This window comes from Medicago sativa, chromosome 4, assembly GCF_051527215.1.
Source record: "Medicago sativa cultivar Bolivia chromosome 4, Bolivia_mono, whole genome shotgun sequence".
NCBI classification, from domain to species: domain Eukaryota; kingdom Viridiplantae; phylum Streptophyta; class Magnoliopsida; order Fabales; family Fabaceae; genus Medicago; species Medicago sativa.
Window position 1 is genome coordinate 53,029,756 of NC_140752.1, and position 288,358 is coordinate 53,318,113.

Genomic DNA, 288,358 nt, shown 5'->3' on the forward strand with positions numbered 1-288,358 from the left:
AACATGGGATCTGCTTCTGGTCTTATATTTCCTTGGTCAATCTTGTTCTCCAATTTGTTGTACCAATGAGATGCTTATGATATCATTTTGAAGTCCTTCTAATCATTCTGAAGTCGTTCAAATAACTTTGTATTTTTAAGAATCATGTTTCTTTGGATATATGTGTTGGTGTAAGCCCTAGAGGCCAATAGTTTATGTTAAACTTATGTTATGTACCATGACTTTTATTATTAAATATATATGACACTCTTTATTATATTTGTTGTGATATGTTAATAAAGTCCCTAGAACAGATAGTTCGTGTAATGGTATATATTAAGTGTGACTTAATCATGAGATTACATTAACATAAAGAACGTTATTCTTAAATGTATCCGTAGTCAAGCTTTAATATGAATTGAGATAATAATAAAGCGTCGAAACTATTATGTATGTAGATTGATGACCACATCTCATGGGTTATAGATATGAGATATTAAGTTTATACATAGGTATAAATATTAGGAGTAATATTTATATTGGATTGACCCACCGTGAGAATACTACATAGTATGTTATGAAAATGTCATAAAATATTCTCATAGTGATAATAGTGTATATCACTCTTAGACCTGAAACCACTATGATCCCTAGATGTGGACTCAATGCTTTATTGTCATTCTAACGTTGTCTGTAAAAGGATAACCATAACGTTGGCTAATGGGTACTTGATGAATCATGTTGAGGGACATGAGTTTCCTAGATGGAATTTGTCCCTCCTCATAACATGAGATATATGTTTAGGCCTCTTGATGAAATATGACTATAAAGTTGCTTGGTCATGCCAAACTAAGTCAATATGAGATATTAGACTTATTCGTCATTCAGTATATTTCGGGATCAAAAAATATAAATATTGATCTATACAAGGGTGACAAAATCTATACCTTGTGGTCAATATAGATATTAGGACAAAGGAATAATTGTACACATGAACATTATCATGAAAAAGGTTTCGTCAGATCACTTGACACTCTTGTCACTTGGGTAGCAATGATGTGTTGCTAGACACCGCTCATTGTTTATAATATTAAATATTATTGTAAAATTAGGCATAATAATATCTCTATAAATAATAATATCATATAAATAAAACATCAATTAAATATTAAAGAGAATAAACAAGAGGGATAACAAGTAAACTTATCTTTCTTGAAATTGCGGTGATTTGAACTCGGTAACGGTGCCATGTATTAGAGATATATAGTTTAGTTACCACTACTATTAGTCCCATTAGTATATATAGGTGTAACCTCCCCATAAGTGGGATAACTTTTCATTCATTGTAACATTTTCATATTCATCAATACAAAGTTAGTTAAGCTTTTCTCTCCTTCATCAATGGATGCCATGTTTCATAACATGGTATCAGAGCAAATTTGGTATCCTCCTTGAAGGATTTTTCCGCTGCATTTTCTCGAGAAAATATAATTTTCTCACCTTCACTTTCTTTCTCGTTCCAATTCTTCTTTCTAATCTCACTTTCCTTCGTTTTTCCTTCCTTTCTTATTGTTTTTGATTCCTTTTTCACTGCTCCTTTTCTTCTCAATCGAATGATTTCATTTTCGATTGTTCTTGCTTTTTTCATCTTCGTTGTAACTGTTTTCCCCAATTTTCAGTTTCTTCTTCAACCGCGGTTTCGGTTTAACTTTCTGATTCAGTTTAATTCCTTTTCTGTTCCAATCAATTCTATTTTGAGATTTCTTTTAGATAACAGTTTGTTCTCGAATGTTCCTAATCCTAAATTCTTGGGTTTATGAGTTTGATTTCCATCACATTTGATTCAAGCATGCGATTCTGTTTGAAATTCTGAATTTGTTTTCTATTTCTTGATCAGAATCCATTTTATGATTCAATTTCACAGTTGATTCGAGTCTATTCACGTTTTCACCGTCAATTTTCTGTTTTCATCACATTTTTCTTCCCACCTTTCCCTACATCTAAGGTGTTTGTTGAAATGTTTCACTGAAAACATATTGATGATTGTGCTCAATTTGATAGTGTTGTTGGTAACAGTGCAACTTCAAGTGTTCTGGATTTCTGGTATAGCTTTTCCTACCTCTTCAATTGGTGTTTTTCTGCCAATGCTGCACAGATGTATATTGCAGTTCCTGTTCAGGTTCTCTAAGTGTTTCACTGTTAATTGGATTTGTGCATTTGGTTTAGTGGAAGTATTGCACATGCATATACAATACTCTGTTGCAATATACTGTTGTTGATTGGATTTGAGATTGCTAATGGAGCATTCCTTATAGCATGCTATTGAATGGAGCATTCTTATAGCAATTTGTCTCGAATAGCACTATTTTGAGAATTATTGGGGTCCTGTCTTTGCTGCAACATTGTTTTTTGGTTATTGATTGGTTAGATTGGCCAATTCACTATTTCTTGATGTCCATTCACAAAGCTTGTCAAATCCATGAGTGCGTTCTTGAGTTACATGTTCCTTGAGGTGCAGTTTGGATGGTGGCATGTGACAGATTTCTGTTAATAATTTTGAGGAACATTGGTCTTCACTTTGGGTGAAATATTTGAAGAGTTTGTGTGCTATTGCCATTGTCCTATTTTCCAAGAGTTTGGGGGTTTAGTTACCATATATGATCTTGATATATATGAGGTTCTATGCAAGGTTTAGTGGTACATCTCTTGTTTTTTTTTTGGCTATGCAGATTTATACCATCACTCTATAGCTATTTGTGGTTGCATATTCAGCAAGTTTGGACAATATTATATCTTGAGAATGAGTGAAGATTGCAAGCAGACTTGGCTCCTTTGTTGGCAGTTTGTATTACTTTGCCCCCTGTTTGTTTGTCCTGGATCGTTATAGATGTTTTGGTCTCTGTCCACTTATAGTTGCTTATGGTTTTGTTGTTGCTGCTTGAAGCATATGAGTTGCAGCCTTGCAGCAAGGTTATTTTTGTTGGAGGCACGATTATTGCGTTTTCTTGTCATGCTGTGACCTTTAGAGCATCTTCTTGGCTTAATTTTGATGTCTCTGGGCTGCATGTTTGGATTTATTTGGTGCACCATTACTGCTGCATTTTGTTTGATTTCTTGTTTTGGCTCTGTTGGTTCTTTCTTAAGCTTCAGTGTTTGAAGCATTGATTTGTTGTCTCGGCTCGGCTTCGAAGGGCATCACTTTTATCTTTGGAACCTTGGTCTTGTTGCTTCATGGTACCTTTGGTGTGAAGTTTGTTCAACATATGACCTCCTTCCATTGTAGACTATGACCCTTCCTTGCACTTCCTTTTTGGATATCATCATTGATTTTGGATATCCTTGTTCTTCTTGTCTTGTGCTTCTATCTTGAGTTCTTGAGAACTCTTGATGGTTAAGCGTTGTGCCTTAATTGGCTTTGTTGATATTGGCTTCTACCGGATGGTGGTTAAGCGTTGCTTGGATGCTTATTCCTTCAATTGGTTCAACCTTGAGTTGTGGTTGCTTCTTGTTGGATAAGCACTTGTTTGATGACTTTGTCTTTTTTTTAGCCGATGTATTCCCGGCATCTTTCCTTGTATTTTCTCATTTCAAGTTGGAAGTGTTTTGCACACCTTCCAACTTGAGGGGGACTATTAGAGATATATAGTTTAGTTACCACTACTATTAGTCCCATTAGTATATATAGGTGTAACCTCCCCATAAGTGGGATAACTTTTCATTCATTGTAACATTTTCATATTCATCAATACAAAGTTAGTTAAGCTTTTCTCTCCTTCATCAATGGATGCCATGTTTCATAACACCATGAACGGCGATGACGGTGATGAGCAGCAGGATAGTAAACCATTAAATAATCTGAGGCGTGATGAAGTCACTGTCCTTAAGGATTTATCCGCCTCATAAGCGAATATCCTCCTAGGATACAACAGGTTCTTCTCTGACATGAATCATGTCAGAGGTGACAGAACAGCTTGAATCTATCTTAAAGATAGCAGGAGATGTAACCCAAAATTGATTTGTGAGGGATGGAGATAATTGTTTTGTTTCAGTATTGATGAAATCAAATTAGAAAAGTACTACTATTTGCTTTTGTACGTGTAACATATATGCCAAAAACTTAGTTGTTGAGTCAAGTAAAAGAAGCCTTAATAATAGTCACATCAAGAGATATCAATTGAAAGGGAGTTACAAAATTTGGAGTTAATAATATGTTACAAGACCAAGTCAAACAATAATTAATAATAATATGATAATAATTTTCTATTAAAATATTTTTCTATATTTCTCAATTAAAAATATGGAACACAAAACATTTGAAACTTTTGAAATATACTCAATTTACAACAAACCCCCACATATTTCAAAAGTTGTAACAAAAAGGTTAAAAAGAGTTTTCTTGGGTAAACATCGTAGATGTAATGCATCGGAACGGTGTAGCAAGCTATGGAACCCGTCCTAGACTAATGAGACTTAACACATAGTGAATTGGTTTTGCAAGCTATGGAACCCAAGACACTTGTTGTATGCAAGAGGTCTCACAATAACATTACATCCCCGCAATTCTTACTGTTACGCGGTTGTGCGCGAATAGGCCGTGCACGTGCCTGGTATTCATGAGTGCTCTAGAGACCCGCAACGGTCTCATGCAAGCGGCCCCACTTGACACTCATATAGGTGATTCCATCTAGTGTATGCTACAACCAAACACCACCCATAAGGGCTTATGGTAATCATTAAAAGCTTTTAAAGCCTATCCATCAATTTTATATTATTTAGCACATCTCATCCATTATCATACACTATAGAAAAGAGACAATTTAATTTTAGTGCTAACAGAACTAACAAGTAACTTGTTTTTACCCATTGAACCTTCTTCATGGGATCTCCAATCACAAAGGTTGGGTTCCCATCACTTGTCGTTTTCAAGTGGCAAAGTCTCATTTTCCTAAATTTCTTCCCAAGGGGTTTTATATACGGATCCGCTAAATTCACAATTATTGACTAAGACGTCTCTAAGTCAATTAACCTCATATTTCATCAAGTTTATAAAAATAAACTCGGATTTACACAATAAATTAATACAAGTCGTTGTCTACTAAGCGGCAACATGTTCATCAATAAGATAAATCTAATTATAGATTTATTCTCATTGGTCTCATATTTATTTGACATCTTTGTATTATTTTAATACAAAGGTTTATCCACTTTATCAACCTACCTTCCATAGTATACTTCTTCAAGTCTACTTAGATGATACTAAGCGACAATATCTTCACAAAGGAAAAAAAATTAAATTCACGTGTGAATTTATCAAACATGTCTACTTGAACAATTTTCAAGTGACAACACCCCTACATTGCGTAAAATAGGTAGATTTCTATTCAGGTCTACTTGAATGATTTTCAAGTGACAACAATATCAAAATTAAAAAACTGCACAGAAAGGATCATATTTAGTATATATATACATTTTTTTTCACATCCATCTCAGGCAAGGATAATAAAATCAAGATAAATCAAGTTCATTGATTTCAGAAATTTCATAAAATTTACACGTACACATGTCATTGAGGTGGTATCAATATATATGAATATACATGTATAAAGTAAGTCATTATAACAACTTCATGAGAGGGAGTCAAATTTGGAAGCTCAAGAAAAATTAACATGGCATAAAATATGATCAAAAGAGCATCAAGCCAAGAGAAGATAGTTACAAACAAGTAATTTCAATCAATATGCACATAATCTCATATATCTTCTAGTCGTTATCAGCAATACATTTTCAATGTATAACAGGTTCTCATCTATCTACCATAATATGCATATTCAAAATATAATATTCTAATTATAAAATTTGGCACACCGCACATGATAATAGTTATAAATTAATAAAATCAAGGCAACACTCATTTTAAATACCAAACAGTACATAAATAAAATTCACATATGATAACATCTCATGGCCTTTTAAAACAAAACCGTCTCAAAATTTTATAATCTAACAAAACTGCATTTAAGCATATGTACACCGCTACTTCCAACACACGAGAAGATTAAGGTTAAACTCAAGTATCAACAAAGGAGTATTTCTATATAACACAATATAATTTCTCCTATTTAATAAAGAATTTCTAATCACTTATGTTAGATTAATACATACCAGATGCTCACTACCAAAAATACATACCAGATGCAGACACACTATACAAATATGATGATGATCTTAGTACTAATAGGCAACCGTAATAGTAATAGGTCCAATTAATCCAAAAATTTGAATGGTTGAGAAACATGTATATAATACAAATAATGTAAAACCTCAATTGTTATTTCACCGTAACCATTTAAAACAATAATTATGCAGATCATTCCAAACTATCAAAGTCAACTTTTCTCTTACCAATTCAAAATTGAATCTATGCATTATCACATTCATTTATCCAAATACTATAAGTTATAGAGAGAGGGGCACAGACAATTTGAAAAGTCACATATTCAAAGACATGCGTCCCAATGTTAGTAAACGTACCTTGCCATTGTCATCATCAATAGGTTGATCAAAAACCTCACCAATTTCACTAGGAAGCTTACCATCATCAAACTCAATGGAATACTTTCATTGATGAGGAAAATTTGCTAGCCATCAATCAAATTTTGCCTAGAATGGACCATGTCACTCCAAGAAATGACAGCTGCCACCAATCATTTCCCGAACACCATAATCAAATTTCACACCATTTAATTTTATGTGCTTTGATCGAAACCTATCGTGGTGTTGGATCTGAGAATTAGGGCACAAACAAATTTCAATAGAAAAGATAAATCCTTAAGATTGTTGTAAAATTAGGCATAATATTATCTCTATAAATAATAATATCATATAAATAAAACATCAATTAAATATTAAAGAGAATAAACAAGAGGGATAACAAGTAAACTTATCTTTCTTGAAATTGCGGTGATTTGACCTCGGTAACGGTGCCATGAACGGCGATGACGGCGATGAGCAGCAGGATAGTAAACCATTAAATAACCTGAGGCGTGATGAAGGCACTGTCCTTAAGGATTTATCCGCCTCATAAGCGAATATCCTCCCAGGATACAACAGGTTCTTCTCTGACATGAATCATGTCAGAGGTGACAGAACAGCTTGAATCTATCTCAAAGATAGCAGGAGATGTAACCCAAAATTGATTTGTGAGGGATGGAGATAATTGTTTTGTTTCAGTATTGATGAAATCAAATTAGAAAAGTACTACTATTTGCTTCTGTACGTGTAACATATATGCCAAAAACTTAGTTGTTGAGTCAAGTAAAAGAAGCCTTAATAATAGTCACATCAAGAGATATCAATTGAAAGGCAGTTACAAAATTTGGAGTTAATAATATGTTACAAGACCAAGTCAAACAATAATTAATAATAATATGAAATAATTTTCTATTAAAATATTTTTCTATATTTCTCAATTAAAAATATGGAACACAAAACATTTGAAACTTTTGAAATATACTCAATTTACAACAAATATTAGATTTAATATTATTGCAAATGTGACTAGAACCTATGGGGTCACACACAAAAGAAGGTCAAAAGAGAAATATAAATAAAACTTATATGATGGGTGCGTTTAGTAAATAACGCTAATTAGTTAGCAAAAGACTAAATCGTTATTGGGATTACGGAATCCTTTTAGTGAAATCTGACTTGCATAGCACACTTTGAGTTCTATAAATAGAACCCTTCTGCTGAAGTCGGAAGTTACACGTTTTGAGAAACCTTAATTCTCTAAAACTTCTGATCGCTGGGCTAGCACCTGGAATTGGAGGAGCATCGTTCGTGTGGACTAGTAGAGGCTCTGCTCCTTGCTTAGTTGTGATCGTGATTCACCTTTTGATGCACTTCGAGGTAACCTTCATTCACTAATTCATGTCAAATTCATGATGATCCAAGGAAAGAAAATCGAAAAAAAAATCCGCTGCTTATTCAGTAATTCGATTTTCCTTCAATATGTACATTTTTATAATTTTGTTCGAAAGAACACTCAAAAAAACTTGTAGAAAACAACACATATCATAATCAATCTGATAATTATGTTCAATATCAAGTTTGTTATCATTAAATCATCAACTTAAGAAGGATTTTGGATTTTCCTTCACAAGAATTGGGTAGCAGGTATGTTGAAATAAATTTGGAAAGAAAAAATGCATCCCAAGGTTAAGAATTTTATTTGAAGAGTAGGTCGCAACTGTCTTCCTACGCCCCATCAAATTTTGCATTATGTCTGCAGGATGAAGAAAAATTGTACATTTTTTTGTGTGCAGCAAGAGTGAGCAATGTTGGTAGTGTATTGGCTTATGGCATGTCATTATATCAATATTAATCTTACATCATAGTATCACACAAAATTTATTTGCAATTCTAAAGAATATTGATAGTCAACAACAACAGCAATTGTTGTTCAGTGTCATGTTAAGGAGTATTTGGAAGCATAGAAGTAATAAAATTTGGAATGATACTAGTGATTCAAGTCAAACATTATGTGAAAGAGCTTATTCCTTGTTGACAAGTTTGAAAAATGCTCAAGATGTGAGGTTTAATATTCAGGTGGAGCAAACTATGACAACTTTATCAACTTGGTTTAAATCATCTATATGAATATATAAGTGCAACATGAATGCTTATTTCTATAGTAATATACAAGTTCAACGCGGATGCTTATTTCTCTTATGCCCTCAATAAAGTCAGAATTGGTATTTATATTAGAGATTATTAAGGAAAGTGTGTTCTTGCTAAAACGGGGTGGATATCCTCCATTGTTGTGGTCCATAGGTGAGGCATTAGGACTCAAAAGGGAATGGAAGTGGGTGAGAGATCTTCAACTAGTTGATATGGATTTCGAGGTGGATTCAAAGACAGTGGTGAATGGTATTTATGGAAAGAAAAGAAGTGTCTTAGATTTTAGTGTCATCATCAATGAATGTAGATGCATATTAGTTACAAACCTTGTGAACTATCATGTTAAGTTTGTTAGGAGAAAAACCAATAAGGAGGCCAATAGTCATGCTAGGGTGGCTTCATCTTTAGTTAGCTTCCTTATTTTTATCAATACTCCAATATGTGTACAAACTATTATCATGAATGAAATGAATTAAGCCTATTTCCATAAAAAAAAAAATGAAGGGATGATTCAATCATATTACGAAGAAGATTGATGTGTAATGCGTAAACATGAAAATGTTTCAAACTTGCATTACTTTCAACTTGAGGTATTTATTAGGCAATTAATGGACAACTTCAAGAACTTATTAATATAGATGGATAAAGTTGAGTAATAAACTTCTGATTCATGTAGCAAGCTAAAATCTAATAGATTCACTTTTTTTGCATTTGACAAAGAGAAGTTGATTAATTTGGCCTGGTTTTATATGACATGACCATCAACTTCTAATTATATCATGGATGTAAAGGTCGACAAAATGAGAGAGAGAGAGAGAGAGAGAGAGAGAGAGAGAGAGAGAGAGAGAAAGAAAAAAAATTGTAAAGGTCGACAAAATGAGAGAAAGAGAGAGAGAGAGAGAGAGAGAGAGAGAGAGAGAGAGAGAGAGAGAGTAACAGTCCAATTTTCACTAATTTATTTATTTGTTATTTGATGTGTTTGATTTGGGATTAGTGGATTTGCAGGCAAGAGGTGTATTTTAATCATTTTAATGCTGAGAGTATTTTGATAATTTTAGAATGAAGGGTATTTTAATAACTTTGTGTGGAGAGTTATTTTAATAGAGTTAGTAGTAACTTTGGGAATTATTAAGATAGTGGTGTATGAGTGATTAGTGAGAGGTGTAGTGAAGTAATTGTGTAATGAGATGAGAAGTTACTAAGCCCATTAAGAATGAGGGAAATGTAACCCATTAGTGAGACTATATAAGGATAACTCTAGTGGTGGATTAGAGTTGTGCATTCATTTTACGAAACATGATTAATGTTCAAAACATGTCCTTAAAGCTTGTTATATGATTGGGTATGTTTGTATGTCGAAATCTATGCAAGTGAGTGTGTTAAAAGTGATTTTTGGATGAAATTGTGGGTTTTTGGAAAATTGGTGATGATTTCATGAACTTGAAGATTGAATCCGTGTGTTTGAAATGTTTTGAATGTTGTTTTAAACTATGCTAAAATTAGATGAAGTTTCTAAAATGATTTTAGGTCAAATGGGATCGAAAATGGAATTTTTGGGAAAATTTTGGGAGGGTTCCTAAGAGGGAATCCAAGATTTTGAGTTCCCAGGAACAGGGGGCATGCCTAGCGAGCAGTCTATGCGCCATGGCGAGCAAGTGCTTAATAACACTTGCTATTTTGCACTTTCTGACCTTTTGGGGTGTTTTCGGACATCCCTAAGTGTTCCTTTTGTGTTGTTTGATGTTGTTTTGATGAATTGAAGTTGTGTAATCATGTTTACTTAGGATTGCATGAATTATGTTGAATCGAGTCGAACTTTGACTAGAAATTGAATATGAACTTGGAATAGAATTAAAGTAAGTTTTTCTCAAATGAATTTATGTTGTTATGCTTGGTCTACTGTAATGATGAACATAGATGAAACATGTAGGATTGATAAAGAAGTATAAGAGCATGTAACTAGGTTTTTGGTGAAAAATGTGCAAATAGACGAACTTTGGAAAAAATAGACGAACTTTGATGAATTGTGATATGATAACCTGTAATGATTATATTGAAAGATAATTGACTTGGTGATTAATATGCATGAGATATGTTGATTTCCTATGTGAAAATGTCATAACTGCTAAATGATGAGATTTTGTGTGGTAAATGCTTGATGATGATTATGGTGTTCATGATGGGTGTATATATATGTATAATGGCGATGAAAGGTGTTAATGTCGAATATTGGTGATGAATATACATATATGCATAATTGTTGATGATTGTTGATGACTTGTGTCTTAGTGTATGAATATATGCGATAACGAGTCATATGTTCATGCATTCATGGTCAAGTCCTATTGGTGATGATGGATCAATCGGTAAAATAACTCCGACATCCAATTGGTACCACATGCATGTAGAGCCGTGTCTAGAGAGCATTGCATGCATATGAATTACGTGGAATGTCTCATACTCGATTATATGACTTTGGTGAATTTATGGATGTCATACCCCAATTTTTGACTTAAGATCCCATTTCATTTGTCTTTTGGCCCGAAGTATTTTTGCCTGTTAATGTACTCTCTTTAATGCTCAAGCTCTCATGAACATTGTGTTTATGCTCAAGCTCTCATGAACATTGTGTTTATGCTCCAGCTCTCATGAACATTGTGATCATGCTCAAGCTCTAAAGATGAATCTTGATGAGCAAGCAAGCAAAATATCTTAAAAAAAACAAGACTTGGTGACCAAGTATGCTAAAATAATTAAATAATGGTGTCTTAGTGGCTAAGAAATGCAAGGACATTAACAACAATGCATCTTGGAGAACAAGCATGAAACAGCTGTAAAAAGATAAGATATTTTTACTGTTCATGTACTTTTCACTGTTCACACACGCTCCTGGTCCAAGACAAGCTCAAGCTCTTAGTGTTAAATGCTGAGGTCGAGGCTGACAAGCTCAAGCTCAGTGTACAAAAGTATGAGACAATGGCAGTTTTGCAATTCCTATCAACAGCAAGGGTCTCTACACAAGGATGAACAGCTGCAGATGTTTAAGGATGAAGGTTGGCTATAAATAGAAGCTTTCTCTCAACAAAGAAAGAGGAAAAAAAAGAAGAGAATTGGAAGTACACTCTCAAGCATACAATCAAGCAATAAAATCATTCAAAAGAGCCAGAAGAATCAAACATCATAAAACCCAAATCTCAGACACCAAACCAGTCACAGAATACGGTACCAAAGCAACCAAAATCCATGACCCATCACACCCTAAACCAAACCGCATCACAACTCTATCCAAGTCCACCAAGCTGATTTGAAACCTACACAAAGCCAGTCACAGCAGAAGCCATTTTCAAGAAAAGGTAGTATTTCATTTCTTAGATCCAGGCTTAACTCTAACTTTTTCAAAAATCTTGAGGTTGTCTTGCTCGACCTCAGCTTTAATTTATAGAGGTTGAGCTTGTCTTGCTCAACCTCAGCTTTAATTTCTAGAGGTTGAGCTTGTCTTGCTCAACCTCAGATTTAATTTCTAGAGGTTGAGCTTGTCTTGCTCGACCTCAGCTTTAATTTCTACCTAGAACTACGTAGCTTTGATTTCTCCATAGCACCTGGAGATACGTAGGAGCAAGATGAAACTCTTGTCAAGCACAATAATAAAAAACCCTTTTTTGCATCAAAATCACAAAAATATTTTCATAGCAAACCTTGATTTTTCGATCAAGCGATCGTTCTTTTTTTTTTTTAGTCAAACATCAATCAATGTAATGCTACTTTGAGTGATCTTGCTTTCAATATTAAAAAAAAAAAAAACAAACAAATTCCAATTTGCCATTTGGCTTTTCATTTTAAAACCTTTTTCAAAATCCATTTAAAAAACACAAAACCAATCAAACGTCAATTTCTACCCCGAACTACGAGGTTTTGATCCCTCACGGGTACGTAGGCAAAGGACACGCGTCCTTCCAAATCAATAAAAATGTAGATAAATTAGGTCTCTCTTTTCTTTTATCATTTCAAATTCCATTTTTTTAAAGCAAGCAAGTTTATAGCACAAAAGTTAAATAAAATCAAGAGGTTCTCGTAGAATACTACGAATATTTAGGGTGCTTAACACCTTCCCTAAATATAACCAACCCCCGAACCCTTAATCCCTAAAAATGTGGTATTTGAACCTTTTTCCACTTTCTTTTGAAAAGAATTAAATGTTCAGTCGTGAAACCAAAAGCGGGTCGAACGCCAATAAAATGGCCTTTCGACCAGTCCGAAAAATGACGCGACAGAAATGGCGACTTCACTGGAGAAATTCTTGAGTAAGAGGGTTAAGCCTAACTTGCCATTATTTAAAATTTGTGCGATAAACTTGCTAAAATTTTTTTTTTTTTGGAATTTACGTGTGTATTTGTTCTCTTTTCTTCTTTATCATTTCTTAAACGTGAGTGGTGAGAAAGTAAGCCCTATACCCGAACTTGAGGGAAATATAAGATAAGATGGGGTAAAATCATAGTGACATACCAAGAGCATTCTTGGACCATGTTTACAAGTGATAACCCTACTCGGTGGAGGCCTCACGGAAGGTAGTAGTCTTGTTAACATGAGCATTCGTGTTGACGTTATTACTTTCAATGTGAGTGTCCGTCGAAGCCGTGGACCTTAGTAACCCTTAACCCATCTTTGCCTTTTTAGGACGTAGTGCGATGGCTGAACCAAGAGCATTCTTGACTTTAGTTGATACGCGATACTACACTCAAACTAGACTACTTTATGGATGTTATTGGACTAGGAGCATTCCTATACACCAATGTATTCATAAGGGTGGTTGTAATTTGGGAACTTGGTAGAACCCTTGTTACATGTGCAAATGAAAACCATAGTCCTTACCAAATGGCGTTGTTATCCTTGGCTCCAACATATGGACTTAAACCTCACCACATTTTCACTATTTGTGTAGCATAATCATGCATACATGCATACATGCATTACAAAACTTTTCTCATCAAAACATCGAATGATTTAGATAAATTTTTGTAAACATCAGAGATATTCCACCTTGTAAAGAGGAACACCAAGAAATACAAACTTTAAAATCTTAACTAAGCTTTTGGCTTTTGTTAAGAACTTCTTCCTTGGTTTCGTTCTTATCTTTTGAAAATAGAACCGATTGCAAATATCTTTACAAATTTTCAAATGAAATCATGTTCATCTGCGATGTTTACAATTCACCTTGACAAATCCTTTGATAACAAAAAAATTGTACATTTTTTGCATATGCATTTCATACATCATGTGCATTCATAGTTTCTAGTCCGTGTCTCATACTTTGTCTCTATCTACATACGGTCAATCCATCAGTAAAGTGGTCTGATGTCTTTATTCAAGTTCGGCTCGCATATGCAAACACTCATACAAACGCAAAAGATGGATCAGCTTGAGCAAAAGGTCCATGAGCTTCGGGTGGTACCTGGAATGTTTAACTGCAATTGGGTCTTTGCTGGTATTTATTTCTACTACTCATTTGTTCAAAATAATATGTTTGTTTGTTGCTTTGTGTTTTTCAAAAAAAAATCCTCTCGTCCCACCCAAAACGAAAGTGAACTTATTTAGGGCTTTTTGCTTTATGTATTTTCATCATTAATGAAAAGTCGCTTTGATCCCGACTTTGTTTTTATTTTTTGTGCTTTTTCTGGAAAAATGGTAATACAAAAAAACCAAAAAAAAAATCTTTTTCTTTAAATCGTTTCCACATATCTGCATAATCATAATGTTTATATCAATAATCAAATCATGCATTTTTAAACCCGTTGAACACTTAAACCATGCACTCTCTCTCGACTCTGAGTTCCTCATACCCAAGGCTAAAGAGGAGGATGATGAAGAAGTTCCCAATAAGATATACCGCCTACTGGGGCAGCTTGGCCATCGAAGCTACAAATATCAAGAAAGATTGTCCAGAAGAGGACTTTCATGTACAAAAACTGGCACGAGATGCTACAATTTGCCTTGCATGGGTATTGTACTTCAGTACACACTTCAACAGGGGCAATCCCCCTCCATCCCTCAGTATACAAAGGCAGTGCTTCTCATGGAAGTCAAATTCCCGACAACGGAAGTTCCAATGAAAAGATTTAAAAGTATTACCGCCGTATGTCTTGGACATTTATACCAAAAGGATAAAGCAAGTATGCGACAAAGAAAGTTTGTCCCCGCGAATGTCAAGAAAGTGGCTTGGTGCTAAAAAATATATTACCCGATTCCAGGGGCAAATGGATGCCAATTCACAATGAATGGTAGCAAACTTGCACGTCCTATGAATACCGATGCAGTCCAGAAATACTTTGTCAAAAAAAAAAAAGAAAAAAAATGAAAGCTCGATGAGTCGCAAACCTGAAAAGGCGACTTAGGCAAAAAAAAAAGAGCGTCTCGATGGACTGAAAACCTGAAAGGGCGGTCTATGCAAAAGTTAGAGACATGAACAAAAATGATCATCCTGATAGATTGAAAACCCGCAAGGGCGATCTATGCAAAAGTTAAGGATCATGACAAAGTAACTGCATTAGTCAGCACAATCCACTTGAGGCATTTCAACTGTCAAAAGGATCTCCCATATGAAGCATCTGCAAATCAATGACTCGGAACAGTGGAATTCAAAGTTTTCAGGGAGAATAGTGGTTATTGTGTTCAATGTACCTTTCCCTTTATAATTACCATTTTCCAAACTTTTTAAAATCCATGGAGTCACGCCTTTTGGCAGGCTACCATTCCATTACATCTAATTTGAGCTTGTGCCCATTTATTTGAAATTCTCATCCATTTTGTTTACAAAATTTTCTTCTATTTTTGATGATTATACTTAAAGCAAAAAAAAAAAATATTTTAAAAACTTTTTCATGTCTTTTAAAATGCATAAACATGTACATTTTCTTTGAACTTATGAGTAGGTGAAACATACATCAGCATCAGTCTCAAGGACAGTTAAACTCTACAAGGTAAGCATGACCAAAAGTTGTGAGATGACCTCTGTCAAAAAAAAAAATACAAAAAAAAAGAGCTCGCTAAGTCGAAAACCTGTAAAAGCGACTTAGGCAAAAATGAGCGTCCCGGTGGATCGAAAACCCGAAAGGGAGATCTAGGCAAAAATTAGGGATTTCGAGAAAAAAAATGAATGAAAAAAAAAACAAAGACAGGGGCATCACATCTCAGGTGGACCAAATGAAAGAATGCACTTTATGCTGGGTTGATTAATGGCAACTTCTGCCAGTGATTTGTTTGAAGGGCTTTACCCCAACGATGTATAATTCATCCCCAAGTGATGTTATTCCCCAATGAAGAGTGTGGGAAGCTTGTAACATGCTGTCGGGCCGCTTTCTTTGGACCTGCCCAATCTTGTCTCAACAGTCTTACCGTTATACTGTCATACGAGTCTCATACGCATACATTCATTCATGCATACATAGCACTCATATCATCCATACATAGTTGCATTATCTTCATGTTGTTTTACTCCAATGTATAAAAAAAAAAGGGTCATCCCCAAAGTGTCTAATTCATAAATGTCACCAATCAATTTGTATTCAAGTGGCAGGTCCCATCCCATCAAATAATCACTTTACCAAGCTTTATTTCCCGTATTCTCATCTTTACCACGGCAGTTGGTAATAGACAAGCTTTATTTCCCGTATTCTCATCTTTACCACGGCAGTTGGTAATAGACAAGCTTTATTTCCCGTATTCCCGTCTTTACCACGGCAGTTGGTAATAGACATGCTTTATCTCCTGTATTCCCGTCTTTTACCACTGCAGTTGGTAATTGACAAGCTTTATCTTCTGCGTTCCCGTCTTTTACCACGGCTGTTGGTAATTGACAAACTTTATCTTCTGCGTTTTCGTCTTTTACCACGACTGTTGGTAATTGGCAAGCATTTATTTCCGTATTTCCGTCTTTTTACCACGGGCTGTTGGTATTAGACTAGCATTTATTTCTGTATTTCCGTCTCTTTACCACGTGCTGTTGGTAATAGACAAGCATTTATTTCTGTATTTCTGTCTTTTTACCACGGGCTGTTGGTATTAGACAAGCATTTATTTATGTATTCTCGTCTTTTTACCACGGGCTGTTGGTAATAGACAAACATTTTTTTTCTGTATTTTCGTCTTTTTACCACGGGCTGTTGGTAATAGACAAGCATTTGTTTCTGTATTTCCGTCTTTTACCACGGCTGTTGGTAATCGACAAGCTCTATTCCTCCCCAGTGATAACTATCAATTTGTCTCTCAGTCAACATATGTTTGCCACTTGTTGCATTCGTAATGGCATTTGCACGCACTCATATCATTCATATAAGCATTGCATTCTCAGCATTTCAACTGGTCAAAATTGGTGTACTTAGTATTTAAGTCTCTTCGACCCGTTGATTTAAAAAAAAAAATTTTAAACCCCGTGACGAAGAAACTTAAATAGGGGCATCTGTCATACCCCAATTTTTGACTTAAGATCCCATTTCATTTGTCTTTTGGCCCGAAGTATTTTTGCCTGTTAATGTACTCTCTTTAATGCTCAAGCTCTCATGAACATTGTGTTTATGCTCAAGCTCTCATGAACATTGTGTTTATGCTCCAGCTCTCATGAGCATTGTGATCATGCTCAAGCTCTAAAGATGAATCTTGATGAGCAAGCAAGCAAAATATCTTAAAAAAAACAAGACTTGGTGACCAAGTATGCTAAAATAATTAAATAATGGTGTCTTAGTGGCTAAGAAATGCAAGGACATTAACAACAATGCATCTTGGAGAACAAGCATGAAACAGCTGTAAAAAGATAAGATATTTTTACTGTTCATGTACTTTTCACTGTTCACACACGCTCCTGGTCCAAGACAAGCTCAAGCTCTTAGTGTTAAATGCTGAGGTCGAGGCTGACAAGCTCAAGCTCAGTGTACAAAAGTATGAGACAATGGCAGTTTTGCAATTCCTATCAACAGCAAGGATCTCTACACAAGGATGAACAGCTGCAGATGTTTAAGGATGAAGGTTGGCTATAAATAGAAGCTTTCTCTCAACAAAGAAAGAGGAAAAAAAAAAGAGAATTGGAAGTACACTCTCAAGCATACAATCAAGCAATAAAATCATTCAAAAGAGCCAGAAGAATCAAACATCATAAAACCCAAATCTCAGACACCAAACCAGTCACAGAATACGGTACCAAAGCAACCAAAATCCATAACCCATCACACCCTAAACCAAACCGCATCACAACTCTATCCAAGTCCACCAAGCTGATTTGAAACCTACACAAAGCCAGTCACAGCAGAAGCCATTTTCAAGAAAAGGTAGTATTTCATTTCTTAGATCCAGGCTTAACTCTAACTTTTTCAAAAATCTTGAGGTTGTCTTGCTCGACCTCAGCTTTAATTTATAGAGATTGAGCTTGTCTTGCTCAACCTCAGCTTTAATTTCTAGAGGTTGAGCTTGTCTTGCTCAACCTCAGCTTTAATTTCTAGAGGTTGAGCTTGTCTTGCTCAACCTCAGTTTTAATTTCTAGAGGTTGAACTTGTCTTGCTCGACCTCAGCTTTAATTTCTACCTAGAACTACGTAGCTTTGATTTCTCCATAGCACCTGGAGATACGTAGGAGCAAGATGAAACTCTTGTCAAGCACAATAATAAAAAACCCTTTTTTGCATCAAAATCACAAAAATATTTTCATAGCAAACCTTGATTTTTCGATCAAGCGATCGTTCTTTTTTTTTATTAGTCAAACATCAATCAATGTAATGTTACTTTGAGTGATCTTGCTTTCAATATTAAAAAAAAAACACAAACAAATTCCAATTTGCCATTTGGCTTTTCATTTTAAAACCTTTTTCAAAATCCATTTAAAAAACACAAAACCAATCAAACGTCAATTTCTACCCCGAACTACGAGGTTTTGATCCCTCACGGGTACGTAGGCATAGGACACGCGTCCTTCCAAATCAATAAAAATGTAGATAAATTAGGTCTCTCTTTTCTTTTATCATTTCAAATTCCATTTTTTAAAGCAAGCAAGTTTATAGCACAAAAGTTAAATAAAATCAAGAGGTTCTCGTAGAATACTACGAATATTTAGGGTGCTTAACACCTTCCCTAAATATAACCAACCCCCGAACCCTTAATCCCTAAAAATGTGGTATTTGAACCTTTTTCCACTTTCTTTTGAAAAGAATTAAATGTTCAGTCGTGAAACCAAAAGTGGTATTTTCTTGGTGATTCTTGTACACTTGAGGTGATGTTGTTGAATTGTGAATGATGTGATGATTATGGTAATGTTTGTTTGACTTATGAGGTCGTATTATAACTTGAGGTGCTATAATTAAATTAAGATAACATGTGTATATTCTAGGAATGATGAATATGATGGATATGTATGTATATGCATGATACTTGAAATCCTAGAATGATATTTGTGCTTATATCTCTTTATGTGATTGTTATCTTACCCCCAATGGTTATTTGGTTAACCGCCTCACCATTGAAAAATGGTGTAGACGTGCAGGATCAGGACGCTTGAGATGGCGTGAGTACCTGAGGCTTAGCTTGTCACTTCCTCGTTTTCTTCTTGCTTTGAAGTCTAGTCTAGGCTATGATTAGGATGTGTAGGGAGATTTATTTTTATTTACTTTCGGATTATGTTGAGTACTTTGTTGTTGATGTATTTTTTTTTAAAATTGAGACATGTTGTTAGATTATGGATTATCCGAAATGTTTTGAGATATTGTTTCTATTCCGCTGCGAGATTTATGAAAACTGAATTCTGCATATTTTTGAGTTTTGATGACATGTCATCTTGAATCCTTTTGAAATAATTGTTTATTAGCATTAAATATTGCTTGTAGGGTTCGAGGGTGTTACAGAGAGAGCTAGAGAGAGAGAGAGAGAGAGAGAGAGAGAGAGAATGCCATAATATGTTTTATAATAGTTCACCATCTACATGATGACTAGTCCAATCCATCCTATCTAGAGTAACTTTTCCATATCCACAAAAGAGACTTCCTTCACTATAACCCATGATTGGTTTACTTAAAGTATCCACCAGGAGATTTCATGAAACATTAATGTTTTCTAAATCCATTACTCTCATCAATTACATGGTGAACCAACCATATTGCGTTACCTAACAATGACAACGACTTAGACTAGTCTACTCCGTCTTCTCACACCTATGAGATCCAAACAGTTTATAGTCTCTTCAGACTATCCCTGGGTGTATTTAGTCTCCATAATATTACAAAGGGTTGTCACTATTAGGCAGGATACATGAGTTTTGTTGAGTTTGTATATGTTTTATACAAATTTATTTTTAGGATTGTAACTCTCTAAAATAGGATAATATAATCGAAATCCTATATCATTTAATGTGTACTTTAGACTACTTATGATCTAGATTTCTCTCTTTTGAGAGGATTTTCATTAAGTTCCTAACTCATGATCCTAATTATGGTGTTGTGACAACTACACACTGATCTTACTTCTTCAAATTTCATGGAGGTTCTGCTAAAGGGAGATAATGGCTTTGATAGCTTAGAGCACTTTGACAATCTCAATGTCATGAATAGTTTATCTTTCATAATGAAGAGAGTATTATCGGTTGTAAAAGAGACGTTGGATAAAAAGATAAAATTGGTAACAAAAAGAGTCATTGGATGAGATGTACTACATTGTACTTTATGACTATTGTCTTCGTTTGTTTGATAGTGAACTCTTCACGATGAATGACGTTTTAGAGATTCACACCATTTTACTTTAGAAGATCTTCCAGATGATAAGCGTTACATCCTTGATCTTTAGTTCAATTAAGATGATAAATTGATTAGTGTTGCTACACATATGATTTCCTTTTGGTGAGGCCATATGATTGATGTTGGTGTTGTTGCGTTTAGGCAATCCAGAGGATCGTTTGATTTAGACAATTTTGTTGATTTCCTTTTGTGCTGATGAATATAGTTACACTCGGGCACCAATGATGTTTATAGCTTCTTGTTGACTTTGAGTTGACCGAGAGGATATGCTTGATCAACTTGTTTTGAGATTGAAAATCATTCACTTTGTGTTCATACTCTAACGAGTAATGTGCTTCTAATATCATGCACACTTGAACACACGTTAGTAGACAAATTGTTCCTTGGCAAATAGAACATGAAATAATGACGTTCAATTGCTTTGCTTGTTATGTTATCATCAAAATCTAAGGTGTCATATATTCAAACCAATTCGGTTCTCACAGCAGGCACGAATGTACATAGAGGAAATTGGGGGCAATTGCCCCCACTACTTTTTCTATATTATTTGTTAAATCTTTGATGTTTTAGCTATTGCCGCCTCTTGAAATAATAGATTGTCCCCAATAAATGAAAATTTATACTATAAAAAAAGTAATTTTTATGAATTTTATAAAATCAAATGTGAAAATGCATTTGAGATGAAATTTTAAATGATTTTTACCATACTTTTTAAATATAAAGACACGTAAATAACAATTTTAATTTGTAGATGCCAATGAGTCTTTAATTTGTCCAATATAAAACACTATAGTGTTTATAATGTCAAGTGTTTTGCTCAATGATAATAATGTTATTATTTTATCAATTTTCCATTGTTAAAAATTTTGTATTTATATTTATCATATAAAATCTTGCCCCGCAAGTAAAAATTTATGGATCCATCACTGTCTCACAGGATGTTCGTTCCAATTGAATAACTTTCTTATTTAGATGAGATAAGAGATCTTTCTAAAGTGTTGGTAGAAACAAAAAAACAAAAAACAAATTTTTTTGGTAGATAAAAAAACATATTACTTATTCAATAGTATACAATTACTTTTGAACTTAGCATTTCTTTTTCTATAGAAACTGCAACAGAGAAGTTGATCAATTTGGCTCCATTTTATCCATCACAATTTTCTTTTGTAGTGCTTATGAGATTTAACCATCAACTATAAAGTATGTCATGGATTTCCGTTCTAGTGAACAACTTTTTAATTAGATTGGATTAGTGATCTTTCATAAATGTTGATAAAAATTAGAAAACATATTGTTTATTCAATACTAATATATTTACTTGTGAAGTTAACGTTAGTTTTTCCTATGGCAACTAGGTCACGTGACCATCGACTTGAAGATGCTTCTTTTAGAGAACAATTTGCTAATTTAGACAAGGAATAGCGCTCTTTCAAAAAATGTTGGTGGAAAATAGAAAACATATAGCCTGTCCAGTTGAATATTTACGTGTGAATTTAAGCATAATATTTTTTTTTCCCCATAGCTCTTACAATAGAATAAAGGAGTTTTTGATATAGACAATGATGTATTTGATAATATTGTTGAAAATAAAAAAGTTATAGCCTATTCAAAATACGAAGAGACATAGAGAAAAATTATAATCTTCATATATTAAGGTGTCTTCTATTTCTTGATATGAAATCGATTTGGTTGGACTTAGGAAGATGATTTATTGGGTTGAGATCCGTTGTGTATAAGGATTTGAGTTTTTCGATGTGTATCTACACGTGCTCCAATGCCTAAGTCAGTAAGGGGTTCAAGAGAGAGTGCGACTAAAAATAGGGTAAGAAGTGTGTTACGTGAATGCTAAGCATGAGTATCTATAGTGGATAAGTAGGGTTTTGACTGTCAAGCCTTCAACAAGGGACATCTGTCACCTGGACAGGTGTGACCATATGGATGGTCTTCTGACATTGGATCCAAACTGGACGGTCAAAATTTGTTGGCCTAGACCATTATACATTGGATTTAGGGCATGTCCATCATATGATATAATCTTCTATTTGAATCTTGAATCATACATGAGTCTAACCAAAGTGAACCTCAACCCTGTTCAAATCAGAAATAGTATAATTTTTTTAAGCAAAAACAATATAGATTTTGTAATCTCTAAGCTATGTCTCAATGATAATTATATTACATTGCTTATGAATTTATATCTCTATAAATATTTATAATATTTTTCTTTTGCGTATACACGTAAAGAATAGTTACGTTTACGCACACAAAAAGAAGATATTTTTAGTAAAAATGAATTATTAATTTGAAGAGTGTAAAAAAAGACATAAGATGTTAAAGTACAAAATAATGTTTTGTGTAATTTATGGTCACATTCACAGTACAAACAAATACTACAAGAATCCAAAATCTTCATTAATCGTGATAAAAGTTTTACAAACTTTAAACTGATCAATCAAATAATATATGAAAGTAATCACGTAAAAGACTTGCTATTGCACATGAACAACTCATTTTGAGGTACGTACATTGAAAATTGTAAATATTTTGGGTAAAGTCACATAGCTTCGATCATGCATCAATGTTTAATGTTTAGCACCACCTCCTCCACCACTACCAGAACCAATGCCGGTACCAGATCCTTGGCCAGCTCCAGCTCCTACACCAACCCCAATTCCAATACCAATTCCTATGCCAATTCCTCCTCCACCTCCACGACCACCACCTATACCTGCTCCACTTCCACTTCCTACACCACCACCTGCACCAAAGCCTCCACCATGTCCTGAACCTCCGCCTGCTCCTCCACCACCTCCACCGCCACCGCCTCCACCACCTCCTCCACCGACACCTCCTGCACCTCCGCCAACACCAGCTCCAAACCCTCCCCCGTGCCCTGAGCCACCATTCGAGCCACCACCACCACCTCCTCCTCCACCGCCACCACCAGCAATGCCTCCTCCAGCTCCACCACCTACACCTCCACCAGCACCAAATCCTTCACCATGTCCTGAGCCACCGCCTACTCCACCTCCACCACCACTACCTCCTCCTCCACCACCACCAATGCCCCCTCCAGCTCCACCACCTACACCTCCACCAGCACCAAATCCTCCACCCTGTCCTGAGCCACCACCCACTCCACCTCCACCGCCACTACCGCCACCTCCACCACCACCAATGCCTCCTCCAGCTCCACCACCTACACCTCCTCCAGCACCAAATCCTCCACCGTGTCCTGAACCACCACCTACTCCACCTCCACCTCCACTACCTCCTCCACCACCACCACCTAAACCTCCACCACCACCAGCTCCACCTCCTACACCTCCACCAGCACCAAAACCTCCACCTTGTCCTGAGCCACCGCCTAATCCACCCCCACCGCCACTTCCTCCTCCACCACCACCACCAAGGCCTCCTCCAGCTCCACCACCTACACCTCCACCGGCACCAAATCCTCCACCTTGTCCTGAGCCACCACCCAATCCACCTCCACCACCACTACCTCCTCCTCCCCCGCCACCTAAACCTCCACCACCTCCTAAGCCACCACCACCCCCAAGACCTCCTCCAGAACCACCACCTCCTCCAAGTCCTCCACCACCACCAAAGCCTCCTCCTCTTCCACCTCCACCTCCAAAACCACCCCCACCACGGCGACCACCCCAACCTCTACAGCGAGGTCCACGTCTAAATCGGCAATCATCATCTCCAAACCTTTCTTGGTCAAGCTTGTGATCACCAAGAGTGAACATACTAAGATCAACAACAATGAAGAGAACAAGAACACTCAAAGAAAGCCATTTCCCGTGGAAACCAATAAATGCCATATAGAAATGAAACACTATGTGTACTTGTTTCTTCTTGCACTTTGCTGCTGTAGTGGATTGATCATTGTGCTTTTATAGGCTTCGTCCAATATCAGTGTATATTAAATACTGCGTGTTGTGAACCGTTGGGGGAGTAGCGGGAAGCATTAAACGAAAACTAGTGGAACAATAATGTAAGTCAAAGTCCAACGTGGACTTTGGTTGCATGTGGTATGCTTGTAGCATTACTCTTACTCATCATGTTTTCTTATTTTTTTGTTTCTTTTTCGTTCTGATAATGTTAAGATCATTCATATGTGATTTATGTGTAAGCAAATGTTGAATACTGGCAGAACCTAGACTAACATTAATGCCACCGCCTCTTTTTTTACATCTGTTGAAATATAACCAGCCTTTTTTTTTAGTCAAATGAAACATTGCATGTTGGGACTATAATAGTGAAAACATGCACATAGACAAAAGTCTGAAAAATGTGTTTACGGTGGTTTTGGTTTAGTTTTATGGGTGGTGTTTTTTTTCCCCTTTGTCCCTACCAATGTTAGTGCAGTGGAGTGTTGATTCGTGTACATGGTGCGCTTTGGGAGTTATTTTATTTTTATAAAAGTTTACGGCACCTTTTTATTTTTTTTAACAAAGTTTACAGTACTCTTCTAAATCTTAGCCTCTAGGGTTAAGTTTTTGCGTTCTTTCTTCCTTCCGATAATGATGGTAACGAAGTCCAGGCTGGCACATGATGACTCGGAAATAATTTGGTCAACTCTACCGACGAATCATTATCAACCAAACTACTTCTCTGCGTAGAATTAAATTCGATCTGCTACTTTGAACTACCAAAACAATGACTTAACAGTAATCCGAATAGCTGTTTCAAAAAAAAAAAGTAATCCAAATAACGAAAAAAAAAAAAACAATGACTTAACATATTCAAAAACTCTTTTTAAAATCAAAATAAAATATCCTCCACTTAAAATTTATACATATTATTTTATTTTTATATCTATTTTCATATTAAATCACCAACCTATGGCAACACTATCTCATATATTTCTCTTTTACATTCATACCAAATATTTTCCTAAATAGAAACTGTTGGAACAAAATGTGTTTAACAATGAACCTTAAAGAGTTTTGATGATAACAAGGTATTAAAAATTGTAAATTGGACTAGCTAATATTTGTTCAAGTGTACAGGACCATAATTATAAAGTTACATCATCATTGGTTCTGAATGAGCAAATAAAGAGCAAAAGAAAATGAAGCTTAGATGATTCTGAAGGCAAAGCGCTCCTGAAGTCAAGCTGCTCCTGAAGAAATAGCGCTCCTGAAGTAAAGCTGCTCCTGAAGAATAGTGCTTCTGAAGACAAGAGGTCCAGAAGCCACATCATCAGAAGCTGCGTCATCAGAAGCTGCAGAAGTCATATCATCAGAAGCTGCATCATCAGAAGCTGCCTCATCAGAAGATATTTCACCAGAAGCTGAATCTCAACTGGATTTACAAAAGATTCAAGAATTGAAGAATTATCAATGCAAAAGCTGTCTATTGGATTCGAAAACACAAACAAAGGATTAGTGGAATTTTGCAACGGTCATTTCAAAGGTGTTTGAAGGCTTGTGCTTGCAATTTGGACGAAAGCGTTGACATTGTACTTTGTACGAATTGTACAACCACGTTCTCCACTACTCTGTTTTGTGTCCACGCTACAAGACAAGAAAACAGCTCCAGAATACAGCTTCGCCTGCATAGATGTTCCTTTGGATAAGGAATGGATTTCAAATTGGTTCTTCGTAGGACAACAGCCAAATCAGGCAAAAGATCATTGGTGAAAGATCAAGCTTCAACAAACGACTCTTTGGTGTGCTGGCAATTTCACAACGTCTCTTTCACACCTCTATATAAAGGAGTGAAGACCTAGAGATTTGGTAATGCAAGAACGCTGAACGAAAGACTCACAAGATTTTCACAAGTACCAAACCTCTGCTGAAATTGTTCTGCATTCACTTAGAATTTCTGTGTCTCAAAGTCATATCTTAGAAATTCTTAAGTCCATTGAGTCTGTATCTGATTTGTATTGTGAGCACCTCTGATTGTATATCAAGTGTTCAACCTTAAACAATTTTCTGTGTAATTTTGTTTAGTTAGGAAGTCTCTTGCAGTTGTGCTTGAGCAGGAAGTCTCTTGATTGTGTTCTTGAGCAAAGGAAGTCTCTTGCTTGTGTGCTTGAGCATTGGAAGTCTCTTGCTTGTGTGCTTGAGCATTTGTAATCAGATATTACTCATAGTGAAATCTCCTTGGAAGTGCAAGGGGGACTGGACTACTTCCGGATTGTGGAAGGAACCAGTATAATTGCTTTGTGTCGTTCTTCTTCTCTCTCTCTGTTTTATTCCGCTGCATTTAGATTCTGATTATCACTTCAGAAGCTGTCTCACCTAGCTTCTGATCAGTGTGTTCAGTTTTTAGGAGAAATAAAGAATTTTTCAAAACACAATTCAACCCCCCTTCTTGTGTTTTTCTCACCTTCAATTGGTATCTAGAGCCTTGGTCTGTTGTGTAACACTTAACCGTGCAACAGTCAAAGATCTGAGAAAAACATGTCTACTCCTCCTCCTACTGGTCCTAGTGATACTAGCTATAAACATGTCTCACATGATTATAGTGATAGTAAGAAAACCAGTGTTGGAAAAGTTCCAAAGTTCAATGGAGATGCTGAAGAGTTCTCTTGGTGGAAGACCAACTTTTACAGTTACATCATGAGCCTGGATGAAGAATTATGGGATATTCTGGAAGATGGTGTTGGTGATTTAGTCCTTGATGAAGAAGGAGCTGCTGTGGATAGAAAGAAACATACTCCAGAACTGAGGAAACTTTACAAGAAGCATCATATTATCAGAGGAGCCCTTGTCACTGCCATACCCAAAGCAGAGTATATGAAGATGAGTGACAAATCCACTGTTAAAGCTATGTTTGCTTCTCTCTGTTCAAATTATGAAGGGAGCAAGAAGGTCAAAGAAGCAAAGGCTCTCCTGCTTGTACATCAGTATGAGTTATTCAAGATGAAGGATGATGAAACTATTGAGGAGATGTACTCAAGGTTTCAAACCTTAGTTTCTGGGCTACAGATTCTAAAGAAGAGCTATGTTGCTTCTGATCATGTAAGCAAGATACTCAGAAGCTTACCTGCCAGATGGAGACCAAAAGTGACTGCCATTGAGGAAGCTAAAGATTTAAACACTTTAAGTGTCGAAGATCTTGTTAGTTCTCTCAAAGTTCATGAGTTAAGTCTTAATGAACATGAGTCTACTAAGAAGAGTAAATCAATAGCTCTTCCATCCAAAGGCAAGTCATCAAAAGCTCTCAAAGTAGTTGAATCTGAAGAGGAAGAACAGTCAAGTTCAGATTCTGAACCAGATGCTGCTGAAATGGCCATGCTCTCAAACAGACTTCAATATCTGGCCAAGAAGAACAGAAAGTTTCTCGCCAAAAGGGGTAACTCCAGAAGCTCAAGGAAAGAAGATCAGAAGGGATGCTTCAACTGTAAGAAGCCAGGTCACTTCATTGCTGAATGCCCTGATCTTCAAAGAGAAAAGTCAAAGGACAAGTCAAAGAGGTCTACATTCAAACCAAGCAAACTCAAGAAGCAGATTAAGCAGAGTTTAATGGCAACCTGGGATGATTTGGGTAGTGAATCTGGATCTGATAAAGAGGAAGCTGATGAAGATGCAAAGGTAGCTGTTGGGTTGGTAGCAACAGCAACTTCAGAAGCTGGATCAGATTCAGACTCAGAAGATGAAAACGAGGTATATTCCAAAATTCCCAGAAATGAACTTGTTGAGTCACTTAAAGAACTTCTTACACATTTTGAAGTAAGAACCAATGAGTTGAAGGATTTAAAAGAAAAATATGCTGATTTGGTACAACAGCAAAAATCAACTCTATTGGATCTGAAAGCTTCTGAACAAGGACTTAGGGGCTTTGACTTCATGTGTAAAACATATGAAGATCAGCTCAGGTTCTTATGTCAGAAGCTACAAGAAAAGTGTAATGAAAAACCTTTAAGTAACCATGAAATTGCTCTTGAAGATTTTATTATATCTGGCATTGACAGAAGCAGAGTGGCTTCTATGATTTATAGCATTTACAAGAACAACGGCAGAGGAATTGGTTTTCCAGAAGTGAAACTTGAGAAAACCAATCTAAAATCTTGTTGTGAATGCATCAAGGAAGGTCTGAAAACATTTTTTGTACCAGAAGGGGCTGAGTTGGAAACTGTTGTTCAATCAGAACCTGAAGCTTCTAGTTCTAAGACTAAAATTACTTCAAAGCCAAATAACTCTAAGTCAAAGGCTATGATCAACTCTGATTCCAAGACTTCAAAGGTCAGGATCCTGAAAAGATCAGAACCTATTCCTCAGAGTCTGGTGAAACCAAAATCTGGGGTTCTGAAGTCTAAGTTTCAGAAGAAGACAGTTGCTGCTTCTGAAGTACCAAAACCTAAGGTGATGGTTAATCAGAAGCAACCCAACTCACAGCACAAGGTACAAGAAGTGAAGAGTAAAGCCTTAAGTACTAACCTTCCAGGACCCATAGAACAATGGGTACCTAAAACTAAAAATGTCAATGATGCAGGTATGTCTAAGAGCAGTGCCAAAGCAAAGATCATGGTACCTAGACAGCGGTTGCTCAAGACACATGACAGGAGACAAGTCCATGTTCCTCAGCCTAACAATGAAAGAGGGAGGAAATGTGAAATTTGGAGGCAACCAGTCAGGCAAGATCATAGGTACAGGAACTATTGGTAATTCCTCTACCTCAATTAATAATGTATGGTTGGTAGATGGTCTTGAACATAACCTTTTGAGCATTAGTCAATTTTGTGATAATGGTTATGATGTGCTTTTTGAAAAACCCAACTGTACAGTAATCAACAAAGAAGACAAATCCATTGTGTTCAAGGGAAAGAGAGTTGACAATGTCTATAAAATCAATTTTTCTGAACTGGCTGATCAGAAGGTGGTTTGCCTACTATCAGTGAATGATAAGAAATGGATGTGGCACAGAAGGTTGGGACATGCTAACTGGAGGTTAATCTCTAAGCTTAGTAAGTTACAACTTGTGAAAGGGCTACCAGACATTGACTATCATTCAGATGCACTCTGTGGTGCATGTCAGAGAGGGAAAATTGTGAAATCATCTTTTAAAACCAAAGACATTGTTTCAACCTCAAGACCTTTAGAATTACTCCATATTGATTTATTTGGACCAGTGAGTACTGCATCCCTATATGGAAGTAGATATGGATTAGTCATTGTTGATAATTACAGCAGATGGACTTGGGTGAAATTCATAAAGAGTAAAGATGTTGCGTGTGATGTATTCAGTAGCTTCTGCACTCAAATTCAATCTGAAAAAGAATCAAAAATTTTGAAAGTCAGAAGTGATCATGGTGGAGAATTTGAAAATGAGCCATTTGAAGCTTTTTGTGAAAAACATGGAATTTTCCATGAGTTCTCTTCTCCTAGAACACCACAACAAAATGGGGTTGTAGAGAGAAAGAATAGAACTTTACAAGAAATGGCCAGAACCATGATTCATGAAAACAATTTACCAAAACATTTTTGGGCAGAAGCAGTGAATACAGCATGCTATGTTCAAAACAGGATCTATATTAGACCTATTTTGGAGAAAACAGCATATGAACTCTTTAAAGGAAGAAAACCCAATATCTCTTACTTTCATCAATTTGGATGTACATGTTACATTCTGAACAACAAGCTCTACCTAAAGAAATTTGATGCCAAGGCCCAAAGAGGAATCTTTTTAGGTTACTCTGAAAGGTCAAAGGCATACAGAGTGTATAATTCAGAAACACTTTGTGTTGAAGAATCTATGCACGTTAAATTTGATGACAAGGAGCTTGAAGATAAAACTTCAAAGCAAGGTGAAAGTTCTGCAGAGATACAGGTTCCTGAAGCTACTCCAGAACCTGATCAGATAGCTGAATCTGAAGATAGTCCAGAAGCTGAACCCACATCAGAAGCACAAGATGAAGCTGCTTCTGATGAAGCACAAGATGGATCACATCAAGCAGATCCTCCCAGAAACACATTCAAACACAAGTCTTCACATCCTGAGGAGCTAATCATTGGAAACAAAGATAGTCCAAGAAGAACAAGATCACATTTCAGACAAGAGGAGTCAATGATTGGACTAATCTCAATGATTGAACCTACAACAGTTGATGAAGCACTTTCAGATGATGGATGGATCCTAGCTATGCAAGAAGAGTTGAATCAATTTCAAAGAAATGATGTGTGGGATCTGGTACCCAAACCTCAGCACAAGAACATTATTGGAACAAAATGGGTATTCAGAAACAAGCTGAATGAGCAAGGTGAAGTAACAAGAAACAAAGCCAGGCTTGTTGCACAAGGGTATAGTCAACAAGAAGGCATTGATTACTCTGAAACGTTTGCTCCAGTTGCAAGATTGGAAGCAATCAGGTTACTTCTTTCCTATGCAGTTAATCATGGCATAATATTATATCAAATGGATGTCAATAGTGCATTTCTAAATGGTGTCATAGAAGAAGAAGTGTATGTCAAGCAACCTCCTGGATTTGAGGATATTAAATATCCTGACCATGTTTTTAAACTGAAGAAATCACTATATGGCTTGAAACAAGCTCCCAGAGCTTGGTATGATAGACTAAGTAATTTCTTAATCAAAAATGATTTTAAAAGAGGACAGGTTGATACTACACTCTTCAGAAGGACCCTTGAGAAAGATATTCTTGTTGTGCAAATATATGTTGATGATATAATATTTGGTTCTACTAATGCATCTCTTTGCAAGGAATTTTCTGAGTTAATGCAGGATGAATTTGAAATGAGCATGATGGGAGAGCTGAAATTCTTCATGGGCATTCAAATCAATCAATGCAAAGATGGAGTTTATGTTCATCAATCAAAGTACACAAAGGAGCTTCTGAAGAAGTTCAAACTTGAAGATTGTAAGGTGATGAACACTCCAATGCACCCTACGTGCACCTTAAGCAAAGAAGATGAAGGAGCTAAAGTAGATCAGAAGCTGTATAGAGGTATGATTGGTTCTTTGTTATACCTCACTGCATCTAGGCCAGATATTTTATTCAGTGTATGCTTGTGTGCAAGATTCCAATCAGATCCTAGAGAATCTCATATGACTGCTGTCAAGAGAATCTTCAGGTATTTGAAAGGAACGACCAATCTTGGACTCCTTTATAGGAAATCCTTAGATTATAAGCTAATTGGATTCTGTGATGCTGATTATGCTGGTGATAGGATTGAAAGAAAGTCAACCAGTGGCAATTGTCAATTTCTGGGTGATAATCTTATATCCTGGGCTAGCAAAAGACAAACAACTATTGCTATGTCTACAGCAGAAGCAGAATACATTTCAGCTGCAAGTTGTTGTACACAACTACTTTGGATGAAACATCAGTTGGAAGATTATCAGATAACTGCTAACAGTATTCCCATTTATTGTGATAATACTGCTGCTATTTGTTTGTCTAAAAATCCAATTTTGCATTCAAGAGCTAAGCACATTGAAATCAAACACCATTTTATCAGAGATTATGTTCAAAAAGGAATTTTAGATATACAATTCATTGATACTGAAAATCAATGGGCTGATATATTTACTAAGCCTTTAACTGTTGAAAGATTTGATTTTATAAAGAAAAATTTGAACATGCACTTTGTATCTGATTAAATGCTTGCTCCTGAATAGGATTTTAGGTTCTGAAGTTAGTTCAGAAGCGGCAGTCCATCAGAAGCTCTTTATTGAGGTTCTGAGGAAAACTCGCTTCTGATGATGACGTCAGCATCTGAAGTCCAGAAGCTGGATGTGTTGCTTCTGAATAGTTGAATTAGTGGAAACGTTGGAAGTTACCTTTTAAAAAAGTAACTTCTGGCCCATTAACTTGGTAGTTACTCTGTGAACTTCTTACGTGGCCTGTATGTGTTGGTGTATAACTAAAAGGGCAATGATGATTTAATAGCTTTGAAAGTACTTTTCACGCGCCCCCAATTTTGTCATTAATGTTATGTTTGTTTGTCTCTTTTGAATTGCAATCGTTTTACTTTTAACACTTTGACAATTCACACACTACTCACTCACAACAAACACATTTGCTCTCAAACCTCTTGCGAAGTAAGCGCATTCTCTCAAACTTAGAACCCTAAAATCTTCATCTTCTTCAAATCTTCGTCAATCATCAAATGGCATCATCAAGCTCAAAAGTTTCAGAATCTACATCAAACAAGCAAAGCGTATCAGAATCTGGGTCCATCTACAAAGAGAAGACTATGGATATTCCATGGAAATCCTTAATCGTCCAAGTAGAATCACCAGTGGACTTCACTTCACTCAAGAAGTACGAAGTGGACATGGAAGGCTACGTAGAAACTCAGAAACTGTTTGGCTACTTCAACATGCTAAATGGGCCAACATATGTGAACTTGGTCAAAGATTTCTGGTTAAAGGCTGAAATTGTCAATAGAAAGCCTGTGAAGGCAGCAGATAAACCAGCTGGGTCGAAGAAAGGAAAGAAGGAGATTGAGTTGAATCCCACTTCCTTCAGTAGCCTTGAGATAAGGTCTGAAGTGATGGGTATTCCCGTAATCATCACAGAGGAGATAGTTGCTAAAGCTTGTAGAATGGATGCAGAAGGAAGGTTTCAAGAAATTGTTAAGAAGGATGATGTCCTGCTGCAAAACTACTACAACACTCTTCTGGGTGGTAACAAAGATGCTAAGCCTTCTGAAATGGAGATTCACAATAGAATGTTGGTGAAATTCAACAACGATTGCTTCTTTCAAAGAGCAGGTGGGTCTGATCAACCCAACAACCAACAGAAGCTAGCAATCTATTTCATGACCAATCTGGAAAAGATAAACTTTCCAAGATATGTATTGGATCATCTCTGCTGGGCTATTAATGAAAGCACAGTCAAAGGAAGGAAACAAGTGCCCTATGGAAGATTGCTCTCTGAGATCTTTTATCAAGGGAAAGTGCTGGATTTGTTGAGAAGAACAAGGGATGCTTCTGATAAATGCTTCGAAGTTTCTACTGCAGAGAAGACTATCAGTAGCAAGACTTTGCATTCAATGCACTTTTTCAAGACAGCTCCTAAAGATGAGAAATGGTTGGAGTTGACCACAGAAGAATCTGAGATTATCAGGGACTTTCCTTCCATAGTTAAGGAAAGTAATCCTGAACACTTAGCTAGATTAGTAGCTGAGTACGTCTTGGAGGAAGATGCGAGGTCTCAGGAGGAAGCTGCTCTTGCTAAAGGGAAAGGCAAGAAGGCCAAAGCAGTTGCTGTGTCAGAAGCTGCTGTTTCTGATGCACCTAAAGGGAAAAGGGCCAGAACTAGTTCAGAATCTGATGCTGCTCCTACTAAAGGAAAGAGGGCCAGAACTAGTACTGAGTCAGAAGCTGCTATAGCTAAACCTGTTTCTATCAAGGATAAAGGAAAGATGCAGAAGGTTGGTGCTGCCTCTATTCCTCAGAAAAGAAGAAAAGGTAAGGCAGATTTGGTAATCACCCAAGAGCAGCTGGAGGAAGCTCTTGAAGAAATGGAGAAAGAAGAGGCTGATCCCAAGCTGAAGAAGAAGAAGGCTCCCCTTCAACTTGTGTGTCCTATTGTTGAGATGACTCCAATAAGGAAAAGGATGGCAGATGAACGTGCTTCTGAACTTATTTCAGACAAAAAGGATCTAAAAGCACAATACACTCATCAAAGAGATGAAAAGCTCAAGGCCTTGGGTATGGAAGATTGTGATAGATACTTCAAAGAGAAATTGGCTGAAGTAATAGCCATTGCTGGTAAATCTACTGAAGACAATGAGGATGAAGAAATGATGATATTTATGGAGAATGCTCCAGAAGAGGGAACTTCAGAAGTAGTTCCTCAAGCTGCTAGTCCACAGAAGATCTCTTCTGAAGCTGGTCCTGTAGTTCAGGAAATCCAGATTCCAGTCACCTCTATCCCCATTTCACCTTCTTCACCATCAGTACCTGAACCAATAGAAGACACTTCTGTCTTAGACAATCTTGCTCTTCACTACTCAGGTGAGTTACCCATAGACAAATCTACTTCAGAAAAGGCCTCTGAAGCAACTCCAGAAGCAGCTGCTTCTGAAAATGTTGTTTCAGAAAACCCCCATCAACAAACACCTGAACCACATAAACCCACAACACCCCCACTATCACCAACAGCTACCATTGACCCCCAACTCAACACTCAAACATCAACTTCACCACAACAACCACCAACTGAAATTGAACACTCCCCAGAACCAACTCCCATGGATGTTGACTACTCTCTAGTCAATGTTCAAGCCTCAACCTCTACCACACACATTGCTTCTGACCAGCCTTCATCTTCAAACACACAAACACACTTTACCATTCCAGTTCCTAACCCTGTTCAAGATTTGGAAATCAGTGATTCTGATCTTGAAATCCTTGAACAACCACCCTCAAACATCCTGGAATCTGGATATATTAATTCTGAGCTTCTCACAATCCTGAGTCAGATGCATAATCTTGTGGATCAACGAAGGACAATTGATCTCACAAGTGCATATGAAGACTCCTGGGCATCTCTTCAGAACCGGGCAACTGAGCTAATTGAAAGCATAAGGGCTAAGTGCATCAGAAGCAAGGAAGCTTCTGTCAGGAAGTTAATGGAGCATCTGAATCAGAGTCTCAGAGTAAGAAGTTCTACACTGCTCCTGGAAAACCAGCCTTTCTTCTCAGAAACGGCCTACTTGACCAGAGAAGCAAGGTTGTGTAAGCTTCTGAAGAAACAGATGGCACAGCAGCAGCAAGAAGCTAGAGAAAGGGAACAGGCTCTTCTCCAGAGGCAACAACAGCTTGAAGAACTGTTGCAGAAGAAGATTGAAGAAATGGAGAAGATGAAGAAACAACAACAAACCAACCCTTAGTTGCACACATTTGTGTTATTTTTTTGTTGTTTGTTTTAAATTCTTAGTCCTTGTTTCTGAAACCATCTTGTTTTATTTCTCTATGCTTCTGAATGCTTACTGCTTCTGAATGCTTACTGCTTCTGATAATTGGATATTCATGCTCATATATTTTGATCTGATTTGTTTAATTAATTTCTTGTATACTCTCTTTTGTTTGAGCTTTTCTCAAATCTTTTTGTCTTTTATGCTTATTTGTTTATTTCATTTTTTTGATAATGACAAAAGGGGGAGTATATGTGACAAGTATTTAAAGGCTCTGAGCCCCATTAATGGCATTTGAAATTTTTGAAAAACTTCTATCATTTTTTTTACCTTATTGGTATAAGCTATGAACGAACGAAGAAGTATCAAAATTCAAGTAAAATTAATTGAACCATTCTTCTTATCTATAAGTTAATTCTTTCAATGATTCAATTTTTTTTAAAAGCTCTGATAATTTTATTGTGCGAAAAATGAATTTAATTAACCTGGATAGAACTTAGGGGGAGCTTACAAACCTCACCTTAAAGACTATCAGACTCAGGGGGAGTTTGAGCTTACAAACCTCAGACTCTGAGCTTACAAACCTCAGAACCCCAAAGTCAACTTGTTAATTAGATTAACAACAATTGATCAATTTTAAATACTTTTGTTTGTCATCATCAAAAAGGGGGAGATTGTTGGAACAAAATGTGTTTAACAATGAACCTTAAAGAGTTTTGATGATAACAAGGTATTAAAAATTGTAAATTGGACTAGCTAATATTTGTTCAAGTGTACAGGACCATAATTATAAAGTTACATCATCATTGGTTCTGAATGAGCAAATAAAGAGCAAAAGAAAATGAAGCTTAGATGATTCTGAAGGCAAAGCGCTCCTGAAGTCAAGCTGCTCCTGAAGAAATAGCGCTCCTGAAGTAAAGCTGCTCCTGAAGAATAGTGCTTCTGAAGACAAGAGGTCCAGAAGCCACATCATCAGAAGCTGCGTCATCAGAAGCTGCAGAAGTCATATCATCAGAAGCTGCATCATCAGAAGCTGCCTCATCAGAAGATATTTCACCAGAAGCTGAATCTCAACTGGATTTACAAAAGATTCAAGAATTGAAGAATTATCAATGCAAAAGTTGTCTATTGGATTCGAAAACACAAACAAAGGATTAGTGGAATTTTGCAACGGTCATTTCAAAGGTGTTTGAAGGCTTGTGCTTGCAATTTGGACGAAAGCGTTGACATTGTACTTTGTACGAATTGTACAACCACGTTCTCCACTACTCTGTTTTGTGTCCACGCTACAAGACAAGAAAACAGCTCCAGAATACAGCTTCGCCTGCATAGATGTTCCTTTGGATAAGGAATGGATTTCAAATTGGTTCTTCGTAGGACAACAGCCAAATCAGGCAAAAGATCATTGGTGAAAGATCAAGCTTCAACAAACGACTCTTTGGTGTGCTGGCAATTTCACAACGTCTCTTTCACACCTCTATATAAAGGAGTGAAGACCTAGAGATTTGGTAATGCAAGAACGCTGAACGAAAGACTCACAAGATTTTCACAAGTACCAAACCTCTGCTGAAATTGTTCTGCATTCACTTAGAATTTCTGTGTCTCAAAGTCATATCTTAGAAATTCTTAAGTCCATTGAGTCTGTATCTGATTTGTATTGTGAGCACCTCTGATTGTATATCAAGTGTTCAACCTTAAACAATTTTCTGTGTAATTTTGTTTAGTTAGGAAGTCTCTTGCAGTTGTGCTTGAGCAGGAAGTCTCTTGATTGTGTTCTTGAGCAAAGGAAGTCTCTTGCTTGTGTGCTTGAGCATTGGAAGTCTCTTGCTTGTGTGCTTGAGCATTTGTAATCAGATATTACTCATAGTGAAATCTCCTTGGAAGTGCAAGGGGGACTGGACTACTTCCGGATTGTGGAAGGAACCAGTATAATTGCTTTGTGTCGTTCTTCTTCTCTCTCTCTGTTTTATTCCGCTGCATTTAGATTCTGATTATCACTTCAGAAGCTGTCTCACCTAGCTTCTGATCAGTGTGTTCAGTTTTTAGGAGAAATAAAGAATTTTTCAAAACACAATTCAACCCCCCTTCTTGTGTTTTTCTCACCTTCAGAAACATGTAGAAGCTAGTAAATTTGATGTAAGACATAACAAGAAGCTAGTAAAGTTGATGTTAAAATTAGTATAAACACATTATAAATTACAAAATTTGTATCAATGATACCCATGCTGTAGATTATACGTAATTTTTCTTTATTTGTGTTTACTTGTCGACTAATATCGAAATACATCAAATAAAGAATCTCCATTAGCATATAAAATTTCAAGAGATGTTATCTTAATAATCAACGTTTAGTCTTGTCATCTCAACCGGAAGAAATTACCTCACAATGTAAAATGGTCATTAACCTCATTTCAAGAAGCTCTAAATAGCAGCTTCAAAATTTTACGTGTTTGCTGTCTTGGGACGTGATATTTCTGCCTGACGTAATTTCTAACTCCAAACAAGTTATTAGTTTGATTTGTTATAATTTAAAAGCAAAATGCATTTATATTTTTACTTTTAATCAAAATCAAAATTTCATAAAAAAAACACAGTTTATAAGTTTCAAACATTTCTTTCAAAAAAAAAAAAGTTTCAAACGTTAACGAAATAAAAAGAGCGGAAAGACGGGCATTAACACTTAAGCATGAAAAAGCCATTCCTTGCCGAGAGTTCTATTCCTTTTCCATGTCCAAATTATTTCTATTCATTTTCATTGTCTTTCTTTGATTGCCATTAGCGGTGGATTGTAGGATATAATGACAATCAATTATTTTTTACTCTTACAATTGTTTATCTTCTAAAAACTATAACCGATTAGATTAATTTCTCTGTTTAATTACCTTAATGTTAAAGAGAATGCGCATCGGTTAAGTAACCAAAACAAGTAACTTTTTTATAAAAAAAAAAAGTGATGTAATTATTACATTATCAAAAGTCAAAACTTATATTTCAAGGGTCTTGCTAACAAGTGCCCTAAGTGCATTGTTTAAGGAACCCATATAAAGAAATTATGTCTTGAAAATACAAGTCAAACACATGTTAAAGTCATAACCGTACAATTTCCAATGCAAAAGTTGCTACTTTTAGATGCTTAAACAATGCCCTTAGGGCACTTGTTAGCATTTTCCTATTTTCAATAGTTTCCTTAACCATTGTCATGAGGGCACTGGTTAGCAAGACCCTAATTTTAAAGGTATAAAACGTAATAATTTCCTTAGTTTTTATTGTCATTAATATGATAGGAAAATGCTACTTCTCAAGAAAAATAGCTTCAAGAATTTTTCAAGACACAGTTGGCAAATTTTAATTGGATGATTTATTTGTCCACTTCCTATTTTTCAGCCACACCTGCTTGAATTGTGGCAAATAGTGCATTGTGATTGGCTATTCTTTATTCTTGAAGAATTCTTGATGTTATTTTTCTAGAGATATAGCATTGCTCAATATGATAATAGATATATTTTATTGGTTGAGTTATTGGCTACAACGGTTAAAAAACCTAGTGAAAGAGCTTGCCTTGCCTATAGGTGACTTGTATATATACTAGTAGTGTCTTTATACAACTAGAGAAGGATATATACAAAGAGAAATATGTTGAGTGTGAAAAATAAAGTTGTCATAAAAATGGTTGTTCAAATATCAACTCTTAATATTTTTCTATCACATCACTTTCTCTTTTTGTTTCTCTCTCAAGGTGTAATAGATATTAAGCGTCCTTGAATTTTTATCAGGACCCTTGAGGGAAGTCATTTTATGAATGCATTATTTTTCAAATTTTAGTCTATTTACAATTTTTATATACTAATATAGTTTCAACATGTTATGTTTCATTTGATGCTAGTCTACGTACGGAAAATACTTGCGTACCATAGGAGATAGGTACCATTGTACCATTGGCAAATCAAATTTTGACACATATCAGAAATCTTTTAAAACCAGTTTTCATAAAAACCGGCTTTAAAAATCTAAAACAAAATAAAATAATTTGGATAATATCTAAAATTAAATAATTTATGGAAGGTCTTATAAACCCATTTGGGAAAGTAATACCCCAACCATTCATATTAGAACCCAATTATAATAATATAATTAGAATGAGAAACCAAATTAATTGGTTAAGAGAAACAGCATATTGGTTTCTAATATTTGAAGATAATTACTCTACATACTGGGAGTATGAAAATTTTGCAAATCTTTTAAGCCTTAAAATACAAAAGTTTATACATGGCTAATAAAGGTGTAAGTGAAAAAATGCAAGATATTTGTGAAAATCTAACAGCACTTCAGAAACAGTTGGATAAATTAGTAGAAGTTCTACTAGAAAACAAGTTTGAAGAAAAGCTTGAAGAAAAATTATCTGATCTAGAAGAAAACCAAAAATTATTAGATGAAAAAATTTGTCTAAAGATAGATGATCTAATTGATTTACTAAAACTTTTACCCATTAGAGACAAATGTTTAACCCTAGAAGAATTACAAACTTTTGTCAAAAAAGAGGGGGGAGACATGGTAGAAATTTCAGAAAAAATTGAAAAATCAGAGAAAGAAATTAACTTTTTCGCGCCATTACCTTAATATGGACGAAACAGAAGAAGAAATAGCAAACCAGCTAAATGAATTGCAAACATTAATGGCTTCTTTAGACATTAATAGAAAAAACCAAATGACCGAAGAATCTGATGACGGATACAAATTTGTCTACGACTTTGATTCAGATAGTTCTTTTAGTATGGAAGAAGAACCACAAGTAGGACTTGTGAAAACTAATGAACAACCAGAAACATCAGAACAAGGACGTAAGAGAGGACGTCAAGAGGGTAAAGAAGAATTTATCGACCAACAAATCATTCAAAATAAAATGGATGAAAGAAAATTCAAACAAATACCATCTAAATATATACCTACAATAAATCGTCACAAAGAAGATAATGTTTTAAACATTGATTGTAGTGAGGATACTAAAAAAGAACTAAGAAGTTGGTATCATGATCACATGGTAACAATCCAATTAGATCCTACATTAGGAAAACTAAGTTCAAAAAGTATTTTCAATTATTTAAAAACAAAAACCATAGGAAATGCTTGGAGCTTTATGTCTGAACAATCAGACTCAGAACTTCCATCAACAACCGAAGAAGTTATAAATCATGTCTATTCAATTCTGAAAAAAGAATTCGTAGGTTTTGATGCGCCAGAAGCAGAAGCAGACCTAATGAATACAAACATCCATAGAATCTTTAATCTAAGAATCTGTGATATGTGTTATGTTGAACCATTTATATGTGAGTTTAGCAAATATTATTATGCAATAAATCCCCAAAAAAGATTACAATACAATCTTTTAGGATTATTTTACAATAAACTTCCATCATCCGTAGGGACAATAATGGAAAAAGAAATCCAACAACACCTAGAAATATTTGTAGGTTTAGAAGATACACTAGGAACAAGAATAACTGCATTAAGAAAGTGGATATCCGAAAAATGCATGGAAAAAACTGCTAAAAGAGAAGCAAAAATAAATGTTTGCTGTGATAGAATTCAAAATAAAGTAGGAAACTACGGTTGTAGTAAACCTAGAAGGAAGAAAAAGAAAAAAGTTTTTAGGAAAATTAATCATTCCGAATATAAAAGAAAAAGGAAATTTCCTAAGAAATTTAATAAACAAAAATACTTTAGGAGGAATAAAAAATATCCTAAAAAGAATTCATGTCCTAAAGGAAAGAAAACATGCACATGTTGGTTGTGTAATGAAGAAGGACATTATGCAAATGAATGTCCTAAAAAGAAAGATTCTAAAAAAGAAACCTTGAAATTAATTTGGGAAGTAGGTTTTGAACCAATAGAATCAGATATAGATTCTGATGAAAGTAGTATTTTTGAATATACTATTGAAGAAGAAATTGAAGAATGAGTAGGAAAATTTTAAAAAATGGAAACCCTAATGCAACGTTTATTCAAATAACATTGAATAAAAAGAAAATTATGGGTTATATTGATACTGGAGCTACTTTATGTTTTGGTAGGAGATCCATAATAAAGGAAGGTTGGATTAGACTACAAAAACCAAAAGAAATTATCTTTGCTGATAAGAAAAAACACCAAATTTGGTTTGTTTTAAAACATGTTTTTATAAAAATTGAGCATAAATACTTCTACGTAAAATCAATTTATGAACATGACTCTGGAATAGATCTGATAATAGGAAATAACTTTTTAAAGTTATATAACCCTTTTATTCAAAAAACTGACACTATAACATTAAATTGGTTTGATGTCAATAATCCAAAAGAAAGTGAATTTGTTACAACAAACATTATAACAAAAAATGAAATTTTAAAGGCAATTTCAGAAAATCTTAACATACTTAGATGTATGTGGGATAAAAGAAAGTTTTACTTAACAACTGAACAAAATCTAGAACATCATCTAGATCAAGTTTGTTCTGAAAATCCATTGGATACTATAGTAAACAAAATACAAGATTTAATTGTTGTAAAACTTAAAGATCCTAAAAAGGAAGTCAAGGCCTTATACAAGATCCCTTACTCAGGAGAAGATAAGGAAGAATTTAAAAAAGAAATAGCAGAACTATTAGAAAAAGGATTAATAAGTCCTTCAATTAGTCCACATTCAGCGCCAGCTTTTTATGTCAGAAAACACAATGAAATAAAAAGAGGAAAAGATCGAATGGTGATCAATTATAAAAAACTTAATGAAGAAACTATAAGTGACTCATATAAGTTACCAAGAAAAGATTACATTTTTGAAAAAATAAGAGGATGTAATTGGTTTTCATCTTTAGATGCAAAATCTGGGTACTGGCAGTTAAGGTTATCAGAAGAAACTAAACCTTTAACAGCTTTCAGTTGTCCAGAAGGACATTTTGAATGGAATGTTTTACCATTTGGTTTAAAACAAGCACCATCAATATACCAAAGATTTATGGACAATACTCTTAAAGGTCTTGATCATATTTGCTTTGTATACATTGATGATATTCTTATTTTTACTAAAGGAGGTAAAGAACAACATATCAAAGATGTTACAACTGTTTTAAACAGAATAAAAGAAAGAGGTATTGTTTTATCCAGAAAAAAGTCAGTACTTTTGAAACAAGAAATCGAATTCCTTGGTCTTATCATAAGAGAAGGAGGAAGACTCGATCTATCACCACATGTTCAAGAAAAAATTTTACTTTTTCCTGATCAATTAGCAGATAGAAAACAAATCCAAAGATTTTTGGGATGTTTAAATTATGTTGCTAACGAAGGATTTCTCCAAGACTTAGCAAATGATAGAAAATTTTTACAGAAGAAGATATCTGAAAAAGTGTCATGGTCATGGACACAAAAAGATACTGAGGCTGTAAAATCTTTAAAAGAAAAATTAAAAATTTTACCACAACTATACAACCCAACAGAAAATGATTTTTTGGTTGTAAATGTTGATGCAAACCAGTTTACTTGGGCTGGAGTTATGAGAGCTCTACCTAATGGTAAACAAAAATTGGGATTAAATCTCAATGGATATGTTGAGGATGAAACCCCACAACAATCCTATACCATTGTGGGCGCAACCCCACAGTTAAAATCAGATATCCCTAACGGGCGATCAGATAAAACATCAGTTTCAACTGATTCAAAACTTGATTATTCAAGTAATAATATCCGAATTAAGGATAAAGATCTTGTTTTATGCAAGTATGTTTCAGGCTCTTTTAAAGATGCTGAAACAAGATATCATATCAATGAGAAAGAAACCCTTTCTTGTTTAAATGTTTTAGAAAAATGGAGAATGGATTTAATTCCATCAAGATTTTTACTAAGAACTGATTCAACTTATGCTAGCGGATTTTGGCGCTACAATTTAAAAGTTGATCATAAACAAGGAAGACTTGTTAGATGGCAAATGCGCATCCAACAATTCTATCCTTATATTCAACTAATAAAATCAGAAAACAATTGTTTTGCAGATACTTTGACAAGAGAATGGAGCAAGCTCTAAAAGTTCTCTACAATAGCTTGAAGCAAAAAGATGAACAGATTGAAATTCATAGCCAAAAGCTAAAACAACTCTCTTCAGAGAGGGGGGAGATGATTAAAATGATCGAAAGTCTAACCAAGATTATAAATGTTGAAGCAACAACAACAACAACAGAAGAATCAACAAAAAAGACTTTGAATGAACAACAAAGCTTTTCATCAACATCTTCAGCAGGTTCTATGCCAGAAGAAAATCCGAAAAAGTCATGGGCTGGCAAGATTGAACAAGAAGATGAAGAGTCAAAAAATGGTTTAGACCAACCAAGCGATGCTGTCGATCTACAACCAGAAAAGGATGTGTATGTCATTTTTGATGGTCCAATGAAAGGCATCTACAACAATTGGGCAATTGCAAGCCTCCACATTAATGGCAAAAATGTCAGACACAAAGCTTATCCAACAATGGAGAAAGCAAAAGAAGCCTACAAGGCCTCCTACAAGGAAATGGCCATAGCTAAGGATATTGGCCAACCATCAAAAATGGAATCTAAAAAGAAGGTTTCAGTAGGATCAATTATAAACCTCCAAAAAGAAAAAAACAAGATAAAGACCATTGATGATTTCATGGGAAAGTGGAGATGGCTAGCCAACTTCAAGGAAGAACTAGCAATTGAATGTTTTTATCCAGTTAATACCAAACATGGGGTAAAAGCTAATACAGTTCCAGGAATATCCAAGGAATTACTTAAAGAATTCTATGACTGTGGAATGCTCAAGACTGTATATCTTGAGGAAAAAGAAGGTTATAGATTTCAAGAACTTGCTGATCTTCCAAAAGAGATCGGTGATACAGCAAAAAGATTTAATGACTTCCTTGCCAAAGGAAGAGAAAATTTCTCCAATTCGAACAAACATATCCATGGTTCGAAGAAGAAAATAATCAGATGGCTGTAAGACCAAGAACAGCTATAAAGATAGGTATCTCAAACAAAACCTATCTAGAACCAAATGCAACAAGTGTTGGATGGACATTAATCTCATTTGTTCAACAAATGAAGCGTTTTTATGACTATCTAATCAAATATGGGTCATCCATTACCAATTATAAAGTCTTATATGTCTCAGATTATTGTTTCATGGTCTGCGACTCAAAGAAAAAGGTCTCTACAGAGCACCTCAAACAAACACTTCAATTCGAAGAATTATTCTCAGGATTCGAAAATGGTCTCCACTGAATTCCAGACGAAGTACAACAGGAATGTTGCCAATACTTCTCAACCTACAAAGGGCATATCTGTAAATGGTGTGCAAAAGACAAAGTGTCGGCAGAAGAAGACAAAATACCGACAACTTCAGCAACAAAAGATAAGGCTACAGAAAAAGCCTAGACACGCGTCATATAATTATCATGATGTAATAGTGAAACCTTATCATCTGAGTCAGATGGGGTCCACTTAGAGATAAGAATATTATCACTTTAGGTGATAATGCGTTTTCTTTTTCTTTGCGTGTTTCAATTGTTTTTCTTTTTTGCTGTCATGGATAAGGACAGGTGAACCACTTGTAAGTCCTTTCCTTCTATAAATAAGAGCCTCGATGCTCACTTGTAACTACGACTTAAATCAATGAAGTAAGTACCTTAGTTTATGAAAAACATTGTGGGAAAGGGCTTCGCAGGATTTGAGGTTGTCATAACCAAATCAAAAGATTTTAATTCTCAATATCAATAATCGAAAGATTATTTCAAATCCAAAGGATCGAAAGATCAGAATTATCAAAAAATCCAAGACAAAGTCAGGTATGATTTTAAATATTTTAAATACTTTATAATTTTTACATTTTATAATGGAATATAGTATGATAAAAGAAAATTCATCTGGTTTTATGGCAGATGTATTGATAGATCATATAGAAAAGGTAGATTTTACCTTAAAACCAGAAGAAAACTTTAAACAAAAAAGTATTTTTTCTTTAATAAAAGAAAAACTATCTAGAGAAAACATTTTAAAATATGGAATGATGATAGGAGAAGTTCCCATACCAATGGAATCAACAGATGGATCTGTTGTAATATCTATGATTGATGAAGAACAAATAAACGAAAGATTAAAACACTTATCGTTAGAAAAAAGACAGAAGATAGGATATATTCATATATCGACTATCCAAATAATCATAAAAAGTACTTTTATGAAAGGAATAAATTCAGAACTAGAACTTCTTATAGAAGATGCTAGGTTGAACAAAAAACATTCACTAATAACTAAAGGTGAAGGAAATCTAAAAGGTGGAAAAATAAAATTCGATATAAATTTACAAATAGGCTTAAGTCTAAATGATATAGATCTAAATAGATCTTTAGTAATCCATTACAAACTCAAAGATCAAAATCTTATGAGACCAGGAAACCATCCTTTTAGCATAAGTTATAAAATGAATTATGCACTAAGTAACTCTCATTATAGTGTAGAGTTTAGTGGAAGAGAAAAAATACAAATAGATGAACTATTTGCACCATTAGTAAAATTAGAATCGCCAATTCTAAAACCATTAAAAAGATCAAAGTCTATTATGACAATAGAACGAACACCTCTCTTAGAACAAGAGGAAAATACTAGTGAACCAAGGTTTCTACCACCAAGAACTTCACTAGACAGTATAAAATTTGATAAAAATTTATTAGAGATAAAAACTGAACTTTTAAAAATTAATAAAAAATTATAATGCCAGGAATAACAATAAAAAATGAACTAAAATTATTCAGAATAAAACTAGATATCCTAGTTAACAAAATAGAAGAAAATTTCTTTAAAATAGAAATGAAGAATGCAATTTGGGGAATTCATGATTTAATGATTCTACAAATTTCATATGTAGATGAAGTAATAAAAGAATTAGAAGAAACAGAAAATGTTTCTATTATACAAAAAGAAAGAGCCACAACTCTGTTATGGCCATCTCAAAAACTAGTTGAATTTGAACAATCTTTAGAAAAAGTTCTAGAAAGTTCAAATATATAATGCCTGGGTTAACAATTAAAACAGAATTAGAAATTTTAAAAGAGAGACTAAAAACCATAGTCAGTGATATTGAATGGTATTATGATTTAATAACATTCAAACAAATTGGTTATAAGGCCCAAATTATAACAAGGGTTCATATAGATTTAATTGAAGATCTATTAGAAGAAATTCAAAAAAATAATCTCACCGAGATCCAAAAAACAAGAGCAAAAATTCTTTTGGAACCTTTCCAAGTTCTAACACAAATCGAATCACTCTTAAAAGAGGCCAAAAATTTGGAAAACTCCACGACTAATCAATAATGCCCGGATTAGATCTTAAAACAGAAGTAGAACTCTTTAAAAAGAGATTAGAAAAAATAGTTTTTGATATAAACTTTTATAATGAAAGAATTGTATTAAAACAAATTCTTTTTTGTGCTCAAGACTTAATAAAATATCATATAGAATACATTGATGATTTTCTAAAAGAAACAGAAGATTTAGAAAATCTTACAATTATACAAAGAGAAAGAGCTAAAACGCTCTTAAAACCATTTCAAGGTTTATATAAAATCGAACAAATGATAAATCAAGTTCGAGGAAATTCCGCTGGTGATTCTGCCGCCAACCTGGTATCAGAGCCAGTAATACAATCCTAGAGGATAAAAATGAAACTAAAAATAAAAATAAAAATTTTATTTTTCCAGAAAAAACAAAAGTCTTTTAAAATCGCTTTTCTATTTAACCGATTTAAAAGGATAGGAGGACAAAATCCACGTGTCACACACCAATAGGGTAATGTTATATAACATAGATTTCACTATGTCACACAAGTGGAGTCCGTCTACGTACATGTTACATACGTATACAGTTACGCAGCTTATGAGCTTTATTTAATAGTAAATATAAATGTTATGGTATCGTTTTGTTATGTATCAAGGTCAATATGTAATGTTTGTTTATACCTTAAATTCACAAATGAATAATGATCTTAACATTCCTCTAAAAATAAATTGATCTTAACATTATCAGAAAAGAAAAAAGAATGGGTATATTGTATATATCAGCATACCACATGCAACCAGAGTCCGCGTAGGACTTTGACTTCGTTTATTTCTATTACAGCAGTAGTTCCATCCACTTGTATTCGTTTAATGCTTTCCCCTGCTTCCCCAACGGTTCACAACACGTAGTGTTTAATACACACTGATATTGGACAAAGTCTATAAAAGCATGTAGTGGTCAATCTACCACAGCAGCAAAGTGTAAAAGGAAACGAGTACACAAGTGTTTCATTTCTATTTGGCATTTATGGGTTTCCAAGGAAAATGGCTTTCTGTGACTGTTCTCGTTCTCTTCATTGTTCTTGATCTTAGTATGCTCACTCTTGGTGATCACAAGCTTGACCAAGAAAGGTATGGAGATGATTATTGCCGATATAGACGTGGACCTCGCTGTAGAGGTTGGGGTGGTCGTCGCGGTGGTGGTGGTTTTGGAGGTGGAGGTGGAAGAGGAGGAGGCTTAGGTGGTGGTGGAGGACTAGGAGGAGGTGGTGGTGGTCGAGGAGGCCTTGGGGGTGGTGGAGGAGGAGGTAGAGGCGGTGGAGGTGGATTGGGTGGTGGCTCAGGACAAGGTGGGGGATTCGGTGCGGGTGGAGGTGTAGGTGGTGGAGCTGGAGGGGGCCTTGGTGGTGGTGGCGGAGGAGGGAGTGGCAGTGGAGGTGGTTTGGGTGGTGGCTCTGGGCAAGGTGGAGGTTTTGGTGCTGGTGGAGGTGTAGGTGGTGGAGCTGGAGGAGGCCTTGGTGGTGGTGGAGGAGGAGGTAGTGGTGGTGGAGGTGGAGTGGGAGGTGGCTCAGGACATGGTGGAGGATTTGGTGCTGGTGGAGGTGTAGGCGGAGGAGCTGGAGGGGGCATTGGTGGTGGTGGTGGTGGAGGAGGAGGAGGAGGTGGTGGTGGTGGATCAAATGGTGGCTCAGGGCATGGTGGAGGGTTTGGAGCTGGTGTTGGTGGTGGTTCAGGAGGCGTAGGTGGTGGAGGTGGTGGAGGCGGTGGGGGAGGAGGAACAGGCGGAGGTTCGGGGCATGGTGGAGGCTTTGGTGCAGGTGGTGGTGTAGGAAGTGGAGCAGGTATAGGTGCTGGTGGAGGTCATGGTCATGGTGGTGGAGGAGGAATCGGTATAGGAATTGGTATTGGAATTGGGGTTGGTGTAGGATCTGGAGCTGGCCAAGGATCTGGTACCGGTACCGGTTCTGGTGGTGGAGGAGGTGGTGGTAAACATTAAACATATAGATGCATGAAGCTATTTATGTGACTTTAGCCAACTTATTTACAAATTTTCAATGTACCTCAAATGAGTTGTTCGAGTAAAATAAGTCTTGTGTGATTATTTTCATAAATCATTTCATTGAGCTTATAGTATGTAAAACTTGTACTGCAATTAATGAAATTTTGGACTCTTGCACTAATTGTTTGCATGGTGATTGAAAAAAATGTGAAAAAATACGCTTTACCTTACCTCAGTTAAGGATAATGTAAATGTAACACACATAACCTAAATCACTCGTTAAACTTTTTCGTTCTCTTTCTACGTAGGATTGCAATCACTCTCATCCTCTTGTTCTTTACATAGGGTATTTCTTTTGGTTCACTGCCCCTTACCATTTTATCCAAAGCTCAAGTTGATGCTTGAAGTCATGTACGTTCTTGGTTCCATTGTTGTGTTGTAATGTTTATGAGTGAAGGGGCAGGGACCACAAGTGGAGTTGACATTGTGCAGAACACAAGAAGGGGTTATAAGGTGTAATTGAATGATACTACCTACTGTGAATTAATTATAAGGTGTTCTCATGTAATAAGGTCTTGTCATAGTAATAAGGTGATGTTAGTGAGAGAAGAATGTATCTCCAGCTTCTTTTTTTTTTGTGTGTTTTATGAGAAAAAAAACAATGTTGAGAGAAAAGGGATGATTTTATCCATCAATAAAAATTTAAGGGAGATTAGTGTCAATTTTAAAATTAGATGGGGTGTTCGTGTCTTTGAGATCTTATAAAAGGTAAGGGTAATTTCCTCTAGAAAATATTGATGTCTTAATTCAACATAATAAATCAAAATGTTGACTTACAAAACCTGCAGGTGCGTGGTTTCAACTTCCGCTAATAGTATTAAAAACGTCTATGATAAATGATTTTTTTTTAAATAATCATAAATGATTATTGGTAAGTATGCTAACCAGTGCTCTCGGTCACTAGTTAAGCAATTAAAAAAAAGAGAATTTTAACATTGAAAAGAACACTTTTTCAAGTTTTAGAAAATAAACTACAAAATTTTTGAGGTAATATTTCCTTTTATCATTTCTTAACTAGTGCCCCCGTGAAGTTTCAACAAATAAACTAGGCAATTTTTGAGCTAATATTTCATTTTATAATTCCTTAATTAATGCGAAAGACATTGGTTAGCATTCTATTATTTTTATTAATGTTCACCGAGTCTTGAGACATATTCTAGTTCTGCTAGGTCTCCAACCCAACTCACCTAAACTATTTTTAATATATATAAAAAAACAAACAAGATTAATTTTTTTTGAAAGGATAAAAAAATTAAATGTTAAAATTAGTATAATCACAGTATTATAATGACAAAATTTGTATTAATGACACCTATCGCTTGGATTATATACGTAATTTTTCATTGTATTTAATTTGTATGTAGGTATTTCTTTCTTGAAAGAAAACATATGCACCAGCAATATTTGAAAGTGATAGAATTTAAGGCTCTGTTAGGGTTTCCCTAAAATGAAAGCCGATCCACAATTCTTATAGTCTCTTGTTGAGATTGTTGTGTTTGCATTCAACAATTGCGTTCAATTCAGATCCAACGTGAATAATAATTGGTCATTGGTCATTCTCAACACAACCAATTGGTGCACAACTACACTCAATTGGTTTTTGCACAAATCCATACGTTTGATGGAATTAATGGTGTGTTACGTGAATTAGTCATCACCAAATTGAGTTGCAATCATCAAATCAACTGATTCTCTTCACATTCCACACTTACGGTGCGGTGCGTAAGGTTTTTTTTTTACTGTTGAGCGAATAATATTTTTTGGGTAGAAATCAGTGAATAATAGTTGTGCACAATGGTTTGCCCTTGGCTCGTTCATGCACCACCTTCTTCAGTGGTACCGGGTGGACAAAAACCCAATCTTAGAAAATTTTGCATACGAATTGACAGAGTAAGTCTCCACCTTAATAACTATCTAATCGTAGACAGATCTTCTTTATAGGAATAACAACCTTGTAGCACGTATCGCACACATAAATCTAGGGGATCAAATCCCTTGAACTATCCGCTTAAATAGAGCATTTTTCTCGTAACCGCTGACAGTCGATGTTAATCCAACAAGTAAATAGAGGGGAATCGAAGAATTTTAATCACCGCTAAAATGCAATCAAAACCTTAATTAATTTTCTACGATCAACTCAATTGCTTCGCGCAATCAAATAAAATTTGTAAACTCCCCCGTTTTAGTTTCTTTTTATTTATGGTTTTAATAAGTTTAATTAGTTGTCTAGTTGAAACGACAATCCTATGAAAACGATTTTACTTACTACTTTATTAATTGAAAACGGTCTGATTTTTAGCCATAAAATATTTAACGTCATTGCCGGAGATTGTTGATATTTTCGATAAGACAATTCACTTTACTTATTTTAATTTTAGGGTAGACTTTATTTTTCCGTAATAATTCCCATTTTTTTGTTAACTTTGATTTGGTTACTTTCAATTTTCTAGGGATAGTTTTATCATTTTTAATTCGGTTGTTTTTATTTTACTTTTATTTAGGATATAGTATTTTTAGCTAGGTTATTTAATTTGTTATCTTAATTCACAAACAAAGATTTAGTTTTATTTTTTTTTTAGGCTTAAATGCAATTTTGATCCCTCGATTTTCAAAATTGTTAACTTTTGATACCCCATATTTCTAAAACCAGCATTTTGATCCCCTATTTTCAAACTCAACAAAAAGACTAATTTACCCTTACTCATCAAATGACTAAAATACCCCTGAGTCTAAAATAACTAAAATACCATTCTTAAGCTAAAATCCACTAATCCCGAATAAAATACACACAGAGACAATTAATCACATACAAGCACATGTAAATACACATAATAATTAATTAAAATAATTCTAGCGAAAATCGGGTTGTTACTGAATTTCTAGCGTACTTGTTTTAATATGTTATGTCAGATGTTTAAACATTTGCAATGTTCCTTTTAATGTTTCAACATCACGTGATAAACAGAAATAAAAACAAGAAAATAAAGGACAGAAAAGTAAAGAACACGATAAGTTTGTTCACCCAGTTCGGCACAACACACCTACATCTGGGGGCTACCAAGCCAGGAAGGAAATCCACTAGTGTAGTCCTTATTCAATAGCTCTCAGCAAACTCCTCGTTTACACTATATGACCTAGGACCTGCCCGTATAGACTTCAACCTAGGAACTCCTAGATCTGAGATCCCATCTCACTATCCTAATGGTCAGTCACTGCCCCAGTGACCTTTCAGACCTCAACCAAAACAAAAGTAGAAGTTACCTTCCAACACAAACAACTAGCACCTTGTTTCTCAACTTCGGTGTAGTGCACAAGAGTATCAAACTCACACACACACAGTCCTAAACAAGTATCACAGGCGATACAAGAAAGGCACACAGTAAGAGATTCTAAACTTGCATCACAAACGATACAAGAGCAGAATACATGAAGACTCAAACCCTAAAAATCTAACTTTTAGAATGACGGCTTGAATGAGCAATTAGGTCTTGAAGTCTTCCTTTTATACTGAAGCAGCTTGGGCTAAATAATTCATTGGGCTTCAGCACACTGCAGATCGGTTCAGCTAATCTGCAAAACAAGAATCAGAAGCAATTCTGGAAAGTCCTAAAATGTCGGAACATTTATAGGAGTGTTCCAAATAATAATAAATATTTCCTAAAATATAATATCTACTATAGAAATATTCCACAGCTGATTCTTAGATGATATGCGCGTTGCTTGATCAATAAGTTAAGAAAATATTGTTTCCTTAAACAATAAATGGCGCGCGTACATATAGGCATGAACCCAGGCACACTAAACCGTGCCAGGATGTTGGAACATTGTATCCAACATCTTACAGAGTTGTCTATCCACATGTTGGAACTTTGGTTCCAACTTACAGAACAAGTATATTTGTTTTAGCAATAATGCAGCCAACAGAAAAACCCAACAGTTACATTTATTACCTTGTTGTTATTGTCCAATAACAATCACCCCCAACAACATGTTACATAACTCATTGTATTCCTTGTAAGCCAATAATAACTTCTATCATCGTTGGAATTCTTCATGTTTCTCTAGGAACCTCGACATTAACTTCTCCTACAACCAAGCCACGTCTGCCAACATGAACACCACATCCTCCGTCAATTGCTTTATGTCGACCACGAGTATGGACCGAACCACGACCTCTTTGACTAGGGTCTTAAGGTTGGGCAGTAGACCTAAAACTAACTAATTTACTTTCTAGTGTTGTGTGGCATCCTCACCAAATGAAAGAAAATTGACCAAAAATAGGACGAGACGACCAACAAAGTGAGACAATTCGAAGACTAAAAGAAATCTTAAGATTGGACAACAAGTGACACTACCATAATAATTTTTTTCAAGTAAATGGTGTCGCAGTTCACGATTTACTAGCAAGAATCCATTTCCATTCTATGTCTGCAGCTATTAGGACCTACAACCAGGCTCTGATACCAACTTTGTCACGACCCAAAAACACTAATCGTGACCAGCACATGAACTAGAACATTCTAGCCCACAAGGCTATTGATCAAACTTGACAAACTATAATGAAAAAAATTCCAATTCGGATTTCACTTCAAAAAAATATTCAGTGAAATTTCGACAAAGTTTCCTTTGTATTTTCAACATTTCCAAGAACTTAATCTTGTTTATCAACCTGTATTCTCATCTAGTGTTTTCAAAATGACATATTTACATAATTGTACATCTCAATAAAACATTCCTAGACTCCAAACAACTGCGGATACTCTGACTCAACATATACATATACTAAAGAGACATCCATCAAAGAAGCCTACCAAAAAGAGTGACACGGTTGAACTTTGAGTCTACCAGCAGCTTTCTACTTAGCTGCTTGGGAATCTGCAAAAAAAAAATAGAAAATAAAAGAGTATGTCATAGGGACTTAGTGAGAGACAACAACCACCACTAACTAGAAGGGAAACATGGAAGGACGCGATTAATTACTTTTCTCAAATCAAAAGTTAATTTACAAAGCTAGTCACCGTATAAAAATATAATAATCTCACAATCAAGTGACCATGAAAATTCGAAAAACTTTGTAACTTTATCAAACCAAATAAGACTATATCAAAATTCCAATATCGTAAAGAGGTGAAACCAAATCTACAACTTTAAATAAAATATAGAAATCGAGTATAATGAAAAGGAATTGAAATAATCAAATCCAAATACAATATAAAACCGGATTTAATGAAATGGAATCAAAATAATCAACTTTAAAGAAAGTATAAAAATCCAATTTAGTGAAAATAACCAAAATTGGTGAATCGGGAACTAGCTCCATATCGTTGATAACTCGCTCTTTCCTACTCTGAGTGACCTTTTTCTTAGTGGTAGCTCCATCTAACGGATAGCTATTTTCTCTCGACTCAAAACAAAATGTAAAACATTTTCAATTAGGGAGTTTACATCTCATTGATAGTCCTCTCTGTAACACCTCGTTTTCCCAACATAAAAATTTCTTAAATAAAATCAGAGTTTAACATCTTTAACGGAATGTCACATTTCATAAAAATCTCAAACTGAATAAATAATAATTTATCCTTCAAAAATTCATTCAACATAAGTATTTCTAAACTTTGCAGCGGAATTAGTTCAACATCATAAAAATAGTCTTTGGCACGCAGGCCTCATCAGAAAATCTCATAAGTCTTAGTTCAATATTTATTCATAAAAGTTCATAAACAATACGTAAGGAATAGAAGTAAAGTCAAGTCCCATCCCGTTACGTATCAGAGCACCTAGACACACATGTGAGGAGTCCACTCACGACGCCTCTAATCTTGATTACCTGCAAGTTACCCATACGAAGAGCAACATTTCCAAGCAGAGGGGTGAGATTTCTCAAACAATAATATAAAGCATATAAATCATATAAAGTACATTCAACAACTTAAACATCTTATAATTCATTAATCATATCTAACAACTTAAACTTCCTTAACTAGTGTCATTATCTTCTTATATTGGTCGTAAAACTATCTTAATACTAATCATAAACATCTTCATATATTATCAATTACTAATCTTAACATCATCATATAACATCAAATAATAGTCTCCAACAATCATCAATATTAATCACAAACGTCACCACATTTCATCAAACATTATTTATAAGCATCAACACCTAATATCAAATATAATCATAAGCATCATCATGTAATTTCACATAAGTATTATTATCAAAACATAGCATTACCGAAAACAACTTCATAATCAAATTCGTAATCAACTTCATATATCAACATAATTATAACTCACGTAACATCTTATCATAAATCATTCGTCTTCATTCATCATAGCACTTCATTAATAACTTATCAACTTGACATCTTAACAACTTGACATCTCAACATCTTAACAACTTCGACTCGACTATGCAACTTCTACTTCTCAAATCATCTTAAATCATCTTAGACATCTTCATTATGCATGTGGTACCATTCAGCAACATATATGAGCGTAATTAGGCTCTTCAACAAGTGAGCATAAAGCTGCCGGGCCTAAATCCCCCAACGTAGTTTGAGCATAAATCTGCCGGGCCTAAAGCCCCCAACGTAGTTTGAGCATTAAGCTGCCGGGCCTCAAGCCCCCATCTTTAATGAGTATGCAATGGACTCAATCTCCCTACAACTTGACAACTTAAACAACATCATGAACATCTATGACATCCTAACATCTTGACATCTTGACAACATAACATCTTAACAACTTGATGACTTCATAACGACTCGACGACTTAACAACTCTTATCATCTTAACGTCTTAACATCTTAACATCTTAGCATCTTGACAACATATGGATCACATAAATAATTCATGTCATATCATAATATAACAATATCAAATGATAATAAACAACATCTTAAAATATCATATTCATCAATCATAAACAACTTCATATAACATCATATTTAAACATCGACAATAATTCACTATGTATCTTTGTAAAAACATAATAAATTATTCACAACATATTTTCATGTCAAACCAAATCTACTGGAAAGGTATTACAAATATCAACAACTTTCATGTTTACAACAAAGATCAATTCAAAACAGAAACATATGAACAAAACGCAAAAACATGAAACAGAGAATGCTGTCACCGTACAATTTTGCTAAGACCTCCCTGTAGTATTTTCATCATAACTCACAGACCAAACATCATTTTCACGTCAAACCAAAGCCACTAGAAAGCTAACAAAATTATCTAAAACTTTCATGTTTACGCCTAAGACCAATTTTGTACCGATCAATACCAGTTTTCATTTTAAATTCGGAAAAGTTGTGCTGAAAGTCCATAAAAATTTACTGTGACCTATGTGCAGTAATTTGACCATAACTCAAGTTCTATATATCGTTTTGACGTGAGACCAACGGCATTAGAAAGATAACATCCATACCTACAACTTTCGTGTTTACACCTAAGACCAATTCGGCACCGATCAATTCCAGTTTTAATATCAAAATTCGGGCTAAATGCATATTTTCTCCAAGTTTCACCTAATCTCATGATTCTAACCTCAAAACTACTTCCAATAATCATCCTATGGATTATCTAAGGTCTGTTGATGAGTCATAGATTAGTCTAATTTAATGCTTTATTTAATTTAGTTTTATTAAAGATTTAGTTTTATTTTATTGCATTTTATTTCCTTTTAGAATATTTTACTTTAAATTGCTTTTTATTATATTTTAGGAACGAATATATGGTGGAAGGTGTCTTGGAGCAAAAGAAAGAGGACTGGAGCAAATACAGTGCAAGAATACGAAGATACGGGACAAAAATATGTTCCCACATAGTCAGAAGCTTAGCACGGCCCGTGCCAACATGTGGCATGGCCGTGCCCGTCCCCAGAGTCCACTTTTGCTGCTTTTCTTCAAGCCCAAGTTACCCTGTTGCAGCTTTACCATTTTATCCTTTTAGTTGCTTAGTTTCTAAGTCGATTGTAAAGCTATAAATAGAGTAGCTCTCCACCATAAACATAAACCTTTTACTTTGCTTAGAATATTTCTATTTTCAATAAAAGTCTTTATTTCTTTACTTTCTTTCTCGCAATTTTACTTTACTGTTACTTTCTCTCTTCTTCCCCCATGTCTACGATGAACATGAGTGAGTAGACTTCTTCGTCTTAGGATTGTTGGGGAGTCTAAATGACATAATCCTAAACAAACCAAGGTTAAACCCTAATTTCTATGTAACCCTAATTTCTAATCTAGATTCACCGTCTTAACGTGGATTAACAATTATCAAACTGTGGAAGCGAAAGCGGAGGGTTTGATAATCGTTAATCCATCATCCCAAACATCAATTCATAAAGCGAGAGCGGAGTTTTGATGTTGGAACAAGTGAATCTAGACAATAATTGCAAAACAGTGAAATAGTCTTTGCAATTATTGAGACAAAGAGTAGTTTCAATCCTCTATGCATCTTCTAGTAATCAAGTCAGCGAAATAGGTGAAGTGGATATAATAGTCACAAGGAAGGGGGGGTTTGAATTGTGACCCTTTTAAAATTAAACCTGTAACTTAAAATTGATTCTCAAGTTGTGAACTTGGAATGGTTAAGTTTGGAGACTGACTTCAGAACGTTCTGAAGTGTTAGTACAAAAACAGTTTAAATAAATAAATAAATGTGTTTGTGTGTGATGTGTATACTGTAAATAAAGAGTATAGGGAAGAGAAAGAACACACAGAAATTTATAGTAGTTCCCCCAATGTGGGTTAGTCCACTCCTCACAATCTTGTGAGAGTTTCCACTATGATGTTTGAGATAACCTCTCAAATCCTGCACTTTACAATCTTGTTCACCTGAACAATTACATCAACTATATTCTCTTAGCCTCAGCAGGCTTGCACTTTCTTGCTAAGTTACCTACTTAGACTTTTGCACCTTTTGCTCAAACTAACACTTTAGTACCCCTAAAGCTAGATGAGACTTTCTTTTCTTCTTGCTAAATTACCCACTTAGACTTTTGCACCTTTTGCTCAAACTAACACTTTAGTACCCCTAAAGCTAGATGAGACTTTCTTTTCTTCTTGCTAAGTTACCCACTTAGACTTTTACACCCTCAACTCAAACTAACACTTTAGTACCCCTAAAGCTAGATGAGACTTTACAAGATGTTTGGAGTTTGAATGTTTGTGAAACAAACAGAAGAAGAAGAAGAACTTATCTTTGAAAAGATAAGAGAAAGAGAATTGATTTACACTTAAAAAGACTTCTTGGAATCTTTGTGATGATCAATTTTTTGCTAAAGCTTCACAACAATGTTCATGTTGTTTTTCTTGTTGCTTTGCAATGGTGCATGTTATGCTGAAGCCTTGATCTCTATTTATAGAGTTTCTTGAACCTTTGTAGCCGTTGGAGAGTGTCCACTGGTCTTGTGCCACGTGTCCTGGGACCCACCAACTTATACTTGAATTCTGGGCAAAACTGATATACTTCAGAATGTTGTTGTGTTCTTGAGAATACTTCAGAATGTTGTTGTGTTCTTGAGATACTTCAGAATGTTGTTGTGTTCATCATGATTGATAGATCTCTGGCAAGTGCACCAAATACTATCGAAGTAGTAAAAATATCGATCCCACGAGGACTGTTTTTAACTTCAATAATTCAATTGCGTTATATAATTAGGATGTATAAAGTTTATTTTTAGTTTGCCACTAGGCGGAAGATTTGGTTTGATTTTATGAAATCAAATAAAAGAAAAAAGATTTGGTTAAGAAAATATGAGAGAAAGATGAGATCAGATCCGTCGAATCCTCTAAGTTCCCCTAATTGGTCTACTGCACCTATTTGTTATGAACCCTCTTTTAGTTTACGATGATTAACAAGTTAGCCCTAATCAATCCCTTGAGTTAGGACCCTCTTCTTAAACTACAGCCCCTAATTCCTTAGGTGGTCTAATAATTCTTGAAGGTTTTACCGAACGTTAACCTATTATCACTAACAAACGATTATCTATTCCTAGACTAACCCTGTTTATTAGAACAATTCAATTAGGTCTAAGTTGAAAGCCATGGTCAGTGGTCATTCATTCTCACGAAATCAAGTTATATGTGATCAAGATATAAAAAGCATTAAGAACAATTGAATTGAATAAACTAGAATTGAATTCATAAACAAAATAGAGTTTCACAGCAACATGTGTCAATTAGGGTTACAAAGATTCATCTCGGATCTAATCTCTAAGAGATTTAGCTACTCATAATCGAGTTTACAAATAGCATAATCAATGAAATAATTAAAACATACATGAATTGGTAAAAGGATGAAGAAATCGCCCTTCTAGTCGTCTCCGATGTCTCAAAATCGCACTTTGCTCTCCAAAATCGTAACCCTTGTTCTTCAGCTTGAGTGCAGTATTTATAGAAGTCATGGGCCTGACCCATCAAAATCGCGCCGCGCCTTGTTAATTGGCGTGCCGCGATTTCCCCTTTACAGGAAGTGTGTATTTTTGCTTCAAAAATCGCAGCACGGCTTGAAATTGGCGTGGCGCGATTTCCTTCGAACAGACTTCAAATTTTAAGCTTTTTGCACTCCAGAACAGTATAAATTGCATGAGAACTCTATCAAAATGTCACAATAAGTCCCTAATATTACGTAATGACAGAATGTCATCACAACCCCAAACTTAAACCATTCCTTGTCCTCAAGGAATTTGCTTGCAACAGTGACAAACGACAGTAAAATAACAGTTACCTGACAAAACGATAGTACCCAAAAGTTCATTCTCCTTCTAGCTAAAGATGAGCTAGTTTGACTTGTTCGCATCCACCAATTCACAACTCCTCGCATCAAATTGAAACAGGGTTCTACCAGTCGACATGCAGGTCTACATATTACCATACGCTTGAAAAGTTTCTAAACATCAATCAAAGTCAATATCATTACACACTTTTGAGGTCTTTAGGGTTATAACGGGGCTTAGGTGAAAGGTGGGATATATTTGGATGAGTAGGCTACACAAAATTTGAGTTAGGCATTCCTACGGAAATTAAAGCACAAAATTCAATCCTTCAATCATTCACCTTGTGGAATAACAATCAATGCAAAGGTACTAGAGAATATTTTTAACATTTAGGGACACTCGAGTTTGAAGTTACTCGGATTTTCAATGTTTTGTCCCTTTTTCATCATTCAATTTCTCTTTTTTTTTTTGATACACCATTTTTGTGTGTATTTTGCATGTCAATTTCATATTTTTGTTCTCTTATTCTCTAGTACCCCCACCCCAAACTTAGTTGGTTGCAAATTCCAATAGCAACCCCAAACTTAATCTTTAGCAACATTCTACAATGCCTTAACTCAGAAATTCATTAAGGGACAAGTCCTAAAAGTCTCTAGGCTTGTAATGTAGTTTGTCACCGAACAAAAAGTTCTAATCCTACCGGCTCACAATTGGTTAAGAAAGGATAAATTCAATTAATATCAGGGTAGGCTTCAAAAAGGCTCACAGGACCAAGCACTTTTGCCTCAGTGTGTAATTGACAAAGACCAATCAATAATAGAGAAACAATGCAAGTTCTAGAAATGTAGTTGCATGGAAAACTAATCTGAATATAAGTAAATTGAAAAACAAAATTTGGCAATGAACCTTATGGCTGAGATTTCTGGGAGTATGTGACTACCTAGCAACGTCGTACACTTCGCCTTTGAATCAAGTCACCCCTCCTTTAGAACTTTTGGAATACCGTTTCATCAAACAACTGTTACTAAACTGGAATAGGTCACATGAAACAAAACAAATTCATTAATAATAAACAAGTGCAGGAGCAATTACAATAGGGAAATAAGTTCAATGGACTTCGACATTAAAAAGAAAATAAAGAAAATACATCAAAAGAAAAATGACTGAAAATAAAATACAAAGCAGAAAATGCTAATCCATCAGTAGATCAGCCCATGTTCACATCATCATGGTAACATCTCAGCATAGGTAAGCATCCGGGACTTTTTCCAAGTAGACCCAGGCCTACACATCGTGGTAATGATGTCTTCAAATGTATCCTCTGTCATACCAAATCTCTCCCTCCTCAGTTTCTCAACCCAACACTCCTCCGGTGGTTGAACATTCAGCCATTCATTAAGCGCTTCAGGGCTGAAATCAATGGTCTTGCCCCGAACAAAAGATTGAAAGGGTGTATCGGAAACCCGTGCATTTGCAAAGAATTCAACGATCACGGTTTTGTTGTTCACTTAATCGATCATCTCATTCAACTTCGTCCACCCTCTCCTTCGTAACTCAGCCTCAAAGAACGGATAATTCACAAGCTTTGTGAATTCAAACTTCCTCTCCCCCACAATTTCAAAACTTTTCATGGCTTTGTGGAACTCTTGGACTTGGTCATTGATAAAATGAATGGCGTTTTCCGGTGGTTCGGATGCGGTACGAGGGCGTTTGGCTTTGCTTGTGGATGGCTTGGGGTTGGTGGCTTTCTTTGAGCGGGTGTTTCTTTGGTTGGAGGCCATTTGTGGTTTAGGAAGATGGTGAAAGGAAAGTTTTGTGAAGTTTGGGAAGGTTTGGAATGATTGTGGTTTGATGGTGGTTTGGGTTGGTGAATTTGTGATAGGATTGTGATTTGATGATGTTTAGTAAGTGAATAAGGAGATGAATATGAGAAAAATTCGTGAATGGGAAGTTTAGGGAAGTTTTGGTAGAGAAAGGTAGGAAGAATGGAATGGGAAAAATGGTGGAAAAGCTGGGTTTTTATAGACTGGTAGGCAAAATCGCGGCACGCCATATAACAAGGCGCGGCGCGATTTTGATCAAACAGGGAGCATGCTTTGCTTCCTCAGGCCAAAAATTTTGTTTTCTTGAAAAATGCCTGAGTTCATTGAATTTTTGAAAAACTTTTGAGGAAAGAATCATGCAAGACATCAGTACCTTGCATGATTTTCTTTGCAGGAGGTATACTTGAACAATTTTTTAAAACTTTCCTGCCTCGTATTAAAAAGAAAAGAAAAATATTTTTGTATTTTTGTATTTGAAAGAAATAAAATCATACCTGAAAAATAAATAGTGGGTTGCCTCCCACCAAGCGCTTTCTTTTACGTCATTGAGCTTGACGCTTCAACCACTGTTAGGGTGGTAAATATGTCAGAAAGAACACATCATCCTTCTTCTTCCTCTTGTTTGGTAGGAATTCCATGAATTTGTAACAAAGAAGTAGATGTTCCCATGCTCTCACTATTAAACCTTTAGAGTTTAAGCTCTCCCACCGTAAATAAGGACGTGCATCCATCTGCACACGAGTGATTTCCTCAACCTCCGTTGGTTCAGACTTCGGGAAAATGTCAACACTCCTTACTTTGGGATTTTCTTCCACAACAACCTTGTGACATTCAGTCTCCATCTGAACTAGCTTCCTTTGAGACTCATGTGCTTTCTCAACAAGATCACCACACTGAACATCAAACTTCTCAAATGAAACTTGATTTGACACCAAGAAATCATCTAAAATATTCTGAAGTTGAGTATTGTAATCGATGTTGATCACCTCTTTCTTCCCTTCACCATCACTACCTGGTTGATTCGCCTCATGATGATCACAACTCGAGATTTTGTTGTCCAAAATTTTGATCTTAAAAGATAGCATATATTTTTCATACTGCAACTTAGCAATCTCTTCTGTGTCATAGAGGAGTAACCTGTCTATCATAGCTGCAAAACTTGGATAAACTTTTCAGTAGCACAGTACAATGAGAAGAAAACAAAGAGCATAATATATTTTTTTTTTAATATATATATATACAAAAATATAAAAGACAGAAATCCTAAATAATAACGTAATTGCCAAATTGAAATGACTCAACAGTCCCCGGCAACGGCGCCAAAAACTTGATAGATCTCTGGCAAGTGCACCAAATACTATCGAAGTAGTAAAAATATCGATCCCACGAGGACTGTTTTTAACTTCAATAATTCAATTGCGTTATATAATTAGGATGTATAAAGTTTATTTTTAGTTTGCCACTAGGCGGAAGATTTGGTTTGATTTTATGAAATCAAATAAAAGAAATTAGATTTGATTAAGAAAATAGGAGAGAAAGATGAGATCAGATCCGTCGAATCCTCTAAGTTCCCCTAATTGGTCTACTGCACCTATTTGTTATGAATCCTCTTCTAATTTACGATGATTAACAAAATAGCCCTAATCAATCCCTTGAGTTAGGACCCTCTTCTTAAACTACAGCCCCTAATTCCTTAGGTGGTCTAATAATTCTTGAAGGTTTTACCGAACGTTAACCTATTATCACTAACAAACGATTATCTATTCCTAGACTAACCCTGTTTATTAGAACAATTCAATTAGGTCTAAGTTGAAAGCCATGGTCAGTGGTCATTCATTCTCACGAAAACAAGTTATATGTGATCAAGATATAAAAAGCATTAAGAACAATTGAATTGAATAAACTAGAATTGAATTCATAAACAAAATAGAGTTTCACAGCAACATGTGTCAATTAGGGTTACAAAGATTCATCTTGGATCTAATCTCTAAGAGATTTAGCTACTCATAATCGAGTTTACAAATAGCATAATCAATGAAATAATTAAAACATACATGAATTGGTAAAAGGATGAAGAAATCGCCCTTCTAGCCGTCTCCGATGTCTCAAAATCGCACTTTGCTCTCCAAAATCGTAACCCCTGTTCTCACCAAAGAGTGCAGTATTTATAGGCAAATAACAAACTGCCAGCACAAAATCGCGCCGCGCCACTTTTTAGCCGCGCCACGATTTTGCCTTTACAGAACATAGTGAATTTTTCAACCAAAATTGCGGCAAGGCTGTAAATTGGATCAGCGCGATTCTTCTTGGCAGCACACCAGTTTTTCATCATTTTGCACTCCAAAACAGCTTAAATTGCATCAGAACTCTATCAAAATGTCACAATAAGTCCCTAATATTACGTAATGACAGGATGTCATCAATGATCTTCATCTGGGTTCATGTGGATGGACGGTCAGATATGTATCTTGTTGACTCAGACTTGATCTTGCTTTTGGCTTTGCCTTTTTCTTTCCAACAACTGTACTGTTCATGTCAGAAAAAGCATGGAGCAGGATCGAACTTTCTGAACTCAGGGGACTTCAGAATGTTCCTTTTTGTTTCACTTAGGATGATTTGTAAGACTTTCATTTGATGTAATCAAATCCTAATAGTGAAACATTTATGAAGTGCAGCTTGGAAAACATCTAGGATGATATTCTTGATGGAATATTCCTAATGTTTTGTACTTCAAATGTTCATAGTCTTGAATGAACATTGAAGATACCCTCTTTGACTTTAATCAATTAAATGCCTTTATTCCTTGATTGATATTAGTCATTGTACTTTACTGGGCTTTTATTTAAGTCACGTAGACCTTGCATGTTCTTCATTTTGTTCATGAATATCTGGGCTTGGTTCTTGATGTTCATCTTGAACAACCTTCTGAACTCTGTCCAACCTTCTGAACTCTTTTAACTTTCTGAACTCTGACTAACCTTCTGAACTCTGACTGAGTTCATAAGTTTTCGTGTTCTTTGATAACTTGATTCTTGGTTTGATTTATAATTTGGTTGTGTCTTAGTTAATCACTCATGAACACACAAATACCAAGAACTATCCAAGTCCATTAATCCTTTAATCACCATAGATGCCTTTCATGATTTCTTGATCCAAAGTTAAAATCATTGTATGCATAAGATATGTTCATGTCACATCTGTTCTTGCATGTTCTTGGTGTGGATATTGATTTATGAGTTTGCTCTAATGAACCTTCTGAGCAACCTTCTAAACAACCTTCTGAACTCCTTCTGGGTTCATACATATGAACTTCAGAGTGTTTCTTCTGGGTTCCTTCCTTTTTGACGGTTGTACTTTGTGCTGAACTTTCTGATGTTCATAAACATACTAATGTTCTTCAACACTTTGAACCTTATGAAGGTTGTTTCTTTATTCCCTTCAAAAACTTCTTGAAGCATATAAAGGAGAGATCATTTGTTTTGACAAACAATATGATTCTTTCTTTGAAGTCCAACAGAATATTTCTTTGCATCTAGTTCAATATCGCTTGTAACCGATGACTTTAAATATTCTTGTTTATCCATGAAATAATCCTTTATGATTTCTGGAAATATTCTGGTTTATGTTCATGATCATTATGAACTCCATTCATATGAACATTCTGAACTCTATTCATATGAATATTTTGAACTTTGAACTTCTTATCCTTAGAAGCTTTGGAAGTGTGATACTTTGAGGAGGTTCTGAGAATCTTCCTAACTTGTATGCATATTTCCTTTTATCTTGTTTACCCATGGAGGATCTTCAAATCATATAGCACAAAACTCAATGTGAGTTTTGTCACATAAATTCAAGCACATTCTTGTGTAGCTTGTGATGTAAGTTCTTCCAGCATGATTCAAGTTCTTCCATCATGATTCTTGAGCTATGAATCTTCATGCATATATGATATTGTTGTTTCAACTGATGATATACTCATTCTTTCATTGTTGAGTAGATATAATGCACTTATTGATGTGGGTGGTTTCTAGCTTATCCACTTATGTGATTCCTGTTCTTATCACAAAAACTCAAGTGCAATCATCAGTAGAACACCATTCATAAAACTTATTATTTATTCCACGAGGTTTGTTATCATTAAAACATTCATCAAAAAGATTTTTGCTTCAACAATAGGCTTGGTTACTAGAAGTAAACTCTCACCGGACTTTCATCGGAAAGGTGAGGGGCTAAGGGAAACCGGTCTTTAGAAATTAGTGTGTAAACCATGAAATTAGATGTTTAAGTCTTGTCTAGTGAAGGGTTTGTTATTATGACAAACTAATAATCCTAAGGCTCTTTATTAATATTGTTATTTACCTTCAGCAATCAAACTCCTCTTTACTAAACTTTCTCTCCTCTAATCATTCTTTAAAAAGTTAATTAAGTTGAACAACTCCCTAGCGGAACGATACTCTTACTTACTACTATTACTTCGATTGGCCGTGCACTTGCGGTTTGGCCCTATCAAGTTTTTGGCGCCGTTGCCGGGGAGTTAACTAATTTAATTAACTTTTTCTTAAGTGATTAGAATTCTCTCTTCCTCTTTCTCTTTTCTTTTTCTTTTTATTTTTAACTTTTTTATTTTCCCTTCATCATTAACTTCTTGGAAAGCATAAAAATAATACCAACATGGCTGAAAGACGTGCTCTTAAAGAATACGTGACTCCTTCAACGGAAGAGCCATATGCTATTATTGTGTATCCAACGGTTGAAGATGAAGACTTTGAAATTAAGCCTGCCCAACTTAAGATGGTGCAGCAAAATTATTTTTCGGGATCCCCCGATGAGGATCCCAATCTCCATATTTCAACTTTTTGGCGGCTCACCGTAACATATAAGTAAAACCAAGAAACCTTAAGACTGCACCTCTTCCCTTTTTCTCTAAAGAACAAGGCTTTTAATTGGTTCCATTCCCTAAGAGTTGGTTCCATCACCTCATGGGACCAATTGAAGCGTGAATTTCTCATCCGTTTCCTTCCTCCATCAAAAATCGGCCAACTAAGAACAAAGCTTTTTCAATTCACTCAAAATAAGGGGGAATCTCTTCATGATTCATGGAGACGTTTTAAAGATATGCTTAAACTTTGCCCCCTCCATGGACTAGAGGAATGGTTGATCATCCACACTTTCTACAATGGTTTATCTCATGCTACTAAAATCTTTGTTAATACAGCTGCAGGTGGTGCTCTAATGAACAAGGACTTCGAAACAGCTTATGCCTTGATTGAAGACATGGCTCGAAATCTCTTTCTATGGACTGATGAAGAATTCTCTACAAAGTCTTCACCCTCCAAAAAGAGGGCAGGTATGTACGAAGTCTCTAACTATGACCACCTTGCTTCTAGGATTGATGCACTAAACCACAAATTTGAAAAACTTAATGTTAGTGATACTACTTCTACTTCTACATCTCCTTGTAAAACATGTAGTGAATGCAAACTAGGTAATGTTGAGCAAATAAACTTTATTCAAAACAACCAAGGGGTAAGTTTTGACCAAAGCCCTAATGAAAATCCCTTGGTTCAAGGAACAACACCACCTAGTTATGCTAATAATCAAAAGGTTATTCAAAAGTCTAATCTTGAACTCTTAATGGAAAATTATCTTCTTAACCAATCCGAGCAGCTCAAGGAGCTTGCAAATCAAACTAGACTTTTGAATGACTCTTTTGTTACACTTACATCAAAAGTAGACTCTATTTCCTCTCACAACAAAGTCTTAGAGGCTCAGCTCTCTCTAGTTGTTCAATTTTGCCAACCTAGAATGAACGCCGTTACACTTAGGAGTGGTAAGCAATTAGAAGACCCCTTAAGAGCCAAGCCTAGTGAGGAAGAGACTAGTGAACCACAAGGTGAGATGACTAAAGAAGAGAGTGAGAAACCACAAAGTGAGGAAGTTACACCACCTCCCTTCAACCCAAAAATTCCTTTCCCTCAAAGATTTGCCAAGTCTAAGCTTGATGAGCAATTTAAAAAGTTCGCTGAAATGATGAATAAAATCTACATTGATGTTCCCTTCACCGAGGTTCTAACTCAAATGCCTACCTATGCTAAATTTTTAAAAGAAATTCTTTCAAAAAAGAGAAAAATTGAGGAAAGTGAAACGGTGAACCTTACGGAAGAATGTAGTGCCATCATCCAAAATAAGTTGCCACCCAAGCTTAAGGATCCAGGAAGTTTCTCCATACCTTGTGTCATAGGGTCTGAAATAGTAAAGAGGGCAATGTGTGACTTAGGAGCCAGTGTCAGTTTGATGCCTTTATCTCTTTACGAAAGATTGGGGTTAGGGGAACTTAAGTCAACTAGGATGACCCTACAATTAGCAGACCGTTCCCTTAAGTACCCAGCTGGAATCCTAGAGGATGTCACTGTCAAGGTAGGAGAAATCTATGTCCCTACGGACTTTGTTGTGATGGAAATAGAGGAGGATAACCAAGTACCAATACTTTTGGGAAGGCCTTTCCTTGCTACCGCTGGGGCTATAATTGATGTTAAACATGGGAAGTTGGAATTTAATGTTGGTGAAGATACTGTTGAATTTGAACTTGCTAAACTAATGAAAAATCCCTCCATTAAAGATTCTTGTTGCATGTTAGATATAATTGACCATTGTGTGAAAAAATGCTCCTTAGCATCAACTACACATGATGGTTTGGAGGTGTGCTTGGTTAGTGATGCAGGTACAAAGCTAGAAGGAGATGCCAAGGCCTACGAGGAGTTATTGAATGAAAACCCTCCCATGCAAGGTTTGGGAATGGAAGAATTAATGAGAGAAGAAGCAGCCCCTCTACCGAAAGAGGCACCAAAGGTGGAGCTCAAGCCGCTCCCACCAAGCTTGAGGTATGAATTCTTAGGACCTAACTCAACCTACCCTGTTATTGTGAATGCAAGCTTAAATAAGGTAGAAACTGAAAAATTGCTTTATGTTCTCAAGAAATACCCTAAAGCCATAGGTTATACCATTGATGACATTAAAGGAATAAATCCCTCATTGTGTACACATAGGATATTGCTTGAAGAGGACTATAAGCCCTCCGTTGAACACCAAAGAAGATTAAATCCTAACACAAAAGAAGTTGTGAAAAAAGAAGTCTTAAAGCTCCTAGATGCAGGTGTTATATATCTATCCAATTTCTGATTCTAAATGGGTTAGCCCGGTTCAAGTAGTACCTAAAAAGGGTGGTCTTACAGTTATCAAAAATGATAAAAATGAATCCATTGCAACTAGAACCGTCACCGGTTGGAGGATGTGCATTGACTATAGGAAGCTTAACAAAGCAACCCGTAAAGATCACTTCCCACTCCCCTTTATAGACCAAATGTTAGAAAGGTTAGCTAAGCATTCACACTTTTGTTACTTAGATGGCTATTCTGGATTCTTCCGAATACCGATTCACCCTAATGACCAAGAGAAAACTACTTTCACATGCCCCTTTGGTACCTTTGCCTATAGGAGCATGCCCTTTGGTCTTTGCAATGCCCCCGCTACCTTTCAAAGATGCATGATGTCTATTTTTTCTGATTTTGATGAAGATATAATGGAAGTTTTTATGGATGATTTTTCTGTGCATGGATCTAGTTTTGATAATTGTCTGACTAACCTGGAAAAAGTTTTGGAAAGATGTGAACAGGTGAACTTAGTGTTGAATTGGGAAAAATGTCACTTCATGGTAAGAGAAGGAATTGTCCTAGGACACTTAGTCTCTGAACGAGGTATAGAGGTAGATAAAGCAAAAATTGAAATTATTGAAAAAATGTCTCCTCCTACCTCGGTCAAAGAAGTTAGAAGCTTCCTAGGACATGCGGGATTTTACCGCCGCTTCATTAAAGATTTTTCTTCAATCACTAAGCCACTAACAAGCTTGCTCCTTAAGGATGCAGATTTTGTATTTGATGATGCATGCCTAAAAGCATTTTGTAGGTTAAAAGAAGCCTTGGTCACTGCCCCAATCATACAACCACCAGATTGGAACTTACCTTTTGAAATAATATGTGATGCAAGTGACTATGCAGTTGGGGCTGTGTTGGGACAAAGAAAAGACAAGAAGATGCACGCCATTTATTATGCAAGTAAGACCCTTGATGAGGCACAGGTAAATTATGCTACAACTGAGAAGGAACTGTTAGCAGTAGTCTATGCTATTGACAAATTCAGGCCATACTTGGTAGGATCAAAAATCATTATTTACACAGATCACTCGGCAATAAAATATTTGTTAAACAAAAAAGATGCCAAACCAAGGTTGATCCGATGGATTTTGCTCCTCCAAGAATTCGATATTGAAATAAAAGATAAAAAGGGCACTGAAAATGTTGTGGCTGATCACCTGTCCCGCCTTAGGGAACCCAATGAGGACGAGTTGCCTTTGGATTATTCTTTTCCAGATGACCAACTCTTCTTATTGGCGCAAACTAACGCACCTTGGTATGCAGATTTTGTTAATTTTCTTGCAGCAGGAGTACTACCGCCTAACTTGAACTACCAGCAAAAGAAAAAATTCTTCCATGATCTCAAGCACTACTATTGGGATGAGCCTTACCTCTTCAAAAGAGGTTCGGATGGGGTTTTTCGAAGATGCATCCCTGAAAGCGAGGTAAGTAGTATTCTTCACCATTGTCACTCCTCCTCCTATGGTGGCCACGCCAGTAGTCAAAAAACTTCTTTCAAAATTCTTCAATCTGGTTTCTGGTGGCCATCACTTTTTAAGGACGTGCATCTCTTTGTTTCTAAATGTGACAATTGTCAACGCACCGGTAATATTACTAAAAGGAATGAAATGCCCTTGAACAATATCCTTGAAGTGGAAATTTTCGATGTATGGGGTATTGATTTCATGGGGCCATTTCCTTCCTCTTTTGGTAATCAATACATATTAGTGGTTGTTGACTATGTGTCCAAATGGGTTGAGGCCATTGCTTCCCCCACCAATGATGCACATGTAGTTATGCAATTGTTCAAAAAAGTTATCTTTCCAAGGTTTGGGGTGCCAAGGGTTGTCATAAGCGATGGAGGGTCTCACTTCATTTCTAAACATTTTGAAAAACTTTTACAAAAATATGGAGTGAAACATAAAGTTGCAACACCCTATCACCCACAAACTAGTGGACAAGTCGAGGTCTCAAATAGACAAATAAAGGCCATTCTTGAAAAGACAGTTTCTGTCTCTAGGAAATATTGGTCAAGTAAGCTTGATGATGCTCTTTGGGCCTATCGAACGGCTTACAAAACTCCCATTGGAATGACTCCTTTTAAGCTAATTTATGGGAAATCTTGTCACCTCCCGGTTGAACTCGAGCACAAGGCTTATTGGGCAATTAGGAACCTTAACTTGGACCCGAACTTAGCCGGTCAAAAAAGGAAACTTCAACTAAGAGAGTTAGAAGAACTTAGGATAGATGCCTATGAGAATGCTCGCATTTATAAAGAAAGAACTAAAAAATGGCATGATAAGCATATCCTTAAAAAGGACTTCAAAATTGGTGACCTTGTGCTGCTCTTTAACTCTAGGATGAAGCTCTTTCCTGGAAAACTAAGGTCTAGGTGGTCTGGTCCGTTTCAAGTCCGCAAGGTCTATCCCTATGGGGCTATTGAAATCTTTTCTGAAAAAACCGGACCATTCAAAGTTAACGGACATAGGCTAAAAGTTTACAATGTAGGAGAAGGGACTGAAGTAGTGGCTGCTTGGAGACTTATTGACCCGCCTTAAAGTTGTTGTTTTTTTTCGTCAAGCTAATGACGTTAAAAGAGCGCTTCGTGGGAGGCAACCCACGCATTTAACAGCTTTTGTTTTGTTTTTCTTTGTTTTAAGTTGTTTTGTAGGTAATTGTCCAAGTGTGATTCGACAAGAAATCAAGAAATTGAAATTTTTTGAAGTCACCTTACCAGAATGTTGGCACGGCCCGTGCTGAGGATGGCACGGCCGTGCCATGATTATTAAGCAAAAAAATAAATAAAAAAATGGAGGGCAGCCACAGAATGTTGGCACGGCCTGTGCTGAGGTTGGCACGGCCCGTGCCAGCTTGCAGATTCCAAAATTCAACATTTTTTGCTATTTATACCACACTGTGAGCTTTCAGCACCCCTTTCTTCTTCCTCTGCTTCTTCTTCTTCTTCTTTTTAATTTCTTTTCTTTTTGAATCATTGAGGACAATGCTTCCCCTAAGTGTGGGGGGGGGCCTAATAAAGTGTCTAGAGTCGTAGTGTCCAAACTCCCTTGAACTTTATTCGTTTTGTTTTGTTTTTATAGTGAAAGGCATGACTAGTAGCTTGTTTTTAATGCAAAATATGGCATAAAATTTTTTGTTTTGTCTCTTCTTAAGGTTGCTTCTTGTACATGAAAGTAGTTTCTTGTGTTTCTTATGTTCTTGCTATACCCATGTCTTGTTTTATTGTGAAAATCTCCAATGAGAAAAGCACCCGGTTGCAATCTTTGAGCAAGTGTATGAATAGGTATTTTAAGGAGCATGTTCTATCTTTAGTGTTAACTTAGACCCTTTAAAGTCTTAAGAGTAAAAGTAGTATAAGTTTGTGTGGGAAATTAATCAATTGTGCCTTATTGTTATATTCTTAATTGTTAAAGTTAAAATGGGGCGGGAGAATGGCACCAACATGTGGGGGAAAGGACAATCCCTAACTTCCTAATTGTGGTGGTGACTCCCTAATTTGAACTTAAAGTGAAACAAATTCATCAATGCTAGGGGGAAAGGACAATTACATCCAAAAAGACTTCCTACGCGGAGATGAAACAAATAATAATTTTGCAGCACTGCTTAGGATGATTTTGAATCTAGGGGGAAAGGACAATTACATCCGAGAAGACTTCCTACGAGGATAGATAGCCCCTAAGCATCTGCAGCCCCTTGTGCTTAATTGTTAATCTAATCTAATTTTAACTTAAATTCCCATCACACTTATATGAAATGAAGAAAGGACTTTTCTCGGTTACTTTAGCACTAAGGATAGAACCTATTCCTCATAATATCTGTCTTATACAGGAGCAAGAAAAGGGTTGGACTGCACACACACACTCACTTGAGACTTGATGTTGGGTAGAATAGGTTCATGAGAAATATTTGAAATTGTAATTAGTGTACTTGAAGCAAAGCCTTTCTTTTGAGACATGTGTTCTTAATATTGCCATGAATAAATCTTTTGTTGCTGCTATGTCTATTGCCTTTTGCTTGAGGACAAGCAAAGATTCAAGTGTGGGGGAGTTTGATGAGTCATAGATTAGTCTAATTTAATGCTTTATTTAATTTAGTTTTATTAAAGATTTAGTTTTATTTTATTGCATTTTATTTCCTTTTAGAATATTTTACTTTAAATTGCTTTTTATTATATTTTAGGAACGAATATATGGTGGAAGGTGTCTTGGAGCAAAAGAAAGAGGACTGGAGCAAATACAGTGCAAGAATACGAAGATACGGGACAAAAATATGTTCCCACATAGTCAGAAACTTGGCACGGCCAGTGCCAACATGTGGCACGGCCCGTGCCAACATGTGGCACGGCCGTGCCCGTCCCCAGAGTCCACTTTTGCTGCTTTTCTTCAAGCCCAAGTTACCCTGTTGCAGCTTTATCATTTTATCCTTTTAGTTGCTTAGTTTCTAAGTCGATTGTAAAGCTATAAATAGAGTAGCTCTCCACCATAAACATAAACCTTTTACTTTGCTTAGAATATTTCTATTTTCAATAAAAGTCTTTATTTCTTTACTTTCTTTCTCGCAATTTTACTTTACTGTTACTTTCTCTCTTCTTCCCCCATGTCTACGATGAACATGAGTGAGTAGACTTCTTCGTCTTAGGATTGTTGGGGAGTCTAAATGACATAATCCTAAACAAACCAAGCTTAAACCCTAATTTCTTTGTAACCCTAATTTCTAATCTAGATTCACCGTCTTAACGTGGATTAACAATTATCAAACTGTGGAAGCGAAAGCGGAGGGTTTGATAATCGTTAATCCATCATCCCAAACATCAATTCATAAAGCGAGAGCGGAGTTTTGATGTTGGAACAAGTGAATCTAGACAATAATTGCAAAACAGTGAAATAGTCTTTGCAATTATTGAGACAAAGAGTAGTTTCAATCCTCTATGCATCTTCTAGTAATCAAGTCAGCGAAATAGGCTTGGTTACTAGAAGTAAACTCTCACCGGACTTTCATCGGAAAGGTGAGGGGCTAAGGGAAACCGGTCTTTAGAAATTAGTGTGTAAACCATGAAATTAGATGTTTAAGTCTTGTCTAGTGAAGGGTTTGTTATTATGACAAACCAATAATCCTAAGGCTCTTTATTAATATTGTTATTTACCTTCAGCAATCAAACTCCTCTTTACTAAACTTTCTCTCCTCTAATCATTCTTTAAAAAGTTAATTAAGTTGAACAACTCCCTAGCGGAACGATACTCTTACTTACTACTATTACTTCGATAGGTCGTGCACTTACGGTTTGGCCCTATCATTTGTACATAATTTCTACATCAATTCAACAAGTTTTCATCTTCTAATCATCAAATCTCACTCAAAACCCTAATTCTCAAATCCTCACAAACTCTCCCCAACTTGTTAGATGTAATCTAATGATTTAACAACTTAATGTTAATGCAAGATAGTCTCACCCTCACCTTAGATTAATTCCTGAATCAGCAGCAGCGTTCTTCTTTCCTAAGGTCTTCTCCTCTTCTCTTGACTTTTCTCTTCTCTTCTCTTCTCTTATTTCTTGTTCTCCTCTTTTCCAAAAAGCGGTTTAGGGTAAACTCTTTCCAACCTAAGCTTCTCTATTTATAATACTAAAATATTCTTCCCAAATCTATTTAGGCCCAACAACTTATTCTTCTTTCTATTCTAACCCCCAAATCCACTCACACTAATAATCCTTATATTCTAATAAATAATATTTCTCTACTAAATATATAATAATACACCAAATAACAAATATATATCTATAATAATTAACAAATATATTATGTTAGTAAATACCTACATATAACATAATAAAATATCACTCAACAAAATATATTAACTAAATTATAAAAAGACATCTAATCTCAACAAATCATATATCCCTCATATACATCATATAAATAGATAAATATATTCTGAAACTAATTAAAATAATTAAATAAAAAGGAGGGTGTTACAACTCTCCCCAACTTAAAAGAATTTCGTCCTCGAAATTCAAGCACAATAGAAAACAAATTTAGTCATTACTTCTTCAAACAAAACACAAAAACCACATCAAGTTAGTCAGTTAAACATGATCACATAAAAACATAACTACTAACTAGACAACATGACGACACGACTCATCTACTTGGCCGGACGGACCGACCTGCTCTGATACCAATTGTAACACCCCGTTTTCCCAACATAAAAATTTCTTAAATAAAATCAGAGTTTAACATCTTTAACGGAATGTCACATTTCATAAAAATCTCAAACTGAATAAATAATAATTTATCCTTCAAAAATTCATTCAACATAAGTATTTCTAAACTTTGCAGCGGAATTAGTTCAACATCATAAAAATAGTCTTTGGCACGCAGGCCTCATCAGAAAATCTCATAAGTCTTAGTTCAATATTTATTCATAAAAGTTCATAAACAATACGTAAGGAATAGAAGTAAAGTCAAGTCTCATCCCGTTACGTATCAGAGCACCTAGACACACATGTGAGGAGTCCACTCACGACGCCTCTAATCTTGATTACCTGCAAGTTACCCATACGAAGAGCAACATTTCCAAGCAGAGGGGTGAGATTTCTCAAACAATAATATAAAGCATATAAATCATATAAAGTACATTCAACAACTTAAACATCTTATAATTCATTAATCATATCTAACAACTTAAACTTCCTTAACTAGTGTCATTATCTTCTTATATTGGTCGTAAAACTATCTTAATACTAATCATAAACATCTTCATATATTATCAATTACTAATCTTAACATCATCATATAACATCAAATAATAGTCTCCAACAATCATCAATATTAATCACAAACGTCACCACATTTCATCAAACATTATTTATAAGCATCAACACCTAATATCAAATATAATCATAAGCATCATCATGTAATTTCACATAAGTATTATTATCAAAACATAGCATTACCGAAAACAACTTCATAATCAAATTCGTAATCAACTTCATATATCAACATAATTATAACTCACGTAACATCTTATCATAAATCATTCGTCTTCATTCATCATAGCACTTCATTAATAACTTATCAACTTGACATCTTAACAACTTGACAACTTGACATCTCAACATCTTAACAACTTCGACTCGACTATGCAACTTCTACTTCTCAGATCATCTTAAATCATCTTAGACATCTTCATTATGCATGTGGTACCATTCAGCAACATATATGAGCGTAATTAGGCTCTTCAACAAGTGAGCATAAAGCTGCCGGGCCTAAAGCCCCCAACGTAGTTTGACCATAAAGCTGTCGGGCCTAAATCCCCCAACGTAGTTTGAGCATAAAGTTGCCGGGCCTCAAGCCCCCATCTTTAATGAGTATGCAATGGACTCAATCTCCCTACAACTTGACAACTTAAACAACATCATGAACATCTATGACATCCTAACATCTTGACATCTTGACAACATAACATCTTAACAACTTGATGACTTCATAACGACTCGACGACTTAACAACTCTTATCATCTTAACGTCTTAACATCTTAACATCTTAACATCTTGACAACATATGGATCACATAAATAATTCATGTCATATCATAATATAACAATATCAAATGATAATAAACAACATCTTAAAATATCATATTCATCAATCATAAACAACTTCATATAACATCATATTTAAACATCGACAATAATTCACTATGTATCTTTGTAAAAACATAATAAATTATTCACAACATATTTTCATGTCAAACCAAAGCTACTGGAAAGGTATTACAAATATCAACAACTTTCATGTTTACAACAAAGATCAATTCAAAACAGAAACATATGAACAAAACGCATAAACATGAAACAGAGAATGCTGTCACCGTACAATTTTGCTAAGACCTCCCTGTGGTATTTTCATCATAACTCACAGACCAAACATCATTTTCACGTCAAACCAAAGCCACTAGAAAGCTAAAAAAATTATCTAAAACTTTCATGTTTAGGCCTAAGACCAATTTTGTACCGATCAATACCAGTTTTCATTTTAAATTCGGAAAAGTTGGTCTGAAAGTCCATAAAAATTTACTGTGACCTATGTACAGTAATGTGACCATAACTCAAGTTCTATATATCGTTTTGACGTGAGACCAACGGCATTAGAAAGCTAACATCCATACCTACAACTTTCGTGTTTACACCTAAGAGCAATTCGGCACCGATCAATTCCAGTTTTAATATCAAAATTCGGGCTGAATGCATATTTTCTCCAAGTTTCACCTAATCTCATGGTTCTAACCTCAAAACTACTTCCAATATTCATCCTATGGATTATCTAAGGTCTGTACATAATTTCTACATCAATTCAACAAGTTTTCATCTTCTAATCATCAAATATCTCTCAAAACCCTAATTCTCAAATCCTCACAAACTCTCCCCAACTTGTTAGATGTAATCTAATGATTTAACAACTTAATGTTAATGCAAGATAGTCTCACCCTTACCTTAGATTAATTCCTGAATCAGCAGCAGCGTTCTTTTTTCCTAAGGTCTTCTCCTCTTCTCTTGACTTTTCTCTTCTCTTCTCTTCTTTCTTGTTCTCCTCTTTTCCAAAAAGCGGTTTAGGGTAAACTCTTTCCAACCTAAGCTTCTCTATTTATAATACTAAAATATTCTTCCCAAATCTATTTAAGTCCAACAACTTATTTTTCTTTCTATTCTAACCCCCAAATCCACTCACACTAATAATCCTCATATTCTAATAAATAATATTTCTCTACTAAATATATAATAATACACCAAATAACAAATATATATCTATAATAATTAACAAATATATTATGTTAGTAAATACCAACATATAACATAACAAAATATCACTCAACAAAATATATTAACTAAATTATAAAAAGACATCTAATCTCAACAAATCATATATCCCTCGTATACATCATATAAATATATAAATATATTCTAAAACTAATTAAAATAATTAAATAAAAAGGAGGGCGTTACACTCTCCTCCTACTAGTGACCTTTCCATAGGGGTGGCTCCATCTAACGGAGTAACTCTACCTAATTGAAATCACATACTAGGTGCACCTAGGTCGTCGTCGTCGTAACCGTAATTTTCAAAACCCCATTCTTAAAACACATGTCTAAAACCATATTTCGCAACATAACAAAACTTATATCAAAATACGTTCATCGAAACTCAATCAAAAATCTACTACTTATCATCATAAGTAAATCTGAATTCAAATCCAAATCCAAATCGCGTGCATATTAATATCAAATCCTTTCAAAAAAAACGCATATTTCAAACCATGTTTTACAATGTACCAAAACTAGTGTCAAGATACATGAAATCAAATTTCAATTCTTAAATCCACTACTTTATAAATCATAGGTCAATCCAAAACCCAAATCCAAATGGAGAGTATAATAGTATCAAAATAATTTTCAAAACAAAAACATATTTCTCAAAAACCAATTTTGTCAACATCTCAAAACCTATGTTAGTATATGCAACCAAATTTCAATTGCAAAACCTTTACTCAATAAATCATAGAAAATTTAAATAGAGACCATATTAATATTCATGATCTTAATCATAAATTTCAACAACAAGAAAAATGTTCAAAAGATGTGTTTCCCGTTTTTATAAATACTTTAACTTATAAAATCACCAAAATGTCAATAATAACGATAATTAAAATAAGTGTTAATGATCGTCATCAACTCACTGTTATGACGAATCAACTAAATTTGCTCTCTAACCACTCCTAAAGAAGCATGAGAAGTGTCTGATGTCATATCTGAGCATCAATAATATATTCTCATGAATTAGAAACTCATTCTAAAACTTCTCTAACTGTAGTTAACCGCAAAATCCCCATATTATCTATTCTAACCTCTAAAATAATTTCTAAACAAACTAATCATGTCTAAATTAGCACTAACTAAATTGTAAGTGGATAAATATACTGAAAGAATCTCAATGAGCAAGTTTTATGAAATGGGTAATCTTATCCTTCCTTAGAGCACTAACTCTAATCTCAAAATTCTACCCAATAGAACTTGTGTGGGATGATAAAGCTTTGATTTGGAATGGGTAAGCTTTGATTTGGAATGGGTAAATTTTTTCCATTTTGTGAATTGAAATGAGAAGAGAAAGAAAATGAGAAGGAAGAAGAGAGGAACGCGGCAGAGATGAAGAACGAGAAAGAAAGGTGAGAAAAGTGAGAAGAAAGAAAAATATCTATGACAATGTGGGGTTCAGTGGCTTTTTGTTTTCTTTTTTTATTTTTCATTTTTATTTTTACTTTTTTTATAAAAGGAAAAGTGAAATGGTGTGTTTCATTGGGTGAGTTAGAAGTAACAAGTGACACAAGTGTTATTTGCATGAACTACACTTGTCTTTATGCGTGTAATTCTTGTTATATGCATGCATTTGATTCATATAATTCTTACAACTATGTCACTTCATATTTCTCACTATGTCAACTCTAGTAATGTTTCTAACCTCGATGTAAAATTTATCAACCGAATATTTTTACTTGTTCTTCGAAATTTCGCATATAAGTTATACGGATAATAATCCTTAACGATTACATTATTATATCCATCAAGTGATTATTCTCCATATTGAAAAAATTATTTAACTACACCGATTAGAAGAGATTAACCTAAAATTATATAAGGTATAGTTCAAGAACTCCAATCGTATCTTGCACGCTTGCTTAATACCGAGAGTAACACCATCTCCTTGGGTTCTTTTTTATTTCCCTTCTCTACCAATCGTTCTTTTCTATTTTCGAGTGGTTGTGGTTGAGTCAAGGAAATAAATTTTTTCTTTTCCTGCTATACTGATCGTTGTTTTGCTTGTTGTTAACTGTTACTAACATCCGTTACGAATTTCCTTACTATGCATTAAAAATGTCATTATGACTTATGTCAAATCTCAATTAATTCTAGTTATTTCCTCCTAACTTCCATTATTTACAAATGAATTAGATGACACATTGCTTTGTTGCATGTAATGCAAGTGAAATTTGTGTTAGAGGTAACAAGTGACACAAGTCTTATTTGCATGAACTACACTTGTCTTTATGCATTTAGGTCTTGTTATATGCATGCATTTGATTCATATAATTCTTACAACTATGCCACTTCATGTATCCCACTATGTCAACTCTAGTAATGTTTTTAACCTCGATGTAAAATTTGTCAACCAAATATTTTCACTTGTTCTTGGAAATTTCACATATAAGTTATACGGAGAATAATCATTAACGATTTCTTTACCATATCCACCAATTGATATGGAAAAAATTATTTAACTACACCAATTAGTCAAAAATATGATATTAACCTAAAATTATATAAAATGGCCAAGAAATAATTGGATTTTTGAAATGAAAATTTTGAACTTTTGAAACGTATTTATGTTCTAAACAACTCAAAATTAAAGTTTTCCAAAAATTCAAGCTTTGAGTCATCCAATAATTTTGTTGCGAAAATTAAACAGATTGAAGGAAATTTGTGTAAAATAACAATGGTAAAACGAGAATTTGTGCAAAATGTTTTATATTTATAGCATCATATAAAACAATTCCAAAGTTCATAGCTAGAAGCTGCTTTTATATTATCATTAATGCATGTTAGCTCACCCATTATAAATGTGGAGAAGTGGGGTGTCTGCCTTCGAACCCTGACCCTTGCATTTAAAATGCAATATCTCTACCAACTGAGTTAAGTTCACGGGAATAATATATGATTGTTTTATCGTATTTAGTTATAATTTTTCAGGAGTAAACTATAATCAAATAAATATTTAATTTATATTATTCCTGTTATAATGTAATTGTTTCTATTATAATGAGACTAGCGAAAAGACGGCGCACTCACGTGCTCGTCTTTCCGCTCTTTTTATTGCGCTAAAGTTTGAAAATTATGAATGATGCTTTTTTATGAAATTTTGATTTTGATTAAAACGAAAAATATAATTGTTTGTTGCTTTCAAGTTATAACAAACCAAACTAACCATGATTATCTATTTCAATGACATCAACAATATAACAATTGTTTGTTACTTTCAAGTTATAACAAATCAAACTAACCATGATTATCTATTTCAATGACATCAACGATATAACAAAAAAGTATAATTTAAATTCTTTTTTTTAATGACACCAACAACAATCTTTATTATAGAAAAAGTTTTTTAAGGGTATAATTGCGCGATAATGTAAAAGTAAGTATAAATTTACTCATCTAGTTTGTTACACTTTTTAAATGATAAAGAAAAAAAATCAGACATATATATATTAATATCGTGTTTGTAACATTTTTGTTAATATTTAAATTTATTTTTATCTATTTGTTACATGTGTAATTTGTATTGAAAATTGAGGGCATTTTTGAAAAGAAAAAGTCAGCCCAAAAGTGCTGAAAGGGGTAGTTTTCTTTATATATAGTATAGATTTAACTGATTTTTTAAATTAAATATTTAAATAATATTATACAAAACATAAAACCTTAATTAGAATATTTAAATGAAATGTACAATTGATCCTCGTGAGCTTAGCTCAGTTGGTTGGACAATGGATAAAAAATATGCAAGATCCGGGGTTCAAACCCTGGCCACTACCAAAAAAATGAAATGTACAATTGAAATATAAAAAAACGAGACCAAAAACATTTTTTTAGGGCGGCCAAACACATGTATCCTCTTTATACATAGAATATAATAGATATAGATTTCAATTATTTCAAAAAAAGATATAGACTTCAATCTACACCATAATAAAAATAAGCAGTCCCCGTAAGCATAGCTCAGTTGACAGTGACATGCATTATTATATGCAGGGGTCAGAGTTCGAACTTAAACACCCAAAAAAAAAATAAGCAACTCGAAAACTAGTTACCTATTTAAGTACTTTTCTATTACAAATTTTTCCTTAAATTTCAAAACATTTATATCGAACATTCAAAGTGAAGATGTATTCAAATAAATCACGCCATGTAAATATTTGAGTAATGATATTTTGACATCCATTTGATGACAACTTTGTTGACAACCTTGTTTTTCTCACTTCTTATTGGTAAAAAACAATGGAGAGAGAAAAAGGAAGAGAGAGGATAACATCATCATGTGAGTATGAGAGAGAAAGTTGTCCAAAAGTTGTCAAAAAGTGGTTGTCAAAATATCATTTCTCTAAATATTTATAGAGATGTTTTAAGAACGAACATATAAAAGCTACACTATAGTGTAAAAAAAACTTTACACTACTATGTATAGAAAATAATCTCTCTCTATACACATGCAACAATGTACAATACGAAAATGTAGATTGACAAACAATGTTCCCCTTTTTTTTTTGACAAAAAACAATGTTCCCCTTGTTTTGGGGTAAATTATAGAGTCTATTTTTTCACTTGCATAAAAAAAAACAATAAAACTGTTATTAACAAATATAATAGATGGTCTAAGTTTTTTTACTATGCATCCAATTAAATTATATCATAATAATACTTTTTATTTTAGGGAAATTATACCATAATATTAAATTATATCATAATAATACTTTTTATTTTAGGGAAATTATACCATAATATTATGACAAGATTTGATTGAATTTTTGTGTAAAAAGAGTTAAATCATCATCATTATATACAAACAAAATAAAAGTACGTATCAAATTTTCCTAAAAAAAAAGTACGTATCAAATTTCTTAATTTAAGTTATCAACAAGGACGATACAACACACTCTAAGTGCACCAAAATAAACGAGGAATCTGGACCGTTGTTGACTTCAGTAGTCCGCGACTTGCAAAGAAAGTTTCTTTAATATTCTTTACTTTTTTTGGTCAAGAAAGTTTCCATAATTTAATGGTCAAGAAAGTTTCCATAATTTAATAAAAGTTTCCGCGGCTTGCAAAGAAAGTTTCTTTAATATTCTTTACTTATAACATTTCATTAATAATAAGAGTTTCAATACAATCGGGTATATCAAAATAAACTGCGGGACTAACTAAGGACGTGACCTCTCTTGCAAGAGCATAAGCAACCGCGTTGGTTTGTCGCCTCACAAACTCCACCCTAAAGTTAGAAAAGAAATTGTTGAACAGCGAACGACAGGAGGAAATAATGCAACCAAATTCGGACAAGTCGTTCGTACTAGAAATGAAAGCATCAACTGTTGACTTTGAGTCTGTTTCAAATTCCACATTGTCAAACTGCATGTCACTCAACCATTGTATAGCGGAGTGCAGCCCTAAGGCTTCACCCACATCCACCGGAACCGTACAAGGGTATGTAAAAGCTTTGGCCAGAACAAACGTACCTTCTGCATCCCGGACACAAATGCCAATACCTGTACGATTGATGTGAGAAGAGAAAGCCGCGTCGATGTTACATTTATATCTACCTTGCACAGGAGGCTGCCACATGATTCGGCGTTGAGAAGAGGTGGAGGCTGATAGAGGTTGATGCGTCGAACTAGATGCATTAGCCATTTGCCAATCTTCAACCATGTTCCGAGCACGTTCAGCAACCGTGGCACTCGTTTCTGTGACATCATCCCATACTCTAAGATTACGGTGTTTCCATAAACTCCATATTACAGATGACAAACGTTGTTGTAATTCAACAAACAAATTCTCTAGCAAGTAAAATAGAACTTTCGTAGCTGAGGTAGTGATAGAAATTGCATGTTGTACAAAACTCCATATACCTGTTCTATTCCAAACCTGTATGGCAAAAGGACAGTCAAAGAAAACATGCATAAGATATTCGTGGTTAGAAGCGCAGCTAGCACAATTAGTCGGACAAGTAACACCTTTGTCTAACAAACGAACACGTGTTGGTAAACAACCACGACACATACGCCAAATTAAATTCTTGACTTTTGGTGGAACCTTAAGTTTCCAGATACCAGCCCAATACCCCGGACGCCAGTTATAAGAAGAATCAATTAACTCTGATATACATAGTCTGTATGCACTACGAACAGAGTAACGTCCGTTCTTTTCTGCTTTCCAAAGAATTCTATCCTCTTCAAACCTGAGAAATAAGTGATGTATGAAGTATTTTGTTTGCAATATCGTCACTGAAAACCTGTCTAACCACCTGTTCATTCCAGCTTTTATCATATATATTCATCAAGCTATTGACAGGAAAATTATGGACAAAGTGAGCACCTGGAATATCACTACGAATAACCTCCCCATTTGACAGCCATGGTTCATTTAGAATAGAAATATTCACACCTGAACCTATGCTCCACCTAGCACCCCCACGCACAAGAAATCTAGCACGCATGATGCTACGCCACACGTAGTTAGGATTATGCCCAATGCTAGCCGTGAGGTATCAGCCAGTCGGAAAGTAACATGCTTTAAAAATTCTAGCAACTAGTGAGTCTGGTTCGGTAATAAATTTCCATCCCTGTTTACCCAACATAGCTAAATTAAAAGCAGAAAGGTCCTTGAAACCCATACCTCCATGAATCTTTGGTGCTGAAAGCTTCTCCCAATTCAGCCAATGAATCCCTCTTTGCGTTGTTTTACCATGTCCCCACCAAAAGGAGTTCATCATTTTTTCGATGGAGTCAAGCAACTTGGTTGGAAGCTGAAAGATGCTCATCACATAAGAGGGGATAGCCTGCAAAACAGATTTTATCATCACCTCACGACCTGCTTTGGAAAGACACTTACCACTCCATGAGTTATTTTTTTGCCAAACTCGATCCTTGACATAAGAGAAAGTAGTGTTACGGTCGCGACCTATCATAGAGGGTAATCCCAAATATTTACCTGTACCCAAAACAACTTGAACGCCTAGAATATCTGTAATATTAGTTTTGAGATCATCAGGGACATTACGACTGCAATATATTTCAGATTTAGGTAAACTGATCGCTTGACCAGAAGCTAGCTCATAAGTAGATAGAATATTTTTCATGACATGTACTTGGTCCTCAATGGCCTTGAAAAAAAGAAAACAATCATCAGCGAACAAAAGATGGGAAACTGACGGTGCTTGTTGGCACACCTTTGTACCTGTGAGAACACCTCTTGCCTCGACATCTCGAATAAGCGAAGATAAACCTTCTGCACAAATAATAAATAAATATGGAGCAAGAGGATCCCCTTGTCGGAGACCCCGCCCTGGAATAATAGGACCGACCTATGTACCATTAACAAGCACAGAGTAGTCCACTGTTTCAACACACATACACATCCAGTGGATCCAACGAGTATGAAACCCCATTTTATTTAGAACAGCCCGCATATAATTCCAATCCATACGATCATAGGCTTTACTAATATCAAGTTTTAGATCGACATACCTATCTTCCCCTCTTGTCTTAGCTTTCATAAAATGTAAGACCTCAATTGCAACCATGGCATTATCTAGGATGGATCGTCCCGGGACAAAAGCGGATTGGTTGTCAGAAATGCATTGAGGTAGCACCTTTTTTAAACGATTTGCTAACACTTTTGAAATGATTAATACAGTGGTGTATGTAAGGCTTTCCCCCACTTAAATTGAAGTCAATTTTTTTTCTTAAATAAACGCAAAATAAATATTCTTGAAGCTGGACTTCATATTTTTTCAAATACTCACCCAAAAAATATTTAACAAATTTTTTTTTGATAGAAATTTAACAAAAAAATATAAAAATTACCAATCAAACATAGTAAGATTTAAAAAATGTCTTTGAGTTTTCATAAAAAGACGCTTTAGAAAATAAAGATTTTGTCACCGTAAACATAACCCAGTTGACGAACATTACAACATGAAGTAATTGTGTCAATTGTCGTGGATCGACTTTCAGATTCTCACTTGTTTACCCACTTGACCATCAAAAGAATGCAAATTTATTTGATAGTGAAACAAATAAGGATTTAAAAGTATAAATGTGAACACTAATTGTTAAATACTTAATGTTTATCCAATGAAAGAAGAGTGTTAACAACGCTATCTTCTCAACATTTTTCCTAAACATCTAATCTATCATTCGATAAAATTCATGTACGTCCCAAACTTTTGAACGTGTATTTGAAACAAGAGTGTTGTTAACATTTATCTTCGAGCAAAATCCAAACTAAGAAATTTTTGGTAAATTAATTAAGATGGAGTAACACTATATATTACGATGGTCCATACACAGACAACCACCATCACTGAACCATAACGACGCCTATAAATGCGTCTCTTCCCGCCGATTCATAAAACAACAGTGCAATTCTCAACCATTTTCGTCTCATCCCATCCCAAAAACCGTTCCTCATTCGCAAAACCCTAATTATCACTTTCTCTCTCTTCTTCTTCGTTCGCTTCGTCAATGGAACTTCGTTCTCGTCGACAACGCGCTTCCGATGAAATCGATTCTGGTAACGAATAATCTCTCTTACCTTTACTCTCTCATTTATCATTTTTTAATTTTTTTTTTATTTTATATTTTTTTTTCATTTTTTTTTCTTCTGTTGTTTGGATGTTAAATTTGTAATAGTTTAATGTAAAGAATTATGAAACGTTTGTTAGTTATTTTACTGTTCATTTTTTTAGTCGATGTTTTGATCGAAATCTGAATTGTGATAGTAAGGGTGGATGCTTGATTGTTTTGATTTAGGGTTGTTGATGATGCAATTTACTGTGTTTGATTTTCTTTAGCACACTTCTGATCGAAGTCGTGTCCGGTGTCTGTGTCAGCATAGTATCATCCGACAACCGACACATGCAATTACATTCAATACTATCATTTTCATTAATTATTAGTGGCCGAAACATGCAATTATATTAAATTATATCAGTTTCACTGGTAATTGTCGGTGTCCGACATGTTGGTGTCACCTGTGTCTGTGTAATCGGTGCTTCGTAGGTTCGATTTGGGTTTTTTTTTTTTTTCTTTTTGCGTGATGTTGAGTTGAGAATTTTTATTTCAAATGTAGCATTGACACTTCTAATCGAAGCTGTGTCCGGTGTCTGTGTCAGTATGCAATTACATTAAATTATATCATTTTCAGTGATAATTGCCGGTGTTGTGTTAGTGTGTCAGGTGTCAGTGTCTTTGTAGTCGGTGCTTCATAGGTTCGATTTGGGTTTTTTTTTTTTTTTGAAGTGTGATGTTGAGTTGAGAATTTTTATTTCTAATGCAGCGCGGTTTACTGTGTTACTGATTGCTGATTACTTTGTTATTTGTTTTCAATGTTTTATGGATGAATTAGCAGCTGATAAGGGGAAGCAGCCGATGGAGGATGTTGATGAAAAGTTTGACTTTAATACAGATGAAGATGATCATGTCGCGTCTGTGAGATCTGATTCTGATTATGAAGGTATATTTGCTGCCTTTATTCATGTGTTTGAAGTCTTGTGATGATTTATCTGTTTAAGATGTTATATTGCGAGTGTTATCTAGTTTATCACAAAGGACATGATATTGATGTTTCTGAAATGTTTGTTGTCTTAAACTTGAGGAAATGTTTGTGATGGGAGTTTGTTTATGATTCTAGTTAATTTGTGATTGGACTTTGAATGAGGAGTGAAATTTACTTGGATTACATTTTCTTTTCTGTTAAGATGAAAAATTGGAACCCTTTTATACTGCAAATTTAGTGATAAATTTCATTTTGGTGACATAGCTGAAAGCTTCTCTTTGAAAAACTTTAATGCAGCTGAAGACATTGGTGGACAGTTCCCCTTTGACTTGAATCAAGACCCTACTATAATCATCAGTGATTCTGATGGAGAAGATAATACTTCTGATTCATCTGACTTTAGCGGGCCTTCATCTAAACGGAGAAAGACACGGTCCAGAAAGAGAGGTAGTAAATCCAAGATAGAATCTACAGACCTGAGTGGTGTAGAGAGAGCGCTGGAGTTCGACCTGAGTGGTGTAGAGAGAGCGCTGCTGGAGTTTGATGATGAGTTATTTCCAATGGTTGCTGAAAAGGCTCCATTTGATTTACCTTTACCTAAGCTGCCAAGGAAGAAAAAAGCAAAGAAGACAAAAAAGGGAGATCCTAAACCAGTGTTGTTATGGCATGCTTGGAAACATGAACATGAGAAGTGGATCGATCAGAATTTGTTGGAAGATGTTACCCTCGATCAGAGTGAAGTGATGAATGAGACGGCCGAGGCATCGTCAGATCTGATTGTTCCGTTGCTGAGGTACCAAAGGGAATGGTTAGCATGGGCTTTGAAGCAGGAGCATTCTGTAACTAGAGGTGGAATCCTTGCTGATGAAATGGGTATGGGGAAAACTATTCAAGCAATTGCCCTTGTCCTTGCTAAACGGGAATTGCAACAAATGAGCTGTGAACCATTTGAACACTCAGATTCGCCCGGGTCTTCTAAAGTCCTTCCTGTGATCAAAGGAACTCTTGTCATCTGTCCCGTGGTTGCTGTCACTCAATGGGTTAGTGAGATTGCTCGATTTACTTTGAAAGGAAGCACGAAGGTTCTGGTTTATCATGGGCCAAAGAGATGGAAGAGTGCTGACAAGTTCTCGGAATATGATTTTGTAATAACAACATATTCTACTGTGGAATCGGAGTACAGAAAGCATGTGATGCCTCCTAAGGAAAAGTGCCAATATTGTGGAAGATTATTTCACCCGCCCAGTTTAGTTTTTCACCAGAAGTACTATTGTGGGCCTGATGCTATCAGAACAACAAAACAAGCAAAGCAAACCAAGAAAAAGAAAAGAGGTCAGAGTTCAAAGTTGGATGGAGAGTTGGAACAGGGCTTTATCAAGAAAAAGGAAGACGATCAAGAAGGCAATGACAAGTCATTTCTCCATGCTGTGAAGTGGCAAAGGATCATATTGGATGAGGTCAGTTGTGATAATGTAGCATTATGGTTAAGATCTAATCAAATTATACCACTTTGTCTTTCTGAAAAGTATTATTTTTTGAATTCAAAGAGTCATTTTGTATCTATTTGTTGTTTCTATTCTCTTTCCCTGTTTCTAAACTAACGCAAGTTTGTTTTTTTTCCCTTGTTTAACTACTGTTATAGAAAAATAAAGAAAACAATGGATTATGACTCAAGCTTAATGTCTTAACTTCGTAACTATATTTGTATATCTTGTTGTGTTTTGTATTATTACGAATATTATGTTAGGACATCATCATTTTATGTTATTTAACTTGTTGAAACTTCATTGAATTAGCTTATTTTTTTCCATTAATTTGAAAACAGGCACACTTTATAAAATCTAGGCATTCTAACACTGCAAAAGCAGTTCTTGCCTTAGAGTCTTTCTACAAATGGGCATTAAGTGGCACACCCCTTCAGAATCGTGTTGGAGAGCTATATTCTTTGGTAAATTACCAGTCTTTTTGGCAGTAATATATTCATTGTTTTTTATATGATTTGTCAAATAAAACACTTCCTAAAAGCTGCTAGGTGAAGGATAAGGAATGTTTTATATAGCTTATAGCTTATCCAACATAATTCAAATACAATGCCATGTTTATGCAGGTACGATTTCTGCAGATAGTTCCCTATTCCTATAACCTGTGCAAGGACTGTGATTGCAGGACACTTGATCATAGGTATGGTTTACATTCCGTATATTCAATGCCCTTTTTGGAATCTAATTTAGCAGGCAGTGATTTTAATCAAGGACTTAATATATATTACTAAGTGTTTGATTATTATTTTTTATACTTGTTACGAAACTGAGTTGTTAGCTTATTTTTCTCATGTTATCTCATCATATAAAAAACTACTACAATCTTGAAGGACTTGATGTATCTAATGCCGTCTGGGCGCTGCTCATGTGGAACCGAGACATATGATATGCCTTCTTTTTTGGAGGATATTCATATCTTAATCTTTATACTTAATACTGTTATAACTTTGCAAACATTTGATCCGTTTACCGAAGTGTTTACTCTGTTTGAATGCTTTAATTAGAAGTTATGTTTTTACACTATTGCATTGTTCACTTTTTTTATCATTATTGCATTGTTTACTGATTATATTCGCTATATCTGTGCTCTTGTGCAGTTCCTCTAAAGTATGTTCAAACTGCTCCCACAGTTCTGTTAGGCATTTTTGTTGGTGGAACAAGGTAAGTTCCTTGTTGGTTGGGTTCTCCATATTAGAGAGAATGAGAGAAAAGTTGTTCCTTGTAATTTTATACACAAGATGTTTTAGCTGACGTTTTTTTAATCATTTGTTTAATCTTGATTAGAATATTGCCACACCAATTCAATCATCCGGATATGGTGATGATGGGAAAAGAGCTATGATTTTGCTCAAAAACAAACTTTTAAAGAGCATAGTCTTAAGGCGAACTAAAATAGGCAGGGCTGCTGATCTTGCACTTCCGCCTAGGATCGTGAGTTCTTGTTTCCCGATGACTAAGTATGAATTTCTTCATATGAAGAGACTATAAATTTATTTCTACAACATTTCTACTTGCAGGTTTCATTGAGGAGGGATAGCCTGGATATAAAAGAGCAAGACTATTATGAATCACTATACAATGAAAGTCAGGCACAATTTAATACGTATGTCAAATTCCTTATCTTACTGCCTAAAATGTGGTAAAGTGCAGTTCTGTATTTGAAGAAATTGAAATGTGTTTGACATGAATGACATTATATTTATTTAGTGGGGTTGGATTTGTGGATCTAATCACCAAACTGTCAGTGAGGGGAATATCAGGGTAGCAAGGGGAGGGAGGAAATCATTCAGGTTTATTGTTGATTGTTGGTTAGGAGAGTATTCTCTCTGGTAGTAGCTTTCCTCTGGTTTATTTCCTTTCATTGTAGAGCCTTTGTGCTCAATTTACAGGATAACTCACATACTTCCTCTTTGAATTGACGGGGTCTATCAAACTGCTTCTAGTTTCCTTCACGCTTAATTAATTTTTATTTTTTATCTTCTTTTTTTTGTTGGTATAGGAAAATAATTATTGTTAACCCACCATTTTAACTTTACAAAAATGAAGATGGAAAATTGGAAGGAAAATAAATGATGGTAATGTTTTGTTGATTATATACACTAGCAGAAACCTGTTTGTCACAGTTATCTTTTTCGGTGAAAAATAAATTACAGCAAGAAGGAAAGGAGCCTCAGTAAAAGTAATTATAGAGGTTATTTTTTATTTATATTGGACTCAAGTCAAGCGTTAAACTGGACAATATTTGTGCACCCCAAAACCTGCTATTAACATTATAGATAGTAATAGATTAGTGTCTCTTTTTCTATTTAACCATGCTCAAATTAAATAGCTGTATACAAATGTTTAACTTATGAAATGCCAACAAGACAAAGCCTTGCATGATTTTTTTTATATAAGCCCTGGTTTTATGAATTTGCTTTCTCTTTTGCAGGTATGTCGAGGAAAATACTCTGACAAATAATTATGCTCATATTTTTGACCTCCTCACACGACTACGTCAGGTGAATGATAAGGGAACATAAGAAATCAGAATTTATTTTATGGGACATAAGAAATAAGAAATAATTATGGACACTCGAAATATTGGCCATGCATCGCTATTGTATTTTGAAGTTCTTGAATTTCTAATCGTTTTATCGTGTTTCTAACTTTTTTTAGTTTTTCCTTGCTGGTGAATTCATTCAGAATCCAACATTGGTGTGGAAATTAGTTTTGGAATAAAATATACAGCCTGAACTTCAGCTTACACAAACAAAACAAAGTCATCTCAATCAGCTTTTAATTTACAAAAAATAACTTTTTTCAAATTAGAAACTGGTAGCAAGAACAATAATCATAAATCGGAAAGGCACCATAGGATAGCAATTCAATAGTTTTATTTTAAAACCGAGTGCCCGTCTGAAATATGGTCAAATGCTTTATGCTTTTTTTCAATCCTTATTTTCTAGTAAAATATATATGTTTGTACTCTTTTGCCTCTGGAAGGTGTATGTGATTTTCTGCCCTCCGTCTTACACATCTCTGGCTTAAATATACAGGCTGTGGATCATCCATATCTTGTAGTGTATTCTCCAACTGCAGCAGCACTAAAAGGTGGGAACTTGGCTGGTAATGGTGATGTTGAACAAGAATGTGGCATTTGTCATGATACTGTTGAAGATCCAGTGGTTAGTACATATTTTCTTTTTCTAATTAAACTTACTCCGTGCTTGTATATAATATAAGTTCCTCCTGCTAATTTTAATGTACTACTGATTTTTCTTCAAATTTCTTTTACTATATTGATTCAGGTTACTTCTTGTGAGCATACTTTTTGCAAGGGATGCTTGATAGATTTCTCTGCTTCCTTAGGACAAGTATCATGCCCCTCATGCTCTAAATTACTCACTGTTGATTTGACTTCCAACAAGGATGCCGTGGTTGATAAAACAACAACAATTAAGGGTTTCAGATCTTCAAGCATTTTAAACAGGATTCAGATTGAGAATTTTCAGACGAGTACTAAAATAGAGGCATTGGTATGTATAAATTTGTTGGATGATATTATAAATGATATTAAGCGTCTTTATTCCTGGCAAGTATGAATAGTTCTACTAGCTTTGAGTTGTTTTTTCCTTTTACCTGCAAGATGCAATTGATAAATGAATTAATGCATGCTAGAATACATTTTGATTATCTGCAAGTGGGGTATTGATGCAAAAGTTGAATGTTGCTGCTATGTGACTAAGTAAGGTTTGGGGGGGGCGGGGCTTGTAGGATTGTGTGAGACTTGCATTTTGACAAGCATAATTTTTTTTTGTAATATGGCAACAAAATAATGCTTTTATCAGTTGGTGTAAATTCTCCGTCAAGTGCATATATTTTACGATGTAATTTATACTCTTCTTCTATCTGAATGATTTCAAATTGTCGCAGAGAGAAGAAATTAGATTTATGGTTGAAAGGGATGGTTCTGCAAAGGCGATTGTTTTTAGCCAGTTCACATCATTCTTGGATCTCATCAACTACTCCCTGCAGAAGGTAAATTTACTTGTCACTTTCTATTTTATTAATAAATGAAAATAAGGATGATGACATGGTGAGCTAATTGCAGTCAGGTGTATCTTGCGTTCAATTGGTTGGAAGTATGACATTGACTGCTCGGGATAATGCCATTAAGAAATTTACTGATGATCCAGACTGCAAAATTTTTCTCATGAGCTTGAAAGCCGGAGGCGTTGCTCTGAATTTGACTGTAGCATCTCATGTGAGTAATCTCCTTTTGCATGTTTATGTCAATATTTTGGTTTTTTACGGTGTTTAATTTTAAGTTGAGTTGTGAAAGATCTGGAAGTATGTTCTACTAGTCGCATTTGGTTGTAGAAGTTAAGCAATCCATTTTCTGAGCTCATCATATGTTCTACAATTCTATTCAGGATGGGAGTTTAATTATTGGAGTTTTTTCTGTTTGTTAAATATAGGCTCTGTTTGGTAAAAAATAGCAAATAGTTGATAAGCGGAAAAACTAGCTGATGGAATTTGTAGTGTTTAAGTTATAAGCTTTAAGCTCAAAAACATGTCTTAGCAAATAGACCCATAGTTTGTCCTTTAATTGACTTTCAATTCTAAGTTATTGCTTTTCTATTTCTTTTTTACATACTTGAATTCTCCTGCTATCCTGCTTTATAATTTTATCCAATGTTTGATCCAAACAGACTACTTGTTGAATACTCATTGAATGTTTGATGGGTTTGAATATGTTACTTATTCGGTGAACTGTTTTCACCATTGAGCGAGACATGTAGGCATTAAATGGACTACTTAAAGCTTTTCTGTTTTTATTTCTGTTGTTGCCGCTATTTAAACCTTTGATGTAGATTGTGACAGTAATCAAACATTTTTTTTTAATCTTATTTTGCCATTCGTAAGTTGGGTTTCTCTCACATGGTTAACACATGCCTCCGTTCATTGCACAATCTCAGGTTTTCCTCATGGATCCTTGGTGGAACCCTGCTGTGGAGCGTCAGGCTCAAGACAGAATTCACCGGATAGGGCAGTACAAACCAATCAGGTACTGCTTTTGCACTAACACTAAATTTTTAAAACAGAGTAGGAAATGCAAAAGTTAATAGAAAAACATGTAGGTTGGTCTTTTATTATGAACTTCAAACATTATTTTCATGTACAGAATTGTGAGATTTGTCATTGAAAACACAATCGAGGAGAGGATCTTGAAACTTCAAGAGAAGAAGGAACTGGTATTTGAAGGGTAAGTTTGAAGCTATAATTAAATTGAAGGTGATCTGCGTATTTTTCCATAATAAACAATGACATTTCCTTTGTTGTCCCTCCTTTAATAGGACTGTAGGCGGTTCTTCAGAGGCTCTAGGGAAGTTGACGGTGGCCGACTTGAAATTTCTCTTTGTTACTTAAGCTGGCCTGATAGGGTAACTGGAAAATTTGTTGATACTTGATATACATTTTTTGGTGACTATTTTTTTTGATGAAATTTATCATGCAACTGCCATGTAACTTACCAGTATCTATGAGCAGTTAACGCATTAGCATTAGCTGTAAGTAGATATATTGGTTATGAAGCATTCAAAAATTCAAACGTGAAACATGAATTATGTGGATGTTCTGACTTTTTTTGTTAACTAAAATGAAATAATGGATATAAACTTGGTTGAACCAAATACTTAATTTTAATTTTTTTTTGGTTATGTTGATTGACGGATAGAGCGAACAGCGAAGTGATGTATGTTAGGTTTAAATACACTTATAGTTCTGACATGTATTATGTTGAATTGAATAATGACTTGATAAGACATTGGATAATGTAACAATATGCATATGATTCAAGATTAAATTTACATATGAATTACCTGCGGAAGGGAATTTTTTTGAATTCTGCTCCTTATCCAAACGTTTATGCTCATTCCCAAAGTAAATGATCAAAATGCCCCTACGTGAGTTAACTCACGCTGCATGAGTTAACTCATGTTGCGTGACTTAAGTCACGCATAAAAAACACACTAAAACTCAACGTGAGTTAACTCGCGTTGGTTTTGTTTCATTCAATATAACACATACTGAACACCCATGATTTTTGAATGGTTGCTTTCATATAGAGTACATGACAATCATGAGTATATATGTATTTTGCTACTCTTCCTCTTTGATCCCCTCAATTTATAGACTCCTAGTTCTATACCTGTAATTATACATCACTGTGACGATAAAACTTAGTTTTGAATTTTTGTTTGTTTGTTGCCGACATGGAAGAGGAAGGAAAAATGTTTAATTTATGATAACTTGCATAGTTGGTGAAGGTTATAGTCTTATTAGGAAAAGAACAAAAAATTATGATGAAATAAGGGGATAAGGTGGCCCCCTATTGTGTGTGTGAATGTGTGATAGAACATTGTTTGATGAAACAAAACCAGATGTGAGTTAACTCACGCCGGGTTTTAATGTGTTTTTAGTGCGTGAACATAAAGTAATATTATCTTTGCGATATTTCCTTTCAATTTTGAAAATGCCTAAACATTGTTTTCATTGTTCTTGAAAATGAATTCTTTCTACTTTATTTTCTACCTTCTTTCTATCACAAATATTCATTATACATATATTTTCTCTTTGTTAGTAATTTAAAATGAATATATAATTTTATTAAATAAAAATGTAAATTATTTCCAGAAAGTAACAAGGCTTATGTTTTACAAGTAATGTAAATGTCTGTTTTCTTTTTAATTTTTGTATTTAACTTATGTTTCAGATGATGCATATTGACGTTAAACATAAAAAAAAAAAAAAAATCGGACTTTGTGGAAAATATTTTTCTGTTTTTCGTACTTGTTTCAAAAAATTTATTTACATTCATCGTTCTTTAACTTGATTTTAGATAATGATTGCGTCATTTATCTTTTTTTCTTTCATGTCATTTTTGTTCATTTGTCAACCAAATAATGTGAATCAATGCTTCATTGTCCAAAGCACAAGACAATCGTAACCAATTTACGATAGAATGTCATAGACAACTAAACCTTTCACATGTAAATAAAAGATGAAGTTAATTAAGTTTTTGGTCCCTATAAATATCTGCAGTTTTGTTTTTACTCCCTACAAAATTTTCCGTTAGTGTTTGTAGTCCATGTTAAATTAAAATTTGTTTAATTATGCTTAAAATTTTAAATTTTTTAATGATTTTTTACATACTTGTTTATAACATTATAAAACGTTCCGCCATAATAAGTTAGCTCAAAAATTTATTTTTTTGTCCAAATTTTCGTTAGTTTTATCTTGAATTTTTGGTGTTTTAAAAAAATTATATTTAATTCATTACATGTTAAAAAACTAAAAGATTTAATAAAAGAGTGTCTTACGATGTTATGAACATGTCTGTAAAAAATCTTTCAAAAATTTAGAAGTTTAAGCATAATTAAACAAATTTTAATTTAACAGGAACTAAAAACACTAATGGAAAATTTTGTAGGGACTAAAAAGTGTGATTTATTTTTATAAGGATTAAAAACAAAACTGTAGATATTTATAGAGACAAAAAACTTAATTAGCACCACAACGGCCAAACCATTGAGAGCCATTAATTGACACAATCTCGTGCCTTACCAAATTGTCCAAGCTTGGAAGACGATTTTTCAATAATCCTTAAGCAAAAAAGTTTTAAAAGATACACATGTTCATGAAGGAGTGTAATTGGCTTTCTATAAGTATATATGTAACTTGATGAAAGTTGCTAACTTTTTTGGTGGTGGCGGGGCTTTAACCCCGACTTTACATATATTATGCATTGTCCCTACCAAGTGAGCTAAACTCACGAGTGCAATAAAAGTTACTAACTAAAGGATTAAGGGTTTTGGCTCTCCGGTAAAAGATTTTTCACAATTAACCATGAAGAACGGATCATGAGAAAGAACACACGAGAAAGAGATAGACTGGAAATCAGAGGATTGAGATTTATGTTTTCATCATGGATCAAGGTACACCGTTTAAATGTCTTCAATATGTGAGAATCATATGTTCCAAAATCCTTATGATATAGTTTTCTTAAACGTAAACATAAATGTGAAAACTATAACTTATAGTATCTTACCCGTTACTACCCACTTTAACTCAATGAACAATAAACTCGTTTCCATCTTCACATTCCACCCCATGAAAGATACTAAAAATGCTTCTCCATCATCTCGATACCACACTTTTCCTCTTTGTAATGCATGACTGAGACCTTGGAGTGCGTTTATCACAAGATTTCAAATTCGAATTCTCCATGCCAATTTTTGTGGGTTAGTTCATACAAAATTTTGCTCCGACTTTAATTAATCTCATATATGTCGGTCATTGATCATAATTCTAAATTTATAATAAAATAAAATAATTAAGTCAATAAACATATAACTTTAATTCATAAAACTAAAAAAATTAGCAGCCAAAAAATAAATAAATAAAAATTAAATGGGGAATTAGTCACTTTAGTCCCTGAATAGGAAATGAGTAGTCACTTTAGTCCCTGAATGCAGAGAAATTGCAAAACAGTCCCTGAATGTAGATTCTGTTGGTCAATTTCAGGGACTAAAGTGACTAACGGAGTCTACATTCAGGGACTAAATTGACTAACGAAGTCTGCATTCAGGGACTAAATTGACTAACAGCGTCTGCATTCAGTGACTATTTTGCAATTTATCTGCATTCGAGACAAAAGTGACGACTCCTTTCCTATTCAAGGAATAAAGTGACTAATTCCCAAAATTAAATTCATCAAAATTCAAAAAGGAAATAAAATAGAATCCATCAAAAAAAGAAAAAACTCAAATTCTAAATCTAGAAAAAGCAAAAAAGATACCTACCTAAACCAAAGGGTTTATGTCCTTTATTGGACCAGCACACAATCAAATGAAACACTGACCCAAACCGACACGCTTCATCATATTCACTTCTCTTTATATTCTCATCTCTTTCATTTCCCTTTCATCTTTTACACTGACACACTAATCCATCACGATGTTACAGTTACTTTACACTGCGATTTTCGGCGAAATGCTTTTGATCCTAACCCTAGTTTTCAAAACCCCAGTTCGAAAATTGGTGATTGTTTCATTAGATCGAGTCAAAAGAGGTCGTGGACCAATCGTTGTTACTACAGTTGGTGCTACGTTGATTGTTGTGCTTTCTTCTAGTCTTTATAGTATGGCTAAGATCCAACAACGTACGGTTGAAGCTGGTGCTCTTAACCCTACTGATCAAGTTCTTATGTCTAAACATATGCTTGAAGCTTCTTTAATGGGTACTTTTCAATTTCACTCTATTTTTGGTTTTTTTTAATGATTATTATTGTTTGGTTTTGTTTGAAACTAACCCTTTCTCGTAAGGATTTGTAATTGTGTTGTTGAACTTGTTTGATTAAATGATTGATTAGATTATTTTATTTTATTTGAATTTCATGGCTTAAGGGTTTGTTGTGTATGAGTGAAGAGCTAATTTAGTTTTGAGAAAAAACTGCCACACCCTATTTTATATCTGACGAAAAATAAAAGCTAATATGAAGCACGGACACGTGTCGTGTCTGACACTGACACCACACGACACAAGACATGTAATTACACTGAATTATGCGATTTTCTCAAATTATTAGTGGTGTTGTCGTGTCTGTGTCATGTGTGATGTCCGTGTCCGTATATGTGCTTCATAGAAGCTAACTTATAACTGACGAGCTTATAGCAGAGAAATGACATAAAAAATGTGCATTTAATTAATTTTTTTTTTTCAATTAAGCTTGCATGGGTAAAATTGAGATAAAAAGTGATAAGCTATAAGCTTTAACCTATAGGCTACTTGAATTAGCTTATCAATAACCGTTATAAGCTCGTGTAAAAATGACAGTTACCAAACAATTCGTTTTTAATCATACGGGCTTATAAGCTATAAGTCATAAGTTCAAAATTATGTCTTACCAAACAGTGTCTTAGGAGAAAAAATAAACTATGACAATCGTCCCTACCTTCTTTAATGAGGTGAGGACAAGGACTAATTTGTCCATGGTTATTTTTCTCAAAGATTAAAACTTCAATAGTTGTTTTGATTTTATTTTATTTTAGACTAAGTTGAGTCTCGCAATTTTACTTAAGAGACTAAAATAGATATTCACTCTGTTTATTTTTGTTTTGATAAAACTCGATATGTTTTTCGTCTCTATTATTATGTCAAATTTTGTGTACCTATTTTTCAGTTCCTTCAAATAATAAATACATATTTAGCCTTTCAATAATGATTATAGTTAAAAGGGAAATTTCTTTGAAGGACTAATTAGCTTGATAATGTTGTTGGCTATGATTGATTTGATTTGTGGATCAAGTGGTTTTATGCATTTTTGTTATTATCCATTATAAAGAAAATGATGTATGTGATTGTGATCAACACATAAGATGAATTGAGAAAGACAGTGTTTTGTGCATTGGTAGTTAATGTTTATTTCCTTTGATATGAGGTCTATATAAGGTAGTAATGGACCTTTTCATTGAATGCTATTTGTTGTTTTACACTCCTCCTCTGACTTTTATGGCATTGGATAAACAATAATTCACTTGGTTGGTATCTGATTTAGCAGTTAACATCAAATGATTCTATTTTGTGGCTTGTTTCGAATTTTCATGTTTGTGGGTTATTGTGTTGGTCAGGAATGGTTGAGTGTGTCGTGGAGTGGGGATGTGACTGTGTGAATGTTTGACTTACGCTGGTGTTACTGAAATAACAGTCATCATTATTAGCTAAGCATGCCGCCAGCATATAATTGATTGCTTGAAATTTTTATGCTTGAGATGAGCAATATCTTTGCCTATGCCTATTCCATTAATCTTTTCTGATCTTATGTGATCATGGAGTGGATGTTTTATGGTTAATTGGCTATGTTTATAACAACCTTCAAACCTGTTAATAACTCTTTGGTTGAAGGGGTGTTTGATTCAAAAGTTTGCAGGGGAGGGAATACAAGGGGTAAAAATGGATGGATTTAGAAGGGAGGAAATATAATTTAGAATTTGTTGACTCAACTATCCTGATTTTTTCCCAAACTGCTATTATGTTTCTCATTCCTGACAGTCCGTCTTAACATTGCTGCCTTTAGCTTCTTTACTTTCATATTGTGCAAGTCTCAATATTAAAGTTTCTTCACGTCAGTCCAAGTCATACCAGTTAATGTTTTTGCAACTTATTTTCATCTACCTTGTTGAATATCACTTCTATTGTTTGTTGCTGATTTTGATATGATTTGATTGATTGATCACAACCTTTTAGATTATGAAGTTTTGAATTTTTTGAGTACCTTGCTATATAGTTTGGTTTCCCATTTTATTTATTTATTTCACAATACTGATATGTTTTATGTATTAATGAGTAGTTAGCGAAGTGACCTTGAGCTTTGTGGATTATATATATGAATACATTTTTGTAATGTATCTTAGACATGTTATCGTATCTTCATTCTTAAAAATTTCACATATGCGTTGTATTGCATTCTTAGACGTGCCGTAGGATGTTGATTTTTAAAAATTTCACGTGTCGTCTTGCATCTATATTATACTATGTATCTGGCCTTAGTTTATGTCATTACTGTTGTTAGTTTGATGTTCCTTTGTCTTAACCTTTTTATCAAAATTTTCCATCCTATAGATGTATTGGTCCTTGAATTTGATTTTTCACTTATAATAAAATGTGCAGGTTTTGTGCTGTTCCTCTCTCTAATGATTGATAGATTGCACCACTACATAAGAGAGCTTCGTTTACTCAGGAAGACCATGGAAGCTGTTAAGAAACAAACCCGAAGTTTTGAGGACGGTAAAAATGGAAGCACAGAGGAGCAAAAGGCATTGACGGAAGAAATTACCACATTGAAGTCTAAGGTTAAGAAGCTCGAATCTGAATGCGAGGCAAAAGGAACCAAGGAAAAGACATTGGAAACTGAAGTAGAGGCTCTTAAAAAGCAATCTGAGGGGTTCCTTATGGAATATGATCGCCTCTTGGAAGACAATCAGAATCTTCGGAGTCAGTTGGAGGCCATCGACCAGAGCTCTTCACATCTTGATAACAAAAAGAGTACATGAGGGTTAAAAATATCTATAGAGAAACAGTTTTCTTTGTTTCAAATGCTGTTTTAGTGTTACATGCTTCCTTAATGAGTTCACAGTTGTAAATTTTATGGTCTAAAAACAGCTATGTGGATTTTAGCAAACTTAAATGTTATTTAAGCAGCTAGCTATATATTATTATAAAGGAACAGCTTGTTATTGCCATAAGTTAATTTTGAATTTTCATAGTTTGGATGCAATTATGCATCAGTGTGTGAACTTGGAAAAACTGGAAGATTAACAAACATATTTGATATTAAAACTGCTCTTATTGATATCTGAGATAGATTGATGTGCATCGTGTTCTCTTACAGATTTCAAAGATGACTACATTTTTAATCTCAATTAGGGAACTTGGAGGCATAGCGTAAATAATTGTTGATTGTATATTTGAAATGAAATGAGGAACACGATGATATTTCCTCTTCACCCGGCATTCATGTTTTCCTTTGAAAAGAATAAATTTTTGTTAAGTTTGCTTTAGATGATGGTATTTAAGTGCCAACGAAATGAGGTCCATTCCTTGACACTTAATACCTTCATATAAACCAACCTAACAAGAATTTAATCTTTTCAAAGGAAAAACATGAATGCCGAGCGAAATGCTTGAGTCCTCGCCGTTTGGCAAGTTTGAATTACCCCATTTCAGAGGTAAGACAATTGTTGTAGTTGGAATGCACCTTACCCTAACTAATGACGATCTTCTGGAGGAATCAAGCTGTTGATGATATCTTCAGTTGATCTCAGCAACGTTACCCGCATATCGATCCACTGGAACATGATGTGCTCCCAAAACATGCTCGTCACGTTTTCGTCGTTCTTTAACTCCACCCAAGTGAATGATACCATCCCCTCGTCGAGCGTTGGACGTTTATACCAAACGTATTCCACCCTCCTTGTGTCTCTGGGGTTGACTCCTTGGTTGAATTCATTCAGTTGATCCTTGATACCTCTTAACGTTACATGAAGGCACCGAACCTTCAACCTCTGAGGTTCTCCGCCGTTGAATTCTGCATGAACGTCGATCCACCCCGCCGTTGCTTCAAATCTACACAATAAGAAATTAAGCACAATCAATGAAAAAATCATTCCAACATTTCATCAAACACTTGGAGTGCAAATTATACATAAACCCTAAAAATGATAACTACAACATAAACATGCAAACATCTAAATAATTAAGCAATATTACTCATTTGCATGTAACATTGTATCATATCTTGCAAAAAAAAAAAAATCAAAATTTAAACAAACCCTAAATCTAAAAAAATTCTCTAAAACTCAAAACTACAACATAAATATGCAAACATCTAAACATTTAAACAACAGAAGTCATTTACATGTAAACATTGTATGATTTTTTGCCAAAAACACCAAAATTTAAACAAACTCTAAATCCAAAAAATTTCTAATTTAAGAGAAAAAATTTAACATGTAAAAATAAAAGGTTAATGGTGTTTGATCATGAAAACTTACTTGTTATTGGAGTGTTGTTTGATTTGAACTTGAAGGAATTTTGGATTTGGGTGATTTGAGAGAGATTTTTGAGATTTTTTGAGATTTTAGATGAGAAATGAGGAAATGAGGTGCTCTGCCTTGTTTAAGATAGCACGTAGTGTGAGTTAACTAACGCTGCGCTAGTTAACTCACGGAACGTTAGTTAAGTGGCGCATTAATTAACACTTGCGCTAGTTAACTTGCGCAAGGGTATTTTTGGCATGGCTGCAGGGCGCGAGCAAAATGTGCAGGGTGAAGAGCATAATTCTATTTATGTTCCAAGTAGCCGGCTCAGTTGGTTACTAAGACTATGTACAATGGTTTACATATTCAACACCCTCCTTTTTCACGTTTTACACTCCACATCACCTTCTCTCTTCCATCTAATAATTCAACACCCATTCAACTTTTACTCACCACAATGGTTTTGTTTAATAAAATTCAACACCCTACCACACCACTTTATGTTTGTTGGAGGCTAAATAGAAAAATTAGAGGGAAAAAAAATCAATTTTTTTTATGTGTCCAAATCAAATGAATCAAGTCTCTATTTGTAGACAAAAAAAATGATAAATTTTGGTGAAAAAAATTTAAAAAATTGATTTACTATGAAATAATTGACCCCAAATAATATGGATGAGATAAAAATCTAAAAAATCACAGCAACCAATAAGATTTTGCCAAGTGTTTTACACGACTCCCACTCCCTCCTCATTCAACGTGTTGAATTTTTTCAACCCCAAACAATCCACCTCACTTTGAACACTCCATTCAACACTCCATTGCAACTATTCAAGTAAATAATTTTTTCAACTACCCCATTGTAACTAGTCTAAGAAGACATCAAAGGAAGTTAAAGTAGTAGGTCTGAAATTTTCAACTACCCCATTGTAACTAGTCTAAGAAGACATCAAAGGAAGTTAAAGTAGTAGGTCTGAAATTTGAATTTCAAAAACTAACATGATCACTAATTTACTAACATTTGTCTAAAATTAAACTTTGTTAGCCACGGCTTATGCTCAACGCTACTTAGAAGAACTGATACACCGTCATTTTATCCTCTTATCTTTAAATGTAACACGCGAGTTATGTAATGATCTCATCACTAAAATTTAGGTGAACATCACTACAAGAATTCCCCAATTTACTAACCAATACAAAATTGCATTACTGAGGGATTTAGGCCCTCAGTAATTACTGGCGGAATAAACCTTCAGTAACATCTAAAAAACCCTCAATAAAGTTACTTATGGAAAAATCCCACAATAATTCAGTGAGTTACATTACTGACGGATAAATCCGTCAGTATTTTCAATAAAGAATCTACGAATTATTACTGAGGGATATAATCCGCCAATAATGTAAACATACATGTCTTTGCTTTACTGAGGGATATAATCCGTCAGTAATAGTATAACAGAATTATATAATCCGCCAGTAATTCAAAAGATCCACCAGTAATGTTGTTATTTAAGAATCCGCCAGTAACGCTTCCAATCCGCCGGTAATTAAAGCAAACAATCCGTCAGTAATCAGCCGTATCCATCAATAATGGTCGGTTGCCATTAATAATCAAATCCGTCAGTATTGAAACCAAATCCGCCAGTAATGTAATCCAGTTTGATTTTTTTAGCCGATGTACTCCTTCTCAGTAGCTCTCATTCACAACAAACATCATCTCTCTAAAACAATTCTCTACCATCTTACTAAATTTCTTCAATATTTTTCCACACAAATTTTTTTCTCATCAAGGTTAAGACTTATATTTTTTTATTGATGTTAGATGTATTGAATTTATTTTCTTAATTATTTTAATATTGATCATTTTAAATTCTTATATAGTTGATATTCTATACATTTAGCTGTTTATTGGTGGTGTTAATGGGAGCAATTCTTAAAGTGGGACTGTAATTGACACAAGGTTAGTAGTCAAATTAAAATTGTACAATTTATTTTGTTTAATAATTATAATTTTTTAGTATATATATTTGATTTAGGAAAAAATATTTTAGTGTTATTATTGTGATTTTTTTAAGAAGGGTTATCACTGTAACTTGACTTTAAAAATGACATTTTGTAAAATTTTATTTTATAATTTATCGACTCTTTCAATTTGTATGTGTGTGAATTTATTTTAAAATTTTTAACAATTTCGAAAATAAATTAAAAAAAGTAGTAACTAACATTTTTAATAATTGTAATTTTTTAGTATATATATTTAATTTAGGAAAAAATATTTTAGTGTTATTATTGTGATTTTTTTAAAAAAGTGTTATCACTGTAACTTGACTCTAAAAAAGACATTTTGTAAAATTTTATTTTATAATTTATTCACTCCTTCAATTTGAATATGTGTGAATTTATTTTAAAAATTAAAACTTTTTAGTAATTGAAACAATTTCAAAAATAAATTAAAAAAAGTAGAAATTAAAACTTTTTAGTGATCTTTATTTTATATTGACCACATTATATGCATTACAGGTATGGGTGATCGTAGTTGGATGTATGATAGAAGTTAATGAGCTTTTTAAGTTAGGTGTTGAACTTTTTATCTGTACCGTAAAATTTAAGCCTGTTGTCATAAATGAAGGGGGAATTAGATGCCCGTGTGTAGTTTGTGATTGTAGGCGCATTCGCAGTGAAGACGAAATTAGGTTGCATTTATATAGTAAAGGTTTCAGACCTAACTATTGGATTTGGACAAGTCATGGTGAATCGTCATTTGTGGCACCTCCGATAGTTAATGTAGGTGTCCAAGAGAGTCATGCAGTAGGTTCATCAAGTAGTACCCGACATGTTCAATTTGAAATGATGGATAATATGACAGTGGATGCTCTAGGAGTTAATGCTGGATTAGATGCTGAATATGATGAGGTGCAGGATGATGTCGAGGTAGATGAACCCCCAAATGAAGAGGCCCAGAAATTTTATAATATTTTGAAAGAAACAAATAAACCGTTGTTCCTAGGGTCTCCTCATTCAAAGTTATCAATGTGTGCAAGACTTATAGCCCAAAAGTCTCAATTTCATGTTCCTGAACAAGCTTTAGATGTGACGACCAAAATGATGTTGGATTCAACACCCATAACTGATGGCTTGCCAAAAAGTTTTTATGAAGCGAAGCAGTTAGTGTCGAAGTTAGGACTTGGTGTGAAGAGAATTGATTGTTGTGTTAAAGGTTGCATGTTGTTCTACGACAACGAATTTGGTGTAAAAGATGGACATCTGGTCGAATGTAAATTTTGTCAGGAACCGAGGTATAAAGGAAGCAAACACTCTAGATCAAGCAGGGGAAAACCCGTTCCAAGAAAGGTGTTTGTTTTACTTACCTATTATACCAAGACTACAGAGGATGTATGCATCAATGCAATCTGCATAGAAAATGACTTGGCATTCTCAAAACTACGAAAGAAGAAATAATTCAGGTGAGCTACGACATCCTTCTGATGGTCTGGCATGGAAGCATTTTGATCAGAAACATCCCAATTTTGCCTTAGAGCCACGCAATGTAAGACTGGGTCTATGCTTTGATGGATTTACACCACACATTCAAGGTTCGAGTAAACCTTATTCATGTTGGCCTATAATTGTGATGGGATAAAACCGCAAGTGCACGATTTACCGATGTAGTAATAAAAAGATATCGTTTCGACAGGGAGTTATGAATTCAATTAACTTTAACAATGATTAGATTGAAAGTTTAAAAGGTAGAAAGTTGTATTTTTGTTTAATTAAAAGAAAATAACAATAATAAAATAAAAGAGCCTTGGGATTATTGGTTCATCATAACAACGAATCCGTCACAAACAAACCCTAAACTTCTAACTTTATATTTGATCTACTTTCTAAAGACAAGTTTCTCTTTAGCGTATCAAAGTTCTCTCGAAGTCAGTGAGTGTGTTCCTTTAACAATCAAGCCTATTCTCATGGTTGATTGTTATTAGAATCCTTGAAGAACGAAACTTTATGTGTCTCAAGGTTTGCTAGACTATTCTCATGTTTCGCAATCCTTGTCTAATTTCACTTGTTCCAATATCAAAGTTCCGCGTCCGCTTTATGAATTGATATTTGAGATGATGAATTAACAATTACAAAACCCTCCGCGTTCGCTTCTTAGCTCGGTAATTGTTAATTCATTATAAAAACTGTGAAATTAGATTAGAAAGTAGATTGATATAAAATTAGGGTTTATGGTTTGGTTTGGTTAGGATTACGTCATTAGACTTATCCAACAATCCAAAGACAAGAAGAGTCTACTCACTAACGTTCATTGTAGACATAGAGAAGAAGAAGAAGAAGAAGAAGAAGAAGAAGAAGAAGAAGAAGAAGAAGAAGAAGAAGAAGAAGAAGAAAATAAAATAAAGAAAATAAAGATGAACTTTTATTCAAAGAAACAATTGTCACTTATTATTTCAGAGAACAAAAGATGAATGTTAATGATAGATGGCTTCTCTATTTATAGTCTTATTGTCGACTTAAAACCTAAGCAACTATTCAGTAGAATGTTCTACAAGAAACCACGGGCTTTTCGGTCAAAACAAGCAGTTAATTCATGAAGCAAAAGCAGCAAAAGATGGCCTGGGAGGTGGCACTGCCCGTGCCAATGTTGGCACTGCCCGTGCCAAGCTTCTGACTTTGGGGAATAATATTTTCATCTTCAATCTTCGCATTTTTCACCCGAATCAGCTCCTAATCCTCTTTCTTTTGCTCCAAGGCTCAATCTATCAAATATTCGTTCCTGAAATATAATAATATGCAATTGAAGTAAAATAGCTCAAAAAGGAAATAATACTTAAATAAAATAAACTTAAATCTAAATAAAACGAAACTAAATATTATATAAAAAACAATAATTATTGACTCATCAAACTCCCCCGCACTTGAATCTTTGCTTGTCCTCAAGCAAAAGGCATCAATCATAGCAGCACAAAGAAGATTTAATCATATGACAATTCAATCAAAAACTTATGTCTCCTTTAAGGCTTTATTTCAATGTACACTAATCACAACTTCAAGTATTCCTTGTGAACCTATTCAACCCAACAACAAGTCTCAAGTGAGGGTGTGTGTGTAGTCCAACCCTTTTCTTGCTCCTGTATAAGACAGATATTATGAGGAACATGTTCTAACCTTAACACTAAAGTAACCGAGAAAAGTCATTTCTTCATTTCATATAAGAGAGGTGATAATTAGTTAAATTTAATTCAACAATTTAATTACTTGGGGGCTTACAGGTTGCTTAGGGGCTATCATTCTCATAGGAAGTCAGCGAGGGGGTATCCTTTCCTCCATGTGTTGGTGATATTGCTTCCGCCCCATTTTAACACATTATAACACATTATAGCACATTATTCCCCACACAAACTTATATTACTTTTACTCTGAAGACTTTTAAGGGTCTAAGTTACCATTAAAGTTAGAACGTGTTCCTTAAAATACCTACTCATACACTTGCTTAAAGATTGCAACTAAGTGCTTTTCTCATTGGAGAATTTTCACAATAAAACATGATGTGGGTATAGCAAGAACACTTAAAACACAAGAACTCATTTTCATGTACAAGAAATAACCAATTTAGAAGAGACAACAAAAAATTTATGTCATAATCATGCCTTTCGCAATAAAAACAAAACAAAAGAATAAAGTTCAAGGGAGTTTGGAACACTACGACTCAAGACACTTTATTAGGCTCCCTCTACACTTAGGAGAAGCATTGTCCTCAATGATTCAAAACAAGAAAAATAAAAGAAAAGAGAAGAAGAAGAAGAAGTAGAAGGAGTAGAAGAAGGAGAAGAAGAAGAGGGAAGAGTAGAGGAAGAGGAAACCTCACAATTTTATTGAGGTCCATATGGTGGACCTTGGAGGTGAAGGTGTTGCATCATATTTCGGAGCATTTGATTGTTTTCTTCATTTATTCGATTGCTCCTTTGGACATTTTTTTCTCAGCCCGGCCATTTCAACACCTTGTCTTTGTTGCTCGGTGCGTATTCTTTGAACTTCGGTTTGCATCCATGCCCACCGTTCATCATTATAGCTTCCACCGGCTTCTTCTTCATGGTGCAAGTGTACACGTACATCCTCTTCATCACCACCATCATCACCATCATCTTGTACCTGTGGATTAGTACCAACATAAAGCAAATTTTCCACCTCCTCCGGATTAGTAATGTCCGGATTAGGTAGAATAATCAAACAATTAGCTCTAATAATTCTCCATTCATATTGGTAATTGTGAGTGGACCCATGTGTTATAAGGAAGGACAAAGTAGTGAGAGTTTATAAGTTTAGATAACAGTTCCCCTCTATCCTATTGATCCCTTGATTCACACTCATCCCAAACTTCCTAGCAATAAAAGTGATGATTCCACCTACCATTATATGACCCTTATCATCCGGTTTCTTTTTAGCAATTGAAACAAGATAATCAAGCAAATAATAGCAAATGTTAATATGATGGTTATAAAGCATAGCCCACAACATAAATAGTTCATCAGTCCTCATCATCCCTACCTCTTTCCTACTCCATATGGTGCAAGTCAATGTGTTCAACAATCTAACCATAATATCTCTAATACCTATTGTAATCATAGTATTACTATTAGGGTACCTGCAAGCAAATATAGGTCTAGAGACAAGAGTTTTATACCTATTCCTTTATTTGGTATCTTTGAATTTGATGTTATGGTTCATGACTGTTGATTTCTTCCTCCCTGCATCATCATCTGAGCCAACATTCTTCTTTCCTAATTTTTTTTCATAGGCACGGGCCGTGCCTAGTCTCTGGTCATAGGCACAATTTTTTTTTAATAATTTTTTTTCTTTTTTTTTTCAATTTTTTTCTCTTTGCATCATCTTGGACAAGTACCTACAAAACAAATTCAAATAACACAAAACCAAACAAAATAAAAGTAATAAAACCCATGGGTTGCCTCCCACGAAGCGCTCGTTTAAAGTAAAGTGGTTTGTCTATCCTATACCCAATCTTTCAGAAAGGGACAATGACATCAAACTGACATTTTCTCCCAAATCACACATGACTTTCTCAAAGGTTTCAGATCCTATGACACAAGGTATGGAAAAACTTTCTAGATTCTTAAGTTTAGGTGGCAATTTGTTTGGAAGTATTTCAATAGAATTTCTAAACTGGTCATCTAACTTGGATTTAACAAAACCTTGTGTTAATGGAATTTTAGGCTCATGAGATGGTGAAACAAATGTATTTTCATTATCTCCTATGGCTTTCTCACTTTGAGGCTCATCACTTCCTATCTCTCTTTCATTGTTCTTAACTTTCACAACGGGGTCCTCTAATTGTTTACCATCCCTAAGAGTAATAGCACTTATATGGTCTTTGGGGTTGATTTCGGTTTGGCCTAGAAGGACTTCGGAGGTTTGAGAGGAAGTAGCCACTTGAGATGTCCGAGTCTCTAGCATCGTATTGTGATTAACTATGCAGTCTACTTTTGATGTAAGTTTGACAAGAGAGTCATTCAAAAATTTAGTTTGATTTTTAAGCTCTTGGAGCTGCTCGGGATTGATTTATAAAATAATTTTCTAAAAAAAGTTCCAAGCTGGATTTTTGAGGGACTCTTTGATTGTTTGCATAACTGGGTGATGTTGTTTGTTGTCCAAAAGGATTTTGAGGGGTTTGAAAAAAAATTTGGTTGTTTCTAAACCTTTGATTATTTTGAGCATAATTTACTTGCTCAGGACCTTTAACAACACTACCTAGTTGGCAATCAATGTCAATATGGCCAAATACACCACAAACTTCACAAGGAGGTGATACAGGGGAATGTGTGATAGCACTAGTATTCATTTTATCAAATTTTTGTGAGTGCGTCAACCTTAGCAGCTAGATGATCAAGGGAAGAAATTTCATACATACCTGCCATTTTTGTAGAGGGTAAAGAAGCAGTGATGGCTCTCTCACTTGTCCACTGATAGTGGTTCTGTGCCTTGTCCTCGATCAAAGCATATGCTGCTATGTAAGTTTTATTCATCAAAGCTCCACTTGCAGCTGCATCAACATAAATTTGTGTGGTACACAAAAGACCATTATAAAAAGTGTGAATAATAAGCTACTTCTCTAAACCATGACGGGGACAAAGTCTAAGCATTTCTTTGAAACGCTCCCAAGCATCGTAAATAGATTCTCCATCTTTTTGAGTGAATTGTGTGATTTGATTCCTTAATTGAACAGTTTTAGAATGAGGAAAGAATCAGGCAAGAAAAGCTTGCCTTATTTGGTGCCATGAAGTGATAGAACCAATTTCCAATGAATGAAACCAAGCACTAGCTCTATCCCCTAAGGAAAAAGGAAAGAGGTGCAGCCTTACAACCTCTTGGTATTCCTTCAAGGTTCCACTGAGTCTTAAAAAAGTTGAAATATAAAAATTCGGATCCTCAGTGGGTGATCCAAAAAATTGATTTTGCTGCACTAAGTGAATAAGTGCAGGTTTTATTTCAAAATTGTCCTCAACTGTTGGGTACACAATAATATCATATGACTCATCTGAAGATGGGATTGCATAGTCTTTAAGAGTGCATTCCTCAGCCATATCGTTATTATTTCATGCTTCCCAAGAAGTTAAAGGCAAAAGAAAGAAATAGAAAAAGAAAGAATGAAAAAAATAAAATAAAGAAAAAGATTTTTTTTTCCAGTCTAATCGTTAGAAAAAAAATTAATCAAATTGCAATAACTTGAAATTCTGGCACGATAGTCTTAAGATGTTCTAAGAGATGTTTCAACACAAAACACAGAAAAAGGATGTTGTATACGATGTTTAGAACATTAAGCTAACAATTATAATTTAACAAAATAACAGACAAGAAAGAAAAGAGGCACAGAGGAATTGTTAACCCAGTTCGGTGCAACGTCACCTACTCTGGGGGTTACCAAGCCAGGAAGTAAATCCACTAGTGCAGTCCGTATTCAAAAGCTCTCAGTAAACCACGTTTGCACTTATGACCTAGGACCTACCCCAACAAGACTTCAACCTAGGAACTCCTAGATCTGAGATCCCATCTCACTCCCTTACAATCTGATCACAAACCCTTCTGATACCCAAATTACAGACTCAAATAAAATGAGGTTACCCTCAAAAATAACAACATGCAACCTTGCTTAAAAGCTTAGATGCAGTTCAGAATCTACTTAGCTCCTTGCTTAAAAGCTTCGGAGTAGTGCACAGTTTACAACTCAAAGTATAGTCCTAAACATGCATCAAGATGATACACGAAAGGCTCACAATTAAAAGACTCAAAGACTAAATAAACTCTATTTTGTAAAAACAATGTCTTGAATAATTCTTCAGGTCTTGCAGCCTCCTTTATATACTGAAGCAAAGCGTGTCATCCCTTCAATCATGCTTCAGATCAAATCAGTGAGTCATTGCTCAATCAACATGGCCGGATAAGGAAACTCCTAGAAAGTAGGCTCATTAAAAGTCACATTATCATCACCTTAAAAATACTTTCCTAAGTCGTTTTAACACTTCCTTAAGAAATCACATATGTTCTGATCTCCTCATAATTGCACACAGTTTAGACCAACTCAAGCTGGCGTGGATTCCTTCAATCAAGCAAACGCGTGCGTAAACATAGGCAAAGCACAGAACGTACATACCAAGCCTGGATGTTGGAACATTGTGTTCCACATCAGAAGTGAATATTTGTTTTAGGCAAAAGTGAAGCCAACATACAAATATCCAACAATCTCCCCCTTTGGCAAATTTTTGGCTAAAACAAATTAAGCCCAAACCAGTTAAATCAGAGAGATAGCACACGCAACCTTTCCTTCAATCTTCACAAACAAAATCTTCCTTGAAGAAAGGTTCACATACTCAGATTTCCAATAGATACCAAAATACAGTTCTGCAGTCATCACACATAATCTTCAGGACATAGAAGAAGTATATTACAGATCTATGAACCTACTTTCACAATTTTTCACAAATCAACATATGCAATAGTAGATAGGAGAAATAGGTACCATCCTTGAAAAATCATAGCCTTGCAGCAGCGGACATATAAGGAAAAATAAATTCCTATAACATCCTAGACAGTCATCTGTCACAACACGCTACTCAGAGAAATATAAGAAGAATAAACTCTCAGACAACATATAGTAGCTCAATCAGGATGTTCCAACATCCACAGGAACATTCAGGGACCAAAGTTTACTCCCCCTAAAGGAGCGCAATCAGCATTTCTAAGACTCCCCCTGAATACATGCTTACTAGCAAATATTTTTTTTTACACACAAACAAGAATACTAGAAAACCAAGATCACTAGAGGACCAGAGTCAGATGTCTCAACATCAATAGGCACATAGTCAGGAAACATACATCATGGATATATCTACTCCCCCTTTTTAGCCATACAATATGCCAAATAAAGAGTTGATAAAAGCATAAATTATAGCTAAAAGTACCTGACACTCTGAGCATTGGTTGCTATAATTCCTCATTGATGCAGATACCCAGCTTGCTTCTTAGTTTCTCAAATTGTTTGACATCTAAGGCTTTTGTGAAGATGTCAGCCAGTTGTTCTTCAGTTGTCACATGCTCCAGAGTTACATTGTCTTCAACAAGATCCCTAATGAAGTGATGCCGGATGTCAATGTGCTTTGTTCTGCTATGTTGTATAGGATTCTTGGAGATGTTGATAGCACTTAGATTGTCCCAGTACAATGTTAGAACATTTTGTTGAACATCATATTATTCCAGCATTTGCTTCATCGATACTAACTGAGAGCAGCTACTTCCTGCAGCAATATATTCTGCTTCTTCTGTGGATAGACACATAGAATTTTGTTTCTTGCTGAACCAAGACACTAGATTGTTCCCAAGGAAGAAACAACCTCCTGAAGTACTTTTTTTTGTCATCTGCACTACCTGCCCAATCTGCATCACAATAGCCAATTAACCTGGAATTGTCACTGTGAGAATATAGAATTCCATAGTCTGTGGTGCCATTTATGTACTTCAGAATCCTCTTGACTTGAACAAGATGACTCATTTTGGGCTCTGCTTGATATCTAGCACAAACTCCTACAGCAAAAGTTATGTCAGGTCTGCTTGCTGTAAGATATATGAGACTTCCAATCATGCTTCTGTACAGACTTTGATCAACAGCTACACCATTTTCATCTTTGGATAACCTTAAGTGAGTGGCTGCTGGTGTTCTCTTATGACTGGCATTGTCTAGCCCAAACTTCTTTACAATATTCTTAGCATACTTGCTCTAGGAGATGAATATTGTATCTTCCATTTGCTTGACTTGTAGACAAAGAAAGTAAGTCAGTTCTCCCACAAGACTCATCTCAAATTCAGACTGCATCTGATGTACAAAATGTTGAACCATCTGATTCGACATTTCTCCAAACATAATGTCATCAACATAGATTTGTGATATCATGAGTCTTCCTTTGTCCTTCATAACGAACAAGGTTTTTCCTGTTCCTCCCTTCTTGTACCCTTGATGGGTCAGAAATTCTGTGAGTCTTTCATACCAGGCCCTAGGAGCTTGCTTCAACCCATACAGTGCCTTCTTCAGCTTGTACACATGATCAGGAAAATTTGGATCAATAAATCCCTTTGGTTGCTCAACATAGACTTTTTCATGGAGGTACCCATTTAAAAAGACACTCTTCACATCCATCTGAAACAGTTTGAACTTTAGAATATAAGCCACTCCCAAGAGTAACCTTATGGATTCCAGTCTGGCAACAGGTGCAAATGTTTCATCAAAGTCTAGTCCCTCTACTTTTGTATAACCTTGTGCTACCAGTCTTGCCTTGTTTATGGTAACAGTGCCATTTTCATCTGACTTATTTTTGTAGATCCATTTTGTACCAATGACATTTATGTCATTTGGTCTTGGCACCAGATCCCATACTTCACTCCTTTTGAACTGGTTGAGTTCTTCTTGCATGGCTTCAATCCAGATATCATCAGTGAGAGCTTCCTTCACATTCTTGGGTTCAAATTTGGATACAAAACATGAGTTGGAGATAACATCATTAGCTCTTCTGGTTCTGATTCCTTGATCTGGATTTCCAATAATGAGTTCTTGAGGATGATTCTTCTGAATTCTAATTGAAGGTCCTTTGCTTGTTTCTCCATGCTCCAGCCCCGTATCCTCAGAGTTAGTTTCAGGTTCTTCAATAATTTCTGGAATTACATTTTCTTGAGCAGATGTTTCAGGATATGCTTCAACAACTGGTACAACTTCAAGTGTTGGTTCTTTAACCATATCATCTGCTACCACATTAATAGATTCCATAACAACTTGAGTTCTGTTGTTAAACACTCTATATGCCCTGCTGTTAGTAGAGTAGCCCATAAAGATTCCCTCATCACTCTTTGGATCCATTTTCCTTCTGTAATCTCTATCTGCTAGAATGTAACACTTGCTACCAAAGACATGGAAATATTTTACAGTAGACTTTCTTTCTTTCTCATACAAGGTAGTAGAAGTAACTGTTCTCAAAGTGACTCTGTTATGAACATGACAACCTGTATTCATAGCTTTAGCCCAGAAATAAAGGGGAAGGTGTTTAGCATGTAGCATGACCCTGGCTGATTCTTGTAGAGTCCTGTTCTTTATTTCCACCACTCCATTCTATTGAGGTGTTATGGGAGATGAGAATTCATGCCTGATTCCTTCATCTGCACAAAATTCTTAAAATCTGGAGTTTTCAAATTCTGTTCCATGATCACTTCTTATTCTGACAATACCTCTATTTTTCTCTCTTTGAAGTTGAATGCAAAGTTCCTTGAGAGCTTCAAAGGTGTCTGATTTCTCTCTGATAAAGTTCAGCCAGGTGAATCTTGAAAAATCATCAACAACCACCAGAACATACTTCTTTCCACCAATGCTTGCCACTTGCATGGGTCCCATTAAATCAATATGAAGAAGTTCAAGAGCTTTAGAGGTTCCCAGATGTTCCAACCTAGGATGGGACATTCGAGTCTGTTTACCAATCTGACATTCTCCACAAATACTGCTTTCAGTGATCTCCAGTCTGGGTATGCCTCTGATTGCTTCCAGAGAAATAGTTTTCTTAATTCCTTGCATGTTCAAATGACCCAGTTTTTGGTGCCACAGTTTGACCTCTTCATCTTTGCTCAGCATGCATGAGGATATGAGAGTCTGTTCTTGAGATATCCATAAGTAACAATTGTCCTTTGACCTAGTACCCTTCATACTCACCTTACCCTTTTCATCTACGATCTGGCAATCAGTTTTACTAAAATTTACACTAAGCCCCTGATCACATAGTTGACTAATACTAATCAGGTTGGCTGCCAGCCCTTTGACCAACAAAACATTATACAGTCTTGGTGATCCTTCACTAACTAGTTCTCCATCCCCACAATCTTTCCTTTAGCACCATCCGCAAATGTGACATAACTCTTGGCATAAGGTCTGACATTTTCTAGAAAGTTGTCCATCCCTGCCATGTGACGGGAACACCCACTATTAAAGTACCAATCTTCACTGGAGGATGCTCTTAAGGAGGTATGGGCTATAAGTCCTAAGCATTTGGGTTTCCACTCCTTCTTGACCACTCTCAGGGTTGAACTAGGTTGATGTTGTCTAGGTACACCATACAGATCAAAACAGAAAGGTTTTTTATGACCCTGTCTGTGACAAAAATGACACTTCCAAGAGAGATTCTCTTTTACTAAATCAGTTTTAGGATGTTGTACAGAATGTTCCAACTTTGGATCTATACTAGTGATAGTATCTGTTCTACTTGAAGCTACAAACTTAATTTTCTTAACTGGTTTTCCCTTCTTAGCTTTATGATAGTGTTCTAAAGCCTGAACATAGCTACTGTTTTGTTGTTCCTGTTTCAGATGTTCATGTGTAAAGCCTATGCCATTTGGTTTACCTATCACTTGACCTTCTAACATCCTATCTAGAACATCAGTTCCAGTGGTCATCATTCTAACTTGTTTAAGGACATTATCAAGTTGAGAATTAAGTATCATTACCTCTTTATTTAGATCAGAGATTTTAGCCAGATGACCAATCCTCTCTTGCTGAAGCTGATTAATGATTTCTTCCTGCTCCATCACATGCCTGGAGGTGTTTGCATCATGAATGTCTTGATGATCATAAGACATAGTTACTTTCTCATAGTCAGAATCTTCATCAGATTTAGATCCAGATTCTACTCACCCAGTCATAGCACTGACACGTTTAGCAGCATTACTATCAACATCCCCATTTGTTCCTTCATCATCAGACCAGGACACAATCATCCCTTTCTTTTGCTTCTTGAGAAAAGTTGCACATTCAGTTCTGATGTGACCATAACCTTCACACTCATGGCATTGTACTCCTTTGTAACGGCTGTCCTTTTCTTCATTTCTGTCATACCTTTGATTACCTTGTTGCCTGTCAGTGTTCTATCTGATGTTCCGCCCATTACCTCTAGGTCTGCTGCTTACTTGTTTGAGAATCTTGTTGAACTGTCTTACTAGCATTACAAAGTCCTCTGACAGATTCTCATCCTCTACAACTTCTTCCAATCCTTCATCATCAGCTGTGTTTGCTGTAAAAGCAATGCCTTTTCCCTTCTTCTCAGTCCTGTTATCAACAACAAGTTCAAAATTTTGAAGGGAACCTGTGAGCTCCTCCACCTGCATGTTGGACACGTCGTGGGCTTCCTCAATGGCTGTGACCTTCATGTCAAATCTTTTTGGCAAAGATCTGAGAATTTTCCTTACCAATTTTTCATCTGACAGTTTTTCTCCAAGAGAATCAAACGAATTGGAAATGTCATGGACATTCATGTAGTAGTCATGTATGGTCTCATCCTCTTGCATTCTCAAACTTTCAAACTTGGTCGTCAGGAGTTGGATCCTTGAGCATTTTACCATGGAGGTACCTTCCTGAGCTGTCTTCAAGATGTCCCAAGCATCTTTGGCAACATCACACTTTTTGATGAGTCTGAACATATTTTTGTCCACTCCGTTGAAAAGGGCATTTAGGGCCTTAGTGTTTGCTAGAGACAGTTCATCTTCTGGCAAGGTCCACTCATCTTCTGGCTTCAAAACCGTGGTTTTGTTGCCATCTTTGTCAAGAACAACTGGATGTTCCCAACCTTTCATCACAACCTTCGAAGTCTTGATGTCAATAGACTTGAGATAAGTACTCATACGTGACTTCCAGTAGTCATAATTTGTTCCGTCCAGCAACGGTGGTCTGTTTACAAAACCTCCGTCTTTCTCCATATTGCCAGAATAGATCTCCTCTGTATCTCACCCAATAACAGGCAGGGTGCCTGCTCTGATGCCAATTGAAATTCTGGCACGTTAGTCTTAAGATGTTCTAAGAGATGTTTCAACACGAAACACAGAAAACAGATGTTGTATACGATGTTTAGAACATTAAGCTAACAATTATAATTTAACAAAATAACAGACAAGAAAGAAAAGAGGCACATAGTAATTGTTAACCCAGTTCGGTGCAACGTCACCTACTCTGGGGGCTACCAAGCCAGGAAGGAAATCCACTAGTGCAGTCCGTATTCAAAAGCTCGCAGCAAACCACGTTTGCACTTATGACCTAGGACCTACCCCAACAAGACTTCAACCTAGGAACTCCTAGATCTGAGATCCCATCTCACTCCCTTACAATCTGATCACAAACCCCTGTGATACCCAAATTACATACTCAAATAAAATGAGGTTACCCTCAAAAATAACAACATGCAACCTTGCTTAAAAGCTTAGATGCAGTTCACAATCTACCTAGCTCCTTGCTTAAAGGCTTCGGAGTAGTGCACAATTTACAACTCAAAGTACAGTCCTAAACATGCATCAAGATGATACACGAAAGGCTCACAATCAAAAGACTCAAAACCTAAATAAACTCTATTTTGTAAAAACAATGTCTTGAATAATTCTTCAGGTCTTGCAGCCTCCTTTATATACTGAAGCAAAGCGTGTCATCCCTTCAATCATGCTTCAGATCAAATCAGTGACTCATTGCTCAATCAACATGGCCGGATAAGGAAACTCTTAGAAAGTAGGCTTATTAAAAGTCACATTATCATCACCTTAAAAATACTTTCCTAAGTCGTTTTAACACTTCCTTAAGAAATCACATATGTTCTGATTTCCTCATAATTGCACACAGTTTAGACCAACTCAAGCTGGCGTGGATTCCTTCAATCAGGCAAACACGTGCGTAAACATAGGCAAAGCATAGAACGTACATACCAAGCCTGGATGTTGGAACATTGTGTTCCACATCAGAAGTGAATATTTGTTTTAGGAAAAAGTGAAGGCAACATACAAATATCCAAGAATACTCCCCGGCAACGGCGCCAAAATCTTGATGGGATAAAACCGCAAGTGCACGGTTTACCGATGTAGTAATAAAAAGATATCGTTCCGAAAGGGAGTTATGAATTCAATTAACTTTTAACAATGATTAGATTGAAAGTTTAAAAGGTAGAAAGTTGTATTTTTGTTTAATTAAAAGAAAATAACAATAATAAAATAAAAGAGCCTTGGGATTATTGGTTCATCATAACAACGAATCCTTCACAAACAAACCCTAAACTTCTAACTTTATATTTGATCTACTTTCTAAAGACAAGTTTCTCTTTAGCGTATCAAAGCTTCTCTCGAAGTCAGTGACTGTGTTCCTTTAACAATCAAGCCTATTCTCATGGTTGATTGTTATTAGAATCCTTGAAGAACGAAACTTTATGTGTCTCAAGGTTTGCTAGACTATTCTCATGTTTCGCAATCCTTGTCTAATTTCACTTGTTCCAATATCAAAGCTCCGCGTTCGCTTTATGAATTGGTATTTGAGATGATGAATTAACAATTACAAAACCCTCCGCGTTCGCTTCTTAGTTCGGTAATTGTTAATTCATTATAAAAACGGTGAAATTAGATTAGAAAATAGATTGATATAAAATTAGGGTTTATAGTTTGGTTTGATTAGGATTACGTCATTAGACTTATCCAACAATCCCAAGACAAGACTTATCCAACAATCCCAAGACAAGAAGAGTCTACTCATTAACGTTCATTGTAGACATAAAGAAGAAGAAGAAGAAGAAAATAAAATAAAGATGAACTTTTTTTCAAAGAAACAATTGTCACTTATTATTTCAGAGAACAAAAGATGAATGTTAATGATAGATGACTACTCTATTTATAGTCTTATTGTTGACTTAAAACCTAAGCAACTATTCAGTAGAATGTTCTACAAGAAACCACGGGCTTTTCGGTCAAAACGGGCAGCTAATTCATGAAGCAAAAGCAGCAAAAGATGGCCTGGGAGGTGGCACTGCCCGTGCCAAGCTTCTGACTTTAGGGAATAATATTTTCATCTTCAATCTTCCCATTTTTCACCCGAATCAGCTCCTAATCCTCTTTCTTTTGCTCCAAGGCTCAATCTATCAAATATTCGTTCCTGAAATATAATAATATGCAATTGAAGTAAAATAGCTCAAAAAGGAAATAATACTTAAATAAAATAAACTTAAATCTAAATAAAATGAAACTAAATATTATATAAAAAACACTAATTAGGTGATATGTGCATGTCAAAACCATACATGTTTTTAGCTGCCGTAATACCAGGTCCAAATAATCCAAAAGTAGGCATTGATATATATTTGCAACCTTTGATTGATGATTTAAAGAGACTATGGAATGGTGTTCACACATACGATATTTCCCGGAAACAAAATTTTGTGATGAGGGCAGTTTTGATGTGGACCATTATTGACTTTCCAGCGTATGGGATGTTGTCAGAATGGGGGACACATGGTAGACTTGCATGTCCAATATGCATGGAAGATACTGACGTGTTCAGATTAGAGCATGGAGGGAAGAAAACATGGTTTGGTTGTACTCGTCGGTGGCTTCCTGATGATCATCCATTTAGAAGGAATAAAAATGCATTTATGAAGGGTAAAACTGAAAATCGTGGACCACCTCCCAATCTGACATCGGAACAAGTTTGGAACAAAGTGAAAAAAAGGCCAAAGGTGCAGATAGTGGGTGGTCTTGCTTCTAAACCTTCTGGTTACGGGCAAACACATAATTGGACAAAAAGAAGTATTTTTTGGGATTTGCCATATTGGAAAGATAATTTATTAAGGCACAGTCTTGATGTCATGCATATTGAGAAGAATTTTTTTGACAATATATTTAACAATGTCATGAATGTGAAAGGCAAGACTAAAGACAATGAGAAAGCTAGGAAAGACATGGAGTTGTATTGCAGACGGAAGGATTTGTTGTTGGTTGAGAAGTCTAATGGGAAGTTTTTGAAACCTTGTGCTAACTACACTTTACCCATTGAAGAAGCAAAAGCTGTTTATCGATGGGTTAAATAATTGAAGATGCCAGATGGTTATTCATCAAATTTATCAAGATGTGTTGATGTTGAAAATGGAAGGATGCATGGAGTGAAAAGTCATGATACTCATATTTTTATGGAGTGTTTAATACCTACGGCATTTAGTGCTTTGGAACCACATGTATTAAATCCACTTATTGAAATAAGCCAGTATTTTAAGAATTTGTGTTCAACAACGTTGAGAGAAGATGATCTTATAAAGATGGAAAATGAGATTCCAATGATATTGTGCAAGTTGGAGAGAATATTTCCCCCTGGATTTTTTGATTATATGGAACATCTTGCAGTTCATCTTGCATATGAAGCTAGACTTGGTGGACCGGTTCAATATAGATGGATGTACCCATTTGAAAGGTATATATAATGATTTTATATATTGAATATCATTATAAATTATGGTACACTTATTTTTTAATTAAGCTTATTGATTTTCATTATACTCAGGTTCATGGGTGATTCAAAACGATCGGTTAAAAATCGGGCTAGAGTTGAAGGATCAATTGTTGCATCATACGTAGAATGGGAAACATCTCGCTTTCTTTCTCATTATTTCATAGATCCATTGACACCAAGGCACTGTAGGAATGAAACTTATGGTGATCAAAGACGTCATCCGTTAGCCCTATCGGCATTCTGCTTGCTTGGACGCCCTGCTGGTGCGTGTACGACACTTTTTCCAAGTGGAATGGTTTTAAATGCAGCACATGTCCATGTGCTAATTAACTGCAATGAAGTCGAGCCATACTTAGAGTAAGTAATTTTACATGCTAATTTAATTAGTTTAAATTTCACTTAAATCACAATTAGTTATAATAAATGTTATATTTTATTTCAGAGCATTCAATGAACAATATTCTGCTGATCAGATACATTCTCATTTCCCATCATGGTTCAGACAACAAGTATATCAGGCACCAACCACTCCTATCATCGAACATATCAGGAACTTATCTAATGGCCCCAAATCATGTGTTAGACAATGGCACACCTACTTTTCAACGGATATAAATTTCATACAGAAAGTTGGACTGAAGGAAAAGAAACAATAAATAGTGGAGTGTGTATGAAAAGTGTTGGCAAAAATGGTGATAACTTTGATTTCTACGGATTGATTTAAAATATAATAGAAATTTCATACACTTACCTCGATTATGAGAAAACCGTAGTGTTATTTTATTGTGATTGGTTTGATCCATCATTAGGGGTACTACAAAGGTAAATCCAAAGACTAACACCGTAGACATTAAAATGAATAGGAGATATCAGGCATTTGATCCATTTGCTATGGCCCATAATGTCAGAGAGGTGTACTATATCCCTTATCCATTCACAAAGGTAGACAAACAAGGTTGGTGTGTCGCAATAAAAACAAAGCCAAAGGGTTGAATTGAAAGTGATGAAGCAAATCAAACAAATGAACCGTATCAGGAGGATGAGATGTCTAATGTAGATGATGTGATAGAAGTTGAGCCTTTTAGTCGAAGAAGAAGAAGAAGACGACGACTTCCAACAAGTAGAAGAAGAGGTAGAATAGGTCGGAACAAATAGAGATGAAGAACCGGATGAAGATGAAGATGATTGGGATGTATAATGCATTTTATTTTATTTTGTTATAAACTTAAATTGATACCCTATTTGTAGGGCTAGCAATGAACCGAACCAACTCGAAAATAGTTCGAGACTCGATTCGATAATTAATTCGTTGAACTTGGTTCATGAACCAAATGAGCCGAACTTGAGCTCAAAATTAAGTTCGTTAAATAAACGAGTTGAACTTGAACTATGTTTGACTCGACTTGTTTGGTTCATGAACCAGCTCGATATATATAAGTTTAAGAGATTGTCTAAAGATATGGTATTGTACCGTATCAATGGTAAATTTCAAGAACTAGTGAAATATAAAATTGATAAACAAGGCAATACCATTATTCCTTGTCTTCCATTACATGTTTACATTTATAAGAAAAATGCAATCAACTTTCATATTACTTTGCCCCAATTATTGATTAATATGCCACAAATTTGCAGCTGATATCCAATTGTCATAGTTTCTTCAATTCATACTTGTTTTGGTTATAGTCATACCATGTTCAAGATTTGATGTTTAGTTTTCTAATTGTTTTTACTTGTCAATCGTGATGCTATCTAGATATAAAGTGGAGGCTTATTATACTTGGCTTCTGAGAAAGAAAGAAAAATAAAAAAAAATAGGGCCACATAGCAAATAAGCTTGTAAATATCAATGTAACATTCTTTTGTTTTCATAAGCTTTGCCTATAAATAAATGATGCATATGCTACACCGTTCAGGTAGTGGTAGAGACCCAATTTCACTTCGGTGAATTTTGTGTTTCCCTTATTAATTTATTTGTTTAAATTGTGTTTTTTTTTTGAAGTGTTGGGCCATATTTTTGAGCAAAATGTTGATCTGAGCAATTGATTATGTGTCTCTTGTAATTTTTTTTTTAAAATTTTTGACCTAAAAATTTAAGAGGTTTAAATTAGTTGAACCTAACGAGTCGAACCGAGCTTTTTACGAATATTAAACAAGCCGAATTTGAGCTTAAAAAAAAGTTCGGTTCGAACTTGAGTCGAGTTTCGAGCTGAACCAATTCTTAACGAGTCGAGTTCAGTCGATTCGACTCGACTCATTTCCAGCCCTACCTATTTGTAATAATTAGTGACAATATTAACATAACACTTAAAAAAAACATTAACATAACACTTATTAAAAAAAAAAATAGTATATAAGGTGACCTAGTTTTTTTACTCACGCATGTGAGTACTAAGTGAGAAGCATCGTTTCTGTTCTCTCCCCTCACACAAACAAACCGGTTCTCCTCTGTTCGCCGCCGCTGTTTCTCCGTCAAATCGCAGCCGCTGTTCCTCTCTCTCAGTTCTCAATCACCTTAAGCCATGGTAAGCCAACTGATTCTCTAATTTCTCATTCATTTTTCAATTTTTTGTTTTAGGGTTTATAATTGGGAATTTTTTTAGGGTTTTCGAATTTTTTTAGGGTTTCAGTTGGGGAATGGGGATTGAGAATTGTTTTGCTACTGCCATGACTTTGTTTGTTTTGTTACAAATCAAAAAAATTCATTACATTCCTTCTAACATCGCTGCATTTCATATGTTATTTTGTAAAGATAAAAGTTAAGTGTTATTATCTCATTTCGTCATCATGAATATAGAGTTTGGAAACCTAGCAGATTTAGAAAACCTAGCAGATCATATGGAGTTTGGAAATATGTGGGTCATTGTTAGGTTGTTACAATCTGAATCATTATTATTATTGTATTCATGGTGAAATATAAATTTTAGTTATAAATATCATTTTGCTAACTATTGTTAGTTAAATATCATTGATATTCATTCTGTGTATGACTTTGATAAGGTTCAAGGCTGTGTATACTTGTGATCTGGGTTCCTCATGTGAAAATTCTTAATTCCTGTTTTAACCAAACTAGCTTTTTCCTGATTAATAGCTGCAATAGTAAGCTTAACTTGATTGTGAACTGACTTCGTAAAGTGAAAATGCTTAGTTCCTGTTTTAACCAAAACAGCTTCTTCCTAAATAATAGCTTTTATAGTAGCCTGAACTCAAGTTAATGATTTAAGTTGTTGGCTCTTAAGTTTTTCTATGTAGCTTTGTGTCTTGTTAAGTGAAAACCGATAAAATAATTATTTGAGGGGAATGTATTTGGTTTGCTGTCCGTGCTTCATAGGTCTTAAGAAATAAAATGATTTGCTTGTAGTTTTGTTATTGCTGATAGTTATTTTGTATTGCCTTCTGGGAACATGCTCTACTTAACTCACTTTTCTGAAATTCGCCAAGGGCTCATTTTGCTTGTGAATTTAGTTGCTGAGTCTGTTCTTATGTTATTGAAAATTAGAATTCATTTTCTTTTCTTCTTTCGTTTGCTATTTATAGACGGAGGAAGAAGGGCCACCCCAGCCACTACAACCACGGTCAAATAGAAGAGGACCTAAAATAAGAATTCATCATTCTTCCTTCATTCCGATGCCACAGACTCAGCGGCCTGATGGACAACCGCAATTAAATCTGCCTGCTGATCCTAATCTTCCGGACTTCGATTATACACTTCGAGACATCAGTGATCCTAATGTGAAGATTTTTGTTGATCGACATGACCGATATGTCATTAGCTCCTGTCTGAGGCGTAAGTGTTTATAATGTTGGTCTTAATATGTTGATTCTAATGTGTTGGTAATGCTGATCCGTAGGATTTTGGTTGTTCCTAATGTGTTCTAATGTTGATCAACAATTACGTTTATTTTTTTTCATTTAGGTTTTTGCCTAACGGGTTGGCTACGGAGTCAATCACAGCAGTGATTGAAGCCCAGATATCAGAAACCATGGCTATCATGGGGTGACATCACTAAGGAAGGCAAGAACACGGATAACAACAAGCCAAGGGATGAATTTTGGAATAGTTTCAAAGTAAGTTAAAAATTAATATATTTAACTAAATATATTTTATAATTAATATATTTACTAAATTTTTTATACATTATTATTTTTGTAGGAGAAATGCGTGTGGAAGAAAGATGAGGATGGTGAGATTAGTAAAGTTTTTGACAGGGCATGCTGCACGCGCCTCTCAAGCATGCTTTTTGTTGCGCGCAAGAACCGTGGAGCGAACGATGAAAATCGTCCAGAATGGATTGGCGAAGGCTTATGGTTTGAATTGTGTAAGAAGTGGAATACACCAGAATACAAAAAGAAGTGTGCGCAGAATGCAGCAAACAGAGGGTCAGAGAGGGAAGCTGCCAACACACACTTCGGGGGGTCTGTAAATGCTGGTACATCTAGCTTCAGACACGAAGCACAACATGGACGACTTCTAACCTTATTGGAGACTTTTGATTATTTTCATTTTAAAGATGGATCGCCTCGTGATGATAGATCGAAAAGCATACATGTACGTATAATATTAATATTTTTATTAAATATATCAATTAATGGCTTCACTGTTGGTGTTTTTATGGCTTCACTGTTGGCGTTTTTATGGCTTCACTGTTGGCTTTCACTAAATAATTCTATTTGGGCTGTTGGTGTTTTCACTGTTGCGTTTTTATGGCTTCTGTTTTAGAGCAGTTAAGATGTTTGGTTTGTTTTAGACAGGATAACTTATATTTAATTTTGAATATATGTGCAGAAGACCATGACAGAATTTATTGAAGCTTTTCAAAGTCAGCAGGATAGTCTTCCCCCTTCTGATCGATATGATTCTGCCACTGCTAGTGGAATTATAATGAACAAATTTATAGAGACTGTGGGTGAGAAGAACAAGGGCCGTATTTATAGAGACTGCCTCTCTGACCCTCTCTTGCATGGTTCTTTGCACCAATTCAACTACTTGGCTCTTCATTTCTTGTTGTGATTTTACAAGTTCTTCATGTTGTGCCTTCAATATTGCATTCTCAGCCCTCAATTGCTCAACCTCAGTATAAATGGGATCGTCGTGTCTACGAGTTGACCGACCTGTGCGTTCAAAAGAGTTAAGGCAAGTATCTATATATGTGCCAGATGAATCCTTTTGATATAACTTAGAGTTACTACCAGCACCAACAATACGGCCCTTGTTCTTAACTCTCTTGTTGGTGCTGGTAGTAAGTCTAAGTTATATCAAAAAGATTCATCTGGCACATATATAGATACTTGCCTTACTTGCCTTAACTCTTTTGAACGCACAGGTCGGTCAACTCGTAGACACGACGATCCCATTTATGCTGAGGTTGAGCAATTGAGGGCTGAGAATGCAATATTGAAGGCACAACGTGAAGAACTTGTAAAATCACAACAAGAAATGAAGAGCCAAGTAGTTGAATTGGTGCAAAGAACCATACAAGAGCAACAACGGCGATCTCGTGGGGATACATCACAACTTGTTCCATATGATCACGCGGTAGCACCTCAATATGATGATTTGGGGGTATGATCTTATATCTGATTCATATTTTTTTTTTTTTTTTTTTTAAGTTTTAGTACTTTTTTTTTAGTTTTGTTTTATTACCAATTTAGTACTAAGATTTCTATATATAAATATGAATTCAATATTTCATTGGAATTCTTTTATTTCCAAAATAATCATTTTCTCATTTTCTTTTCCTATTATCACAACAGACGTCGTTCGATAGGTGCATAATTCCACAGTCAAACAAACGCCCTCGCGTACAACCCCAATCTATGCATAGTGATCATGAAGAGCATCATAGACCTCATGTTCCTGTAGGTGATCGCCAGACGCCTTCTTCGACAAGATCCGCTTTCAATGCCGCTGATTTCAACATACCAGATGGTGAAGTTTTTTTGAGGAACTATAGTAATTTTAATGCTTCACAAGAAAATCTCCAAAACATGGGTAGAGGAGGAAGTGGATCATCAGGTGGGAGATCGGGATCAAATTTGCCCCAATACTATGATGATTAGTTTGGACTATTCTTTGTGATGTGGTGGTCTTGGGAAATAGGCGGTCTTGGGAAATAGGCATTGGTTTTTCTTGTTTTGTTTTGCTGATGTTAGAACTTTTAGCTTTAGATTCCTATGTTTTTCAGTTTTTTTGTCTCAGCGGTGCAGAGTGCAGAATCAGGGAGCACCCAAGGACTGTTTGTGTGTGCTTCCCTTGTTATTTTGCTTAAGTTTTTGTGTTGTAACATGCTGCTGTTAGAACTTTGTAATTTCTTTACTTTGCTAGAGTTGGTAGTTCTTATACCTTCTTATGCTAATGAAAATTTGTTGATCCAACAAAAAACAATTATTTCTTTAATTTATTTTTGTCTAATTTATTTTATTTCATTAGGAAGTGCTCTCAAAAAAACAGTGGAAATTTAATTTATCTTTTTAATTAATTAATTAAATCGTTTTAAAAAAGAAAAAGAAAAAGAGAGAATCCAAATCCTTAATATATTCATCATAAAATTTCAGCTTGTGTATTTTCCAACAAAGCATTGAACCCTTAATATTTGTTACTTGTTAGATTATGTAAATTACATTTCTTAATAATCTACCATGTAAATATTTATTAAAAAAAAATACTATATAAGTTAATCTAAAAAAATTGAGTGATATATAAATGACGTTCAAAATAAACCGAAAACTGAAGAAAAACCGACTCATAATATGTGCAAACTTTTGCTGTGCTCACATGCTTTTGCATGCATGTAACAAGAATCTTGTTTTGAAGCTAAATGAAACACATTTCTTGTGAGTCTATGTGTTAATTAGGCCTTCAAACCTTAAACAATTTGACTCAAGTCGGTGAATAAAGAAATAACGTATTTCCTGTTATGATTTCATAGCACAAATTGGAATGGGAGCTGGCATATATGCATGCTAAAAAGCCAAATTTTAATGCTCCCTTTGTGCCTGTTACGTTTGATTACCACCGTTTCTAATCTCAATTCACGTTAAACATGAGCAACCTCACTTTTACACTAGTTGGTTTATACTCGTCACATTTGATTACTTTACACATATTAAAAATAAAATAAAATAAAAGAATGATAATTTTTTTTAAATTATTCTTATCATTGGTGTATTTTTATTGTCATAAATAGAAATAGAAAAACAATAGATTAATAGTTAGACACAACTATTAATAAGAGGGTACAATTAAAAAACGCAATTAAAATTACTTTGAAAATTGAAAGTGACAATCTTTTCGAAATAATTTTGTTCTATTCGTTATTATATTTTGTTTCAAATGTATAATATTCATTATAGTCTGCTTTGTATTTATATTGATGATAAATAGAACAATAATTCATAAGTATAATTGAGGGTTGGATATTTCAACTGATTTGAGATGATATGAGTTAACTGAGTTGGAGGTCTTAAATTCAAACCCGGAGGAAAGTGTTAATATTAATCTAACTACTAACATTTGCCAAACATAATTTATTAAAATTGTTATTTTCTTTCATGCATAACTTGTGAAATAGACGAGAAAAAAAAAAAACTATAATGGAAATAACCTAGTAGTTACACTAATTATGAGACAGAGGGACTTCCGTTTTATTTTATGTAATCATTGTAATGTAACTAATTATTCACGGTGTTACTCATATCCTCACATGAAAAATGGTACAAATTTGAATTGATATTTCAATAACGTTTCAAAGAAATCATTGAACTCTTCCTCTTTAAGCATGTTTTTTGCCTTTGTTCACTTCTATAAATTTCAGCCACTTTATCAACATTTCTCATCAATATCATTTTACAATAACAAAAAAAATGGCACCAATATCTTCAACACCACTCAAAATCGTATCCTTAATATTACTTTTCATAACCATCAACAACATAGCTTATGGTCAACAAAATCAATCAACCTTGGTGTTCTTCCTACAAGACATCGGAAAAGGAGGTGGCGCAACCGTTCAACCAGTTATCGGTATCAACGGAAAGGTTTGGTCCTACAACTCATTTGGAACAATATTTGTAGTTGATGACCCTATTATGTTAAACCCTAATCCAGGTTCAACTCAAATCGGAAGGGCTCAAGGTGTGATTACAGTAACATCTCTAGATGGTGCAAATGTGAGCATAGTTTTGTCACTAGTGTTCAACAACGGGCAATATAGTGGTAGCACTTTGGAGATTCAAGGTGCTAGTCGTCAACGTGAGAATTCAAGAGAGCTTTCGGTTGTTTCCGGAACAGGAAGGTTTCGATATGCAAGAGGATTTGTTGTGTTTGAAACTGTATCTTATGATGATTCAACTAATCATTCTGTTCTTCGTTTGACTGTAACTTTGGCCATACCATCTTGAGAAAGTTATGGCTAATGCTTGTTGGTAAATAATATCATATGGATGTATGATATCTGACAAGCTTCATATATGTACCTTTCATGAAAAAAAATCTTTAGAATATGCATCAATAAATGAAAAATTTAATCTAGGGTATAAGTTAAACCTTTTATCTTATTAGTAGTATTTGGTTTCTCTTTGTTTTATCTGCTTTTTTAGTGTTAAATGCTTGCTCAATGAGTTCAAAGGTCGAAAAACAGCTATGTGGATTGTGAGTAAAATAACTGTTATTTAAGCAGCTAGGTTTGCATATTGTTACAAAGAAACAAATTGTTATTGTTATTTGTGACACCCTGAATCTCATAACCATAAAACATCAAAACATCGTAAACATCGAAAGAAACAAGCTTCCTCTAAGCATCTCGTTGCTCTTGGAAAATTTAACTCTTAAGTGAGACAAGAGAATCTTTCTTGGATACTCTACCACCTCAAATGCATGTAGAATACAACTTGAGAACTCAGACCCATGGAAGAGAGTGATAAAGATGATCTTACCTATCCCCATACAATATTAAGTATTGTGTCGGTTTTATCAAAAATAAATTATATGGAACCACAAAAACTGCACTTAGTTTTGATCATTCTTAAATTCAGAGAAATTCTTAATCAAAGTTTGTAAAAGTCGTTTTGGTAGTAGGATCACAAGTAAAATATGACAAGTTTAGAGAAAGTTATTGTCAGATTCGATTTGGATAACTTTCCGTCTAATGTTTCCTCTGAATCAATTGCATACATTTTATGCTTCAAATATAATTCCACCCATCCTTCGGCGTACACCTCCTTTCCTAGATGACGACGTGAGATCCATTGAACCAACTGACGCCGATGCTCGGTGGCAAAATTGCCAATTTTTTTAATGGCATACGACCATAGTTTTTTCATGAATATAGACCTAATAACTATTTCTAGAGGATTAACACCTATACATGGTGTAAACCAGATATGTTAGATATTAAGGCAATTTCTTACTCAAACTAAATCAAAAGATCATTTACGAATTGCACGTCGGCAAAAGCAGTATGAACAAATTTAAACCAAAGATTATATTGAATGCATAAATCATATACAACCAACCTGCAGACTAAGAGTGCTACATTGAATCCTAGATATTAAATCTAATCCCAACACCAAGAGTTTAGTTACCTAGTGAGAGCATAACTAACAAATAAAGGTTGGTTGTTGGAGAAGCATGAACAAGCTTGAATCCAAGCTCGCTAGCTTTCTTATGGTGATACTCACAACTTCTTCTCTATGTTTTTCACTCTAAATGCATTAAACTTATGTGCATATACAACTCACTCGTAAATGCATTAAACTTTTTCAAACCGATGTAAAAAGTCCATTTTTTTTAGTGGATTTCTAAATGAAGAAGTTTATGTTCATCAAACTCCTAGTTTCATCAACAAGGAAAAACCTAGCTATGTTTTCTGTAACATCCCAGACGACTTTAAGCATTGCCGACTGACCCTACAAACCAACACGAGTCTTTTCAGCATGTTTTGTCCTCACTCGCACGCTTACCGGAAAACTTCCCGGTAGGTCACCCATCCAAAGGCTACTCCAAGTCAAGCACGCTTAACTGTGGAGTTCTTATGGAATGGGCTACCAAAAAGAAGATGCATCTTGTTGATATAGGTAGTACCAAACAATTCTTAGAAGCCTTCCTTCAACCATGTAGTCCCATACCTACACGGCCTCAAGATCCCTCTCATTCCGATGTGATTCGGTTCCTCTATAAGCTGCCGGGAGCCGCTCATTGTCGTGCCTTGTGCTCTGGTGACCACTCCCTTGCCCTCGTCAGCCGTGGGTGTTACATTTTCAAACTCTTAAAATCTTTATATGGTATCAAACAAGCACCAAGAGATTGGTATGAGAGATTGAGATCTTTTCTAAAAGAAAATGGTTTTTCTAGAGGACATATTGACACAACACTTTTTGTAAAATTAATCTAGTTAATATGATATCTTTGACTGAACAAATGAAGATATATGTGTAAGGAATTTTCCGACCTTGTGCAAAATGAATTTGATCAGAGGAGCATGATGAGAAATTTATTCATTTTTATTTTCTTGCAAATCAAGCAACAAACTGAAGGAATTTTCCCCGTCTGTTTAGATGTTTGCTTCCATATATATAAGATGTCTTGGGACCTGGGAACAAAATTTCTCTCTCTGTAACGTTTTCTGAGGCCTCTTGAATCTTCATTCTTGATCTTCCAAAAGTTTTCACTAATCTTCAGATGTCTTGCTTTGCCAATTAGCATGATTTCTTCGTCAATTACATCAAAACACCCTAAAATTGCTATGTTTCGGGAAGAATAGAATTACAGACTCAAATATAGAAAACATTACAAATGTTCTGAAATCATAAGCAATTGATCTAATACTCCTCTGCTAGTAAAACCTACTGAAAATGACTGAAAAAAATGCTAAGAATAACGTACGATGACATATCATCACAAGTCCAGACACAAAAATTATTGAAGTTCAAAAGATGAGAAGCAAGTCAGAATGACATCAGAAGTATAGATTGAGTAAACACCAAATGAAATGATAGAAGAAACATGTCTAAAGCTGCACAAGAATATCAAAATCAAAGATCAGAAGCTGAAAAGAAAAGCACAAGGAATAACAACTAGTTTCAAGAGTTACTTGGTCATCAAGGTAAACCACTAAAGGACAAAAAGAACTACTTCGTAATGCCTATTTTTTTAATTTACATTTCTTATTAATCTACTGTGTAAATATTTAAAAAAAATTGTGAGATATTTAAATGGCGTTCAAAATAAACTTTTTTTTTATTTTTTTTATCATTCGCCGGTTCCTAAAGTAAGGGGGTTCCAGTAATCCGGAGTTAGACCATGAGGTACGTAAAGTTGACCAAAAATTGTTTCATCCAACAATCAAACTCAAGTTCTTTCAAATAATATATTTTTTTGGTAGAAATTATTAACCACTTGATATCAATCATTCAAAATAAACTGAAAACCGAAGGACAATACCGATTCATAACAATGTGCACAACCGTGATCACATGCTCTTACATACATGTAACAAGAATAATATGTTGAAGCCAAATGAATCACCTTTCTTGCTGGTTAGATTTCTTGCTGGTTATGCTTTTTACGTTTGCGTCAGGTCGGTGAATAAAGCAATAACGTATTCTCATGTTAATTACGATTGTATAGCACAAATTGTAATGGGGGCTGACATGGTCGGTGAATAATGCTTGTTATACGTCTAACGATTGATTATCATACCCACGTTAATTTCACTCTACTAATTTTACACCTTTTGGTACGCAACTTCCTTTTTCCATGATTAGTTTTGCTCCTTCCCTCTCTTGTTATAAGACCTCTAATAAAGTAGATAAGTATTAAGAAAAATAGTTGAAGTAATAAATTTGTCAAAAAAATGTTTCACTTTAGATATTCATCCGTGTAATTATTGATATTATAAGAGAGATGATTTTAGTGGTAACTTAAAATAGAGGTATTTTTTTTATTAAGAAATAACTAATGAATGTTAAATTTTATTTCAATTGTATATCATTTAATTAGTATGACCCATACCAGTCCAAGTTATTTTTTTTTTTTGAATAAACTAGTCCAAGTTATTATATTTCACATAATAATACTAATAATAATAATAATAATAATAATAATAATAATAATAATAATAATAATAATAATAATAATAATAATAATAATAATAATAACAATAATAAAATACATCAATTAATAAAGATAATTTAATAAAATTATTATTCTCTTTATTTCATTTATAAAACTTCTTGTATGAAATAAGCTAGTATAATGAGTGTCTGTAATTTTCGTTTTATGCATCTAATTTATTCACATTTTTTTATAAGCTACCCATATAATTCACATGATAAACATACGACCCATATTTGAAAATGAAATTTCTTATAACATTCTGTGAAAGGAAAGTCTTTTTACGAAATCATTGAACTCTTCCTCTTTAAGCACAATTTCTGCCTCTAATCACTTCTATAAATTTCATCCATTTTAGGAACTAAACTCATCAACATTTCTCATCAATAGTTACAATAACTTCAAAAATGGCACCAACATTTTCAACACCGATCAAAATCATGTCCTCAATATTTCTTTTGATAACCATCATCATAGCTAAAAGTCAAGTCTCACAACCTCAACCAAATCAAACATCAACCTTGGTGTTCTTCCTACAAGATGTGGGAAGAGGATTCAACGCAACCGTTATGCCGGTTATCGGCATTAACGGAAGGGTTTGGTCTTACCACTCATTCGGAACAATATTTGTCGTTGATGACCCCGTCATGTTAAGCCCTAGTCCATTTTCAACTCAAATTGGAAGGGCTCAAGGTGTAATTACAGTGACTTCTCTAGATGGTGCAAATGTGAACATAGTTTTGTCACTTGTGTTCAACAATGGGGAATATAGTGGTAGCACTTTGCAGATACAAGGTACTAGTCATCAACGTGATAATTCAAGAGAACTCTCAGTTGTTTCTGGAACAGGAAGGTTTAGATATGCAAGGGGATTTGTTGTGTTTGAAACTATGTCTTATGATGCTCCAAGTGATCGTTCTGTCATTAGGTTGACTATAACTTTGGCAATTCCTTGAGAAAATTATGTATTATTATATGGTTAATGCTTGATTGCTTGTTGATATATAATATCATATGGATGTATGATGTCATACAAGCTTTATAAATAATTAATAAATGAAAACTATAAAGGAATAATTTGAATCTTTTGTCTTCTTACTATAGTGTTATTTTTTTAACCTTTTATATGATCTTATTAGTATTATTCTTTCTTTTTCCATGTGGATCTGGGATTGTGATTGAAATAGACCAGCCTCTTATCAAAAAGAAAAAAGAAAAAGAAAGAGGTTAGCCGAATAATAGTTAATATGAATTCCAATATAAAAATGGTCGCCATTGGTTATTTATAGTGGAAAATATTGAGAGAGAAAAAACTCTTCAAAATAAAACTGGTCTAGAAAACTAGGCTTTTGTTCAAGATTCCATTAAGCATAGAACCTACAATGAAATGTGTAAATTATATACTTTTAGAAGATATAATCCAAAGACCCCAAATGTTTTTTTTTTTTTGGACAAAATCCAAAGACCAAAATGTTGTTGATCAGATAAAAATATTTTTTGTCCTCGTGAGCTTAGATCAGTTGGTATGGACAATGCATAAAATATGCAAGGTCTGGGTTTGAACGCCGGCCACCGCAAGAAAAAAAAAATTTGGAATATTAAAAGAAGACAAGGTTTCCAAATGCCCACTATAACAGGTGGAATCTGTTATGTGCTGGAAAGATGGTGTCAGGTTGTTTCAACATTTGGTTGACTGTCTATTCTCGATCGTCCTCCACGATATATGCCATTTCCTTTTTCTCTTTCTCATATAGCGATTGGAGTTTGCCTGGTGCATAGGAGTTCGAATGGTGCACAAAAGATCAATATGACACATTCGTTTGTGTTTGTCACTTTGATGTTATTTTCTTTAGTTTTTCATGTTTCACTAATTCGGATTTTATAATCCGAACTATGCTTATGTATAATTAGCAATCAGAATCTCTCACATTTAAGCAGTTTTGAATTTTGCTTTTAAAAACAACAAAAAACAAAGTAAAAAAAAATGCTAAAAATCTGTCAAATAAAATCCTAAAAATACCACCAAAAAATTCTAAAAATCAAATAAAACTAATGCAAAAAAATTTCGGATTTTTCTGAGAATATGAAAAATAAAAAAAATAAAAAATGGGTCTAAATGATGGAATTTTGGATTTTGAGGGGCGGAGTCTCATGAGAAGTCCCTCCTACGGGAGTCATGATCCTTGAATTTTTTCTGATTTTCTGGGGATGTTTCGGAGCAATCCGATCAAGTAGTCCGAAACCAGATTTGTGACTAAGAACAGTTAACAATGACCAAAAACAGAATGATGAGAGTTAGGAAGATTAATATTGTCTATAAAATGACTAGTCATGTTACAAACATGTTTAGAATTTGTGCTGATATAGTTCGGATTATAATCCGGACTGTTTTTCCCTTGAAAAAAGGTGTTTAAGGGGTGTTCGGATTATGTAATCCGAAAAAATCATGTAACACGCCTTATTTTTTTAGGTTTTCGGATTACAAAATCCGAAAAAATCCATAACTCATTTTTTCACCCTATAACAAAGGAAAAAATGAATTCGGATTATGAAATTCGAAAATTTCAAGGACATTTTCAGAAGAAAAATAAAATTAAAAATTTAGGCGCGCGAGGAAATGAATAGGGTGGAAAAAGTAATAGTCTTTGTTATTTTCGTCTTGCACTTGAGTTTTTCTTGTACTCCCTTGGGCTCTTTGGAGCCCATTTTTTTTAGCCTATTTGTTATTTAGATAAGAAAATTTTGTAGACTATTCTTTTTCCACCCTACCCTATTCCGACACACCTTATTTATTTCTAAAAATACCTTCTTCTTTTTTCTTTCTTTATTCTAATTATATAAACAGAAACCCCTAAAAATGCAACGAAAAAATAAAGGTTTGCTCTGATTTGTCCAAACTTGTAAATATGCAATTCATATAATGCAATATGAAAACCTTCATAATAGTTTGAAAACAATATGCAAAATGTGTCAAGCCCCATGAGATCATTTCAAAGACGAATTTTAGTGTATAAATCGACACATTTCAGATTATATTCTGAGTGTGTAATATACAGTTCCAGTTATGTAATTCGAACTATGTTAGTACAGAAACAAAACCTGTGTTAATTAGCTGACACATTTTCTTTTGGTAAATTGAGAAATAAGGTTTTACTTTAAACACGCATCAAAACAAATTATAAGCAATATTTTTTTTTGTTGGTGTCCGGGGTTCGAACCCCGAACCTTTGCATATATTATGCATTGTCCTAATCAACTGAGCTAAGCTCACGGGGACTATAAGCAATATATTTAAGGGAAGCCTATGAAACAACAATAATGAAGCATGGATTAAAAAAGTATCATCAATATCCATAGGTTACAACACACGATCCAAACATAAAATTAAAAACAAAAAATTATCCAAAATATACAGCACAATTAGAAAACTACTTGGTCATTACCCCTACCACCCCTACACCTACGTTTATAGATCATCTCTCCCCAAACTTCATTCATAATCTCCTACAAACTCAGCCAAGTCAGACTTTTCTGCTACACCTAATCACCGCCAATGATACTTCAAACATGTTCTCTGATGCTTCCTAGCCTTCGCTAATGTCTAGAAACCGGTGGCCCCTTACTCCTCAACAACAAACTCATCAAGGGCCTCTAACTTAAGTTGCCTCGGGACATGTATATTCTCTGGTGGAGGTATGACAGAAGAATGTGAAATGGTAATATCCCATATCTCATGTATTCAACTATCGGCTCTACACTAGTCACATTAACCATGTCCAACTCCTGTGCAGACAACACATGATTAAGATATTATACGTAGCGCTGACCCACCTCATTTCGGGTCGTCCTCGGAGAAGCAAACCCATGTGGATGTCTTGGAATGGTTTGCACATATCCAAATTGGTGCAGCATGCACTCTGGTAGATAACGGACCATGTGAGGATCCATATCTAAGTTATCCTGAGTAAAGACTGATTTGCTATAGCATACATCATACATGTGTTGGGTGCTGATGATACGGGGAGTAGAGAACGTCACTAAGATCGATTTTATCCAGATGAGATCTTGTAGGATATATGAGAATCACTTCCTTAGTTGGAACAAATATCATGGCATGTGGGTGTCAATCCTCACGGTGCAAGTGTGCTCATGGTTGGGAGGAGGAGTATGTTTGAGATTATATAATGGCATATTTCAGATTATATAATTCATAATATGTTTTTATATTTCGAATGATATAATTTGAAAATTGGTAAAATAGAAAAAGTGAAGAGCATGTGAAAAGTATATAGAGTAGGAAGAATTTCTCTTCAAATTATTGTTATTCTCTGAATAATTTCACCTATTGAGCATTGCTCTTGTTACTTGTGCAAATTAGTGAGTTTTATGAAGTTACTTGTATTATTATAAATTACCGTGTTTTTGTGTAACTAATTAAGTACTTGGGAGTTGGTTGGTTATGTAGTAAGCTAGTTAGTTAGGCTTGTAGGTGACTAACTTACATGCAGGGGCGGAGGCACATACAACATAGTGGGAGCACATGCCTGCACTATGTTTTGTGAAATTAATTAGCACTACATATCTATATGTTGAAATTTTACCAAGCAGCCCACACTAATCTATCATCCAATTAAAATGTTTGAAATTTCTCTATTCCACTCACATAGAACACATGACACACACTTCAAAATTTCAATAATACATTTGTTTTTGTCTCACATCCATAATAAAATTCATTAAAGAAAACGCAAACACTACATATAATACAAACCTCTCTCACTTTTAGTTTCCTACATTGTTGATCTTTTAAAGGTTAAATCCCCTATTGTAAATTGTAATTTGATATTTTCAATCTTATAGATTTATAATTTATTTATTAATGTAATGAGACGGAACATATATTATTAGTTTGTTGACCTTAAATTTGTGTTAATGGTGAAACTTAAGTTACTCAGTTCGTCCGGCATGCCTGAAAACCAGACTCTATTCAGTGTGTTGTTTCACATTGTTGTTGTTTCGCTTCTATTCAGTGTGTTGCACACCCTCTATATGTGAAGTGTCATAAACTGGAATTACATTTTCTTGCTAGTTCTTTACTTTAGTGTGATGTATATTTATGTTTTCAATAAAGAAATTATATATATATATATATTTTGGTGGCCCACTATACAAAATTTCTGGCTCCGCCACTGCATACATGTGTTGGGTGCTGATGATACGGGGAGTAGAGAACGTCACTAAGATCGATTTTATCCAGATGAGATCTTGTAGGATATATGAGAATCACTTCCTTAGTTGGAACAAATATCATGGCATGTGGGTGTCAATCCTCACGGTGCAAGTGTGCTCATGGTTGGGAGGAGGAGTATGTTTGAGATTATATAATGGCATATTTCAGATTATATAATTCATAATATGTTTTTATATTTCGAATGATATAATTTGAAAATTGGTAAAATAGAAAAAGTGAAGAGCATGTGAAAAGTATATAGAGTAGGAAGAATTTCTCTTCAAATTATTGTTATTCTCTGAATAATTTCACCTATTGAGCATTGCTCTTGTTACTTGTGCAAATTAGTGGAGTTTTATGAAGTTACTTGTATTATTATAAATTACCGTGTTTTTGTGTAACTAATTAAGTACTTGGCAGTTGGTTGGTTATGTAGTAAGCTAGTTAGTTAGGCTTGTAGGTGACTAACTTGCTCTAGTTTCCAAATATATATAGATTAAAGGATCCTATCTCACTCGTAAAATCAGATTGGTGAATAATGAATTTTCTACTCTTAAACTCTTCTTTATAACTTTTCTCATTGCAAGCTTTATTCTTTCATCTATGGGGTATGAGATTTTCTTTTCACGCCTCTCTCAAAGTGAAAAGGATCATGGATAGCATCTTTGTTGCCATCGAATTTAAAACATTATGTTAGTAACAAGAAAGAGATTGATATGGTATCTCACCAAATTTTACGATCAAATTCGCGCAGTCACACTTCATAATTAAGAGAGGAAATCAGGGATAAAAGAAACGAAAATAGATCAAATTTTTCAATGCTTATATTGACCAAAAATAAAGAGAACTAGACTGTAACATAATCAATATTGCTCTCTAACATAATACACAAGATTATTACAGATCAAGTCGTGTCTTCTTTTCTTCTAGAATCAAAAGTCACTAGAAGGGTTGTAGCAAAAAAACACTAACTAAAGGGTACCTATTTTTATTTAAAATCCAAAAACTCGTGGGTATCATATCACCGATTAATCATCTTCTATAGGATTCTAGAAATTAACAAGTGAACGATAAACTTGGCCAGGTTGCCAATTTTGTGGAATCACATTCTCTGCTATAATGGTGTTGTTACTTCCATTTCCACTTTCTGTGAGCTTAATGGAAAATGGAGTTTGTAACGGTGAACCTGTGTTAAAAGCCCATCTTGAACCCCAAGAACGAAACATTGGAAGCCATGTGTTTGATTGGCTCAATTCAACTGCAACAAGGTCGCCATTTCCATTTTCATATTCTATTTCTGTTGCAAAATAGTATGGGTTGGCTCCATTATCAATTGTAAAGACTATTGAATTTCCAAAAGAGCATGCAACCCTGCAAGTTGAAATTATGGAAGTAATTATAAGTGTAGTGTTTGCCATACTAATTAGAAAGAAATACACACACATAAACTAGAAAATGAGCATAATTTAGTTGGTAAGAACATTGTGATGCACTGTGGCCGGGTTCAAACCCTAAATTTTGAGTTTAAAAGATGAATTGCAAGGGTGAAGTTAGAATCCGGGTTTTACACTTTTTACAACTTTTAATGTGAATCTATCTAACCACTAAACTACTTAACCTAAAAAAATATATATATTTTTTCTTCACAGAAGTCCAATTTTCTTTTCGTTTTTTAAAAATTAAAATCTAATAATATAATTAAATAAGAAATACCTTGTGTACTGAATGTTAATTCTTCCAGCATTGCGAAGATTATCAGCCTGGTTTGGATTTGCAAGGGAACCAAAGGCAGTTCCACTTAAATCAAAATGGGCAGATTCACATTCAGGACAATTATCGGTTATCACCACATTCACTGGACTTCCTGAGCATGCACTATTTTCGGTGCATTTCACCTGAAAATGTAACATTAAATATTAAAATATATTTATATTTAAAATCAGACTAACCAATGCTCCCATTAAAGATTTTAAACAAAGAAATTATTATTTAAAGAAAGTCAAATATTTTAATTTTTAATGCACTAAATATACAAACGTTCATAAAAACTTACCAATTATTGTAACCAAAAAAAAAAACTTACCAATTATGGTTTTTTAAAGAATGATCTTAAGACACTTGTTAGTATTTCCTTTGTATTTATTGCAATATATTCTTTTTATTAAATTGTCTTTAAGAAATTTTATATATGAATATATCAATTTTTTCTAACCATAAACAATCATGTTTGGTGAATATTAAAGATCTGTTACATTGTTTTGAAGAAGAAAAAAAAATTAGTTTCTCAAAACTGTTTCATAAAATAGCTCTAAGTATCTATTTTTATAAATAAGTATCATCTGTTTTTTTTTTATACCTGGAAGGGCACACTCCAAGGTATTGGTTTGAGACTTGGGAGTGTGTTCTTCGGTCTCAGGTTCGATTCTCTCCGGTGTCAATTTTAATGGGCTAATTAATTTAGCTTCTTCAAAAAAAGTATCATCTGCTTTTTTTTTTAAACGAAAAATAATATAGCTTCTTCAAAAAAAAGTATCATCTGCTTTTTTTTTAAACGAAAATATAATATATAAAATAAACCACAGCAAGCTAAATTAGTACTAGAGTGGGGCTAGAGTACCAGAAGAATCCCGAACCACCAATTTTATTTCAGTTTTTTTTGCCAAGGAAATACTTTTAAGATTGTATTTGAGATTAACAAGCAACACATTTTGTAGCAAAATTATGGTCACAAATCACAAATTTTATACATAATTTTACAAGAAGATGAAGATCAGATGTATAATAATATTAAAAGAAAACAAATCTAACATGTTTTCTGGAGACAAAAAAAATGATAAATCAAACAGACCCCAATGCGATCCTTATTTTAGTGGTTCATATCCATGTTGTAATGTATAACTAGATATTTTCCCTTAAAAAAAACTAGGCCTTTTCAATTCTGGTTTCTTTTTTTGAAATATTCTCAAAATTACAAAAAATAAACATGAGAACCTTATTTTAATATGCACATAAAAAAAAAAAAAGGATTTGCTAATATATTATAAAAAAATCACATAAACAAGAGTTGCATGCACCTGATAACAAGCACCACATCCTCTACCGCCAAGGAAAATAGATGGACCTCCAGCTGATATCATTTTAGAAAGTGGAGGATTCTCTACACTATCAACATATCCACATGCACCCCCTACACAAATAAAAAAATAAATTTAAAAAAATCAATATTTTACTACAATATATACATAATGTAACCAAAAAAACATGTGTATTATGTAACACTCACCATCCGATCCAGCACCATTTGGGGCACCATACCATGTAGCTATTGCCGTTTGCCATTGATCATTATCATTTTGAATTTCAGAAACATTAAACAATTTACGGTTGAGGCAATAACTAGGGTTTAACATAAGAGAAGAAAATATTACAAGAGAAATCATGCGATTAAGAACAACAGCCATGATGCAATTTGCTAAAATGAAAAGAGAGGTTTGATCGATAATAGTGTTGACTGTTGATGCAAATCTGCGACCAAAGTAGTCGTATTTAAAGTAAAAATATTTTCAAAAATGGTATCATATTTTAATTTTGTCATAAAAGCTATATCAATCAATTAATCGTATAATCAATTAGTCCTCCCATAATGTACGAAATTATCGCATGTATTTATTCATTAGCATTTCATTTAGGAAATTTAATTAAGCAGGGATTTCTATAATTGAAAACAATGATACGTATATGATTGTCATTTACAATTATCAACTGATGCGTTTATTTAGATGATTCCTTTATCAAGTGAAGCATTTTTTTTTTCTTTCCTCAAAAAAAAAAAAAAAGTGAAGCATTTTTTGTATTTTCTGTTGTTACTAAGTACGAAGTTTTCAAGACCGTTTAATAGAAAAATTTACGGGACACATGAATCAGGTTCTTCCTTCTCAATATAATTTTTGTTTTCAATTCCTATATGTTTTGTGTTGTATTTTTATTTTGTAATTTATTTAAAGTTATATTTATTTCATATTGATACTTTTACTAATTCTTTTGACATGCTTCTTTTATTGCTACTTGCTCAATCAAAAACTTTTTTGTTTTTCTGAGTGGGGCTTCGATATGTGACAAAAACTTGTTGCCATTTCATTATTTAATTTAACGCCGAGTCAAATCCTAACTAGTAGGATTTATAGTCTTAAACGTTGAAACAAAAAGTCTACAATTGATTGTATATTACAAATCTACTACTATTAGACAAACCCATTTAATAAAATTAATGTCCACCATTTTTACTAATACTTCCTCAATTAATCTCATTAGTTTAAAGGATAACATGGTCATTTTGTAAATCTTCTCAACTCTTATATTTGAGAGGAATAGTTAGAGCAATTTTAAGCAAATTCTTACCAAACACACAAACTGTTCTTATAGTTGTCTAAAATCTATATCATCTATCTATCTATCTATTCTATCTATACATACATTTGAGAATGTTTAAAATGAACAATACACATGGCATATCAAAATCAAATTTAAAAGAAAAATTACATGTGGCAATGTAAGGTTGAATCATAAAAGCCATAGTCCAATTACAACATTTAAGACAAACTTTTTTTTAATGACCCCATTTATGACATACTAAAGTAACAAAGTATAACCAACAATCAAATAAAAATCTTCAACAACAAAATTTAGAAAAATAATCAAAATAAATAATTATATAAAATGACATAATTTCAAAATTAAAAAACTAGAATTATAATTTATTAAATATGCAAAAATAGTTTTTTTTATTTATAAGATAAATTTTGCACTGATTGAAAAATTACAATCTCAAATGACTACATTGCTTCTTGCATATGATTTTTTTTTGTCAAAATAAAAAATTAAAAAATACGAGATAAATTTAAACAAAAACATAGAGGGGAAGCATTTTTTTTCTATACATACATTTGTAATTCATTTTTGGTATCATATGTATCAATTATATTATATCATTGTGTTATATTATTTGTATTATAATGTAATGCAATATATAAATTCTCTAAAAAAGAAATTAATAATAATTTTTTTAATGAAAAATATTGTTGTAATATTGACCGATTGATACCCTATTTAAACTAATCTTTTTTTTTTTTTGAGAGAAACCGATTAAATTTAAGACTGTCGTTGTATATTTTATAACTTATATCAAGTAGCCATGTTATTAACAAAAAACAAAAAAAACATGCATTATTTTTTTTTATGTTTTTTTAAAATGTTTTATAACTTATATCAAACGAGCCATATTATTAAAAAATATATATATATATATATATATATGTTTTCTTTTGCTCACAATGAATTTGATATTTAATGCTGTTAATTTTATTTTTATTTGAGTTTTATAAAATTATTCTAATTTCATGTGTTGCTATTCATGGAATATTAAATATATAATATATCTGAACTATTATTTTAATTGAATTTTTTCTTTTCACACACATATACACACGAATCTATTTATATCTAAATTATTTTGTGTTTGAAATTAAAAGTAACAAAACCAAATGATACACTTCATTATGTTTTGTATTTTCGTTCTTAAAAAATAGCATATGTCGTATTTTCGTTAAGAAAATAAAGAAGTTTATATATTGTAATATTATTATAAAAAAGGGTCAAACTTAAATGTCACTATAATGTGAAAACAATAATGAAAACAAACTATTAATAAGAATTATTATTTTTAATGAAACATTTAGTGAGAAAATGTTCACTATTATCACTGATCAAAATTTTAATTGTTTAAGCTTGGATCATTACATATATTATAATAATAATAATAAAAAAACACATAATCGGAAGAAAAAAAAATGACCTCTATTTTTACGATATTTTTAAATGATTATGTTAAATATATATGTCAAAATCACCTCAAACTTAGCATAGGAGATTTCAAAAAAAAAAAAAACTTAGAATAGGACACTTTTTTATGATACGCTTTTAATGGCTATTAAAATAATTTAAGGATATTAAAATTGATTCATGACCAAATAATTTTGTAAATGAATACCCTATATAGAACAATTGTTTTTTAAGAATGTTAAAAAAATAATGGTTATTATACCAAATTACGGTGTGAAACAAGTGTATAAATTAGAAATTTGGATTGACATAATTTCACATCACAATTCACAACTCTTATCCCCCGTTTTTTTTTTCTATGTCACTCTTTCTTTTTCTTTCTATTTTGTTTAGTTTTTTATTCTTTGTTCTTCATTTTTTTTTTTTACTTTGATATCAATGCTACAAGATTTATATTTCTTTTATGTTGTGATATCAATGCTACAAGATTTATATTTCCTTTATGTTGTGATTTTGATGATTCAAATGTTCACACAAAGATTGTTTAGTTTTTTTATTCTTTTTTCTTCATATTTTTTTCATTGATGTCAATGTTTCAAGAGTAATATTTCTTTCATGCTGCGATTTTGATGAATCAAACGTTCACAACATAAAAATAGTTTCTTCGTCTCTCCTATATAAAAAATCTTCATTTCTCCTTTAATTTTTTTTCCGGTGACTTATTTTATTCTTCCTTATGTTTTTATGACATTGTTTATGCTTTTTTGTTTTCTTTATTATTCTGTTTAAATTTATGGATGGTTCATAAATGAATGCTATATTTTTTTTTTTTTGCTTTTATGGTTCTGATGCATACAGGTGATTTGAATCAAGAAATCACGAACAAGTACAAAAAATAAGAATATTGAGATATTATTTTATAGATGAAACCGATTATTTGGTGGTTGAGTTCAAGACAACATATTCTTCACACGAGGGCCTAGAGGAAAAAATTAGATGACATTATGACAAACTTTGAGATTAAAAAAAAAATAGTCGTTCTTATTAGAAAAGAATCTAGATAAATTTTCTACTATGATGAGTCACTTTTTATGTCTCTTATACAAAGAAGAATTGTATAATTTTTTGTTATAATTTATATGTAATCAGACTGAAAAATGGAACAAATGAGTATTATTTTGATGAAATTAGTTAATAAATTAATCATCATTTTAATGCTTTTTACTACAATTAGTTTATAATGGAGTTTATCATTTTCTCCATTTTTTAAAGTCGGTTTAGTCAAAATAAAAAATAAACATCATGCACACACACTATCAAATGGCAACACCCAAGTTTCAATTCCAAACCAACAATCTCATGTCCTCTTTTCTTCGGTAAATTGTATATTCGTTTATTGCTTACAAATTTTAGTATTTAATTTGTTATGATTTTATTTTTTTTGTTGAGCGAAGTAATAATCTTAATTGACATATTTAATTTATCCATCACAACACCATATATGTTGTAATGTAAATGGTAATTAATAAAAATAATAAAAAAATATTAATTGATTTATATAGTTACAGCTCATTTAGTCATTTTCACAAAAGAGTAAAGAGAAAACTCTTTTTTCGAGAAAAATTTAAGAATGCCATGAAATAAAACTTTTTTTTTTGTAGTGCCATGAAATAAACCTTTGACCAAATAATTAAGGAGTTTATATTTTATGTTTATAAATTATGAAAATTCGAGACATTATTATTTTTTTAATTAAGACAAATATCTCTAAGGATCAACAATATTTTGAATGTAATTAATTTGGTATAAACTTTCTAAATAAGTGATCGCATTGTAATATTTGAAATAAACATTGTAATATTTTGAATGAAGTTAATTTGGTACAAACTTTCTAAATAGGCTATCTTTTTTTTCTTTGTTTCACGACATTTGATTCCAAAGACTTGGGAGAAATAAAATAGTTCAAGTGATTGTTATTAGTTGTTGTGTATGCTTATAGCAAGGGATCGTGACTTCCGCGTGAATACGACATAAAAAATTGTTAGAAAGTACCTCTAAATAACCTTTAAATAAGCATAAAAAAATCCTATTTTGTTCTTTCAAAAATTAAACACATACTTTAATTGTATTAATTATAAATGATTTGTTGAAACTTTGAAATGCTACAATCAGGGCTATCTTAAAAAAGAAATTCACTGAGTTCTTTAAATCATTTGAGAATATAAAACAAGTTTTCTGTTTTCCATAGTCAATCAACTTTAAATGACTTTTAAACCATCATAAAAAAAAATCCTCTTTTATTTTTTAAAAAATAAAACCCATGAATTAATTGTATTAAAGGTAAACAAATTGTAGAAATTTGAAATGCTTCAATCAAGTCAATCACAAAAAACAAATTCAAGGAATATTTTAAATCAAGCAATAATAAATAGGTATGTCTCATTCTCTTAGTTGTGTTTACTCTTGACCCTCATCCGAATCTTCAATACATGTTTCTACTATTCTTGGTAAACAATAGATCATTAAACCATCTTTCAAATAAAAAATAAATCAAACCAAGCAAGTTCTTGGTAATCATGAGAATCAATCAAAATATGAACTTCATACTGATAAAAAAATTGGGAAAAATAACTTATTTGATATTATGTGGTTGCTAATTTAAAATTTAACAGAAAAACAATGGTCACCCTTAAATTTTAAATGAAAGTTAAAGATAAGCTAATTAATTAGTTGTAGAAATTTCTATTATACTTATAAATGATTATTATAGTTTTTTATTTACAAGAATTGAAATTTTTAGTGTTTTTATTATGAATTTTTTTATTATAGAAATCATTAAAAAAAATTATTTCTATAATCCTAATGTGCATTAAATCAAAATTAAAAAAATATATTTTATCAGAAGTAAAATGAATAAAATTGGATATTTAAAGGTTTTGAGTTTTTTTTTGGTACAAAAAGGTTTTGAGTTTTAATATGAAAAATAATACATAATAAAAGAGAGTACAACGGACACTCTAACTCATATTATACCATGCAAACCATTCTTTTTCCTAAAAAATAAAATAAAAATATACCTGTTTTTCTCCTGAATTTTTTTTTTTTTTTAGTAAAAGTGGGATGGGCACTTTCAATATGTCATTGTTTTTTAATGAACTGAATAGAGTTCCATTGATGAGGGAAATAGAATCATTCAATTCATTCGTCGTCTAATTAAAAAAAAAATATTCAAAAAAAAATTAAATTTAAGCAAATATAATTTTATGATCGTTATGGGTATGAAAAAAATTAATTATCGATGAGGAGACCTATTTCAAAATAAGCAAACATGCTTTTGTATCCGCGCCTACATGTGTTCACATGATGGGTCGGTTTTCATTGTAATCTATTACTTGATGCAATCAAGTTTCATTAGGATGGATTAACAAATAATTGCACATAACTTTTTAACAAATATCTTTTATATATATATATATATATATATATATATATATATATATATAGTTAAAGGGTGCATTATTGCACATGTTAAAGTATCTAAAAGCAGCAACTATTTATTGAAAAACAATAATTATTTATTAAAAAATTACATATTAATAGAAAATACACAAGTTCCAAATCAACGATACTACTTTAAACTTCTTAACATGTGTAAATTTGCACATGATAGAAAAACTCTTTAATTAAATGTTATAAAAATTTCAAGACTTGGACTAGATTCTACTGTTTAAAACTTGAACACTTGAATTTAATTGAAACACTTTGAATCTCTATGGCATGGACCAAGTATATAATAGTGTGAACATTAGGTCAGTGCCTAGAAGAAACGTGTTGTATAGCTCAAGTACAATGTTAAATGAGCAAAGGTGGATACATCGATGCCTGAATGAAGTAAAAAATAATGAAGGGTCCCCCACCTTTGTGAACAAGTGTGGGTAAAGAAGTTAGTTCATGAGAGTATGATCTGTTTTTGAACATGGAATAAAGGCACCCTTACTTGAACATATATGGAAATCATTGACGTTATGACTAGGAAGAAGATTAATTTTAAGTGCCAACAAGAAACTAAGTGGGTGGGTGAAAAGGTGAAAGAATTAGATAGTTCAGTATTTAAGCATTGTTAAACTGGAATAGTTAGATCGAGAAATGGTGTAGGCATTATTGAGGATAAGAATGAAAAAAAGATATTGTGAATGTAAAGAGGATATGAGATTGGATTGTAGCCCACAAATTTGTAGTTGTTAGATTAATCTTTACTCTTTCGTTTCAGTTTGACCACAGTATCTCAAACTTCTTATTCCTTAACTCAAACCATTTGAACTATTCAACCCCTTGAAACAATTTATTAGTTAGGATAAAGATACTAATTTAAAATAAAATATAGTTGTAAACTACATATACTTTATATTTGTAATAGCAAATATCTTAATAAAACTATATAATATTTTTACAAAAATTACACAAAATTACGAGTTATATTTTTTGTAAAAAAAACTTTACAATTTATACTAAAGTTACTTTAAATTTATACTGATTTATATATCAAATAACTTAAATATTCACTAACTTTGTGTAGATTAATATTCAATTTAAAATATATATATATATATATATATATATATATATATATAGTTAAACTTAAATAAATATGTAAATTGTTCGAGTAAAAGTAAATAAAATAAGTACGTTAATTTCCGTTGCATTGCTTATATTCTCTTACTATCATTTTTAGTTTTTATGACAAAGACAGAAATGAAAATAGGCATGTTTCAAGACATAATGATATGTTTTTCTTTTTAACGCTAGAACATGTTGTAATTGTCATTGATGAGAATTAGAACAAATGGCGTGTCACTATGCAACTTTAAAAGGAAAAGCTGCACTTAAAATGCATTAAGAGGTAACATTAAAATTCAAAGTAAAAACGTGTCTCCACTGAGATACGCTTTGTTAGTGTTGTCTCCACCGCACTTTTCTTTGCGTACTCCTTTGTTGTTGTTTTTGAAGCAACACAAGCCAAAATTGCTTGGAATTCTGTGATGACGAGTTTAGCATCAGGGTGCAAATGACATGGACGAGACAATTATTTTTATAAAAGTTTCTTAGACAAATAATTTATTTCAAATGGTTCTATCTCTCTTTTTCTCAAAATGAAAAGCTTATGCAAAGGAAGTGGAGAGAAACTACTCATGTTATTGTTGAAGATGTGAAGACAAACAGTACTTCACTAACAAAAAATAGGGATAAGGGTGATACATTTGAAGACTATTATACATTAAGAAATTTAGCACATTCCAACCTTGATGACAATGTTGTTTTCGAGGGGTGTGTCTTCAAGGATATAGTAAAGGCTGATTAGAGTAGTTTAAGTAGTTAAGATGTACTTTTTTAGGATATAGTAAAGAACAAACTAAGAGTTACTAACTCTACGATACCATTCAGCATTTTCCACATTTTTTAGGCTGATATGTTTAAATATAAAGGATTCTCATATAAAGCTAATATTTTTTCTTTCTCTTCAACGTGCACACATATGCATGCAAGGGTGTTAATATTAATTTCGTGACTTTACATTTAATATGAAGATCTGCATATCAGTGACGATGACGTGAAGAACCTGTGTTTGATTGAAATTGAAATGCTGCTTCAGGAAAACAGACAGTCGCTTACTGATTTCAAATCTATGCCCAGGCCAAACGCAACAGACATGCCAACTTTCACAAACAAGCTTATCGTTGATGAGCTAAATTACAACAAAGATGAACTGGAAAAGACACACGCTGATATGTTACTGATGCTAACTGATGAACAAAGATGTGTGCATGACAAAATCATGGAGTTCGTTGATTCTGACGACGGTGATTTCTTTTTCTTATATGGTTACGGTGGTACTAGAAGAACCTTTATATGGAAAACATTATCGGCTGCTGTTAGATCGAAGGGGTTAATTGTATTGAATGTTGCATCCAGCACTATAGCGACTCTTCTATTACCAGGTGGAAGAACCGTGCACTCGACACTAACAGTCCCTATTGAGATTAATGAGGCATCATCGCTTACAATGGAAAAGGATAGTCCTAGGGCAGACCTGGTGCATGCTGCAAAGTTGATAATTTAGGATGAGGCTCCAATGATGCACCGATGGTGCTTTGAGGAAGTTGACCGATCAATGCATGATATCATGTCCAAGAATGATCCCATGTCCAAGAATGATCCCTTAAACGAGTTTAGACATTTTGGTGGAATGACAGTAGTTTTAGGTGGTGATTTCAGGCAGATATTGCCTGTTGTTCGAAAAGGAACGAGGCAGGATATTGTTGATGCCTCAATCAATTCATCAAAGATATGAGCTTATTGTAATTTGTTGAGGCTTACTGTTAATATGAGATTAGGTGCATCTTCGGTACCTGCAGAGCAGGAAGAAATTGTTAATTTTGGTAATTAGAGACGTCAACGACACTTCGGATGAGAATGGTGAAATGCAGGTAGAAATTCCTGAAGATTTGCTCATATCAGACACAACAAATCCGTTGATGTCACTTATAGACTTTATGTATCCCGATTTGAATGATAACCTTGGTGACCCGCTATTTTTCCAAGAAAGGGAATACTCGCACCAACGCTTGATTCAGCTGAGCATGTTAACGAATATATGATGTCACTGATTCCAGATGAAGAGAAAAAGTATTTAAGCTCTGATTCTGTTTGTCGATCGGGTGAAAATTCTGATGTCCAAAGCGAGTGGTTCACAACAGAATTTCTTAATGGTACTAAGGGTGGGATGTCCAGTTATGCTGATGAGAAACATCGATCATGCCAATGGACTGTGTAATGGTACGAGGCTGACAGTTACACATCTAGGGAAGAGCGTGATAGTTGCTACCGTAATTACAGGAAAAAGGGTAGCTACCAGGGTATTCATTCCGAGGATGAATCTTATTTCGAGTGATCCAGGACTACCCTTCAAATTCAGGCGCAGACAATTTCCATTGACGCTTTGTTTTGCAATGACAATAAATAAAAGTCAGGGTAAATCTTTATCTCGAGTGGGAGTTAATCTTCTTAAGTCTGTGTTCACGCATGGACAACTCTATGTCGCTGTCTCTCGAGTTACTTCTAGAAAAGGTTTGAAGCTGCTCATCTTGGATGAAGATAATAATGTTTGCAAGGAGACCACAAATGTTATGTATCGTGAAGTTTTTCAAAAAGTATGATCATTGGTTATGTTTTACAATTGTTGTTGCTGTAATTTAGAAAACAAAAGTTGCGTATTGTTTGGAAGTCATTTTTTTTTATTTCTTTGTAAGGCGTACTGGTCATTACAAGACATGCAATTTCTATATAAGCAGATCCTCCTGCCATTGACTTTTAATTGATGCACTTTTCAGGTATAACAATACACGGAACGTTTTTTTTTTTACATCGTTGTTACCCTAAAATACAATATTTACTTTAGACCATTGATTTTGTAAAAAATAAAAAAAATAACAATCGGCGTTTCTGTAGCCCAAACTATACTTATACACACCCGTAAAAAATTTAACGTTTGCATTCACAGACTAGGTGTATACATCTGACACTGACTATTATATTAAAAAATATAAATTTTTTAGTTTTTATGATTAATAAAATACATTATGTCAACAAATAATAATATACAGTACGTTGACGTATTTTTGCAAAAATATTACATATGCTAAGATGATATTTTTTTTCCCATGTCAAATTTAAATTATAACCACACTTATAACTTTAATACTATAACATAATATAAAATCTATACATTTGATCCTAAAAGTTTTTTATTTCCCGTGCTTGGCACGGGTCACTATACTAGTTTAAAAGAAAAGTTACATGTGGCAATGTAAGGTTGAATCATAAAAGTCATAGTCCAATTACACCATTTAACACAAACTTTTTTTTAATGACCCCATTTATGACATACTAAAGTAACAAAGTATAACCAACAATCAAATAAAAATCTTCAACAACAAAATTTTGAAAAATAATCAAAATAATAATCATATAAAATGTCATAATTTCAAAATTAAAAAACTAGAATTATAATTTATTAAATATGCAAAAATAGTTTTTTTTATTTATTTATAAGATATATTTTGCACTAATTGAAAAATTGCAGTCTCAATTGACGACATTGCTTCTTGCATATGATTTTTTTTGTCAAAATAAAAAACTAAAAAATACGAGATATATATAAACAAAAACATAGAGGGGAAGCATTTTTCAATAATAATAAATATCTTTGAAATAAACTAGAGACTATTATTTTTCAATAAATCTATATGTTTGTCATTGATAAATAGAAAAAAATACGGGACAATTTTTTATCAAGAGAAGGAAATACAAGACTTGGGTTGGGGGGGGGGGGGGGGGGGGGCAAACTGACCCAGTATACCACAAAACCAAAACCCAACAATTCTGTACAAAAATGGCAATAAAAGAGAACAGTCCTAAACAACCATTACCACGTACAATCTAGCGAACCCACGTAGGGGCACGACAATCCAACGATCTTCTGCCAACACAGAAACGACCATAGTTCCAACAACTATCTTCAATGTATCAAAAGACCATAAACGCCCTTTCAACTCAAAGTAACCAATTACGAACCGAATCCACAAAGTCGTCGACCGTTTTCTTCTAACTCAACAGGTGAGTTTTTGGTTCTTTCTATGGTTTTATTTTTCTCTCTTAGTTTCTTCTCTTCTCTCTCTTATTCTGCTGTTTCATCTTTTCCATTCTCTCTTACTCTGCTATTTCATCTTCTCCATATATGTTTCAATATGGGTAAATGCTTTTCTCTTTCTTTTGGTGATTGCTCTCTAGGTGTTTGTGTTTATGTCTCTATGAAATGGTTGAAGTTGAAATGGACAAATGGTTTTTTTTTTTGTTTTGGAGTTTCTTTTGTGGGGTTGTTTTATTTTGATTAGTGGATTGAGTAGTGTTATAAGGTCTATAATGGGGTTTGATAATTCAATTTTAGTAATAGGGAATGGGTTTTCATGAAAAATCTTTTGGGGATTGCGCACTATGTGTTTGTGTTTATAATTTATTAATTATGACATGAAAAATTATTATTATACAGAGTGATACAATCCTTCTTAATATAAGAATAGAAGATGTTGTGGTAAAACTTAAATTACCCTTTTGGACGCGTGTCACCTTTTGAGCTACTTTAACTTAATATTTTTTTTAATCAAATACTCCATCCGTTTCAAAATGAGTGTCGTTTTAGGTGTTTACACACATATTAAGAAATGTAATGATTAAAAGAAAGAGAATGACTATTTTACCAAATTATCCTTATTAACTATTGGTTAGTTTTAAAAGTAATATTTTGGAAGTAGTGTGCAGAGTAATAATTGGAGGGTACAATTGAAAAGAAAAAGTTATTATTGCATTATAAATTGAAAGTGACATTCATTTTGAAACAATTTTTTTTGTCTAAAGTGACACTCATTTTGAAACGGAGGGAGTATCAGGAATTATTTCACATGAAGTTGAATAACACGCACTCTCTTCTTTTGTAGTTCTAAAACGCATTCACAGTATACACCGACATACCATCCCGTAACCCTAGATAACCTTCAGCTGCCGTCTACCGGCCCACCGTCTTCCCTCCCTCCCTCTAAGGTGCGTTCTTGTTCTCTCTTTTCCCTTTCCCTTTCTATTGCTATTATTCGCTTTTCCCTTTTTTAATATGGGACAGTCTCTTTCTATCCATAAGCTGTTTTTAGCTTATTTGCATAAGCTCTTCTTCATCATAGCTGATAAAAACAACTTACACCTTATCTTAAAATAATTTGATTTGAACATGACCTTAATAGAATGAATTGTGATGACAGTGAATAACAATGAGGAAGCTAAAGCATCATGAGCAGAGGCTTTTGAGAAAGGTGAATTTTTTGGAATGGAAGAGAGAAGGAGGTCACAGAGAGAACATGGTTATGCAGCGCTACCATGTTACCGGTCGGGACGATTACAAAAAGTATTTTCATAATTCACATTTTTATGTTGTTCTTGCATTTGGTATTTTTCTTTGTTTTAGTTTGGTTTTTAGCTGATTCATTTTCTTTGTGGAATTGGGATTGTGGTGGAAATATTAATAGGTATTCGAGTATATGCCGGATGGTTCAGAAGTTGGTAAACACGGTGAAACAGATGGATCCCAAGGATCCTTTCCGAGTTGATATGACTGATAAGCTTTTGGAAAAACTGTAAGTTCAAAGTTTAAACATATATGATTTCAGTAATTAATATTTGTTTCATAATTATGGTTACTGCTATATATCATAATTATTCATTCACGTTTTCCATCTTTCTTTTGACATAATCTATTTTTTTTTTTTTTTTTTTCATTTGAACTGAATTGATGTAGATACGACACTATGAGTTTTGGTTAACTTAATTCAATTACAAATATAGTTGTAAATTATATACAAGTTGCAGGGTGGTTTTTGAAATTATTCATGACATAAATAGTGAATACAGGTGACCAAATGAAATGTGATGAAAATAGGTGAACTGACTGCAATGGTTCATTGGTTCTCTCGTCATGATGACCATAGTTTTGTTATATAACTTACAAGTTTGTCTAGGATTTTTGAGAATGATAAATTAGACCTGCCATTTCAAAAAGGATGATTGTTCTAGTTTAGTGCCTGCTTTCTTTTTGCTTCTTATTGGTAGCTGATATTAGTTTGAAACAAAGAAGATAAAAGTAAATGTTGTGAGCTATTTGCACGTATCTGTTTCATTCATTCCTTTCTTTTTTATGACAGTTACAAAATGGGTGTGATTCCAACCAGACAAAGCATCACACTATGTGAACGCTTAACCGTGTCAGCCTTCTGCAGGTAAAAGGAACACATTGCTGCTTTTAATGAAAATTTAGTTATCCACTTTATCTGTTTGCTCATTAGAATGTATTTTCATATGAAAAAAAATAAGGGCCAGGCTAGTTAAATAGGACAAGCAATAAACATAATCTAGAAATCAAGAAAGTGTCTATAGTTATGGATTTGGGTGAGGTATTAATAAAATGCCTTCAAAGTCTAGGAACAGTCTAGAAACAGAAGACAGTCTACCTCAACTGTATTAAAACAACTGAAGTAATCATCTAACATTAGCATGGACATGGTGAATGACAATATTTTGCCAAGTTATCTAGTTTCAAGGGCAAATTTTGTCACATGAAGGTTAACATATGGTTTATCATTGCTTTGTAGCTAGGCCACTATTCCGAGTCGTATGAAAAGTGGTATATATATTGTAGTAAGGCCAAGGGTGCCATTTTATGTGAATGTAATAAACTAAATTTAATAGAAAAATAGGCTGACCACTGAAAAATGAAATTCTTCAGCAGTTTTTTTTTTCTTTTGCAACATCAGTTGATTATAATTAAGTAATTATCTTTCTTCTAATGCGACGGCCAACTAAGTTTTGGGCTAAAAATGGACTGTTGTCAACTGTCAAGTTAATAAAGTTGAAACATTGGTTATGGATTCTTGACCCTAATCTCGTCTTGTTAGTTTTATGCAGCAATAAAAGTTTATCGATTTTTGTACCTCAACTTTGCATTACATCGTCCTAATTTGCTCCGAATTTTGTTCACTATCATGCAGACGTAGGCTCTCAACTGTTTTGGTGAAACTAAAATTTGCTGAGCATTTGAAAGAAGCTGTAACTTATATTGAACAGGGACATGTTCGAGTTGGTCCAAATACAATTACAGACCCAGCTTACCTTGTAACTAGAAACATGGAAGACATGATTACATGGGTGGATTCTTCCAAGATAAAGAGAAAGGTGCTTCAGTACAATGACAAGTTGGATGACTATGATTTAATGAATTAGTTGGCTATTTGTGCTTTGCTATTGAACTAATTTTTGTTGTAGACATGAATGAACCAAGACTGTTTGAATTTGTGGATGAATTTTTGACTTTGTATGGTTATCTCCTTTAATGGGAAATTCTTTTTTTAAAAGAAAAGAATCATTCCATATTATGAGAGGGGTTAATGAAATTTGGATGTAGGTTGTGTTTGAACTTTCTTTTATTTTATTTTTTAACTGGGGTGCGCATAAGCACAAACTAATTCTTCGAGCTGTATAGGGCCGCAATGGGTGGTAAAGACCTATAAGCAGTCACTTTAAATATCACAAACTGGCTTCATAAAACAGGAGGCATGCAAGAGAACCTTTGTGTTATAAGGTTCCGTAACACAAACAGCGTGCAATCTGCTGTGCACACTAACAGCACGAACAGCGTGAAATTCAACGTGCCCAACATTGCATATTCTCTGGACTGTTAAAAAAGATGTGCCAATCATCCTCAACTCATTACACAATTCACTAGCATGCCAAATTCTATTAAGGATTGTTTTCATCGTAATAAATTAGTTTTACTTTTGTATAGATTTTTTTTTTGTTGATTTCTGCTATTACAAAATATGTATTTTTTTTTTCTTCCATTATCAAGGTTTTACCCGTGGAATTTTTTTGATAAAGTTTTTAATGATGTAGAATGTTTTTAACACCTTATGTTTCTTTGATATTGGTCTCGTCCCCAGAGTTGTACTTTTTAATTTTGTTTATTAATAAATTTTAAAGTAAGGACGAATGAGAGAGTTAGTTTAGGGTCTCACCCTAGTAGAGTTGTCATAACATTCACTTGATTTTTTTGCACACTAAATTTAATAGATTCTAAAATGTTACCCATGCTTTTTGTTGAAAAATATTTTTTATCTTAAAAATAAGTTTACATGAATCTTTAACCCAATCATAAAAACTATTTATATTACTTCTTTATTTACGCCAAAATTTAACCAGAAAATTAATTTCAAAGGTTTTTTTGTGTGTGTATAGAATCACGTTTTCAATAAAAACGCAACTTTTGGATTTCTGACTGTGTATTCAAACAACACAAAGTAGATTCCATTGTAAGTGTGAATTGATAAATTACATATACAGTTTGCCATATTACCTTTTAGTCGTGGAATTCCTCTTTTCACACGATCGAATCTTACAAGAAATGCAATGAAATGTGGTTACATACACCTACAGCTCAACCCATTACTCTAAATGGAAATTAATGTACTCTAGTTAGCCCTATGGTCATGATTGTACATAATTCACTTATTTGAGAAAGTAACTCCTATCTCTTGTGCATGCATTTGCATACTTTTCTCAAGAAAGAGATGTGTGCATGATGATGCATGGAATGGAAGTGGATGTTACATTTGTTTGTGGGGGCAATAATAAGCGTATAGGATAGGGAATTTCATTAATTACCTCTATTAGACTTCTTGATCTACTTAATAAATGCTTGTTTATTTTTTATAAGCTCATTTTCCACTTTTGACATGTACTAAAAGAAGTTTCTAGTAGTGACTAGCAATGGTTGAGTTTAGCAGAATGAGTGCATGTTTGATATCACAGTAGATTTGTCAGAATCACAGTGATCCAACGTGATTTTTTAAAAGCTTCACTTTCTAGCTTCTATAGTTGGGTATGCTTAGACTCCCATAACGAATCAAAATTTGATCGATTAGAAGAGATACTCACATTTTAATTCCAAGTTCTATGTTTAATTATTTACGCTGTTTAAACTTGATTAATATTGATCGGTTTCATGTTTAGGTCTCTTCAAAGACTAAGTTTCATCATGAGATTGAGACTACTAATCAACTACGAGTGATATCCAAAATGTATGAAATTTTCTATGCATGAGATTGGGTAGGAAACATGCATGAGCTGTGCTAAATATCCCGAAGGATTTTACCACGAATCTGTCCCGAAATGAATGCTATCACATTAAATTATTGCATGGTCGGGAAACACAGGGGTGGTGGGTTTTATATAATTTTCTGATGAATTAGTTGTCAAATAAGTATGAAATCTAAGGGATAAAAATTTGCCACATCATTCTAGAACCCATCGTGAATAAACTTTCGCTTTACATAGCATTAACCTTATTATATTATACGAAGATTTACTTTTTTAAACAATTACTCTTTAAAAAACACTTTTAATAGGGTCTTCTCTCCCAACCATATGTTTCCATCCTAACCATCCATGAAGTTCAAACTTGAAACCTTGGTCAAAGAATATGAATCCCGTTCAGTGTAATATTGATGCAGATATATGCCGTAGAAAATGTAATGCATTATTGGATTTCAGTTTTAGAGGAAGTGAATCTCTCATGTGCATGTCTTGAATTATTTAAACATTATTGGATCACATCTTTCTCTTGCTGGCTGATCGATCTGGTAGGTGACCACAAGACAAACATTGGTATTGTAGTTTTCATACTCAGTTTTTTTTCAAAGGAGGAACATAGAAGCAATATTATATGTAACATGCATGTTTCAAATCTGGATTTAGAAAATAATGATAAACCAGAATATTATTCGAGATGTTGAAAACTTATACCAAGCATTGTTGTCAAAATCCAAACTTAAATCTTAAAATCTAGGATTTTGCAACTTTCTTCATCTTCAACGACTCAAATCTATAGTAGAATCCTAAAATAAGCAAAATCCATCGATTTCGATTGCGATTTTACGATTTCTAATAAACTAAGTCATTTATGACTATATACCATTTATAACATATATTTAGTATTTTTTTTTGTTGTAAAATCCATCGATTTTGATTTCGATTTTACAATTTCTTATATCGATTCTACAAAAGTAGTTGAGTAAAATCCTTCGATTTTGGTTGCGATTTTACGATTGTCGATTTTGCTCATCTCTTTCGACTTGAAGCTAAACCCTGATTTTGACAACCTTGATACCAAGTAAAAGGAACACACGGAAACATTTAAAAGTATTATTATTTTTATTAATTTTTTTTGGTACAAAATTATTTTTTTTATTATTATTATTAATTAAAATAGTACACTTCAAGAACGTGTATAGTTGTAAAAAGCAAATACAAACAATCAAAAGACCAAAGTCACCTAACAATTCTTCTGTCTCATGCTTGAACCCTCCAAGAAACAGAAGGTCGCAAAAGACACCTGAGGTGGGCCAGTCCGCTAAATTCGATTTTCCCCCCAAAAAAGGATTTAATAAATTAATTTGTCTAAATCAGAAGAAAAATGTGACTTTGATCTAACATTGAAAAATAAATTTGTCAATGGTTCTTGGAAATTGAAGCATATCATTTGACTTGAATGTTTAGTAAGATTTAAAAATAAAAAATTAGATGGAAGCCCGACCCCCGGCAGGTGAAAGTAACATACATAATGAGTTTATTTATATGTTAAATGTCTTAATTTTTAGTGAAGATATATTGTCGATACAACATTATATTTCTTAACCTAATGTAATGATCCACTAGTATTTCAAGCCCTTCTTGTAGACTATCATGTATTACGTTAATTTTTTGTTGCAAATTATGCATTAAAATCAGGTTTCAAGTGTTTGTGTCAAAAAGTTGAGGAATCCAAAATGGTGCACAAGGCACCGTAGGCAGCGGTGAAAGCTTGTTCTAGAAGACTGTCAGACATGAGGCGCCGCTTCATGAGCCACTCTCTTTTGAACGGATCTGATATAAAATTGTTGTCTTTTGAAAGATTTTGACGAAAGCGCACAGGCGCATGGCACAACCTTAGGGCTGTCCAAAGAAAAAAAAGTGAATTTAGAAATAATGTGGAGTTTCTCTCATGTAAAAGACTAAGACCGCCCACACTAGTTTTATTTGGTATCTCATTCTTTGTTATTTGAGTTTTTTTTTTTAAAGCTAATAAAAACTTGGTAAATTAATTATATTATTGATATTTTTAAAATGGAACACTTCAGTAATCCCTTCGAGGGATTAGACAATCTGTAATCCATAAAACGACAAGTGAAGCAGCTGCGTATTCGTCGTAGCTTTTCATACAATTCAATTTTTCTTTTGGTAGTGTTTTCATTTCATACAATACAATTATTATAAGTGGTAGGTCCTATAGTATTTCTAAAGTACGTGAAAATAGTTGGCTTTTTTATTTTTTTATAGGAAGAAGAAAGTTAGCATATTTTATTTCGAAAATCCAATTCTAATATATGAAGCGCACACACTTATGGTATTAGGATCGTCCCTATGCATGTTTGATATGCTTTGGTGTTTGACATTCGTAGGATACATATCAGACAACATAGACATATCTTAGACACTCATTAAACACATCAATGTGAGATAATCATGTAGATCCATGATCAATTACATGATTAAAAACATTAAAGTAAATTACATCATTTATATACAGATAAAGAATATGAAAAATAGTATCATATGTTGTTTTAGATTCTTTTATGAAACAAATTGTTTGATTAGATGTAGGGATGGGAATAGGCTAGGCCGAGTTAGGCTTTACAAGGCCTGAGCCTGGCCTGCCAAAGTTTTTGAAGGCCTGGTTCATATACTTGCTTTTTAAGCCTGAGTCTGGCTTTCTGAAAGTCTGATACGGTCTGTTAGTCTGTTTAAAGGCCTGTTTCATATGAACATCTTTAAATAAGCAATGTGATCTAAGTTGAAATAGACTAACAAACTAATATATCGATTAGATTTAACTCTCTTTTGATAATCAAGATGCATTTTTAGGGAATTTGACTATATATTGTATCATATTTCAATTCTAGTTTATAATAATACATTTAAATATGCAAAAAGTTAGTATATACTAATAAGCTTAAATTACTGAAAAAGCTAACAAATTTTTATTTTAATTCATAGTACAAAATATAATATAATAATAAATAATATTATCATATTTTCTTAAATAGGCCGGCCTAATAGACTTAAGAGGCTTTTAAAAAAGCCCAGGCCTTCTCTGTTTAAGAAAAAAGTCTGGTTTGACCTGGCCTATCGTAGGCTAGGCCGTAGGCCCCCGTAGGCCGGCCTAATCTATTCCCATCCCTAATTAGATGAACATATATATTTTGATTCTAAATTGATTATATCTATGTTTTTAACAATAACATTATCAATATGTCCATATCTTAATACATTCTAGGCTTAATTACTCTTTTGGTCCCTTAACTTATTTTTTTGTTTCGTTTTGGTCCCTTAACTATTAAAAGTTTCGTTTCGGTCCCTTAACTTATTTTTGAGTTTTCTTTTGGTCCTTAACTATTAAAAGTTTCGTTTTGGTCCCTTAACTTATTTTTTGGTTTCGTTTTGGTCCCTTAACTTATTTTTTGGTTCCATTTTGGTCCCTTAACTCTAATACATTCATCCTAACATAAAGGACCAAAGTGGTTGACGGAGGAAGAGTTAAGGGACCAAAACGAAACCAAAAAATAAGTTAAGGGACCAAAACGAAACTTTTAATAGTTAAGGGACCAAAACGAAACCAAAAAGTAAGTTAAGAGACCAAAAAGAAACTTTTAATAGTTAAGGGACCAAAACGAAACCAAAAAATAAGTTAAGGGATCAAAAGAGTAATTAAGCCTACATTCTAACTAATCACCCAGGAAAATGTTACATAGACACCCTTTATTCTCATACACCCTTGTACACCCCATGCACTAAGAAGAGAGAAGAGGAGAGAAAAGAGAAAGTGTGTTTGGGTCCATGTGGCCACGTGTCAGATTTTTGTGTGGGTGTCAAGGGTGTATTATCACTTAAGGATGTCGATGTATCATAACTCAATCACCCATAAGAAGAATATAAGGAATTCTTTTGCCTTAATTTAAAACCATTTATATTTAGAAAATTATACATGAGTAGAAAGTAAAGGGACAAGGACAACAAACTGCGCCGTTAAGTCTTTATGGATGACATCATGTCTAGTAATTAAACACAACATTCATGACCCATTAAATAAATCACTACGTTCACACAAACTGCTCTATAAATCTACTTGCATTGCATCTTCTATAGCATCTTTGAAATGGGTGACATTGAAAAACAACCACAACAACACCAAATAGTGCTACCAATCGATCATCATAATCTTCAATTCACAAAAAATAAATCCAATTTCAACTCTAAAATCAACAACCAATCTTCATTATCTATCATCCTAACAAAAATCCATGCAGGATATTTTAGAATTAGTCTATCCCTCTCAGTTCAAGCCTTATTATGGAAAATCCTAATTGAACCAATCAAAGATGCACATATTCTAAGACACATATTTACAATGATACCCTCAACAGCTTTTACTCTCTTATGGTCACTAGCTTTATTCACACTACTCACACTCTCTCTTCTCTATCTTCTAAAATGTTCACTTCACTTTGATAAAGTTAAAGAAGAATTCTTCAACCAAATTGGTGTAAACTACATGTTTGCTCCATGGATTTCTTGGCTACTTTTGTTACAATCATCACCAATAGTACCACCTGCAGCACTTCATTACAAAATTCTCTGGTTATTGTTTGTTGTTCCTGTGGTTATTCTTGATGTGAAAATTTATGGTCAGTGGTTTACAAAAGGGAAGATGTTTTTGTCGATGGTTGCGAATCCGACGAGTCAAATGTCTGTCATTGGTAACTTAGTTGCTGCACAAGCTGCTGCACAAATGGGTTGGAAAGAGAGTGCAATTTGTTTTTTCTCTCTTGGTATTGCACATTATTTGGTCCTTTTTGTTACATTATATCAGAGATTGCCGGGGAATAATAAGATTCCGGCGATGTTGCGACCGGTGTTCTTCTTGTTCTTTGCTGCTCCTAGTATGGCTAGTTTGGCTTGGCAATCTGTTTGTGGTTACTTTGATACTGCTTCTAAGATGCTGTTCTTTCTCTCCCTCTTCCTTTTCTTGTCCCTGGTAATTTTCTTTTCAAAAATGATTTATGGGCACCTACTTTTTCATACATCTGCGACACCTAGTTAATCATGTGAAAAAATATGGTTAAGTTAATTAAGTAAATGATTAATTCAATTCGATTCACATCGAATATTGTCGTTAATTCATTTAGTTGAATTAACCATGATTATGACCTTAAGTTGATCACATCTTTTAACTTAAAAAAAATGGGTGTTCTATTGGTATGTTGTTTTCGGACTGAGATTCCCTGCCGTAAAAAAGCACGTTGTTTTGCATCTCAGCCATTGATTATAGATCATGCAGTTTAAATTAACTCAGTTGTCAAATCACTCCAAATCATCTTAACCACACGATTTAGATCGGACGGCCTTGTGCTGTTACAGCGTCCTCCTGTAACAGCAGAAAATCGAGATCCGTTGTTTTCAAGTAAGAAATTCAAAAAAAGAAATGGAAAAAAAAGAAGTAAAAGGACTTAGGAAAAGAAAGTAAATAGTACCGTTTGGGTTTGATGAATATCTTTAGAAACTATTTTTGACTACTTTTTTTTTGTTTTTTTAAAAGTTAATAGTTATGTTTGCTTTGATAAACATTTTTTTTTATTTCATTTGCTATTTTTCAATAAATTTGAAAATTTAATTTAATTCTACAAAATTGATTTATAATAAGGTGAGATATGTCTCCCACCTTATGATAAATATAGTTTTTAAACTATATTTAATTTGACGTGAGACTCTTAACACACCACTTGATCACACTTAGAATTCGATAAGATGCTCAATAGATATTGAATAGCCTAAAATTTGAGCTTGGCATTACCCTACAAAATCATTCTTTGTTTGCAATTCCTAAGGAAAGCTACCTAATGCACCTAATGTTAATTTTTGTAGTCCGTGGGTCTATATTTATCAAGAAAAAATGACGGTGTGAGCTAAAAAGCAAAAATTTGAACTTATGTTGTCAAATTCTTTACGTTCCATTCTATTGACAAGTTTGATTTGTTTTGTTCTTCTTTTGGAGGTATCTAAGTTGAAATCCACTAGAAACTAGGAAGCTGGTCCCTTATGTATAGATTGACTATGACCTTTTGTTGCAATATAAGTGGATAATTAACTTGGACATTTCATGTGATTTTGTTTATCTGAAAATGCTATGTTGGAATTTTAATTTGGTGGTCCCTATGCCAACCCAATACTTTTGTATGGTTGGCATTTCATAGTTCACAAGATGCAACTATAAATCTAGGACAGATAACTACGTTTCTATTTATAAAAGAATACCGGGTCTACAAAAGTTAATATATTTGAACTGAATTTTGAATTAGACACATTAGCTTTTATTGACCTAATTTTCTTTTATAAATAGGACCCGAAGTAGTATTGAGCTAGCATGAGACACCAACATTTCTGGTTGAAAGTGTGTCTCGTGTCCGACAAATATAACATGAAACCATCATATTTGATTACATTCTATTACATTTGTTTTCTCAAATTATTATTGATGTTATGTGTGAGTTTTGTGTTTGATATTCGATCTTTGTCGTGCTTCATAGATTTTGGATAATAAAAAAAATTTTAGTACTTAACTTTGTTTTGCATTGTTGAACAATAATCAGGTTTCAAGGCCTTTGCTATTTAAGAAATCCATGAAGAAATTTAGTGTGGCATGGTGGGCATATTCATTTCCTCTAACGGCTTTGGCAATAGCTTCAGCACAATATGCACATGAAGTTAAGGGGATTATGGCTCATGTTATTATGTTAATCTTATCATTGATCTCAGTTTTGGTGTGTATCATGTTAATGATTGTCACCGCTCTCAACATTAGCATGCCCCAAACTGCTGGCAAGCTTGATTCAAAACAAAGAAAAAACAGTGGAGAAACTTGATGGATTTGACAATAATTGGTTATTAATCAATGTTATAACTTCTATAATTGTAGATCAAATGTAAAAATATCCATGTGTAATTGTACTAACAAGAGATTTTGGGTTATCTAGCTATTGTAATTAAATATTTTGAAATATAATTGATAAAGAAGAAATTGTTATTAATAACGGTAACATTATCACCATTTTACGAGTGACCCATATGAGATAATTTGATCTATTGAAGTTATAAACTCAAACTCTTACCACTAAGTTGACATCTGCCGTACTACGATTAAATATTAATTATATACTAGTATGCAAGAATTTCACTTACTTAGTTCATGAAACACCAAATTAGGTCGAATATAAAAATAGTTGGTGGAAAAGGCCATATCAATTTATCTTGGTCTAGCTAGTAACATGGTTTGCTTTTATTTTGTTTTAGGCTAGAGTAGAGGTTCCAACCTGCTTCCTCTTATGTTAGTATGCTAGCTATTATTGAGTCATACCAAGAGGTGCCGCGGATATTGATTGATACAACTTGATTAGGTATTTAGATAAAACTTAAGGACTCAATATGCCAAAACATTTCCCCACAAAAAGATTCTAAATATAGCCAATAAAAGATGGTTAAGCTAGTGAGTTTTAGTTAGCTTGTGTTTATTTTAGATGGTTATCACTGTCACCAGCAAAAAAAACACATATTTCGGAAGTAATTTTTTAAAGGCATAAATTTGTTGCTTTCCTAAAACACCATTTGAGATGAGTCATAAAACATGTCATTAGACATTTCAGTTAAATTGTGAGTTGGATTCAATTCAATGCCTATCGCTAACCATCTTTCTTGGTAGTAGCAATGAGCATTTTGTAGATCCACAAAAATTGTCTACAATTAGAAAATTAATTATGCTAATCTTGAAATGGAAAAACTTCTCTTTACTCCTATACTTTTCCCTAAAATAAAAACCACAAAATTCAAAAATTTCATCTATATTAAGAATATTATAAATGGTTGTCCACATAACAATTGGGTTATTTGAGTCATACTATTAACCTATGCATACTATCGGGCTTGCTCCCCAAGTTATTGGTGCTTGTTTTCCAAGCCATTGTATTTCTCTATAAATAGAGCTCACATGTAACTTAATTGTACAACATAAAAGAATAATTCTCTCTCTTCCTCTCATTCTCTCTATTCTTGTTCCTATTTCTTTAGTTTCATAAGACGTTACCAGCACGAGTTTACCAACGGAGGTATGCACAAGAGAATAATAAAATTATACTACGATTGTTTTATTTCTTCTTAAAAATTGGAGGCTTAAGCACAAATCAACTAAGTCACAAATAATCTGAAGCATCTGTGTCTAATTGGCGGAGTGAAAGAAGGGCCTAATGGTGGGTAGAAAAGAAAAGGGTAGTGTGTGAGATGATTAATAATTAATTTGGATCATTGAATTAAAACAAAATGATAGGTTAAGATTTGGAGTAAGTCAATAAACTTATTTTCGGAGTTAACGGATCCCTACTCATAATATATATTGAAGTTACTAATTTATATTAGAACTTTTAATATGTATTATAATGATATATCAAATTATTTTATAAACAAATCAATCCTTGTGTTGTTTACGGTGTATTATATCAATTTAAATTAATATCTCATCTTAATTAAAAAATAAAATCACCCTAAATGGTTTATTTTTTCACCAAGTAAAAGTGAAAACAAGAAACAAGAAAAATATAAACGAAATCTGCTGCAGCCTAAAGCATCAACACTGTTAATTTGAGCAAGAAAAATATCCCAAATAGGTCTTCACAACGGAAAATAACAGATATATACAATAATTTGAAAATCTACCAAGCATAACAGCTATATATATACAACTTTACACAATTACATCTGTCTTAACAAAGGAAAATAAATTGCCCTATGATTCATACCAGGATTTTGATGATCGCGTGTTATACATTGCAGCGCAAGTCTAGTCCATATTAAACAGAATCCAAATCGTCAAATCTAGCCCTTTTAATGGTCGGACTCTTTCGCCAAGACTCAATCACACATGCGAGCGAGTTAGCATCCTTATGAAACTGCAGCAATGCAAGCATAATAATTCATTTATTTCTCATTCACTATCACAATAGGCAATGCAAAAACAATCCCTGAAATGACATTCTACATGGCAGTCTGGAGAACAAGGTTCGATCTGACATGAGAAACAGTAAAAAAAAGGTAAAATCTATGGGAAAGTTGCAGCTTGCAACTGACATAGAGCAAGTTTGAATTTCAGTTCCACTTTTCATTTTCCTCACATGAGGTACGGCTGCAATATGAAGTTTTGAAGCCAAGCACGATATTCGATCACACATGCTTCCATAAGAAGATAAATAGCCACGTACCTCTTCGACTAACTCTATCCCTTTACTATCTAACTGATCAACTTTAGCTGTTGCAGATTCTTTTTCTGAGGTAATTCTACTATTTACGGCATCCACCTGATGATTATAGACAAAATAACAATTCATTCTCTCATCAAATTTACATGATTTATTCAGATAAGAAGTAATGATTTCTCTAGTTATGGATGTATTTAGTGTTTATAGTGTCCAATGGAGTTTTTCGATTACACTTAATAAATGATCCCTTTGATAACACAGCCTCAGCATTTCTATGTCTTGTTTCAATGTCACATCTATTTGACTCTACTTCTGATTTTTTACTGTATAGGTATTTAGTTCCTTCCTCTGCCTTGATACTGCATTCATTCTCTAACTGTTTTTTCAACCCTTCCATATTCTCAACTGAAGAGGGAAAACAAACATACATATACAATATAATATACATGTCCAAAGAACAATGCTATATAGCATTGAAGATTTTTCATATAAACAATAGTAAGAGAAATCATAATGATAATAATAATAATGTGAAAAAAATATCATGCCACAATGCCAGGTAATTTGCAAACAGTTTTTGTAGAATGTTTTGATAAAAATATCATTACGCGTGCTTGCTCGGCATTTATTTGGAAATGGAGTACCAACATTGCTTGCTTGCACAAGAACCTACCTTTAGTTTGCCTTTCAACCAATTTGGCCTCAAGTGACTTCACCATCACTTCTTCATCACCAACTTTTGCTTTTAATGCTTTGTGATCCTTTTCAATTGATTTAGCAGAATTGGCCTATAGGAAGTGCTAAATAAATCAAACAAGAGATTTTGCACAATAACTATATTTGAAGGAAGAAAAAGCACACAGATTATAGTCAAACTCTCATATCTCTAAGACATCATTCCCATCATAAACTCCATTCAAATCCAAAATACAAAAAGAATATTTTTTTTCCTTCTTCGATATACCGAGAAAAATTCATTACCAAAATTGCAATCATCATGGTATATAAAGGGGCAGTGGAGCACGGGTCAAATAACTAGAAGACAGGGAATACCTGTTCTTGTATAGCCTGCACTTGCTTGTTGTGCTTTGACATTTTCTTGTATACCTGAAAAGGAATTGATAAAGTGGTCTATATTATCTAGGATAAAACATTACATTATGAATAGAAGTCATAGACCCATGAGATACAGATAATATTATTGTAATTTACATTCTGGAATGAGCAAATGGCTACAATATCAGTGCACTGCACACAGTCATGTTTAATCAATATAAAAAATGTTGAAAATTGAATGAAAATTATGATTCGAATTCTATGAAGCAGATTTTGTAAACACAAATCATCTTATTTATATCAATGGTATAATTGATTAGAAAACATTGATAAATCATACCTCGTGGATATTTAAAAAAAAAAAAAAACAGATTGTTTTGAAACAGAATAGAAGTTCTAAATATACCATATTTTGGAATGGAGGGAGTACTATCCTGTGATCACATACCTTGGAAAAAACATCGACGAGGGCAGTCTTCTCATGGAAATTGTGCATGGCTAATCTTTCAGAATTTCTTGCCACGTCTCGAGCTAATTTCCTTTCCTCTAAAGCCCTCTTTATGCAAAATAAGGAAAGCAAACTTAAATAGGTAGAGGCAGAAAAACAAAATTATGCATCACTCTACACATCAAGAACATCTAAAATAAGCATGCAGTTTTTGTTCATCTTAACATTAATAAAATGTGTATAGTTAAAATAAATTTGTCTCTCTAGCTTCTACTTGCTTTCAATTAATAATTTTCTTCTCAATTCAATTATCACACTTGCAATTTGTAAACAATCTTCAAAATAGTCTCCACCGCCATTTTTCATCATAAAATTAATATCATCAATTCAGCCCTCACTGGACATTCAGTAAAAAAGATCATCAATTGTGCGCACGTTGATTCGGAAAAGAGCGATTCATTCAAACTACCAATGTTTTACACTGTGATAACACAAAAGTAAATAAGAGTAGTCCAATGAAATGCAAATACAATATTCACACAGGCAGATGGGACGATGAAACAGAAAGTACATTACATTTTGTAGCTAAGATTGCAATAAGTTCAATTCTATGAATATGATAGGCTTTTATATTTTTTTTGAAACAAATAGAATAGGCTAATAACCAACATGAAAGTTTTTTATAAGCAACTGATTCTAATTATTGAAGAATCAAATGAAAATACCTGTACTTTATCAGGTGATTGAGCAATTTTCGAACGTAAATTTGCATTCTCTTGAACATTTTGGATCAGTCTATATTCAGCATCAGAAATCTGGGGTGTCGAGAGGAAAATAAAAGTTAGAACCGTCGACAAGTAAAATAATCTATAACCAATTACCAGCACAGGAATTAGTATAATTATGGACTAATCAAATTAAGCTTTAATTGCTGCTTGTTACAAAACAAAAATGAACAATGAACAATGAACAATCCATAATCGCAGCCTGCAGTATATGTGCAAGTTACAAAACCTAGAGATTAAATGTCGTAATCCAACATAAATGATTCACATAAACCCTCCACTAATCCAAAGGTTCAATTTCCTAATCCCACATGAATTGTTCACATAAACCTCTATATATGTATGCATCTACTGATTTTTCTTCCATAACTATTCAAAAACCACAACATCAAGAAAATAAGATTAAGTAACTCATTGTGTTAACTAAGCTTCCAATATTGGTCAAAGTTTATTAAGATTGGATTCCATTAGACAACAAGCTCACCTTTTCATCCATTTCCACATTCTTCTCCTTCAAATTTTTTAAACTAGTCTTCAACGACATCTGTTTGTTGTTCAGGGTTGGAATAGTTTGACGCATGCGCAGCTCTTTAACTTTTGCATCCACCTCCTGAACAAAGGCGTCTCCCTTTCTCTCGCTTCAAAGGATTCAGCAATCGCCAATTTCAACTATAACCGAATGAAAATCAATCAATGAAACACCAATACCATCACACATAAAAATTGAAGAAAAAAACATTCAATGTTATAAACCTGTGTAATCTTATTCTCCTCAATCTCCACTATCTTCTGTTCCAAGGCGTTGAATTCGTCTACATGTTGTGAAATGAAATACTTTCTCCCAGCTCTGATATTTAAATAGAATTTGATGTAAACAGTTTAACACTGTAAGCACATCACAATCGATCATGTGCATGACTTTAAAATACAGACCGGAAAAGCCTGCTGTCAATGTTTGACGTTCACATAGTCGGTCGGCACTTACATGGTTCTTGGAGTTGGATCACAATCGGACTGTCCAGATTACAAGCTCGGTAATTTTCTACTTAAAAATAATAACTAGTAACTACATTGAAATCTAAACTATGTGACTCCGATCTTGATCCAGCAACCACAGATGTGTTGAATGCAGCAAATCTTTTACCACAAGGAATCTGATTTCTTAAAATACCTAGTAGGTATGATCGATCAACAATAGAAATAGTTTAACGGCACCGCCATCCAATAAGAATCTATCATATTCCCATTTATGCATGAATTGTAAACATTTTTAAAACCAATGCGCCAAATTCTCAATTCTTATTGGACATAGTGTACACTAGTGCATGTCCCCTTTGTAAGGTGCTCTCAAATAGGTCCCTCAAACTCAAACTATAAATATTTCAAAAAAAATTCCGACTCTATTTAACCGTCAAATTGATCTCTATATTAACAACTTACTATCAATTCCGTATTTATATTTAACCACTTACTATCAATTTAGTCTCTAACATACTCTCATACTAACACACGTAAAATTCGACAATGTCATAGACCATTTTGAAACATTCATAATTATTTCAGAACCTACGGAGATTTCTCTACGAAGAAACGAACCTGTCGAGACAGAAATTGAGAAGAGCGCCAAGAAAGAACTCGGTCCGATGAGGATCAGGCTTAACAAGATCAGCCAAGTTAAACGTGTATTTCTTAGGACATTCAAGAGCGTTAAGCATTTCCTTGATCTTATTATACACCTTGATAACAGGAACTGATCCAACGTTAAGATCAGGATTTTCGAGATGCTCTACTGCATCGAAATCAAGTTGATGATTGTCTTCGTCAAGTAGAAAATCGAGGTGTGGTTGAGGATGCGGTTGTAGAGATGTAAAATGAAGTTGGGTTTAGGGTTGGATATTTGGTGATCAGCGACGGTTTCGATATCGAATCGAGAGAGGATTAGGATTATTTCTGATCGACCAAGACGTGGGTATTCGTAGTTCGACATCGCAGTCGCAGTCTTCTTCTTTCAAGGGTAAAACCGTGGTGATACTTTAGGTTAGGTGATGATAATTGAAATATACTACTATATATATACTCTGTCCCGCCCAAATTTAAGCCTTTGATGATAGGTAGGAATGGGAAGAGGGCATGACAAGGTCTACGGGCTGAGAATTTCTTTTTAAACCCCTCAATATCGTCTTCCATCTAAAATTCTATTTTGACCTGTAATATATGTGTTTGATAGAGAGGGTTAGAGAATTATCTTTTGAAGGGTTAGGCAGTTAATTATCTCCTGATTGTTTTTGACAATTTTGCTCACTATTCTGTCATATAAAACAGTATTCTGGAAGATAACTCACTAACCCTCTGGGAGATAACTCTTTAACCCTCGGAGATGTATCAATCAGACGTATATATTTGAAGTAAAAATGGAATTTTGAGGGGTATAAGAACTCCACCAAATGTCAAAATGTTTTGGAGAACCTGACTTTGGTTCATGGGTTAAACAATTTTTGCCTAGACTTTCCTTATCTCTTAGCCACCATCTTCTTAACATTTTATGAGTCTTATGCCAAGTTTGATAAAATAACCCACTTATATAATATATCATATTTTTTTATAAACAGTCAAAAGATATTCATTAATCATGGCGGTCACTATAATACGATGCTTTGAAATTCCAACTATGCTTACATTCTAAAACATCGTGTCAAATGCATCTCGTCCTATATATTATTAAAAAACTAACTAAACAAAAAAAAATATTGGGCGGGTCGAACCAAACCCAACAAAACTAAGTAACACGATAGTAGACATACCAAACTTTATATAAGTTTCATTATCTGATTTGATAATTCAATTAATTTACTACCTCTAAAATTTCTCAAAAAGCTCATTATCATTCATCACCATAAATCCATAATAGTATAAAATACATTTCCCTTAAACTCAGTGACATGAAAACCTTTTATCATTTGTCAATAGAATATAATATGTTACTTATCAAAAATCACACAAGACCAAATTTGACGTTCCAAACATGAAACTTTCAAGATAAAGTCATATTATATTGGCTAAACTGCAATTTTCACCCCCTAAGTTTCAAAATGTTGCGATTTTGGCCCCCTATTAAAAAAAATTAAAATTTGGCCCCTTAAGTCTTAAAATGGCTGAGAAGACGCCACGTGTCCCAAAAAAGGGGTCATAATCGCACCGTTTTCTAAAGATAAGGGGTCAAGAAACATATTTCCCTTATGTTAGGGGGTCAAAAGAGCATATTTCCCTAAACATGGGGGTCACTTTTGTCATTTTTTTAATAGGGGGCCAAAATCGCAACATTGTCAAAGTTAGGGGGTCAAAACTGCAGTTTAGCCTATTATATTTTGAAATCTAAATACAATTCCAGGTTAGCTTCAATCCGAAACACCAAAAAACATCCTCAAATAAAAAACAAATTTTGTCTCTTGGAAGGAGTAGATATTTTGTGTTTTACGAATTATGTTTTACTTCAAGTTTTGTGTTTTGGCTAATGAAATGTGGTTTGGGGGGGGGGGGGGGGGGGGGGGGGGGGGGGGGTGAAAATGAAATGTTGCTATGTTGTAAAAAAAAGGGTGAAATGGCTTACGGGCTAAAATCTAGTAAATGTGTAGGCCCTCTTTGTGTTTATTGCTATATATATCCCCTTTGAACCAAGTATTGCTATATACGCCCCCTCCATAAAAAATTATCGGGCTGCTATGAGCATGGGTCCTAGACCGTCGCACCCCCGGCTTATGCCTAAGGTCGGCCTAGCCTCTTAGCCGAACTCCGAATTACCAGAGCTCATTTTCGCTGAAAATCATAGGGTTAACCCAAACATAAAAAATATAAATGGATATCGAGTTTCATCTACTCCTTCCGGTCGAATACAGAAAAAAAATTTCAAAATATTTTTTGGTCCTATTTATATGAAAATGTCAGAATTTTTAAGGTATAGTTATTGCTTAAATGACTTTTCTACCCCTTATTTAATGTTTGTCTTTTTAATATTAGTAAGTGTATTTAATGCTTCACACATTTTTATGAGGGTATATTTGTAAAAATAATCATAAAGTTACATTAATTGATGATTGCATTGGTTTTGATGTTTTTTTGAGTTTTCTTCTTATAATAAGGATCATAGGGAGTAACTAAGAGGACTTGTATACCTAATCATATCTTAAAATGTTAGGTAGAGATGTGGTGTACAAACCACTTATATAGTTGCTCTTAACTCAACGAGACAATCCCTTGTGCTCACCCCTAACCCATATTATTAATGTGACAAGGTTTACAGAATGAGAATTTCTTTTTAGACCGCTCAATATTTTTTAGGCCCTTCAAAATTTCATTTTTCCCCTAATATATGTCTAATAGATACCTTCCAGATGGTTATAGAGTTATCTTCTGAAGAGTTGTGGAGTTATCTCTCGGATGCTGCTTTCTGCGACAAATAATGAGCAAAAATGTTAGTTACGTTATTTTCATGTTTCAAAGTGTTCAAACCAGCTCATTTTCTCTCTAAACCTACTTTTAGGAGATACATGTCGAAAGGTTCGGAACATAACTCCAGGAAGAAGAAAAAAAGAATGCAAACCAATGTTCGGGAGATACGAACCGAAGTGTTCAGGAGGTGTCTCTCGATTGTGTAGAAAATGTGAGCACTGCAAATGTTCTTTGTGCATGTATCAGAACCTATGATATGTGAATGTCAGCAGATAAACATCTATATATGTTATACACAACCACATTAAATATATACACTTCAACAACCCAAAAATTAAACGAACAAATTATGTCAACAAAGTACAAATGTTTGTCAAAAATTACTTAAACCAAATACATATGTTCATAACCAAACAAATTACATAGTTTAATATCTAGAATTGGGTGAAAAGTATGTTTGGAGAGCAAATTGGGTGCTTTAGAAACTTTGAAACACCAAAATAACGTAACCGGAAGTTTTGCTCACTGTTCTGTCATATAAAACAATCTTTCAGAAGATAACTCCCTAACCCTCGGGGACGTATCTATTGGACGTAGATATTACAGGTAAAAACAGAATTTTTAGGTGTCCAAGAACTCCACCAAATGTCAAATTGTTTTTGAGAACCCGAGTTCGACTCATGGTGAAACAATTCTTGCCTTAACTTTACATATCTCTTGGCCGAACTCCATATTACCAAAACTCCTTTCCACTGAGAATCGGAAGGTTAACTCAAACATAAAAAATATAAATTGATATTAAGTTTCATATAATTAAGAGGACTCGTATATCTAATATCTTAAAATGTAAGTAAAAATGTGGTGTACACACCACTTACAAGTTACATAATTGCTCTTATCTCAATGGGACGGTCCGTTGTACTCCCTCTAACCCATTATTGTTTGACTAAAGCTTGTCTACTCCTTGTAAATTAAAGAGATTCTAAAGTCTTTCGGTGAGATTTCAGAGAAACAACTATGCTCGTGCTCTAGAAGATTAAGTTTCATTTATATTTTGGTTGACTTAGTTCTAGCCTCCAAATATTTTATTCATAGTGGGGGTTGACCAAATACTTCGATTCCAATGTCTTTCAACTTGTCCTTTTGTGTGCGCTGTATTCTAATAATTATGTAATAGATTGGCAGAAAACCCACCAAACGTAATATCTGCTGCATATTCGTTATATGCTTTAACCGGGGCCCTTTAATTAATCTTTGGTACAATTTAATGAGTTGATGATTTACGTTCTAACCAACATGTGGGTTTGTGAAATTTATTCATATAAAGTATAAACCTACCAATAGAAGACAAATCAAAATCACTAATAGAAGAAGATAGTGAGAGACATTGCTATGAAGGATGGCCACTTTGGTTCCCTTTGGTTCAAGTCCATTGGAATCAACTAGTCTATATAATAGGTTAGGGGTTGAGGATTGACCAACCATGCCCACTTTGTTATGTTTCCTTTGTTTTTATCTTATTTGAATTTACTTTTTGACTAAAGATATTGATTCTTAAATAATAATGACTACTCCCTATAGATGGATTGAAAGGTTGCTTGTGTTTTTTATTGGTGGGTGAATAATATAATTGAGGGATATCGTACTTCTATGATTGTCATGCTTGTAGTGGTTAATGAAAATGAGTACATGATATTCTATGTGTATAGTTTAGGAAGGATTATCTATTTAACTACTTATTAACAACCACTAAGATTTAGTTAATGGTACTAAGATGTACTTAGTGGTTGGTTCTAAGTAGTTAGAAAAATTAAACTTTCATGATCTCTATGTGTAGAATATCATAAATTACCCGACAACTAATTAGTTTGTGTATCTTCGACACCAACTATCATTTGTTGATTAAAATTTATCAATTTGATCAAATTTTTCATACGAGAATTTGTTGCCTATAGTCAATCACAAAAAAGTAATGATATATCAAACACGAATTTGAACGCTCACAAAATAGTCATACCACATAACAAAATAAAAGAGCTGAAAATTAGAATTTTGAATATTTGTTATTGAATTATAAATCATCTAATGTTGATGGAAGTAGCATCTTAACAATGTCTGGCTGAAAATTAACATTACTACCTACAAAACTAGAAACCCTACAAATATGAGTGTGATCATTACAAAAATGCCCACTAATCCTATCTTTCACACTACTTTTTACCAACTCATCACTAGTTGAACCTATCTCTGACCCACAATTGCAAATACCATCAACTTCATTCCCTCTAATTGTGATCCAATTTTCATCATCATGATCATCATGCCACCATGCCAAACAGGGTTCCCCTGCTAACCTTTTGATCCTATCATCAACAAAAGAATTCTCAAAACTTGTTGTGTGAATCAAACTACAAAAGCTAAGGCTTTGTGATTCTTCCATAGAACTCCAAAAGCCTTGATCAAGAATACTAGTTGGTGAAATTGAATTAGATTCCAAAACTTGCTTCTCATTAGAACATAATAATTCCCCAAGAAATGGATGATTCAAAAGTTGACTAGCTGAAAATCTCTCTTTTGAATTCCTCCTTAAACATTTCCCTAAAAAGTCTTTTGCTTGATTTGATAGAAAACATGGAATTTGAGGAACTTCATTGGAATATGCTATATGATAAAGTGTTGAAATAGGGTCATCTATAGGCCATGGTGAAGAACCAGTTGCCATTTCAATTATAGTGCAACCAAGTGACCAAATATCACTAGAAAACTCTTGTTCTTCTCCACGTGCCACCTCTGGTGCCATGAACACCGGTGTTCCGCGGATTGGTGCCACGGCCTCATTTACGCTTTTAGCACATCCAAAGTCTCCAATTTTGGCTCCATCTTCTCCAATCATGATATTGGCACCCTTGATGTCACAATGCACCAACCCTTTTGAATGCAAATGCTCTAACCCCGTTACAATTTGCCTTGTATAGCACACGATGGCTTGCTCGTCGAGCATGCCACCGTGCTGGCTAAGCGTGCCAAATGGCATGTACTCCATGAAGAGATTGTACATGAACTTGTTGTTCTCCTTGGTAATGTCACACCCTTTGTATGTAACCACATAAGGATTAGGATAACATAGAGAAGATAGAATTTTCTCTTCTCTCTTTAGTGGCTCCGATCTCGATAGCTCGGATGACTTCACCGCAAAGATTTCGCCGTTAACGGTGGCTAGGTTGACGGTGGATGTTGAACCATGGCCTATAGCGTGGCCTCTGTTCCACTTCATGTTTGAAATGTGGAACAAACTTTATGTTGTTGAATGTTGAGTTTGAGTTGGTTATTGTAGCCTTTTTATACGTGTAATAATTTTTGGTGCTATTTTTTTTTTTTGGGTAGTTAGGTGATATTTTTTATACGTGTATTTGATGAGCAATTGAATGATGGAGACAAAATTGAGTTTGATGAGGCTTTGAAGGATGGTTTTATGAAAAGTGTCCTTTTGATTGGGTTGGCTACTTAATTTGGTTGGCGTTCACTCTCTATCTATTCTTCTCTCTCTTTATAGTTGTCAATGATTTCAACAAGAGTCTTATAGTCAATGATGTGTCCAAATTTGGGTGGTTCAAATTATTCGTCGGCAATGACTTGGTAGTTAACACGTGGGAATGGTTTTAATAAGAGTGTGTCAAATGCACTCAAACACGAATTTTGGGTTTAATGAAATTTGTAAAACTCTTTTGTGACAATTGTTTAAACAATCTTGATGTTCTTTTTTTTTATTGATCAAAAACAATAGAGAGGGATTAAAGATACAGTGTGAGTATCATATCAGAGAGAAAGTTGTTTAAAAGTTATACGAAAATAGTTGTACAAATATCATTTCTCTTATATTATTGTGTATGCAAATAAAAAAGAAAAGGGGTTAGAGTATGGATGAGGTAGATGAGATGGCAATCAAGAGTTAGATTCCTTTGTATTGTATTTTAATTAGTTATAGTTAGTTAAAGTTTGAAAAATTAATAGTGGGGGGTAGATGGGTTAAGATGAATTGGGTAGATTAAAGTGTTGAACCACCAAAACGGTTGGACTTATTATCATATATTTTGATTTGAAGTTAGTATTTTTGGTAGGGAGTTGAATTGTATAATTGTAGAGTGTGAAAATGTAGCCTTTGACAAATTACAAGTCGTATATGGGACATTAAGGTGAGGAATTGTACAAGTCAACTGGTGCAGGTGCTTTTGGCAGATAAATCCGGAGAGAAAAATTCACTGTTTTGCCATTTCTATGATATTTAGGAGTACTTTCTGGATAAAGATTCTAGAAAATGTTCTGCTAAAAAAAGAAAACATTCTAGAAAATGGTTCACAAATGTATTTGAAGTTTCTTGGCATATAACAAAGGACCTTCCAACATCTTAATGCCTTCAACTTAGGTCACAAGCTTGCGTTACCAAAATCGGTGTATTTGAAGTTAACTTGACATAACATTTTAAATAATTTTTAACATAATAATGAACTGCTGCAGCTTTTAGGGGTACCGAATCTATATCAGAATGAGAGGGATCCCGAGACCATGTAGATATTAGATGGCATGATTAAATGAAGACTTATAAGAATTGTTTAATACTATTATTAGTCTATATGACGTTACTGGAAGCGTGCTAGAAGGGGGAGAATAGTGTTTTTCGATTTCAAAATGTTTTACGAAAGCGTGACTAATGAAGATAATCAAAGATTCAAATATGAATTGATAGGTTCAATGTTGAATCTTATAATACATTTCAACAATCAATACACATATTCAAATTGCAATACTAAATTAACCCAAACAAAACATATTAACAATAAATCACACTAACAACTAACGAACACAAATATATGAATCAATTGTTTGAAGCTTACTTTCAACTTTGATTATGAGAGAATTGAAATGAAAGAATCTCAATTGATGTAATTGAGATTAGGTAATGTAAAATAGTAAACTCACAATCAAATTAATATAACTTCACACAATAATCCATATATAATTATAATGCATAATCTAAAAGGATAGGGAAGATAAGAACACTAATATTTTAATATCTATAGAGGTTCACTCTTTTCGTTCTCGTTAGAGGTACACCATCTCTTCATGATAGAAAATGTCTCTATTACAGTCTTCCACTATGATTAGAAAAACAATAATGCTTAATAGCATGACATCTATTGTCGTGAAATGTACACGACTTGTATTCCACAAGTCACTTTTTTTTTTCTTTTTTTCTTTTCAGATTTACAAATTTATTTTAATTAAAATTTAATTTCAACAAACGTTAAGCCTTGTTGTCTGTGTCGTGCTATTAATTTGTCGTGCACAATATCACTACTCTTACAAAAAAAAGTTTACAAATGTATAATTACAAATATTTCTTCAATTTCTCAATCTTCTATGCTAAACATTAACACAATTCCAATCTTTAAGACCTCTTAGACACCCACAAAATCTTAATATTCAAGCTTCTATGCAATCACTTTAAGATGAATTGGGTGGATGGAAGTGTTGAACCACCAAAACGGTTGGACTTTAGTATCATATATTTTGATTTGAAGTTAGTATTTTTGGTAGGGAGTTGAATGGTATAATTATAGAGTGTGAACATTTAGCCCTTGACAAATTACAAGTCGTATACGGGACATTAAGGTGAGTAATAGTACAAGTCAACTGGTGCAGGTGCTTTTGGAAGTTAAAACCGAAGAGAAAAATTCGTTGTTTTGCCATTTCTTTACTATTTAGGAGTACTTTCGCTCCTCGCTGGCTCTGGCTACGGTACGAGACCATAATAGGTCTCTCACGGTGCAAGACTTGTTACTTTTTTTTTTTTTCCTTGTTGCAAATTGTATAAGAGCCAATGGATCTACTTTTTTTAAGCAAACGGCAGGGATTGATCTAAAACTTCCTTGACATGTTAATTTTTTTTTGTGGTGGTCAGGGTTTGAACCCGACCTTACATATTTTATGCATTGTTCATACCAACTAAGCTAAACTCACCTGACATGTTAAAATTTGTTATATTCATAAACATTGTGGAATTGTACTTTTATTTAAAAAGGGTGAATTGGTCAATGAACCAAAAATACTGTTGAAAAACACGTGTTGGGATGTTGAAAAAATTAAGACCGACTTTTAAAAATGTTATTAATAATTGTCCTTATCTATAAAGAAAATATATTGTTAATAATTGGTAGCTCACTTGATAGGGACAATGAATAATATATGGAAGGTGGGGTTCAAACTTCAACCACCACAAAAAAAAAAAATATTTTGTCTCTTTTGGACTGACTTTATCTTTTTTCAAAATTACCTTCAACTTTCAATACAAATAATACATACAATAAATATATAAGAGTAAATTCAAATATTAAAATAAAAGTGTAATAAACACGATATGAGTATATATATGTCTAGTTTTTTTTTCCTTTGTCATTTAAAAACAATGTTTAATTGTTTATCGATGCCGGTTTGAATTAAAAAAAACAAACAACTTCCTGTAATCTATACGGTACTCTCTCCGTTTCTTTTTAAGTGTCAGTTGACTATGAATTTAGCGTTCCTATTTAAATGTCGTTTTGGTATTTTAATGGTACGATTTGTCACTTATACCATTTCTCAATTACTCTTATCTTTTGCAATAAAACTAATTAATGACATCAATTAGAAAAACTAAAGTTTGTTAATTTTAAACAAAATTTATTTATTTTTCCCAAACAAAGTTTGTTTCTTTTGTTATCTTCAACATTCAAATCTATATCACACAATGTGAATCTAGTATTGGTGAAAAGTTAATTTTTTCGTAACTTTTAATTAATGTGAAGTTGAGATAATTTTTATTTTGCTTACAATTATTAAAAAATATGTGTTCAATATTTAGATTATTGATAATCGGTAGCTATTATGCAACTGCTAGATAAAGTTAAATTGCTCTCTTTTTGGTGGCTGAGGCTAATTATGCTAACTTTTTTTTATGGCTATCATATGTGGTGGCAAAGCCCTTTTGCTAGTTTGGAAATTGGTTGATTTTGCCATTTATTTTTGCTTGTATTGTTGTAAACTTTTAGTGGTATGGTACACCTTGCGATAGATGAATTATTATTTTTGTGTTAATATATATCTCATTTTGCCTCGTTAAAAAAAACAAATATGTTGGGTTGGATTATTGTTGCAATTTATTGGTTGAAATGCTTAATCCAAAGAGAAATATTAGCAACACACATTTTAACACACTTTTCAACACACTCTTTTATTCGTTAACATCACATGAGTCCCAACGGATTTTCATGGGTCGTCCCACCTGATTTGATGGGACTCATGTGACGTTTAACCAATTAAAGAGAATGTGTTGAAAAGTATATGTTAAAATGTGTGTTGGTAGCGTTATTTTAATCCTAATGGCTTGTCAGAATCAAGTTTTAAGTGATAAAAATATATGAAAGAGGCTTTTCAACACACGCATGTCACGTGGTCCTCGTTTCACCCTTGTATATTGTGTGAGAAAAGAGTTTTTGCGTAATTATGGAAGAAAAATCGAATTTCTTTTTTAATAATAGAGGAAGAAAAATGAATTTAGGTTCAATCTAACAAGAAAGAGAGAACATGTGTGAATTGTAAAAAAACACGTGTTATATACATGTGAACATAAAGGTGCTACGTGTATGGTAGGAAAGAATCAAATAATGCATACAAGTTTTTTTTTTTAGAAAACATACATGTTATTTATATCAGCTTATGTAAGGAAAAAAGTTAAATGCAATTTATTATTCCTTCAAAAAAAATGCAATTTATTAGATTTAATATATACTCCTCCCTATGTTAAATTATATTTTTTTAACAGGCTAAAATGAGATTAAATTAATAACAATGATTCACCTCGCACAAAGCGTGCAAAAGGAGAACCGCCCCAAAGTATTTACAAGAAAAGTGCCAAATACACAGGCACCAACCAAACCAAAGCACCAACAAAACAGGCAAAAAGATTACACAATAACTCCCATACAAGGGAGCGGATACTTGCACCACTCATGATAACTGTAGGTGAAAGTTTTCTGTTTTTCTTTAATCCAAAGAAAAGAATTTAGTTTCACCTTATCAATTAAAACAGTAGAAGTAGAAACCACCTGTTTAAAAACTTGATTGTTCCTCTCCTTCCATAGCACCCAAACAGAAGCAAACCATATAATTTTCAAAAAAAATATAAGTAGCTCCTGGTAACCCTGCCATATCTGAGAATTGACGCAGATGATGTGATATATCTGAAGTAGCAATAAACGTCACAAGAAGGGGGGGTTTGAATTGTGACCCTTTTAAAAATTATTCCTGAAAGTTAAGTTTAGATTTATATACTCAAGAATGTTCTTGGTGTACGTTAGTTCAACAAGTTTAGAGTATATAACAATTTAATCAAAACAGAATGTTCTAAAGAATGATTATAAGCAGAATGAGAAAAATGATGTTAAGTTAAAGGGCCATGTTAACTTGTGCTCTTGGGGCACATGTTAAGCAACCCAAATGTAGAAATTATTTCTTAAATTTTGTGCATTTAATTAGTTAAAAGTCAAAAAGTTAAATTTAAATGCATTAATTACAACAAAATATTTCTACTTTTACTTCTTAACTTGTGCCTTGAGGGCACAAGTTAACATTAGCCTAAGTTAAAATATAAGTTTATTTTAACAAAGACGAGAATGTTCTGGAGAATGATGACAGAATGATAAAACAATATTATTTGCTGATTTTAAACCTTAGTCAAATATTTAAGTAATTGTTTTATCTTGGACCAGAATGTTCTGGAGATTAATGTAAGTGTGATAAAGTGTGTGTGTGTGTGTGTGTTGTGTAACTTTAAATAAAGAGAGAGAGAGAAAGAAGAATAACACAGGAGAGTTATCCTGGTTCACCAAACCCGGCTACTTCCAGTCCCCACACCTCGTGTGAGATTATCCACTATAGTTTTCTTGCTAACAGAAACTTCTGACTAGCACTATAAGATCTTGATCACACCAGATCAGTCCGTTTACACCTGTATTATCAACCTCAGCAGGCTTCTACAATTCTTTGCGCACTAGCAAAAGAAAGGTTGGAATTTTCTACCTCAAACTATTAAGCCCAATAGACTTGTGAAGAATACAACACACTTTGTATAATGAGATTTGTGTGGATCAAATAAAATACTCAACTCGTAGTTTGAGTTTTACAATAGCAAATTCAAAAGAGAAGATCCAAGTGATATAGTGAGAGAGCTTGGAATTTGCTTTGTTTGCGAAGAGCTTTGTTTGTAGTGATGATTTTCACTTAGAGAGATATTAGCTTTCAAAACTCTTGCTTATAACCTTCAAAGGCCCTTGTATTTATAGGTGAGGAGTGTCTTGGTGATTGTTATACCCTAATTTTGGACCTAAAAATACTTATTCAAAATATTTCCTCTATCTTGAATATATGTCTATTCCTCTTGAAGAATTGCCAATTTACTATTGTTTACACTGACATTTTACTCTGCTTCCTCTCCCTATTTAGCTTTGAAAAATCTTTTCAACTGTGTATTTGTCTATGTTTCCTTGCATTTCCAGTCATCCAAAGACATTCTTCTTGCATATTCATGTCATTTGAATTTGTCTCTGATTAATTGCATATTTCTCTGCATTTTATTCCAATGTCATTTGCAAAAATTCATGAAGAAGGGCATTTTAGTCATTTCCTGCATTCAAACTCATTTTAGTCCTTGAAAATTGTTTAAGTCTTTTCAATTTGGTTGTATAAATCTTTATTTCAATTCCATGTCAAAATCCATTCCAAAATTTACATCTGAGTCATTTTGAGTCAATTTAGCCCCTAGGGGCATTTTAGTCATTTCCTGTGTTAAAACTCTGTTTAATCCCTAAAAAACTTGTCTCTGAGTCTTTTCATTTAGTTTGTATAAACTCTTGCTTTAATTCCCTGTTAAAAAACCATTTTAAAATTGCATCTGAGTCATTTTGAGTCGTTTTAGTCCCTAGGGGGCATTTTGGTCATTTCACACGAAATTTTGACAGAGAGAGGTTACTTTAAAGTACATCATTTATGTAGTTGGTTCATTTTAGTCCGTTTTGTTATTTTTAATCGTTTCACTTTACGTTATTTTCCATTTACCAATTTTAATTCAATTTTATTTTAATTTTCATTTTTAGTCCCAAAATTTCTAATAATTGCATTTTTAGTCCCTTTTCCATAATTGCAGTTTAGTCCAAAAGTTTCAGTTAATTGCAGAACAGTCCCTACTAGTGTCAAGTTCTTTTTTAGTCCATTTTTTTTAATTGCAGATTGGTCCCTTAATTTCAAAGAATTGCAAAAAGGTCCTCAAGTCATTTTTAAGCCAAGGCCGAGTTTGTTAAGGTCCAATCCAGGTGTCAACGTCCCATTGACTATCAGATACACATGTCAAGCTATAAAAGGAGCCAACTCATCAACTGCACAAAAAACAGAACCATTCAACACAAGCCACATCACAAAACGCCAATTCCAATTCTCTCTCCAGAAAACAGAATCAATCACAGAAAATTGCAAGAACACGATGAAGCTCATGAAGAACTTCATCCCCAAACCGAAACCCTAATTGTCCAGAATCAAAATCCACATCAATTCACCACAAATCCACACCAATTTCATCACAAGAAAACTCAATTCAACAAATATTGTACAAAATCAATTCGAATTTACAAAGAACTCTCAGAGATTCTCAGAAGAATCATCATCATTGAGTTTTCACCTTCGCAATTCAAACGTAGATTCATCACCAACGATGATGAATCCAACGTGATCATGAAGGATTTGGTGAGAAGAGAAGAAGAAAGATTGAATTCGAAGTTGAACCAGAGAAGAAGAGGAACGTGTTCATCTATTCGTTCTTAGTTCGAAACGACAAAGAAACACTCACCAGAAGATCAGAGAATAGACTCAAGAAGTTTCCTGCATCTTATCCTTCGAATCTCTGAATTGAGCAACAGGTGAACACATAAACTTTCTCGTCTTTCTTTCAAAAACCTCAACGAAGGTGTAGGTGTGTTACAAATCCACAGATCGATGTAGATCGGAAGCTTTCACGAAGTTTCTTTCAAAAAGTTTCAGAAAACATAAAAAAAAATTCAAAACCGTAAAGATTAAGTTCCGATCTACATAGATCTAGGCTTCTTTTGTGATTTCTGGTATTGGATTCATGCTTAGAATGAAAAATAAACGGTGAAAAGCTTTAGATCGTAGAGTTTTTGGTGAGTTTGAGTGACGGTTAGGTTTCCGGCATCGGAATCTTCACTGGCGGCTGTGAAACCCGCCGGAGAAGACGACCAGAAGTCAAGAGAGAGGTGAGAGCTTCTCTCACAAGATTTGAGAGAAGAGAGAGAAGTGAATGTAAAAATGAAGTGAACCGGCAGGCTTGGGGTTATATAGACCCCTGAACCGGACCGGTTCAACCTCGGTTCATCTCTGCTTGGTTCTCAGCCGTCAGATCTAGGGTTTTAGGAACTGGATCAATCCAACGTCCCTGATACGTTTGGATGATCCAGGATCCACTTTCCCTTGGGCCTGGGCTCTTGTTTTTGCGCAGACTTTATATTCTTATGTTTTTTTTGCTATTTCTATACTGCCTAATACTTTTTACACCTCTGTCTCATTAAAAAACCCTTAAAAATGCTTAAAGATTGCTCAAATCATTTTCTTGATATTTTTTGATGAATATTGATGTATTTATATGTTAAGTATTCATCAAAAATGAGGAAATATTTTGTTCTTTTGTTGATTCATTTCTTTTCCATTTCTTGTCAAAAATCTTGTTAAAATTTCTAAAATCTTGTGAATTCTCTTGCAATCATACTTGATGTTTAATCCTGGTCTTTTATGATATCTTGACATATAAAAATGGATAAAAACAATATTGTGTTGTGTGTTGCTTTATTCCTTGAATTTTATGATTAGAACTTGTGAAAATATGCTTAATTTTGATTCCAATTTTTAGTGTATGCTTGTGAGTTGGGATGTGTGGATTGTGGATTGATTTGTCACTGTTTGGATGTGTTTCTTGCTGTATGTGAATATGTGTGGCTAATTACTTGCTTTACAAGGCAACTTAATGTTTGTTTGTGAAATTAAAGTGTCAAATATACCTAAAACATGTCATGGTTCTTGACTTGAATGTGTTCTTATGATCCTCACATCACTAATTGTAATAAAACCCTTTTAGAAAATTATCATGATGTGAGGATTATAAGTCATATACTTGCCTTGATGTTATGGTAAATTTTAGGTATACTTTGTTACTTTTAGGTTAAGAGTCTTATTACTTTTTGTCAAGCTTTTTTAGTGTTTCTTTTGCTTATAATTTCTAGTCTATTATGTCTTATGCTACTAACCCTTTCATTTCATGTTTCATGCATTCGATAAGCATCTCATCCCCCATCTTATATTCTTGGTCTTTATTTTCTTACACTTTAGAATTCATGCAAAAGTTAGAATGTAAAACCTAGGAATTCCTGTAATTTACTTTACGCAATTTAATTTCTTGCAAGACCATAGCATGTACTTAGGCAAATGATGTAAAGGACAATGGACTCTAATGATGTACACCGACACAAGCATTGACACATGCACACACATCACATGGATACTTTAGATGTATGCTTAGGGAATGTATGCTTTAGATGTATGTTTAGGAACCTTGACACTTAGGCAAATTCTCTTTTTCAAACAAATATAAGCAACATCACTCAAATGATTTTGTAAATAAACCTTGGGATCAAAATCCCATTGTATTTTCCTCTTCTTTTCTTAAACAAAAATCTTAATGAATTCTAAATCATACTTAGACCTTTTTGCAAAATAACTAATTCCACCTCACTCTTTTCACAATCTCATGCCCTTGAGGCCTCTTTCTATTCTTCAAAATCCCATTTTCAAACTTAAAATCAACCAACAAAAACAAAAACATTTTTTGGAAGAGAACTACGGTGGATTTGATCCCTTAAAAGGGTACGTAGGCAAGGAAACAGTATTCCTTCAATTCAATTAAAATAAAAATTCAAACATCTTCTTCTCCCTCCAATTCTTCACTTAGTAAACTCTTAGGTGTAAATATCAACTTTTCAAATAGCATTTAAAAATAAAGCACGCGCGTAGAAAGTAAAGAAGGTTCCTATAGGATACTATAGTCGTTATGGGTGCCTAACACCTTCCCGTAGCGAAAACAACTCCCGGACCTCGTTTCTCAAGGGTTTTGCTTATTTTTTCCCTTCCCAAGAAAAAATAAGATATCAAAGGTTAAAAAGGTTCAAACGTAATCAATGTTTGACACCCGAAAAACCAAGATAAAACAGCTGGCGGCTTCACTGGGGAGATTCGAGAGTTACGCCTAGTCTTTATTTCCACGCTTGCGCTTTCGTTTTTACTTGCTTCTTTTTGTTTTCTTATCTGAATAAATGTTTAAATTCTTGCAAACGTGTGGGGTTAGAATATCAAAAGTCCTACACCCGGGCTGAGTGAACTTAGGATTTAGGAGGGATATAATCGACAATTCATTCCGAGGGTTGCCTCGTGTATTGGATTATGCGATCAATCCCGCATAGCTGAGGCATTTTGGGGGTGATGTTGTCGCCGCGTGTTGTCGCGTTTAGGCACTTTACTTCTAGTTGTTCTATGACGCTATGAACCGTAGATAACCAAACCCATCCATGGCCATTTTCTAGAACGTGGTGCGGAGGCTAAACCGAGTGTTGTCTCGAATTTTAGTCGTCACGTGATACTACACTCAAGTTAGACCTTCCTACGGATAATCATGGAGTGAGTGTTTGTCTCGTGGCACCATGATATACGTCGGAGAGGTTGCAACTTGGGAACCCTTTCAGAACCCGGTTACTATTATCTGAAGCCTTAGTTTCACCGGACACCGTGTCCACCCATGACTCCTTGATTTTGAATTTCAACCCACCATGTTTTCTCCGTACTTGAACATAATCATGCATACATGCATACATGCATAAACTCTTTTTCCATGCATTTATCGAAGGGCTCAGACTAATTGAATCTGTAAACTGTAGGAATGGGGAAGACTAAGTCCTACAAGTTCAAGGAAGTGGATTTGGCTAGTTTGAGAGATTTGGCACTCAAGATCGAGGATCCAACTGGTTTTCGACATCGTTACGGGGCCTTACTTACCCTTCTCCAGACTAATGTGGATGAGAAGCTTGTGCACACTCTAGTGCAATTCTATGATCGAGACTATCGGTGCTTTACTTTTCCCGACTTTCAGTTAGTGCCCACACTCGAGGCTTATTCTTGCTTGATGGATCTATCTATTGCTAAGGGGGTACCCTTCGCGGGACTTGAGAATCCTCCTACTCCATTGGTTATTGCTAAAGATCTCTATCTCAAGACCACCGATGTCTCCAAGAATCTTGTCACTAAGGCTCACATCCGAGGGTTCACTTTGGAGTATCTACTTGAGAAAGCCAACCTCAAAACCACTTGTCAGGACAGTCTTGAGGCTATTCTTGCACTCGTCATCTATGGGCTTATTCTCTTTCCAAATCTTGATGGCTTCGTGGATATGAATGCTATTATGATATTCCACTCCAAGAACCCGGTTCCTACTTTGCTAGCTGACACATACCATGCTATTCACGATCGATCCAGCAAGGGTTGTGGATACATTCTTTGTTGTGTACCTCTCCTCTATAGGTGGTTTATTTCGCACCTTCCGAAGTCTTTCCATGATAATCCAGAGAATTGGTCTATTTCACAAAGGATCATGGCTATCACCCCTAATGAAGTGGTTTGGCTCACTCCCGCTGCTAGAGTCAAAGAAATTATCCTTGGTGGTGGAAAGTTTCTTAATGTACCTCTTCTTGGTACCCGGGGTGGAATCAACTACAACCCAGAGCTCGCCTTGCGACAATTTGGTTTCCCGATGAAAGAGAAGCCCATCAATCTTGCTACATCTCCTTACTTCTTCCATTACTCCAATGCACCCACAGGAATAAGAGAAGATTTCATAGAAGCTTGGTCTAAGCTTCGGAAGAAAGAGGTGAAGCATATGGGTGTAAGGTCCGGTGTTGCTCATGAGGCCTATACACAGTGGGTGATAAACCAAGCTGAGAAGATTGGTATGCCTTACCCCGCCATGAGATATGTGTCTGCATCTATTCCAACCATGTCTTTGCCTCTACTTCCGCCTACTCAGAAGATGTATCAGGAGCATCTAGCTATGGAGAGCCGAGAGAAGCACCAATGGAGGACTAGATACTATGAGGCTGAGAACTTAATCATGACTTTGGATGGAAAAGATGAGCAGAAGACTCATGAGGTGTTGACACTGAAGAAAGAGTTGGCTAAAGCTAGGAAAGAAATTGAAGAAAAGGATAAGTTGCTTACGCGAGACTCCAAGAGGGCTAGGGGTGCCCATAACTTCTATGCTCGATACTGCAGCTATGAGTCTGGGTCTGAGTCTGAGGATGATCCTTCCACTTCCTATGCTTGAGGATTTCTGTTTCCTGTTGTTATTTCCAATTGTTATTGTTGTGTTACATTTCAAAGTCTATCCCTTGGCTTAGTATTTCAAAGGGAATTATCTTGTAAGACTTTGTGATGTTTGATTGTTTGTCTGGTTTTGATGTCTCAATTGTTTAGTAATGTTTACAAATTTCTAATTCGTCTAAAACCCTTCGATAACACAAAAAGGGTCTTTTTGCATATGCATTAACACATCTCATGCATCAGATGCATTCATTGGTCACAGAAGACTTCTCTCGTGCTCATTGCTTCCTGGTTCTTCTGCCGCAGTCTGAAAGGTGGCTCGTGCTCGTAAGGTTTACCAACCAGATAGAGTTCATCAAACAAGATTGTACAAGAGAAGAAAATGCTCAGCTCCGTGCCGAATTGGCTGCTATGAAAGATGACTTGGCTAAGGCTCATGACGCTATGTCCACTATGATGGCTGCACAAGAACAACCAGCCACATCTGTCCCAGCTTCTACCGAAGTGATTCCATCTATCCCACTATCTACTGTGATGTCTGATGCTTGGTTTGTTATGCCCAATGGACGCCCTTATTGACTCTCAGCTTTCTATGCTCCTAATACTGCGGCTGGTATTTCTGGTATTGGCAATCAAGGACAAATTCCTGTGACAACTTTTACTCCTACAACTACCTCTATGCCTCAAGTGACTACTGTTGTTACCGATCCTATTGTACACACTGTGCAACAGGTAATCGATGTTGATACTCCGCGCGGACAAGACCCTATAATAGAGGCTATGAGAAGACAGTTAAAAGAGTTAGCTGGAGAGCTCCGTGAGGTCAAAGCTAACAGCGGGAACGGTGTTTCTGCTAAGGCTTGTGATCTATGCTTGGTATCCCGATTTGAGGTTCCTAAGAAGTTCAAAGTGCCAGATTTTGACAAATACAATGGAACTTCTTGTCCACATAGCCATGTCATTCAGTACGTCCGAAAGATGGCCCACTACGCAGATAATGACGCTCTGATGATCCACTACTTCCAGGATAGCTTGATGGAAGATGCGGCAGATTGGTACACTGGTTTAAGCAAAGACAATATCCATACTTTTGAGGAACTCGCTGCTGCTTTCGACAATCACTATGAGTTTAACACTCGCTTGAAGCCGAATAGGGATTCTCTTAAGTCTTTGTCTCAGAAGTCAGATGAAACCTTCTGTGAATATGCTCAGAGATGGAGAGGGGCAGCTGCCCGTGTTTCTCCGCGGCTTGATGAGGAAGAACTAACACAGACATTCCTGAAAACTTTGAAGAAAGAATATGTTGAAAGAATGATAGTCTCTGCTCCAAATAATTTCTCCGACATGGTTACTATGGGGACTCGTCTAGAGGAGGCTGTCAGAGAAGGTATCATTGTTCTTGAAAAGGGGGAATCTTCAGCTAGTGCACCTAAGAAATACGGTAATGGCCACCATAAGAAGAAAGAATCCGAAGTAGGGATGGTATCTGGTAACCAGTCTACAGCTGCTGCTCAGTTACCTTTGCCTTACCAATACATGCAGTACTCTCAACATCCTTTCTTTCCACCGTTCTACCAGCAATATCCTCTGCCACCAGGTCAACCACCAGTGCCCGTTAATGCCATTGCTCAGCAAGTACAACAGCAACCTCCTGCTCAACAGCAACAGCAGCAACAACAGGGTCCTCGGCCCAAGACTTATTTTCCACCAATACCAATGCGGTATGCCGATCTGCTCCCAACTCTACTCGCTAAGGGCCACTGCGTCACCAGACCAGGCAAGCCTCCGCCTACACCATTGCCTCCCAGGTTCCGACAGGATCTCACATGTGAATTCCATCAGGGCGCTCAAGGCCACGATGTTGAGGGTTGCTATGCTCTGAAATATGTGGTAAAAGACCTGATAGATAGAGGACAGTTGACGTTTGAAAATAGTGTTCCTCATGTTCTTGACAATCCACTTCCAAACCATGTTGCCGTTAATATGATCGAGGCTTTCGAAGGAGTTCGTGTTCCTCGAGAGACTCCCACTTTAGATGTCCGTAATGTTGCTACTCCTTTGGTGCCGCTACATGTCAAACTATGCCAAGCTTCTTTGTTTAATCACAATCATGCTGCTTGTTCAGAATGTCTTCAAAATCCTATGGGTTGTTGTGTGGTGCAAGGTGATATACAAAACCTAATGGATAGCAAACACTTGATTGCCAGTGATGTGTGTGTGTGATTGTGCCAGTATTTCATGACTCTCCTGCTGGGAGTGTGCCTCAGACAAGGAATGTTGAACCCTTAGTGATCAGGCTACCTGGCCCAGTATCTTATGCTTCTACTAAGGCAATCCCTTACAAGTACGATGCAACTATGATTGAGAATGGGGTAGAAGTACCTCTGGTATCCCCAGCTACGGTTGATAACGTCGCCGGAGAAATTACAGCTCTGAGAAGCGGAAAAGTCCGTCCACCCTTGTTCCAAAAGAAGGTGGTTACACCTGTTGCTACAATAACTCCACCAGTTGCTCCTCCTATTGACAAGAACGCCGGTCCCTCGGGCCAGTCTATTGAAGAGTCTAATCTGGACGAAATTCTGAGGCTTATCAAAAAGAGCGATTATAAGATTGTAGACCAGCTGCTGCAAACTCCGTCAAAAATATCCATCTTGTCTCTGCTCCTAAGCTCAGAAACTCACAGAAAAGTGTTAATGAAGGCGTTGGAACATGCTTATGTTGATCATGAAGTCTCTGTGGATCAGTTCAATGGAATAGTGGGTAACATTACTGCTTGCAACAACTTGGGGTTTGGTGACGATGAGCTCCCCGAAGCAGGGAAACACCACAACTTAGCTTTGCATATCTTAGTACACTGTAAGTATGACATGATATCCAATGTGCTGGTGGACACTGGATCATCCCTAAATGTAATGCCTGAGTCTACACTGAGACAGTTGAGTCATCATGGACTCTCTCTAAGGGGAAGTAGCTATTTGGTTAAGGCTTTCGATGGATCTTGTAAGAATGTTCCTGGAGAGGTAGATCTACCAATTACCATTGGTCCTGAGACATTTCAGATCACTTTCCAGGTCATGGACATCAATGCTTCTTACAGTTGTCTCCTCGGAAGACCGTGGATTCATGACGCTGGGGTAGTAACTTCTACTCTGCACCAGAAACTCAAGTTTGTGAGGAATGGTAAGCTTGTCACTGTACATGGTGAAGAAGCGTATCTGGTTAGCCAAGTGTCATCTTTCTCTTGTGTTGAAGCAGGGTCCGCTGGAGGGACGTCATTTCAAGGCTTAACTGTTGAAGGTGCAGAACCCCGGAGAGCCAGTGCTAGTATGGCTTCATTGAAAGACGCCCAGAAAGCTGTTCAAGAATGGCAAGCTGCTGGCTGGGGCAAAGTGATACAGATTTTGGAGAACAAGCGCAAAGAGGGCATTGGGTTCTCCCCAACCTCAGGCGTATCAACAGGAACTTTCTATAGTGCTGGGTTCATCAATGCTATTGCTAAAGATGCTGCTGAAAGTAGTTATGTGCCTACGTTTGTTGTACCAGGAGGCACTGTGAGAAATTGGGAGGCCATTGATGTTCCTTTAGTCATGCATGCTTCCATGTAATGTGTCTTGTTGCTCATGCTTTTCTTTGTTTTCAAAATAACAATCCTTTCGCTCTGCCCAAGGCGAAAGTGATATCATTGTAAGGGCATGTTTGTTTCGGCATTGCCGTTATCAATAAAAGTTGTCGTCTTTTCCGCGACTCTTTGTTTTTGTACTTTTTAGTGCTTTTTTCTTGGAAATAATGGTAATACCAGAAAAAACTAAAACATCTGTATTTTCTTATTGATTTCAAAAATCTGCATGAAAAACATTTTTTCTAAAATCATCCCAATCATATTATGCAGATTGAACCATAACAAACCCGTTGAACACAGTGACCCTATGGTTCCTCCAAATTTTGAATTCCCCGTATACGAAGCTGAAGATAAGGAGGATGATGAAGAGATACCGTATGAGATCACTTGACTGCTTGAGCAAGAAAGAAGAGCCATTCAGCCTCACCAGGAAGAGATTGTGCTCATCAACCTGGGTACTGAAGAGAACAAGCGAGAGATCAAGATTGGTGCTGCACTTGAGCCAGAAGTGAAAAAGAAGATTACTCAGCTTCTCCATGATTATCCAGATGTCTTTGCATGATCCTATGAAGATATGCCGGGTCTAGATCCCAAGATTGTGGAACATCGAATACCGACAAGACCTGAATGTCCTCCTGTCAAACAGAAATTGAGAAGGTCTCGTCCAGACATGGCTCTTAAGATCAAGGCAGAGGTGCAGAAGCAAATTGATGCGGGTTTCCTCATGACAGCTGAATATCCTGAGTGGATTGCCAACATTGTACCAGTACCGAAGAAAGATGGGAAAGTTCGAATGTGTGTTGATTACAGAGATCTGAACAAAGCCAGTCCAAAAGATAACTTCCCATTACCTCATATTGATGTGCTTGTTGACAGTACTGCTCAGTCTAAAGTGTTCTCTTTTATGGATGGTTTCTCTGGCTATAACCATATACGAATGTCACCTGAAGAGAGAGAAAAGACATCCTTCATCACTCCATGGGGAACATTCTGTTATAAAGTGATGCCGTTTGGCTTGATAAATGCTGGTGCTACCTACCAAAGGGGTATGACCACTCTGTTTCATGATATGACTCACAAAGAAATTGAAGTGTATGTTGATGACATGATTGTGAAATCAAGTGATGAAGAGCAGCATGTCGTGTATTTGAAAAAGATGTTCGAAAGATTAAGAAAGTACAAGCTACGTTTGAACCCTAACAAGTGCACATTTGGTGTAAGATCTGGAAAGTTGATAGGCTTCATTGTCAGTCAAAGAGGCATTGAAGTTGATACTGACAAAGTCTGAGCCATCAGAGAAATGCCGTCCCCTCATACTGAAAAGCAAGTCAGAGGTTTCCTCGACGCCTGAATTATATTTCAAGATTTATATCTCACATGACTACTACCTGCGGACCAATTTTCAAGCTGCTCAGAAAGAATCAACATGTTGTGTGGAATGATGAATGCCAGGAAGCTTTTGATAGCATTAAAGAATACTTGTTGGAACCACCTATCCTTGTCCCGCCGGTGGAAGGAAGGCCTTTGATCATGTACCTGTCAGTGTTGGATGATTCTGTAGGGTGTGTTCTCGGTCAACAAGACGAGACTGGTAAGAAAGAACATGCTATCTACTATCTGAGCAAGAAGTTCACCGACTGTGAGACTCGGTATACAATGCTTGAAAAGACTTGTTGTGCTTTAGCTTGGGCTGCCAAACGCCTGCGTCATTATATGGTGAATCACACAACTTGGTTGATATCCCAAATGGATCCAATCAAGTACATCTTTGAAAAGCCTGCTGTTACTGGAAAGATTGCACGTTGGCAAATGTTGTTGTCTGAATATGATATTGTGTACAAAGCTCAGAAAGCAATCAAAGGAAGTATCCTTGCTGAGCATCTTGCTTGTCAACCCCTTGATGATTACCAGCCAATTAAGTTTGATTTCCCTGATGAAGAAATTATGTATCTAAAAGCAAAAGACTGTGAAGAACCACTTATCAATGAAGGGCCGGATCCCAATAGCAAATGGGGATTGGTATTTGATGGTGCTGTCAATGCTTATGGTAAAGGGATTGGGGCCATTATTGTAACTCCGCAGGGGCACCACATTCCTTTCACTGCTCGAATAACTTTTGAATGCACGAACAACATAGCTGAATATGAAGCATGCATCTTGGGCATTGAAGAAGCCATTGACCTGAGAATTAAGCATCTTGACATCTATGTGGATTCGGCACTTGTTATTAATCAGATAAAAGGTGAATGGGAGACTCATCATGAGAAGTTGATCCCTTACCGTGACTATGCAAGACGTCTGTTGACATACTTTACAAAGGTTGAGTTGCACCATATCCCTCGGGATGAAAACCAGATGGCTGATGCTCTTGCTACTTTGTCTTCCATGTTTCGTGTGAATCACTGGAATGATGTGCCCGTAATCAAAGTGCAGCGTCTTGATAGACCCGCTCATGTGTTTACTATTGAAAATATGCCAGATCAAGCTGATGAAGATGTGAATAATGGAAAACCTTGGTATTATAATATCAAACAGTTCTTGCAGAATCATGAATATCCACCTGGTGCTTCCAACAGGGATAAAAAGACCTTGAGAAGATGGGCTAGCAAATTCCTTCTGGACGGAGAAATCCTATACAAGAGGAACTATGACATGGTCTTGTTGAGATGTGTTGATAAACAAGAAGCTGAGAAATTGATGCATGATGTACATGACGGTACCTTTGGGACCCATGCTACATGTCACACTAAGTCAAGGAAACTATTAAGAGCTGGCTATTATTGGATAACTATGGAGCGTGACTGCCACAGACATGCCAAGAGATGCCACAAGTGTCAAATCTATGCTGACAAGATTCATGTGCCTCCGCACGCTCTCAGTGTTATATCTTCCCCATGGCCTTTCTCTATGTGGGGCATTGACATGATCGGAAGAATTGAACCAAAGGCTTCCAACGGACATTGTTTCATTCTAGTGGCAATTGACTATTTCACCAAATGGGTTGAAGCTGCTTCCTATGCAAACGTGACCAAGCAAGTGGTAGTGAAGTTTATCAAGAATAACAACATTTGTCGATATGGTGTTCCCAACAAGATCATCACTGACAATGGTTCCAATCTGAACAATAGCATGATGCAAGCTTTATGTCAAGAATTCAAGATTGAACATCACAACTCTTCTCCTTACAGGCCTCAGATGAATGGTGCAGTTGAGGCCGCTAACAAAAACATGAAGAAGATTGTTCAGAAGATGGTCACTACTTACAAAGACTGGCATGAGATGCTACCGTTTGCCTTGCATGGTTACCGTACTACAGTGCGCAGTTCAACCGGGATAACTGTAACACCCCGTAAATTACATGTATTGATTTAATGAAGTTAATTAGAAGAATTCTTGATTTTGTTTATTATAATGGTGTTATGATGCTAGAATATTATGTTAGATATGAAGAAATAGATTTATGATGATTAATAATGTGCTAGGAGGATTATTATGATGAAAGCGAAAAATAAATAAAGTTATATAGAGGCGGCGGAAGGTGTAGAATAGAAGTTTTAATTAAGTGGGGGAGGGAGAAGTAAAAATAATGGAAAATAAAATAGAAAGAATAATAGTATGAGGCTAGCCCAAGTATAAATAGAGAATTAACAATCAGAGGTCTTTCTTTTGCTGAAACGTAGAAGCAAGAGAAGAAGAGAGAAGAGGAGGAGAAAACCCTAGTTTCGGAGAAGAGAGCCGGAAAGCTGTGACTTCGAATATTCGAGGTAAGGGGGAGATTCTTTGCACTTTAGGGTATCTTAATCTATGATGGGATGTTGTATTAAATTTTAATATGTTGTTGCTGTTATTGTGTAAATTTGAATGAGATAACGAAGATGAATGAATTAAAATACGATGTTGAAAGATGAGAATTGAGGGAGAACTAGTCTAGGTTTTGAATGGAGTTTTTAGCCTTAAAAAGAGTGGATAATCCGGTAGGTTAATGAAGAATTAATGTTCTAATGATAGAGTAATAATAGGGTGAAGATCAGGGATGTTTTTGGTGAATTTAGGATAGAAAAACGGAGCCAAGGAGGCTCCCTTGGTAGAAAGTCGCAGAAAAATCTGTGATTACAACATGTCTGATGCTGTCGAAAACATGAAGCGATTCCCATGATCATGAAGCGATTTTGACAGAAATCTGTAATTTCAGTATGTCTGATATTGTCAAAATCATGAAGCGATTTCACATATCATGAGGCGATTTTGACAGCAAGTGTCAAAAAGTTTTGCTATCAAAATATAAGTTAAAATAAAAGAAGTGATCCTTAGATGAGAGGGGTTTAATTAAGGGTCATGTGAGTAGTTTCATAAGCCATAATATATTCAAAATAAGACCAGTATCAAGAGTATTAGAGGATAATAAAGGTGAAGATAAGAATAATTAGAAAATCAAGAACTATAGCAAACCAAGAATACTAAGATAGAAGTCTAAGGTAGTAGACGACAGTAAAGATGAACTAATACATGACGATGAGATCTTGAAAACTGAATAAGTTAGTCGCATAGATGAAAACCATTATGTGGGGAATGGAATAGTGAAAGTCGTAAAGAATGAGAATGAAGGATATAATGTATCTATAGAAGTAAAAGATGAAGAGAACGAGGGTAAATTAAGAATGGAGGTGGGATCTAAATATGATGTTGGTTTGACAAAAATGTAAACTAATATGTACATATGATGTTAACCGATGGATGCGATATTCGCGTTATAAGATGATGAGGTATGATGAAAGTATAAATGTCGAATGATGATGATGAACGACGTAAATAAAGATGCTTATGAAAGACTTAAGGGGAAAGTAGAGGGAGATGTAAGAGGGTTATTCATGAACTAATAAATATGAAAATGATAGTAAATTATAGTAAGGGATGAATATAGCGACGAGGCTTTATGAAGAGTGTGAACTTAGGAACGTTGTCAGGTTGATGCGGAAAGGAGTCAAGGTAAAAGGGTAAAGATAAAGACACGATGAGGCGTAGGTGAATGAGGATTAGAGAGGAGTAGGTTAAATAAAGAGATGTGGTGAAAGATGTGATAAATATCGAGTTACTTATGATTTATGATACAAGATCATAACAGTAGGAATAGCGAGGATGAATTTAGAGAATTGATTACAATGTTGGGGTTATTAGGATGAAATGTAAACTGAGATAGGAAGTTGTGAACGAATTAAATGAACAGCGTGACGGGTAGTAAGAGCGGTGAGTCAGGATATGAACCTAATAGAGGAGAGTAAGATCAATGAGAAGGAAGGTAATGGGATAAGATAAGAAAAGATGATTGTTTTAGGAATAGTTCATAAACAAGAGACAAAGATAATAGAAGAAACTTAGAATAAAGATTGAGTCTAATGATTTAAACTATACTTTTAAAGGTACAAACCAAGTAAAATTAGTGTATAATGTTAGAGGACTAAGGTAATAGACGATAATAATGATGAATTTAATAACTGATGATAGGGTCTTATGACTTAATAAGTCTAGTCGTATGGACAGAAGTTATTAGGAGGAAAGACGAGGGAGTAGTAAAAATCATAAAGACCTAGGATGAAGGATAAGGTAGGTTACTAGGAGTAAATGGTGCAAAGAATGTAGAAGAAACCAAGGATGAGTGTAAGTTCTAAACATGACATGAGTTCTAATAAGAGAATGAGTTAGATATAATCAGATGAACATATGATGTTAATTAACGATAATGTGTTAATGATGATGTATAACGACGTTATGATTGTTAAAATGACGAAAGACGAAGAATGACGAAATATGAATAATGACGAATGATGAAAAATGACGAATGACTATGACGTAAAGATGATGTGTTGTTTATGTGTCTTTCTAAATGATGTTTGGTGAGTCTTCATGCATCATATCATACTGCATAATGACGAATGACGAATGACGAATGACGAAATGTATGTTTCAGTAACACATCTCTGAAATACATTATTATGACGATAGGATCCGGTACCGGCATGCATGTAGGTCTAGGAATGAAGTACGTTGCATATAGGTCATGATAGGTGAACTGTGATATATACTAATGATGTGAATATGGTATGTGTTAAAGGTGTGCATAAGATGTATGTGTTAATGATGTTTATGAAACAAATTGTATGAGTATCATGAGGAATGATTGATGATGATATGATGAATAATTGATGACGATGTGAATGAAGGACCAATGATGATAAGATTATCTTCTTTATTATTCATGTACCCCAATTATATGTTATGTTGTGAATTCTCACCCCTTTGTTGTTGTTTGTGTATTTTGGTGTCTGTATCCTTGGGGTATAGACACTCAGGACGAGGAGTTTTAGCTTTGCGGGACGCTTAGAAGGTGGTAACGGGGATATACTCCTGTAGTTATTATTTGTGATATAAAGTCGTCGAATAAATACGTGCTCTGATCTGTAACACTGGGTTGGGTTAAACGTTGAATGTCCCTGAATTATGAAGTTTAAGCATTTTGATGTTTTATGCTATTTTTCTTAAATAATTTTGAAGACAAGATATTTTATAATATTGAAATTTTTATGAAGGGTCTTCCGCTGTTGTATCTGATTCTTTATCATTTTATTACGTAGTAAGATTAATGAATGTGTGTGACACCCTTTTTCGTTAAAACCATGATTATTATTATGTAAAATTATCGTTGGGAATTAGGGTGTTACATAGTTGGTATCAGAGCAGGTCGGTCCATCCGGCCAGGTTTTATAATTTTGTTAATCCCCTACAGGCGGCATGTGTGCAAACACTGTCGTTGTCTAAATCCCTTTAATAAGGTATCTTACTACTGGTGGGTATAATAGGAAGATTGGAACAAAGTTGTCGAGTGAGGTCCCCTCACTACAAGAGTGCCAGGGAGAGGAAGGGTAAGAATCAAGAGTACGGTGATGACTTGTGGAGTTACGACGGATAAGGAAGAGGAAGAGTATCAACAGGAAACAAGTGGGGGAGACACCCTTTCTCCTCTGGGATGTTTCACTTGTGGTGTCGTTGAGAAGAGAAGTTTAGTCATTAAAGTGAGAGATTAAAAGCTACGATGATAACCTTTGGAGTTAGTTTGGTGCTAGTTATAAGTTGAAAGACTAGAAGGAAAAATTGGGTATTTGTGCTTGGCAATTTAGGAGGATGATATGGATCGAGAATTCTCAGTTTAACCTTTTAAGCTTAGTCGCGAGTAAGTGAGTTATAACATAATTATAAATGTTGTTTAGATTAATATGAGTTGGGGAGATAATCCATTGATGGAAACATGTTTCAGATGGGTAGTTATAAGATGTTAATGCGAATGGTATTTTTGGAGAATGTAGATTGGATATGATTCATTTACGGAAGAGTCATATAAAGTTTTGAGCAGTTTAAATTATCATAGGGAAGGAATGATGTGTGGATGATATTATGTTATATTTAGTTTTCATGTAGACCATCAACAAATGAGATGAAGATGTAGTAAGAATAGGCTCCTTACCAGGATTGATGATTTGATGGATAAGTTAGTTAGCGGGTGCATGTGTGATTAGTTAGATAGAATTGAGATCGGGATATCATCAGATTCAAGTGAAGTTGGAGGATGTACCCAAAAAAAAAACTACATTTATGACTCATTATGACCAATATGAATATTCGATGATGCTATTTGGAGTATTCATGGAGTACACGAACAAAATTTTCCATCCGTATTTAGCTCGGGTTGCTGTAGTATACATGGGAGACATTTTTATGTGCTCTGAATCAGATGAGGAGCATGCAAAACATTTGCAGATTGTGTTGCAGACTTTAAAGGAGAATAGGTGGTGTGATATGATGTCTAAGTGTGAATTTCGATTACGAGAAGTAAGTTTCTTGGGACATGTGATTTCTAGTAATGAGATAGCAGTTAATCCTTCTAAAGTGGATGCAATGTTTGCAACGGGAGGCTCTGAAGACGGGTACGGAAAAAAAATTTAAGAGCTTAAAAAGAAGTTGACGACGACGCCGGTGTTAATTTTGCCAAAGGCAAGTCGGTCATTTGTAGTATTTTATGATGCGTCTAAAATATGTTTGGATGGTGTGCTTATGCAAGACGGTCGGGTTGTGGCTAATGCTTCAAAACAACTAAAAATTCATGAGAGAATTTTTTTTTTGGCACAAGATTTAGAATTAGCAGTTATGGTAATTGTACTTAAGTGTGGAGGAATTATTTGTATGGGTCGAGGTTTGAAGTGCGTAGTGACCATAGTAGTTCGCGGTATCCGTTTAATCAGAAAGAGTTAAATATGAGGAGAAGGAGATGATTGGAATTATTGAAGGATTATGATTTTTAGCCGAGTTATCTTCCAAGAAAGGCCCATGTAGTAACGTATGCCATGAGTAGGAATTCCTTACACATGTCAACACATATGGTTAAGGAAATGGAATTAATAAATCAATTCCGAGACATTAGTTTAGTTTGTGAAGCGACGCCTGATATTGTGAAGTTGGGTATGCTAAAGCTGACGAGTCAAATGTTAGTAGAGATAAAAGAAGGGCAGTAAACTGATTTGGAGTTAGTTGACTATTTAACACTAATCAACCATGGAGAGGAAGTGAATTTCAAAATAGACGAGAATGAGATTACGATGTTTTGAGATAGAGTTTGTGTGCTGAATATGCCGGAACTGAAGCAGAGCATCTTTGAGGAAGGTCACAAAAGCAGTTTAAGTATACACCCGAGAGCCATTAAGATGTATCGAGACCATAAGGATATATTGTGGTGGGCAAGTGTGAAGAAAGATATAGCTGAAGTTGTGTGTGCTTGTATAGTCTCGCAAAGGTCAAGGGTGGAACATCAAGAGTCGTCGAGGTTAATGCAACCTTTGTGTATTCTAGAGTGGAAGTGGGACAATATTTCCATGGACTTTGTTGAAGATTTGCAAAATAACGAGAAGTGAAGAACTTAAGGGGCAAGGAGATTGCATTAGTGAAAGTGACATGGGAGGACCAGCCCAATGAAGCATAACATGGGAGCGGTAGAGTTAGATCAAGAAGTCCTATCCAGAGTTATTTCCTTTAGTCAATTTTCGAGGACGAAAATCCTTTAAGTGGGGGAGAGTTGTAACACCCCGTAAATTACATGTATTGATTTAATGAAGTTAATTAGAAGAATTCTTGATTTTGTTTATTATAATGGTGTTTTGATGCTAGAATATTATGTTAGATATGAAGAAATAGATTTATGATGATTAATAATGTGCTAGGAGGATTATTATGATGAAAGCGAAAAATAAATAAAGTAATATAGAGGCGGCGGAAGGTGTAGAATAGAAGTTTTAATTAAGTGGGGGAGGGAGAAGTAAAAATAATGGAAAATAAAATAGAAAGAATAATAGTATGAGGCTAGCCCAAGTATAAATAGAGAATTAACAATCAGAGGTCTTTCTTTTGCTGAAACGTAGAAGCAAGAGAAGAAGAGAGAAGAGGAGGAGAAAACCCTAGTTTCGGAGAAGAGAGCCGGAAAGCTGTGACTTCGAATATTCGAGGTAAGGGGGAGATTCTTTGCACTTTAGGGTATCTTAATCTATGATGGGATGTTGTATTAAATTTTAATATGTTGTTGCTGTTATTGTGTAAATTTGAATGAGATAACGAAGATGAATGAATTAAAATACGATGTTGAAAGATGAGAATTGAGGGAGAACTAGTCTAGGTTTTGAATGGAGTTTTTAGCCTTAAAAAGAGTGGATAATCCGGTAGGTTAATGAAGAATTAATGTTCTAATGATAGAGTAATAATAGGGTGAAGATCAGGGATGTTTTTGGTGAATTTAGGATAGAAAAACGGAGCCAAGGAGGCTCCCTTGGTAGAAAGTCGCAGAAAAATCTGTGATTACAACATGTCTGATGCTGTCGAAAACATGAAGCGATTCCCATGATCATGAAGCGATTTTGACAGAAATCTGTAATTTCAGTATGTCTGATATTGTCAAAATCATGAAGCGATTTCACATATCATGAGGCGATTTTGACAGCAAGTGTCAAAAAGTTTTGCTATCAAAATATAAGTTAAAATAAAAGAAGTGATCCTTAGATGAGAGGGGTTTAATTAAGGGTCATGTGAGTAGTTTCATAAGCCATAATATATTCAAAATAAGACCAGTATCAAGAGTATTAGAGGATAATAAAGGTGAAGATAAGAATAATTAGAAAATCAAGAACTATAGCAAACCAAGAATACTAAGATAGAAGTCTAAGGTAGTAGACGACAGTAAAGATGAACTAATACATGACGATGAGATCTTGAAAACTGAATAAGTTAGTCGCATAGATGAAAACCATTATGTGGGGAATGGAATAGTGAAAGTCGTAAAGAATGAGAATGAAGGATATAATGTATCTATAGAAGTAAAAGATGAAGAGAACGAGGGTAAATTAAGAATGGAGGTGGGATCTAAATATGATGTTGGTTTGACAAAAATGTAAACTAATATGTACATATGATGTTAACCGATGGATGCGATATTCGCGTTATAAGATGATGAGGTATGATGAAAGTATAAATGTCGAATGATGATGATGAACGACGTAAATAAAGATGCTTATGAAAGACTTAAGGGGAAAGTAGAGGGAGATGTAAGAGGGTTATTCATGAACTAATAAATATGAAAATGATAGTAAATTATAGTAAGGGATGAATATAGCGACGAGGCTTTATGAAGAGTGTGAACTTAGGAACGTTGTCAGGTTGATGCGGAAAGGAGTCAAGGTAAAAGGGTAAAGATAAAGACACGATGAGGCGTAGGTGAATGAGGATTAGAGAGGAGTAGGTTAAATAAAGAGATGTGGTGAAAGATGTGATAAATATCGAGTTACTTATGATTTATGATACAAGATCATAACAGTAGGAATAGCGAGGATGAATTTAGAGAATTGATTACAATGTTGGGGTTATTAGGATGAAATGTAAACTGAGATAGGAAGTTGTGAACGAATTAAATGAACAGCGTGACGGGTAGTAAGAGCGGTGAGTCAGGATATGAACCTAATAGAGGAGAGTAAGATCAATGAGAAGGAAGGTAATGGGATAAGATAAGAAAAGATGATTGTTTTAGGAATAGTTCATAAACAAGAGACAAAGATAATAGAAGAAACTTAGAATAAAGATTGAGTCTAATGATTTAAACTATACTTTTAAAGGTACAAACCAAGTAAAATTAGTGTATAATGTTAGAGGACTAAGGTAATAGACGATAATAATGATGAATTTAATAACTGATGATAGGGTCTTATGACTTAATAAGTCTAGTCGTATGGACAGAAGTTATTAGGAGGAAAGACGAGGGAGTAGTAAAAATCATAAAGACCTAGGATGAAGGATAAGGTAGGTTACTAGGAGTAAATGGTGCAAAGAATGTAGAAGAAACCAAGGATGAGTGTAAGTTCTAAACATGACATGAGTTCTAATAAGAGAATGAGTTAGATATAATCAGATGAACATATGATGTTAATTAACGATAATGTGTTAATGATGATGTATAACGACGTTATGATTGTTAAAATGACGAAAGACGAAGAATGACGAAATATGAATAATGACGAATGATGAAAAATGACGAATGACTATGACGTAAAGATGATGTGTTGTTTATGTGTCTTTCTAAATGATGTTTGGTGAGTCTTCATGCATCATATCATACTGCATAATGACGAATGACGAATGACGAATGACGAAATGTATGTTTCAGTAACACATCTCTGAAATACATTATTATGACGATAGGATCCGGTACCGGCATGCATGTAGGTCTAGGAATGAAGTACGTTGCATATAGGTCATGATAGGTGAACTGTGATATATACTAATGATGTGAATATGGTATGTGTTAAAGGTGTGCATAAGATGTATGTGTTAATGATGTTTATGAAACAAATTGTATGAGTATCATGAGGAATGATTGATGATGATATGATGAATAATTGATGACGATGTGAATGAAGGACCAATGATGATAAGATTATCTTCTTTATTATTCATGTACCCCAATTATATGTTATGTTGTGAATTCTCACCCCTTTGTTGTTGTTTGTGTATTTTGGTGTCTGTATCCTTGGGGTATAGACACTCAGGACGAGGAGTTTTAGCTTTGCGGGACGCTTAGAAGGTGGTAACGGGGATATACTCCTGTAGTTATTATTTGTGATATAAAGTCGTCGAATAAATACGTGCTCTGATCTGTAACACTGGGTTGGGTTAAACGTTGAATGTCCCTGAATTATGAAGTTTAAGCATTTTGATGTTTTATGCTATTTTTCTTAAATAATTTTGAAGACAAGATATTTTATAATATTGAAATTTTTATGAAGGGTCTTCCGCTGTTGTATCTGATTCTTTATCATTTTATTACGTAGTAAGATTAATGAATGTGTGTGACACCCTTTTTCATTAAAACCATGATTATTATTATGTAAAATTATCGTTGGGAATTAGGGTGTTACAATAACTCCTTTCTCTTTGGTATATGGCATGGAAGCAGTTCTCCCTCTGGAAGTGGAGAATCCATCTCTTCGAGTGATCATGGAAGCAAAACTAACTGAGGCTGAATGGTGTCAGAGTCGGTATGATCAGTTGAATTTGATTGAAGAGAAACGTATGGATGTTATGGCTCACGGATAGTTGTATCAAGTGCGAATGAAGAATGCGTTTGACAAGAAAGTCCGACCTCGAGAATTCAAGGAAGGCGAACTTGTATTGAAAAGGAGGATAAGCCAGCAACTCGACCCAAGGGGCAAGTGGACGCCTAACTATGAAGGCCCTTATGTTGTCAAGAAGGCTTTCTCTGGTGGTGCTTTGATCCTTACACACATGGATGATGTTGAACTTCCGAATCCTGTAAATGCCGATATAGTCAAGAAATACTTTGTCTGAAAAGAAAAGAACAGCGTGGTAGGTCGAAAACCCGAAAGGGCGGCCTAGGCAAAAATGCGCTTCCCGGTGGATCGAAAACCCGAAAGGGCGATCCAGGCAAAAGTTAGGGACAAAAAAAATGAATATGAAAAAGCTCTCTGAGATTGTACGCAACTCAGGCAAAAATGAGCGCCTCGATGAGGTCCCTCCTCTACAAGTTTTTATTGCCCTCAGCTATGGTTCCGATACGTCTCTCAAACGACGGTCTCTCCAAAGAGGATTTCTATGTGTATACGTTATAGCACGAGCCACCACGTGCCCAATCTTCCAATGTTTTATCTGTCTCTGCGAAACTTCCCTGCCAAATTGTAAACCAATCATGCATTTCAAGCATTCATACATGCATAATCATGCATTTTATGTGCTCATACATTTAATGATCTTGTTAAACCATACATACATGTTGCATCTCCAATCTCCACTTTCAATTCAGTTCAACCTCAACTTTCAATACAGTTCAATCTCAACTTTCAATTCAACTCAATTTCAATTTCCAATTCAATCCAATTTCAACTCCCAATTCAATGTCTATATCTATGTCTATGTCTATGTCTATGTTTGTATCTCTGACTATTTTCAACTTTCAATGTCTCTTCCAATATCAACTTTCAAGTTCAATTCAAGTCAATGTTAATCCACTCTCAATTTGCTTTTGGGCCAACAAAAATGGTCATGTCTATCTTCGAATACAGTCAATATCAACTTACTCTCAATTTGTATCTTTTCAAATCAAACTTCCAATTTGTGTCTTGTTATTGGTCAAGCGGCTAGTTCGATCCAAAGAACAGCTTGTACCTGCTTATATGCCCATGCTTCCGGTCAAACGACAAGTTCGATCCAAAGAATAGTTTGTACCTGCTTACCTGTTTGAACTTTCAATCAAGCGACAAGTTCGATCCAAAGAACAGCTTGTATCTTCCTATATGTCTATGTCTCCGGTCAAACGGTAAGTTCGATCCAAAGAACAGTTTGTACCCTGTTTATGTTTTGTTATCAGGTCAAACGACAAGTTCGATCCAAAGAACAGTTTGCACCAACTTACATGTTGTAATATTGATCAAGCCGCAAGTTCGATCCAAAGAACAGCTTGTATCTACCTTTTGTCTATGTCTCCAGGTCAAGCGGCAAGTTCGATCCAAAGAACAGCTTGTATCTGCCTATATGTCTATGTTTCCGGTCAAGTGACAAGTTCGATCCTAAGAACAGCTTGTACCTGTCTTGTATTTCTATTCCCAGTCAAGCGACAAGTTCGATCCAAAGAACAGCTTGTGCCCATCTCTTGTTTGTATTTCATGGTCAAGTGGCAAGTTCGATCCAAAGAACAACTTGTACCTATCTTTTATCCCCTGGTTTGTCTACCCTGTCAATATCTACCTAGATCCCCAGTAATATGACATGCTTTGTAGACTCCAGTTGTTTGTCTTGCATTCATAATCGAAATGTTGCATGGCATTCCTACTTTGAAAATGTGAGAAGCGTATTTTTATGTCCAAAAACAGTGCAAATGTTAATATTTAAGTATCTTCGTCCCGTCAAATCAAAGACTTCGTCTCTTAACTCTCCGGACAAAGAAACTTAAATAGGGGCAGCTGTTATACACTAATTTTGGACCTAAAAATACTTATTCAAAATATTTCCTCTATCTTGAATATATGTCTATTCCTCTTAAAGAATTGCCAATTTACTATTATTTACACTGACATTTTACTCTGCTTCCTCTCCCTATTTAGCTTTGAAAAATCTTTTCAACTGTGTATTTGTCTATGTTTCCTTGCATTTCCAGTCATCCAAAGACATTCTTCTTGCATATTCATGTCATTTGAATTTGTCTCTGATTAATTGCATATTTCTCTGCATTTTATTCCAATGTCATTTGCAAAAATTCATGAAGAAGGGCATTTTAGTCATTTCCTGCATTCAAACTCATTTTAGTCCTTGAAAATTGTTTAAGTCTTTTCAATTTGGTTGTATAAATCTTTATTTCAATTCCATGTCAAAACCCATTCCAAAAATTACATCTGAGTCATTTTGAGTCAATTTAGCCCCTAGGGGCATTTTAGTCATTTCCTGTGTTAAAACTCTGTTTAATCCCTAAAAAACTTGTCTCTGAGTCTTTTCATTTAGTTTGTATAAACTCTTGCTTTAATTCCCTGTTAAAAAACCATTTTAAAATTGCATCTGAGTCATTTTGAGTCGTTTTAGTCCCTAGGGGCATTTTGGTCATTTCACACGAAATTTTGAAAGAGAGAGGTTACTTTAAAGTACCTCATTTATGTAGTTGGTTCATTTTAGTCCGTTTTGTTATTTTTAATCGTTTCACTTTACGTTATTTTCCATTTACCAATTTTAATTCAATTTTATTTTAATTTTCATTTTTAGTCCCAAAATTTCTAATAATTGCATTTTTAGTCCTTTTTCCATAATTGCAGTTTTGTCCAAAAGTTTCAGTTAATTGCAGAACAGTCCCTACTAGTGTCAAGTTCTTTTTTAGTCCATTTTTTTTAATTGCAGATTGGTCCCTTAATTTCAAAGAATTGCAAAAAGGTCCTCAAGTCATTTTTAAGCCAAGGCCGAGTTTGTTAAGGTCCAATCCAGGTGTCAACGTCCCATTGACTATCAGATACACATGTCAAGCTATAAAAGGAGCCAACTCATCAACTGCACAAAAAACAGAACCATTCAACACAAGCCACATCACAAAACGCCAATTCCAATTCTCTCTCCAGAAAACAGAATCAATCACAGAAAATTGCAAGAACACGATGAAGCTCATGAAGAACTTCATCCCCAAACCGAAACCCTAATTGTCCAGAATCAAAATCCACATCAATTCACCACAAATCCACAACAATTTCATCACAAGAAAACTCAATTCAACAAATATTGTACAAAATCAGTTCGAATTTACAAAGAACTCTCAGAGATTCTCAGAAGAATCATCATCATTGAGTTTTCACCTTCGCAATTCAAACGTAGATTCATCACCAACGATGACGAATCCAACGTGATCACGAAGGATTTGGTGAGAAGAAAAGAAGAAAGATTGAATTCGAAGTTGAACCATAGAAGAAGAGGAACGTGTTCATCTATTCGTTCTTAGTTTGAAACGACAAAGAAACACTCACCAGAAGATCAGAGAATAGATTCAAGAAGTTTCCTGCATCTTATCCTTCGAATCTCCGAATTGAGCAACACGTGAACACATAAACTTTCTCGTCTTTCTTTCAAAAACCTCAACGAAGGTGTAGGTGTGTTACAAATCCACAGATTGATGTAGATCGGAAGCTTTCACGAAGTTTCTTTCAAAAAGTTTCAGAAAACATAAAAAAAATTTCAAAACCGTAAAGATTAAGTTCCGATCTACATAGATCTAGGCTTCTTTTGTGATTTCTGGTATTGGATTCATGCTTAGAATGAAAAATAAACGGTGAAAAGCTTTAGATCATAGAGTTTTTGGTGAGTTTGAGTGACGGTTAGGTTTCCGGCATCGGAATCTTCACCGGCGGCGGTGAAACCCGCCGGAGAAGACGACCAGAAGTCAAGAGAGAGGTGAGAGCTTCTCTCACAATATTTGAGAGAAGAGAGAGAAGTGAATGTAAAAATGAAGTGAACCGGCAGGCTTGGGGTTATATAGACCCCTGAACCGGACCGGTTCAACCTCGGTTCATCTCTGCTTGGTTCTCAGCCGTCAGATCTAGGGTTTTAGGAACTGGATCAATCCAACGTCCCTGATACGTTTGGATGATCCAGGATCCACTTTCCCTTGGGCCTGGGCTCTTGTTTTTGCGCAGACTTTATATTCTTATGTTTTTTTTGCTATTTCTATACTGCCTAATACTTTTTACACCTCTGTCTCATTAAAAAACCCTTAAAAATGCTTAAAGATTGCTCAAATCATTTTCTTGATATTTTTTGATGAATATTGATGTATTTATATGTTAAGTATTCATCAAAAATGAGGAAATATTTTGTTCTTTTGTTGATTCATTTCTTTTCCATTTCTTGTCAAAAATCTTGTTAAAATTTCTAAAATCTTGTGAATTCTCTTGCAATCATACTTGATGTTTAATCCTGGTCTTTTATGATATCTTGACATATAAAAATGGATAAAAACAATATTGTGTTGTGTGTTGCTTTATTCCTTGAATTTTATGATTAGAACTTGTGAAAATATGCTTAATTTTGATTCCAATTTTTAGTGTATGCTTGTGAGTTGGGATGTGTGGATTGTGGATTGATTTGTCACTGTTTGGATGTGTTTCTTGCTGTATGTGAATATGTGTGGCTAATTACTTGCTTTACAAGGCAACTTAATGTTTGTTTGTGAAATTAAAGTGTCAAATATACCTAAAACATGTCATGGTTCTTGACTTGAATGTGTTCTTATGATCCTCACATCACTAATTGTAATAAAACCCTTTTAGAAAATTATCATGATGTGAGGATTATAAGTCATATACTTGCCTTGATGTTATGGTAAATTTTAGGTATACTTTGTTACTTTTAGGTTAAGAGTCTTATTACTTTTTGTCAAGCTTTTTTAGTGTTTCTTTTGCTTATAATTTCTAGTCTATTATGTCTTATGCTACTAACCCTTTCATTTCATGTTTCATGCATTCGATAAGCATCTCATCCCCCATCTTATATTCTTGGTCTTTATTTTCTTACACTTTAGAATTCATGCAAAAGTTAGAATGTAAAACCTAGGAATTCCTGTAATTTACTTTACGCAATTTAATTTCTTGCAAGACCATAGCATGTACTTAGGCAAATGATGTAAAGGACAATGGACTCTAATGATGTACACCGACACAAGCATTGACACATGCACACACATCACATGGATACTTTAGATGTATGCTTAGGGAATGTATGCTTTAGATGTATGTTTAGGAACCTTGACACTTAGGCAAATTCTCTTTTTCAAACAAATATAAGCAACATCACTCAAATGATTTTCTAAATAAACCTTGGGATCAAAATCCCATTGTATTTTCCTCTTCTTTTCTTAAACAAAAATCTTAATGAATTCTAAATCATACTTAGACCTTTTTGCAAAATAACTAATTCCACCTCACTCTTTTCACAATCTCATGCCCTTGAGGCCTCTTTCTATTCTTCAAAATCCCATTTTCAAACTTAAAATCAACCAACAAAAACAAAAACATTTTTGGAAGAGAACTACGGTGGATTTGATCCCTTAAAAGGGTACGTAGGCAAGGAAACAGTATTCCTACAATTCAATTAAAATAAAAATTCAAACATCTTCTTCTCCCTCCAATTCTTCACTTAGTAAACTCTTAGGTGTAAATATCAACTTTTCAAATAGCATTTAAAAATAAAGCGCGCGCGTAGAAAGTAAAGACGGTTCCTATAGGATACTATAGTCGTTATGGGTGCCTAACACCTTCCCGTAGTGAAAACAACTCCCGGACCTCGTTTCTCAAGGGTTTTGCTTATTTTTTCCCTTCACAAGAAAAAATAAGATATCAAAGGTTAAAAAGGTTCAAACGTAATCAATGTTTGACACCCGAAAAACCAAGATAAAACAGTGATCAAGGGAGAAAATAGAGCTGTTGGACACGTTTTTGATAGCTGTCCAAAGACTCAATTGATTTCTCTTTTCTTCTTTAAAATAGCCAGAACGTTCTCAGAATGTTCTGTATGAATAGCCTGGCTTTTACAGCACTGTTGCTTGCTTGCGCATGAGATAACCAGCTGTTATGAGCTGTATAACTTGTTGCCCAATGCAGATGATGTCATTGTCCTTTGCTTTAGTGATGTCATGCTTTAAGCCATGTGCATTTATTCTTTAATGGGCTTCTTGGAGCCAAATGGGTCGAACCTTTTTCCTAAGGCCCAAGAGACATTTATTAAATGCTATTTTGCCATGCTTTCTTGCTGTGCAGACTTGTTCACTTTTGATGTACTGTTTCATTTTTATCGTATTTGCCAGAACGTTCTCAGATTGTTCTCATGAAACAAATTCTCACAAAATGAATTAGTAGATAACAAGATTAAATAAATATAATATGTTTGTAATCTTTAAAACATCAAATAAGGATTTTGTCTCAACAATCTCCCCCTTTTTGATGATGACAAACATTTATAATTTATTTTGATTTTGATTTGAGTTTTTTGAAAATTTGTTAAAAACTCCCCCTCAATTTTAGCAACTAAAATTTTGTGCCATTTTGAGAGTATTTCCAGAATATGTTTATGGCAATTGAGTTTGATAATTTTATCAAAGAACTCCCCCTCAATTCATGCATTCAAGATTCATATGCAAAATGAGAATATAAACATAAACAACATATTCATTAATCATGAAAATCATTACAAGGTATCAAACCTAGCATTTCTAAACATCAAAAAGCATTGTTCATATGCGCACATACTAGCAGCAATTTGATCCTTAATCAATCATGATCAACATACATAATTAAAGACATAAATAGAGAATTAAAAACAAAGTTTTTAAACATCAAAATAGCATAATAAAACAGCCTAGCATTAATCTATTCTTCCCTAGATCCTAGCTGTTTTCCTGGTCCTCCTAACTCATATTCCCCTAACTCCCCTAAATCATCTCCCTCTTTGTCATCATGAAAAGGGGCAACAACAACAGGAGTAGTAGCAGCAGGTGGAATGGTTGGTGAGGAAGCATCAGAAGAAGAAGAGATAGTAGGCATGAACATGGGATACATGGGAACAGGAAAGGGATTCTGTTCTGGTCTAGGTACCTCATTCTTGTCACTCATGGTGTTCTTCCATTTCCTTGATAGAGTAGATTCATAAGTTAGCCAAGACAGATAATGCAAAATAGCATTATTCCCTTCAATAACCCTAGTCAGATCATTACATGTCTTGCTGCAATCTTTCTTAACTTTAGACCTTTTGGTTGGCCTTTCATTGTTCTCAACAATCCTTTGCACCATAGAAGGAGACTCAGTAAACCTTGAAGGAAAAGTGAGATTGGTTTGAAGAGATTTGAAAGAATCCATCTAGACAGATGTATCAAAACCTTGTGGAGCAAAGAGTTTGTCCATTGAGTCAGTTGGAATAAAGCAGAATATTCATGCTTTTGTGGAGAGATAAACAAGTTTGATGATTTTGTGACCGGGGGTTTTTCTGTGAAGCTTTGAAGGATCTCAGAAGCCTTGACATTTGAGAAAGACACATTGTTGCCAAAATTAGCAAGCAATTCCTGATCCTCCTCCATCACAGGAGAACGTTCTGGAGAACGTTCTGGAGAACGTTCTGAAGGGATGCAGTGTTCATCAGAAGCATTTTCTAGAACAGGATTTTGCAGAGCAGACTCATCTTCCCTCTTTCTTTTGAGGTCAGTTTGAGGCTCAACATCAGGTTCCTGCTTCATGTGACTCAGATTCTTTGGGGTGAATTGAGAATACTCAAATAGAGATTGTTCACCCTCAAAAGGAACATGATTTTTGATGAAGATTTTAGTGAGAGCCATTCCATATGGCAGACATGACTTTTTGTTTCGAGATTGAATGACATTAATCATGTTATGAATTATGATATGAGGCAGACTCAATTTCTCTTTCATGTAGAGATGATACATGACTAAAAGATCATTTGGACTTACATTTTGAAAATTGCCATTCCTAGGTAAGACACAGTGTTGACTTATACCATGGAACATTTTTGGTTTAGGCAGAAGGTTCGAAGAAACAAACTCAGTGACATTTGGTTTGAAAAGGAGTTTGAGAACATTCTCAGAATCTACTTCGAGTTTTTCAAACCAATCATCACCAAAGACAGTACGACCAGTATTAGAGATACCAAGAATGTCAGAGATTACCTGTGGAGTGAGACGAATCTCAACATCCTTGATCCTAGACACTATTAGGCTTTCCTCAGGGTAGACTTCTGCCATGAAGTAGAAAGCTTGAATAAGCTTTGGGTAGTGTCTCTCACGAAGTTGAAGAAATTTGGTCCAACCTTGCTCATCCACATATTCCTTAAGATCAACTTTGTCTTTTTCAAGTTTGACAAAGTCATAATACCTTCCAATTCCAATAGATCTGTTTTCCCATTTCTTCTTGAAATCCTTTTTCAATGTTGGATCAAACAGAGGTACCTTCTTTCCTTGAGAGATTTTAATGTTCTTTGGTTTTGAGGCAGTTTTGTGCTTTGGAGAACATTCTGGAGAATAATCTGAAGACAGTTTGTCATCTTCATCTGAAGAGCTTTCTGAAGAACCTTCTGGAGAACGATCTGGTTCAACAGTTTGCTTCTGTTTTCCTTTGTCCTTCACAGTTGGTTTAGGCTTTGGTTTTGGTACAGAAGCCTTGACAGAAGGTTTTGAGACCTTTTTGCTACTCTTAGGTTTAGGCTTAAAAGGAGAAGGAGTTTTCTCAACCAAAGGAGTAGGTGGTTCCGTTTCTTCATCTGAATTAGAGATTTCATGGACAGTTGTGTCCACACTGTTGGTTTTCCTTGTTCGAAGCCTTAGAGATTTCCTAGGTCTTGGATTAGGAGCAGATTTAGCCTTCATTGGAGGCATCTTCCTTTTGGTGGCGTTCCTAAGATGAGGAGCCATTTTGTTCAGTTTTGGAGGTTCCTGAGGAGTGGTTTGTTGTTCATCAACAACTTCTGTTGGTGGGTTGAGATTGAGGTTGACAAATGTTGGTTGTGGTTCAACATACACAACCATCGCAAGAGGATGGAAAGATTCTGGGTCAGGGATGAAAGGAAGTTCTTCATCATTCTTCGATGGAGTTTTTTCTGGTGTGGTTTCGGTGGTGAGATAACCATCTTGCATGGTTTGTTCAACAGTGTTTTTGAGCGGAGATTGTGGTGGAATTTTGAATGGAGTAGTTTCTTTGGTTGGTGTAGACCAAGATTTTCGGGTGTCAAGCCATTGATTGGACTTGAACCTTCAATCTACCGGACTTGCTCGATTTTATTCTTGGGAAGGGAAAAAGAGATTGAAAAACCCTTTTTGGATCCGGGGGTCGGTTACGATTCGGGAAGGTGTTAGGCACCCGCGTCGTTCACGGTACTCCGTGAGAACCTCTTTCTAACTTTATTTTTATTTGAAAATTTGTTGTTTAAAGTTGAAGTGAAAGAATGGAGGGAGAAGAAGTATGAGTTTATTTTTATTTGATCGATTTGAGAGGAATAAAGCCTCTGCCTACGTACCCTTAAAAGGGATCAAAACCGCCGTAGTTCGTTCTTAAAAATATTTTTTTGTGGGTTAGGTTGATTTTAATTATTTTTTGAAAATGATTTTGAGAAGGGTTGCGAGACCTCAAAGGTATAGAAGAATAAAATAGAAGTGAGGTTGTTTCATTTTATTTGCAAAATTTTAGTCTAAGTTTAATTAAAGCTTCATTGAAAATTTGATTAAGAAAATAAAGGAAAAACCTCTTGGATTTGGATCCAAGGTTTATTGAGAAAAGGATTTGATTTTTGCTTATTTGATTTTTGAAATAAAAAAAAAGGTTTTTCTAAACTAACGGTAAAGCTAGCGTAATAACGTGAAAAATAAAGCGAGCGTAAAGCGATAAATAAAGTGATAGTGTCGGTGCTTGTGTCGGTGTGTGCATTTACTACGCTATTACATACCATTCCTAGATACACACTAAGAGAAATGCAAAGCCCAAAATAAATTACATCACTTCCCTAATTATACACACTAAATATCATGGGGCTTGCATAAATTGCCAAAGGAAAAGAAAATGCATGAAGATGTACTAAAATTAAAGCAAACATGATATAGTAAGATAATGAGAAAATTAAAAGCATCCTATACTAGAATGAAATGCAATCATGTTAGAAATTTTTAAAGCTTCAAGATGCATGAAACATCTTTAATTAAAAAGAATTTTTAGAAAGAAGGAACGCATGATGTTAAATTTTTTAAAGCAATGCATAGAAATTGAAAGATTAAAGCAAAATCAACAAGAGATATCATGGAGTGAAAAATTTGAAAATGCATGGAGCTAGAGTTGAATTTTAAAGCTAGGTTGTAAGAATGTTTGATATCGAGAACCAAAAACGAAACAACAACCAAAAAGATGCATGAAATGATTTTAGGCATGATAAGATGTTAAAGAAGGAAAAGAAAGAAAAAAAAATGACAAGAGAAACTAAAAAACAATGCAGGAGATGTCATTAACCTAACTATGTAGATATGCTAAAAAGAGTAAAGTAACAATGCATGATTAAAGTCAATGATAGAATGATGCACAAGAAGGAGGGTGTAAACGATAGCGAGAGAGGTACATGAACATAAAGCAAGAAAAATTAAAAAGAATGGAATAAAGGCCAACTAGCTTGCTGGAACGGGTTGTTTGAACCCATGGATTATGGTTGGTTTAATAAAATGGGTTAAAAATAATAATAATGAGATAAAAATATAAAATAGAAAAAAGAAAGAAGTATAATAATGGTTTGGGAATAATGAAATACCCATTTCCACGTTCTATTCCATCTCTAAACTTAAACAAACAGCTCTTTTTTCTTTCATCATAAACAAAAACTCCGCCCCCTTCTTCATTAATTTCCGGCGAGGAACAACCTTCCGTCGTTTTCAGAAAAACCAATTACATATTCACACATCCTTTTTGCTTCTAAGTTCAAAACTCAACTCGGATTTTCAAACACAACATCACACCGGCCTAAATCTAGAACTTTAAAACATGGACCAAAGAAATCTCAAACATACACACACATGAACATGTAACAGATTGAAATAAAAGAGGGAGATAAAGTATTACCTCAATTTTAGATCGGAGGGACCAAAGAAGATGACAGAGAATTCAAAATCATTCCATCTCCCTACTTTTGCTTCCCGGATCTGCTACTTCTTCTTCTCTGTTTACGTTTCCGGTTCCGATCTGTTATGTATTCCTCCCTCCTTGCTGAGTCGCAAACGACTCGTCTTTGTTGTTGTGGAAGAAAACGGTCCTGTTCTTCCTTCTCTGTTTGCTCGGATTCGACTCAGCTTCTTCTCTTTGATTTGTCTCGAATATGTATTTTTGAAACGGTGGATGGATTCGTTTATAACGAAGGGAATGGGTGTTAGATTCGTTGTTGTTGATTCGTTAACAAAGAAGGTGTTTGAGCATTTGTGTGATGGTTTGTGATTGTGGTTGAGAATTGTTTGATTGGTTTGGCCCGTGAATATAGTTGAGATTTGGTGATTTGAGCAGATTTGAAGATTGGTGATGATTTGTAAAGGATGAGTTATGATTTTCGAAACTGTTAGTGTAGGTTTTTTTTGATAATCGAAAATGTATGTGTATTTGGGAAGAAAGTGATATTTGATGATAAGTTGCTGGACAATTGATGAGTTATGTGTTCTTGGGAGAACTCAAGGGAATAGTTGATTTTTGATCCATAATTGGAAGCTGCCGCCTAGAATTTATGTTTGTGTAAGAGTTTGTGCAGCCCCCTTCTCTCCAATGATTGGGAGTTATTTATAGTGACACATTAGGTTAAGAGGGATAAATGGACAGATGACAAAAAAGCCCTTGAAGAAACTTGGAGATAAAGGAAAGAAATAGATGCTTCTTGGACCAATTATAACTTGACACATGGACTGAAGACCAAAGACTAATAATAAAATACTTAAGACTAATAAAACAGAAATGTGATTAATTACTACAATAAAAGCGAAAATTAAAAAGAAATGAAATAAAAAGAAATTAATAAAAAGGGGACGAACAAATAAAAGATTTTAACTAATTAAAAATATAAATAGAAATTCTAACTAATTAAAATACGAATGAAAAGTTTCTTAACTGCTTAAAAAATACGAATAAAAATTCTAACTAATTAAATGCGAATAAAACGGTTTTAATTGTGCAAAAGATACGAATAAAAAATAAAAAAAACCAAGAAAAGTGGTCAAAATTTGGGGTATGACAGATGCCCCTATTTAAGTTTCTTCGTCACGAAGATTTGAAAGAAAACTTTTAAATCGATGGGTCGAAGAGACTTAAATACTAAGTACACCGAATTTTGACCAGTTGAAAAGCTGAGAATGCAATGAATATAATGATATGAATGCAAGTGATGCAAGTATGAATGCAAAGACGACAAAAATAAACTGACTGGGGGAACGAACTGATAAGTTTCACTGGGGAGAAAAGACTGTCTATTACCGACTTTCGTGGTAAAGACGAACATACAGAAGATAAAGCTTGAACGGAACATAAAGCTCAGACGGAAGATAAAGCTTGGACTGAAGATAAAACTCAGACGGAAGATAAAGCTTGAGACGGAAAACAAAGCTCGAGACGGCAAATAACGCTTGAGACGAAAAATAAAGCTTAAGACGGAAAGTAAAGCTTGTCCATTACCGACAGCTTGTGGTAAGGACGAAAGTACAGAAGATAAAGCTTGTCTATATTGATTAGTATTGATAAAGTGATTATTGGATGGGATCTACCACCTGAACACAAATTGATTGGTGACATTCATGAATTAAACACCTTGAGGATGACCTTTTTATGTATTGGATTAGTGACGCCTCTTGAACATAAGCTGGGGACGACATATTAAGGGAATGACAGGTAAACACAAGCTGTCCGTGGTTTGGGACTGACCATTTGAAGCAAAATAAAAGTTTGCGAGAATCCACTCGACTTTTGATGAAATGTTTGAGAGAAATCCACTCGGCTTTTGATGAAAGGTTTGCGAGCATACACTCGGCTTTTGATGAAAGGTTTGCGAGCATACACTCGGCTTTTGATGAAAGGTTTGCGAGAATACACTCGGCTTTTGATGAAAGGTTTGCGAGAATACATTCGGCTTTTGATGAAAGGTTTGCGAGAATACACTCGGCTTTTGATGAAAGGTTTGCGAGCATACACTCGGCTTTTGATGAAAGGTTTGCGAGAATACACTCGGCTTTTGATGAAAGGTTTGCGAGAATACACTCGGCTTTTGATGAAAGGTTTGCGAGAATCCACTCGGCTTCATAAGAGTTTTGCGAGAATCCACTCGGCTTTTGATAAGAGGTTGCGTGAATCCACTCGGCTTTTGATAAGTTTGCTGGAATCCATGGGCTTGGTAAGAGTTCGCCGGAATCCACCGGGCTTACAGTGAATGACTTCTCTGGACCAGACACACTGGGGTAGACGCTTTTATGAGATACAGTTGAAATAAGACACGAGGTGGTAAATGCAATGATATTTTGTATGCATGCAATATGTGCATGAATGTTTATATGCATGAATATATGTATGAATGAATGTATGAATGTATGACTGTATATGACAGGTGAACTTGATGAAACAAAAGAGGATAGGTAAGATGAGAGATGGACCGACACCGCAGTACAACCACTCGGCAATCTTCATTGGGGATAACATTACTGGAGATGAGTTAAACACTGTCAAGGTAAAGCTCATACTCAGACCACTGGTGGGGGAACAACCCATAACCACACCACTGAAGGGAGAATGCCCCATAATCAAACCGCTTGGAGACAGAATGCCCCATAATCAAACCACTTGAGGGGAGAAAGCCCAATAATCAATTCTCTTGGGGAAACAGCTCATCAATCAACAATTTGGCAGAAGTCGCCATCTCTAAGGGATAAAATACATTAATCAAGCCACAGATGGGAGACACCGTCAATTAAACCATAGACAGGAGTCGCCATTCATCAAATCACCGGCAAAAGTCGCCATTTCTCGGGATAAAACCCATCAATCAATCATTCTGACAGAAGTCGCCATTTGTAAGCAAACACAAAGTGCTTTCTTTCCATTCGACCCACTTGAACTGTGATGCCTCTGTCCTTATTTTCTTTTTCATTTTTTTTGTATATATTTTTTTGAATCCCTAACTTTTTCCTGGATCGCCCTTTCGGGTTTTCAATCCACCGGGAGTATAGATATATATTTTTTTATGCCCCTAATTTTTGCCTGGACCGCCCTTTTCGGGTTTTCAGTCCACCGGGACGCTCATTTTTGGCTTAAGCCGCCCTTTCGGGTTTTCGACTTAGCGAGCTCTTTTTTTTTTTTGTATTTTTTTTTTTTTTTTTTTGACAGAGGTCATCGCACAACACTTGTCCATAACTATCTTGTAGAGTTTAACTGTCCTTGGGACGAATGTTGATGTATGTTTCTACTACTCATAAGTTCCAATAAGATGTACCTGTTGTTTATGCTTTTCAAAGGACATTAAAAAAGATTTTTTTTATTTTTTGCTTTAAGTATTCACATCAAAAATAGAAGAAAATTATGCAAACAGAATAAATGAGAATTTCAAATAAATAGGCACATGCTCAAATTAGATGTAAAGGAGTGGTGACCTGCCAAAGGCGTGGTTCCACAGATTTTAAAAAGTTTGGAAAATGGTAATTATATTGGAAAAGGTACATTGAACACAACAACCGCTATACTCTCTAACAACTTTGAATTCCACTGTTCTGAGTCTTTGACCTGCAGATGCTTTATATCGGGAGTCCTTTGACAGTTAAGATGCCTCAGATGAATCATACTTGATTTGATGAAGATGCCTTGCCATAAGTCGGAAGTCTTTTGACGACTGGAATGTCCCAAGTGAGTCATGTCCGACCAGATGCAGTTACTTTGTCATAATCCTTAACTTTTGCATAGGTCGCCCTTGCGGGTGTCAACCTATCAGGATAAACACATTTTTTTTTTATCATTTTTTTTTACATGTCTCTAACTTTTGCATGGACCGCCCTTTCAGGTTTTCAATCCATCGAGACGCTCCTTTTTGCCTAAGCCGCTTTTTCCAGTTTGCGACTTATCGAGCTTTTTATTTTAACAAAGTATTTCTTGACTGCACTGGCATTCATAGGACACACAAGTTCATCACTATGCTTTTGTAATTAGGCATTCCTTTGCCCCTGGAATCAGACAACATATTTTTGAGCACAAAGCCACTTTCTTGACATTCACGGGGACGAGCCTTCTTTGTCGAATACTTGATATAACTGTCGGTGGCACACAACAATAACACTTTTGAATTTCAATCAAGTTTAGCTTTCATTAGAACTTCCGTTGCCGGGACTTTGACCTCCATGTGAAGCATTGCCTTTATATTGTATACTGAGGGATGGTGGGGGGGTTGCCCCTGTTGAAGTGTGCATTTGAAGTATAACATCCCTGCAAGGCAGATGGTAGCATCTCGTGCCAGTCTTTGTACATGAAAGTCCTCTTCTGGACAATCTTTCTTGATATTCGCAGCTTCGATGGCCCAGATGCCCCAGTAGGCGAGAAATCACATTGGAAACTTCTTCTTCATACTCCTCTTCAGTCTCGGATACAAGGAACTCAAAGTTGAGAGAGAGTACATGGTTTAAGTGTTCAACGGGTTTATTAATGCATGATTTGATTATTGATATAAACATTATGATTATGCAAATATGTGGAAAAGATTTAAAGTAAAGAATTTTTGGTTTTTTGTATTACCATCTTTCCAGAAAAAGCACAAAATAAAAACAAAGTCGGGATCAAAGCGACCTTTTAATTAATGATGAAACTACATAAAGCAAAAAGCCCTAAATAAGTTCACTTCCGTCTCGGGTGGGACGAAAGGATTTTTTTTTTTTGAAAAACATAAAGCAACAAACAAACATATTAATTGACCAAATGAGCAGTAGAAATAAACATCAACTAAGACCCAATTGCAGCTAAACATTTCAAGTGTCAACCTTAGATACCAAGAGCCGATATCAGATTAACTTGCACATTCGAATTCAAACTCTTCAAAAGGTATGAGGTTTTTTCGGATCAACTTCTGAACTATCTTCTGAAATGCAAAACATTGTTCAATATCGTGACCTGCTGCCTCTTGATGGAAAGCACAAAAGAGGTCGGGCCTATGCTGGGCTGACAACTTTGCTGGCATTGGCAGAGGTGCCTTGGGATAGACCAAATTCCTTTCAAGCAACTTTGGAAACAACTCTGCATACGTCATGGGAATAGGGTCAATCTGTTTCCTTGAAATCCGTTGTCGAGGCTGTTGTTGATATTGCTGAAACTGGGGTTGATAACCCGAACTTTGCAGAGCATTTGTGACAGACATAACAGCGGCAACAGGGTGATAAGCCAGATACTGTTGTTGAGGTTGACTTTCTGCCACACTCATTTCCTGGTCTTCCTCTTCTGAACCATTAGTGGGAACAACTTCTTTGATCAACTGTCCTTTTCGGACCCAATCTTCAATACGCATGCCTGCGGCCATCATATCCGTGAAATTGCCAGATGCACTTGCAAGCATATGCTCAAAATAGAACGGATCCAGAGTTTCCAGAAAAATCTCAGTCAACTCTTTCTCTTCTAGACGTGGACGGACTTGTTCAGTGAAATCTCTCCAACGTTGGGCATAAGCTTTGAAGGATTCATTATCATTCTGAGTCATGGCCTGCAATTCCTTTCTGTCTGGGGCCAAGTGCAAGTTGTAATTATACCGCTGAACGAAAGCCTCACACAAATCACTGAAAGTTTTGATATCATCCTTGCTCAGACTCATATACCATATCAGTGCGGCACCAGTCAAACTATCTTGGAAACAGTGGATAAGGAGCTCATCATTGCCTACTTGAGCAGACATCTTTCTCACGTACATTACCAAATGAAGCTCAGGGCAAATGTTCCCTTTGTATTTCTCAAAATCAGGGACCTTGAATTTGGGTGGTATCACGACATTGGGAACCAAGCAAAGATCATAAGCATTTGTCCCAAACAGTTCTTTCCCACGAAGAGCTTTCAATTCCAACTGTATTCTGTCAAACTTTTCTTCTAGTTCAGCTATCCGGTCGTATGCAACCACATTTCCTAAGTGATAGATCGGCCCAGGGCCCTGTTGAGTAGTATGAATCAAAGGAGTTGAGTAGGTCATAGCGGCTTGAGGGATCAAAGGACCCAGTTGAGGGATAGGCATTGTCTGTTGCACAAAAGGAGCTTGAACCTTAGAGACACCATGACGGAATACTTCACCAGAACTTAATGGTGTGCTCCAGAGATAACCTTCAAGCATTGCATGTTGAGGAGTACTAGCAAACACTGTTGAAATCGGGGTAGTGGAAGCAGCCGTCTGAGCTTGAGATCTGACAACAGGAAAGGATAATGGTTGACTCTGTGCAACCGTCATTAAAGATACTAAGTTCCTCAAAATCTCATTTTCGGCCCGAAGGGTTGTCACCTCTTCACGAAGCTTGTGGTTCTCTTGTTCAAGATGATCCATTCTGATTTGCTCGAGTGTTGTAGGTGCGAGTAGACTGATAGATTGACCTTTTGTAGGCAGAAACAAAGTATGAGACACGGACTAGAAACTATGAATGCAAAGATGATGCATGATATGTTTATGCAAAAAATGTGAATTTTTTTTTGAAGGACTTATTGAAGCTAATTTGTAAACATCGTAGAGGAACATGGTTTCATTTGAAAATTGTAAAGATATTGCAAGCGGTTTTCTTTTCAAAAGGTAAGAACGAAACCAAAGAAGAAGTTCTTAACAAAAGCAAAAGCTTAGGTAAGATTTTTTGAAATTGTATTGCTTGGTGTTCATTCTTACAAGGTCCATTCCTTTGATGTTTACAAAAAACTTGGCTAAATCTTTCAATATTTGATGGAAAAAAGTATTTATGAATGGATGCATGTATGCATGATGATGAAGTTTGAGGTACACAATGTTGGAGCTTAGGGTCACAACGCCATTTGGTGAGGACTATGGTTTCCATTTGCAAAAGTGACAAGGGTTCTACCAAGTTCCCAGAGTTTTCAACTACTTACGAATTTCATCGGTTTACGAAATTACTCTCGTTCCAATATCATCCGTAAGAAAGTCTCGTCTGAGTGTAGTATCGCGTATCAACTAAATCAAGATTGACTCAAGATTAGCCACCGCACTACGTCCTAAAAAGGCCAAGTAGGGTTAAAGGTAACTAAAGGTCCTCAACTTTTAGCGGTCACTTAAAAATAAACATGTCGATCACGAATACTCATGTCAACATAGTATATCTCTAAGATCCCTAAGTTGAGTGGGGTTATCACATGTGCCACAACCAAAATTCACTCTTGGCAGGACACTATGATTATACCACCATCCTATCCTAATGTTTCTCTCAAGTCTGGGTTTTGGACTTGTCTCACCGCTCACGTTAAAAATAAACAAGTAAACACGTATTTACAAGGTAAAAGAGCACAAGTAAAAAAGGAAGAAAGGTAGGCTTAACCCGCGTAGGATCCCCAGTGAAGTCGCCATTTTTGTAGACCAAGATTTTCGGGTGTCAAGCCATTGATTGGACTTGAACCTTCAATCTACCGGACTTGCTCGATTTTATTCTTGGGAAGGGAAAAAGAGATTGAAAAACCCTTTTTGGATCCGGGGGTCGGTTACGATTCGGGAAGGTGTTAGGCACCCGCGTCGTTCACGGTACTCCGTGAGAACCTCTTTCTAACTTTATTTTTATTTGAAAATTTGTTGTTTAAAGTTGAAGTGAAAGAATGGAGGGAGAAGAAGTATGAGTTTATTTTTATTTGATCGATTTGAGAGGAATAAAGCCTCTGCCTACGTACCCTTAAAAGGGATCAAAACCGCCGTAGTTCGTTCTTAAAAATATTTTTTTGTGGGTTAGGTTGATTTTAATTATTTTTTGAAAATGATTTTGAGAAGGGTTGCGAGACCTCAAAGGTATAGAAGAATAAAATAGAAGTGAGGTTGTTTCATTTTATTTGCAAAATTTTAGTCTAAGTTTAATTAAAGCTTCATTGAAAATTTGATTAAGAAAATAAAGGAAAAACCTCTTGGATTTGGATCCAAGGTTTATTGAGAAAAGGATTTGATTTTTGCTTATTTGATTTTTGAAATAAAAAAAAAGGTTTTTCTAAACTAACGGTAAAGCTAGCGTAATAACGTGAAAAATAAAGCGAGCGTAAAGCGATAAATAAAGTGATAGTGTCGGTGCTTGTGTCGGTGTGTGCATTTACTACGCTATTACATACCATTCCTAGATACACACTAAGAGAAATGCAAAGTCCAAAATAAATTACATCACTTCCCTAATTATACACACTAAATATCATGGGGCTTGCATAAATTGCCAAAGGAAAAGAAAATGCATGAAGATGTACTAAAATTAAAGCAAACATGATATAGTAAGATAATGAGAAAATTAAAAGCATCTTATACTAGAATGAAATGCAATCATGTTAGAAATTTTTAAAGCTTCAAGATGCATGAAACATCTTTAATTAAAAAGAATTTTTAGAAAGAAGGAACGCATGATGTTAAATTTTTTAAAGCAATGCATAGAAATTGAAAGATTAAAGCAAAATCAACAAGAGATATCATGGAGTGAAAAATTTGAAAATGCATGGAGCTAGAGTTGAATTTTAAAGCTAGGTTGTAAGAATGTTTGATATCGAGAACCAAAAACGAAACAACAACCAAAAAGATGCATGAAATGATTTTAGGCATGATAAGATGTTAAAGAAGGAAAAGAAAGAAAAAAAAATGACAAGAGAAACTAAAAAACAATGCAGGAGATGTCATTAACCTAACTATGTAGATATGCTAAAAAGAGTAAAGTAACAATGCATGATTAAAGTCAATGATAGAATGATGCACAAGAAGGAGGGTGTAAACGATAGCGAGAGAGGTACATGAACAGAAAGCAAGAAAAATTAAAAAGAATGGAAAAAAGGCCAACTAGCTTGCTGGAACGGGTTGTTTGAACCCATGGATTATGGTTGGTTTAATAAAATGGGTTAAAAATAATAATAATGAGATAAAAATATAAAATAGAAAAAAGAAAGAAGTATAATAATGGTTTGGGAATAATGAAATACCCATTTCCACGTTCTATTCCATCTCTAAACTTAAACAAACAGCTCTTTTTTCTTTCATCATAAACAAAAACTCCGCCCCCTTCTTCATTAATTTCCGGCGAGGAACAACCTTCCGTCGTTTTCAGAAAAACCAATTACATATTCACACATCCTTTTTGCTTCTAAGTTCAAAACTCAACTCGGATTTTCAAACACAACATCACACCGGCCTAAATCTAGAACTTTAAAACATGGACCAAAGAAATCTCAAACATACACACACATGAACATGTAACAGATTGAAATAAAAGAGGGAGATAAAGTATTACCTCAATTTTAGATCGGAGGGACCAAAGAAGATGACAGAGAATTCAAAATCATTCCATCTCCCTACTTTTGCTTCCCGGATCTGCTACTTCTTCTTCTCTGTTTACGTTTCCGGTTCCGATCTGTTATGTATTCCTCCCTCCTTGCTGAGTCGCAAACGACTCGTCTTTGTTGTTGTGGAAGAAAACGGTCCTGTTCTTCCTTCTCTGTTTGCCCGGATTCGACTCAGCTTCTTCTCTTTGATTTGTCTCGAATATGTATTTTTGAAACGGTGGATGGATTCGTTTATAACGAAGGGAATGGGTGTTAGATTCGTTGTTGTTGATTCGTTAACAAAGAAGGTGTTTGAGCATTTGTGTGATGGTTTGTGATTGTGGTTGAGAATTGTTTGATTGGTTTGGACCGTGAATATAGTTGAGATTTGGTGATTTGAGCAGAGTTGAAGATTGGTGATGATTTGTAAAGGATGAGTTATGATTTTCGAAACTGTTAGTGTAGGTTTTTTTTGATAATCGAAAATGTATGTGTATTTGGGAAGAAAGTGATATTTGATGATAAGTTGCTGGACAATTGATGAGTTATGTGTTCTTGGGAGAACTCAAGGGAATAGTTGATTTTTGATCCATAATTGGAAGCTGCCGCCTAGAATTTATGTTTGTGTAAGAGTTTGTGCAGCCCCCTTCTCTCCAATGATTGGGAGTTATTTATAGTGACACATTAGGTTAAGAGGGATAAATGGACAGATGACAAAAAAGCCCTTGAAGAAACTTGGAGATAAAGGAAAGAAATAGATGCTTCTTGGACCAATTATAACTTGACACATGGACTGAAGACCAAAGACTAATAATAAAATACTTAAGACTAATAAAACAGAAATGTGATTAATTACTACAATAAAAGCGAAAATTAAAAAGAAATGAAATAAAAAGAAATTAATAAAAAGGGGACGAACAAATAAAAGATTTTAACTAATTAAAAATATAAATAGAAATTCTAACTAATTAAAATACGAATGAAAAGTTTCTTAACTGCTTAAAAAATACGAATAAAAATTCTAACTAATTAAATGCGAATAAAACGGTTTTAATTGTGCAAAAGATACGAATAAAAAATAAAAAAAACCAAGAAAAGTGGTCAAAATTTGGGGTATGACAGTTGGTGGTGGAGTTAAATCGAAACGTGGTGATGTGGGGGATGATGGTGGTTTCGTCGGAGGAGACGGTGGAGAAGGAGAACGAGTTGGAGATGATGAAAGTGGAGATGAGTTGTCAGGGTTAGTGCTTCCGGCACCTTTGGTTCGAGCCATGTGTGGTGAAGGAAGTGGTGTACGGTGGTGGTTTGAGAGAAGAAGATGAGACGATTCAGAGAAAGAAGAGAGTGGGAAGTTTTAGAGAGAGAAAGTAGAAACCGATTTTTGGGAGAGGAAAAAGGTGAGAAGTGACTTTTAGTAGTTTAATGATGAGAGAGGGAACAAGAGCATTAATGAGTTGTAATTTTTCTTGATTTGGTAATTTCTTTTCTGCCTAGAGACTAGGTTAAGTAGAAGAAACTTTTTTGAAAGGACATGGTTGAGACGTGTCCCTCAAGTCTGTCTTGGAGGGTGTTTCTTTCAAGAATGTTTTCAGAATATTCTGATGAAGAGAAGACTCTTCCTATTTGGACCTTTTGCAGGGATTTTGAATAATGTGTAATTTTTCTTTAATAAAATTAAAGTGATCCTCAACTAAAGGTTTAGTAAAGATATCAGCTAATTGATTTTTTGTATCAACAAAAATTAATTCAAGTTCCTTTTTATTAACATGATCTCTAATGAAATGATGTTTAATTTCAATATGTTTTGATCTTGAATGTTGAATGGGATTCTTTGATAAATTTATTGCACTTGTATTGTCACAAAATACTGGAATATTTGTGTACCTTATAGAGAAATCCTCAAGTTGATTTTTAATCCAAAGAACTTGAGAACAACAGTTGGCTGCTGACACATATTCTGCTTCTGTAGTTGACAGAGCAATAGTGTTTTGCTTTCTGCATGACCAACTTATAAGTGCATTCCTAAGAAACTGACATGCTCCACTTGTGCTTTTTCTTTCTATTTTGTCTCCAGCATAGTCAGCATCACAGTATGCTATAAGATCAAAACAAGAACCTTTGCTATACCAAAGGCCAAGATCAGTAGTACCTACTAGGTATCTAAAAATTCTTTTTACAGCAGTTAAATGGGATTCTCTTGGAGAAGTTTGAAAACGTGCATATAAACCAACAACAAAAACAATATCTGGTCTACTGGCAGTTAAGTACAACAGAGATCCAATCATTACTCTGTATTCTTTTTCAGAAATAGTTTTTCCATTTTCATCCTTATCTAGGTTAGATGTTGGATGCATGGGAGTTGCCATTATTTTGGCTTCATTCATTTTATATTTTTTGAGAAGATCTTTTATATATTTTTCTTGACAAATAAAAATGCCATTTGATTCTTGCTTAATTTGTAAGCCAAGAAAGAATCTTAATTCTCCCATCATACTCATTTCAAATTCACTTTGCATGAGATTGGAAAAATCATCGCACATTTTTTCATTTGTTGAACCAAATATGATGTCATCAACATAAATTTGAACAATTAAAAAATTTGTGTTGTCATCTTTTCTAAAAAGAGTTGTATCTATTTTTCCTCTAGAAAAATTATTTTTGATTAAGAATGTACTTAACCTTTCATACCAAGCTCGAGGAGCTTGTTTGAGACCATATAGTGCTTTTGTGAGTTTAAACACATGATTAGGTTTATTTGTGTTCTCAAAACCAGGAGGTTGATGAACATAAACTTCCTCGTTTAAAAATCCATTTAAAAAGGCACTTTTGACATCCATTTGAAATAACTTAATATTTTTATGAGATGCATATGCAAGAAGAATTCTAATTGCTTCTAACCTGGCTACTGGAGCAAAAGTTTCATCGTAATCAATACCTTCTTGTTGATTATACCCTTGTGCTACCAATCTAGCTTTATTTCTGATAACTTTTCCTTCTTCATTTAGTTTATTTCTAAATACCCATCTTGTTCCAATGATGGATTGATTTTGAGGTTTAGGAACAAGGTTCCATACTTCATTTTTCTCAAATTGAGAGAGTTCTTCTTCCATGGCTTTTACCCATGATTCTTCACATATTGCCTCTTGTATGTTCTTTGGTTCAATGTGAGAGATCATTGCCATGTTGACATCATTATTTATGAATGATCGTCTTGTTCTTATTCCATCAGATGTATCTCCAATGATTTGTTCAGGAGGGTGATCACCAATGGTTCTCCAGCTTCTTGGAAGAACTTGTGGAGAATGTTCTTGAATGTTATCATCTTCCTTTTGAGAGATTTCTTCTTCATCTTCTTTGTTGATTATTAAATCATCGAACTCATCAAAAATAACATGCATGCTAATTTCCATGGTTTGATTTTTCAAATTATAAATTCTATATCCTTTGGAATTTGTTGCATATCCCAAAAATATTCCTTTATCTGATTTTGAATCAAACTTTCCTAGATTTTCTTTATCATTTAAAATATAACAATAACATCCAAAAATGTGGAAATATGAAATGTTAGGTTTTATATTTTTCCAGAGTTCATATGGGGTTTTGTTTAGAATTTTTCTAATTGAAACCCTGTTTATGATATAGCAAGAAGTATTTATGGCTTCAGCCCAAAAGTATTTTTCTACGTTGGACTCATTTAGCATTGTTCTTGCCATTTCCTGAAGAGTTCTATTTTTTCTTTCAACAACTCCATTTTGTTGTGGAGTTCTTGCACATGAGAAATTATGAAAAATTCCTTTTTCATCAAAGAAGTCTTTAAAGAATGCATTTTCAAATTCTCCTCCATGATCACTTCTTACTGAAATGATTTTGGATTCTTTTTCATTTTGAACTAATGTACAAAAAGTTTTGAATGCTTCAAATGCTTCATCTTTATGTTTTAAAAATAGAACCCAAGTATATCTGGAAAAATCATCAACAATAACAAAACCATATTGTTTTCCACTTAAATTGGCGGTTCTAACAGGACCAAATAGATCTATGTGAAGTAGTTCAAGAGGTCTTTTGGTTGAAATAAAATCATTTGTTTTAAAACTGCTTTTAACTTGTTTACCTCTTGTACAAGCTTCGCATATCCTATCTTTTTCAAAATCAATTTTTGGAAGTCCTCTTACAAGATCCAGTTTAGATATTTTTGAAATAGTTTTCATACTTATATGTCCAGCTCTTTTGTGCCAAATCCATTTATCTTTTTCAAAAGTCATAAAACAGGTTTCAGCTGGAATATCATCTAAGTATAAAGCATATAGGTTTTTCTTTCTAGATGCAGTAAAGAAAATCTTACCTGAGGATGTATGTTTTACTATACATATGTTAGGTTTAAAAACAACTTCAAATCCACTATCACATAATTGACTTATGCTTAATAGATTGTGTTTTAAACCTTCAACATATTGAACATCCTCAATTTTTGCAGAGTCTTTCTTACCAATAATACCTTTACCTTTAATTTGTCCTTTGTCATTATTTCCAAAGGTTACTAGACCTCCTTCCTTTTTTACGAAGGAGATGAAGCATTGTTTATCCCCAGTCATGTGTCTAGAACAGCCACTGTCCAAGTACCATGGCTTTGTTCCTGCATCTTGTGAGGATCCCTGCATTTTGAGTTAGTGGTTCCTTAGGTACCCATGAAGATGTGGGTCCTTTTTGGTTAGCTTCACAAATCTCAAGGTGTTTAATCTTGAGAAAACAGTTTACTTCTAGATGACCTAATCTTTTGCAATATGAGCATTCTTTTCTTTTTAATGAAAAAGAATGTTCTTGAGAATGTTCTGAGATAGTCTGATCTACTTTTATTTCTTGTTTTCTCTTTTTATGAAAACAAATAGATTCATGATGTCCTTGTTTCTTACAGAATGAACATTTTAATTTTTGTGGTATAAGACACTTTTCATAAATTTGATTAAAACCTAAACCAGTTTTGTCAAATTCTGCCATTTGTGAACCTACAATTTTTTGAAATGTTTTTGTTGATTTTATAAATTGTGAAAGATCATTTTTAAGTTCTTTGACTTCTCTTTTAAGAACAATATTTTCATTCCTAGAGTTTTCAGGAAGTTTGGTTTTTCCAAAGGCTTTTATTTTTTCAGTTGCTTGAAAATAAGAATCTTGTAGACTTTGAATAGTTTTCTTTTGATCATTATTCAAAGTTTGAAGCTTTTCTTTTTCTTCCTTTAAATCAGAAATTTCTTTTTGTAAAGAGTGACATTTGTTTGTTAAAAAGTTTGAATCAAATAGAAGACTATCAAATTTATTTTCTAACTCTTTGTATACTTGAGGTTGGTCAAAAAGAATTACCTCTTCGTTATCTGAATTCGCCATTAGAACCATGTTGGCTTCAGTGTCTTCATCTTTTGGTTCTTCAAGATCATCTCATGTAAACATCGATTTTGAGTAGGGAGATTTCTTCTGAGTCTTCTTGTTTAATGGACATTCATTTTTGTAATGCCCTAGTTTGTTGCATCCGAAGCAGGTTACTTGACTTTTGTCAATTTCTCCTTTTGAGTTGTCTTTCTTGTTAGGAAAGTATTTCTTTATCTGATCTCTTCTTCTCATCATTCTTTGAATCTTCTTTGTGATGAGAGCTAGTTCGTCTTCTGCTTCTCCTTGGATGTTTTCTTCTTCATTGGATTCTTTGATTCCTTCGCTTTGTGTAATGGCATCTTCTTGTTCGCTTTGAGATGCTTTGAGAGCAACCATCTTTCCTTTCCTTGATGGTTTATCATCTTGAAGTAACGTCTCATGAGCCTTTAATGATCCAATGAGATCTTCAAGGGCTAAAGAGTTTAAGTCTTTAGCTTGTGTGATTGCAGTTACCATGGGTCTCCATGTGCTTGGAAGAGATCTTAATATTTTTCTTATCCGATCATGAGTGGTATAAGTTTTTCCAAGTGATCCTAATTCATTCACAATGGATGTGAATCTGGAGTACATTTCATCAATATTCTCATCTTCGTTCATTTCAAAGATTTCAAATTTTCTTACACCGATGTCTATTCTTGTTTCTTTTACGTGACTAGTTCCTTCATGATGAATTTTTAGAGTGTCCTAAACCTTTTTTGCAGTATCACATTCATCAACTCTTTCACTTTCTTCCATGTTTAGTGCGCATGATAGAAAGAGTCGAGCTTTAGAGTTTAGGAGTATTTTTTCTTTATCTTATTTTGACCATGATGCTTCTGGTGTAATTGTTTCCACCTTTGTTGTTGCATCAGTTGTCATGGGTACATGATTCCCATTTGTGATTATTTTCCACATATCCACATCTTGGGATCTGAGGAATAGTTCCATTTTTCCTTTCCAGAAATAATAGTTCTTTCCATTGAAGAATGGTGGCCTTGTGCATGATAGACCTTCTGGTATATACTTTTCTTTTGACATTGCCTTCTTCCTGAATCTTTTCCTCCAACACTTGTTAGGTGTTTTTGTAGAGCCCGGGCTCTGATGCCAATTGAAGTAGCAATAAACGTCACAAGAAAGGGGGGGTTTGAATTGTGACCCTTTTAAAAATTATTCCTGAAAGTTAAGTTTAGATTTATATACTCAAGAATGTTCTTGGTGTACGTTAGTTCAACAAGTTTAGAGTATATTACAATTTAATCAAAACAGAATGTTCTAAAGAATGATTATAAGCAGAATGAGAAAAATGATGTTAAGTTAAAATATAAGTTTATTTTAACAAAGACCAGAATGTTTTGGAGAATGATGACAGAATGATAAAACAATATTATATGCTGATTTTAAACCTTAGTCAAATATTTAAGTAATTGTTTTATCTTGGACCAAAATGTTCTGGAGATTAATGTAAGTGTGATAAAGTGTGTGTGTGTGTGTGTGTGTGTTGTGTAACTTTAAATAAAGAGAGAGAGAAAGAAGAATAACACAGGAGAATCCTGGTTCACCAAACCCGGCTACTTCCAGTCCCCACACCTCGTGTGAGATTATCCACTATAGTTTTCTTGCCAACAGAAACTTCTGACTAGCACTATAAGATCTTGATCACACCAGATCAGTCCGTTTACACCTGTATTATCAACCTCAGCAGGCTTCTACAATTCTTTGCGCACTAGCAAAAGAAAGGTTGGAATTTTCTACCTCAAACTATTAAGCCCAATAGTCTTGAGAAGAATACAACACACTTTGTATAATGAGATTTGTGTGGATCAAATAAAATACTCAACTCATAGTTTGAGTTTTACAATAGCAAATTCAAAAGAGAAGATCCAAGTGATATAGTGAGAGAGCTTGGAATTTACTTTGTTTGCGAAGAGCTTTGTTTGTAGTGATGATTTTCACTTAGAGAGATATTAGCTTTCAAAACTCTTGCTTATAACCTTCAAAGGCCCTTGTATTTATAGGTGAGGAGTGTCTTGGTGATCAAGGGTGAAAATAGAGCTGTTGGACACGTTTTTGATAGTTGTCCAAAGACTCAATTGATTTCTCTTTTCTTCTTTAAAATAGCCAGAACGTTCTCAGAATGTTCTGTATGAACAGCCTGGCTTTTACAGCACTGTTGCTTGCTTGCGCATGAGATAACCAGCTGTTATGAGCTGTATAACTTGTTGCCCAATGCAGATGATGTCATTGTCCTTTGCTTTAGTGATGTCATGCTTTAAGCCATGTGCATTTATTCTTTAATGGGCTTCTTGGATCCAAATGGGTCGAACCTTTTTCCTAAGGCCCAAGAGACATTTATTAAATGCTATTTTGCCATGCTTTCTTGCTGTGCAGACTTGTTCACTTTTGATGTACTATTTCATTTTCATCGTATTTGCCAGAACGTTCTCAGATTGTTCTCATGAAACAAATTCTCACAAAATGAATTAGTAGATAACAAGATTAAATAAATATAATATGTTTGTAATCTATAAAACATCAAATAAGGATTTTGTCTCAACAATATCCCCAGGAAAAACTGAGGACATACCCAGCCAAAGCAAAACCTGATCAGACCAAATAGAACTGAAGTTAACACATTCCAAGAACAAATGCTTAGCAGTTTCCGGATGGCCACACCCTGATACACAAGTCGCACTATCTGATGGAAGAACACTCCTCCGCACCAAGTTGTCTTTAGTAGGTAACCTGTTACGAAGGAGACGCCACACAAACACCGATACCTTTGCAGGAAGAAATTGATGCCAAACATTATCAACATGACTGCTAACCACACGATCACCAGAGGTAGTAATAAAGCGGTTTGCGGTCCTGACTGAATAACCCTGAGTAGGATCTAAATACCATCTCCAATAATCACGAACAGTATCCTGAAAAACAATGTTATGTAATAAAAAAGAACACTCCCTCACAGTCCTCCTCCCAAGCCAGCAAACGCCTATGCCATACCCAAGCTTCACCCCCCTCCGCCCACCCAAGCCTTCTCATCTCCTCCACCGAACACTCCTTATCCACCGCCAAATCAAAAAGACGGGGAAATTTATTACGCAATGGAATGTCCCCCACCCAAGTATCATGGCAAAATAAAGTATCTTTACCATCTTCTAAGACCCGCTGAATGTTATTATCAAACCAGCTACCTATGCCCTCACCAACCCCCTCACGCACCTTAGTCAACGTCCGTCACCACGTCGAACTTTGACTACCACCCTCTTGCAACCGCCCCCTACCTCACCATATCGAGCTTTTAAAACTCGAAACCACAACCCCTCCTTATCAGTCGACAACCTCCAACACCACTTTCCCAACAAAGCTAAATTGAATGCTCCTATCCGCCTAACCCCCAACCCTCCTTCCTCCTTTGGAGTACAAATCGACTCCCAATTTATCCAAGCAATTTTTCTATTATCCTCACATCCCCCCCCCCCCCCCCAAAAAAAAAAATCTTTTAAATATAGATTCGATAGAAGAAATTATACCTGCAGGGGCTTTGAAAAAGGAAAGAAAGTAAACCTGAAGGGAGGACATGACTGACTTCAGAAGAACCAAACGGCCACCGGAAGACAGGAACTTGTTATTCCACGACGACAAGCGAGAGACAATGTGATCGACAACAGGTTTCCAAAAACTAAGTTTCCTAGAATCACCACCGATAGGAAAAACCAAATAAATAAACGGAATAGATCCCATACGATAATTCATCACCAACGCCGCCTCCGACAACCAAGAATCAGAAATATTGATACCTGTCAGCATACTCTTGTTGAAGTTTACCTTCAAACCTGATACCTCTTCAAACAACAACAACAACACCGTCCTCATGCTACAAACATTTAGCCAGCTCTTTTTTCCAATAAGAATAGTATCATCTGCGAACTGAAGGTGTGTCAATTTTATCTCCTCACCGTGACCAACGCCATACCCATGAAAGCACTGAACCTCCACCACCGTGTTCATAATCACGTTAAACCCTTCCGCGACCAAAAGAAATAAGAAAGGAGACATAGGATTGCCTTGACGAAGACCCCTCTCAATTGGAAACTCATCTGTTGGGCACCCATTAACCAACATCGACGCTGTAGCTGAACCAACACATTCTGAAATCCACTTACGCCAAGTTGTCGGAAAATTCATATTAAACATAACTGCATCTATGTTAAATTATATTGTTTTGTGTCCTCGTGAGCTTAGCTCAATTGATATGGACAATGCATAATGTATGCAAGGTCCGAAGTTCGAACCCCAGTCACCACAAAAAAAAATACTATGTTGTTTTGTTATTTTCATACATTATATATATAGGGGATGTATTAAATGAGAGGATTAGTTATTGTGAGAGATGAGAGGATTTCTTAATGACCATTAGATTAACATCAACGCATGAGCTTTAGTTAGTCTCCAATGCACCTAAAACATCATGATTTTTGACCTTCCTTCTAGACTCACGTTACTACCATGTTGAGCATCCCAATTCCCAACTCTTGAACCATCTCCACAACAACATCAGCACAACAAAAATCCAACAGGGTACCTCTCCTTTATTTTGAAGAGAGAGGGGAAATCTCTTTTAGATGGCAATCGCCGCCACTGTTTGGGTCCCAGATTTAGGATGTCGTCGCTGCCGTCTGCGCCGTTAATTTCTGGAAAAGGTACACACTTCTGGCCGATTTCATCATTGCCGTCCACCGCCGCCGCCGTCCTCTGCCGTTTCTGCATTTTCTATCGTTTACCTTCATTATCGTTTTTAAATTTAGGTTTTTTCCTTATTTTGAAATGTACTTTTCTATTGTTAGAAAATCACGTTTATGAATAAAAGATGAAGGGGAAAGGCCGATTATTCATGATGCATGTTCACAGACGATGATATTAAACAAAGGCACAAGCCTCTCTTAAGTCCAACAATGGCTGAGAAAAGAAAATTATCTCTTACAATATAAAATTGACCTAACAAAATTTGAAAAATTTAAGCAACGATGAGTGTCTCCATGCGAAATTGGGTGCTTAATTCAACATTTTAACTCCATGAATTAATTTCCGTTGTGGAAAGAAGAGATTTGTTGCAGCTGTTGAAAACTAAATCGGTGAAGACTTGAGACGTAGGTGTCTAGGAAGATGAACCGTGAGCTTGAATAAAAAAAGGGTGCAGGATAATAGAAAAAGGAGTAGCTTCAAAGGAAGTGAAAGGGGATGAAAGTCTCACAAGATTGGTCACAAATATTATGTGAAGAATTTTGTTACAACCACGTAGCTTCAAAGGAAAATATTCCCCGATCATAAAAAATATATGTTCAATGACCGCACCAAATTTTGAATACCAAAGTATCATGCATGCTTGGTTATTTATGTTGAGTATCACATGAGTCAAAAGAATGAGAATGGCCAATTAGCATATGACCATGCAAGAACAATAACCTATTGGTTACTTGTGCTTTCAAATTGAAAGTGAAAGGTATGCAACAAATAAAATGATGAATCACACAAAGTCACCACCGACTCTCAAGACTTTTTTTTTGAAGAAGCTTTTTTGAAGAAGCTAAGTTAGCCCACCAAAAGTTAGCCCATCAAATTGACATGGGAGAGAATCGAACCCGAGATCTCGAGGAGGAGCACACTCCCAGATCCCAAGCCAATACCACAGACTCTCAAGACTTTACTGTTGAGTTTTATATAATTATACTTTCATGTTCCACATACCCAAACTACACCCTCCGGTCACAAATATAAGCAAAAGTCTATGTTTTAGATTCATTCAATAAATGATGTATGTGGTCTACAATAAAGACCACATACATCATTTATTGAATGAATCTAAAACATAGACTTTTGTTTATATTTGTGACCGGAGGGTGTATTTATATAGTGACTTGATGGTTCTAAAACTCAAATGCACGAGCTAAATATTATTTTCCAACACTATAGTTGATATTTTGTAATGTTGAGCTTTTTTGACTTGTTGGACACAAAAGCTTCAATATATCACCAGTGGTCTAATTAGTTAGTGACTTTCGGTATACAATATGGTCTGACAAAATAGCATTCATAAGATTATTCGTTAGCTCTAGTGCTATTCAAGTTGGAGTTGTATGCATAAATTCTCCCTTTAAACATAAGAAAGTAAAGTCGTAGCAATAATTTATCTTTAACATCTATTCTATATTTTTTTTTTTTGAAACAGCAAAATTTATTAAGCAAGGTTAGCACAAGGTACACTAACCCGCAAAGGAGGAAAAAGAGTACAACTAGAGGGCTTTATAAGAGATGGCACCACACTACCAAATAGGGGTGGGCATCGGTTCGGGTCGGTCCGGGTTCGGGCCCAAACCCCAAAACCGAGCCAACCCACGGGTTGAGATCAACAACCCTATTACACCTGAAATTTCAATCGGGTGATTCGGGTTCGGGTAGATCGGGTTCCGGGTTGGTTCGGTTCGGATTACCGGGTCATACACACAAGGAAAAAAAATCATAAATTTTGGATTCCCTTCCAAAACCAACACAGATTCACATAAAAAAATGTATGAATTTCTTTAAAAGCTTAGATCTAAACAACTTTATCACAAATTGAACATTGAAAGAGAAGCTAGATCTAAACCATTTTATCACAAAACTCTTATATCTGAAAATAAACAAAAAAAGAAGAAGAGAGAAGATTATATATGCTGGATTTTGAATGAAGAAGAAGAGTTGGAGGTGAAATAGCTGGCTGTGAAATCGCAGAAAGAGATAAGTGATTTAAACTACAATAGTTTGTTGTTTTGGGCGTGAATCTATTAACTCAATGTTTGTTGTAGGGGTGGACAAATACGGGTCAACCCGAAATTACCCGATCAACCCGGTGTCAATTTACACATTCGGTTCGGGTTAAAACGGGTTACGGGTTGAACGGGTGAATTTTACGGGTTGATATGGGTATGTTCGGTTCGGTTCGGTTTTTATATTTGAAACCGTTGGAACCCGAACAAAACCGAGTTACCCGAATAGGATAGCTACTTTACTCTGTATTTCACTACACCGCTTAATTTTATATTTAACATTAAGTCACATCGGTGCAAGCCTCCTTTTTATTGACTTGTCAGGTTCACATGTGAGAGCTAGTGAGCTACTACACATTGAGATAATAGATTCAGCCTAACTCTACACTTAATAATTTTTTCAAAAACAATATATTATATAGAATGCTTCATTGCTTTGCTTTCTTTCTGGTGAATAATACGTACAGCAACAGCTAGCAAACAACACAACAAACATTGAGTTAATAGATTCACGCCCAAAACAACAAACTATTGTAGTTTAAATCACTTATCTCTTTCTGCGATTTCACAGCCAGCTATTTCACCTCCAACTCTTCTTCTTCATTCAAAATCCAGCATATATAATCTTCTCTCTTCTTCTTTTTTTGTTTATTTTCAGATATAAGAGTTTTGTGATAAAATGGTTTAGATCTAGCTTCTCTTTCAATGTTCAATTTGTGATAAAGTTGTTTAGATCTAAGCTTTTAAAGAAATTCATACATTTTTTTATGTGAATCTGTGTTGGTTTTGGAAGGGAATCCAAAATTTATGATTTTTTTTTCCTTGTGTGTATGACCCGGTAATCCGAACCGAACCAACCCGGAACCCGATCTACCCGAACCCGAATCACCCGATTGAAATTTCAGGTGTAATAGGGTTGTTGATCTCAACCCGTGGGTTGGCTCGGTTTTGGGGTTTGGGCCCGAACCCGGACCGACCCGAACCGATGCCCACCCCTAGTTTGTTGTGTTGTTTGCTAGCTGTTGCTGTACGTATTATTCACCAGAAAGAAAGCAAAGCAATGAAGCATTCTATATAATATATTGTTTTTGAAAAAATTATTAAGTGTAGAGTTAGGCTGAATCTATTATCTCAATGTGTAGTAGCTCACTAGCTCTCACATGTGAACCTGACAAGTCAATAAAAAGGAGGCTTGCACCGATGTGACTTAATGTTAAATATAAAATTAAGCGGTGTAGTGAAATACAGAGTAAAGTAGCTATCCTATTCGGGTAACTCGGTTTTGTTCGGGTTCCAACGGTTTCAAATATAAAAACCGAACCGAACCGAACATACCCATATCAACCCGTAAAATTCACCCGTTCAACCCGTAACCCGTTTTAACCCGAACCGAATGTGTAAATTGACACCGGGTTGATCGGGTAATTTCGGGTTGACCCGTATTTGTCCACCCCTACTACCAAATAACAACTCGATAAAAAAACCCCTATAATCCTATTACAACAACCTAACAGGACCGGAAAAAAATACAAAATACAAACAAAAGCAGCTGAAGCAGCAGCCGCAACTAAACACCCAGGCAGCCTAGACAAACACACAGACCGCACCAACAGGAACCTGCTGCAGTAGCAGCAAAACAGCACCTCAGGCCAGGCTGCTCCCAACCGCATAAACACTAATGACAGCAGTAGAACCGAAAGCCAAAGCCAGTCAATTGCCTAAACAAAAGCGAGGGTTCCAACACCACTCGTAAAATAAACATGACGAAATATCCAAGCGCGCCATACTCCACTGCCAGGACAACAATTTAACCTCATCCACCATCTCACAAACCTCAATAATCATATTATTAAAAATCCGATTGTTACGAGTCTTCCAAACCACCCAAACCACCGCATGCCAAATCAACCACACTCTTCGTCTAAGCTTTTTGTCTCTCACTTGTCTAGACCAACAAATTGCGTGAATAAATAAATTTGGGGGAGAGATAAAATTAAAGTTCAACCAATTCATCACCTCCCGCCAAACTTTATCAATCATGTTGCAATGGATGAAAAGATGAGCCGCCACTTCGTCGTGACTCCCACAAAACACGCACCTCTTGGACTCCTCAACCCCCAAAAGAGTTCTATTTGCTTGATTCACCTTTGTCGGAATCCTATCGAGGAACAAAGTCCACGAAAAAACCACCACCTTTGACGGGGCCTTACTCTTCCAAATTTCCCGGAAAATCACCTCTTCTACACAACTCAACCCTCCATCCATAGGCCTCAAATTTTGAAGCAACAAGTAACACGATTTAACGGAGAAAACTCCCTCTTTATCCGGTTTCCAATACCACCCTATCCACACCCTCCCTAAGAACCATCTCATTCAAGTGACCTTTAAGCAAAAGAAGACTCTCCTTCTCCCATTCAAACAACTCTCTCCGCCAACAAAACCTCCATCTTTCCCCCTCCACCTCCGGCAAACACACATCCGCCACCTTAACATCTTGAGAAAGCGCAAGGGAGAAAAGGCGCGGAAACACATCCCTTAACGGATCACTAGACACCCAAGCATCCTTCCAAAAAAGAGTATCATTACAATCTCCCACCTTCCTAGATACCTCCCTACCAAACCACCTCACCCCACCTACCTCCTCCAATGTCATTAAGTCTTTCCACCACCTAGAAGCATATCTCGGCCAAACCTCCCCAACCGCCATACTTCTATATCCCACGTTTGGCCCATATTTATCTTGAATCACTTCCTTCCACAATAAAGGTTGATCTTCAATTAGCCACCATCTCCACTTAGTTAAAAGACTAATATTTACCAATTTAATATCTCTCACGCCAAGCCCCCCCACCTCCCGGGAGACAAACCTTCCTCCAAACTTACCCAACAAACCTTCCTTCTCCCCCCAACACCCCCCAAAAGAAATTTTCTTTGGATAGCCTCCACCTTTTTAATCACTTTCACCGGCATCTTCAAAAAAGAGAGATAAAAGATTGGCACCGAATTAAGCACCGAATTTAAGAGAACTATGCGCCCTCCTAAACTTATATACTTATTTCCCCAAGAATTAAGTTTAGCACTAATGCGCTCCAACACTGGTTCCCAAGTAGACATTTTCCTCGCCCTAGCTCCCATGGGTAGCTCCAAATACATAAACGGGATAGAAGCTACACTACAATTAAGAAAAATAGAGGCCATACCCAAAAACTCCGGCGAAACATCAACTCCCATAAGACAACTTTTGTGAAAGTTCCCTTCAAACCGGACACCAATTCAAAACCCCTTAATAACGCCTTAAGGGTCCATGTATTCTATTTTTATTGTAGAAATTTCATGTAGCTGTCATAATTTTACTTGGAACTCATTTTAAAAAATAGTGACACCTACGTGAATTTTACCAAATAGAATAGTGTCAAAGAGACAATTGCTAGTTATTGAAGTCTGTAATAAAAATGAATTCAAGTTTTTGCTCTGTAGCTAAAACCAAATAAACGTGGAATATATAAAAACAAAATGCCACCCCTAACCTCCTTCATTCCATTAAAACCAAATTTTACACCAATACATATAAGAAGGGCAGCAAACCAAACAAGTCATTATTTAGTAAAGTTTACAACTCAAAATGTTGATTGTGTGTGGATTGGAAGAACCACCTCCTCGTATTGCTGCCGTCTCGGCTTTCGATTTGATGTCAGGCGTAGCTTAATAAAAGCTCTCTTTCACGTTAAAAAAAATTACACCAATTTCATGCTAAACACGTATGCAATTGTGATTTTTTTTTCCTTCACGTCATTTGTTTGTAGTATATACCAATACGTTGATAGAATAATGAAGTGCATTAAATTAATACACAAGATATGGCCATGACTCCTTCACATGCATAGGCGCAACAGATGATCCATTTGAAAATGTGCAATTTTGATCTAACTTACTTTGACCGTATTTTTCTACTAATATACAAAGATAAATAATATCATATAAGATGTCGTTAGATTCGTCTCAATGAGTATTTTCAAAATATCACTTTTATAATTTTTTCTAATATATTATTCAAAATATTTAAGCTCAAAGTTATGCATTGACTTACGTAATAAGGTCAACTGTATCAAGTATTATTAGACGGAGGGAGTAGCTTATAGGACTTGATCATTGATGTGACTATGATCTTTTCTTTCATCTATGATATTCAATTTTGTTCGTTGATGAAATATATTTTTATGTTGTTTCATAACAAAGAATCTTTCATCATAATAAATCAAGAGAAAAACATAGTTACAAGAAGAAATATATTGAGACTTTACTAACATCTGAGTTGAGGCCACTCAGATAAGCATATAATGTTAATCTTTAGCTCTCTCGATTATTGGTGTTTCTCATCGGGATTTGTCTTCTACTGGACATGAGAATATTATAAAGGATATGAATCATCAATGAAATTTTACAGTTAACTTTATATATATATATATATATATATATATATGGGATTTGCTAGAACACACCCACTAGTTTTTATGTGAGAGTGTTTTAGCAAAGCTACACCTTAGGGTGTATTTAACCACTTTTTAGTTATTCACTTGCTAAAATACTCCTTCTAAAAAGTAAGTGGGTGTATCTTAGCAAACCCCTATAGGATTTGCTAGAACACACCCATTTGTTTTTGTTAGAAGGTGTGTTATAGCAACATACACCTTAAGGTGTATTTATTAACTTTTTAGTTATAACTTGCTAAAACACTCCCACATAAAAACTAGTGGGTGTGTTCTATATATATATATATATATATATATATATATATATATATATATATATATATATATATATATATATATATATATATATATATATATAGGGTTCTGATAGAAGACACCTTTTATGAAGGTGTCTTTTATCAAGTTACTCTATGAGCATTTGCGAAAAGACACCAACTTACTTTTATGAAGGTGTCTTTTAGCAAAGTTATAACTAAAAAGAGAAAATCACACCTTAAGGTGTGACTTGTTAAAAGACACCACCAAAGGGTGGCTTATAACAAAACCTATATATATATATATATATATATATATATATATATATATATACTGTCATACCCCAATTTTTGACCTAAGGTCCCACTGACACATGTCCTCTGACCCGGAATATTCTCTGTCTTTTCAGTGAAAATTTTGGCAGAAAGGTATTTTAAAATACCTCATTTTTGTTCCGATTCGGGCCCTTTTCTCACTTTATTTTTATTATTAGTTTTTTTATTATTTCCATCTTTTATTTAATTTTATAATTTTTATTTTTATTTTGAATTTTTATTTTATCTTTTAATTAGTCATTTTTCATATTTTATTTTAGGCACTTTTATTTTATTGTCCAAGTAATAAAAACCAAAGTGTCAATTAGTCCAAAATTAAGTGTCCAGGGGTCCAAAATATTTTTTCCTCCAAGTCATGCCATAATCAGTGCAGAGTCAAAACTTTCTTCCCATTTTTCATCAGGAACGCGTTTCATCATCAATACCTCTTCTCACTTTTTTTTTTATTTATTAGTCTTATTTTTTTTAAACTTTTAGTTTTTATTTTTATCTTTCATTTTTATTCAGTCTTGTTTTTTATATTTTTTTTTATTTTCCATTTTACCATTTTATTTTTATTTTTTTCGTTTAATTACTTCTTTAGGTTTTTATTAACTTTTTTAATGAGTCCAAAAATTGTCAAAAAATATAGTGTCAAGGTCCAATTTTTTTTTTTCTTACTTTCTCAAGTGTGCCACCAATCATGCCATTTTTACATGTCAACTCTCCCATTTGAAAATTCTTTCAAATCACATTCCAAAACCATCAATCTCATTCAAATCCCCATCAAAGTGCATTAAACCAATTTTCCATTTTTCATCAACCTTAGAACCTATAAATAGAGCTCTCATCCTTCACAATTTCACACACCAAAAGTTCTCTTGAGTTGTCAAAGAACTTTTCTCTCTTCTCCCTCATTTAGCTTGTGTTGACGAGCTATTCTTTTCTTCTCTCTCTTTTTTCTGTCCCTTCGGAATAAGTCCCTTCGGAATTTTGTCCCTTCGGTAATTTTTGTCCCTTCGGTTGTCCCTTTCTTTTATTTTCTTGCATTTTATTTCTTTTTAGCATTTTATTTTATTTCTATTTAGCATTTTAATTATTGTCATTTATTTTCCTGCAATTAGAATGTATTTAGGTCCAATGTAAATATAAATAAGAAAAGTGTGTGTGTGTGTGTGTGTCTTTTATTTCTTTATCGCTTTATATATATAAAAAAATACAAAAAAATTAGATTAGGGATTTTGTGGTGACCCAACGTCACTACAAAATCCACGCGCTTTTAATTTTATTGCTCCGTTAGTTTAATTTTCATATATTATTCCAAAACAACAAAAACATTCAAAAAATCAAAATCACAAAAATATTTTCATAATAAACCTTGATTTTCAATCAAGTGATCGTCCTTTTTATTTTCTTTCTTAATCAAATATCAAATCAACTTTAATCATACTTTGAGTATATTTTTCTTTCAATATAAAAAATACAAACCAATTCTCATTTGCCATTTGGCTTTTCATTTTAAAACCTTTTCAAAAATTAAGTAAAAAACACACAACAAATCAAACATCAATTTCAACCCCGAACTACGAGGTTTTGATCCCTCACGGGTACGTAGGCAGAGGACACTCGTCCTACCAAATCAATAAAATGTAGATAATTAGGTCTTCCTTTTTTAATCATTTCAAAATTCCATTTTTTAAAAAAGCAAGCAAGTTTAAAGCACAAAACGTTAAATAAAACCAAAAGGTTCTCGTAGAGTACTACGAATATTTAGGGTGCTAATACCTTCCCTAAATATAACCAACCCCCGGACCCCCCAATTTAAATAAATTTTTTCAAAGTCGTGAAATAAAAAGTGAGTCAAAAGCTAAACAAATAGCCTTGATCTCCAAAAAATGACGCGACAGAAATGGCGACTTCACTGGGGACTCCTAAGAGGGTTAAGCCTAACTTGGTTTTGTTTAAAATATTGTGCTTTAAACTTGCTTAAAAAATCCAAAAAAAAAAAATCCAAAAATAAAAGATGGAAATTACGTGTATATTTGTTCTTCCTTCTTCTTTTTCCTTTCTTCAAACGTGAGTGGTGAGATAAGTCCTACACCCGGACTCGAGGGAACATTAATATAGGATGGTGATATAATCAAAGTGCTATTCCAAGAGTAATCTTGAGTGTTAGTACATGTGATAATCCCGCTCAATGGAGGTTCTTGGAAGCAATACTATGTTGACATGAGTAATCGTGTTTGGCACTATTATTTTCAAGTAACCGTCGAAGTTGAGGACCTTTAGTTACCTTTAACCCATCTTGGCCTTTTAGGACGTAGTGCGGTGGCTGATCAAGAGTAATCTTGAATTAGTTGATACGCGATACTACACCCAAACGAGACTTTCCTACAAATGTCATTGGATCAAGAGTAATCTTGTAACCTGATAATGTTTGGAAGTGGTTGCAGACTTTGGGAACTCGGTAGAACCCTTATTATGAGTACAAATGAAACCATAGTCCTTACCAAATGGTGTTGTTGCCCTTGACTCCAACATTATGGACTTAAACCTCACCATGTTTTCACCATTTGCGTTGCATAATCATGCATACATTCATTCATTCGTAAATACTTTTTTCCATCAAAAATTGAAGGATTTAGATAAGTCGTCTTGTAAACATCATAGATGAATGTACCTTGTAAGAATGGACACCAAGAAATATAATTTCAAAAAAATCTTAACTAAGCTTTACCTTTTGTTAAGAACTTCTTCCTTGGTTTCGTTCTTACCTTTTGAAAAATAAACCAATTGCAATATTTTTACAATTTTCAAATGAAATCATGTTCATCTACAATGTTTCCAATTAACTTTGATGAGTCCTTCAAAAAAAAATTGTCCATTTTTGCATAAGCATCATGCATCATTTGCATTTCATAGTCTCAATTCCGAGTCTCACAAATTTTTCTTTTCCACAAAAGGTCAATCCATCTCAAAAGAGTCATGGCGTCCTCGTCTGAAACCAACTCGCATTTACAACACTCTGGAAATCATAAAGAGAAGATGGATTTTCTCGAGCAAGAAAATCAAGTGCTCCGTGAAGAAGTGGCAGCCATGCAGACTAAGATGGACGAAATGACTGAATTGACGAAGACACTGACGGCTGCTCAAGCACAAACACCTCCACCTCTTGTAACAACTCCTCCAGTCGCCATGACATACTCAGAACCTGTGATCCATACTACTCCTCAAGATGAAGAACCCATCTTCCATTCAGGGAGTGTGGGGGCATATGATAGATTGGATGGGCTACAAGAGAAGTATGATGAAATTCAGCAAGATGTGAGAGCCCTCCATGGGAAGAAAGTGTTTGGGAAGACTGCTTACGATCTCTGTTTAGTGCCGAACGTCCAGATACCCCACAAGTTCAAGGTCCCAGACTTCAAGAAGTATAAAGGGAACTCCTGTCCTGAGGAACATCTAACAATGTATGTGAGAAGGATGTCTGTCTATGCCAAGGATGATCCAGTCCTTATTTATTTCTTTCAAGAGAGTTTGGCTAGTCCTGCCTCAAAATGGTACATGAATCTAGACAAAACAAAGATCCAAACTTTCCATGATCTGTGTGATGCTTTTGTGGAACAATACAGTTACAATGTGGATATGGCCCCAGACCGAAGCGATCTTCAGGCTATGACTCAGGGAGACAAAGAAACATTCAAGCAATATGCTCAGCGGTGGAGAAATATCGCTGCCCAAGTCAGCCCACGTGTTGAAGGGAAGGAGATGACCAAACTTTTCTTAAAGACTCTCAATCAATTCTATTACGTGAATATGGTTGGAAGTACGCCCAAGGACTTTGCTGAGATGGTTGCTATAGGTGTACAGTTGGAAGAAGGAGTCTGAGAAGGACGATTGATCAAAGAAAGTGTTCCCGCTAGTTGTTCAAAAAAGAAAGAGCAGGAGGTTAGTATGGTGAAAGAACACCCTCGGCCACAATATCCTCAGCAACAGTATCAGCAACATCAGCCTCGACAACAGGCCTCAAGGGCACAATTTGCCCCGATTCCCATGAAATATGCGGTTTTGCTTCCACAGTTGCTCGAAAAGAATCTAGTCCAGACCAAGTCGCCTCCTCCGGTGCCAGCAAGATTGCCAGCATTGTATAGACCTGACCTTTTCTGTAACTTCCATCAAGGGGCACCTGGCCATGATATTGAACATTGTAATGCACTGAAGAAAGAAGTCCAGAATTTGATCCGGACCAACCGCCTGACTTTCTAAGTCTTGACTCCAAATGTACAAGCCAATCTACTACTAGATCATGGTGTCTAATGTTGCAACACAAAGAGGGATTAGCTGCAATTGAGTCGATGTTGATGTTTTGTTCTGCTACTCGATTGGTTTAAATGATATGTTTATTGTTCACTGCTTTTCAAAAAAATCTTTTTGTCCCGCCCGAGACGAAAGTGAACTTGTGTAGGGTTTTTTTTTTTTTTTAGCTTCATGTATTTTCCATCATTAATAAAAAGGTCGTTTTGATCCCGAATTTGTTTTTATTTTGTGCTTTTCTGGAAAAATGGTAATACAAAAAACCAAAAAAAAATCTTCTTTAATCATTCTCAAATATTTGCATAGTCATAACTTATACTTACTTGTCAAAATCAATAATCAAATCATGCATTAATAAACCCGTTGAACACATTAACCATGTACTCTCTTCCAACTTTGGGTTCCTTGTATCCGAAGCTGAAGGGAAGAATAAAGAGACTCCCGATGAGATCTCTCGCATGCTGGGGCATCTTGGCCGTTGAAGCTACAAACAAAAATATTGTCCAGAAGATGGTGGTCACTTTCAAAGACTGGCATGAGATGTTATGCCTCGCATGGATATCGTACTTCAGTACACATTTCAACAGGGGCAACCCCCCCTCCTTCCCCAATATGCAACATGGAGGTCGTGCTTCTTGTGGAAGTCGAAGTCCCGTCAATAGGAGTTCTGCTAAAGTCCAAGCTTCATCGAATTTAAACGAATGACGACCTGGTGCAAATATATCAAAAGAGGTTTGAAACAAGCTTCTAACAAGAAGGTTCGTCCCCATGAAATTCAAGGAGACTTCATGCCTAAAAATGTACTATTTTCCCAACCAGACTCCAGGGGCAAGTGGACGCCTAACTATGAAGGCCCATGTGCAATGACTTTCGCAACTACGGATGGTGATAAACTCACACGTCCTATGAATGCTGATGCAGTCAAGAAATACTCTGTCAAAAAATAAAAAGCTCGATAAGTCGTAAACCTGAAAAGGCGACTTAGGCAAAAATGAGCGTCTTGGTGGACTGAAAACCCGAAAGGGCGGTGCAGGCAAAAGTTAGAGACATGGACAAAAAATGATTATCTTGATAGATTGAAAACCCGAAAAGGGCAATCTATGCAAAAGTTAAGGATCATGACAAAGTAACTGCATCAGGCAAGCGCAATCCACTTGGGGCATTTCAGTTATCAAAAACCTCCGATTCAAAGCACCTGCAGAGCAAAGACTCGGAACAGGGGCATTCAAAGTTGTCAGGGAGAATAACGGTTATTGTGTTCAATGTACCTTTCCCTTTATATTTACCATTTTCCAAAATTTTCAAAGATCCATGGAACCATGCCATTGGCAGGTCACCACTCAATTCATCAAATTTGAGCCTGTGCCCATTTATTTGGAACTCTCATTTATTTTATTTGCAAAATTTCTTCTATTTTTGATAGCAATACTTGAAGCAAAAATTTTCAAAATACAAAACTTTTTTTTTACATCTTTTGAAAAGTGTGAACAACAAACACACTCTCTTTGAACTCGTGAGTAGTTGAAGCGTACATCAACATCCGCCTCGGGAACGGTTACACTCTGAAAGGGAAACATGGCTAAGCACAATGGAGAGGACCTCTGTTTTGAGCAAGATGTTGTCACAGTCCAAAAATACAAAAAAAAAAAATCACAGCTTGCTAAGTTGAAAACCTGAAAAGGCGGCTTAGGAAATAGAGAGTGTCCCGGTGGACTGAAAACCCGAAAGGGCGGTCAGGCAAAAATTAGGGGCATAAAAAGGAATATATTCCTGGTGGACTGAAAACCCGAAAGGGCGGTCCAGGCAAAAGTTAGGGGTTTTCAAAAGAAAAAAAATGACTGTTGAAGCATACCAGTGGAAGAACACTCTACGTCGATTTACAAATGGCGACTTCTTCCAGAGTCTTGGTCAACAATGGGCTTTATCCCCAGGAGCATCAGCTGCTACCTTGTGCCAGGTTTTGCCCCTTCAGCGGCTCGATTTGTTTGCAATACTATCATCCCCAAGGAAGTCTGCCGAGTGTTTGTACTGCGATGTCAGTCCACCATCCATTTTACCTATCTTGTCTCGTCCCATCGAGTCACCGGTCATATACAGTCCATACAAATCATACAAGTTACATTCATACATTCATGCATTCATACATTCATGCATTCATACAATCATACATTCATACATTAATACTGTCACATATTCACACACTCATGCATGCACAACATATACACGGCATCATTCACACATGATCGAATTAGTCACCAAAATCTTGTTTCGGTCGTGTCTCCTCAGTTCGGTCTTTACTTATCATCGTGTCAAGCCGCAAGTTTCTACACATGAACGTCTGGCATTTACCTTCTTATCATCAAAAGTGTCATCCCCAGTGTGTTTGGTCTAGAGATGTCACTCATTATAAGCCCGGTGGATTTCGGCGAACTCTTACAATGCCCGGTGGATTCCGACACAACCTTGCAAAAGTCGAGTGGATTCTCGCAAAACTCTTATGAAGCCCGGTGGATTCTGGCACAACCTTGCAAAAGCCGAGTGGATTCTCGCAAAACTCTTATGAAGCCCGGTGGATTCCGGCACAACCTTGCAAAAGCCGAGTGGATTCTCGCAAAAGCCGAGTGGATTCTCGCAATGTTTACCAAGCCGAGTGGATTCTCGCAAAAGCCGAGTGGATTCTCGCAAACCTTATCAAATGCCGAGTGGATTCTCGCAAATGTTTATCAAAAGCCGAGTGGATTCTCGCAAATGTTTATTAAAAGCCGAGTGGATTCTCGCGAATGTTTATCAAAAGCCGGGTGGATTCTCGCAAACGTTTACCTTGTTTCAAGCTGCTAGTCCTAAATAACGGACCGCTTGAGTTTACCTTTTTGTCTTATTTCAGGCTGCCAGTCCTAAACAACAGACCGCTTGAGTTTCATTTTGTCTTATTTCAGGCTGCTAGTCCTAAACAACGGACCGCTTGAGTTTCCTTTTTGTCTTATCTCGTTTCAAGTTGCCAGTCCTAAACAACGGACCACTTTAGTTATCCTTTTTGTCTTGTTTCAAGCTGCCAGTCCTAAACAACGGACCGCTTGAGTTTACCTTTCGTCACATTTCAAACGGTCAGTTCCAACCAATGAACTGTTTGAAATCACATTTTATTTTCTCCAATGTCATCCCCAGCTTAGCTGTTCAAGTGATGTCGCTAAAAAGGTTTTGTCATCATTAAGCTATCATTCCAAACCGATACGGTAGTAGACAATCTCTTCCCCAGTGAAACTACAATTCTCCAGAGGAGTCGGATCCCTTTCTTTAACGAATTTGGGTATCCTGTTTTTGTTTCTACCCTCAGTCAAATCGTCTTTGCCGTCCTGCATTCATACTTGCATCATGAGCATTTCACAGCATCTTAGGTCAAAAATTGGTGTACTTTTGTATTTAAGTCTCTTCGTTCCGTCAAATCAAAGATTTCATCTTCAAGTCTCCGGACGAAGAAACTTAAATAGGGGCATCTGTCATACCCCAATTTTTTACCTAAGGTCCCACTGACACATGTCCTCTGACCCGGAATATTCTCTGTCTTTTCAATGAAAATTTTGGCAGAAAGGTATTTTAAAATACCTCATTTTTGTTCCGATTCGGGCCCTTTTCTCACTTTATTTTTATTATTAGTTTTTTCATTATTTCCATCTTTTATTTAATTTTATAATTTTTATTTTTATTTTGAATTTTTATTTTATCTTTTAATTAGTCATTTTTCATATTTTATTTTAGGCACTTTTATTTTATTGTCCAAGTAAAAAAAACCAAAGTGTCAATGAGTCCAAAATTAAGTGTCCAGGGGTCCAAAATATTTTTTCCTCCAAGTCATGCCATAATCAGTGCAGAGTCAAAACTTTCTTCCCATTTTTCATTAGGAACGCGTTTCATCATCAATACCTCTTCTCACTTTTTTTTATTTATTAGTCTTATTTTTTTTAAACTTTTAGTTTTTATTTTTATCTTTCATTTTTATTTAGTCTTGTTTTTTATATTTTTTTTTTATTTTCCATTTTACCATTTTATTTTTATTTTTTCGTTTAATTACTTCTTTAGGTTTTTATTAACTTTTTTAATGAGTCCAAAAATTGTCAAAAAATATAGTGTCAAGGTCCAATTTTTTTTTTGTTCTTCCTTTCTCAAGTGTGCCACCAATCATGCCATTTTTACATGTCAACTCTCCCATTTGAAAATTCTTTCAAATCACATTCCAAAACCATCAATCTCATTCAAATCCCCATCAAAGTGCATTAAACCAATTTTCCATTTTTCATCAACCTTAGAACCTATAAATAGAGCTCCCATCCTTCACAATTTCACACACCAAAAGTTCTCTTGAGTTGTCAAAGAACTTTTCTCTCTTCTCCCTCATTTAGCTTGTGTTGACGAGCTATTCTTTTCTTCTCTCTCTCTTTTTTCTGTCCCTTCGGAATAAGTCCCTTCAGAATTTTGTCCCTTCGGTAATTTTTGTCCCTTCGGTTGTCCCTTTCTTTTATTTTCTTGCATTTTATTTCTTTTTAGCATTTAATTTTATTTCTATTTAGCATTTTAATTATTGTCATTTATTTTCCTGCAATTAGAATGTATTTAGGTCCAATGTAAATATAAATAAGAAAAGTGTGTGTGTGTGTGTGTCTTTTATTTCTTTATCGCTTTATATATATAAAAAAATACAAAAAAATTAGATTAGGGATTTTGTGGTGACCCAACGTCACTACAAAAATCCACGCGCTTTTAATTTTATTGCTCCGTTAGTTTAATTTTCATTTATTATTCCAAAACAACAAAAACATTCAAAAAATCAAAAATCACAAAAATATTTTCATAATAAACCTTGATTTTCAATCAAGTGATCGTCCTTTTTATTTTCTTTCTTAATCAAATATCAAATCAACTTTAATCATACTTTGAGTCTATTTTTCTTTCAATATAAAAAATACAAATCAATTCTCATTTGCCATTTGGCTTTTCATTTTAAAACCTTTTCAAAAATTAAGTAAAAAACACACAACAAATCAAACGTCAATTTCAACCCCGAACTACGAGGTTTTGATCCCTCACGGGTACGTAGGCAGAGGACACTCGTCCTTCCAAATCAATAAAATGTAGATAATTAGGTCTTCCTTTTTTAATCATTTCAAAATTCCATTTTTTAAAAAAGCAAGCAAGTTTAAAGCACAAAACGTTAAATAAAACCAAAAGGTTCTCGTAGAGTACTACGAATATTTAGGGTGCTAATACCTTCCCTAAATATAACCAATCCCCGGACCCCCCAATTTAAATAAATTTTTTCAAAGTCGTGAAATAAAAAGTGAGTCAAAAGCTAAACAAATAGCCTTGATCTCCAAAAAATGACGCGACATATACGTATATATATATATATATACATACACGTATATGTGTGTGTATATATATATATATATATATATATATATATATATATATATATATATATATATATATATATATATATATATATATAAGGGGCTGTTAACTTGCACCCACCTAAAAACACTAAGGTGCAACTTAACAAGCTGCACCTATTTGTACTTTACTAAAACATCATTTTGTCTCTAATAAACTTTATTTTAATCAAAAGGACATTTTTGTAAATAGCATAAATAATATTTGTTTATAATAGAAAAACATGGGTGTTTTGGTAAATAACTAGTAGGTGCAGCTTGTACTTTACTAAAACACCATTTTGTCTCTATTAAACTTTATTTTAATTAAAAGGACATTTTTGTAAATAACATAAATAATATTTGTTTATAATAGAAAAACATGGGTGTTTTGGTAAATAACTAGTAGGTGCAGCTTATTAACTTGCACCTTAGTGTTTTTAGGTGGGTGCAAGTTAACAGTGGGGGCTGTTAACTTGCACCCACCTATAAACACTAAGGTGGAAGTTAACAAGCTGCACCTACTTGTACTTTACTAAAACACCCATTTGTCTCTATTAAACTTTATTTTAATTAAAATGACATTTTGTAAATAGCATAAATAATATTTGTTTATAATAGAAAAACATGGGTGTTTTGGTAAATAACTAGTAGGTGCAGTTTGTTAACTTGCACCTTAGTGTTTTTAGGTTGGTGCAAGTTAACAACCCCTATATATATATATATATATATATATATATATATATATATGTATGTATATATATATATATATATATATATATGTATGTATGTATGTATGTATATACATTATATATGTACATATATAATGTATATACATACATACATATATATACATATATACATATATATATATATATATATATATATATATATATATATGTGTGTGTGTGTGTATATATATAGGGTTTTGTCACAAGCCACCCTTTGGTGGTGTCTTTTAACAAGTCACACCTTAAGGTGTGGTTTTCACTTTTTAGTTATAACTTTGCTAAAAGACACCTTCATAAAAGGTGTCTTCTATCATAACCCATATATATATATATATATATATATATATATATATATATATATATATATATATATTTTAAAGGAGAGTTAACTTTACAAATACTATAAGATATAGTCTCATAAATTTTATTGCAACTAACTATCATATAAATGTAAAATATTCACCTAAATTATCAAGAGCAAACACAAAAAAAATATAAGAACAAACCGGATATTTATTATAGTCCAGAGTGAACGCTAATTTAACAAATGAAAGTTTGAGAAAAGGAAAGAAAAAATACAGCCAAATCTAGAAGAAAAAAAAGAAGAAAAAAAAATCAAACAAACAACAAATCCCTAGAAAAGCCAAATACACATACAACAAAATTAATCACCGTGAACATCAAAGAGGAAGAGACATCACCAATAACAACACAGAAGGGAAAGGGCCATCAGATGGACCACACAACAAAATAACAAGCCAACAACAAACCTAACTTGACCCTCCTCCCAAGTCCCAACACCAAGAATATGGAAGACCTTAAGAGACCACACCCTCCCATCTTAACTACCTAGTGACACCATACCATACCTGTGAGGAAAAAGGACAAGTGACAAACAAGTGTACATACACCTCCACGTTGACCTTACAAAACACACATGTATCCCCTCCCGAATCCACACTAGGACCCTCCCCGTCAAGAGGTTCTTGCAAGTAGGAACCTATCTTAAAGGAGCAGACAAAAAATAAGTTTACATTAAGTGCAGTACAACAATGTCATTTAAAAAAAAATCAAGTCACGAAATTAGACTAATACACAAGCAATAGAAAAAATTCGCACTTTATATTAGATTTTTTCTAGTCACACCCCCAAAAATATTCAGTTACACCTAAATTTAATTAAAATTAAATGTAAATACTGAAGTTTCCCTTGTTCATGTAAAGTTTTTTTTTTTTTAAAAAAAAATTCATGCTTTACTCAAAATCTTCACATCTCTCCCACATACATCCATGGGTGGAAATTGCCCTTTTTTTTTATATGAAGTGTGATTAAGAAAAAAATCTCATATATTTTTTTTTGAAGGAAAAAAAATCTCATATATATAATTAGAGAAATAAAATACTCAAACATCAAAATACACAACAAAAAATAGGATATATAATCTGACTAAATAAAAATACTTTATTGTTTTGGCACAAAATTTCAGAATACCTCAGAGGGATCATATAACCACCAACATCAAATCTCCATCCCAAAAAGAAAAAGTATCTATGAAAAATATGAGTACTTCCTAAATCCAAAGTAAAATAACAGATGAACAAACATAAAAATGGCAACAAAATCAATTAAATCTTTATGCCAAAAAAATTGAAGTTTAGGTCTTGTAATTGATATTCCTGATTTTATTCCTTCCCATCTTTGTTGTTGCTACCGGTGATATTTCCATTGTTATTACCTTTTGCGACATTGTTCCCATTATTATTATTATTATCAGTAGCAGCAGTAGTGTTGTTTGGCTGAGTATCACCAATCATGGAAGTAAGAGTAGCTGATAAAACTGCAGGAAAATTTGGATTAGCAGCAATGGCAGCATTGACTGCCCGAGCAATATTTGGAACTGCCAATAGTTTTGAAGGGACACAAAATTTTGATTGGTTTTGATTAGGTGTTTGAGAGATCAGAGAAGCTGAGGAATTTGCAGAAGTCTGACGGATTAAAGGAGTTTGAAACTGATCTGGGTTCCTTTGTGGAGTAGTTGGAGATTGAGTATAATCAAGTGTAATGGTTGGAAATGGGGCAGAAGTTGAGATAGTTGCAATACTTGAAGAACAAGGAAGGGGTGTTCTTCTGAGTAAATTTGCATTCAATTGTCCATCATTGCTTGATGTTGATGTTGAAAGAAGCATCTTTGCAGCTGCAGAAGTTGTTTTTGCCATTTCTTTGGCTGCTGCAGGTAAAGGGTGGTTGTGATGACAACTGCTCTGTCAAGAGCACACCTTTGTACCTGTTAAGTTTGAACTATAGTGAATAATATTGTCATTATAATACATACCACTTCATTAGTATTTTAACTAACCTAGCTAGGTAGCTACCATTTTGGATTTGAGTTTGTTGCAGTCAGAAAATTCATGCATCCATATAGTAAGTACGTCGATGGTCGTTGTATCGAAGATTGGATGATCCAAACATCAATGCATATTTAAATTTTTAATGGCCATCGACGTACTGGCTGCGTAAATGCATGGATTGCATAATGGAGCAAATCCAAATCCATTTTCTAGCATAGAAACATGAGCTTTGAAAGTGGAAACACATTTCAATTAAATTCTATTGTTATTCAACCTCGTGCAATGTATATCAAATTAATCAATTACTAAAAAAATTTGTTTATGCAAAGTAATTTTGTAAGTAGTTGAAAACATACATAAAGATAATGATTAAAGACTAAGGTCTTAAAATATGCATGTATGTGACTGCGATGTAGGCAACAATCAAAGAGTTTAATGTCATTAAGATTATAATGCAAACGTTGCATAAATCATATTTGATTGTAATTCTATATAATGTTGAATGTAATAATGGGAAAGCAATCACTAAGGTGACAGAAATTTAAAACCATAATAAATACATATATTTTAGATAGTTATAGAAGAAAGTTACCTGTTTTCGGACTGAGCAACCACGGGCCATGCTGCAACGATAATACGCTTTAGGACATGGGTTTCTTTTCGACAGTTTCTGTCCATACTTTCTCCATTGACATCCATCAGTGATCTAACACAATAAAAATAATTTCTTTCAGCAAAAAAGAACAGCAATTTATTATATAAAATCTTGCAAAGTTGAAAGTTAATATACACTTTAAGATACTTACAATGGTTTCTTCTGATCTAGCTCTAATAGTAACTCTTGCTTTTGTCAATGTAGCCTCAACATTTTCAACATTAACATCCTCATTATTACTTAGGACTAACTCCTTCGAAGCCTCCTCGAAGCTTTTCAACGCTGATCCTAACTGATCCTTACTTATAGGTTTTCTCATTGATGAGGAAGAAGCTTCATGATCCATCACAGTCTCAGCATTAGTAATCAACACAAGATCCCTACATTGCCTTTGCACCAACTCTCCATCATTCTCAATTCTCTTTTTCTTTTCACATTTACCATTAAACACTTCTTTGACCTTATTAGTAGCCAACCCAGCATCAACAAATTTCCTTTTCACTAATTCTCCACCGTTCTTCATTCTCTTTTTCTCACCAAATTTTCCATCATAAACTTCTTGTCCTTTAACTTCCATAACCTTATTAGTAGCCGCTCCAAGATCCATAATTTTCCTTGGCACCAGTACTCCACCATTCTCAGCTATTTTTTTCTCTTTAATTTTTCCATCAAAAACTTCTTTTCCTTTGACTTCCTTAACCTTACAATCTTGCATCACTTTCTCGAAATCCATTCGCATGTAATTGTAATCTGTTCTAAGCTGATCATACATCAATTTTAATCTACAGTTCTCCGTTTTCTTTTGTTTAAGCTCGCCTTGAAGAATAGCCATCTGAAAACAGTTCAATGAATTCAAATATCATCACATAAAAAATGGATTTGGATCCCATCACATGCGAATAAAACGTTTCAGGGTTACACTAATCATTTCACCATTAAATTGAATTCGATTATTCAGCAAAAACAAAATGCATTGGACCCCATCATGTTAATAGTGTTCTAAGAGTGCAATGCATTTTAACAGTGAGTTTAGTGACATAACTCACATATTTGTTTCACAAATAAGAGGATCCAAATCACATAAAAATATTCTATAAACATTGACATACACATAAACACTGGACAAAACAATAAAACTGACACTCAACACTAAAATGTAATTGTTTCTGTCCGTATCATATAGGGGCAATGACGGGCCCGGAAAATTTGAGTAGTAAGGGAAGTATTTAAAATATTGAATAAATAAATTCAATTTAGGTTTAACATATTAAACAAAGTATGTTTTAAAAAATGAAACCAAATAAAAGAAAGAAAAAAATATGAAAGAAATTATTTAGTGTATTTTGTACAATTATTTTACACGTTCATCCAATGATGTGTTGCTACATCAATTAATAAATATGAAAACACATGAGTTGTGATATTCATTAATTACCGTGATAACATATCATTGGATGAATGTATAAAATTACTGCACGTTGACAAAACATACTAGTTAAACTCAATATGAAAACAGAATTATTATCTATGGTTAAAATAAAAGGGAGAAATGGATGACACTAATGGTTGCATATATTATTATATTGTACTATACTTATAAATATAAGTCATAGAAGAGTAAGAGACCAAAGCTACAAACCAAACCAACCAAGAAAATTATATATATATATATATATATATATATATATATATATATATATATATATATATATATAGTTGAAAAAATTAAAATGGAAGTGAGAGCATTGGCCCATATTGTTGTCTACGTGAATCCATCCCTATTCGAGTGTCACACGTTAACGGGTCCAGGCATTATCAAATATAGACATTGACGATTCTATATATAAAATCACTCAATTTTGATCCAATAAATGGAAGGAAAAAAATGTTCATTAGATATAAGTTCATTAAATTCAGCTAGGTGTCATTAACATTACCTCCCTCTTAGTTCTCTTGTCTTCTGAATTAGGTGACATCTCGTCATTCATTATAGATTGATCACTACTAGTATTGGTAGTAACGGGATTGGGACCAAGCTGTTGAAGAAAAAAATACATATTCGCCAAATTATCAAGATGATCATAAAAAATAAATGATTGTTTGCGATTACAAATTCAAAAGCTATGAAATTTAAAAACAACATATTTAATATAATAAGTAGAAAAAAATAATGGGATATTGAATTATGGTCACTCACACTCAGCTTGAGTTCCAACAAAGATGATGTATCACAATGAATATGATCCTTGTCGGGGACAGAGGCAGAGACAACTTCTTGATGGTCATTGTTGTTGTCCTTAAAAAAATCAAACTCTATTCTTGTTTCATTAGATGAGATTGGAGAGGTTTGGTTTTCAATGGAGGACCTAATATTGACTAGGAAAGGGATAGTACTATGTGTAGCATCCATGTTTTCGTTGGGACTAAGTTTCAACTCAAGGTTGATATTAACTGGATTTGAATCCATGGAGAGGCTACTCTCTCTAACAATGAAATTCTAAAGAGTGCTAGATAAGTGTTTGAAGTTTTGGAGACTTGAGATGATCACCAAAAGTGTGTAGCTATGATATATATAAATAAAAAAAGGTGTCTTTTCTTTATGCTTTGAATGTGTTTGTATTATATTTGAATTTTCCGTTGACTCATTAAAACATATATACTTAGAAAAACTGCCATATGGTCAATATCTTCTATAATAATAAAGGGATAATGAATATTCATTCTATTACCATAAAATTTTTATTAAACAAATAATACTTAGTATACATTTCTCTTTTTTTTTCTTTTCAAGAGATTTTTTTTTTTTTTTACGTTAAACGGAATTTTATTAATTTAATAGAATACTTAGTATATACCTTTTATCTTTCAAAAAAAAAGTTAGTATACCTTACTTTTTTTTATTTGCTTCATTTTCCCAAATTAAATATCTTAACGTGCAATTACAATATTAATTACTTGATTCAAGTCAAATTAACATATACATTTTGAGAATACATTCTAGTAAAAATGCAATTTAGACCAAGTATCCATCGATTATGCTGATGACCAATTTTTTCCACGAAAATATAGCTAACCTTCTCAAATGAAGTTCACTTTCGACCATATTTTCTCCATTCATTAAATTTGAACATGAGACTTTACTTAGGGTGTGTTTGGATTTAGGGTTTAGGAAGGAAAGGGAGGGGAGGGCTCACTTTTATTTTTTAAATTACGAACAATGTAAAATGTCTTTTTAAAATAAATTAAGTGTTTTTGAAGTATTATATGATCATTTTTCATGTTGTTAATTCAATTTTTTAAATATTATTTTATAATGCCTGTAAATTAAAAAAGAAAAGTAAGTCATCCCCTCCCTTCCCCTCCTAAACCCTCTTTCCAAACACACCCTTAAAATATTTGAGATAAGCCTCTCAAATAAGCATGAGAATACTGGTTTTTCTCATCAGGATTTGGCTTCCATTGGGCATGAGAATACTATAAAGGGTACAAATCATCAATGAAACTATAGAGTTTTTTTTAAGAGGCTAAAATGATATATTACCACCACAGAAAAGTCATCCAGCACAAGGCGTGCTAAGGAAGACTTAAAGGATCCCAATTAAAAACCCAAAAAAGAGAAACAAAACAAAAACAAGGAGCAAAAAGGAGTTAAGTCACATAAGTTAGACAAAACATAGGATTTTGCCTCCAGAAATTGTAGTCAAAATCGAATAAAACAAACTTCGATTTAAACCATCAAAACACAAGCTTAACCTGTTCGCACATGGAAAAAAATATGCTTCTCCTTATGTTGGAAAATACGCCTATTTCTCTATTTCCAAATAATGGAAATAACCACTAACCATAACATCTTGAACACTACGCACATATTTTTAGAGAAACCTCCCAAGCCGCAAAATTTATTTAGATGTGCAATTAAATTTCGAGAAAATGCCAAAGAAATCCCTAACCAACCGCAAATCACATACCAAATGCTGTTGAAAAAATCACAAGAAACAAACAAATGATTTCTATCCTCATTACTCCCATATTCACTTGTACAAAGCTGCTCATCAATGGGCAATACATGCTTTCTCAGTAAATTATCTCTGGTAGGAAATCGATTAAGTAGCAGACGCCAAACAATCAAATATAACTTTGACGAAACAGTCTTTAACCACACTATATGACTGAAATTACTATGATCAGTAACAATTATGTCATGATCAAAAGCATCAATCAAACACTGGTATGTGCTGCTCACTGTGTACTATGAGAAGAATGAGCCCTCCAACTCCACCTTTCAAGTATCCACCACTTCACCCTGCAATACAATAGAAAATAACATATCCACACACTCCTTAACCAAATCCTCCTCTCACGCAAACAACCTACGTCGCCACTTCCACGCTTCCCCATACTCTCACTAATCTAGAGAAAACATATCAGCTACCGTAGCCGATTTTTTCTCAACCGACTTGAACGATTTGTTAAAACTAGACGAGAGTGACATTCCATCTAACATTTTTTTTATCAACCACCTTCCATCCAACAACCCGACCTCCTCAATGACGTTATTCAACTGCTGCCACCAATTGAACTCCCTCCTCCACCAAACCGCAATCTACCCCCTTCTTCCTCGTACCTTGCACATAACACCCCATACCACAAACTTCCCCGTACCCTATAAATTTAACTTTATAATTTTTTTAAAGGAGAGTTAACTTTGCAAATACTATAAGATATACTTTCATAAATTTTATTGCAACTAACTATAATATAAATGTAGGTTATTCACCTAAATTATCAAGAGCAAGCCATATATTTTCTTATAAAAATAAAAATAAGGCTTAATTGAACACCCCGGTCCCTTAACTTAATTCTCCTTTTCAAAACTGTCTCATAACTATTAAAATTTTCAAGTTGGTCCTTTATGTGTGTTTCCATCGGTCAATTTGGTCCTATTTCGTCAATTTTAATCCCCTAAAAAAGGAGACCGTTGGATAAACAAGGTCTATGAGATCTAACAGTACATCACCAACACTTAATTTATTTTACTTTTCTTCATCTCATCTTCATACAACATTCATCAACCTTCATCATGTTTACCAAAAAAAACCCATTTTTTAATTTCAAAAATTCATCTTTATAACTTCAACAAAAACACATAATGAAACAAACCCTTAAATCTAGAATTAACATCACCACTAACTAGATTTGACATCCTAAATTTTTAAGGGTTTGTCTAACATGTTTAATATTGCACAAGTTAAAGCAACTAAAAGTCGAAACTATTTATTGAAAAAAAAAAACAAGTATTTATTAATAAGATACATATTTAATATTAAATGCACAAGTTCCAATGCAAACTTACTTTTTAAACTTCTTAACATGTACTCCCTGTGGTCCTATTTATAAGAAACATTTGACTTTTTTGATTCATTGTATAAATAAATATATCCATATCATCATTAACTAAACCCCTTACTAGAACTACAAAGATCAAGACATGTTTTAACCACACCCATGTACAATTAACAAACTTAATTATCACTTATTCTACAAAATCTAAGATCTAAGAATCATTCATTCATTTTCGACAACATCACACTTGGAATAACCACCAACTTTCTTTGGAAGAAACAAGTTGTGAATATTTGGCATAACACTTCCATTAGCAATGGTAACATCACCAAGAAGCTTTATCATTTCTTCATTGTTCCTCACATCCAATTGAGTGTCCCTTGGCACAATTCCTGTCTTCTTGTTGTCCCTTGCAGAATTTCAACCAATTCCAAAACCTAATAAAAAAAAGTACAAATTTAATTCTAAACCCTAATGAATCAAATCACATTAAATTCAAGTTTCGTTCATAATCAATCAAAAATTATGCATAAATAAATACTAAAATTGGAAGGAAAAAAACCTAAATGTGTTATGAAACCCTAGATCTGGCGATATGAATGTGAAATTGAAAATGAAGGAGGGGGTGAAGGGAAATTACCTTGGCGGCGAGATATTCAACGTATTTATTTTACAGCCATGAGGAAGCGAGCTATGTGAAATAATTCAACGTATTTATTCAACATATTCAAGACTCTGAACTCTATCAGTTTCTAGACTTAGTTTAAAAAGAAGGAAAAAGCTAAGATAATTCAACCCCCCCCCCCCCCCCCCCCTTGTATTTTTTTTCACCTTCAGTTGGTATCAGAGCCTGGTTCTGTTTTTCTAGCACATAACAGTGTAACAGAAAAGATCTGTGAAAAACATGTCTTCTGGTGAAACTGGAAACTCTAGTACCGATGTTCCTTATGATTACAGTACTGATGATAAGTCATCTGATTCTCACAAGCCCTATGTTCAATGGAGATCCTGATACATTTTCTTGGTGGAAAACCAAAATGTATAGGCATATCATGGGCATAGATGACGAACTATGGGATATTCTTGAAGATGGTGTTGATAATCTGGTTTTGGATGAAAAAGGTGTAGCTGCTGACAGAAAGAAACACATTGCTGCTCAGAAGAAGCTCTACAAGAAACATCACAAGATCAGCCTCACAAAGAATACTTGAAGATGAGTGATAAGTCTACTGCTAAAGCTATGTTTGCATTTGTGTTCAAACTATGAAGGTAACAAGAAAATCAAAGAAGCTAAAGCTACTATGCTTGTTCAGCAATGTGAAATGTTCAGGATGAAAGAGGATGAAGACAATGAGGCTATGTACTCAAGGTTTCAAACTCTAGTCTCTGGACTTCAGATTTTGAAGAAAAGCTATGCAGTTGCTGATCATGTGAAGAAGACTCTAAGGAGCTTACCTTGTAGATGGAGACCTAAGGTGACAACTATTGAGGAAGCAAAAGATCTAAACACACTCAGTCTTGAAGGTCTCATAAGATCTCTCAAATGACATGAGATAGGGCTCAATGAACAAGAACCTGTTAGAAAGTCCAAATCTATAGCACTAAAGTCTAAGGGAAAGTCTTCAAAAGCTATCAAAGCTAATGAATCTAAAGATGAATCTCCTGCTGGAGGTTCTGAAGAAGATCCAATAGTTGAAGAGATGGTTATGCTTTCCAAAAGACTTCAGTATCTGGCTAAGAAATACAAGAGGTTCTTGAGCATAAGCAGTGGTTACAAAGGATCAGGTTCAAGGAAAGAAGATCAGAAGGAATGCTTCAACTGCAAGAAACCTAGTCACATCATTGTTGATTGTCCTGATTTGCTAAAGGAGAAATCAAAGGAGAAACCTAAGAAAGCAAACTTAAAATCCAACAATTTCAGAAGGAAAATCAAGAAGAGTCTAATGGCTACTTGAGAAGATCTAAACAATGAATTAGAATATGAGAAAGATGAAGCTGAAGATGAAGCTAATGTGGTTGTCGAATTAGTAGCTACAATGATTTCTAATGCAGAATCTAGAATAGACTCTGAGGATGAAAAATGAGGTATACTCTAAAATAACTAGATCTGAACTTATTAAATTTGTCAAAGAACTTCTCAGTGATTTTCAAACCAGATCAAAAGAATTGAAAGAGTTAAAAGAAAGATATGTTATGTTGTTAAAACTACATGAAACAACTCTTATGGATATGGAAAATATTGAAGCTGAAAATAGATATTTTAAACAATTGACTGATAAGTGGCCCAAGCAACCCTTAAGTGAGGATCATATTGCACTTCAAGAGTTTATTGTGACTGCATTGATTAAATCAAAGTTGCTTCTATGATTTATAAGCTCAGAAGGAACAAGGGAGAAGGAATTGGCTTTAGTAAAGAGTTTGGTAAACCCAATACTACTCTTTCACCTTGTTCTGATTGTATTAAGAAAGGTTTAAATGCTTACTTTGTGTCATAAGCTGATAAAATTGAAGTAGTAATCCAATCAGAACCTGAAACTTTTGAATCTAAGACTTTGATCAATTCAAAGTCAACGTTTCCTACGTCTAAGGTTTTGAATTACTCTGAATCTAAGACTCAATAGATTCAAATTCTGAAGATACCAGAACCTAAATCTCAGTTCTGATGAACTCAGAGTCGGGAACCTCAAAGTCTAAGGATCAAAAACGGAAAACTATTGTAGCTACATGGGATTTAAGACCAAATGGTGTTAAACCTAAAGTCTTAAATGAACATAAGCCACATAACTTCAGGCACAAGGCACAAAATAAGACTAAACCCTTCACGACTAACCATAAAGGGCCCATAAACATATGGGTACCTAAGTCTGAAATTGTTTATGTTGCAGATATGCTTAAGAGGAAAGGAAAAGCAGAGATCATGGTACCTGAACAGTGGTTGCTCACGACACATGACAGGAGAAAAGTCTATGTTCCTAACCCTAACCATGAAAGAGGGACGAACTGTGGGATTTGGAGGAAACCAAACTAGCAAAATCGTTGGCATATGAACTATTGGTAAATCTTTTATCTCTATTAATAATGTGTGGTTTGTTCATGGACTTAGACATAACCTACTTAGCATTAGTCAATTTTGTAATAGTGGTTATGATGTGATGTTTGATAAGAACAACTGCACAGTAATCAATAAGAATGAAAAATTCATAGTGTTCAAAGGAAAAAGAAAGAACAATGTTTATAAAATCAAATTTTCAGATTTGATTGATATGAAGGTAGTTTGTATTCTATCAGTGAGTGATAAAAAATAGATTCGGCCCAGAAGGTTGGGACATGCTAACTGGAGATTAATCTCTAAGCTTAGTAAGTTACAACTAGTTAGAGGCTTACTAGACATTGACTATCACTCAGATGCACTCTGTGATGCATGTCAGAAAAGAAAATTGTGAAATCGTTTTTTAAATCTAAAGACACTATTTCTACTTCTAGAACCTTAAAACTACTTAATATTGATTTGTTTGGACCAATAAGTACTGCATCAATCTATGGAAGCAAATATGGATTAATTATTGTTGATGATTATATCAGATCGACATGGGTAAAATTCCTTAGAACTAAAGATAATACTTAATGTAACAGCCCGTTTTTTGCTAGAATTATTTTAATTTATTATATATGTTTATATATGTTTATATGTGCTCGTATGTGATTATTTGTATATGTGTCTATTTTATTCAGGATTAGTGGATTTTGGCCTAAGAAGGGCAATTTAGTCATTTTAGATTCAAGGGTATTTTGGTCATTCGGTGAGTGAGGGTAAATTCGTCATTTTATTAAGAAGGTTATTTTTGGTGTTTTGAGTAGGAATAATTATTTTTACTAATTTACTAATGAGTTGGGGTATTTATTTAGAGACGTTAGTTATTCGTTACTATGACGGTTTTAGTGAGTAGTAAATTTGAAGAATCAGTTGGTGATGAGTAGAACCGTGATAAAGCCAAACCGCAAGTGCACGGCCTATCGAAGTAATAGTAGTAAGTAGAGTTATCGTTCCGCTAGGGAGTTGTTCAACTTAATTAACTTTTAGTGAATGATTAGAGGAGAGAAAGTTAATGAAAGAGAGTTTGATTGCTGAAGGTAAAAACAATAATAATAAAGGGCCTTAGGATCATTGGTTCATCATAATGACTAATCCTTCACTAGACAAAACCTAAACATCTAATTTCATGATTTACACACTAATTTCTAAAGACCGGTTTCCCTTAGCCCCTCACCTTTCCGATGAAAGTCCGGTGAGAGTTTACTTCTAGCAACCAAGCCTATTTCACTGACATGATTACTAGAAGATGCATAGAGGATTGAAACTACTCTTTGTCTCAATAGTTGCAAAGACTATTTCACTGTTTTGCAACTATTGTCTAGATTCACTTGTTCCAACATCAAGACTCCGCTCTCGCTTTATGAATTGATGTTTGGGATGATGGATTAACGATTATCAAACCCTCCGCTTTCGCTTCCACAGTTTGATAATTGTTAATCCACGTTAAGACGGTGAATCTAGATTAGAAATTAGGGTTACATAGAAATTAGGGTTTAGACATGTTTTGTTTAGGATTGAGTCATTAGACTCCCCAATAATCCCAAGACGAAGAAGTCTACTCACTCATGTTCATCGTAGACATGGGGGAAGAAGAGAGAAAATAACAGTAAAGTAAATTGCAAGGAAAGTAAAAGGGAAAATAAAGACTTTTATTAAAATAGCAATTGAAATAAACAAAGTAAAGCATGATTGTTTATGGTGGAGATCTACTCTATTTATAGCTTTACATCTGACTTAGAAACTAAGCAACTAAAGGGATAAAACGGTAAAGCTGCAACAGGGTAACTTGGGCTTGAAGAAAAGCAGCAAAACAGGTCCTGGAGATGGGCACGGCCGTGCCACATGTTGGCACGGGCCGTGCCAAGCTTCTGACTTTGGGGGGACATATTTTTGTCCCGTATCTTCGTATTCTTGCGCTGTATTTGTTCCAGTCCTCTTTCTTTTGCTCCAAGGCACCTTCCACCATATTTTTATTCCTAAAATAAAATAAAACATAATTTGAAGTAAAATATTCTAAACTAAAATAAAATGCAATAAAATAAAATAAAATCTAAAATAAAACTAAACTAAATAAGGCAATAAATAAGACTATTTATGACTCATCAAACTCCCCCACACTTGAATCTTTGCTTGTCCTCAAGCAAAAGGTAATAGACATAGCAGGCAACAAAAGATTTATTCATGGCAATATTAAGAACACATGTCTCAAAAGAAAGGCTTTGCTTCAAGTACACTAATTACAATTTCAAATACTTCTCATGAACCTATTCTACCCAACATCAAGTCTCAAGTGAGTGTGTGTGTGCAGTCCAACCCTTTTCTTGCTCCTGTATAAGACAGATATTATGAGGAATAGGTTCTATCCTTAGTGCTAAAGTAACCGAGAAAAGTCCTTTCTTCATTTCATATAAGAGTGATGGGAATTTAAGTTAAAATTAGATTAGATTAACAATTAAGCACAAGGGGCTGCAGATACTTAGGGGCTATCTATCCTCGTAGGAAGTCTTCTCGGATGTAATTGTCCTTTCCCCCTAGATTCAAAATCACCCTAAGTAGTGCTGCAAAATTTTCTTTTATTTCATCTCCGCGTAGGAAGTCTTCTCGGATGTAATTGTCCTTTCCCCCTAGCATTGATGAATTTGTTTCACTTTAAGTTCAAATTAGGGAGTCACCACCATAATTAGGAAGTTAGGGATTGTCCTTTCCCCCACATGTTGGTGCCATTCTCCCGCCCCATTTAACATTAACAAATTAATAAGAATATAACAATTAAGAACAATTTGATTAATTTCCCACACAAACTTATACTACTTTTACTCTTAAGACTTTAAAGGGTATAAGTTAACACTAAAGATATAACGTGTTCCTTAAAATACCTATTCATACATTTGCTCAAGGATTGCAACCGGGTGCTTTTCTCATTGGAGATTTTCACAATAAAACAAGACATGGGTATAGCAAGAACATAAGAAACACAAGAAACTACTTTTTATGTACAAGAAACAACCTTTAGAGAAGAGACAAAACAAAAAATTTTATGCCATATTTTACATTAAAAACAAGCTACTAGTCATGCCTCTTGCTATAAAAACAAAACAAAAGAATAAAGTTCAAGGGAGTTTGGGAACACTACGACTCTAGACACTTTATTAGCCCCCCCCCCCCCCCCCCCCCCCCACACACACACTTAGGGGAAGCATTGTCCTCAATGATTCAAAGAAAAAGAAATTAAAAGAAAAGAAGAAGAAGAAGGAGTAGAAGAAGAGTAGTAGGAAGAGTGAACAGAGAAAGGAGAAGAGGAAGAGGAAAGGGAAGAGAGGAAGAGGAAAGCTCACATGTTCTCATTGAGGTCCATAAGGAGGACCTTGGAGATTGAATTGGTGCATCATCCTTCGGAGCATTTCATTGTTTTCTTCCGACAAGCGGTTGCCCCTTTGGGCATCATTTCTCAGCCCCAAAAGTTCTACACCTTGCCTTTGTTGCTCGGTGCTTATCCTCTCTATCTCGGTTCGCATCCATGCCCATCTTTCATCATCATTGAGCTCTTCGGTATCATGGTCATGGTGTTCCTCCTCAGGGTGCAAGTTAGCACCTTCTCCTGCGTCATGTTGCTCATGTACCTGTTCATTATCAACATACAACCAATTCTCCTCCACCTCGGTGTTAGTCCGAGATGGGTTAGGAAGCAAAAATAGAATAGGCACATTGAGCTTAAGGGCATATTGCATGGGTGGATGATGTGTAATGAATTTCATAGAGATTAATGTCTCTATGTTAAGCCTATTATTGCCCTGAATTTCATTGATCCCTTCCTCCTTGCTCACTCCAAACTTCCTAGCAATGAACGTGATAACACCCCCCACCACTATGTCAGCTACAAGATTAGGCTTAGTTCCTATTGATACGAGGTAGTCAAGTATGTAAAAACAAGTATTCACGGGATTATTAGTAAGCATTGCCGAAAGCATAAAGATTTCATCCGTCCTACATGTTCCTACTTCTTTCCTACCCCAAATGGTACAAGCCATTACTCTCTGAAGGTACCTAAGAACTGGGTTGTGTATGTTACTAGCCTTGTTGGATCGTGGAACATATTGGTTTCTACCGGTGATGCGTGTCCAAAAGCTAGCAGGGTTATAGTCGTCCGGCTTTAGAGCTTGATTCCAAGAGTCATGGATGAACCCCGCATTTGCGAAGCCCATTTCATTGCAAAAGTTTTCAAGGGACATCTCGTAATCAATATTCAAAAGCCGGAAGGAGACTCTATGATCGGGGTCATCTAAATTCAACTTATCTTTCGTGAATTGGATAGAACTTAAAAACTCATAAGTAAAATTTTCATACCCCCTCATAGGACTAAGCAGCTCAACCCATCCTAATCTATTCAGCAATTCAAAAGCATTGTCCCTAATCCCTAAAGTAGTCATAGTATGAGGATGAGGGTACCTACAAGGATGCAAAGGTTTAGAGATAAGGATTTTATACCTTTCTTTTTGGTTGTTATCCTTGAAGGTGATGCCATGATTCTTTGCCGGTGCTCTTTTCTTTGACGGTGGTCCTCCGAAAGATGTTGCCGGTTCCTTGCCACTCCTTCGTGAAGCCATTAGACCTTTGACCTTGGTTTGACTTTGGGGTTTTGGTGAAGGTTAGGGTTTTGATGAGAATTTGAGTAGAAAGGGTTGGTTTTGGATTGGGGTTGATGTTTAAGTGAGGTTTATGGTTTTGGATGTGGAGATTGGTTAAGGTTTTGTGGTGTTTGGGTTAGGTTTTGAAAGATTAGGGTTTTGGTGAATTATGGGTTTGAATGGGTGAAGGATGTTTTTGATTGGTGGTTTTTGTTTTGGATGAAGTTTGTGGTTGATTGGTGAAAGAATTGAGTGATTTGGTTAAGAATTGAGGGAGATATGAGGGTTTGAAGGTTTGAAGGTTATGGAGTTTTAGAGAGAAGTTTGAAAGATGAAAGAGGTTTGTTGTTTATGAATGAGGAAGAAGAAAGAAAAAAAAATTGTGTATATAGGCAACAAGAACACGGGCACGGCCGTGCCACCCATGGCACGGGCCGTGCCATCTTTCTGACTTCAATCTTCAATTTTTCTTTTAAAAACTTGGCACGGCCGTGCCATACCTAGCACGGGCCGTGCCACCTTTCTGGTCCTGGGGCTTCAAAAATTTTCCATTTTTTCGAATCAACTTGGACAATTACCTACAAAACATCTTAAAACAAAGAAAAACAAAACAAAAGCAGTAAAATGCGTGGGTTGCCTCCCACGAAGCGCTCTTTTATTGTCATTAGCTTGACGGTTAGAAAGAGTCCTTAGAATGGATCAAAGATATCATATTGTGTAGATGACGCTATAAAACGTTCTTTCACAACATGATCGTTAAGCATGCAACAAGAGTAAAGAGCGGGACCCTTCATAACATTTTCCAACTCGTATCCTACCATTTGATCACTCACTTGAAAGACTATCCTACCAAGTTTAACATCAATGAGAGCTCATGCAGTTGCGAGGAAAGGTCTACCTAGGATTATAAGGACGTCATCGTCCTCTTCAATGTCAACGACTACAAAATCAGTGGGGATGTATATCCCCTCTATCTTAACAGGTATGTCCTCGACAAATCCTACAAGTTTCATGGTAGAACGATCAGCTAACTTTAATTCCATTTCGGTAGGTTTCAACTCTCCTATCCCTATCCTTTTAAGAAGAGACAAAGGCAGCAAACTAACACTAGCTCCTAAGTCACATAAGGCTTTGTTTATGGTTTCATTCCCAATTTCACACGGTATGGCAAAGCTACCTGGATCTCTAAGCTTAGGGGGTGCTTCTTGGATGATTGCACTAGTTTCCTTAGCCAAGGCTATTGTCTCATTATGCTCTATAGCCCTTTTCTTTGAAAAAATTTCCTTTAAAAACTTGGCATATAGAGGCATCCTAGACAAAGCTTCAGCAAAGGGAAGTTTAATGCAAATTTTCCTAAGTATGTTAACAAATTTTTCAAACTTACCCTCTAGTTTAAGCTTTTCAGGATTTAAGGGGGATAGAGTTTTGTTTTCTTCAAGTGGTTTTGCTTCTTCTATCACAAGTTTATCACCTAAGGGCTTGACATTTTCTTTCCCAATGTTTTTAACCTTAGCAAAAGTTTCGCCTAACTTACTACCCCCAAAAGATATGACATTAACTTGGGCTTTGGGATTGGCTTCGGTTTGACCAGGAAAGACTCCCGGTGTTTGGGAAGAGGTAGCCACTTGTTGGGCTATTTGAGCGATTTGAGTTTCAAGCATTTTAGAGTGAGTAGCAATAGAATCAACCTTGGTATTGAGCTTGGAAAGAGAATCATTCAGAAATCCAGTTTGGTTTTTAAGTTCTTGAAGTTGTTTGTTTTGGTTGGCAATAGAATTTTCCAACAAAATTTCCAAATTGGATTTCTGAGTGAATCTTTGGTTGGTTGTATAACCGGGTGGTGCTACTTGTCCATAGGGATTTTGGTTTTTATAAAAATTTTGATTTTGTCTCATCCCTTGGTTGTATTGAGCATAATTCATTTGCTCAACACCGTTAATAGCACTACCTAGTTGGCAATCAACACCAGCATGACCAGTTATACCACATATTTCACAAGAAGGAGTAGAAGCAGAATTGATAGCACTAACATTGAGTTTTTCAAGTTTTTCAGTTAGTGTATCAATTTTAGAAGCAAGGTGGTCATAGTTAGAGACTTCGTGTATACCTGCCTCCTTTTTGGAGGATGAAGAACTAGTGATGGCTCTCTCGTCGATCCATTTGTAATGATTTTGAGCCATGTCTTCAATCAAGGCATACGCCTCCGTGTAGTTCTTGTTCATAAGTGCTCCACCTGCAGCTGCATCAACAGACATCTTAGTGGTATAAGACAAGCCATTATAAAAAGTGTGGACTATAAGCCACTTCTCTAGGCCATGGTGGGGACAAAGTCTTAGCATTTCTTTGAAACGCTCCCACGCCTCATAGAGAGATTCCCCATCTTTTTGGTTGAACCGCGTGATTTGGTCTCTAAGTTTAGCGGTTTTAGATGGTGGAAAGAAACGGGCAAGGAATGCTTGCCTCATCTGATCCCATGAAGTAATGGAACCGACTTCGAGGGAATGGAACCAAGCGCTAGCTCTATCCCTTAAGGAAAAGGGAAAGAGATGAAGTCTTACAGCTTCTTGGTTCTCCTTCATGGTTCCACTAATTCGTAGGAAAACAGAGATGTGAAGATTGGGATCCTCAGTGGGGGATCCCGAGAATTGGTTTTGCTGCACCAAGTTAAGTAGGGCAGGCTTAATTTCAAAATTGTCATCCTCAACCGTTGGGTACACAATAACAGCTTGTGGCTCAGCCATAGACGGCGTTGCATACTCTTTGAGAGTGCGATTGGCCATGGCGGTGTTATTTTGTGCCGCTCTCCTCCTTCTATGTAAGAACCTTTCGATCTCGGGTATGAATACCGCTCGATTTCTAGTTCTTCGCATAAAAGGTTGAGAACCCAAGAAGTTAATGATAACAGAAAAATAAAAAGTTAAAAATAAAAATAAAAAGAAAAGAGAAAGAAGAGAGAATTCTAATCACTAAGAAAAAGCTAATTAAATTAGTTAACTCCCCGGCAACGGCGCCAAAAACTTGATAAAGCCAAACCGCAAGTGCACGGCCTATCGAAGTAATAGTAGTAAGTAGAGTTATCGTTCCGCTAGGGAGTTGTTCAACTTAATTAACTTTTAGTGAATGATTAGAGGAGAGAAAGTTAATGAAAGAGTGTTTGATTGCTGAAGGTAAAAACAATAATAATAAAGGGCCTTAGGATCATTGGTTCATCATAATGACTAATCCTTCACTAGACAAAACCTAAACATCTAATTTCATGATTTACACACTAATTTCTAAAGACCGGTTTCCCTTAGCCCCTCACCTTTCCGATGAAAGTCCGGTGAGAGTTTACTTCTAGCAACCAAGCCTATTTCACTAACATGATTACTAGAAGATGCATAGAGGATTGAAACTACTCTTTGTCTCAATAGTTGCAAAGACTATTTCACTGTTTTGCAACTATTGTCTAGATTCACTTGTTCCAACATCAAGACTCCACTCTCGCTTTATGAATTGATGTTTGGGATGATGGATTAACGATTATCAAACCCTCCGCTTTCGCTTACACAGTTTGATAATTGTTAATCCACGTTAAGACGGTGAATCTAGATTAGAAATTAGGGTTACATAGAAATTAGGGTTTAGACATGTTTTGTTTAGGATTGAGTCATTAGACTCCCCAATAATCCCAAGACGAAGAAGTCTACTCACTCATGTTCATCGTAGACATGGGGGAAGAAGAGAGAAAATAACAGTAAAGTAAATTGCAAGGAAAGTAAAAGGGAAAATAAAGACTTTTATTAAAATAGCAATTGAAATAAACAAAGTAAAGCATGATTGTTTATGGTGGAGAGCTACTCTATTTATAGCTTTACATCTGACTTAGAAACTAAGCAACTAAAGGGATAAAACGGTAAAGCTGCAACAGGGTAACTTGGGCTTGAAGAAAAGCAGCAAAACAGGTCCTGGAGACGGGCACGGCCGTGCCACATGTTGGTACGGGCCGTGCCAAGCTTCTGACTTTGGGGGGACATATTTTTGTCCCGTATCTTCGTATTCTTGCGCTGTATTTGTTCCAGTCCTCTTTCTTTTGCTCCAAGGCACCTTCCACCATATTTTTATTCCTAAAATAAAATAAAACATAATTTGAAGTAAAATATTCTAAACTAAAATAAAATGCATTAAAATAAAATCAAATCTAAAATAAAACTAAACTAAATAAGGCAATAAATAAGATTATCTATGACTCATCAAACCGCAAGTGCACGGTTTACCAATGTAGTAATAAAAAGCGTATCGTTCTGACACGGAGTTGTTCAATTCAATTAACCTTTATAGGTAATTAGAGAAATGTTCAATTGTAAAATTTGGATTTTTAGAGATTAAAAATAACAATTAAAAAAGCGCCTTGGGATTTATTGGTTCATCTAAATAACAAGCCCTTCACAAACAAACCCTAAACCATAATTTTATATTAGATTTACTTTCTAAAGACAAGTTTCTCTTAAGCCTATCACATCTCCTTTCGGTTTCAGTGAGTGTGTTCCTCTAGCAACCACGCCTATTCTCATGGTTGATTGCCTTTGGAATACTCGAAGAACGGAACTTTATTTGTCTCAAGGTTTGCTAAACTATTCTCATGTTTCACAATCCTTGTCTAATTTCACATGTTCCAATATCAAAACTCCACTTTCGCTTTATGAATTGATATTTGAGATGATGAATTAACAAATACTAACAATCCACTTTCGCTTCATGAGTTTGATATTTGTTAATTCATTATTATAACGGTGAAATTAGATTAGAACGTATATTTATATAAAATTAGGGTTCGAGGCTTGGTTTGATTAGGGTTATGTCATTTAGACTTACCCAACAATCCCAAGACAAGAAGAGTCTACTCACTCATGTTCATCGTAGACATAGTGGAGAAGAGGAAGAAAAGAAAGTCTACTCACTCGTGTTCATCGTAGACATAGAAGAGAAGAGGAAGAAAGGAAAGTAAAAGAAAGAACTTTTTATTAAGAAAGACAATTGTCACTATTGAATTCCAAGAATAAAAGATGAATTGTTGTGATAGCTAGCTACTCTATTTATAGTTTACAATGACTTAAATCCTAAGCGATACATCACAAGAATGTTTCACAAGAAACCATGGGCTTTTAGGTCAGAAGTAAACTAATAGGTAGCTTGTCTTTGAAGCAGAAGTAGCAAAAGGCAAATTGGGGGCGTGCCAAGCTTCTATTGGTTGGCTTCATATTTTTGTACCAAATCTTCATATTTTGGTGAAGGATCTTCAAATTTTTCGCACAAGATATTGTTGTATAAGATCTTCATATTTTTGGCACGAATCAGCTCCAATTATCCTTTCTTTTGCTCCAAGAGTCAATCTTTGGAATATTTGTTCCTGAAATTAAATAACTTGCAATTGAAGTAAAATAGTTCTAAAAAGGAAATAAAATTAAATAAAACTAAATAAAATATAAATAAAATGGACTCAAATATTATATTAAAAACACTAATTATGACTCATCAGTCGGTAAGAATGTTAAGCCCATTAAGACAATTAGAAACCAAACCCATTTGAGAGGTGACTATATAAACACAACACTCACTACACCATTTGTTGTCTCTGGCAACACTTTTTTAGGAAATGTGTAAAAATTGTCCCTTAAAAGTCGCTTAGGCAACGCTTTTTGCCTGTTGCCAAAAATATTTTCGCAACCCCTGATAAACGTCCCCTAAAATACTTTTGGGGACGTTTTTGGTGCGTTAATATATTATTTCTTTGGCAACGTTCACGAATTGTCCCCTTAAATAGTTTTGGGGACGTTTTTAAAGTGTCACAATATTATTTCTCTGACAATATTTGATAATTGTCCCCTTAGATACTTTTGGGGACAATTTTAGATTGTTACTTTAGTTTTAACAATAGACTGCATTCCTTCAATGTTGCATAAGATTCACAACATCAACATTTTGGGGACAATCTTCCATCTAAACTTGTTTATCAAAAACAAAATCTACCCTCCAAACATTATTAAAAAAAATAATAAAAAAATAGCTATCATATAATATATGGATAATTATTTTAAAAAAATATAATATATGGATAATTAATATATATATATATATATATATATATATATATATATATATCCATAATTGGAATTATAAAAAATTTAGCCAAAAATATATATCCCCTTCATCTATATCTATACTATATATAATGAAAATTTTCCCATTTTGGGAGAATTTTGGATTGTCTTTTTTGTTATTCCAATTATACCCTTAATCAGATTTTGGGTTGCTTTTTTTGTGACTTTTAAATGTAACAAACTAAACAAACCATATATACATAAATATACACACTTTTTTTGAAATATAAATATATACACTTATAATTTTAATATATTTTAATATATACTAGTGTATTTACCCGACGTTGTCCGGATTAGACAAATAATTAAAGATGCCCGAAATTTTGTATGCATGGTATCCAGAAATAAAATTATCAACGAACCGGTGCAGGACAAATATCTTAATGGTACACCGCATTTAGTGAAATATATAAAAGATTTTTTTTCTTGCAAAATTATCTCAATTTTTTGACAACTATTTTCTCTCTCCTCTAGATATGATTATTTGTTAGAAAAGACATAAAAGGTTAAAAATATGCTCAAGTGTCAAATTATTAGGAGACAAAATTATATTTTTGCTAGTCATTAAATTTCATAAATAGATAAATGAACTTTTTCCCTTAGAGGAACTTTTTGTTACAAAGTCATCTCAAATTTTTGATAGTTATTTTCTCTCCCCTCTATATATGATTATTTGTTAGAAAAGAAAAAAAGGGTATAAATATATTGAGGTGTCAATTGTATCCTTAAAAAAAATTATAGTTTGTAATTTACACACAAATTTCTATAAAATATCGTTGATAATCTACACGCGTTAGCGCGATAAAAAATGAGGAAAAGATGGACACGTGAATGTCCTTTTTTCGCTAGTATATAATATTGTTCCTATTCTTGTGAGATATCTCCTATTTTAATGGGATTTAATTTTTTTAATTAATATTTAAAATAATAGTATATAATATTGATAATATTGACTATTGTTCCTATTCTTGTGAGATATCTCCTATTTTAATGGGATTTAATTTTTTAATTAATATTTAGAATAATATTATAGAAGGATAAAATAGTAAATAAAATAGTTTAAATGAAGAGTATATTAGGTAATGAAAAAAAAAGTCAACACAAACTCATGTATTTTAAGCCAAATTTCTTTATATATAGTAAATTAGGTAATAATATATTTTGTTTAATGTATATATTATTATTATTATTATTATTATTATTAATTTTGTTTGAAAGAATTATTATTTTTTATTAGTATTAATATTATTATTATTATATTATTAGTAATAATATTATTATTATATTTTTTTTGACAAAATAATATTATTATATTATTATTAGAGTTATTAGAGTTAAATAGATTAGAAAACTTTTCTCTTCTCTCTCCTTCAGTACGCACGTTTCCTCCTTCTTTCTTCAACAAACCACCACCATCCCCAAACTTTCCGGCGTCGATCCGGTCATCGTGCTCACAGATCGGATGAAATAACATGGTTTTCTTTATCCCTTCGACGAGATCTTTTCATTGATCCAATTATTTTTGCGTAAGGAGCATCTTTTCCACCGACCCTTTTCTTCCTCCGCCGCGGTAATGGCTTTTCCGGCCACCATACATTTATGTTCTTCTTATTCTTTTATGTTTCATTCATCTATTTAACTATCTCTTTCTTTTTTATGGCAACAGAATCGGTTTTTGCAGAACCACGGGTTCCTGAAATCCGAATTTTTTCCTTCATTTTTCCAAGGTGAGTGTTGAATTAAAGCTATGAAAACTTAAAAGATTAATTTTTTTGAAACCCTTGTATTCTTTTTCCTCAAATCCGAATTTGGCACATGTTTGGGCAAAATTTTAGCTCTAGGATTTGGACTTGATTTTTGTTCTTACTCTCTTAAACTCTAATTTTTCACCTTTTTTCTTAATTTTGAAATTGAATTTTTCCAAAGTATATATTTTTTAGACTAAATGATTTCTAATTTGTGTTTAAGTTTCTTAACTTGGGTACTTTGGAGTTGTTGATGGTTGAGAAAAAGTTTTAGAGTATTAACAAAGTTATTAGAGGTTTTAGTTGATATCAAGTTATTTGACAACTTGTAAATTTTCTTGTAATAAATATTGGTGGCTACCCTATGGTTTTATGTTGTAAAAAATATTATGGTTGATGAATTTGACTTAAGTATTAATAAGATTTGTATCCCAAACTAGTGTTAGAGATTTTATTATGTGAGGATAAAAATAATTTGAGGATAAATGGTGTAGTGACTTGTGAGAAAATTAGGTCTTTACATTCATTCACTCACTTCACAAAAGATTTTGAGAGGTAGATAGAGAAAAATAGATCTAAAGAGGAGAAGAATAGAGAAAGGGCTAGAGAGAAGGAAAGTTTGAAGAGAGGAAGAGGCTAGAGACTTGGGAGAGCTAAAGTGAAGAAATAGTTAAGATTGTCCAAGCTAGAGGTAAGGGGGAAGGTTTCCTTTTCACATTTAAGCTATAATCTACAATTTTCAATAATGGTTTTAAGTGCTTTTATGTTAATTGTGATTTTTGTGATTTTTAATGATGAATTTTGTGCTCTTAATTCATGTGAATTTAAGGGTATGATAAAATTCATGAAATTGACGTGTCATGTGCTTAAAACTCGTGGTTGTTGTTGTTGATAAGTTGTTTTGATAATTTTTGCTCAAATGGATAAAAATGAAGTTGTTGTTGTTGATTGTTGATGAAATTGTGAGATTATGCTTTGATTGATGTTATGTTATGTTGTTGATGATAAATTATACCTTGGGTATTACTAATTGTGAAGTTATGGTTATGTTGTTTTTGACTTAATGAGTTTTGAATGAAAATGAGTCATAAGTGGTGAATTGGGATTCTTGATGATTTGAGGTGAATTGTTGATGTTGTTGTGTTGAATTAGGTTAGATGAACGTCTGTTTTTTGTTATAAGTTTTGGTTATGAAAAGTTTTGGGAAAAAACTTGGGTTTTTGTATGAAAAACCAGTTCAAGTGATTTTAAAAAATAAGTGATTATAAGTGATTTTGAGTAAGTTGTTTTGGGATGGGAGAAACATGAATTTTTACTGTAGAATGTGATAGAGCTAAGTGTAAGGAACACATAGGTGAAAACGGAATTGAAATCGGATTAACGGTTGAAATTTACGCGCGAAAGGGCGGAGAAGCAAAAACTTGGATTTCTGGACTGTCTGTCGTGCACGACCGTGCGTGTGATAGGCACGAACCGTGCGGCTGGTTCGCACTTGGACTGCACGACCGTGCGGCCTGTACAGGTGTTCGAAAATGCGATTTTTTGTGTTTTCGCAATCTTTTAAGTATCCCTATGAGTTCCAAACACCTAACCCTATCTAATTGAAGGATAATTAGACATCTAAGAGTGGTTTAACTTGACCTTGCTTTGAAAAATGGAATACTTTTGAAAATGGTAAAATGAATCGAACTAGGCGAATTTTGGAATTAATTAGAATTGGCCTATGAGACGTATAGGTATATGCTACTACACTCATATGTGAATTGTGTATATACTTGGTTGAGGCTTTTGAACTTGATTACTTTGATTTTGGTAGAGTAATCGGAAAATGCCAGTTTTTGTAAAAATAGACGAATGTTATACCCTAATTTTGGACCTAAAAATACTAATTCAATTCTTTTTTTTTGCATTATATGTCATTTGAACTGTCTCTGATCAATAATTGCATTTCTTCTCTGCATTTTATTTCAATGTTATTTGCAAAATTCACATGCAAGGGTATTTTAGTCATTTCCTACGTCAAAATTTCTCCCAGTCTTTTAAAATTTGTTTGAGTCCTTTCAAGGAGTTTGAATAAGTCTCTGTTTCATTCTATGTCAAAGTCCATCTCAAAAAATTGCATTTGAAGTCATTTTGAGTCAGTTTTGCCCCTAGGGGCATTTTAGTCTTTTTAAGTGTCAAAACTCTGTTCAAACCCTTAAAATTGTCTCTGAGTCTGTTAATTTTGTGTGTATAAGTCCTTGCTTTAATGTCTTGTTAAAAATCCATTTTTAAAATTGCATCTGAGTCATTTTCAGTCGTTTTAGCCCCAGGGGCATTTTGGTCATTTCACACGAAATTTCGGCAGAGAGAGGTTACTTTAAAGTACCTCATTTAGGCCATTGGTTCATTTTAGTCCGTTTTGTCAAATTTTAGTCGTTTCACTTTACGTTTATTTCAAATTACGTCTTTTAATTCAATTTTATTATTTTTTTTTTCATTTAAGTCCTAGAAATTTCCAAATTTGCATTTAAGTCCTTCTTTTAGGTTTTAGATTTTACTCTTAAGTCCTTGTTTATTATTTTCAGGTCATTTTTTTTTCCCTTTTTCTTTTGGTCCTTTTTAAGTCATTTACAGTTGGGTCCTTTTGTCCAAAGTCTTTGCAGTCTGGTCTTTTTTTAATATTTGCAGGGCAGTCCCCAAAGTTCCAAATATTGCAAGAAGGTCCCAAAGTTTAGAAATTGCCCAAGGCCGAGCCATTTTTCAGTCCAGCACAGGTGTCAAACACTCATTGGATCAGAAGTCACAAGCTGGCCTATAAAGCATTGCCAACTCAGAAATTTTTAGGGAATCAGCAATCACTCAGTGACACATCATCACAGAAAGTCTAACAAACTTTCTCTTTCTTCTCCAATCCTAACCACCGTAACAAACCTTCCACCGCCACTTCCACCGCCGTAACAGAATCACAAACCACCACAAATTCAAAATTCATACGAATTCTTCATCGAATTCATCATTCAACGCACACAAAAATCAATTCAAAGTTCCAGAATATCAAAAAAGCAAAGTGTATTCAATTCAGCAAAGGTGATTCGAATTTGCAGAAGGTTCTCAGTGATTTTCCTCGAAAATCATCATCATTGAACCTTCACCTTCACAATTCAAACAAGAATTCGTACAAAGACGAATTTCCTGCGATCACGAAGGGTTTTGGGTGAAAGGAAGAAGAAGAGGGATTGAATTCGAAACGAATCAGAGAGGAAGAAGACGAACGACAACAAGTTACTCACCAGAAGCTTAGAGAGAATCCGAGAAGGTTTTCTTCATCTCCTCACTCGATTTTCCATTCGAAACCAGGTAAGCTTATGAATCCTTCTCATTTTTGTGTTTAATTCATCATTGAAGGTTCACGTCCCAAATAAACGGTGAAATGAGACGGATCAACAAGGCCTGAGACTTGTTCATTCGAAAGAACTGAAAAAGCTTGAAAAGATTCGAAAGTCGAAACCCTAAAACACAGATCTGTAACAAATCACCGTTTATTTGGTAAAGCCAGATGCAAATTCGCCATCAGCGTGCAAAATAAGGTAGATTAGGGTTTGAAATGACGAACGATGAGAACACCAACCGAACCTTCACATTTCAAGAAGATATAAAAAAGGATGAATGGAATCTGTCGTTCTCGTCGGAGAAGACGATGATTCCGTCGTCTTACAGGGTTTGCAAGGTCTCTATCATCGTCCTCTCATTCAAACGGCGCCGTTAGGGTTAGGGTGAGAAGAAGAGAGAACGAGAGAAACCTGAGAGAAGAGAGAGAAACGAATGGTGATAATGAATTGGACCGGTCCACCAGCCTTTGTATAGGTGACTGAACCGGTCTGGTTCAGTCTTGGTTCGCTGGCTTTACGTCCTGGCCATTAGATCTAGGGGTTGATCCAGTTGGATCAATCCAACGACCTTCTATGATTCCTGAAGGATCCAGGATCCATTTACTCCTTGGGCTTGGGTTTGGGCTTGGTTTTCCTGCGAATTTCCCCTGTTTTTGCTATTTTTGTCACTACTTCTTGCTATTTGTGCACCTTCATGCTCAAAAACTTTGTTAAAAAATCCAATTAATTTTTTTCATGGGTTCTTGATTAGATTCTTGACTTTCTTGTGATGCTGTTATGTGTTGAATCTGGATTAAAAAAAAATAAGTGGCATTTTTTTTGTCAATTGTTCATTATTTTTGTTAAATCTTGTGAAATTTCACATGTTTTTTTGTGGTTAAAAATTCTCTAAAAAACTCCAAAGATTTTCATACACATTCCTTGATAGTTTTGTGGTATTTTTGTGATAATTGTTGCATGTTAAAATTGATAAAAAATATATGTGGAGTTTTCTTGTGATTTTATGTTACTTTTTGTTAATTTCTTGTGAAATTCTTGCATGTTCTTGATCCCAAAATCTTGATATGGTATATTAACCCTTAGTGTGAGAGTTTGCAATGTGTATACCCCTGATTTAGAGTTGTTCCTTACTGTTTTGAAGTGTGGTTTGTTAGTTCCTTGTGTTATAAGTCATGGGAATAGCTCTATATGGAATTAAAGTGTAAAATAGGCCTAAAAGTGCTTCATAATTGCTTAGTTTAATACTTCTCTCTAATCCTCATGGTTAAAATTGAAATGGAACCTTTAAAAATGGATTGAAATATGAGGGTTGGGAGTGATGAATTGGCTTTGCTTTTGTGGTCAAGTTTTGGGTATGTTTTGCCTTTGTTTTGGTGTGTCTTGAAGCTTTGTGGTGTTTACTTGATTACATCTCCTTACCATATTACATACTATGCTACTAACCATTTTGTTCATCATTTCATAAAGCATCCCCATCTCATCTCATATTCACTTTATTTCTTGCAATTTAATTTGTACCAAGACTTAGAATGTAAAGACTTAGGAGCTTTTGTAATATTTTTCTTATGCCATTTAATTTCTTGCAAGACCATAGAATGTATCTAGGCCAATGATGTAATATGGACTATGGACTCTAATAATGTACACCGACACAAGCACCGACACATGCACACACTTCACTTTAGGTATATAGCTAGAATATGCATGTTTAGATGTATGTTTAGGATTGTATGTTTAGATGAATGTTTAGGCTTTATACTTAGAGAAAATCAACTTTCCAAAAAAAAATGTGAACAAACTATCACTCAAACCTTTTTTCATAATAAACCTTGGGATCAAAATCCCATTGAATTTTCCTTCTTCATTTTCTTAATCAAATTTCAATGAAAAATAACCATACTTAGACCATACTTTGCAAATAACTAATCAAACCCCACATTTTTCCAATCTTATGCCCTTGAGGCCTCTCAATCTCCATTCTTCAAAATTCCAATTTTCAAACTTAAAATCAACCAACAAAAACAAAAACATTTTTGGAAGAGAACTACGGTGGATTTGATCCCTTAAACGGGTACGTAGGCAAGGAACAAAATTCCTTCAATTCAAATAAAATAAAAATCCAAACACATTCTTCTCCCTCCAATTCTTCACTTAGAAAACTCTTAGGTTTAATATCATCTTTCAAAATAGCATTTAAAAATAAAGCGCGCGCGTAGAAATTAAAGACAGTTCCTATAGGATACTATAGTCGTTATGGGTGCCTAACACCTTCCTGTAGCGAAAACAACTCCCGGACCTCGATTCTCAAGGGTTTTGCTTACTTTTTCCCTTCCCAAGAAAAAAATAAGATATCACCGGTTTAAAAGGTTCAAACGTAATCAATGTTTGACACCCGAAAACCAAGATAAAACAGCTGGCGACTTCACTGGGGAGATTCGAGAGTTACGCCTAGTCTTTATTTCCACGCTTGCGCTCTTTTTTACTCGTTTCTTTTACTTGCTTTCCTATGTGAATAAATGTTTAATTTCTTGCAAACGTGTGGGGTGAGAATATCAAAAGTCCTGCACCCGGGCTGAGTGAACTTAGGATTTAGGAGGGATATAATCGACAATTCATTCCGGGGGTTGCCTCGTGTTTTGGATTATGCGATCAATCCCACATAGCTGAGGCATTTTGGGGGTGATGTTGTCGGCACGTGTTGTCGCGTTTAGGCACTTTACTTCTAATTGTTCTATGACGCTATGAACCGTAGATAACCAAACCCATCCATGGCCATTTTCTAGGATGTAGTGCGGAGGCTAAACCGAGTGTTGTCTCGAGTTTTAGTCGTCACGCGATACTACACTCAAGTTAGACCTTCCACGGATAATCATGGAGCGAGTGTTGTCTCGTGACACCATGATATACGTCGGAGAGGTTGCAACTTGGGAACCTTTTTAGAACCCGGTTACTATTATCCTAAAGCCCTAGATTCACCGGACACCGTGTCCACCCATGACTCCTTGACTTTGTAACTCAACCCACCATGTTTTCTCCGAACTTGAACATAATCATGCATTCATGCATACATGCATACACGCATAAACTTTTTCCATGCATTGTTATCGAAGGGCTTAGACAAGTTGAATTTGTAAGCATTGTAGGAATGAAGAGGACTAATTCCTACAAGTTCAAGGAAGTGGATTTGGCTAGTTTGAGAGATTTGGCACTCAAGATTGAGGATCCGACTGGTTTTCGGCGTCGCTACGGGGCTTTACTTCCTATTCTTCATACTAATGTGGATGAGAAGCTTGTGCACACTCTAGTGCAATTCTATGACCGGGACTATCGGTGCTTCACTTTTCCGGACTTTCAGCTGGTGCCTACTCTAGAGGCTTATTCTTCCTTGATGGATCTGTCTATTGCTAAGGGGGTACCTTTCTCAGGACTTGAGCCTCCTCTTACTCCATTGGTTATTGCTAAGGATCTCTATCTCAAGACCACCGATGTCTCCAAGAATCTTGTCACTAAGGCACGCATCCGAGGGTTCACTTCAGAGTATCTTCTTGGGAAAGCCAACCTCAATACCACTTGTCAGGACACTCTTGAGGCTATTCTTGCACTTCTCATTTATGGGCTTATTCTCTTTCCAAATCTTGATGGCTTCGTGGACATGAATGCTATTATGATCTTCCACTCTAAGAATCCGGTTCCTACTTTGCTAGCTGACACATACCATGCTATTCACGATCGATCCGGCAAGGGTCGCGGATACATTCTTTGTTGTGTACCTCTCCTCTATAGGTGGTTTATTTTGCACCTTCCGAAGTCTTTTTATGATAATCCAGAGAATTGGACTATTTCACAGAGAATCATGGCTCTCACCCCTAATGAAGTGGTTTGGCTCACTCCTGCTGCTAGAGTCAAAGAAATCATCTTCGGTGGTGGAAAGTTTCTTAATGTACCTCTTCTTGGTACCCGGGGTGGAATCAACTATAACCCAGAGCTTGCCTTGCGACAATTTGGTTTCCCGATGAAAGAGAAGCCCATCTATCTTGCTACATCTCCTTACTCCTTCCATTACTCTAATGCTCCCACAGGAATAAGAGAGGATTTCATAGGAGCTTGGTCCAAACTTCGGAAGAAAGAGGTGAAGCATATGGGTGTAAGGTCCGGTGTCGCTCATGAGGCCTATACACAGTGGGTGATAAACCAAGCTGTGGAGATTGGTATGCCTTACCCCTCTATGAGATATGTGTCTGCATCTGTTCCTACCATGCCTTTGTCTCTACTCCCACCTACCCAGGAGATGTATCAGGAGCATCTAGCTATGGAGAGTCGGGAGAAGCATCAGTGGAGGGCTAGATACTATGAGGCTGAGAACTTGATCATGACTTTGGATGGAAAGGATGAGCAGAAGACTCATGAGGTCTTGACACTGAAGAAAGAGTTAGCTAAGGCTAAGAGAGAGATTGAAGAGAAAGATAGGTTGCTTATGAGAGACTCTAAGAGGGCTAGGGGTGCCCGTAACTTCTATGCACGATACTGTAGCTATGAGTCTGAGTCTGAGGATGATGCTTCCACTTCCTATGCTTGAGGATTTCTTTTTCCTGTTGTTATTTCCATTTGTTTATGACGGAATTGTCTTGTAAAACCATATGTTGGTTGTTTCCCGTTCATGTTAAATGTTGTTTAGTGATGTTTACAAGTTTCTAATTTGTCTAAAAACCCTTCGATAACACAAAAAGAGTCTTTTTTTTTGCATATGCATTAACACATTTCATGCATCATATGCATTCATCGGTCACAAAAAACTTCTCTCGTGCTCATTGCCTCCTGGTTTTGTCCGCCGCAGTCTGAAAAGTGGCTCGTGTTCGCAAAGTCTACCAACCAGATAGAATTCATCAAACAAGATTTCACAAGAGAAGGATTATGGCTAACTTTGAAGAAGAAAATGCTCAGCTCCGTGCCGAATTGGCTGCTATGAAAGAAGACTTGGCTAAGGCTCATGACGCTATGTCCGCTATGATGGCTGCACAGGAACAACCAGCCACTTCTGTTCCAGTTACTGCTGAGGTGATTCCCTCTATCCCACTGCCTACCGTGGCTACTGATGCTCATTTTGTTATGCCCAACGGCCGTCCTTATGGCCTCGCAGCTTACTATTCTCCTAATATTGCTGCTGGTGTCTCTGGTTTTGCTGGTCAAGGACAGATTCCTGTATCCACTGCTATGCCTCAAGTAACCACTGTTGTTACCGACCCTATTGTACACACTGTGCAACAAGTGATTGATGTCGATACTCCGCGTGGACAAGATCCCGCAATGGAAACTATGAAGAGACAGTTAAGGGAGTTGGCTGGAGAACTCCGTGAGGTCAAGGCTAGCCGGGGAAACAATGGTGCTCCTGCTAAAGCTCGTGATCTATGCTTGGTATCCCGATTTGAGGTTCCTAAGAAATTCAAAGAGCCAGAATTTGACAAATACAACGGAGCTTCCTGTCCACACAACCATGTCATCCGGTATGTTCGAAAGATGGCTAACTACGCAGATAATGATGCACTGATGATCCACTGCTTCCAGAGTAGCTTGACAGATGATGCGGCAGATTGGTACACTAGTTTGAGCAAAGATAACATCCATACTTTTGAGGAACTCGCTGCTGCTTTTGAAGGTCAATATGAATTCAATACCCGTCTGAAGCCAAATAGGGACTCTCTTAAAGCCCTATCTCAGAAATCAGATGAAACCTTCCGTGAATATGCTCAGAGATGGAGAGGGGCAGCTGCCCGTGTTTCTCCCCGACTTGATGAGGAAGAATTAACACAGACATTCCTGAAGACTCTGAAGAAGGAATATAAGGAAAGAATGATAGTCTCTGCTCCAAATAACTTCTCTGATATGGTTACAATGGGAACTCGTCTAGAGGAGGCTGTCCGAGAGGGTATTATTGTCCTTGAAAAGGGTGAATCTTCAGCCAGTGCACCAAAGAAGTATGGTAATGGTCACCATAAGAGGAAAGAATCTGAAGTAGGGATGGTATCCGGTAACCCGTCTGCAGCTGCTACACAATTACCTCCGCCTTATCAATACATGCAATACTCTCAACATCCTTTCTTCCCGCCATTCTATCAACAGTATCCTCTGCCGCCAGGCCAACCACCAGTGCCCGTCAATGCCATCGCTCAGCAAGTACAACAACAGCCTCCTGCCCAACAGCAACGGCAGCAACAACAGGGTCCCCGACCCAAACCTTCTTTTCCACCAATACCAATGCGGTATGGTGAGCTGCTCCCAACTCTACTGGCTAAGGGACACTGTGTCACTAGACCAGGCAAGCCTCCGCCTAATCCATTGCCTCCCAGGTTCCGTCAGGACCTAACATGTGAATTCCATCAGGGTGCTCAAGGTCACGATGTTGAAGGTTGCTTTGCTCTGAAATATATTGTGAAAGACCTGATAGAAAAAGGACGGTTGACTTTTGAGAATAGTGTTCCTTATGTTCTTGACAACCCGCTTCCAAACCATGATGCTGTTAACATGATCGAGGCCTTCGAAGGAATCCCCGTCCCTCAAGATGATCCCATGCTGGATGTCCGCAATGTCGTTACCCCCTTGGTGCCATTACATGCCAAGCTTTGTCAAGCTTCACTGTTCAATCACGATCATGCTTCCTGTTCAGAATGTCTCCAAAATCCTATGGGCTGTCGTGTGGTGCAAGATGATATCCAGAGTCTGATGGATGACAAGCATTTGATTACCAGTGATGTATGTGTGATTGTGCCAGTGTTCCATGACTCTCTTGTTGAAACTGCATCTCATACAAAGAATGTTGAACCTTTGGTGATCAGGTTACCTGGTCCAGTGCCTTATGCCTCTACCAAAGCAATTCCTTACAAATACAATGCAACCATGGTCGAGAATGGGGTGGAAGTGCCTCTGGTATCCCCAGCTACAGTTGATAATGTTGCTAGCGAAATTACAGCTCTGAGAAGCGGGAAAGTACGTCCACCCTTGTTCCAGAAGAAAGTGGTTACACCTATTGCCACGATTACTCCACCAGTCGCTCCTCCTGTTGACAAGAGCCCCGGCCCGACAGGCCAATCTATTGACGAGTCTAATCTGGATGAAATTCTGAGGCTTATTAAAAAGAGTGACTACAAGATTGTTGACCAGCTGCTGCAAACTCCGTCCAAGATATCCATCCTGTCTCTGCTTATGAGCTCAGAAGCTCACAGGAAAGTGCTGATGAAGATACTTGAGCAAGCTTATGTTGACCATGAAGTCTCTGTGGATCAGTTCGATGGGATAGTGAGTAATATCACTGCTTGTAATAACTTGGGGTTTGGTGACGATGAACTCCCCGAAGCAGGGAAACAC

General features: G+C 34.8%; 15 protein-coding genes, 2 long non-coding RNA genes, 3 other non-coding genes and 3 pseudogenes across 22 annotated transcripts; 14 read left to right on the forward strand and 9 right to left on the reverse strand.

Moving 5' to 3' along the window:
• Nucleotides 1-22,807: 22,807 nt before the first annotated feature.
• Nucleotides 22,808-24,498, reverse strand: LOC146929790 (uncharacterized). The gene has a single exon (XM_085701535.1). The coding sequence runs from the start codon at nucleotides 24,247-24,249 to the stop codon at nucleotides 23,002-23,004; it is 1,248 nt and encodes a 415-aa protein (XP_085557661.1). The 5' UTR covers nucleotides 24,250-24,498; the 3' UTR covers nucleotides 22,808-23,001.
• Nucleotides 24,499-47,488: 22,990 nt separating this feature from the next.
• LOC146929791 (uncharacterized) lies at nucleotides 47,489-48,760 on the forward strand. Its single transcript, XM_085701536.1, has one exon. The coding sequence runs from the start codon at nucleotides 47,608-47,610 to the stop codon at nucleotides 48,574-48,576; it is 969 nt and encodes a 322-aa protein (XP_085557662.1). The 5' UTR covers nucleotides 47,489-47,607; the 3' UTR covers nucleotides 48,577-48,760.
• Nucleotides 48,761-65,868: 17,108 nt separating this feature from the next.
• LOC146929792 (uncharacterized) lies at nucleotides 65,869-68,255 on the forward strand. The gene is made up of 4 exons (XM_085707407.1): nucleotides 65,869-65,991; nucleotides 66,127-66,518; nucleotides 66,669-68,139; nucleotides 68,244-68,255. The coding sequence occupies exons 1-4, from the start codon at nucleotides 65,869-65,871 to the stop codon at nucleotides 68,253-68,255; spliced, it is 1,998 nt and encodes a 665-aa protein (XP_085563533.1).
• Nucleotides 66,235-66,341, reverse strand: LOC146929793 (small nucleolar RNA R71). The gene has a single exon (XR_015009206.1). It is a non-coding gene; the product is annotated as a small nucleolar RNA R71 (small nucleolar RNA).
• A 17,381-nt stretch (nucleotides 68,256-85,636) lies between the features above and the next one.
• LOC146929794 (Helicase protein with RING/U-box domain-containing protein) lies at nucleotides 85,637-93,994 on the forward strand. Of its 2 annotated transcripts, none has more exons than XM_085701537.1 (16): nucleotides 85,637-85,794; nucleotides 86,629-86,736; nucleotides 87,076-88,235; nucleotides 88,604-88,726; nucleotides 88,886-88,959; nucleotides 89,417-89,480; nucleotides 89,604-89,750; nucleotides 89,837-89,922; nucleotides 90,751-90,820; nucleotides 91,358-91,486; nucleotides 91,610-91,837; nucleotides 92,235-92,339; nucleotides 92,413-92,565; nucleotides 93,281-93,369; nucleotides 93,487-93,567; nucleotides 93,659-93,994. In XM_085701537.1, exons 1-16 carry the CDS (start codon nucleotides 85,746-85,748, stop codon nucleotides 93,729-93,731), a joined length of 2,739 nt encoding a protein of 912 aa, XP_085557663.1. In that variant the 5' UTR covers nucleotides 85,637-85,745; the 3' UTR covers nucleotides 93,732-93,994. The 2 variants fall into 2 exon arrangements, with proteins under 2 accessions (XP_085557663.1, XP_085557664.1); XM_085701538.1 differs by having other exon boundaries at nucleotides 86,632-86,736.
• LOC146929795 (uncharacterized) lies at nucleotides 91,014-94,506 on the reverse strand. The gene is made up of 2 exons (XR_015006164.1): nucleotides 94,184-94,506; nucleotides 91,014-91,940 (listed from the first exon to the last, which is right to left on the reverse strand). It is a non-coding gene; the product is annotated as an uncharacterized LOC146929795 (long non-coding RNA).
• Nucleotides 94,507-97,288: 2,782 nt separating this feature from the next.
• Nucleotides 97,289-100,700, forward strand: LOC146929796 (uncharacterized). The gene is made up of 2 exons (XM_085701541.1): nucleotides 97,289-97,602; nucleotides 100,032-100,700. The coding sequence occupies exons 1-2, from the start codon at nucleotides 97,320-97,322 to the stop codon at nucleotides 100,412-100,414; spliced, it is 666 nt and encodes a 221-aa protein (XP_085557667.1). The 5' UTR covers nucleotides 97,289-97,319; the 3' UTR covers nucleotides 100,415-100,700.
• A 9,326-nt stretch (nucleotides 100,701-110,026) lies between these two features.
• Nucleotides 110,027-110,133, forward strand: LOC146929797 (small nucleolar RNA R71). The gene has a single exon (XR_015009148.1). It is a non-coding gene; the product is annotated as a small nucleolar RNA R71 (small nucleolar RNA).
• Nucleotides 110,134-114,623: 4,490 nt separating this feature from the next.
• On the reverse strand, nucleotides 114,624-117,187 carry LOC146929798 (uncharacterized). The gene is made up of 4 exons (XM_085707408.1): nucleotides 116,383-117,187; nucleotides 116,130-116,268; nucleotides 115,302-116,030; nucleotides 114,624-115,191 (listed from the first exon to the last, which is right to left on the reverse strand). The coding sequence occupies exons 1-4, from the start codon at nucleotides 117,185-117,187 to the stop codon at nucleotides 114,624-114,626; spliced, it is 2,241 nt and encodes a 746-aa protein (XP_085563534.1).
• A 3,194-nt stretch (nucleotides 117,188-120,381) lies between these two features.
• On the forward strand, nucleotides 120,382-121,889 carry LOC146929799 (uncharacterized; annotated as a pseudogene).
• Nucleotides 121,890-123,093: 1,204 nt separating this feature from the next.
• Nucleotides 123,094-125,698, forward strand: LOC146929800 (uncharacterized). Its single transcript, XR_015006163.1, has 5 exons — nucleotides 123,094-123,259; nucleotides 124,272-124,521; nucleotides 124,651-124,802; nucleotides 124,888-125,283; nucleotides 125,521-125,698. It is a non-coding gene; the product is annotated as an uncharacterized LOC146929800 (long non-coding RNA).
• A 117-nt stretch (nucleotides 125,699-125,815) lies between these two features.
• Nucleotides 125,816-126,944, forward strand: LOC146929801 (uncharacterized). The gene is made up of 3 exons (XM_085707409.1): nucleotides 125,816-125,868; nucleotides 125,916-126,297; nucleotides 126,489-126,944. Exons 1-3 carry the CDS (start codon nucleotides 125,816-125,818, stop codon nucleotides 126,792-126,794), a joined length of 741 nt encoding a protein of 246 aa, XP_085563535.1. The 3' UTR covers nucleotides 126,795-126,944.
• A 1,615-nt stretch (nucleotides 126,945-128,559) lies between these two features.
• LOC146929802 (pterocarpan synthase 1-like) lies at nucleotides 128,560-129,290 on the forward strand. The gene has a single exon (XM_085701542.1). It carries the CDS (start codon nucleotides 128,598-128,600, stop codon nucleotides 129,132-129,134), a length of 537 nt encoding a protein of 178 aa, XP_085557668.1. The 5' UTR covers nucleotides 128,560-128,597; the 3' UTR covers nucleotides 129,135-129,290.
• A 3,904-nt stretch (nucleotides 129,291-133,194) lies between these two features.
• On the forward strand, nucleotides 133,195-133,917 carry LOC146929803 (dirigent protein 1-like). The gene has a single exon (XM_085708256.1). The coding sequence runs from the start codon at nucleotides 133,254-133,256 to the stop codon at nucleotides 133,800-133,802; it is 549 nt and encodes a 182-aa protein (XP_085564382.1). The 5' UTR covers nucleotides 133,195-133,253; the 3' UTR covers nucleotides 133,803-133,917.
• A 5,096-nt stretch (nucleotides 133,918-139,013) lies between these two features.
• Nucleotides 139,014-141,537, reverse strand: LOC146929804 (putative expansin-B2). Its single transcript, XM_085701543.1, has 4 exons — nucleotides 141,360-141,537; nucleotides 141,151-141,263; nucleotides 139,790-139,971; nucleotides 139,014-139,447 (listed from the first exon to the last, which is right to left on the reverse strand). Exons 1-4 carry the CDS (start codon nucleotides 141,535-141,537, stop codon nucleotides 139,126-139,128), a joined length of 795 nt encoding a protein of 264 aa, XP_085557669.1. The 3' UTR covers nucleotides 139,014-139,125.
• Nucleotides 141,538-153,405: 11,868 nt separating this feature from the next.
• On the forward strand, nucleotides 153,406-155,984 carry LOC146929805 (U3 small nucleolar ribonucleoprotein IMP3-like). The gene is made up of 5 exons (XM_085701544.1): nucleotides 153,406-153,568; nucleotides 153,781-153,923; nucleotides 154,045-154,152; nucleotides 154,717-154,791; nucleotides 155,560-155,984. The coding sequence occupies exons 2-5, from the start codon at nucleotides 153,790-153,792 to the stop codon at nucleotides 155,789-155,791; spliced, it is 549 nt and encodes a 182-aa protein (XP_085557670.1). The 5' UTR covers nucleotides 153,406-153,568; nucleotides 153,781-153,789; the 3' UTR covers nucleotides 155,792-155,984.
• Nucleotides 155,985-161,801: 5,817 nt separating this feature from the next.
• LOC146929806 (S-type anion channel SLAH1-like) lies at nucleotides 161,802-164,748 on the forward strand. The gene is made up of 2 exons (XM_085701545.1): nucleotides 161,802-162,695; nucleotides 164,308-164,748. The coding sequence occupies exons 1-2, from the start codon at nucleotides 161,817-161,819 to the stop codon at nucleotides 164,578-164,580; spliced, it is 1,152 nt and encodes a 383-aa protein (XP_085557671.1). The 5' UTR covers nucleotides 161,802-161,816; the 3' UTR covers nucleotides 164,581-164,748.
• A 1,553-nt stretch (nucleotides 164,749-166,301) lies between these two features.
• LOC146929807 (kinetochore protein NUF2 homolog) lies at nucleotides 166,302-171,481 on the reverse strand (annotated as a pseudogene). Its single transcript, XR_015006165.1, has 10 exons — nucleotides 170,845-171,481; nucleotides 170,002-170,095; nucleotides 169,733-169,917; nucleotides 169,189-169,278; nucleotides 168,464-168,571; nucleotides 168,013-168,066; nucleotides 167,633-167,747; nucleotides 167,209-167,364; nucleotides 166,963-167,060; nucleotides 166,302-166,653 (listed from the first exon to the last, which is right to left on the reverse strand). The product of XR_015006165.1 is annotated as a kinetochore protein NUF2 homolog (transcript).
• Nucleotides 171,482-175,738: 4,257 nt separating this feature from the next.
• Nucleotides 175,739-177,215, reverse strand: LOC146929808 (mitogen-activated protein kinase kinase kinase 18-like). Its single transcript, XM_085701547.1, has one exon. It carries the CDS (start codon nucleotides 176,966-176,968, stop codon nucleotides 175,766-175,768), a length of 1,203 nt encoding a protein of 400 aa, XP_085557673.1. The 5' UTR covers nucleotides 176,969-177,215; the 3' UTR covers nucleotides 175,739-175,765.
• Nucleotides 177,216-215,006: 37,791 nt separating this feature from the next.
• Nucleotides 215,007-226,817, reverse strand: LOC146929809 (uncharacterized). Its single transcript, XM_085701548.1, has 2 exons — nucleotides 225,912-226,817; nucleotides 215,007-225,818 (listed from the first exon to the last, which is right to left on the reverse strand). The coding sequence occupies exon 2, from the start codon at nucleotides 222,995-222,997 to the stop codon at nucleotides 221,489-221,491; it is 1,509 nt and encodes a 502-aa protein (XP_085557674.1). The 5' UTR covers nucleotides 222,998-225,818; nucleotides 225,912-226,817; the 3' UTR covers nucleotides 215,007-221,488.
• Nucleotides 226,818-246,192: 19,375 nt separating this feature from the next.
• On the forward strand, nucleotides 246,193-247,095 carry LOC146929810 (uncharacterized). The gene has a single exon (XM_085707410.1). The coding sequence runs from the start codon at nucleotides 246,193-246,195 to the stop codon at nucleotides 247,093-247,095; it is 903 nt and encodes a 300-aa protein (XP_085563536.1).
• Nucleotides 247,096-255,251: 8,156 nt separating this feature from the next.
• Nucleotides 255,252-259,147, reverse strand: LOC146929811 (WRKY transcription factor 42-like; annotated as a pseudogene).
• A 12,903-nt stretch (nucleotides 259,148-272,050) lies between these two features.
• LOC146929812 (small nucleolar RNA R71) lies at nucleotides 272,051-272,157 on the forward strand. The gene has a single exon (XR_015009084.1). It is a non-coding gene; the product is annotated as a small nucleolar RNA R71 (small nucleolar RNA).
• Nucleotides 272,158-288,358: the final 16,201 nt, after the last annotated feature.

Bases quoted from the DNA above. Each gene is read 5' to 3' on its own strand.
- LOC146929794 (XM_085701537.1), top strand. From the start codon at position 85,746: ATGGAACTTCGTTCTCGTCGACAACGCGCTTCCGATGAAATCGATTCT. The intron at 85,795-86,628 runs GTAACGAATAAT...TGGATGAATTAG, and splicing joins TTCCGATGAAATCGATTCTG to CAGCTGATAAGGGGAAGCAG. The intron at 88,727-88,885 runs GTAAATTACCAG...ATGTTTATGCAG, and splicing joins TTGGAGAGCTATATTCTTTG to GTACGATTTCTGCAGATAGT.
- LOC146929806 (XM_085701545.1), top strand. From the start codon at position 161,817: ATGGGTGACATTGAAAAACAACCACAACAACACCAAATAGTGCTACCA. The intron at 162,696-164,307 runs GTAATTTTCTTT...AACAATAATCAG, and splicing joins TCTTCCTTTTCTTGTCCCTG to GTTTCAAGGCCTTTGCTATT.
- LOC146929803 (XM_085708256.1), top strand. From the start codon at position 133,254: ATGGCACCAACATTTTCAACACCGATCAAAATCATGTCCTCAATATTT.
- LOC146929804 (XM_085701543.1), bottom strand. From the start codon at position 141,537: ATGGCTGTTGTTCTTAATCGCATGATTTCTCTTGTAATATTTTCTTCT. The intron at 141,264-141,359 runs GTGAGTGTTACA...TTATTTGTGTAG, and splicing joins AAATGGTGCTGGATCGGATG to GGGGTGCATGTGGATATGTT. The intron at 139,448-139,789 runs GTATTTCTTATT...TTCAACTTGCAG, and splicing joins ATTAACATTCAGTACACAAG to GGTTGCATGCTCTTTTGGAA.
- LOC146929805 (XM_085701544.1), top strand. From the start codon at position 153,790: ATGAGGAAGCTAAAGCATCATGAGCAGAGGCTTTTGAGAAAGGTGAAT. The intron at 154,153-154,716 runs GTAAGTTCAAAG...TTTTTATGACAG, and splicing joins GATAAGCTTTTGGAAAAACT to TTACAAAATGGGTGTGATTC. The intron at 154,792-155,559 runs GTAAAAGGAACA...ACTATCATGCAG, and splicing joins ACCGTGTCAGCCTTCTGCAG to ACGTAGGCTCTCAACTGTTT.
- LOC146929809 (XM_085701548.1), bottom strand. From the start codon at position 222,997: ATGGATCATCTTGAACAAGAGAACCACAAGCTTCGTGAAGAGGTGACA.
- LOC146929810 (XM_085707410.1), top strand. From the start codon at position 246,193: ATGGCGTCCTCGTCTGAAACCAACTCGCATTTACAACACTCTGGAAAT.
- LOC146929802 (XM_085701542.1), top strand. From the start codon at position 128,598: ATGGCACCAATATCTTCAACACCACTCAAAATCGTATCCTTAATATTA.
- LOC146929808 (XM_085701547.1), bottom strand. From the start codon at position 176,968: ATGAAGTGGAACAGAGGCCACGCTATAGGCCATGGTTCAACATCCACC.
- LOC146929801 (XM_085707409.1), top strand. From the start codon at position 125,816: ATGGGATCGTCGTGTCTACGAGTTGACCGACCTGTGCGTTCAAAAGAG. The intron at 125,869-125,915 runs GCAAGTATCTAT...GATATAACTTAG, and splicing joins GTGCGTTCAAAAGAGTTAAG to AGTTACTACCAGCACCAACA. The intron at 126,298-126,488 runs GTATGATCTTAT...TTATCACAACAG, and splicing joins CTCAATATGATGATTTGGGG to ACGTCGTTCGATAGGTGCAT.
- LOC146929798 (XM_085707408.1), bottom strand. From the start codon at position 117,187: ATGGAGAAAGACGGAGGTTTTGTAAACAGACCACCGTTGCTGGACGGA. The intron at 116,269-116,382 runs GTAATGGGCGGA...ATGAGTGTGAAG, and splicing joins AGTAAGCAGCAGACCTAGAG to GTTATGGTCACATCAGAACT. The intron at 115,192-115,301 runs GTTAGTGAAGGA...TGTAAATTTTAG, and splicing joins ATTGTGGGGATGGAGAACTA to TAAAACTGATTGCCAGATCG.
- LOC146929791 (XM_085701536.1), top strand. From the start codon at position 47,608: ATGGGTTTCCAAGGAAAATGGCTTTCTGTGACTGTTCTCGTTCTCTTC.
- LOC146929792 (XM_085707407.1), top strand. From the start codon at position 65,869: ATGGCTGAAAGACGTGCTCTTAAAGAATACGTGACTCCTTCAACGGAA. The intron at 65,992-66,126 runs GTGCAGCAAAAT...TTTTCTCTAAAG, and splicing joins AGCCTGCCCAACTTAAGATG to AACAAGGCTTTTAATTGGTT. The intron at 66,519-66,668 runs GTCTTCACCCTC...TAAAACATGTAG, and splicing joins GATGAAGAATTCTCTACAAA to TGAATGCAAACTAGGTAATG.
- LOC146929796 (XM_085701541.1), top strand. From the start codon at position 97,320: ATGTTACAGTTACTTTACACTGCGATTTTCGGCGAAATGCTTTTGATC. The intron at 97,603-100,031 runs GTACTTTTCAAT...TAAAATGTGCAG, and splicing joins GCTTGAAGCTTCTTTAATGG to GTTTTGTGCTGTTCCTCTCT.
- LOC146929790 (XM_085701535.1), bottom strand. From the start codon at position 24,249: ATGGCATTTATTGGTTTCCACGGGAAATGGCTTTCTTTGAGTGTTCTT.